General features: G+C 42.9%; 4 protein-coding genes across 5 annotated transcripts; all 4 read left to right on the top strand.

The window, feature by feature from the left end:
- The first annotated feature begins 27145 nt into the window (after positions 1–27145).
- On the top strand, positions 27146–31114 carry PRDM8 (PR/SET domain 8). Its single transcript, XM_061994023.1, has 4 exons — positions 27146–27205; positions 28724–28944; positions 29228–29459; positions 29700–31114. The coding sequence occupies exons 2-4, from the start codon at positions 28726–28728 to the stop codon at positions 31112–31114; spliced, it is 1866 nt and encodes a 621-aa protein (XP_061850007.1). The 5' UTR covers positions 27146–27205; positions 28724–28725.
- A 9188-nt stretch (positions 31115–40302) lies between these two features.
- Positions 40303–47730, top strand: FGF5 (fibroblast growth factor 5). The gene is made up of 3 exons (XM_061993154.1): positions 40303–40624; positions 43102–43205; positions 47386–47730. Exons 1-3 carry the CDS (start codon positions 40303–40305, stop codon positions 47728–47730), a joined length of 771 nt encoding a protein of 256 aa, XP_061849138.1.
- A 5010-nt stretch (positions 47731–52740) lies between these two features.
- On the top strand, positions 52741–246446 carry CFAP299 (cilia and flagella associated protein 299). The gene is made up of 6 exons (XM_061992191.1): positions 52741–53214; positions 55424–55545; positions 104119–104209; positions 220930–221072; positions 243647–243776; positions 246351–246446. Exons 1-6 carry the CDS (start codon positions 52741–52743, stop codon positions 246444–246446), a joined length of 1056 nt encoding a protein of 351 aa, XP_061848175.1.
- Positions 246447–260393: 13947 nt separating this feature from the next.
- On the top strand, positions 260394–279298 carry BMP3 (bone morphogenetic protein 3). Of its 2 annotated transcripts, XM_061993515.1 has the most exons (4): positions 260394–260540; positions 260601–260760; positions 271122–272032; positions 278724–279298. In XM_061993515.1, exons 1-4 carry the CDS (start codon positions 260394–260396, stop codon positions 278913–278915), a joined length of 1410 nt encoding a protein of 469 aa, XP_061849499.1. In that variant the 3' UTR covers positions 278916–279298. The 2 variants fall into 2 exon arrangements, with proteins under 2 accessions (XP_061849499.1, XP_061849498.1); XM_061993514.1 differs by having other exon boundaries at positions 260394–260760.
- Positions 279299–281119: the final 1821 nt, after the last annotated feature.

Raw genomic sequence — 281119 nt, 5'->3', positions numbered from 1 at the left:
GGCAAGAACTGATGTGGCTATTGGAAAAGCACGGCTTACTGCAGACTTCCACAATGGGATCTCTGTTTTACTACAGGTATAACAGCTGACATACTGCTCCAGAGAGTCCAGGCACCTGGAGCATCATTAATAGGTGAGAAAAATGGACAGTATGGGAGGGCTGATATTTGTTATCCTTGTTGAGCCTCCGTCTCTCAGTCAACATCTTTCTTGTTCATGCACGATAAAATGCAAGAAGAATCCCATGTCAGTCACGCCAGCGGTAAGCCAGCAAAGGTAATATCTTGAACATCCATCTTTTCCTTGTCACTGCTAACAGACAGGTTTCCCATGCCAAATTGCTCATTGTAATGACAAGACTGGGCAGAATTATCAAGTATTTTCTTGTTAAATTGGGTCACAATGCAGTCCAATCGTTGCGAGATCAAACAAATTATTTCTATTTTCCCTTCTATGCACTTTTGAACAGTCTTAGTCTTTAAACAAGTACTGTTTCCTATAGAAGGAATGACTTGAGGATTGCAGATTGCTGTCAGCATTTCTCATGTGCAATCACATGTCATAGATTAATCCCCAACCAAATTTAATGTTGAACATGTGCTGGTGTTGCAATGTATTTTTTTCTTTCTTTGTCATTTCATTTTGCTCTCAGTGCAAATTTTGCTCTCTGTCAGGTGAAGTGGCTCTGTCAGGAAGTTAGAATGGAAGGACTGAACAGAGCTTTACAAAATGAAGTATGTGAAATAAATACACAGTTACACGCATTTAGAATTCAATCCTAACCTATATCATATCTGCACATCTTAGAATTGGCTTTTAAATGAGACAATGACCTAACAAGGGCCACGAGGCTCTCACAGGCCATAATAGGTGAATCAGACACATCAGCTGCTCTAAAAAGGATCTTCAGCCACTTCCCTCTGCAAGAGTTGCTGGGAAAGTTGTAGTCAAAGGATACTTGCAGGAGATCTTTCATTCCATCCCATTTCCTGCCGCCTTTGGATGGTTTTCTGCAGGCACAACGCTCTGACCTGAAACATCCATGTCAGAATGCCTTCTCCACACTGATCAAAATGCAAAGCCAAACCTCGGTATGATGCAAGTTAGAAATTTCACAAAAGTCCATGGACCAACAATGATTTATGTCAGCCAAAGATCTGGCTCATGAAGCTCTTAATGTCTTTGAGCTAGCAAGGCTAAAGGGTAAGTAAGTGGCATTTTACAGTCCCCCGTGGATGTACAAAACATGGAAGATTAAGGACCAAGCAGCCAGAACTTTGCCAAAAACACAGCAAAATCCAAGGCTGATAATCCATTGTGTCTCAGAAACACTCTGCAGTGCTGCCTCCCCCTCTCTCTGTAGGGGTGTGTGATACAGCAGAGCAGACTTTCTGAGGGTTTCCAAAACAAGCTGTATTCCAGCTTTCAGAGCTGCACAAGCCAGCCTCAAGCCCTAGCAGCGCTTACCTTGCCTGGGAGTATGTGTCATGTTATCCAGCTGTTGGAAATTTTAGTTCAAGTGCATGTGACTGTGCTTGGAACAAGCTACTCCTGCCAGTTGGGGATCTGTGGTAGCCAGGGTTTGCTCTTTTCTGGTTTCCAAGTGTGTGAATTCCTCTTTTGGCCTGTGGTTTCTGCTGAAGTGGCAGATAAATCACACTTGTTTTGCTGGAATGGTTGGATGAGAAGGAGATAGGCACAGAGGAGGTAGCAGGCAGTAGCTTATGGCTGTTTATTCATGTTTGGCTTCATTCACACAAGGGCCCAGGGACTTCCTTTACGACTTAACAGAACTCATTAGAAGGTGCTTGCCTCTCTCCTTTCCATCTCGACCACCACAGTGCTGTGTAAAACTTACTCTGCAGTGCCCAATCCCAGTGGGATGGGCAGCTCTCATCATGTGTACACCAACACAGGAAGTGCAGAGCTGGTTGCCCTGATGACTGACTCGTGAGGCTGAGTGAAGAAATGCTGCAAGATGTTCCTCAGATTGGACCCTCAGGCAGCTCCATCCAGTGGCACTGGAGATGCTTGATTGTGTCTAATGAGATGAATGGGGTGGCAATAGCTTGCCAATGCAGAGAAAAAAAATGACATTGCAGCAGAAGTATGGGACACCTCAAGCACTTGCCTGAATCAAGGGACCAAAGCCAGCTGCAGACCTCTGTCCTGACAGAGTCTCTGCTGGCTATGGGTACAGGTTCCACATCTAAAGTAGCAACAGCGCCCTCTCAAGAGCTCACCCTCCCATCAGTTTCTAGGAACTTGCACTGGAACTTCCTTTACGCTGGTGTCTCGCACCACAGTATTCACTGTCACCTGAGACAGCAGGGAAAACAGAGGAACTGTGGAGAAACTGTCCTTGAGTGCCCTTGGTGTGTATAATGCTGACAGCATTTAGAGAGGCTATGTAAAAGAAGCATCTCCCAAAACATGGGCATCTAAAACTTATTGAAGTACCTAATGACAATAGATCCCTTTCAGACTTTCCCTGTCTCTTGGAAACAATAGCATTTTGTTTCATTTCTGTCCACTGTTCAACCTGGGGAAAGAAAGGTGAGTCTGACATAACCCAGACAGACCTCAACAGCTCAAGAAAAGACTGCAGCAATGAGTCTATGCTCCTGCCATTGCAGGACCCTCAGGTCATGCACATCCTGGCTTCAGATGACCAGACTATTCAAGCAAAGACATTCATGCTTTACATCACCACCCATCTCATAGCTGGACAGCATTTCTCAACTTCAGGTTGTGGACAGCTCAAACCTGGCAGACGACAATACCCATCATACGATGTGAGACTATGCTGTATTTATGTGCTTGGATAAATGAACAGAGAGCTACAATTCAGGGGGTGTTTTTTCGTTTTGAGGCTTCACATCTGATACTGAGGAGTCATAGTTTGGCCATGACAGATTCACAAGGCAGAAAAAGAGTGTTTGTACTTCTTCCAAGGAAGCTTTTCTTTTGCATGCAGCAAACACAGATAATGAAACGAAGGTGTTAACTCTCCTAGAGCAGGAAAAACCATCTGTGGTCATTTAAAAAAGAACTCTTAAATGTAACCTAAAAATAACCCAGCAGTGGAAGCAGAAGTTTTCATGTGGAGGGTCAATGCGCAGAGGAACGTAAGTTTGCTGTCAAGATTTACTGCAGAGAAAGTAGTAAACATTACGGTTCACAACATGTATGGGATTATACAACTCCTTTCTTCAGCACTTGCAGATGAATTCCCCACATGTTGTCCCTTAAGATCCACCCACTCCCACCTTCTTTTTGGCCCAGACTGGTTTGGATGACCTCAGGCGAACTGCATTTGTGCCAAATCGAACTCAGCATATTTCCGAAGTGATTGGAGTGAAAAGTCAACCTGTGACTTCAGTGCAACCTGGCTGTAAGCCTGGCCCTGCCCTTGCATGTTTGCTAATGCTTCAGCAGAAAGGCGGTGCATGGCGATGGGAAATACTTCACTGGTGTGATGAGGTGACCTCAGCAGGAGGGGAAAGGACCTTCAGGCTAGCCAAAGTCAAATAGTGGGCCAGCAACTGCACAGACTGCCCTTTCTGTAGACTACAGAGGGCTGGGAGGTCTTTTGTTGCTTGTTAAATTCACTACTAGCATACCTCTGTACAACAACCATCAGATAGGCTGCTTTCTACACCTTGAGACACTCTGACCTATAAGATCTGAAGAACAGGGGCAGTGCTGATGTGAACCCTTGAGCCATTGCAGCTTAAAACAGAATTTGACTCAAGGCAGATTGGAGGAAAATATTTTTCTCCTCTCATCATGGGATATAAACAACATGAGAAAGCCTCATGCTTTGCAAAAGAAAAGAGAAACCAGAGTGACTCCAGGAGTTGCACCATATGCAATAGTTATTCTGGAGCTGCCTCCTGGAGGATTAGCAACACAAAACCTTTCTCTCTTTTACAGATGTAGCTTCGTGGTCTGTGCTCATCCTGTATAAATGAATAAATAAAAAGGACAGCATTAAGTAACACAGGAACTCTCCTGTTAGTGTAGCATTGCACATATCATCCAGATGGAAAGTATCTGTCTAGACAAATCTGGAAATTATGCAAGCTCAGAATTCCCAAATAACCGTTCCTTTCCAACATCATTAGACAGTTTGCAATACCCACTGAAAGTACACACAAAAAGACAGGGGAGAAACCCCAACCCTCTCAACTCCAAAAACTAGGGAACTTAAATGTTAGAGATATGTTGGATGGGAGAAGCTATAAATGTGAGAATATGGAGTGATGTTACTAATACATGCACATTGGACCATTAGTTGCCCAAATGAGCCAGGGGTGATAATGGGTACTCATTCCTGATCTTGACAAAGGTAGAAAAGACTGTTATTTTCTGGTGTGATTATCTACTGGTCGATTCCCTGCATGGGGCACAGAGCTGTTTGTTTCCACTTTTTGAGAGCAGTTTATTTCCACTGTGCTCAGATGAGCAGAAGAATCAAAACCATTACAGAATAAAAGTAAATCCATCTTGGCCTGGAAGAGAGAAAAAAGTAAAGCACAACAGAAAACATCGAAGTCTCACTGTGCTCTGGGAGATGCTGCTGGCACAGAGCAGCACTGAGGGATAACCAAGGCTGGGATTTTAGAACAACTCTAGAGTTGTAGTGACCCTTTTTGGTCTTATTGGGAAACAACGGCCCAACTAGAGGAGACAGAGGAATGAGGTAGGCAGGAAATCTCTCTGAACAGTGCATCCCACAAAAAGGAAAACACATTTCTGAGTAGCATATGAAGAAAAAAGGAAAAAAAACCATGTAAGCAGATACGGAACAGGTCCCAATCCTACAGCCAGACAGTTTGTGATTGTTTTATCATTGACTCTAGGGGAAAAGAATCAGACCTTTTCTAGGGCACATCCAAGCAGATGTGTAACTTTTATTCTATTGGGAGTTATATAGGTTTAAAAGTGACTAATTTTTATCTGTGTAGCCTGACCTCTTTGGAGCTAGAAAGGAAAAGGAGAACAGGATGCTATGAAGTCACTTTTGTCTTCTTTGGTCTAAGAGAGAAAGAGAGGAAATGACAAAACAACTGCTTATACTGCTGTTTGGGGAAATTATGTAAAAAATTATGCAAAGACAGCTTTGCAGGGCCAGAAAGCTGCAGCAGGACTCCCTCTGACAGCCTACATGAGCCACCGTTGGATCAACAGCCTGAAAAGCAGATGTTCCCATTTCCTGTATTTGATGATGATGGCTCTTAATTACGCCAGAGCTGTGGCAATGTCCTTTCTTATGTATGACTCTTAATTTTGTTTCATGAAGTCATCTGTGTAACGTTCTTCCGGCAGGCAGTCATGGTCGAGAGACAGTCACGAAGAGCTTTGTGTTTAGCAACAGCAGCAGACAGCGTCTGAAACCCATGCGCCTTGTTCACACCAGGGAGCTTGGCCACCACCAAACAGCCTGCAGACCACACACAGCTCCCACTTGCCATCAGTATCGTAGCCATGGTAGAGCCTGAAATTCATCCCCGTATGAGCTGTACATGCTGACAAAGTTCTGTGTATCTCTTAAAAATATGTTTCATCAGAGTGTAAGCTTTTGCCAGAGCTATAGGCAGGGATGTGTCACGCTCACAGCTGGTTACCTACAGCTCTGTGTTAGCATAGGGCATGCCAAAACACCTTGCCCCATGTTTTGATCGGGCAGAAGTCATTTATGGTCCAACCAAAAGCTCACTGGGATGTTGGTCTGTTTCTCAGCTTACTTTACCTCTTACAGGTTATTGTGCCTACTGACCAGGGAAGGCGTCTGCTGTGGGAACAGTTGAGCAGGGAAGCTGGAGCTCGGCAGACACTAACACTTAGAGAGGCTCTTGGTTTGGGAGGAGTGAGGAATTCTCCACGGTGCTCTTCTGTTCTCTGTAGGTCAGAATCACTTGCTCTGGGTTGCTTCCAGGGCCACCTGCAGCCAACAACAGCTGTTTGGTGTTCCCTGATTGTGGGTCTGGGATTATAAAGGCAGAACCCAGAAGACCTTTTCTCTGTGTGTGATCTAGGATGTGTGCTGTTGTGGGTGAGAAGGAATTATGCTCTTAGAGCTCAGCACAGAGTGTGAAGGTTTGCAGAGCAGGAAGAGATGGCAATGCTCTTTCCAGGGCTGTGTATTGGGTTTGGTAGCAGGCTAGCGCCTGGGTGTCCCTGGTGCTGGAGGGCCTCTTGCTGCCTCAAGGAAGACCTAGTGCTAGCAAAGAGGTGATTGTGGTTTTGCCTATGGGAGCCCTGTGAAGAAAAGAGCTGAGAGAGGAGGAGGTGGGGCTGCTGAGCACCAGGAGAGGTAGATGAAGAGACGCCAGCTGTTTTGTGGAGACCTGTCTGCAAGTAAGAACTGGGGCACACAGGTGGAAGGATGATTGCAAGTGATATTGCCATGAGAGGTGGATGAGGGCTCCAATTTGGGTCAGATTGGCCTCGTGTGCCGCTGAGCAGCCAAGGAAAGGCTTCTTCTCTGCTTTCTGATCTTAATGTCCACTACAGTTCTGGGCTCCTCAGCTCAAGAGGGACAGAGGACTTCTAGAGAGAGTCCAGCATGGGGCCACCAAGATGATCAGGGGACTGGAACATCTTTCATATGAGGAAAGGCTGCGGGAACTGGGGCTGTTTAATCTGGAGGAGACTGAGGGGGGATCTTATTAACAAGGGTGAGTGTCAGGAGGTTGGGGCATCCCTTTTTTCTATAGTATCTAGCAACAGGACAAGGGGTAATGGGATGAAGCTGGAACACAAAAAGTTCCACTTAAATATAAGAAAAAACTATTCCACTGTGAGGGTGATGGAGCCCTGGCACAGGCTGCCCAGGGAGGATGTGGAGTCTCCTTCCTTGGAGGTCCTCAAGACCCACCTGGATATGTTTGTATGTGACCTGATCTAGGCGAACCTGCTTCTGCAGGGGGGTTGGACTAGATGATCTCTAAAGGTCCCTTCTAACCCCTACGATTCTATGATTCTACCCTTGATAGCAAGACAGGGAAGAAGCACTGTGGAGTGAGGCTCTGGGTGCTGAGCACATAGGGCATGGTGATAGCTGTTTGAGAGTCTTTGACAGGAGTAAAGAGATGGATCCTCACCTTGAAGCCTGTGAGCATGTCCTTGTGGCATGGCAAGCATGAGAGGAGCAGAGCCTCCACGTGTCCCTGCCGGTCTAGGATGTCATGTGGGCACATGAATGCTGCAGTGTGTGCTGCAGTGTATGGATGTGGGTTTTCTGGTACAAGGGTGGGGAGAGAGGACAGAGGGATTGTTCTCCAGATGCAGGAGCAGTTGTGAGCTGTAGAGTTATTCAGAGGACTGAGTGACTGACTGGCTCTGTGCCTGAGGCTGGGATGGGAAGGTAGCACCGTGCTGGGCAGTGTCAGTAGGATACAGGGAAAGCTTGTTACCACAAAGCCAGCTGAACACTGAGGCAGGGCAAGTCAGAGCAGTGCAATGTACAGCCTTGAGGAGTTTTAAGGGCTGACTAGTCAAAGTCCTGAGCTTTGGTCTGGATTTGGTGTTTGCCATGCTTTGAGCAGATGATTGGACTGTCTGAGGCACTGTCCAACTGGATTGACCAGGGATGGGTTCTTTGGCACAAAGATATGATATATTTTGGACATGCAACTCTTGAACTTAGTTGTGATACTGTCTTCTTTGCCTCACTTCTGGTCACTGAGGACTTGTTAACTAAAATGCAAACTCCAGTCAAATAGTCTAGAAGATGTGCTAGGTGAAAACCCAAGTTTACCGGATGACCTGATATTTCTACCAGTCAATCTTCTCTCTTCATCTGCTGTCAAGGACTGCTGGGCAGGAAGAGTGCTTGTGGGAACGTTTGCCTGTTGAGTCATGGCCTTGCCAGGCTATTTGCTAGCTGAGCCATGCTGATAACTCTGGCATACATTGATCTTTCTTACCCTATTTGTGTGAGCAGTTCCTGCTTCTGTCTGAATGATGTGGGGTTTTGTGCATCTGTGTGACTGTACTGGCCTTCAGGCAGGAGTGATTTATCTTAACTGATTGATATTTAAATTTCTGTGACTCTTTATTACTTGTTTCCTCAGTTTCTCAAGACTTGAAAAGAAATTAATCTTGTACTATGTAGCACACAATACTCATTTTCTGTAATTCCAAAGATTATTCTTTATACCTTCCTATTTCTGAGCAGTTATGATAGAGGTTGAGCAGTGTTGTCTGAAGTTGCAGCTGTCTTTTCAACAGTGGTGCTGACAGAGCAGTGAATACAATTATGTACCATGAACAGGAAGGATAGTGTCTTCAGAGATGTCCCTCAGAAGTCCTTCAGAGTGTCTCCTCACCCAGAGATGAGCAGATGAAGCAGCTTTAAGTGCTTTGGTTTTGGTGCCTTGGAAAACATAACTCTGTTAACCAAAGCTGGTGTTGAATTGTATCTCTCTAGATGGGTTCATCAGGAGGTAGACAAGAGCTAAGCTACTGCACTGTTGTCCTGATGTGGTAATATTTCAGTATTCGTGATGAACTCTTCTTTCTTGACTGGAAAGATGCATTATAAAGTAAATGTTTGGTTCAGCAGTCAGCAAAGATAAACAAGAAGAAAAATAGCTCATGGTACCAAGGATGGCCCTCTCAGCATGCCTCTCCAATGGTTTTTTTTGTCAAATAAGTCTTGTGGTTAAGGCTCAAAAGCTGATGGCAAAGGAATATTTGATAATGTGAAACTCACTACGGTTTCCTATATGATACCCAGCAGATATCCCATCTCTTATTTTCAGCTTTCTGTCTGTGAGAGGATGACTTGGTTTCTACTATTCTTTGGTTGCCTGGGCTGTTTAGGAAACAGTATTCCATGAGGCCTACTACCTCTAGGCTTTTCTGTCATGCTGGGTTGGACACTTTTATTTCTGTTCTTATGCATACATCTCCTTGGTCATGTCTTGCACATAGTTTGTGTGTGAATTTGTCTCATGCACAACTGTTGCTGTGATGGCTTTGCAGCATCACAGCACAAGCATCATTTCCCCCACAGACCCCAGTGGGCACCTGCTCAGCTCTCTCTCCAGCAGCAGAGGAAGCAGTTTTGCTTTGCAGGCAGCCAGCATGAGTGGAGACTTGTGCTTATTGTACCTTGCCTGCATTTCCCCTGGCTAGTTTGAGAGGTACTCATCAGTTTCTGCTTGGAAGTAACTTTTTGTCTTCATTACAAAGTCATCATAGCAAAAGGTACCTGTAGTGGTACATGTTCCAAGTGGGAAGTGCTTCAGTCCCTGCTGGGGATCTGCAAATAAGATACGGTTTAATTCAGTGGCCAACTCATTTCCTGGGTTGGAGACCTGGGCAACTCATGAACACCTCATTTATAGACAAGCAAACATGTCCTTAGATAATGCAGTTTGCATGCAAATTCATTGCCAGTTAGATGTGTGCCAGCAATGTTTCTCCCTTCCAGGAATGCATTGCAGTCTGCATGTGTGTTTAGCATCTGCCTTATTACCTGCCTAAGGCTTGGAACAAACTAAGGCTGAAACTACTTTAAAAGATGGTCAGTTCTCCAGAGAACCTGAATGTGTTAAACTGCTTCTGCAGACCATAGTGCCTAGGATGCAGAGCTTGTGTTTAGACACCAGCAAAGATGATATCTGTTTTCAGTGGGATGACTGCCACCTGTAGAAATCAGACATCTTGCCATTGGTCCCAACAGCCACAGTGTCAGACCTTGTCCCTGCTGCAGCATTTTTGTCTGTGAAGCTGCCCCACAACAGTTCCTGGAAGCCCGGCTGTATCAGGTGTGACATAGAGATGGCAATAGCTATTCCTGTCTTTGTCTGACGTTATTTCCCAATAGATTCCAAGTTATGACAGATATGAAGTGGAAGGCTGGCCACAGATAGGAGTTAGAAGGAAAGCAGGGCTACTCTGAGCTTGAAATGTGGCAACTGCTTATCAACTCAGCACGTCCTTGTCTGCAAAAAGTGAGGAATAATCCCTATAAATCAAACCTTATTGGTCCTGGCTCTGATAAGCCATGTCACAGGAGACTCAGTGAATGACAGTGCAAGACACAGCTGAGTCATTAGCAGGGAGTCATCACTTTACTGCCTACCTCACAGGAAGTTATTTGTGTGCCCTGTCAAAAAAATTGGCCATCTTTCTTTGTTTTCCCAAGACAGGACTAGCTGAACACACACTACGCCATCTTCCAGATAGGGCCAATGACTGTAATGGATATGTGACTCTGGGTGTTCATATTGGGAGCAAGTTTTGGTAAGGAAGCTGAGCCAGGCTGCTGTTGTACTACAGGTTGTCTCAAATTAACAGCATCATGGACCTGAGAGATACAAATCACCTAGAGACTTCCAGCCACGATAGGCACGTGGTTGCAGGGCCATACAATCACTGCTGTGAAGTTAGTTTTAGAGCCAAATAGTAAACCTTACTTGTTAATATTAACTCTTCCAGTTTCACTAGTACCAAAGTCTCCCCATGTGGTCAGTAGGGAAAACAGTACAAGTGTGCACATGTGTAGGTGTGGAGCATAATGCTGGATCTTGGCAGAATGAGGCAACTGACTCAGCACAGTACTTGGTAAATCACCAAAACTAGCTTTTATTTTTCCCTTGAAATCAACATGAAAATAATAGTAAGCTTCTCCAGTGTTTTGTCTTAAGGTTTTTTTACACTGTTCTGCCAGTGTGCAGAAATGCATGGTATCTCTTTGCTGTTGTGCATCAAAAGAAAGCCTCCCCATCTTTACATAACAACTTCCAGTGAAGTTGTGAAGCAGGCAGGCTCAAATCTGTGTCTTGTTCTTCAAGTTGACACATTTCCTTGACTGTTTCTAAAAAAATAAACTGAAATTTCAAAACAACAAGCACCTTCAGAAAACCCCAAACCAAAACAGCTTCTCACCTTTTGTGGGAATTGAGAGCCTTCAGCATATGATATAAAATGTTTCACATCTTGCAGGATGAAAAGCTTAGTTATTCAAGTAACTAAGTTGCTCATGAATGCAGAAGTCTGTGATATAATTTAGAAGCTCATTAGAGATCATAATCACAGTGGCAGATGTTGGTGAGAAGTAGGAACCAACAAAAAGAAAAATAGAGAGTTATTTGTTACAGGGATGTTAGTTACAAAAAAAATTTACAAAATTTTCAGGAATACCTAAGGATTTTGGTTGGTTTGGAAGTTTCTATTAAGGTTTCCTAGTGTGTGTTTCAGTTGGAAAATAAGACTGAAGTACTCCAATATTGCAAGGTCTTTTCAAGAACACACTGTTGCTTCAGAAGTGAAGTGCAATTTCAAGTCAGTTAAAACGTGAAAGTTAGGCTTGCCTTTCTCGTAAGTTTTTCGTAACATTGTAACTTTGTGCCTTCAACTCGGTGGGCACAGCATCCTTGCTACAAGTAGGTAAGCTGTGCCTGTCTAAGGGAGAAATTGGAGCAACTTGGTAGCCTAGGTCATTCTTGATAGCATTCTTGTGCTTGCCAAAATGGTATTATTTGACCAGTTACAGCAGTAAGTGTGAAATCATGAAAGAACAGATTTGGAAATGTACGCTCCTGCTTTGTGTTACCCACTTCCTTTTAGTTGCATCATCAAGATTGAGACAGACTTCACAAAAAAAACCATCATAGAGTTGGTGTGGCATTTGGTTCTTGGTCAATTAATACACCTCTTGCTCAAGCAGCAGAAAGTGACTGTGTTTGGAGCAGGGGGACATATCTTGAAGTGGGCTATGTCATGCACAGCTTGAGGGAGAGGCAGAGGGTAAGTATTGTAATGTGAACAGCTACACAGAAGTCTCAAAGCCAGCTTGAAGCCCTTCAGCTTGTTGTAATACTATGCATGGTGGTGGTTGTGCCTGAGCAAACTGAGTAAAACCATCAGCTTTTCATGGATCTAACTCTCCTCGAAACTGATCTGTGCTGATTTCTCAGAAATGGCAACTAGAAGTATGTTGTTTTGCTCAGGCTGTTTGAACATCCTGCAAAGGCTGGTCCCACCAAGTCCTTCCACACTGGGAAGTGCAGCACCCTGCTTCCTAGGCAGCTCTGTCAGCTGCTAGGAGTATGGGTGGCCTCTGATGGAAATCAAACTGATCTTGTGTGTGAAAAGTGACTCGTGGCTCTTGGGGACAGAGCAGTTGTCATTTGTGGAGTAAGGAGCTGGGAATGCCTTGCCTGTCACTGGGGGCATGAGCTCTGATCTTGGCTGCTCTCAGTGCTGTGCAATTGTAAAATGACCTCGGGCTGTTGGCCACCCTTGGCAAGTAAACCTGTAGGGTTTTGACAATGGAAGTATGTTAACAACATCATTATTAGACTGTCCAGGCATGTGGTATTGCTAGGATGTAAAGTCACCTGAGGAAAACATTGCCCAATAACAATTTCCTAGCAGAAAATGATCTTTCTGTTGCTTCAGAGCTGTTCTTCTGAGGTTTTCCATCTGCTTTACAAACAATATCTGACTGAGCCTAGCAACGCTTCTGTGAGAACAGCATCTCTAGTGACAGTTTCCAGCTGTCTAGCAGACAAGAGCACCCAGGTGCCATGGTAAACCAAGGAGTGAATAATAACCATTCCCATTTTAGAGGGAGGGATGTTGTTGCAAGATGGAAAGGGACCACCTACTTAGCCAGTTTCACAGCTGAACATCACCACATAAGCACTAAACATGTGAGCAGGAAATGTTGTATAAGATCATACCAGCAAATGTAAGATTATTCAAATACTGAATTAACTTCACCTTTGGAAATGTGGTTTAAGCAATCTTGGCCATTTGCTCCTAATGATCTTTAAGCTTCCCTGTTTTGCCAAGTTAGCACAGCCCCATAAATGGGGTAGTGTATCACGACCAGGCTCGCGGTTCAGTGTGGCTGTTTCCAGCTCTGCAGCCTTGTGCCAGCTGTCTCGTCTCTTGGTAGCCCTGTCTTGCCCCTCTGAGAGGGCAGGAGAGATTGCAGTGTGCTGTGGGGTGCTGAATGCAGTCAGAGCCTTGAGCTGGTGCTGTGGCACAGATGATCTCCATAAACTGTGATGACATTAATCTAATGTATGCCTTCTCCTACAAATGTGAATACCAACAAATACAAATTCTATGCAAATCAGGCATTCGCGCAGTATGTGCAAATGGTTGAACATCTGAGGACTCAAACATTATATCAGAAGTTTTTCACATGCATGCCTGTTCCAAAATTTGCTGTTACAGAGCCCTTCTGTGTTCCCATAGGAACCCTCAGGTAATGGACAGATGTGCCAGCTGCTTCATTTCACTTAAAAGGAACACCTGAAGCAGGAACCATCTCCTTGCTGATTCCTCCTCCCTCACTGTGCCTGCAACTCCTACTGACTGATGTCCGGCTGTTTGGAAAGACTTGCACCCGCCTCTGTGGCACCCCTCGGCAAAGAGAAAGGTGGATGTTAAGCATTCCTCAGTAAAGGAAGCAGTATCCTCTGCCAACTGGCAAAGAGCAAGCATTGGCACTGGTTGCAAAAGAAATTATTCATTCATTCTGCAGGAGCACATATTGGGAATCCCTCATCCAGTCCTTACATGGCTCCCTCAGCTGAGCTAACTGAAGCCCAGGTGCCTAAAAGTGTGTGTGTAAGTGCCCCAGACCAGTGGGGAAACTTGTTCTCACAGCGCCTCTGTGAGGCGAGAAAGTTTTTCCTCCCCTGACTAAAGGAGAAGGAAGCAGAGGACAGCTGAGTGGTTTAGCTGAGACAGCCAGAAGAAAAGGAGCAAGTGAACTTTGCTCCCCTGTGCTCCTATCCTGCACCATGGGGCATTTGATTTGCAACAGGAAAAGGTAGAAACAAGTGTAAAGCACAGGAGAACCTTAAGTGTGAAAACAGGATGCAGACCCCATTTATTTTATTTCTTTTTTTTAACTGCCAGGGAAAGCTCAGGGGTCTAAGTTTCAATATTGAGCTAGATCGTTTAAAACAAAAGTATTCAGGATATGGCAGGGTTAATAGGAACCTCTACTGAAAAACAGAGCGGGGGGGGGGGGGGAAAGATAACCCTATTATTTGTATACTGGCTGCCAGGGGCAATGCTCCAGGTGTAGGGACCAGGAGTGTAGAGATGAGTACCTCAATGAAAGTGGTTTGTAGAGTAGATGTAAGGACGTGGTTTTGGAAAAGAAGAACTGTTCAAATTGGCTGTGCCATTTGAAGCCACTCTGCAGTCAAGGGTAGTGATTTAGGAGAGAAAGCAAGTCTTGGGGTTATAGTCCACATAAGAACTCCTCTCCCTTAAAAACAGGCCAGCTCTTGTGGTGGTGATGGTAAGACAGTAAAGGTGAGCTCTGACTCTCAGTCTGGAGGCATCTGCCTTGGCATCAGCTGTGGGGAGATCATCTAGCTCTGGAAAGAGGGTGCCTATGGACAAAGGCATTACCTGCCAGGTTTTTGAGTAGCAGTGTTTTAGGTTTTCCCTGCTGATCCCTCACAGACATGATAAAGTAAACAATGCAGGTATGCCAGCAACAAGAAGACGCACCTTTCAGCTTTGCCCTCATGCACCCCTCTGTGCCGTCAACTGTTTGGGCAGTTTCGAGTGAGGAAGCTTTCTGCTAACTTCTGTGCTTAAAAAAAAATCCTGCCTGATATGCAGCAACTGCTGTGGGACAAAATCACATTTACCCTGAACACAAGCAAGCAACTACTACATGTGTAGACCTTCCTCAATAAAAAATAAACCCTCTGCTGGCAGGTTAAGAGTTAGGGCCAGCAACCTATGGTATGTTGATAAATCTTCATTCTTAGCCCACTAAATCACCAGCCGGCTCATTCAAGAGGGATTCAAAAGAGGTAATACAAGACTGACCTTTGCTCTGCCATAAATGCCAGTGTACATGAACCAGTTCAATCAATGTGCTCTCTTTTTTTTGGCTCCCTTCTCTTTGTGTAGTTTGTCTTACCATGTGGCTGTGTGATTGGTGCAGTGTCTTAGGAGGCAGCGGCAAAGCGCAAGCCTCTGAGTGTTCTGTGTTTTGGTGCAGCAGCTTGGCATAGCCCCGCATCACAGCATAGCCCCTTTCACTTATTCAGATGTCTTTTTCAGAGCTGTCTGTAGGTTTAGTTTTTTGCCTGTATTGGACTATTGGATTTTTCCTCCTCAGACTTCTCTTTCAGAGTATTCTGTGATTGCTGCATCGCTGATTTATATTTTTTTCCCTGTAGTAAGGGGGAAATGTGGCTTTTCTGATAGCCAGATTGTATGTTTGTTCTTTTATTTTTGGCTGCTTAGGAGCTTTTTGCCACTTTTCATTTTCTAATTGTCTCTTTTTCTAATCCAAACACTTCTTATGCTCAAAGCCTATATTTCTTTTGGCAACTTTTTATCACCTGCTGACTAAAACAGAACAGAAAAAAACAGGTTCTGGCTTAAGGATCTGTGAAAGCAGGAAAATGTAAAGGCTAATTTTAAGGTTTTCTTTTATGATAGAATAGGAAAAAAGAAAGTGAGTGATTATAGGCTAAAGATCTGGCTGCATGTGAAGCTCTAGCCTAAGCTTTGTAACAATATTTCTTATAACTACAGAGGAGGAAACCAGGATCCTTGGCTAACATGGGGAGGGGTGGGGTAACCATCACAAAGAAGTAGCTTGGGCACCCAGACAACTTGCAGTGCAGGATAACAGTGGGGACTTGACAGGAGACTTGAGGCAATGAGCACAGGAAGTACATTAAGCAGAGGCTGTCGTGGACATGAGACATCAATGAAGGAGGTTATGCTTGCTAAAATGGGATGCTATAGTTAAGACGGGCAAAGAAAAGAAAAGCAGTCCTGGATCTCTTGTGAGAAAGGCATCACGCGGAGTGTGGCGGTATTTTGATTACAAGACATGTAGGAGAGGTGAGGTTTTGTTCTTTTGTTTTCACCATCTAAATACAATGGCTGATGAGGCAGATGTTTCTCATGGGCATTGGTGGGGTTTCCCCTCTTATTCCCCAGGCAGCTCAAGGTTTGCTAGTTTGCTGATGTCCCCTAGAGCCCTGGGAGTGCAGAGTGCTGGCTTTGACCATCATTTACAACAGCTTTCCTTCAGACAAGGCAAGAGTGAGCCACAGAACAACTTGCTAACATGTTTGATCACTCACATAATTTCAGTCTGCGTACACTGATGAACTAAAAGACAGAGGCAATTGTGGCATCAGGGAATCTCAAAATGTTTGTTGTGAATGGTGAAGCTGAATGTTAAATAGCAACATTTTAAAATTCTTCATTGTGGCAAAATCTCAGGCAAAGATGACAGGCTCTCTACAGATGAGAGGAGTGTCATGCAGTAGTGCTGCCAGCGATGGTTAATGGGAATCGGGTGTTGATCTCTGTTTACCTGCCTGTGCTTGCTCTGGAAGGGGTGCTCCTGCCTTAAGTGAAGCATGGACGACCTATGTGAGCACTGGGAGAAACTCAGGCAAGTTAAGCTCACAAAGATGAGTTAGAGACTATGTAGCACCCTAATGCCTGTGCTCTGACCTATCAGGCTGCTGCACAAAACACACAAGTGTTGGTGCTGCTGGCACTCCTGGGAGAAGGCTCATGTCCACGGAGCACCTCTTTGGTTCCTCAGCTGGTGATGGAGCCCCAGCTTGCAAGGATTCATCTCAGCCCAGGTCAGTTTGGCAGCTGCCATCTACCTTTGACCACATGTCTGAAATGATCCATTTCCTTCACAACTATTGTTTCCTAGAGCATATTCACAAAGGATTTGTCAGCCTACTCACTTTGTATTAGCCCATGAGCAGGGCCAACCAACCAGTTTTCCCTGGGAGATTATTCCTGGCTGAACAGACACTCTGCACAACTGATCTTGTTAAATGCCGTTTCCTTTCTTGCTTTCATTCTGCTAGTTATAAGAAGCATTCTCGGACTGCTGAAATAATGTCTGTCTTTGTTCTGATATGAGGTTCTTGCATAGATAGAGTCCTCCCAAAAAGTGCACCCTTTAAAACAGATAAAATGCCTTTCCTAAATTGCTATTTAATTGTATTTTGATAGAAAGAATAGAGGAATTGTACATAAAAGAAAATCTTAACGATATTTCCTTCAGTTCTCATTTTAAGTAGTATACTCGTTACAGAATGAACAGCATATTGTATGTGCTGTGTTAGAGGTATGTTATGAATAACAAAAGCACTGGAGCATTTACATATTTGTTTTCAGAAATCCTGGCAGTTGGATTTCACCATTCTGTGCCTCTTTGCCAGAATCACTAAACAGTGGTACATATGGCTTCTGAAGTACCATATGCCATAGAAAACGTTAGCTGATGCCTATACTGATGCGACACACTATAGTCTTTATTTAGATTTTTTTGCAGTTTTGAACAAAGAATATTAGATCATGCAAAACATTGTGCAAGCAGTATGTAGTAGTACATACAGTAAAACATAATACATTGCACCCAAAAGAAAAGCAAACTAAAAAAAAAAAGGGGGGGAAGAAACCATAGCACTGAATTAGAATGTGCACATGTCAAAAAATGTATCAACCGATGTGACACGGTTTCGTACGGCTGCAGCAGGAGATTTTCTAGTGCTTAAAGAAAAGAGTTGAGGCAGAACTCCATGGACTTGGATATTTTGAATCAAGTCCCAGTTCTAAGAGACATTCTCTGTTCCAAAAAGTACTTAGGCTTAAATTTAAGTACATGCCTAAAACCCTTTGAGAGCGAAGGAAACATGTGCATGAGTGCTTTTCTGCACAGAGCCCTTGTTATAGGAGCAGTGATAACTCTGCTCTCTCCCACATACTTGTCTGAAAATAGTGACAATGAACACAATTTTAATGAGTCATGCAAGAAACACCTTGAAAATAAAAAATATAGCTTAAAACACAATGACCACAAAGTCCAACCAGGAATTGACAAATAAAATCAGGCTTCTGTTTTGACAAGAGTTTTTTAAATACTTTTTTTCCCCCTTCATCTTGACAGCCTCAATTACTGCACCCACATAGCTGATCTTGGTGGAAACACCAGACCCTGAGAGGAGCGTGATTTCAGTGCTATAGAGCACCAGGAGCAGCTGAAAGAAAACCTGGCCCTGGGGGAGGGAAGGAGAGCAATGTAGTGTTTTCTACCACCACAGCTCCCCTTGGGAGCAGTGTCCCGTTTTCCCCTTGCCCTTCTCTTCTGGGGGCTACTGCCCCCTGAGCACTTAATAGGCTTAACTTTAAGCACTATGGTGGATCAAATGGGATTACTCATATTTAAACAAAGGTATAATGTTTGGTTATAAGGGGAGAAGCATCAGGCTCGCAGGAACCAAAGTGAGAGGTGCACCTAAAACATACCTTCTTCTGTATCTGAGAATGCCAAGTTGTGGGATTCACACAGTGTGTGCCAAAGGTACAGGGAGTGTTAAACTGTGAAAAGTAGCAAATCAGGACACTGTAAGTTGCAGATAGTTAGCTGATTGAGGCCAACACACTAACCAGAGTGGATAAAACCCTGTACAGAAACCAAAAGTGGATAAGGCTCAACCCCAAGTACAGAGAGAATAGAGTAACTTCCTGGGGAGGTGGGAGCAAAAGGCTAAAAGAACAAGGGCTTACAACTGAGCCTGCACCACAGATGGCAGGGCAGGGGAAATCAGGCAAGCTGCAACCAACAGCTATGGGAAAAGTTGTCAGATAAACCTTAGGCAGATCATAAGTGGATTTAGAGGAGCATGGCTGCGGTGCAAGCACCTGTGGGGCTCTTGGGGGACTGCAAAAAGCTGTAGGTGGAGATGTAACATCACAGGTAACTGCAGAGGCCAACACTTGGAGGGGAAAGCCTCTAATTATCTGGTTGAATGAAAGCAGAAAAGGTTCTGCAAGCTACCAGTGGCCTTTCACAGCATGAGCAAAAGTAGCAGAATGTTTAAGATAGCAAGGCTGTCATAGAAATTCATCTGTGAGGCAAGGACTACATGCTTTTATGTGTAGGTAGCGTTTTACACGTCATGAACCACTACTGCAATGAATAGATGTAAACAGAAATACAAGTTGTAGAAGCTGAAAGGAGGAAGGCAGAGGGATAAGGGAAGCTTTCATTGAGCACCTATTGGAGGTTGCTTCCTGGGTTTGCAGAAAACCAAACACCATCTCAAATTCAAACCTTAGTAGGTGATTGCAGTTTTATGAAAGTAGTAAGAGTGAAAGAGTAACATGTTTACACTGATGTCATCCCAAGGGGTCTTAACTCCTTTGTAGGAGGAAGGACCTTTACAGAACCTATTAGCACAGGGGAATGGAGCCTCTCTTCCCAGGGAAAGATGGTAGTAGCAGTAGTGAGCAGGTGCTCCTTAGCTCCATCTCTGGCCTCCAAGTCACTCCAAGGAGAACGTGGTGAGTGCCCAGCCTGCCCCAGACTATTTTTAGGCTATGAATCAAGATGTCAAAACCAGCACTGAGCCCACTACGGCCCGAGCCAGGGAAGATTGTCTGAATGGCAGGGGGCATCCAGACAAAAACGGGCAACCTCAGTCAGGTTGAGTAGTGAGCAGGTCCATGCAGCTTGTTCCCCAGCACAGACAGTGAGATGGTGCCTGAAGTGACATGTGCAGAAGAAGAGTTCTGAGCTTGGTGCATCCACGCAGGGGGGAGGTGGGTGCTGTGGATCTGGTTTACCTCCCCTTCCATAGGGTTTGTAAGAGGTCACACATAGGAAATTACTTCCAAGATGCTTGGATTCATTTCCCAAAAGAAAACCCACTAAAACAAGGAAGAAAGCCTCTGCACAACCCGGTGTGCAATGGCATCTCAAAGCCGACCCTGGCTGCTTCACTCTGTGATCTCAAGCCCAGGCTCATGGATGCCAAGAGGGGGGACACTGGGCCCGAGCTGCTTTCTAGACTGCCTTGACATGCAGCCTCTCATACTGCTGCTTGATTTGCCCACCTTGATGGGGACAACTGGGTGATTTGCTGCATTAGTCTTATTACCTTTCCTTTCAAAAAACATCCACCAGCATCTGTTCTTTGGTTTGAAAAGGATTTAACACTTTCCCTTCCTAAACCTTGATTTGCCAATATATCTCCTGTGTGCTGCAATTATTAAATGACACTTCACAACTTCATCTCCTCTTCTGCTACATCTGCTTGCTGCTCCCATGTGCAACCTCCCTCACATCACAAACATCTAAATGCATTGTTTCCTCTCTTTCTCCTGCCAGCATGGAAAGAAGCCATCCTTGAAGCAGGATTGCCTTTGAGCTGGCAGCAGACGAATGATTGGCATTGGGCATTACTGCTGAGACTTTGGCAGGCCATTTAGCAGAGAACCTTGGCTAATGAATGTCATCCACACCTAGCAGATGTGCCACTGGCTGCTATGCCAGATTTTTGACATAATACAGTGCTGCTGGACATGACAGCGCTCAGGAAAAGCCACGATGTAACTTGTGCCTTCAATGCAGCATTCAATCTCCCGCACGGTTCTGTGAGAGAAACAAAACTAGTGTGAGGAAGGGTAATACAGTGGTGTCTCCTGCTCCTTGTCTGGGCTTTTAACCAGAGCATATATCATATCTGTGCTGACTTCCTTTGCCCGGCAAGGAACTGTAAAAAAAGCAAAACAAAACAAAACCAACCTAAAAATCCCTTTTTTGTTGTTTTGCTGTGCATTCAGCCCCAGCTTCAGGTGCTCCTTCCAGCCGCCTCTGTGTCTCCCTCCCCGCCGTGTGTGGGGCTGGACCGGTTGCGGCGGGTATGGGGGTCCCGCGGAGGAGAAGCAGTGGTGTGTCCCCCCGAAGCGGGGCTGCGGCGCGGGGTACCGGGAGGCGGGTCCCGCTGCCGTCGGCCTCCGGGGCTTCGTCTTTCCTCTCCTGCCCTCCATCGGAGGGAAGACGGCACTGACCCTCCCCAGCCGCCGCCCCCGCGGGAGACAGGCGGGACGTACCGCGGACGCCCCCGAACTCCTCCGGGCTCCTCGGGCTTTCCCTTGCACCTCCCAGAGCCCCCGCCACGGCAGAGGCCGGGGGAGCAGCCACCGCGGCCAGTGGCGGCCAGGACCTCCCCCTCCCCCCAGCCAGTGCCGCGGCTGCCGCCTAATCCCGGGCGTAATCCTGGAAAGCGGGATTACAGCGGGCGGTCGCTAATCCCCACCCTCCGCCGCCGCGGGTGTGCGTGGCTCTCTCTGCGTGTCCCTGTGCTGGCTCGGGCTCGGGGGAGATGTTCCCGCGGCGGGGCGAGGTGGAGATTTTCGGCAAGCACCTTGCTCCTAGGATAGTAAATAATTCGATCGTTAACCCTTTAATTTCCCGGCGGTGTGTGCGGGGCAGGAGGCGGCGGGGGAAGGGGGGAGTGACGGATGCTATTCGGGCTGGGGTTTAGACACTCGCCGCCCCCGGTCAAGTCACTCTCCAGTCTGTCTCCCCTCTCCATTCAGGACCCCCTCCCACAACCCTGTAAGTATAACCAGCGCTGTGGGGTTTTGTTTCTGCGGCTGGTTGAGCGGTGCCCCCAAACCCTCCTCAGAGAGCCAGCCCTGCCCCCACCACCTTAGCTGGGCGCTGGCCGCCTGCCGGCGCCGGGGTCCAGGGGCTGCTGCCTGCACCGGGCGGCTTTCGGGATCTGTCCTTCAGGTACCTTTAGCTCCGAGTGGCCGGAGAGGTGTTGTGCCCCGCCAGATGGCTGAAAGTCAAGTTCAGCGCAGCGTGGCTGGGCTGGGCTGGCTGGGGTCCTTTCAGAGGGGGACACGGCAGGGGAGGTCGATACTGTGGATATCGTATCAAAATAAGAAATGCTGCGTTTGCACGAGATGGGGCACCGACGCACACAGATCACTTTGCCGCTCTTCCCGGTTTTTTCCTCGGCCTCTTTATCTTTCAATTGAAAACCAATTAAAGGTTTCTATAAATCTGTTAGCATCCCTTTTACGTGGGGCCCTCTGATGCCTGCTGTATTGCCCTTTAGATGCCTCTTCCTTTTTTTGTTTTACAATTGTTGTATCAATATAATGCTTCCTTTCTTTCTCTGTCTCTATAGATACAGATATACAAGGCAAACTAAAGGTTTCGGCTGCTATTCAGTGCCTCCTCATTTGTCCCAGAGCCGTAACAGTGGTGCCCTTTCTCTTCTGGCTGCTTTTCCCTGCTTCTGGAGCAGCAGTTATGGGACAAGCAGATGGCTACTGATTGGGTGAGCTTTGTGGCTTTAATACTGAATACTTTATGGAAAAGGACTTTATCATGCTTGGTTGGTCAGAGGAACAACGGGGTGAGATTTATGACTAGAGAAAATAAATCTTTTTAAGTTTCAGGCTCCTTCACACACCCCACATCAAGCTGCTGTAGCAGAGCTGAAGCTGAAATCCTCTGCATCTTTCTTTTTTTCCTCCCTCCCTCCCCCTCTATCTGTCTGTCCTTTCACCACTCTCCCCACCCCCTTTCCACCATGGTTTAGCAAACCTCTGCAAACTTTAGGGACTGTCACTCACTGGAGCAGCAGAGGCCTTTGCAGCCCCGCAGGCTGTACAAGGAAGGAAAAGACCATCCCCAGATGTGGATCATCCGCCTGACAGGAATATGCTGAGCAGTCAGCTCCTGCCAAGGCTTGTCCACATGTAAGCTAGAAAGCAGCCACCCAGGGTCCCAGTGGGGAGTTCCGACATCCTCACAAACCTGGCAAGGCTGTGCTGCAGAACCCAGATCTCCTGAAGGAAAGGGAGCTCAGCATTGCCCAACTTGGCTGCACCCTATGCTGGGCAGCCCCTGGGACCAGCACATGTGGGACCATAATGCCGTCCCCCCCCCCCTTCCTGAAAGAGAGCAGCTCTCTGCAGTATCTCTGCAGTCAATCCTCCCCATAGAGGCTCAGCCTTCAACACCAGCTGTGAGTTTTGGTTGCATTGGGCTCCAATCCCTGTGTGGGACACTGGTGGTGGTACACAGGGACAGAAAGGCCAAAGGGAATATGAGAGGCAGATGCAGATTTCAGACCTAGAGGGATTTCCCCATTTCATTTCTCTTTCTTGTCCTGTATAGCCCATTACATCCTCATCAGGCTGTTAAAGATTTTTAAAGAAGCTAAGAAGCTAGGTGAAAGCTTTACACATTTAAACCTTGTTGCTATTATCAAGTCAAGTAAGCAGGAGAAACAGAAAGCTGTGGTTGAGAAAAACAATTTTAAGATAGAAAGTCAGAAGTGATTTGGGGCTGTTCATTAACCATTTAACCAAGCATCCTGTGTTACATCCAGTGGTCTGTTTTCTGGTCAGATATTTTTGTTAAAATCTATGACCCTTTGGTGAATATACAAATCAATATCTCTAAGTAATTTCTGTACTTGCTTGGAAAAAAGTACAAGGGAAGTTCAAGCATTGTCAAGGCCTGAAGAAATAGCCAAGGTGCTTCTGGCATCTCTGAGCCATGAGAAAACAAGTGGGGAAGGGACACTGAGCCCTGCTGTGGCTGCCTGCCGGGGGGAGCAGGAGTGTTTTTTCTCCTTCTTGAGGTGAACCACAACCAAAGCTGGCAGCTGGCAAAAAGGGCTTTACAGTTTTGTGGCATGGCAGTGACTTGTCCTGGGGGGTCTCAGGTGCCACTGCAAGCATCAGTGAGATGCATGTGAAGGGTTGATGGAAATAGAAAGGAATGGAGACCACAGGCTTGTTTGGGAACTAGGCTAGAAACGAGGTAGGACAGGCACTGCTGGCATGCTTCGAGCCTGGTGAGGGCCTGGTGGAGAGGAAAAGTCTGTCTGGTTGTGTGGCTAAGGCATCCCAGAAGGATCTCTGTGCCTGCTTGAAAGGATTACTGGGGGAAGAAATATCACTTCTCTGTGTCATCCTTTGCTGGTCTGCAGCATGGCTGTGGTGCTGCTGGTACCCCAGTACAAGACCTCCCAAGGAAAGGTGCTGTCCACAAGCCTGGGAACTGTTAAATGCAGAAAGGGTGATTAATCATTCAGCTGAGGCCCAATTTATTTCCACTACAGCGGCCTAGCTGCTGTTTGTCTCAGGGGAAGGAAACTGTTCTGCTGGTATTTCTTCAGAGACCAGGAGAGCTTGTGGGTCCATGTTTCATTTTGAGTTGCTTTTCCATTCCTCGTGTGCTCACCTGGAAGACTGCAGACCAGCCTTGCCTCTGACAGTAGTGGGAAGAGAGGAGAACAAGGCAGCTTTGGCCATCCCTTCCTCCCTCCTGCCTGCTGTCTTCTGGCACTCCTTTGAACAATCATGGCTGGACTTGTGTGCTTCTGGGAACTTGCATATTTTCTCAGCAATTTCATTTCATGGGTGACTTTACAGTAGGCTCTATCGACTCTACTGAGTCACCTGTGAGCTGACTCTCAGCTGTGTATATGTTTTCTCAGAGGAGTTATTGTACATCCATGGGCTTGGTGCAGGTCACATACAACTGGCATTTCCCAAGGGCAGGAGGGTTTCTGACTACAGGTTGTGTGGCCTCACCTGGTCCCTTTCCATTTCACCTTCCTGTGTGAAATCTGTGGAGGAGAGAGGTTTCTTCAGCACAGCCAGGAGGGTGCCCTGACATCCTCAGACAGATGGATCCTCTGTCCTTTGCAGCCATCCCCATGATAACTCATCACAAGCAGAGGAACCCAGTACTTCCCTCTGAGAAGTGAAGCGATATTGGTGGCCGAGAATCACCACTCTGCCAGCCCCTTGACCTTTGCAGCTGCCCTGTTCCCTCATCAGATGCCCAGCCCAGGAGCAGCAGAGCCCGGGCCCCAGCGCTGGGGCTGCACAGATGATGGCCTCCGCGTGTCAGTGGGACACTTGCCTGCCGAGCCTCCTCCAGGGCCAAGTCCTGGTCGTGCCCCGGCCACTGCCGGGAACACCCCTTCTCGGGGAGCCGGTTGTGGGCGAGCGCTTCCGTATCGGACTGGTGCCGTCGAGGGTGTTGACAGCGACGTTGGCTGCTGCGGGGCCGGGGCTGCGCGTCTGGGGGGCTGCGGGCAGCGGGGAGGCGGCATCGGGCATCTGGGGGCTCGGCGTGGAGGTGGCTGGAGCTGCTCAGCCCGGGTCGCCCTCGGCTCTCCGCGAGATGTTTTCTGGAAGAATAAAAGTGCGTGACATGCCTGTATATACCGAGATTTTGTGTGTGGTTCCCGGGAGGCGGCAGGCAGCAATGGCAGGGCCGCGGGGCTCGCAGCACACCTGCAGTGGCCCGGAGGCCTCCCCGGGCTGCGCCTGGGAGCTGCCTTTTCCCCGTTAGGGACGGGCAAAGCCGGGCAGGGCCCCCGCCCCTCCTGGAGACCCGGCCCGCAGCAGGCCTGGACCCGGATCAGGTCCACACGCACCTTCACCGTTTCTCCTCCCAAAATCCCAGTGCGGCTTTTCCGTGAGTCCGGAGGAGAGGCTGCCTCCCAAATACGAGGGCTTCGATGCTGCCCGCGCTGCAAGGCAGGCTTCCCGGCGCCGCAGACACCGGCACCGGGCTCTTCCCGGGTCGGGGAATTGATATATACGCTCCCCAGTCGTGGCACTTGGAGGCACGAACTTAAAAGAGTCCCCGTACATGCAAGTGCCGTTCTGTGGAGCTGGGGCGACGCGTTTCCTGGGATGCACTTTAACAGTGGTACCCGAGGCTGGGTGAACGCTCCGCTACAGTCCTTTTCAGTACTGGGGAAATTCGGAGTGTCGGAGATAACGTCGAAGCAATTTCGAGATAGTTTATGTACCGTAGTGTCCCTTAAAATTATCAGGAATAAAAATAACGCGTAGGTTTTGTTTCCCCCATGTTAATGACAGTCATTCGGACAATTTATATCACACAGCGATAGCTGCAGCATGTGAAAAAAAAAAATCTCCCTCTCTTCCCCCCCCCCAAAAAAGGAGAATGGGGGAAAAAAAGGAAAAGGGAAAACACCCTTTTGAAGGAGGAATTTGAGATCCAAATTTTTACAGACTCACATGTTTTTAATGTTATGACAATCTCTTTTTAAGGAGACGCTGTGTTTTGTCGAATTAATAAGATAAATGTTGAAAGCATATTATATTCAGCTTTTAATCCTAATGCAAGGAAAATCGTAATTATGTAGAGGATAAGTGAATTTGAAAGCCAAACATCAACCCACTCTCTGATTGCAAACAACGCTCCGTTAGCTTCTGGAAAACGCTTTGTCTCTTCTTTTGTTTAGTTTAAGGGAGGTTAAATTCTGTATTTTTTTCTTTCTTTTTTTCCTTTTTAAAATCTATTTTGCGTCTGAAATGACAGCAATAAGGGAGGAACCGGGAAACACTTTTCTGTGCGGTAAAAAACATATTTTGGCACAGGAGCATCTGCGGGTGCTTTTGCTTACCAAATTTGGACGCGTGTCCGTTAAATCCACCGACCCGGCGTGTGCGGGGGTGCGAGACCATGCGCTGCCCCCCACCTCGCGAAAGGCGAGGTCGCGGCGGGCGGGGACACCCGGCCGAGGCCGCCCCGTCGGCGGGGCACTCCGCACCTCGCCGGGACACCGGCGGGAAATCCCAGGGCTGCCCCTCCCGCTGTCCGGCTGCACGTTGAGCCTCCGCCGGGTGGCTTCTCTGCCTTGGCTGCCGGCAGCCTCGAAGGGCCAGTCTGCGGAGGAAACCGAGTGTTTAATCCCTCCCGGCACGGGCACACCTGCATCCCGATGAGTTTGGTTTTCATTCGCATGCCTTTGGGCTCTCCCCGGCCGGGTAGGTGAGAAGGCAGAACGAGAAGGTGGCCACCAGGATCTCGGCGCCGGGAAGAGCGGCCGTCGGGTCCCCCCGGCTTCCCGCCCCGCACCCCTTGCCAGGCTGGGTAGGAGCAATGGTCCCCAAACCCGTAGGCTGCCACGGAAAAGGGTCTGGCGGGAGCGGGGGTTGCGCCCCGACCTGCCCCGAGCTCCCCTCGTCCCCCTCTCCGCAAGTGCCCGGTGGCGGCAGGGCCAGGTGAGGAGCTAGCGGGCAGACGGGCAAGCAGCGAGCGGGCAGCCCCCGAAGGGGTTAAAGGGAGGGGACGTGGGCTGTCACGCGTCATTGGGCAGATTATGTGCAGCAAACAAAAAGTGTGTGTCTGTGTGCCAGTCACTCACTGCATCGGGTCCATCTGCACCGCTCGCTTCCTCGGCCGCCTCCCCGCCTCGCCCGCCCGCTCCCCGCCGCCGCCCGCGCCCCGGCCCGCCGCCTCCCCGGCCATGGAGCGGCACTGATACAATAGCGCCGGGGGCAGCGGAGACAGGAGCCCGGCTTTGTGCCACTTGTCGGGGCGAAGATTCTATTTCCAGTCTCCCTGGTGAGTACCCGTGGAGGGGCCCCGCCACCCCCAGCGCCTCCACCGCCGGGCCCAGCGCCCGGCCGGGGGCAACCGCACCGCGCCAGCAGGGCGGCCTCGGAGGAGGGAACAATGCCGGGAGATGGCCGTGCCGGGGGCCGAGGCGCAGCGGCCCTGCCCGGGATGCGGTGCCCAGCGGCGAAGGCTCCGGGAGCGGCCCCGGCGCCGCCCGGCCCGGACAAAGGGCGGCCGGGGGGCGGCAGCGCCGCGGGGCCCGGAGGGACGCAGGGAGCCCAAGAGACGCGGGGTCGTAGGGAGCTGAGCGGCGCCCGGCGAGGGCGGGTGGAAAGTTTGGTGGGGGCCGCTCGCTGCCGTTTGTTTCGTTTGGTGAAATAATCCCTTCGGGGAATGGATGCGCTGGGAAGCACCGTAACGAGGAAGGCGGCGGGGAGGCAGTGAAAGCGCTCTCCTCACCGCCCCCGTTCCTGGGGGTAGCCCGGGACCCCATGCCGCCCATGCTGCCCCTCCGGGGGCAGAAGTTCCCGTAGGTGCCGGAGAGCCCGTTGTCTCCCGAAAGCGCCGGGGTAAAGGCGGCTCGGCGGGGCCGTGCCCTGCGCGAGCGGCTTTGGGTGTAAATAGGCACACCGAGAAAAAGGCGGATTTATTCCCGAGCGAACCCCAAATTAATGATTTCGATGCCAGATGGAGTGGGGAGAAGGCAATCTTACACTAATCAGGTCGGAAAGGGCAAAGGGACCCGCAGCCCGGCGCGCAGCTCCTTCCCCGGCCTCGACATCGCGGAGCGCGGCGGGAGGCGCGGGCAGCCCGTTGGCCGCGTCCCGCTGCCCGCCACCCTGCCCGTCTCGCCTCCGCCTGCATCCGTCCCCTGGTACAGCACGGGCGCCGGGGCTCACCCTCCTCCATAACTAAGCGTGTCGAGGTAAAAATAATTACCTCTGCTTGCTGCTTTTAATTAAAGTCTCGGAGGGAAAGTGCTGGATTATGGTAATGAGCAGACATACGTTCTCTCTTGTCGAGCGGAGCGGGAGGTGAGCTGACATGCAATCAACGACAATGACAAGCCACTTGAAACCCATTCGCTCTGCTCCTCTGTCACAGCCCGGAGACTGGCCAGGCTCCTCTGTTGCCAGGGCCCCGAAGCCTCGCAAAGCGCTTCCCCTTTTTGTCGGGCTGCTGCCCATGACCAGAGCCGGCCGCTGGCTTTCCCCCCGCGCCCGCCCGGTGGCTGCCCGGTGACTGCCCAATGCCGGCTCCCGTTGCGCTCGCAGCCGGGCTCGCTGATAAATAAATCATCACGGCAGCTTCCCCGCACCTCACCGGCCGCTCACGGAGCTCCTCTTCTCTTTCTTTCATTCTTTTTTGCCAAAGTGGTGAAAGTGCTTGCCCGAGTATTTCTTTACATGTTTGTTATAATTTCTTCTCTTTTTTTTCATGTTATTTTCCGCAGCGGGTCGCGGGCGCATCCCCGGGCCCAGCTGCGCTATAACGTCTCTGCTCTATTCTTCTCTCTGCCCGTAGGCATGGAGGACGCCGGCGTCCAGAGAGGAATATGGGACGGGGACGCCAAGACAGTTCAGCAGTGCTTGACTGACATTTTCACCAGCGTTTACACTACCTGCGACATTCCAGAAAATGCCATTTTCGGCCCCTGCGTCCTGAGTCACACGTCCCTGTACGACAGCATTGCCTTCATCGCCCTCAAGTCCACCGACAAGCGCACCGTTCCCTACATATTCCGGGTAAGAGCCGCTCCTTTGCCTGGCGAAACCACTCTCCCCGCAGCCGGGGAGCCGGCCGCCACCGCCGCTCGCCCCGTCGGCCGGTGCCCGAGCGCATCCCCGCCGGGCCGCCCACTATTTGCCACGGCCCCGCCGAGCCGAGCGGGACGCTCCGCCGCCGGAATGCTTTCCCTTGCCACTGGCTAGGGCAGAGCCGCTCCCCCGCCGCTCCTGCCGGCTGCTCGACCCCATCCCGTCTGTCGGTCGGTCCGTCGATCCGCATGTATTAAAGCGGGGTTTGCAGGTGGATACGTCGGCGGCTAATGGCTCGTCGGAGGGGCTGATGTGGCTGCGCCTGGTGCAGTCGGCTCGTGAGCGGGAGGAGCAGAACCTGGAGGCCTACATCAAGAGCGGGCAGCTCTTCTACCGCTCCCTGCGCCGCATCGCCAAGGACGAGGAGCTGCTGGTGTGGTACGGCAAGGAGCTCACGGAACTGCTGCTTCTCAGCCCCGCCCGGGCCCCCGCCCGCAGCAACGGTGGGTACCCGGCGCGGCCGCCCCGCGCCCCCTTCCCACGGCCCCGAGGATAACCAGGGGCCGCCGCGGCGGCGCGGAGGGGAAAGGCTGAGCGGGGGTGATGGGTGGGGAGGCGGCCGGCATCGGGACCCTCCGCCCCCTTTTCCTTGAATCCCGTGGGGAAACCTGGTCTCCACGCCCAGCTGACAGTGCGCCCGTTTCTGTCTCTCCCATCCCGCGTGTGCATGTGTCCGGTCGCAGGCTCACCGCCCTTCACCTGCCCCGAGTGCAGCCAGCGCTTCCAGTTCGAGCTGCCCTTCGCCGCCCACCTCCGGTTCCGCTGCCCCAAGAGGCTGCACGGTCCCGACACCGGCCCCGCCGCCGAGGCCCCCGGCGGCAAGGACGGCGTCGGCAAGGAGCAGGAGGCCGGCAAGTACTGCAAGCCCGGCGGGCCGCTCCACCACCCCTTCCCTGGGGCCGATGGCGGCAGCGCCGCCGCCAGCACCAAACCCTCCACGGACTTCCACAACCTGGCGCGGGAGCTAGAGAACTCCCGCGGCGGCAACGGCGGATCCCCCGGGCGGCCGGCGCCCCCCGAGGGCGGCCCCGAGGCGTCAGCCGGGAAAGCCAAGCGGCGGTATCCCGAGGAGGAGGAGCGGGGCCCCGGAGCGGCGGCGCGGGGCCGCTTCCCGGCGGAGCGGCCGGGGCTGCCCTCGGCGCCCAAGGAGGAGCCGGTGTGCGCCCCGCAGCAGCAGTACCGGGCGGCCGGCTCCTACTGCGGCTTGGAGGAGGGCGGCCGCCTCTTCGCGCCGCCCAGCCCGGAGACCGGGGAGGCCAAACGCAGCGCCTTCGTGGAGGTGAAGAAGGCGGCCCGCGGCCCCGAGCCCGACGGCGGGGGCCCGGAGGAAGGCCAGGAGCGCGCCTCGCCCGCCGCACCCGGGGCGGGCGGTGGGGAGCCGGGGCTGTGTCCCCGCGGCGGCCCCGGGGGCCCGCTGGCCGCTCGCCTGGAGGGAGGTAGCCCGGCGCGGGGCAGCGCCTTCACCACTGTGCCGCAGCTGGGCGGCGGCGGCCCCGGAGGGCCCGGCGGCGGGGCGGAAGAGCGGAAGAGCGCCTTCTCCCAGCCCGCCCGCTCCTTCCCGCATGTCCCACCGCTGGTGCTGGGCCAGAAGCTGGGCGGGCTGGGTGAGCCCTGCCCCGACGGCGCGGCCACCCCCGCCCGCCTGTACGCCGCCGAGGCGCTGGCCGTCAAGCTGCCGGGCGGCGGGGAGGCGGCAGGCGGCGGCGGCGGCGGCGGGGGAGGCGGCGGGGGCGGGGGGCTGCCCAAGCAGAGCCCCTTCCTCTACGCCACCGCTTTCTGGCCCAAGAGCTCGGCGGCGGCGGCGGTGGCGGCGGCGGCGGCGGGGCCGCTGCAGCTGCAGCTGCCGTCGGCGCTGACGCTGCTGCCGCCGTCGTTCACCTCGCTGTGCTTGCCGGCCCAGAACTGGTGTGCCAAGTGCAACGCGTCCTTCCGCATGACCTCGGACCTGGTCTACCACATGCGCTCCCACCACAAGAAAGAGTATGCGCTGGAGCCCCTCGTCAAGCGGCGCCGCGAGGAGAAGCTCAAGTGCCCCATCTGCAACGAGTCCTTCCGCGAGCGCCACCACCTCTCCCGCCACATGACCTCGCACAACTAGCGGGGACCCCCTCACCCCCGCCCGGGGACCGACCCCCCGTCCTCGGCACCCTCGCCCGGCCCTCGCCTAGGGCAGCGGCCACCTGCCGCTTTCTTTCCTTTCCTTTCGATGCACGCATTTTCACTTTCCGGGGAGGGGCGGGGAGGGCAGCAGGGAAGGAGAAGAGAAAGAGGAGAAGACGAAGAAAAAAAGGAAGAAAAAAAAGAAAAAAAGCACCGGAAAAAAAAGAAGAAAAAAAAGCAAATGACTTAAAAAATACATTTTTTAAAATGTCATATATTGCAACATATTGATGCATTTGTCATACGTTTCTACTTAAATTATTAAGCACTTATGATTTAGATGTAATAATAATTATATGTCAGGGTAAATTTTTATTTTAGATATAAAGCTAAAGGCGGGGAGGAGAGCGGCGGGGCCAGCGGGGGCGGCGGGCCGGGGTCCTGCATGCACCGGGCGCCTCCCGCCCGCCCGACCCCGTCGCCCGCGTCCCTTTGACTGCTGAGTGTCACTTGGTGCCCGTGAAATGAGTCTCGATAGTTCCGTGTTACCTTTACTTTTTGGTTTGGGTTTTGGGGTTTTTTTTCCCCTCTCTCCTCTCAAAAAGATTTATTAAACTTTATAGTTTATCTGGGTATGTTGGATGCTTTGACAATAAATGACTTTATTTTCTTCAAAGCACCTGGACGTTAATCGCTGCCGGGGCGCGGGCGGTGGGGAGAGAGGCGGCCCCAGGGCTGCAGGACGGGAGCAGTGCCCCCGGTCTGGCCGGGCTGTGGGGACCGGGGCGGGCAAGAAGAGAGACATCACTGCATCCCATTTCTTCTTCTCTCCTTCCTTCCTCCAGCCTCTCTAACAGCCATCTATCCTTCTATCTGTTCCTCCTTGGTTTCACCGTGCATTTTATCTCCCCTGTATTTCTTTGCCTTTTCACCCTGTTCTTCCTTTCATATTCCTTGTGTGTTAGGGCACTTGTTCCATTTCTTTGTGTCTATCTTTCTTTTAATTTCTGTGTTTATCTGCCTTTTCTTCTGTTTCTCCTTTGCCTTTTCTTTTTCCTTGTCATCTTCCACCTCCCCGCCCTTTTTTTTCCCCCCTCCTTTTCCTCTCAGGCACCCCCTTCCTCCCTACCTTTGGTCTACACTCCCCCACCTCATCCCTGCCAGGAACATTTATTGCCCCCGACCCTTACCAGGGCTGTATATGGTCTCATGGGCCAGATGGCCATTGGCTGACAGGATGGTGGGAGCCCTGACCGATCCTGGGCATAGCCCATGGCTTGCACAGGACCTGGGGAGACAGGACCCATAGGAGCCCCCAGCTTTAGTGTCTTTGGGAGCAGGCAGGGTAGATCCCCATTGCCCTGGTGCACTATTGGGATGATGGGACCATAGTTTGGAACACATGGGAGGGCTCAGGAAAGGAGAATCCTTCTGGGGTGTGAGATGACAACCTGGCCCTATGGGCATCACCTGCAGCAGGTGCATTTGGTGTCAGACCCATGTATTTTTGAGTGCAAGGGAGAACACAACCCAACACAGCAGCGTGCTGATGTGCTGAAAAAAAAACCATTTCCAGGTGTAGGTTGGTGTAACTGTCGGGGGCTGATGTCACAGGCATGAGGCAGCGTGTGGCTTGGCAGGTCACTGGCAGGAAGAACACCCCAAAGCAGATATGCAAAGCAGGAGCCCAAGTCAGACCTTGTGAGTCCCACAGCTTGGTGCAAATAGGACTCAGGGTGACACCAGCACCCACTGCTGCGTGTTTTGGTTTGAGACGAAGTACCTGGACCCGCTGCAGAGCTCTCACAGGTCTAGGGGAAGTTTCCTGGAGCTTCAGGTAGGACATGCTTCAGAACCCAGCATGCTTTAAGCCTTCTTGTCTCTCCCTGAGAAGAGTTGAGGCTGATAACCAGCAACGGCCCTCTCACACGTCAGAAGAGCTCAGGTGGGTCCCTGATAAGAAAATGGCATTGGAGTCCGAAGGTTTCTCCACCATGCATTCGCATCGCTCTCCCCCAGCACTGGGGGCTGCCCTGGAATCCCCCCAGGCAGCTTCCCGCTGATGCTGTCTACTCCCTTAGCTCACTTGCCCTCGAAAGCCAAAATCTGCCATTCTTCGGGGACTGTATGAATAACGCCCAAACCACGCACCATCCCAAACCGCTACTCCTTGACTGCCGCTCGTTGCCGTCAGGAACACGCGTGTCTCCACCTGCCTGCAGTTAATTGCAGGGGCGAGGCTCTAATTGCTCCCTCGGAGTTGTCCTCAAAGGCGGAACCAGCGCAGCGCCTGCCCGCGCTGGAGCGGGCGGCTGGCGGTTCCCCGCGGGCCCGGGGCTCGCGACCCCGGCCCGCCGCGGGCATGCCGCGGGCGGCACCGCCATCTAGCGGAGCCAGGGCACGCTTGTTGCCGCTCTGGCCGCGGGGCCGTCCCGGTGCCGCTGTGGGGGCTCGGAGCCTCTCTGGCCCCAGGGAAGCTTGCAAAGGAAGTACGAAGGGTGCTCTCCGCGCGCTTGCTCTGGTTGTTGGGCCTTGTCCCCGTTGCTGCTTCGGCCCCCGCCGCCCCTCGGCCTTGCCCGCGGTGAGTAGCGCGGGCCCCGTCTCACGGCCGCGGCGCAGGTGCGAGGTTCTGCGGGATCGGCGTCGACAGCACCGGCCAGGCCGGCAGCTGGCAGACGTCCCTCGCGGCTCTGTCCGTCCTTCTGGCCACGGGAAGATGCCCAGTGTCGGGTATCCCACTCCCTGGCCGAGGGATGTCTGGGCCTGAGGGAGGCCCTGGGCGATGGGCCTGGCTGCAGGCGCTGTGCTGAGCCCCCGGGCTTTGCCTGTGGGGTCCATCTGGGCTGAGGGGTACCTGCCTGCCCAGTCTGCCTCTTAAAATCCCTGTCACAACATGTGTATGGTGCAGCAGGTACTCTGTGCCAGTATTGGTACACGGAGCTTGCACTCTACATAAGCAGCAAAAATGTACACGACTCATGGGCAGGAAATTTAATCAAAGATGTGAGACTTTATTTTGGCAAAATCTGATATCAGAATCAGAAAGGAGAAGTAAAACCCAACTGATGCTGTCTCCACAAGCAAGATTTTGTATCATATGGACAGGCAGTGCTCTTGGTCCTGTATGGTTGCTTATTGTACAAAGGAGGACCACTGGGGCTCAGGACTTCACTGCACCAGGTCCTCCTTTGCTCCCCAGAGCTGCACTGGATTTCCTTGTGTTTAGAGTGAGTGCCATTGCCCAAACAATGCTCATTTGTCCATCACAGTACAGCTGTATGGGAAGTAAGAAGGAAAGGAATCCCCTTTTTCTTTTCTTCTCAGATGACTTTCTCAGTCTGTGGTCTGATGCTGTGTTGCATCTCGGCAGAGGCAGATCAAGCTGTGGCACCAGCCAGCTTTCCCTGGCATGGGATTTTCAGCATTGCAGCTCACAAAAGGCAGCACCAAGGCACAGCCTGGCTGATCCCTTGGGAGAGAGCTGCCTCTGTGAGCCCACACCACAGTATGTATCTGCATCTGCCTCCAGAAACCACCCTGCAGAATGCATCTTCAAGGTGCTAGAGAGGAGCAGGGCAGCTGGGGAGTAAGGAAGGGCAGCCTTCAGCCTGGGCCTGCCTGCCCCAGTGCTGCCAGGGGAACCTTCTGGCTGCTCCATCTGTGTCTGGGCCACACAGCAAATAGTAATTCCATAAATGCCCATATTAATGCTGTTACCAGGGTGCAGCAGGCAGGCTTGCACCCACAGTAGTTTCTACTTGAAAGTGGATCTGTACTGAGTTTATTCTAATACATGTTAGTGATATGCATGGGCAAAACTGGTCAGGGGCAGGGAGGTTTTGTTTTGCTTTTAATATAACCTGCAGCAATGAGGTGGCCATGGGCAGCAGACAGCTCACACATCCCTGGACTGAAGCAGAGAGCAGCTGCCTGCTGGGAGGCCTGATCCTGCCCCACAGAAGCCGGGATGAGCTTTGCTGCTGGTTCCACGCAGCAGCAGGTTCAGCTGTGGATTAGTACCCGTGTGGTTGCACACAGACAGCTGAGCTCTGTGGCTGCATGGGCACAGGTTGAACACAGCTTTTCTCGGGACAATTATTCTTTTCTTTAAGTCTCGAGAGATTTGTCTGAGCAAGGCTTTCACAGGGGTCAGCCCACTCCCAGCTACCCTAGACCACCCTCTGGCTCACAGCAAGCCCTCGGTGTGGTACCTGTACCCTGCAGAGATTGCCTAGAAATCTATCTCTTGGGTTTTCTGCAAAGCATGAAGATGCAAAGCCGCATGCTGTCATGATGAAGTCTGCTGCCCAGTTGGTGACACCATTTGCTGTTAATCTTCTTGAGCAAGCTGGGCTCTTCCTTGCAAGGTGTGTGTTGCTAGTTAACCTGTTATTCGGGCAAGGTGTTAAAATTGAACAAGCAGCTATTTCATATTGCATTATACTATCTGGCTCTTAATGAGTTAGTCTGTGGATATCTAAGAGAAGACAAACAGTTTACTTGTTCTGAAAACAATACAAGCTATACAGTATTTGTTCTGTGCTTTGCCGGCAAAACCAGACACTGCTGCTAAGGTCTTATTTGGAGGGGGAAAAGGTCTTACACAAAATAGAAGGTATTGATATTGGGTTTAAACAAAATCAAAACAAAAAGCAAAATACAGGGGGAAGGTTTCTGTAAAGTATGTGCCTGTTTTGCCTAATGCTGGCTTGCTTTGGATTTTTTTTTCAAGAGCAGTTGTTTTTCACTTGTTAGTATTTTTTTTATTTCCTTACCTATTTTCCATTCCAACAGATACATGGTGTGTCCATTTAGGTTCAAGTGTGAACAGCCTGCTTTCTCTGCCCTGTCCCAAGGGCAGAAGGCAGGTGGCTGGCAGTGGTGTGGGTGTATTGTGGGCAGGTTGAGGCTGGAATCGCCCTGCTGGGGTGGGCACAACTGGCTGGGAGCACAGTTCTACCTGTCTTAGCCCCCTTGCCTTAGAGCCCTTTGTCTGCAGCAGCTGCTTTTAGAGCTTTGCTTACTTGGGGTCGATGTGCTGCAGCCCTGAGCATGGACAGCCTTACAGGGTTCTGGGAGGCCTGGCTGTGCAGAAGAGATGCTGGATGTGTATGGATGTGCGGTGATGTGTAAATACATCCATGCTACTAGCATCATTCCCCCTTCAGTACCAGCTGCCTGCCAGAAATTCCTCTGTATTGCTTGGGGGAGGGTTGTGGTTTTGGCTTCCTAGTCTAAGAGAGTCTCTACTGGTGTCAGGGGTGACTGCATGTGTCTGGGGGTGCACCAGCATGTCCTGTGCTGATGGTAATAGTGGATAAGTGCAGGACAGTTGTTCAAGGTGGTATGTGGAGGCTGTGGTGCATGAAGGCTATGGCAAACCTGGAACCAGCCCATGCCCATCATGTATTGCATTCAGTATAATGTTCATCTTCCAGCCCTACTATTTACACTGTATTTTGTCTTAATTGTCCAGACAAATCCATCAGAGCAGCAGCTGTTTGTCATTGAAACATGGAGGAAGGGGCAGCCCTGTCTGGGGATGTGTTGCAGGGGAAACTGAACAGGCTCCTCTTAAATGAAGCACCTTAGGGCCTTGGCTCAGCCTTGCCCTTTCCTAGAACCACCTGCAGCCATGGCCTCTCAAAAGCAACAGTGTACCAGGCTGATGTTTTGCAGGGGAGTGATGGCTTCTGAGTGACCCCAGTGGCTTTAATGCCCGTAAGGAAGGAGTGGGTGAGAGCCGGCAGCACCTGGATTCTTCGTAGCTCCTGGGTTATCTTAGTTAAATTCAACTCATTTAGTATATGTACTCCTGGTGGCATATTCTGCCTTCAGCTTTGTGCAGAGCTGCTGGGGCAGCTGAGGCGTGTGCCTTACCCCAGGAGTGGGGAAGCCTCTTGGAACAATGCATGGGGCTCTGCTTGCAGGGTGATCTGGGGGTGCACCTAACAGCTCCATCATGCTGCAGGTGAGTCTCCTTCAGGGCAAAAATCCTTATTGCAAAGGCTTTTTTTGTGGGTTCTTGGGGTGATGTGGGGTGTATTTCCCCAGGGAACAGCTGACCCTGGAGCGCTGTGTGGCTACATGAGCGCAGGGTTGTAGCGTTACTCTGCAGTCCCCTGAGAGATTGAATCCAGCATGCTATTACTCTGCTAATGCTGTGAGAAGAACTTTCTTGTGGGTGAAAACCCAAGTTCTGTTGATGAGGCTGCCTGGTAGGGTGCTGCTGTAGCCTGACACAGCTTGGCTCAGGGCTGTTGTGCCGGCAACACCTACATCCTATGGGAATTAGGGGTGGTCCTGATAAACACAGGGCTGGTGGAGTGCACGGCGGCTTGGGTAGGGCCAGGGCTACAGCTTCACATAGGATAGCTGAACAGAGAGCTTTGTTGTCTTGTCACATTTAACTGCTTCTTAAAAATATGCAAGGTAAAATAGCACTGAGCTCATGGTGGGACTGGGGAGTGTTCCTGCTGTGGGAAGCATGGTCCTGTGTTATGTGGCAGATCAGCAGGCTCAGAAGAGCCCTTCTCCTCTTTGAACGTGAGATTGTATGCTTGAAATCCAACTTATTCTCTCCATTTGCTAAAAGTTTTCTTGTAACCAAGCCTTGAATAATTTAGGTAACATAACATCAGCATTAGGATTCAGAATCTGTGTGTATGTGTGTGAGCGTTGCTACTGCCCAAAGCAATTACACTGGATTATTCTAAGCAAGTTGACAATTATATCTATTTATTTATTTAGATTTAAGCCTTTTTTAAAAAATTCTACATGGGTACTTGGACTATTTGAAATTAATATGTTGCCTGAATAGATTCAGATGAAAACAACCCAAGACAATATAGTTGATGCCCAAAAGACTGCTTGCTGATTTTCTTTCTTAGGGTTTCATCCTGAAGATAAAAATATGCAGTGTGCCATCAGGACAGTATCTTTGTTCGTCTGGCCCAGGAATCCCCAGAGGAGGGCGATGGCATCCTGCAGATGGACAGGAACCTCCTTTTACCCCAACCCTCCTCGAGGCACTGTATGGCAGTGTATCCATGGGCTATCTCACAGCAGGGAGAGCTGAGAGTGCAGTGGATGAAACCTGAAAGAGCTTGGCTGTCTCACAGTCGTCGTCGTCCCCCCTTCCCCGGAAAGGGTCAAGACCATGTAGTTCTGTGAGGTTGCCACTGACAGCAAGTCTAGAACACCATCTTGGACACACCCCCTTGCAGGTGTCACCTTCTGGTAGCCTTTCCGAGAGCCTTGCCCCAGGAGAATTTCCATCATTGTGGAGAGAAAAATTGGTCCAGAAGCCTGTGTGAGCAGAGGATGCCTGGCAGCCAGGGTGGCACCAGAAAAGCTGGTGGAAACAATAGAGATGGATGCTAGGGTCAAAATTTGGGAGGCTGGGCTTGCTGATGCTGATGAACCTCCAGGCATAGCAGGTTTGGGTGAGCATCTCTCCCTGGGACTTGCATCATCCTCCTTCCTGCTCCTGGGTAGCTGCTGTGTCCAGTTCCTCCCATGATGAAGACTTCAAACGTTTTTACGTACACCTTAACTTACAGTGGCAGAAATGGTTTATGGTCTTCTGAAGCTGGATGGAGAACAGATTTCCCAGGGGCTGATCCTTTGGCAGCTGAAGCCTTTAAAGCAAGATGGAGGTGGCTGTGCCTCTGCGTGTGCAGCTGCGCAAACATCACGGGAGAGATTCGTAGCCCCTTTAGGTCCTTGTCTTGCTTGTCAGTATGGATTTAGAGTCAGTAACTAAATAAAACAAGGTGGGTAAGTGGAAGTCATAGATTTTACCAGGCCAACCTCTGTGATTGCAAGATGTAAACAAGCTTTCAAGTGCCCTGACCCTCCTTCAGGTATGTGTATCTATATATAGGCTGTCTATATATACACATTTATATATAAACATGTGTGCATATATCTGTGTGTGTGTGTGTATATATATATATATGTGCTGATAAATAGTTTGAGATTGCAATCATGTTGTGAGATCATTCCTGTTCGCAGCAGACTGTGCCAGGTGTCACTCAGGCTGGATATGGCCCCTTAAGTTTGTGTCCCTCCCTGTGCCCCTGACCTTCAGCTTCCTCAGAAGGCGAAGGTTGTCCTCTGGCGTGCCACCCACTCTGCCTCCTTCCTGCTGAACCCGATCCCTGGGCGTGTGGCCCATCCGAGCCTGCCAGCCAGAGCTGACCCTGCTGATGGCTGCAGAGGCTTTCCTGGGTATAATATGTGGGGAAAACACAAGAGCAACAAGGGAACATTCATTGTATGTTTTTGGCTGTATGCTGAGAAGGGCAAATCTGGCCTGTGTTGGCTTTTGTAGAGGTGTAGATGTGCAGGGAGTCTTAAGCAGCCCCAGGAGCTAAAAAAGGAAGGATCTATTTGGTGCTGTGCTGGGGTGATGGATGGGCTGTTGCTGCAGGGTCTCCTCCTGCGCCACAGTACCGCGGGGCAGTTGTCATTGTAATTGGGAAGAAATATGGCCGTCGGTGCTGGCAGGGCACTGGGCACGTGTCGAGGTTATTGGCAAGGGGAGGCTGTGGGGCTGCCATGCACCCTGCCTGGGGAACCATGGGGCATATTGTGCACAGGTGAGGGCCAGTGCTTCCCCACAGGCCTTGATGCTTTCGGGAGGTTTAGAGTGGTGGCAGTTCTGTGAGCCCCTGGCCGCCCCCCAAAGGCTGCTGTCTGCAGCTGGGCACGGTCTGGCTACCCTGTGAGGGAGGGCAGGCAGCTTTCCTGCTCGGGTGCTGCTTCCAGCCCCAAATCCGCTCCCTTGCCCCTTGCACTGAGGTTGGGCGGACTGTGCAGCTGCCGGCTGTCATCCCCCTCGCGCCCCCGGCCTGGGACGCTGCAACCCAATCCCTTCCCTAGGGTCTCACCGAGCCCCGTTGCCCGGCCATGGGTGAAGCGGCTGACGAGGTATTTCTCGGCGGTAACCCGAGGCGCAGCCTCAGCGCCTCCGTCTCGGTGGGGCGGACAAGTTAATTCCCCAGATTTATGCGCCCCCCGAGCTTCAGCATCTGCCGCGGGGGGCGGCGGGGCGGCGCGGGGGGTGCTTGGTGCGGTCGGGGCCGGGCACAGGTGCGGGGCCGCCGCCCGTTTATAAATACCCCGGTGGCGGCGGGGAGGGGCGTCCCGGTCCCCCCCGCCGGGGCTCCGCGGCGGAGCGGGATGCGGCGCGGCGCCCGCCCTCCCGCCGGCAGCATGAGCCCGTCCTTCTTCCTCCTCCTCCTCCTCCTCGCTCTGCCCACCCGCGCCCGCCGAGAGCAGGTGCCCGGCGGGGCGCAGCCGGGGCCAGCGGGCCGCAACGCTCCCGCGCCTTCCTCCTCCTCTTCCTCCTCCTCGGCGGCAGCGGCGGCGGGGCCGAGCCGCTTCCCGCGGAGCCGCCCGGGGCGACGGCGGGGCCGGCTGTACTGCCGGGTAGGCATCGGCTTCCACCTCCAGCTGCACCCCGACGGCCGTGTGGACGGCGCCCACGACGCGAGCCCGCTCAGTGAGTGCCAGGGGGCCGGTCGGGGGGGCTGGGGAGCGTCTGCCCGTGCCCCAGCGCGGGAGGGGCGGCATCCCCAGTCTTGGGGCTCTCTCCTCTGGGGTGATGGAGCTACTTGCTCCCTGCTGCCTTTATCTGGGGTGAGCTGTGGCCCGGGTAGCCTCATGAACGTTGAATTTGGGGTGCTGCTTGCCCAGGGAGGATGAGTTCATGGAGATTCGTGCCCTGTGGGCTCGGGTGGAACACTGTCCCGGGGAGCGGAGCGAGCTCTGCTGTGCTCGCTTTGGGAAGGGCTGCCCTGCAGGGTTCATCCACCTTGAGGAAGAGAGTCCATGGGGACTGATGTAAAGGGATGAGGTTTGTGGTCCTACGACAGAACCTTGCCGGGACACTGGGAGAGAGGGTGATACGCCATGCTCTCCCTCACACTGCTTCTCTGTCCTTTCCCCATGTTAACTTTTCCATCCTTCCTTCTGCATTCTGATTGTTCCAGCACAGTGCTAGGATATATTCAGTTTAAAAATAGGACTGAGGCTGACGTTCCCCTGAGAGAAAGCTGTGCTAACTCATGGCTTATCCTTTAGGTCAGAGTTGCCGTGATATCCTGTTAGAGGGAATGAAATGGCAGGGGAGATTGAAAAAAAATCACTTGAAGAGCCTGAGGCCTTGGGGCTGGGGTGGTCCTGGCAGCACATGAGGCTTCAGTTGTCAGGTATACTCATGGAGCAATGGCCACATCTGGTCTGGACCGAGTCATTTGGGCCTTGGTCTATGCTTTGGCCCCATGAAGGAAAGCATCCTGCGGGCAGGGATGTTGGTAGGCCAGAAACCTTGCTTGGGATTTCGAGGAGCACTGCGGGTGCATAGATGGGAAAGGATTGGGGGCTGTGAAGGGCAAAACAAGACTGGGGCTCTTTTAGGAGATATCAGTTTGGAGGGGCTGCCTGTACCATGCCCCCCTGGACCAGGTCCCACAGCAGCATGACAGAGGGACTTTCTCCTGTGAGATGTGTGCAGCCTCTAATGCTACAGCTCTCTCACAGGGACTTAGATTATGTGAAGTTCCTTCCTCTTTAATCTGTTATTTTCTACCCAGAAAGGCACCAGTGGCATCAGCTCCACGCTTGGTAGCAGAGCCAGCCCTGGCTGGGCACACGTACTGGCGGCAGATTGCCCTGAGGAGCTATCTCCCATGGGGAAGAAGGTGACTTTTGGCAGGGAAACCCCAGCTTTGGCCCCTGGGAAACTGGCTTTAGCTCAGGGCACCCCAGTGACTTCCAGCCAGCAGTTACCCCCTACCAAGGCTGGCAGGCTTTGATGTGCCCTCGAGGACAGGGAGCATGTCTTGTTGCAGTGGGGCTCCACAACTCTATGCCTCTTAACAGTTGCTACCACTGGGGCTTGTGGGGTGAGGAGAGGTGGCCCTCCAGACCCCCAAAGTGTCCCTCAGGCCCTTGGTGCTGGGATCTGGGTGCCTCCGGGAGCTGTGCTTCCTCCTTAAAATAAACATGGGAAGTGGTGATCTGATCCCCTGGCCTCAAGGATTTAACAGCAGCTTCATGTTTGCTCTTGGCACATTAATCTGTGTGGCTGTTGGCTGGGGCTGGGTGAGATGCTCTCACGGGCTTCTTCCTCTTGAGGCCAGGGCCACCCCAGGACTGCAGCGTGGGTAGCAATACTTTTTTTCCCAGAGTGGGAAGGGCATGTTGGGGAAAGGTGCTTACTTCATCTCCCTCTGACTAGGGAGGGTGTTGGGAGGGATGCCAGGCCCTGCTGCCACTCTTCCTCTACCAGAGAGGACACTGCACTGAGTGGGGAAGCAAAACGTCGGTACTGTTGCTGAAGTTGCTCAGAGGCTCTTCTGTAAGTTGAGTTGTAAGTCACGTACGCCCCACTGGGGGCCAGAGACCAATCCCGTTTAGAAAATACCTGTCTGAGGGGAAAACGACTTACTCTTTCATGTCTGAGCTGCATAGCACCCAGCTCCCCAAGTCCTGCTACGAGGAGGGGCCTAAGAAACCACTGTGGATACTTGTAGTCTCAAATGATGTCTGTGACACCAGCTGTGTACGGGAGGAGGACAGGCAAGGCTTATCTTAGTGGAATGACTGTAGGCTCAAGGGAGGGATCCCCTTGAGAGGGATTTCCCCTGGGGTGAACTTGCTGTGTTGCAACCAAATCAGAAGTTGTCCTCTAAAATGCAGCTTAAAAAAACCCAAAAACCAAAACAACAAACAAAGAACCAAACAAAACCCACGACCACTACCCTGTAGCCATCTTGGAGTCAGTGCAGGTCCCTCTGTGGGGTGGAGGAATGGAGCAGGAGGGCTGTGTGGAGCCAGGCAGCCGAGGAGCAGGGTTGTCTAGAGGAAATGCAAACCTGTGAGACTTCTTCTTTTTTTTTTTTTTAGGTTTTTTTTTTCTTTGTCACGCTGATGTGAAAAGAACTGTGATTTATTTTGGGATTTCTGTCATCCTAGGTATTTTGGAAATATTTGCTGTGTCTCAGGGGATTGTAGGAATACGAGGAGTTTTCAGCAACAAATTTTTAGCGATGTCAAAAAAAGGAAAACTCCATGCAAGTGTAAGTAACCCCCCCTGCTTATCAGTATGTCTCATTTATTAAAGGTCTTGTGACACCTTCACTTGTACGCAGCAGCGATGCTCCTGGGCAGGGCCCTGGTGTGCTGAGCCCCTTTGGCTGCTGGGTGGGCTCTGCGCTGAGTGGCATCAGCACCACACAGACAGATAGGAGACAGGTGGAGCCCGAAACCCCGAAGCCCATATCCCTGCTTAATCCATTTAACCAAGAAAAGTGCCTTTTCTTTTTTGCAGTTGGTTATTTGCATCAAAAGGACTTGTTCTTTGAGCGTTGCGTGTTTATTTTTAGCAACTTCTGCAGCAGATCGCGCAGACGGTTTTAGCCAAATGTCTCCCGGGGACCGGCATGCGTGGTGCTGGGAGCCCACCCGCTCCCCTGCGTGCGCCTGCCGGGGAGAGATGCTCCCGGGGGAGAGCTTTGGGCAGGTGAGGCCCAACCTGTGCGGGAGCATTGCAGCTAGAGTGGAAAAATCCCAGTAGCTGCTATTTCTGCATGCTGCTTTCCTGAAGGCTGGGGTTTCCTGCAGGTCTAAGTATGGTTTTTTCAGGCCTTCTGCATTGAAAAAAAATCCTGTAAGTTGATTTCACTTTTTTTTTAACTTCAAGATGCTGCTGCTTAATTTTTTTCTTGTTAATGTTAGAGATCATTTAAACATATGATAGTAACTACTGTGCTTGCGTGAAGACGTCATCTTTCAAAGGCATGTGTAAATGTAGCACCTAAAGAAAGGCATTTTAAAGGCAGCACCTTGGATGACCTGTCACCCAGATTTGTTCCCAGGGACCCTGTTCAGGGCCGATGGCCTGGAAGAAGGATAAGCCTGTTGTCTGCCCCGTGGTTGAGTCAAGCCTCATAGTTGCAGAGTGGATGTCACTGATTTGCTTCTGTTGCCCAGGCCCACAGATTGCCTTCAAGTGAGATTTATGAACCTGCATCTCTCTCTCTCTCTCTCTCTCTCTCTCTTTCTCTTTCTCTTTCTCTTCCCTTATTGGAGTGTTCCTCCTGAGCACGTGGTTCCCTAGATTTGGAATCAAAGTAAGAGTGGGAAAGCTGTTTAGGGGAAAAGGCAGAAAGGCTGCATGGAGAAAAACATGAGGGAAGGAAAGAGGGCAGGGAACAGGAGAGCAGTGGAAAGGTAAAGGATGGAGAGGGGAGGGAAGCAGGCAGAGTGTGATTCCTGGACCCTCCAGAGCTTCCCCTTGGTCACAGTGTACAATGGGCCTCTTATTAGAGCTGAAGCCTTGATTTATGCCCTGGTGCAGGCAGAAATTAAATCAAACCTTGTCGGTGTATGGTTAATTGTCGGCACACAAAGGGCATCGCAGGAGAGGGACATCAATTAGACGGGTCAGAGCGGGGGTGAAGACACACGATGCCCTGCTCGGATGAAAGCCACGAATTTGTAGAAACTTGACCCAAATGTCTAAAGATTGCTGGGCTAAATAATGCCGATAATGCAAACCCAGCATCTGTTGTTCTTTCCTGCCTTGGCAGGATAAAGTTATTTCATGGCCTAATGAGTTTTGAGCAGTACAAAGCGCGTCCTGCGCCCGTCACTCAGGGCAGTGCTTTGATATGAGAGTCATGCCGGTGACTTTGTGCTGAACTGCAGATAAAAGTCATTCCTGCAGGGATTCGGGCTCCTTCGAAACTGGCTGCCAGGGCCCAACTTTATCCCTGCTCCATGCTTTGCAGCAACTCTCCTTTTCTTTTTTTTTCTTTTTCTTTTCTTTTTTTTTTGATGGCAACTTAATTAAATTACCAAGCAGTTCATTTTTAGAGGCACCAGCTTCAGAAAATGACAGTAATCCTGGCAATTATCAGTTGCGTGCACAGATGGCTTTTTGCTTGTTGTTAAATCCTCAGCCTCGTTTGTACATTTTTAGCGTGGAATGGGCAGGAGGGTGCTTGGTGTAGGTCTTGGCAGCAGCTGGCACAGACCCTAGAGGAGAGGGTCGCCCACAGGGAGCTCAGGTAATTCTCCTTTCTCAGGAGATTTTCTGAGTGCTCCGAATGCCGTGGTCCTCACTGGGGTAAATATCTGTTGAAATGAATTTTGAAATTTAATTGACTTCAGGATTGCTCTACATGATTGTTTCTGGAGCTGCCGCAGAGCAAATCCGCGTCTGTGCCTCCCGCCCTGTGCTTTTCCCTATCTGAAATGGTGTGGCTGCTGAGCTGAGAGGCTGGGACGTGGGGGAGTGTGTTGGAGTGATGGCGAAGTAGCAGCTGATGTGCTTCCTAGGGCAGTTTGCCATCTGAGGGTGAGAGCTTCCTCCATGTGCGCTGCCTGCGGGTCTCTTCCTTCCCTGCACTGCTGTTGGGAGCAGCCCATGGCACCCCTCAGTGTTTGGGGCTGGGGACCAGCCCCACTTCTCCAAATCCTGCTTTGGAGGGGATGCTACTCAGACTCTTAGGGAGTGGTTCCCCCAAAACCACTTGAGGCAGAACTTTTCCTGTGATGTTCTGGACGAGCAGCTGGGCAGCCCTCTTCCTACCACCTCCCTTCCCAGGATGGCATGGTCCCAAAAATACTGGGCCAGATTGGAAATGTCTGTTTGGCTTACCCATGGGCCAAGCAGCAAGTTTACCTGCCTGTACAGGGAGAAGTATGAGCAGGGGTATGAGCGTCTTCTCTGTCACAGCAGTGCTTGCAAAGCCTTAAGAAGTCAATGTTAGTATCAGATCCTCAGCCATGGCCAGCCTTGATGTCCAGGGCAAGGCAGCCAGCTTCATTTAAAAAAATAAAAAAAAGCCTGTTCTTGCCATTTGCCCAGATCCCACTGGGAAATGTGGGGCCTGTTTCAGGACCTCTTGAGCTGAGCACCCTTTCAGGTGTGCATTGGTGCCTTGGTCAATCCTAAAACCTCACCTATACCAAGGCTGATGTGGGAATGTCTTGCCTGAGCACCACTACACATGTTGGGGCCTCAGAAAGCAACAAGGGGTCAGCAAAGCCTTGCCTTGGGAAGGTGACTGCTCATGCATGGGCAATACATCATTGAGGATGTATAAGAAGCAGGGAAAGCAAAAATGATTAATCATGACAATGTTTCTTTCAAGAGAAGAGCAAAATGAGTCTTCATTCAAAAGGCCATGAGGAAAAAATGCATGGCAGGCTGGGAACTCTTGTTACTTGTATTATAGAACTCAACCTCTGTGGTTAAAAATTAGGAATTTAAAAATTATCCCAGCCAGTTGGGCCTTCTGCATGGTTATAAAGCATGGCTTGGGGGCTTTGTCTTCTGCATTGCTGGGGATTTCCAAGCTCAAGAGCTCAGCATCCCTTTCATGTCAACAGTTCTGAAGTGTTGCTTTGTTTTGGCTGTGGTGCTCCAGGCATGGCTGGAAAAGCTGTCAGGGCACCAGGTACCATTCCCACAGTCAGATTAAAGTGTGATAAAGCACTTCAGAGAGGCCACTGGAGGCTGCAGCCAGGTGTCCCAAGGCCATGGGTATGTAGCTGGGGCACAGCTGGGCTCTGATTTTGTATTTCTGCATGCTTTCCCCCTCCCCTGAAAACAAGGAAATGTTATGGGCAACGTTCAGCCTGTCCTCTCAGGCAATGGAAAGCCTTTACCCCTAGCTGTCTGGGACCCAGTGTGGCTGCTCTGTTTATAAGAGGCCATGGTGTTTGGCTGCTCATTATTTCTTCAGGTTATCAAGGGACAAATTTCCCTGAGTTAATTTAAGACAAGGAAGAGGAAGAAAAACCCCAAACTAATCCAAGCCATGTTCAGTGAAGCAATGAAAATCTGCATGCAAATTGCCTTTCCAGATTAAGTGATGATTCAGTGCCAAAGGGAGAAGGAGCGGGGGTGCAAACCCAAGCTGCAGCAAAGAGGTTATGGAGCCACATCCTCTCTCCTGGGCAGGGGGAGAGCTGGTTTGGGAGGGAAGGGTGCTGCTGGGGCAGGCCAAGCTTATTTTTTTCCTAAGAAAGTCCAAGATTGGCAAGCAGCTTCTGAAAGTGTCTGTCTTGGGGGTTTTCCAAATGTCTAGGTGCATGGTAGACTTGGAGTGGGTTTTTCAGGTGCCCTGTGTTGCTGCTTGCCCCTTTGGACCTGGTTTGGGGAACTTTAGAAACCTAGCAAGCATTGCAGGGCAGGGGACTGGTAAAAGCAGCCCTTTGGTAATGGTGCCCCTGACTTTGTCCCCACAGGCCCGGTTCACAGCGGACTGCCAGTTTCGGGAGCGCTTCCAGGAGAACAGTTACAACACCTACGCCTCAGCCGTCCACCGCAGCCCACGCTCAGGCCGCCAGTGGTACGTGGCACTGAACAAGCGGGGCAAAGCCAAGCGGGGCTGCAGCCCTCGTGCTCGACCCCAGCATGTCTCCACACACTTCCTCCCACGCTTTTGGCAGCCTCAGCCGCCCGAGCTCGCCTTCACCGTCACCCTCCCCGAAAAGAAGCCTCCGCCACCATTGAAACCAAAGGTCGCTCCTTCCCCGCCTCGTAAAAACCCCGGCCCCGTCAAGTACCGACTGAAGTTTCGCTTCGGGTAGTGTGCCATGGCAGGGACCCAGGCATGGGAGAGACCAGGCACTTGGGACGCTTTTGGGGTGACCCTGTGGGACACCTACCTCCCTCCTTCCAGGATGGGTGCAGGGAAGCTCCAAGTAGCCACGTTGGGCTTGGGGCTCTGCAAACCAGACTGGCATCTTGGAGTTGTGCTCTGGGATGACATAACTTGGGCTTTCCAAAGAGTATTCCTGTGGTGAACAGAAAACACTTGATGGACCTCGGGTTAATTTTATGTTGTTGAAAGAAACAGAAAGGTACCTCTAAGGTAATGTATTTTCTTACCTTATTTTCACTAGTGACTCTTTTGACAATCGTTTTCATACAAGAGATACGTTCAGAACCAACCTATGAAGTGCTTTTTTTCCTTTTTGTTTCTTTTGCATCTCTTTTTTTGCTGCACTTTTTTTGCTCCAACCATACCTCAAACATTGCATATCAAGGTCTGCCTCTTCCCCTTCTCTTTACAAACCAGCTTCTCTCTTTCACAACAGAATACCACGTTCAAGCCCAACAAATTCATTCACCTTATCTGTTGTGCGAGGAGGGATCTTAAAACTCTTTTGCTGGCAATAACAGAGATATATGTATTTTTTTAAACTTTATTTTTTTTTAGGTTGCAGACTTTGGTAGGGTGGCTGTTTGCAGCCCCACTCCTTGTGGTCTCTCCTGTTCTTCCCTGGACAGCTGAAGAGCAAGTCTCCTCTTGTCCATCAAAGAATGGCTTCAATATCTATGTTTAAAATACCTCTGCCCTGGGCCTGTGGCATTCCTGCCTGCATGGGGAGGGAGTTGCACCCAGACCCCTCCCTGAGGGCAGCTGGGGGGACCCCTGCAGCCCCCACCTTTGGCCCCTGGGTGCCCACTGATTTCTTCTGAGTTAGTGCTGCTGATTTAGTTTATCATTCACAATAGAAGCGAGGGAAAGCATTTTATTTTATAGCAAGTGTGGCAATGTGACAATAAATGTTGTTACAGCTGCTTGTACCTTCGGAAGTGGTTTTTCCCCACCCAGCTTATCTTATGGCCTTGACTGTCCAGTTTTTTTCTCCTTGGTGTTACCTGTGGAGTAATTGTGTGTATGGAGTTTTAAATTGGCGTTTAGCTGTGTTGTGTACATACGGAAACCAGTAGCATTGAACATCACCAGTTAAGCCTTAAAAAGAGCCCACGTGGGCTCCCGTTAGCAAAACTCTTCCCAATCTGAGCCCTGCTGGTGTCGAGCAGCAATAACAAGGGCCGGCAGCACTGCTGAGCCTCTTCTCCAAATGGGATCACAGTATAAATGGTTATTTCCATTGAAATTGTGGGTCTTTGTCCATTGTCCTTCTGGGCAGCCCCTGGTTGGAGGCATCTGCTCTATGTAGTAGCAAATGCTTTTGCACAAGGGCACATGGTCCATGTGCAGGGATGGATGGGGACTCTGGAATAAAATATAATTGTACTTCCTTTTATAACCTGGCTGTCTAGTCTCTTGTCTGTCTATTGTCTATGTGGGGGGTTTTTTTCTCTTTTTACCCCTGTAGGAGCAAAATGAGCATGGCTATATTAGCCACTATCCCTGTTAGTGGCCTGTTATGGCACCTGTGACAGGGTGGAGCGGAGCAAAATGGGTGCAAGTGCTCTCTTTGTATGCCATGCTCCGCATCCTGTGTGCTGCAACAGACCTCGTGATGGATCTTCTGGAGCAGACTTTTGGGGTCAAGCCATAGCAGGGCAGCACAAGCCAAACATGATGTGTTGTGTACCTCACAACCTGACTGCAAAGTTACAAAATTCAAATAATACTGTTTATCTGCTGTTCAATAGCCAGGCACAATTATGTGTAATTAATGCCCAGTGAAGCATGGGGCCACCTAAATGAACTAATTGAATGACAACATTTATGTGTAGGAGAGTGCAATCCTCAGCCTGGAGTGGAGCTCCCTGGGCAGGTAAGAGAGGAGCAAATGTGTGCTAATCCCTTACTGCCACTGCTTTCCCTCAGAGGGGAAATGTTTGGGGTTTTTTTAAATCTTATTTTAAGAAAGTATCTTGTCGATACCTAGCCTGTATGCAAAAAAAGAAAAGAGAAAAAGCTTTAATCTGTATGTTTCTGGGAAAAAACTGATCCCAAACTGAGCTGTGACAGCAGCATTCAGTGTTTGCCATAGCAACTACCATGAAGGGCTGCTTGCTCTGTTGCAGTTGCTGGGAGGGATGAGAGTGCAGGGAGCTGAAGTTGGAGCATGTTGCCCTTGGGACTTACCTGAGGAATGAAGGATGCTGCCAATGGTCAGGTTCCCCTCAAGCCAGCCCTCCTGCAGACCTACTCGGCCTTGCAGAGGCTGAGCACTGCTGTCGCCTACCTCATGCTCATCGGTCTGGTTGAACTGTTTCTCCCAATGTCCCTTGCTGTACCCAATAAAGAGCATTTATGGTCTTTCATAGCTGTTGGGTGAAATTGATGTGAGAAACTCTCACTCTGGGGACCAGTGAAATCTGTGCTGTCCTACCTGGGGAGGGTGAGGACTGGGATGGGCTGAGGGAGTGCAGGTGCTTTCTCCTCTCGCACTCCATTTCCCAAGGAATGTGGGGGCTGCCACACTGCATGTTGGGGGCTGCTGGTGAAACATGTTTTAATTGGGGTTTCAGGCAGCCAGGAGCAGCCCCATAGCACATAGCGACAGGGTGTAGGAAGCTGCAGGGGGAGGCTAGTGCTTTAATATCGAAGTAATCCTGAAAATGCAGTTGTGCCATTGCAATGAAGAAGTTTGTGCTATACCAGACAGCAGCCCACTAGCAACCTCAGCAGAGAGCCTAAGGCAATTTAAGTGGCATGGACTGACAAACCCTTCTTGTTCCTTTATGGCCACTCTTCTCCAAGGAAATTAAATAGACCTACTTATCAGGAGGAGACTGAAGGCATTTAAAAATGGGTAACTCTCTGTGATATTTAAAAACATCCTGTAAACAACTTGAGAGACTCTTAAGGAATAAAGGTTACTTTTTCACCATGTTATGTTTCTTGTATTTCAGAAGTGGTTTTGCTGTTGGCTTACTGTTATTTACAGTTCTTGATTGCATTTAAACCTTTCTGGCTGCTGCTTTTGCAAGTGGAGCAGAGGTCATGTTGCACCGGCCAGCTGCTCCCTGGGTAGGATGGGAAGCTAAAAATTTGCAGCAGAAGCCTAGAGCTTCCTGTGCTCCTGCTCTCAAGGCAGGGTGGGGATTTACAAGGAAAAAAGACACAAGACCAAAATGCTTCTCTTGTTCTTTCCTTCTTGTTGGCAGCACTTGGTCTCACATACTGGCAGGAGTGTTGCTCCTGTGGAACTGACGAGAGCAACACTACACTTGGTATTGTGACTTGAGGGAGGGAAAATTGCTGTGGCAGTCCAGAAAAAGAAGAAAGGCTCCAGCATTGCAGCTCTGACATAAACTATCCTGTCAGCTGCTCCCGTTTCATCTGAGTGGATCTATCATCCTGGCTTCAACAGTAGTAATTGCTGGACAGATTTCTGTACTTATTTTACATAAAGCTCTCTATATTGCCTTTAAATCTTGTTGCACACAAGGGTGGAGGAGCTTTCCTACCTGATTGTGGGGTGCTGAGGGCAGTGAGACATGCTGGGGAAGGGGCTCTGCGTTTGAGGACTGGGGGGAGGTCTGCCTGCTGGAAGCAAGCAATGAGGGGAGAGTTGTGCATCAGCCAGCTGTGTGGCCTGTGATGAGGAACCAGTGGCCTCTCAGGCCATTTTAATCATGAAGAAGGCTGAGAGTAGGGCAGTGGGTGGGATCCAGGCCATAGGAAGATAACACAGATTTATGAAGTTAACCACCCTAGGACATTAGCAGGATGCCTCTGAGCTTTTTGTCAGCAAGGCTAAAAATATACAATTGCACAATGTGGACAGATACCTACAATTCACCCTTTTTTCCTCTCATTTGCTTTCTGAGTCATCGTTTCCTGCAGGCTTTGCAGATACAAAAAAGTCTCAGATGTTGATTAGGCCAAATACTGCATGGGGAGAGACACACTGCCTCTGGAAGCTCAACTCAAAGCACCACGTTACCAAGTGTTGGAACAAACATTAAGTCTCCCAGGAGAGTCAGACTTCGTTTTTGCTCTGCAAAGCTGATGTTTTATCCCAGCTGCTCCCTTCACCATGAGCTCCCCCAGGCAGGCCAGGCTGGTGCCTGCCACAGGCTACACTGTCAGCTCGATCCCTGCCAAGGGAGTAACTCCAAACTGAACTTATTACCTGATGAGGAAAACATTGGCTTAAATCCTGCATATTTTGAGAAGCTGAGGGTTGGCATTGTGTGTCATTTTTTTGTTTGTGGGGTCTGTTTTGGTTTTTTCTTCTACCATTGCTGACTTACAATTGTGGTGCTGGGGAGAAAAAGCTGGAATTGAATCAAACAAGGAGGATTCCCAAATTCCTTTCCTAGCAACTGCCACCTGCAAACGAGGTACAAATGTACATGGAACTTAGAGCATGGTGGAGTGTGCCTTGCCCCATCTCCGTGTGGTTAGATGTATTTGTTAGAGTACTGGAATGAAAAAAAGCCCCCATCTTCCCCCTCTCCTCATCACATCTTTGCTTTTAACCTCTACTGCCATCCCTGGAAGGGTATGTAATTTTCCAAATCTCCAGAAATACTTGCTTATATCCCACACTCCCGGATTGCAGCATGTTGCAGCTTGGGGCCCTTGAGCAGAGCCCATCAATGCAGGTGCAGGAGCTGCCTCGCTGTCACCTGCCTTCCCACAGAGCCCCACTACAGCTTCCTTTGCACTTCTCCTGTGGGATGGCCAACAAAACCTGTGCTGTGACAGTGGCCAAAAATTAAGCAACCATTTTTCTTAAGAAGTCAGTGTATGTGGCACAGCATGCTAGGCCCGCAGTGGTTTGCAGTGGAGGTTTGCAGGTGCTTGCGTTAACAGGGCAGGTGGGAATGCGAGTGCCAGGTCAGCGTTCTTCACACGTGGCTTTGCTTTTAACGATGTGATGAGCGCAGCCGCACAGGGCTGGGCACCGACACCTCCTTCCCGGCCCTTCGGCCCCGCCCAGCAGCGCAGCTGGGCCAGGGACCGGCTGCCGCGCCCTCACACCCACAGAACGCGTCCCGCGGTGCCACCCTGCGCGGACGAGCAGTCCGCCAAAACACCCAGCCCCCGGAAAGTAATCTCCAGAACAACCGAGCAGCACCCCTCCGCCCAGAGCCCGGCAGCCCCGCTCCGCACGCGGGGTCCGGACCCGCCGCGCGCCCCACGGACCCGCCCCCGCGGAGCCGCGGCGCGCGCTCATTGCGCGGGTCGGGGCGCGGGACGGGGCGCGGGACGGGGCGCGCGCCGCCGCAGCCGGTTGCCACGGACGCCGGCGGGCGGGATGGCGGCGGCCGCTCCCGCCGCGCTGCTGTTCCGCACCTACGAGGACTACCTGGAGTCGCAGGTGACGGCGCGGGACTTGCAGTACCTGGAGGTCAGTGGGAGGCGGGACCCTTGTCTTGAGGTTCCTTGCCCGGCCCCGGTCTCCCTCGGTGAGGGTGGGCTGGGTAGGCCACCCCTCCCCGCCCCGGTACACCCGGGGAAAGCCTCCTCAGTCGGCCTGTGCTTTGAAAGACACTGGCCCCGGCGGCAGGTCAGTGCTCAACAGCTGGCATGTTGTTAGCGTGTGAAGCTTTGGGTGTTCGTTAGGTGCAGGAGCTTCGTTAGTAAAACCCATCCCGATGGGATAAACCGCTGTGGCTACTGTCCTGCAAACTTTCTCCATGGGTGTGAGGGGGCACAGGCCTCTCATACAAATAAACTTCCAGACTGACCTCCAGTCGGTCAGCAGCAGGGTGGCTGGGAAGCAGGGGAAGGGCCATGCTAGTGGTGTTTGTGTGTGTGTCAGCCTGAGAATTGCAGCAAGGCTAGCTGAAATGGGGATCTGTTCACAAGCAACTTCAAAGTGCAGGTCTGGACCAGAATGCTTGCCATGGGAGCATGTTGGCTGTTGATATCCACACGGAGAAACAAAATACGGCAACAAACACCCTGTCTGTTTAGAGGTATGAGATGAAGACAAAGGGACTGGCTTTGCTGTGCAAAGGCAGCTTCAAGCTAGTGCTGGCTCATTTCCTAATCAAAACTGGGAAGATAACCTTGTCCGCTTCTTGGGAAGCACGGTTTTTAGGCTGAATCATTCCAAGGGATGTGTCTGGTCAAACACATTGCATCACAACTGCTACAATTTTATCCTCTGATAGTGCACATAGCTCGGTGGATAACACTTTGCAGAAGTGTTGCAGAAGGTTTTGTGTCTCACACTTAGAAGGGACATGGTTTTGTTTACAGATTTGCCTTCAGAAAGCAGGTCACTCTCCCTTGGCCACCAAGATGCTGGAGTGGAGCATCTCCCTTATGATGAAAGGCTGAGGGAGCTGGGGCTCTTCAGCTTGGAGGAGACTGAGGGGTGACCTCATTAATGTTTACAAATATGTAAAGGGTGGGTGTCAGGAGGATGGAGCCAGGTTGTTCTGAGTGATGTCCAATGATAGGACAAGGGGCAATGAGTATAAGCTCGAACATAAGAGGTTCCAAAGAAACATAAGGAAGAATTCCTTTACTGTGAGGGTGAGGGAGCACTGGCATAGGCTGCCCAGGTGGGTTGTTGAGTTTCCTTCTCTGGGGACATTCAAAACCCACCTGGACGAGTTCCTGTGTGATGTACTGTAGGTGGCCCTGCTCTGGCAGGTGGGTTGGACTAGATGATCTTTCAAGGTCCCTTCCATCTCTTGAGATTCTGTGATTCTGTAAAATCGTGACTGGGTCTGTCAGTCTGCTTGTACCTGGCTGGAGTGAAAGAGGAAGGGGATATTTCCTGGGGTGCTTTGCCTGACGGAGCTTGTCAGATGCTTTGGGGCTGGAGGAAATACCTCACCCTCAGCTCCAATGCCTCCTGCCCCTGAGCTCAACTTGCTAGTGTTACTCTCCTGCGGGGACGTTGGTTTCCAAATGAAGGTATAAAAAGAGGAGTGCATGTTGTTTCCTGGGGCCTAGATGTGTCGCAGGCAGGGAACAGTTGGGTAGACCCAGCATGGCTTCAACTGCTGAGGGATGTTTGCTGCTTGCTGGGCTGTCATGGGGCCGGCAGAGGCTGTGGTGACATTGACCCCTGCACTGACCTCAGGCCCTTTGTTGAGGTGGCACTTGGGGCTCCTCTGTCTTGTTCAGTGCAGCAGTACTTGTGACTTTTGGTGAGCACGGCTGAGCCTGCAGGTGGCCGCGGCTCTACCGGCTGAGTAGCCGGTTTCGGGGAGGTCTGAGGCAGACTGCTCACTGTCTCCTGAGTTACGAACCCCGGCGGGCACTGTTGGTACCGCTCGGTCCGTGAGCCCCCGCAGCCGGAGGCACCTGCGCTGGCAGAGGGGCCTCCGGGCCAGGCTCTTGCGGAGAGACGAGCAGCGGCGGCTAGGGGCGGCGGTGTGCGGCGGCAGAGCGGCCGCGCCGGGCCCGGGGCCAGCCGGGGGCGAAGCGGCTCAGCGCTGTCCGCCCGCGCAGCCCCGGACCCGCGGGGGCGCCGCGCCCTGCCGTCCACCGCAACGCCAGGCGGCGCCCTGGTGCAGCGGCGGCTGCCGGGGGCCGCGGGCGCGCCGGCGGGGTCCCAGAGCTCACGGGGCTGCCCGCCCGTCTGCTCCTTCCCGCAGAGCAAGGCAGTGGCGCGGCAGCTGGTGGAGTTGGGCTTCCGCGGCTCCGGGGACGTGATGCAGCGGGAGGAGTTCGAGGCTCGGGCGGCTGCGGGGCAGGAGGCGGCGGCGGCCCCCCAGAAGTAAGTGCCCTCCGCGCCATCTGGCGCACCTCGGTACGCCCTGGAAGAAGACCCGGGGCTGTTTATTCTGGAGATGAGAAGACTGAGACAGGGCTTTATAAATGCTTTCAATACCTCCAGGGCAGGTGTCGAGAAGATGGGGCGAGTCTTTTTTTTCTGTAGTACCCAGTGACAGGACAAGGGGCAGTAGGCACAAGCTGGAACACAGGAAGGTCCACTTGAACACAGAACTTTCTTGCTGTGAAGGTGAGGAAGCCCTGGCACTGGCTGCCCGGAGAGGTTGTGGAATCTTGTCTGGAGGTTTTGAAACCCACCTGAATGCATACCTGTGCAACCTGATGGAGGTGAAGCTGCTTTAGCAGGGGATTGGACTAGATCATCTCTAGAGGTCACTTTCAACCCTTGCCATTCAGTGATTGTGTGAAGGAGGGCCATATCTGCACCCTGGCTTTGCATCTTCCACTGATTTCCTTCACCTGGTCAATTAGGCATTGTAAAACCAGCTACCTGTTCCCAAAAGCAGAGTCCTGTCTGCTGGGGCTGCCTCGTGACCAGGAGTGTGTGTTTGTGCTATGCTTTTTTTTGTCACACTTCCCCTAGGCTCAAATAGCAGCGTAAGAGAATGAGGCAACAATGTTTCTTAGGTGGCAGGTGTGTTTGAGACATCTTGATACTGCTACTTGGTTACAAAACACTGCCCTTCAATACCCTGATCATCCTTTCACGTGCAAGGCTTATACATGAAGTACGGCAATAGCTTAAGTACACAACATACGTGTCCTGTGCCCAAAAACTCTATCAAAGACATTTGACACATACCGGTAAATTATTAAATAATAATTTCACTGTAGCACAAAAAAAAAGGACCACAGGAAAGTAAATGTTCTCAGTGGCTCTAGTATTCACCAACTGTGTTGTAAAATAAGTACTGTAATAAGTATTTTCTAATACTTCAGAGTTCTGGGATTGATGATTACAAGACAGGGTACTGTTGATGGAAAAGGGATGGCACGTGAGAAGAAAAAATACGCTTTCTTTGCCTACCAGTTGTTCAAAAACTGAGTTGATTTGAAGAATTAACTATTCATGTCACTATATGGAGAAGCTAATTTTGCAAAAACAAAGGCCTAATTATTTGAATCAATACAATTATTTGTTTTTGTTTTTTTTCATACGTGTTTAGACTTGTAACGTTGTGTGAGTAATGCCCAGACATACTCTGAAGGCAGATGAAACTGAGGGTAACGTTGCTGATCACATCAGGAGAGTAAGAACTGATCTCAAATGGCTGAACAGTTGGTCATGTAGTGTTCTTGTTAAACATGTTTCTAAACCACTGATCATTATTAATTACTCTTCTAATGATTCCATTTACAGAGATGAGTGAAAGTGAACTAAAGCCAAAGCTCTCAGTGTGTTTCCCTCTCCTTGATGTCCTAAGTGGGTACTTTGTCCTACTGTCTTTTATTGATTGGTTATTTTTTGGTTAGTTTGTCATTTGTTAGTAGATGGAGACATCAGGCCTGACTCACAGGGTTGACTGGCCTATTTTAACCCTGTTTGGTCCAGCAGATTATCCAAATATCTGTGTCAGGAGTTGCTACTGTCAGTGCTTCTGAATTGTCTGCTTGCAAAAATACATCTGTGGCTTTCTCTGAGCAGGAAAAGATCTCTTTCATTTGGACTTGGCTTCACAGGTCTCAGAAACTGTCAGTGTTAATTCTGACTGCCTGGATAATTTTAGGATATGAGAGCAAACTTCATAGACAGATGCCTTCAGGATTTCTGCTTTGATGCTCCTCTCAATCACCCACATACTGCCATGACACTACTGTCCTGTACATGTGCATTGACAGGGCTGTTTCCCAAGAACAATAATCTCCTCAATAATCTCCTCCACCAAGGAAAAATAGCTCGTGGCTTTTAAGTCAAAGATTGGGACTTTCATACAGTGAGGGGTTATTTGGATCAAAATACAGAGGAATTAGCTGGCAAGTGACTTTTTGTGCTTTCTTTGGGAAGCAAACTTGAGTTTAATGGTTTTGGAACTACCTGCAAGTGGCTGATAATAATGATAATAATAATTGATAACAATGGGTTCCCAGGCCAGCGTGCTTCTTGTGTGCCTTACTGATAGAAACACCTTGAGGCCTAAGGAATTGTGCACTGGTATTGCACAACATCAGCTTCAAGTTCCAGTGGCTAAAATGTACTGGAATAAGTCAACAACCCTAATATATATTGCCTCTGCTGCATTTCTGCTCTGTGATGTGCCACTGGGTGTTATGCATAGCTGCTGTATTTGCTGTAGGTTTCCATAATTCACTTTTTATTTTTAGGATTCCTCTGTCAGTGGTCAGAAGTACTGGATTTCTGCAAGCTTTATCAGTTGGCAATGTTTTACTGCCACACCTCCTACTGCTGTGACTTTATCAGAGAAAAATCACAGAAAAAAACAGTAATTTGTTGGGCATATGAAGCCTTGTGCAGAGTAGCAACTAGGCAGTGTCTTCTTAGCTGTAACAAAGTGCTTCCAGGCATGGTTCTGTGGAGTAGCAACAAATCAGCAAGACAGAATTCAGTAGATGATTTAGAGCAGTAGTAAAGGTGAGCACACAGAAGATGGTCATTCTTAGGGTGCTTCTCTGGTTTTGTAGTTGTTGCTTAAATGTAATGGTCAAAGTTTACTCAAGAGCTAAGTTGTTTTCATGTATAGGAAGACTCATTTTGGCTAATATTTGAAAAATTAGCTGCAGAGTAGCTACAAATTACACCATATTGCAAAGCTGCTTCTGATCACAAGGGCCAATATTTTCCCTCAAGTGTCTGGAATGATAGTGTGGCAGTGCATTTATTTCTTCTCTTGGACTCTTTGTGAAGCAGTCTTAAACTTTTCTAGTTGTATGTCACATCTGAAGTCAGATATGAAAATTCATAGGGGAAAGTAAATAGAAGTAAGACTAATTCCTTTAAAATACTTAGTGCTTTTCCACAAAAAAAGGTGCACCGTCAGAAAGTTGGGTTTGGACTTTTTTTGGTAAAAACAAAAAAACAGAATAACAAAAAACAGAGAAACACAGACTTTGAGAGGCAGGTAGAAGCAATATCTGCCATCTGTTCTTTGCAACAGGTATATTTGTCCATTTCTTTGGCATCTGAAATGAAGAGAATTGAGCCCCAGATTGTGTTATATTTTCTTTGACAGAGATAAATTTGAAATAAATATTTTTTACTATTATCTCTAACTGAATGCAAAATTGCTTTTTCTTTGTGTTGTTCAGAGTGACAGAATTAAAAATCTCTTCAGAAGTTCCTCAAAAGCATCCTGTAACTTACACAGCATTGATGTTTCAGAGCTGTGGAGTTTTTTTTCAGCTGAGCACACACAGAATAAATAAAACTCTGCTTGACATCAAGACAGGAAACAACTTACTGTCAGTTGTCTCAACTGCAGGTACACTATTGCCTTATATTGCTGCAAGCTCCTCTTCTGATTGAGTGATCTGAGTTAGCAGCAGTTCATAAGTGCTTTTGTATTTCAAAGCCTATATCCAGGCTGCATCAACTACTTGACGTCCATGTGGCACCGATACCTGCATTTTACTGCAGGACTACCATGTTCTCCCAGGGAACTACACTACTGTCACATGGATTTGAAGCAACTTCTGTCTGGCACATGAGTACTCACTAGCCGTAAGATTTAGTACTAAGCAACATCAATAACAGTATGAATCATTTCCATTTCAATTCCTGCTCTGTTCATGTCTGCATTGAACAGGTGTCTTTGGTACTGCCTTGGACACTAACATGGGTTCTGTGGCTATGAGTTGTCTCTGCAAAAATCTACCGTTGAAGGAGCAGTGGCTCAGCTGAGGAGGATGTTTAGGATGATCTCTCATGTGTATATCTCTCCACTTCAGGGTTTTGGTGCCTTACCGGATGTAACCAGGAGAGGCCTCTCTCTACTTAAGATTCACAGCTATTGAGCTCTCGTCTGACTGCTCAGTGGTATGGGTAGACTGTGATAAACAAAAAAGCCCACAAACAAAAGCATTGGAAGCATCCTTGTTAGGCTTTTTATCTGGAGGAAAGACTGCTACTTCCATTCAGAGTATCAGGGTTGCATAGCTTAGGCAGACGTTAGAACTGCTTGTATAGCTACCTCTCTGCAGGGGTATTTACAGCCACATCCTGGAAAATGCAGATTGATGTCCAGATACAAGCTGGTCTGGATGGAGTATGGAGTCTTTGTCCTCTAAAATGGGTCTGGGTCCACTTCATGAATAAAATACCATTTTTGTTTAGTTTGGGTTTGTTTGTTTGTTTTGGGGTTTTTTTGTGCCTAGGATGACTACTTTTCCTATCAGTATGCTTGAAAAGGAGAGGGTGTTCTGGATTCCAGCATCACTCCCAAGGTTGCTTTTCTGTGGCTTAATACACCAATGTTGACCTTGGGACAAGGGTTAGGAACCCAGAAATATCTCTCCTGTGCAAATGTGTGTGGGAATGGAATGGCAAATGGCAAAGATGAGCTTTGCTTCCAGGTGGTAGAAAACTGGGTTTAAGTTTCATTAGCCAGAGGAGGAAATGAAACCCTAGTGCCAGTCAGTGGACAGATCTTACCATCTTCTCTTTATCTTTTGTGTAATGTGAGGTACACAATGTAATGTGTAATGTGAGGTCTGTAAGGTACCTCCCAAATCACATTACACAAAAGATAAAGAGAGGTATCTTACAGACTGTCCCTTCATTGGAGAAAGCAGAAAATGTAGCAGAAGGGAGAGCTCATTTCATTTCTGCAAACTCTAGATTTGAAACAGTTGCAGAGCACTTTGCATTCAAACATTCCAAGAATGTCCTACTGAACAGTTAACTGTAACTTTTCTCTGGCACCTGAACTTTTTGTGCTACCTCTCCTCTGGTCCTTTACTCGGGAAGTGTGGGGTCAGAAACACTTCTGTCTTGTGGATTTGGTTTTATGTGTAAAATGTTTCTGTTAAAGATGCTATCAGGTCTACTTAAAATGTATTCCTTTTACAAACATAAGGAAAATGGATGTTTTGGTACATGAGTCCTCTGGTTGTCCTCTCTGTCTTTATTATGTTCTTAAGCTGGCCACTAAACTGAAACATCAAAAATGATAGAGGGAATGTTACTCTTTAAGTATTGCTTTGGGTTTCAGTATCGCAAGTGATTTTGCTGAAATGTAATGCAAAGAATTAAACTTCAGGACTCTGCACTTAATGGTAGCCTCATTCTTCTAATGTAGTTCAGATTCAGGAAATGCCAAATCCCAAAACAATTATGTGTCTGTAACTTTAAGTACAATATCTTGAAAGCAAAATCATTGGTTAGAGGTTTTCATATGTATGAGTGTATGGTCTAAAGACTTTTCTTGTGTACAGAAATAAAACCCAGAAATCTGCCCAAAGCAGGCCTTCATTCAGTATCGAGGGTTTGATTTGCAGTTTGATTGTTCCTTCAAAGCTTCCCTGTAGTCCTTTTGCTTGAGTGGGTCAGTACCCAGTGCAGGCCTTGTGGACTCTACTCTGACTGTAAGGAAGACTCTCAACAGTTCAGGGGCAACCTATGGGTTGAAATTTCTTGGACAGTACTTTCCTTGCATGAATCATGTTGTGGCTGAGTGTTACATGGATACTCTTTCATGAGGGAGGACTGAATCTGTTTATTGTTGAAGGAGTGTAGGAAATTACCTTCTTTTAATACACCTGAGGATCTTGGAGGAAAGTGGCATGATCTTGGTCTCCATCTTTCCTATTTTAGCTCATAAATTAATTTTGATTTTGGTATGGACTACACCTTCACTCAGGAGAGAAGGGGGAAAGGTACAGTCTGTACAAGTGCATCCAACTGCTTCTGTGGAAGGATGTGAGGAGTGTGTGATGCTCTCAGTTTGCTGGATAGGCCAGTGTCTTACAGGCAAGGATGGATCAAAAGGTAGCTTTTTTAAATGCTTGTTGGTTTTCTATCAGTGCTGAAAATATGGGGTGAATGAACTCATTCCTAGGTGGAAATGCTGAAAGGCACTGAAGGCAGGTAGGTACAGGGTTTCCAGTGAGTTAACTAGCTAACTTCCTCTGAGGCTTTGAAAAGCCAAGTCCGTGTGAATGCAGTAGATCACTCCTGGTTTTGTCTCCTGCCAGATCTCCTCCAGAGCTATTACTAAGCTCTGATAGATTTCTTCTTCTGTGATGTTACAGAAGAAGTATGGTTGATTATATTTTGTATCAATGTGCCTATGCGCTCTTAGCACTTGCTAGGACTAGAGCCTGCAGAGCTTGAGTCAGGTGGCTGACAGTCTGCTTTTTGGCACAACCAGAATGAGTAAGAATTGGAGAATGTGCAAGAAAATCTATGGCAGGAGGATCTTAGAGCTTTTCTTTTCTTCTCCATTTTTATAAGCTCATAATGTATAGGTAACATTTAGATTGATATCAATGTTGGAAGTCTTCTCTGAGCTGAATTGTTTGAAGCTTGCAAATGTCTCAGTAATTCAAGACTGTGTAAACATAGGAAACTGAAACAGCCATAGGAATGTTTTATGGTGACTCTTCTGGCCCAACATAATGGCTTTTTTAGTTGCCTTCCTCTTCTCATTGTGTGCCTTTCCTCTTTCTCTTTCAGTCTTTTAAACTAATACTTTAGTGGGATGGGGAGAATGACCCATTTCTGACACCAGTTTTTTCCCCTCTCTGAATTTTTGTTGTTTATTTTACTGCAACATATTTTTGTCAACAGTTCCGTGGTGACAAAGCATGAAAGCGTCTGTGGCGCTTTCTCAGGCCAACAAAGGAAGAAGACAAACGCAACTTGGGCACTTACTGGATGATGGACTCTTTTGACAGTCATTTATCGATGATACAGAGATCTAGTAGTTCTTTATGCTTCTCTCATGGTTTGGAACTCCTTATATCCAGCTATAGAAAGGAGCAGGCTTGAGAATTGCTTCTTATTCACAAAGTGGTATTTTACAGAAAATATTAGGAGACAAATTAGTTGGTTACATCAGTGCTAGATGCTGATAATCCTAGACTCTTTCTCTGCTGATACTTAAAACTTTGCTGCGGTGAGGAACAAGTTGATAGGTCATGAGATTTCTAACTGACATCTTGTAGAAATACATGTATGTACATGCTTTACAGCAAATCAAAATATGACATAGAAAGAGTAAATAAAAATTTCTAGCCTTGACTACATATGCTATGACATAGGCTTCTGAAAAAGCTAAGTAGCTGAACAAATTTTAACAATTTTGAGAGGTATATATTTATATCAGGGGACCATTTGATTCACCAGGTGTGAAAGTTGCTCTTCAATCAGCAGACAAGCCTGAGCAGTTTTTGATAACTCCAAATGTTACATCCTTCATAATACAATATCAAATGTTTTTTAAAGAAGTCTAGGTTTTTTGGGTAGCTTTCTGCTCTAGGCAGTGAGTTAGTTACACAAGCAGAAATGTTTTTTCACCTGGGGGTGTGTTGCGATAATCAAGGTTCTCTACTTAAGAACAAATTGATCCTCATATTTTTACTTTTTTTCCCTTTATAAATTGTGGATAGTTTGGGGAAAATATTTGGAATAAATAAATTAAACATGTTTAAGTAGGTGCTGGAAAGTATTTCCTTTCTAGAGTGACGGTTTGTTATTTTGCTAGAAATCCTTAAGCAAATGTAACTAGAGTCAAGGAAATGGATTTGTCTGTAGATTGCTGTAGTTCATAGTCTGCTGGTTCAGATTTCTTTTGCACAAGATAGATATTAAAAAAGTGCATATTAAAAACTCTAGCTAAGATGACCTAAACACCTAGAAAAGAGAAATTAAAGAAGAATTTGATATCTATTTCTTTTTGGTATAACTGCCTGAGGCAGAGATGCTCAAACGTCTGCCCCTTCTTCCAATTTCTTCCTACTAATGTGCCATGTGAACACACATTTTCAAAGTGATGAAATTCAGGTGTTCTATATTAAGTGGAACACAAAGCAGCTTTCCTCCTCTGAAGTATATCAAGGATTGCAATCTTTTACAAAACAGTAGTTCTGAGCTGAAATATTTCTCTGCACCAAAGCATAGTGAGAACCGCAGACCCACACTAAGGACCAGACAGAATTTTCTGCCTGGCCACCTCCTACGCAGTGGATGGCAAGTCGTGAAAAAGGTCTCGTCAGGACCTCTGTTGTGGTAAGGAAGCGTCTTTCACAAATACATGTACAGAAGCTGAAGATCTGGCAAAGTTCCTTGCTTAAATGTTTCAATGGCTGTCTTGTCTGCACAAACCCCTAATTTCTTTGGAGTGCAAATCTGCTTAAGGATAGTAAGAGCCTCAACATTTCATGTTGAGAAGTTTTGATGTGTAAAACTTGATGGTATGTTTACATTCTTCTGTGGGAGCTGGCAGTTACTTGGGGCACATACTTGTAAATTTATAGTAGCCAGCCTCACTCAGTTCCTACTGAACAGTAGTGCTCTGGCTGCATGGTGCTTCCTCACCTTGAACTCAGTTGGGTGGTTAATGCTGCCTGCTGGAAGAGGAACTGCATTATATTTGTGTCTTCCAGACAGAAAAAAAAGTGTCTTAATGCAGTTATCCATGCTATTGGGAATGTTTGCAACATGTTCGTCTCGTTCATCTTCTAGGATCTGGTTCTGCTCTGGGACATTCTGGCCTGTTTCTTAAACTACATGTGTCTGATGTGCTAAGAAGGCCAAATTTTTCTCTGGCTTACACCATTGTAAGAGGGTAGTAAGGATAGAGGATAGTAAAGAGGATAGAGGATAGTCTTTTTGTAGAGGATAGTAAAGTTGGTGGGAATAGTGTGAACTGTCATCTTGGACTGGGAAAGATGCATGTACCAAATTGTGCAGATTATTTGTATTAGTCTCTGTAGGAACCTGAGACCCACAAATACACCCTGTTTTCACATAGTATCATTTTCCATGCTCCAACTCAAGTACATAAATTGTCAGCAGTCAGTCTTTTAGTTTCTAAAAGGCAAATGGTACTAACTGTCTGCATATCCAAGATTTAACTGTGTGTAAGCTTTTCTTAATCAACCATCAATTTTGGCACTAGGATGTGGATTCTTACCTTTAAACTGAATAAAAAGAACAAGGGCACTATGCTGAATGATTTTAAAAAGAAACCCAAAACTTGCAGTTAAAGCTGTTCGGGATAAGAATGAACAGGAAAAGAACAGCTAGGTATGGTTGTAGGACCACTGAACTGTATCAGACAAGAGCTGGTGGCAGGTAATTTAGGTGATTCTAGTTTTGTGGTTTTTTCATACAGAGCAGTGTGAGGACAGTTTTCCTCTAGTGCTTCAGTGGCTAGATTTTCTCTGCTTTTAAACTATGCTCTGCAGACATTCTCTGTAACACCCTTGCAAGGCATTTGCTGGTGTTTGAGTGCTAGCACACCTATCATCTCAAGTTGAACAGTGGTAACAGACATTGGCTTCCCCCCAGGTTGAGGGAGAAGGCTCTGAAGCAGGGCATTTGTTACCATTGAACTCTTGCTCCTCACAGGTTCCTGTGCCCCAGCTGAGTTTTGCCTAGTCATTGTTGCTATTATTCTTGTCTTGGAATCCAGGCAAGTGTTGTCCTATAAAGAGTTTCTGTGTGATGCTGTGTTAAATGCCTGGGATCTCAGTGTGCCTTTTTGAAGGAAGACAGGAGATAATTGAGGGATTTAAGCCTTTGGTGTTCAGAGAATAGATCTGTCATTTCTAAACACTTCATTTTTTTAAATTTGAATAACATTACAGAGATTGCTATATAAAAGCCACATTGTCTGCTACCTTATTTTTAAAAAAATAAAGATAGGGAGCTGTGTGTAGCATGAATGCCAGGCTTCTCTTCTAGCAAGGCAGCTTAAATTCCAAAATATTTTAAGCTTATTTCTTCTGTGTTCATAATGGGTTTTTTTTTTTGGTTACGGTATCTTGATATTTTCAGGCTAAAATTGTACACTTTTCTGAATTACAGCTCAATTTGGTAACCTGAAAGCAATGAGGTATGAAAGTCCATGTTACATAAGGATAATAACTTGGTAAATTGCACGTTCTTTGGACCCTTAAGGATTTGGTATGTGGTGGCCAGTGAGTTCTTTGTTTTATGTTGGCTTTGAAATAACAATCTAAAGATTGTATGAAAACAAAAGAAGCTGGATTGACTTAAAAGTAGTTGCAACAGCCCAGACTGTTTATCATAATATAGGGGTCTTTCATGAATGATAATAGTCAGTTTGGAGCTTATAATTTCATCTGTGAATGTCAGATTTCTTTTTTTTTTCACCGTAGACATCTGTTTATATTTTTCTGCATTGCTTGTCCTTTGGCCGTTTATTATCCAGTGACAAAAGTTTCATGGGATCATTCTAGAGCTTGTTCTTAGGATATTGGACTTATCAGACTAGTTCCTGATCATCATCAAGCTTCCTCTCCTAATTGCTTTCCCTTTTCCCTACCTTCAGCAAGCAGTCTACTGTTGTCCCTTTTCTGTATCTATTGGTATCTCTTTCCTATAGATGATCTTTTTTTGCATTTCCCCCTGCCCCCAAAGACCCTGGACCTGGTTGAAGCCTCTAACACTGTTCTGGCTTAGTAGCTGCAAATTTGTCTTATTTTGTCACCTGAGTGTTTTTTCAGTGTAGGGAGAACCACCTGGATTTTCTAGCCAAAGGTAAAGATGGAATCGATGTGTTTTATTGGTATATAGGGGGGGAAAAAAAAAGGAAGTCTACAGAAGAATACATCTCAAATAACAATGTAAACTAGTAATCTTCAGGTGCTAAGTCATGTTTTTTCCATTGATGTTTCACTACAGAAGACAGTGGCAAAAGATGTGTTCTTTTTCTGGCAGGGAAAATAGGTGATGATACTGAAAAATGTTCTGGAAACAAGTGAGAAATGTTATCAAGCAGTACCACAAAGTCCAATCCATGCACTCCCTGTTGTCTAAGAGTAGTCAGTAATGAAGTGATGGCCCTTATGGCATCCATCATTAAAAGCTGCTTCTGCCCTGCCTCCATGGAGGAATACCAAGTACTACATTTTTTAGAAATAGTTCAAGGGAGAGGCAGGGAATTGCAGGTTAGTGAGTGTTTACATAGGAATGTAGTTAATTGGTCACAGCATAAATAATAAAACAACTGGAAAATCATCATAAGATGGTTTTGGCAAAGGACAAGTTGTGTTTCCTTAATCGCTTGCTGCTTTTGAAACACATTGCTAAGAGGGAAAGAAGAGAAGCAGTCTAACACAACATACTTAAACTTTATGACTGTCTTTGACAACAATTCTCCCTGGGGTTAGTAAAGTAAGCATCTGTCTTGGTTTGCATTAAACCAGCTTAAAAAAATCCCTAAGGTGTAAGAATGTACAGCTTGGTGGCTCAGTCCTTCCTTAGAGCAATGTTATTTATGTTTGTTAATTCCTGCAAAGATTAAAGTACTTCTGAGGAATTTAACTAGATTATATGGACTTGACTGGTGAAATTCAGTGCTAAAAAATGCCAAGTTGCAGACAGCAGCAGAAATATTTATAAAATCCGAAAGAAAAGGAGAAGGCTAGAAACATTCACGATACCTTTAATAGCCATATGTATCCATTAGCCCTTGCCAAAGGAGTGAGTTATCACTAGATCTACTAGATGGTGCAATCAACTATATTGTGTGAGGTACAGATGTTATGTCCTTAATGTGCTGTGCAGACACTGACTGAAATCAAAGAATGATGTGATGTTGCTGTACAAATGGCAGGAGTAAAAAGACATCATTTAAGAGAGTGTTTGTGCTGTTAAGATGATGATTTTCAGAATTATGGAGTAACATGATGACCCATACGTTATGTGCCTGTAACAGGACCAAGTTCTAGATTGTTGATTAAAAAAAAGATAATAAAAAGTTCATCTTTTGTTAGTAAAGTGACCTAATTTTCTATCCTGTGTTGAGATTAACCTTAAAACTTCTGGGGAGTAGTTCAGTCTAAACAGTGTGTGCAGAACAGCGTTGAAGTCTTTTGTATGAAGGGATGGTTAACTACAGTAGCTAAGATAGGGTTGTTGTAGTAGATGTATATGAAAAGAATAGGTCATGTTTGGAAGTAGGCAGGCAGTAGTCCTATGCATGCTGTCCCAGGTAATAACAAGATAAACTCTGTTAACCATAAGGGCAACAGTGATTGTGAAAATGAACAGCTCGGGTGGTCATATTTGATGCTGTACCTTGTGATTGCTTTTAGTATGAGTCTATTGCTCATCAGTGAGTCTGAGTGATGCGTTCTGTTGTGAAGAAGTATCACATGACATTTATCTAGCGAAACCTTCTGACTAGAGAAGTTTGTCATTTTTTTGAGTAATGCAAGGTTGTAATTTGTTATTCTCAGCTATTTCTACACCCAAATGAAACCCATCAGATTTCTATTAGTAGCCCCAGTCAAATCAGTTTTAGCAAAGCAGGCTGCTACTGATGCAAGTATGCTTTTTTTCTCCCCTTCATTTGTTTTTTGCTCATTTTTTTCCCCCCTTCAAGTTGCTATTGTGATGGGGATGAAGTTAAGAAAATTTTTCCTAAGGCACATATTCTTGAGTGTCTTTCATCATTATTGCCCGAGTAATTGAATTGGGAATGAATGTGATTGCTTTGACTTGACACCTGGATTATGTGGTTTTCTCTCTGTCAACTTGTTTTTTTAAAAGATTTCATATGGTGTTTCCTGAAGTATTTTCTTTAATTGCTGCCAGTATTCATTTTCATTTTTTACTTACATACTCATTTTTAGCGTGCCTTCCTAGTTGTTAACTTTGGGTTTGCCTCTAGTGAAGCCCCCAAAGAGTGAAATAAGGTATGCTATAAATCTAGCATCATTCTTCTTCGTATTTTTTCTCCTGCTGACTGTATTTTGACAACAGTGTGAGTGGATAGTGATGTTTTTCACATCTGTCCTCATGCATGGGGATAGAAGAACATGCCCTTGAACATGCCTTTTTGTTTACCATGTTTTGTAACAAGTGGCAAACATCGTTCAAGAATTGCTGTCCAAGTAGGTTGTTCAGATCAAATAAGTCTTGTGTTTTTTTTTTTTTAATTTATGACCCAAGTGATTGAAGGGAGGGCCCTTCTAAGGGCTATTGTAACTTCAGACATGACACTGCATTTAGTAATTGTATTACAGAGGGAGCAGATGAGACACAGGAAACTATTGTGTGGGAATTGTGTTCCATTTGACATAATAGTTGAAGAGGATATGGATTCTTATACAGTTGGGCTGCTGTTTATGGCATTCTAGTCTCACAAGCATTACAGTATTTCTCATTTGGATTATTTCATCTTGATTTTTCTTTCTTGCATATGTGAAATTCTGTGTGGATCCATTTGCAGATGAGCAGTCTATACCAGCTCACTGTACACCTGCAAGAAAGCAAGAGAAGCACAGTGCATTGCATTTAACATTCCAGTTTGCAGGTTAACCAGGCAGAAGAGCGATACATAAAGGTCTTAATTTTGTGGCACTGAAGGTGTAAAATGGGTTGCCGGAGTTGACTCTCAAGTATTTTCCTGCACAGGCTGTTGGCGGTAGCATGTTCTGCTGTTGGGGAGCAACTGTTAGATCTGCTGTCATCTCAGCCTCTTATCGCAGTCAGCCAAGTTGCCAGAGCTGACAAAATCACCTGTATCATTCCTCAGGGGTGTGCTGAGGTTTTGCAAGAAACTGAGGATGTGTGGACCAGATGCTGAAGCGTGATCTCCTTTTCTCCTTCTGTACTTTAGTAAAGGCCTTTAGTGCACATTCAAATTTCCTTAAATTCAGTCCACATACTTGGTGCTGATAGAAAAAGATTATTTGGCAAAAATGGGGTGGTATTTTAGAAGAAATGCCTTTAAAGCCAGCCTGTAGTTTCCCTATTGACTTGTTCTTGTTACAGGTCTGTGCAGTGGCACAGCTTGTCCTCCTGAATATAGCATCATAGAATAATTTCAGCTGGAAGAGACTTCTAAGATCATCGAGTCCAGCCTTTGTCTCAGCCCTATCAACCACTAGTCCATTTCCCTAAGTGCAGCATCCACCTGTCTCTTAAACACCTCAAGGGACAGTGACTCCACCACCTGCCTGGGCAGCCTGTTCCAGTGCCTGACAACCCTTTCAGTAAAGAAATTCCTCCTCACAAACAGCCTGAACCTCCCCTGGTGCAACTTGAGGCCATTTCCTCTTGTTCTATTGTATGTTACTAGGGATAACAGACCGAGCCCCACCACACTACAACTTCCTTTCAGGTAGTTGTAGAAAGCGATATGGTCTTCTCTGAGCTTTCTTTTCTCCAGGATAAACAGCCTGAGATCCCTCAGCCATTCCTCATCTGAGACACGCTTCAAATCCATTACTAGCTTGGTAGCCCACCTCTGGATCCTCTCCAGCACCTCAATGTCCTTCTTGTAGAGAGGAGCCCAAAACTGGATACAGTATTTGAGGTGTGGCCTCACCAAAGCAGAATGATCACCTCCCTACCTCTGCTGACAACACTGTTCCTAATACAGGCTAGGATGCCGTTGGCCTTCTTGGCCACCTGGGCACGCTGCTGGCTCATGTTCAGCCGCTGTCAACAACACTCCCAGATCCCTTTCTGCCTGGCAGCTTTCGAACCACTCTTCCCCAAGCCTGTAACTTTGCCTGAGGTTGTTGTGGCCCAAGTGCAGAACCCAGCACTTGGCCTTATTGAAACTCATGGAGTTGGCCTTTGGCCCAGTAATCCAGTTTATCTAGACCTCTCTGTGGAGCTTCCCTGTTTTTCTGGGAACATCATGCCACTAATATGCCTCTTAATTTTGTTACCCCTGCACACTGATTGTTTTCATTTTAACTTCTATATTGATCTATGAATTGATTTGGGTTACAGAATAATATCACATTACAATGTGGCAAGAGTTTTTAAACCACTTCAACTTCCTTCCCCTTGCAAAGGCTCATGAAAAAATGTCCTGTAATTAATATTAACCATTTAAGAAAAATAACAGCTGCTGTCAATCTGCTTTTCTCCACTTAGCCACTGTAACAAAATTGTGTAAACTGTAATACCACTCCCCAGGCTATTGGTGCTTAATTGGTAACAACCTTTTATGAACAGCTCAGGAACAAAGGAAATGTTTTTAAACATTGCAATATGTAACATGACAACACGTGATTAAAATTCAGTACCTTATCTCTCTTGGTATTTTACTACTGCAGGTGCACAAAGCTTCTGATCAGAGACATTCTTTGGGTAATACTGCAATTAATTGAAGCTATTTTATTTATACAACTGCACTCACAAGACATCCTGTGTGTAAACAGAAGATTCTGGAGAGAAAAATCAAGGAAAAGGCTCTGACTGAGCTGGCATAGTTGTAAATTAATCGCTTGCTTAGGGAAAATGTTGCAGAAAGGTACAAGCAATTCTTAAAACAACTTGATTGTTACCCCAAGACTGCAGGTGGTATTTAAGTAGGTAGAAGTTTGGTACAATGTTTACATTAAAGTTTGGAATATTCAAGGATACTGCTGTGTCAGTTCTTATGGATGAATCTTGACATGCATGTAAATCTGTGGTACACTATTATAGGATATAATAAAGCAGTATCTGAGGATTGGTGAATGATTTCATTTGGAGCACTTGTAGCCAAGCCCGTGTTGCTTAGACCTGTGTTGCTGCCTCCTTCTATTGGAAGAAAATTATTTTATTTCAGTCTTTGCCATGTAAGCTAACTCACAGTGCCTGCAGAAAGATGCTTTCCATAGTCCTCCTTCCTTCTGGAGTGGTGCACCAGGGGAAGAGTTTATGTTCAACTTGAATCTGAGTTGAGAGGGCAAATTGAAATACTGTGAGAGCCCTAGGATTTAAAAGCAGTGTAACGACTGATGAGGCATAAACTTTTTGGAACTTGAGAAAAAAGGCTTTGAAAATCCCACAGGCAGTGAACTGATGTATATCAAGGGGAGTTTTTCAGTTATGTACTTTTGAGAACTCTATCTCTCTTTTGGTGAAATGGCTTGTGGACCTACAAATGTAGAGTTTTAAACTGTTTTTTCTCCAAATGTGTCGCCATTGCTCATCCATGTATGTTATGAAGCTGAGGAGTTGGTTTTAAAAGGAAACTCGACTATATGTTAGTGCAAGATGGCCCTAGAGCTTCTGAGAGAGAAATGTAGTGATGATGGTATGTGACCAAGCTATCTGGAGTATAGGTGTTTGTGTGAAGACAGGACATGCTGCACCTTGCCTGTGTGGATATAACAACGCATTGTTGAAAAGCGCTGGTGGTCTGGTTCAGAGTAGTATATGAACAACAAGATTTTTTCATGTTGGCATCTTGTCTGTGTTGCTGATGTTCTATTTCAGAGCCAAACCAGACAGACAAGGTTTGCAGGTTTAAAACTGTATGTGACTTACTATGACAAAGAGAGGCTTATCAGAAGGGAAAAAGCATTTTCAGTAGCACTGCCCACAACAATTTTTGATGTGCTAGACTATGTCCTAAACCTTAAAAGAATTATATTTGTACTTAGCCTAAAAATATTCCTGTGCTGTACTTGACTTTTTCCTTTGCACCAGCATTTCACTGTGGAAAATGCATTTATTTTAGTGAAAAAAAAATATTATCATGGCTAATGCCTTGAAAAGCAGAATGATATCTTGTAAAATCTGCCTTGAGACCATGAATTCAAACCAAAATCTTGATGTGTTATAACGTGATACCACACATTATACATACATGTGTTAAGAGCAAAGTCCTAGAAAGAGTTGTTGGAGGTATGAGGTGAATGAGTACTGATTTAAACTGTTACAGGTGTCAATGCAGGAACAAATATTTTTCACTAAAGTTTGCAGAACAGAGATCTGTAACATCTTAGCTCTGTTTTCAGTGGATTCTGTTTAGTTAGCATTTATTTATTATGATTACATAAATATTAAGTAAAACAATAAATTTCACTGTTTCTTACTTTTGGAATGTGATGGTCTTTTAAATGCTTATGTATTTATATAGTTCTATTTGATCCACTACAAGCTTTGCATTTTTATATTCTTGTTCAAATCATTCCTGTGTTCACTAGAAGGGCCTGCTTTTTCACAAGAGATCTTCTCAGGAACATTTGATAATTTTGCTTGTTCTGTACATATATGGGGCCAAGCCACTGAAATGGCTGTTCCACCAAAAGTTTTTCCCCAAGGATTGTCAATTCATGTTAATCATGTAATCAAATGTACTAAGAATTTTATTTTAAAAGAAAACACTTGTGAGTTTCTGCCAAAGGTGTTTCACATCTCCTCCAGTGTGGCAGTGCTGTTTTTTTGTTTTGTTTTTTTTTTTTTTTTGTGATTCATAGACTCACAGGTTCATAGAATGGTTGGGGTTGGAAGGGACCTTTAGAGATCATCTAGTCCAACCCCCCTGCAGAAGCAGCTTCACCTAGATCAGGTCGCACAGGAACATGTCCAAGCGGGTCTTGAGGACCTCCAAGGAAGGAGACTCCACACCCTACCTGGGCAGCCTGTGCCAGGGCTCTCTCACCTGAACAGTGAAATAGTTTTTTCTTATGTTTAAGTGGAACTTTTTGTGTTCCAGCTTCATTCCATTACCCTTTGTCCTGTTGCTACATACCATAGAAAAAAGGGATGTCCCAACCTCCTGACACCCCCCATTTAGATATTTGTAAATGTTAATAAGATCTCCCCTCAGTCTCCTCCAGACTAAACAGCCCCAGTTCCCGCAGCCTTCCCTCATATGGAAGATGTTACAGTCCCCTGATCATCTTGGTGCCCCTGTGCTGGACTCTCTCCAGAAGTTCCCTGTCCCTCTTGACTTCAGACAAAGTCTGTGACAAAGTCTGTAGTGCAAGTGACTTGTTCACAGATGACTTGTAATTAGAAAAGCCTGTTGTGATATTGGTAAATGCTAATCTTTTCTAAAAGTTTTTTTTTTTTTTTTAAATACAAACAAGACTATGCATATATTTCCAAGAACAGATTAGTGAGGACAAATTTTGTTGTAGGTTCTTAGAGGTATATTTTTTAAAATCACAGAATTAAACTTTACGTGCTAACAAAGTATTAATGGAATGATATCTTGAATTATTTCTCAGGATATATCATGTTGATATTTTTCATTGTTTTCCTCCTTAGAGGAGGAGATGTAGGTTACATGTCTCACTTGTCCAGCACAGATGAGGCATGGCTACTTAACAGATGTAGAGTGAGAACATGAAAAAATAAACTACCTTTAGATATTCAAGTACTGGCTTTATATAGCCTCATCTTCAACAATCAATATTTTTACTTTACCATTTGTACTATTTCAGGGTCTCTATCCTTTGGCATTTCAAAGTCTTTGGACAAGACCACCCATATTTGTCTTGACTTGTCAATCTGGCTCTGAGGTGCTCATGTTCTTAGTTGCTGTTTCTGTTTTGCTGTCACATTAAGCTTAGTAGATAAGACAAACCATACAAAAATACATTGATTTTTAGTTATTCTGTGAGTTGCAAAGCTTTTGCTTTTCACTTGGTCACCAACAGAATACATGTTTAAGAATTTAGCAATCTATCTGCACCTTCACTCCCAAATACAGTGCCAGGAGCAAGCTCAAATATGTTTACATGGCACTGGTTTGATGTTGCTGCAGGGTGTTGTGTGAGTAGGCAGAGAGATGTTCAGGAGCCTGAATCTCTACAGATGTTTTGTCAGAATGGATCAGAATTGAAATGCAGAGCTCATCATTGTAGAACCTGCAGTTGGCCCCCCTTTAAGCATAAATGTTGGACTGTCAGCAGTGTGCCCACCATTGACATGAGCAAACTGGGAAGGGCCATGGGCAGCCTGTAAGGAGAAGCCTGTGTGGACTGTGGGTCCTTGCCAGCCATCTGTCAGTAGTCATTTCCAGGTTCTTTCCTATTGCAGCTCCAGCCAGCTGTGCCAGTTGATTTGTATTTATGGTCTACCCGCAGATGGAAACCAGTTGGTTTTTTTAAACTGTTGCCACTTAGACACAAGTTGCAGGCCAAACAAATACACAAAGAATAGTAATGAGTATTTTTTTCCTGTTGTGTCTCAAAAATATCTAGGTTCCCCTTACTCTCAGAGAGGCAAATTGTGTCTTTATGAACCTGCCATTTTATTAGCCTTTAAATGAACTTGCATGTGGATGTCCTTGAATAACCCTATATGGGTCCTGCTGTGGTGTCATGAAGGGCAGGGCTCTGATGGACTTGTAATACTGAGACTGATGCTTGGTTTTTAAATTTTTTTAAATTTTTTTTCCAGAAACATGTGTTGATCTGCTAAGCAGGTGGTGAGTCAGCACCAGCCTGCAGCAGTCTGAAGCAGCAACTACTTAACTTGTTACTGCTGAACAATACCAGGCATTTGCCTGCATGTGCGTAGTCATCCAAAGGCATAATTACATTCTGTGGATCCACCAAATGTAGCTCTTGTGAGTACAGAAAGTCCAGACAGGAATACAAAACCATTGTCTCAGCTGTACAATGGTTACATGGAATGAGCTATTTCAGATCAAGTTCTTGGCTCTTGAGCAGTTTCCAAAAATAGTGCAACTGTCCTTTCTGAGGACACAGATGGTGGTATTGTGGCTTTATGCACTATTGTACTGTACAAATTATAGAACAGTTGTATTGTAGATAGATTGCTCTAAGGAAAATGGAAGAAAAGCTTCTTTCTACTGATTGATTTTAGTTTCATGTCTACTGGAAAGGATTTTTGATATCTGCAAAACTGCTTCCCCTCTTTACAATCTAAAGATGGAGAGCATAATGAAGGTTCTTTGAAAGTGCCTTAATGATCTAAGGAACCTTTTAATTTTTCATTAAAATATTACTCTGCACTTTAGTATATATCATTGCTCGAGCTGATGTTCCATTGCTTGCTTCTTTTTATACCAATATAAAAACTTTTTGGTCAGACTGGACTTGATGATTTTCTTAAAAACTAGGTGATAAATTTAAGATCATCCTTTGCACTTGGGGTGTTAAATGAGACCCGTCTTACTATATCACAAATGATGCAAACCTGACAGGCACAAAATCTCTTCTATCAATCAGGACATTTTGTTTCACCCAGCAGTTGCCTTTCCAGTGCTGAACATTTGCTTTTGTTGCATTTTTCAAGCGCTTCTTTGCTGTTTGCAATAGCATCCTTTTGTAGGAGCAGATTGCAGAATTTAGCCATGTTGTTTTTTTCAAACATACTCAAAAGAAATTGAAAGAGTACCAAATACACGTAAAATATAGAAACAATTATGTGTTTTGGTAGCTCTTACTATAATCTTAAATTGGCTTCAGGAAGAATTATTTCTTGTTACTGTGTGATGTGGTTACATGAAGTGGAGCTTCTTTTGGAAAATGTCTGGAACATTCATCCAAGAGTGCAAAAAGTACTAAAGGATTCATTGCCCTCAGGTGTGTGTAATGTGGAAGACAGCCATCTGGGAGTTCACAAATTAAGTTCCTGGATTATCTTCTATCATAGGAAAAGGAAGTGTTTGGTGTTTGAATAGCATATTGCAACACATTAGCCCCAAGTTTTGCTGTGGAGATAATTGTGTGGGGCACCAGAATTCTGTAATACTTCTCAGACGTGTTTTAATTGTTCTGTTTGAAGCACAAGTCAATGATAGAATACAGTGAACAACTGAAGAAAATATAAACATCTAGTAGCTTCTTTTTGTTCAAATAGCTCGTTCAATTCCTTAAGCCTTTTCCTGAACTTGTTTTCACTGTTTTACCTGCCATGGAGCTGGTTATTGCTTCTGCTAGTTGGAAATATCTGATGCTCTCTGACCTGTCACAGTTACTTCTGATGGCAGTTTTCATCAGATGCGTTTAGTGAATTCAGGCCAAGTGAGGTGAAAGTTGTTTTTGTTGTCCTGGAGTAGTAATAATTTACTGCATGCCTGCATACAGCAGTCATTCTAAAAATGGAACTCAGCTTATCATGACAAACTAGTTAAGCCTGATAAATCCAAGTTCCTGCTAAGTGAACTTTTATATCCTCTCAGTATCACAATTGGATTAGACGCTGTATTAAAATTTGTCATGAGTTGATAGCTGCTTTGATGGGCTCAGAGTTGAGCAGGAGAGACAAACCAAGTAAGTGATGTGAAATCTCTCCCATATTCTGGGACTGTGCATATGTGAGGGGTTTTTTTCTTCTTTTTTTCTTCTCTCATCTGAACTTGTCTATCTTTTTATTTTTTTTAATATACTTTAATTTCTGGAGCTATGGCAATCACTGCTCATAGACAGTCCTGCAGAGGTTTTGGTGCAACTAAGTTTGGAGCATTTTAAGGTCTTAAGTATGGGTGACTGGGTTTGCAGATGGAGTAGACTTGCACTGAAGCTGGCCGTGCCAGTTACCGTAGCTGAGATGTCATCTACAGATTTCACTGAAATCCTCTGTAGTTTTTTTTCCTGACTTGGCTTGGAAATGGGAAACACATCTCTAGTTGGGAGACATAAAATCTATATATCTCTGCTGCATTGAGACAGCTTCCATTGGAATAAAACTAGTCCAGGATTGTTTTATTGAAACAGGATAGTATTTAAAGCGTTCAAGTTCAATAGCAATGTATATTAAAACCTCCCAGTGTAGTGAAGTGATCTTGCTAAAGTCAGTACCAAGAACGATAATGGAAGAGTGATTCTGTGAGACAGCAAAGCTAGTCAAAGAAGAATGAAGTTATAAATGCAGACACAAGGTGTTTTCTTCTGAGACTAGATCCTGTGAAGAGGAGGGAGCCAGTGTTCAAGTGCAGGTTTTACGATCTCCATTTGTAGTCAAAAGCTCTATAGAAATCCCAGGAGTATCGGCTTCCCGAGAAGCTTAGGCAAAAAAGCACAGAATTGGGCAGTTTGCTTCAGACCTTGAAAAAGCCTAAATTTGAATTTCACTTAAATTCAAATGGATGGCAGCAACTCAACATTTCAGACTGTTCCAGATTTTGTTGCAGGCCATCAATTGGAAAACAGACCAACACTCTTCTGTATGTTAATGTAAATCAAAGAGTGGAAACTCTGTCACCGTAGCTGTTTTAAAATAATCAGAAAACTGTAACTCACGATACAGCAACAGCCAGATAGTATCAAAGTGTTGATGTTTTTTAGAGGTTTTATAAGCAATGATACCTGTGAAGAGATACAAGCCCAGGATTTTGTCTCCAGCATCTGCAAGGATTAGTACTTATTCCTAATATAAATTAACCATTAGTGAAGTGAAGCAGTTGCATACGGTTTGGAGAGTGTTTCAACAACATTTCCTATATATTGTTTTTTCTTATATATATCATTTTTTCCCCTCTCTATTGCCAGCATTTTCGGGGATTGCTTGATTTTATGATTGCCTTGGTTTCTGTGGAGGAAATGCATATATTAATATTAAGCAAACCACAAAAATTCCTAGTATTTAATCTTTGAAGGTGACATCACCTTCTTTCCTCTTTTGAAAAGTTGCACTTGGAAGTCTTTAGCTTTTAAGCCTTTCAGCCACAATTGAGAAGTCTAAGCCGCAAACCACTGAGCGCAAGACAAAATAAGTGGTTTATACTCCAACTTTGGCAAGGTTTTGGAAGACAGGGCGTAGCACGAAATGCAGCTGTGAGGAGAACATGGGATAAAATAGGTTGTTGGTCTGCAGCTCTTGCCTTCTGATGCACAGACTTGTTGAAAGAAAATAATATAGATGATATTGTGATGCCGTATAAGTTGACGTTGTGGTCACCTGGAATCCTTGGATGATGTTGCTGGTTACAGTTATATTTAGGACTCTGCATAAGAAGAGCATATTACATGCAAGCAAAGCTATCTGAAGACAATTCTATCCCTTGACTTAAAGAATTCATGATTTAAGGAACAGTTTTCCTCTAGAAGTGGCAGTTATAAGAAAGCTTTTGAATATGTTTACGAGAATCACAGAAATACTGTAAGCTCTTATTAAGTCCAAATTACTAAGATGAAGCCATAAACAAAAGTAGTGAAGTGTGATCTTGAGACCTGAGGTCTTATCTCTCCTAATTTATATTTCTTTGGCAAAAGTGATTGGAAGAAAAATTGTGGATGAAACTATTTGCAAAGGAGAGGGAAAGACTTACTGAGATATGTCTGGGGGCAAATGAGAATTTGGAGCTTTATTTGAGGATACAGTTGATCATAAAATGCATTTGTGACTCTCCTAGTTACTGAATCAGGAATTCCATGCTGTACTTGGAGCTATTAATGCTTCCAGTTGACAGGGTGAATAAGCACTGATGTGCACACACCACTTGAGTACCAGACCCTAAGCTTCTGAAAGCAGATATTTGTCTCACTTTTGTCTCCTGGCCCTCAGTCATCTTTGTTAAGTAAAAAGGAGAATGATATAGCTGTGAGATACTCTGTTTACCTGATATCACTTGGTCAACTGTGATACGCCAGTGTGACACAAATGTATTTGTCAAATTCTGTCTGTGAGCACTGCTAGAACTTATACAAACTTGTGATTACTGTGTGTTTTGGGTCTTTTTTTTTATGAGCTTGCCAAGGCATCAGAAATGTCATCCAATTCTTGTGCAAATCATAGGGCCGGCAAAGAATTTGCCCACCAAAGAAGGTGAAGGATTTTCTTTTTTTGGGGTCATTTTTGCTTCCTGTTACTGACTAATCCGAAGGGTCAGCACCTATCCCTCTGCTGTTAGCTCATCTCCCATTGAAACTGAATGTGTTGCACGGTAATGACAGATATGGGGCTGTCATAATGTTCAGCCTTCCCTTTTTCTTCTTAGCTCAAGTGAATTGTTGAAGAATTTCTTGTCTTAGCTTATCACTAGAATATCTCTTTCTCATTTTTCAATTTTGTCACATTATGCATGTAGCTAGCTGACTGGGAGAAGTCAAGAGACAAATTACTGATTGCACCACCTGAAAACATCAGAAATCAGATATTTAACTGAGAAATCTTCAGATAATGATAAAAGATAAAATGGTGGTCACACCATTTCTTAAGAATTTGTGTTGTGTTTGTTAGGAGACAAAGGTTAAATATTTGAATTTCAAGAGATTTTCACTTGCACTTTATAGCCAGGTGGCTTGGATTTGAATTCTTCTTGTGGCAAATCTCCAAAACTGAATAGTTACAGTATACTGTGTGTAATTAGAGCCACTCAGTGTTGCAGTGTAAGCCCTCAAATGGCCTCACTTAATCAGAAGTTTCATTCTTTCCTTCAAAGAGCCTTAAATGTAAAAATACTAAATTTTATTCTCATTCTAGCATTTGCTTCTAATAGGTTTCTTGTCTCAATTTGGAATTGACCATCTGAGTTAACATTGTGTTAAATTTTACAAGAAATCTTTGAGTGTTTCCAAGTGACAGTGATTTGGATTTCAGTTCTTACCACTCCACCATTAGGAAGAGTCCTCGCTCAACTACTGGTGCCCTGTTTGTGAGGATTTCCCAGTGTAGCATTCAGGTTACTCAAGGTGACTGCTCTTCTTTCATGACTTTGCCACAGGAGTCTCACTTTTTTTTTTCGTTGCAGTCCACTTTGTTGTGCTGCAAGTGCTGTGATGGGGGATGCATTTGTTTAGCTTCCAAGCATAAAAAGTGAACAATAACACTCCATAAAGTGCTAGTTTGCCTTTTTAACTTTTTCCCCATTCTTTTACTAGGAGGAAATAATTAAGTTAAAAAAAAAAATTAAGGAAATACTGGCATTTTGCCACTCTTTGTGCATGGAAAAAGAGTCCCGCTGAAAATACATTAATACTTTTTTTTTTATTTTTTCAGTGATTTTGTTGTTGGTTTTGTTTTTTGGGATGTTTTTGTTGAATGATTCAGCAAGTCACTTTTTTCAACTGCATTCACAGCTTGGAGAGTGCTAGTATTTTAAAGACTGACAAACATAAATTTGGATTCGCACCTGCCTAGGTAAAAAACCATAATTCTTATTCACTCATCAGCCTGAGTAATTTGTCATTTAATATTAATGCTGTTACATCTTAATTATCTTTCTCACAAAAGAGTTTCAGTTATTGTTGTACCAAATGCACAATGAACTCAGTATTGGTGACTGTAATAGAATGACATTTTCATTAAGCCTTAAGAAGTTGCATTTCCTTGTACTGGATAAGTTCAGGAATTCGTTTCCCTCTTTGTGAAAAAGACTCTGAATCTTATGAGGATCAGCTGCCTGCTGACTTGGTGTATTTTAACCCTATCCTTCACACAAGAAAATTTGAGATTTTCTTGATGTGAACATCTCAGTTTACTTTTAAAAAACATAAATACATTGCATTAAAACAACCATCTCTGTTCCTAATTTCATAAATGGAAGGGAGGTGAGTAGCTTTGATGAAATGTGATGTATTATTGAGACTGTTGGCTTTGTCTGGCTTCAGCTGCTAGCCAATGTTTTTGGCTAGATCCTTCCTTGCTAAATTAATGAGCTTGGTCATATCCGGTGTTTTCTCCACGTGAACACTTTTATAACTCTGTTACCTCTTCATCTTTTTGATAGCAGTTCCAACCATACCCATGTAGCAGGCTTTGAAGTACATCTTCGAGGCAGATGCTTCCTAGTTTGGCAGTGCAGTGAAATATTCCTGACCATTGCTCACTTGTCAGTAGGTTTTATATGGAGAGAGGAAGCATGGAAGCATAAGGTTCCTTCAGCACTCATCCAGTACTCACTAAGGTTGTATAATTAATAATGACTTCCTGTGCTGTTTCATATGTTTATAAAGGTCCACTTACCTCTCTCAGTCCAGATGTTTTCACAGTCTCAACTAGTAGTAGAATAGAATATTTACAGGATATGGAATAACAACCTGATCCTGATATGCATATCTATATATGAAAATAACATCTGCCCATTATAATGATAAGTAATTCTTTCTTGTATCAGGGTGTTATAATCTTGATTCCAGTTGTATATTCCGTCTGTTTGCCTCTCTGTCAAAAACCTTTGTGCTTAGAAAACTAGGTTTTAGCTGACAGGGTTGCTTTTACTTACAAGATGCTGCCAGCAGTGTCTCCCTTGCTGCAAGCTGTCTTCCTTAAGTCAGGCTTATCCCCTGTCTAAGTATCTCAGTCAGGACAATGGTGACCTAGCAAGATAGTTAGACAGGAACATGGAAGAATATGCTTTATTTCTTTTCACAAGAAGTATTTTTTTTTCCTTTGCAGTAATGTGACTTGCTATAATTAACTTACATTTATGCCACAAAAAGTTTATTTTACTGTTTGTTTTTTCCATAACTCTCAGTAATAATGGTCTACTAATTAGTGTTAATGATCTCATGAATAGTTGCAAATATCCAAATGGTGGATGTCAGGAGGTTGGGGCATCCCTTTTTGCTATGGTATCTAGTGACAGGACAATGGGTATTGGGAAGAAGCTGGAACACAAAAAGTTCCATTTAAACACAGGAAAAAACTATTCTACTGTGAGAGTGAGGGAGCCCTGGCCCAGGCTGCCCAGGGAGGATGTGGAGTCTCCATCCCTGAAGGTCTTCAAAACCTGCCTGGACGCGTTTCTGAGTGATCTGATCTAGGTGGACCTGCTTTGACAGGGAGGTTAGACTAGGTGATCTCTAAAGGTCCCTTACAACTGCTACCGTTCTATGATTCTATGAATATCTTAAAGCATTTTATCACATGAAGCATTTATTATTAAGGAATAACCTTGGTTTTGGTTTTCTCCAGCTCCTTTCAGTGTGAGTTGATTTTCGTAGAATCATAGAATGGTAGGAGTTGGAAGGGACCTTTAGAGATCATCTAGAGATTTTATTCTGTTTATAAGAAATTGCTAAAATCTTCCTCTTCAGTGCAAATTGCACTACATTTTCATTGTAGCGTCGGGTGGTATGAATGAGTAAAGATAGAAACAACATACAAAACAATGAGACAATGTCCGATCAAGAACGAGAATTGAAATAAGTCAAGATTAATGTATTTATTGCATCATAAGGCCAGATGTGAAATATCTGACTCTTGACAGTAATGCTGGCTGTTGTCTGCCCAGATAACAGGTATGCAATACAGTGTGGAGTCAGTGTGAGTGTCAGACGATCTGAGTTTAAGCATATTCTGTTTCTGACTGTTCATTTAAGAAAAAAAAATGTGGAAACATTTAAAGAAAGCTTAAATCTTGCTTAACATATACCCAATTATTAATGTATTTGCCCTAAGTTAGTTGGAATAAATGGATGTCTGAATGTAAAATGAAGTTCTAAACAACTTGAGTAAGATAAATATCTCATGGATAAGCCAAATTCCATCAGTTTGTTAGCATAGCCTGTTATTTTGTTGGAAAGTGCTGTCACTGCAACAGCAGATTCCGTTCTTCTGGAAACTGTTTAGCTTTTGTGGCATCTGGCAGCATCTTCAATATGAGTCTTCAGTTGTATTTGGTGGAAATATAACTGAGTTACATCTGTTGAACATGTGCTTTCTACCAAAAGTGGGGCACACATGCAAGTTTATTTCTGATGTTCATAAACAAGATACCAGTGAAACCCACAGTATCAAGCTCAGACTCTTCTGGAATGGATTTTAACATCTTAACCACAGGAAGCAATTGAGTCCCATCCTTACCCCCCTTTAATTTCCCCACTCACTTGCCCACATGCTCATTGTGGTGCATTAGATTTTGGAGCTCCTTTTTAAAACCTACTTTAATTTTCCTGAAAAAGCAAATGAAAATGGATCACGGTGACTTGAAAGAAAACAGGAAATTTGCTCATGATACTGCAGCTGTCCAGTTCTGTTTACAGTACACATGGGAGTATTGAAAATGGTCTGCTGAAGAAATGTAGATATTTATCCCACAGAAATCTGGAAAGCAGAGGTAAAAGTCTTGGAGCAGCAGCAGAGTTAGCTAAAGTGCTAGCTGATTTGGCCCCATCAAGGGAACATTGTTTGAATGTGCTGCAGTGGCTTCAGAGAAACCTGGCCGCCAAGAACTCCTGGTGTGCTCCTGTCGATCTTTGCTCACAAGGAGTCTGTCAGTTGCTCTGCTGCAGTGCTGCGCTGGAGAATTGCATTCTCTACCCACTCATGGGTTTGCTGGGTTCTCTGCTCTTCTTTAACTGCCTGCTTCATGGAAAAACCCCCAAAGGAAAATGTGACTGCCTGCTACATTAAGAATCTGTAACATATGTTTCAAGTAAATGTTCCCAAGAGTTAAAAAAGCATAGACTAAGCGGTTCACAGCAGTTCTACAAAAATGTTAGCACCCCATATAGCGATCATCACTGAAGCTTACATAAATAATGACTTATTTCCTAAGATCAGACCCTTTTTTATTCAATGTCTTTCTGTGTTGAGCCTGGAATGGCCTTGCCAGTCAAATTGGTCAGGTAGGCAGAAGGCAGAACTTATGTTTGTTACTGGTGTAGAAATAAGTTATTAAATTCCACAATGGTTTTCTGTTGTTTTCAGTAGTTGATTGTCTTAGTTATTGTATAATAATAATAATAACAACAACAATAAATCTAGGAAATGCTTCTAATATGAAGCCAGCAGAGAAGCCTACTCCCAGTTTTTAACAAATTGGGTGCTGCCTCACCAGCAAGCTCCTTGCTGTCAAAGGAGTGCTCAGAACTTCTCAGAACTCTAGCAGTTTTGCATAGTTCACACATATGAAAGAAATATTGGGCTTTTTTTTTTCTTATCCTATAAATATTTGGATTGCTCTGTGAAGCAAATAGGCAGTATTTTGCCCAGTGTTTTGAATCTGGGTAACAGGTAGAGTTCTGTAATGTAGCAAGTTCTCACCACTGTATCTGCTAATGGAATAGATCCCTGCCTGGATTCTGGATTCAAGCTGCTGAGCCAGACAGGTTCAACCTTCTTGGAGGTTTGTGTCCTATTTCATAACCTCATGTCTCTTAAATGTTCCAGGATATCTAAAATGGCACAGTATGCCTATGTTGATGTATAATCACATTTCAACAAGACCATGGAGAATGCCAGACCTTTTGTGACTACAAAGTCTCATGTGCCAAGTATTTACACCTTGCAGTGACATGTATTGGTGTAAATATGAAGATACCTAGGTGAAAGATGGGTAGTATATGTTTCCAAGTGAGAACAGAGTTGATGTTAAACCCAGAATACGTTGTTTGAAAACAATGGTTTTATTCTGTGATGTAGTTCTCCTTGTGAAATAATGTCTAAATTTTGGTTTTGATTTGTGTTACCCTTTATTCAGTAAAAGGGACTACTGCATCTTGCACATGTGGGTATTCAGCATTAAGATCTTGGAGTCTATAGTTAAATGATGCAAGATAAACTGTGGACTTCTTCCTTAGTAAAGAAATTAAACCTTGCAAAACCACAGAGCTTTACCAGAGAAAACATGAAACTGACTGTCAGCTGGGAAGAATCTATAATAATTTCATTTATTTATGGTAAAATTAGATCTCTTTCAGTAATCATTCCATCTATTCAGAAGGAATTTCACATTTTAACCATATGAGCTAAAGTATATATGCACAAATATTCTGATAGAAGTACTAATACATTTTTTTATGAATAAAAGTATTTAGATATTTTTTTAGCTTTATTAATTTTTTTGTAAGTAATAGCAGAGTAATTTAGATCAGAAACATAGAGTTTTTTGTGCCAAAGAGTTGGGTGAATGGTATCACAAAGCAGCTGGTGTGCACTTCTTGCTGAAGCTATTCATTAACTTCTAAGTTGCAAAAATAACAGAGAAAAAACCCATTGAAGTTTATCTTTTTGGCTGACTTGTGCAACAAGTTCAACGGTAAAATTTACTTGCAAGTCTAAATGTAGTCCTTAAGAGTAGTAAAAGGGAAGCAGAGACAGCTTTTGGGAATTGCCAATTATTTTTTTCAAACTTTCATAACCTTAAGGCATGAATGACAGTCAGTGGCTACATTTTTTATATGTTTGGATGATCAGCATCTTCCTACTAGATGGTCCTCTCCAACCAATAGAGTTTCTCAAATTAAAGGTTGGATGGTAATTTCTGTGGTTTCAACAGGCTTAAATACAATTTCATTGTTGTCTGTGGAGAACTTACGAAACATAGTGTAAATTTTCACTATATTTTGGGGAAAACAAGCTGACAAAATCGTATTCATAATGTACAGTGAAAAAATGTGAACTAGTATTCCCTTTTTAAATGACAAGGTAAAGCTTCTGTGGAATTTAACATTGAAGAATTTAGTTACATCAGGCAGAGAATTACCTGTAACAAGTCTCTATGAATAATTGTTAGGACTGCAGTTCCTTATTTAACATTTTGCCACCTGTAATGCTAGTTTATGTATTTTTGCTTTGAGGTGGCTATGGACATCTCTATTGTTAAGTTTCAGTTAATCCTGTTTGTGGGTTTACATTTCAATTGTAGAGTAAAATTGGTTTGGAATGTGGCAAGTTCAGAGACACATTACCACAAATATTTGCAATCAATGCTGTCTTCTCTGGTTTTGTTCTTGTTAGAGGTCAGGATTTTTTTTTGTTCTAGGTTTTTTATTTGTTTGTTTTAAGTCCCCAGGGGTACAAATGATTTAGGCTCAGCCTAAATAACATGTCCAATGTAGTTTTTAATGATAGTTGTTAAATTCCCCAGAGCTGAGTTGTTTAATTTTGGTTTTATGTTATAAACAGTTGTCAATTATATTCTTCCAGAATTTGTCTAAGAAATACTTAACGTTAGCTTGGGTATATTGCTGGAGATGTTTTTGCTTAAACTACCTTAGTACCCGAGAACTCCAAGGAGTTAAATATAACAATAGCTTTAAAAATATATTCTAGGGCAGAGTTGGTAAATGATTCACTAGGAAGACTGTGACAACTGTGCAAGGCAAATTGTTAAAAATTGTCATGAATGAAATTGGAGGACATGGCTAAGTGTGGTGTGCTGGGAAGCAAGTGTGGTGTTTGTATGGCGAAATCCCACTACAGAAGTTTGTCAGACTTATTTGAAGAAAACTGCAACCGCATAAATTAAGGTGTTTCAGTTGATGTAGAGTATCTATTGTTTATATAATGTTTTCCAAAAAGTGCGAAGAAAAAGTTATTCCTATACACTAGCTAAAATGCTACATGGATTTTTGCCCTTGGAACTGTTGAGTTCTGTTGACTTTACCGATTGAAGATATTTAGGAGTAAGAGTATTTCTTCCGTGTTTTGTGCTTTTTCTGTTGTTTTTTAAATTCCTACTCAGAATTTGAAAATGTTTTGAGTACTGAAAACGTAAGTAATTTTAGATCTAGTGCCTATTATCTGAAAACTGTAAGGTACTTGTATGGTGACTGTTCCAAATAGTTTAATGTAGAAAACATTGTGTAAAAAGCAGTGAATAGCGAGGACTTGTAGGCAAATTAAATTGTTCAGCCCATGTCCAGAAACACTGCTTGCTGGTCAAGTGAGCAAAATAGACATGGAATTAAGTTCTTCCCCACCAAAGCTGTGGACAGCCACGTGTTCTGTAATGACATTGCTGGTTGTGTGGATTCACTTCAGGAAAACAGTTAATTAGTATGCATTTCAATCCAAATAATTTACTGGGCTGGGTTTCTGATAGTAGTCTCTGGATAAAAAGCTGGGTACATGCTTCATGTTTTTCAGTTTTATACATCTCAATACATGAAATTTCAGAACGTGATACAGAACAAAATTGCTACCATTTTACTGTAAATATAGTTCAGCCAGAAATTGGTTTTTACTATCTCTAGAACTTGTTCCAAAAGCATCATGTGTGGTTTGGTGCAATTTAATACAATTGTCAGTCTTTTCAGTAACAGCATTCATGGAGCAATTGTTCAAGATAAACTCTTTTTTACCTTGAGATGTGGTGAGGTTTTTGCCACTTAACATGGAGGCCACTGGTGGACCTGTTGACCTGTTGTCTATCTGTGCTGAAGTTGCAGCATACTGAATTCAGGTTGAAAATTTCCTTGTATTGCTTCTGGCTCCTGCAGGCCCTTTTCATGCTTCCTTGTGTAAAGCTTTGCACTGGGAGTAACCTGAACCTTCTCATGGTGCTAGGGAGCAGCCTGTGTTAAACAGGTGCTAGGATTTGCTACTGTGCCCTGCTCCTTTATTGTTTTGAGGCTTGAGATTGTTGTAAGATATAGCCAAATGCTGCAAATCAGTGCAGGTAATGTTTAGTGGTTTTGGTTGTTGAGGAATTGACAGTCCAAAAATTGCCACTTGCCAGTACATAGGAAGAAAATAGTTTCTTGGTAATGATGATAAATTGTCAGGTCCAGCATTTGGTGACTATATGAAGATCAAGACCCTCTTTTTTACCTGTTCAGTTATGAGACAAAACTTCCAAAAACCATAACATTGGTTTAGAGGGAAGGGAATAACCTCTCATGCATAATCCAGGCATGTTTCAAACTTTTTCCACTCAAGATATATAGAGGTTGTGTGCACATGCATTTTACAACAAAGTTTTTTCTTTCTCTGTAGCTTTTGAATATGTGAGTGTTAATTGCAGGGATTAAGGGGTTTAGGCCTGAAATTCTTTCAAAAGATGACTGTAGGACATCTCATACTCTTGTAAGTGAAGTACACCTGAAAGTAGTAATTATCTGAATGCTTAATACTTTACAAAGCAATTACTCTGATAGTGTTTCCCTCTCTCCGAAAGCCTTTCTGTTTTTCTTTGGTTTAAATAACCAAAACCCAACCAAGAAAAGCTTTTGTCTTTTTCATGAACTCCTGTCCTGCAGAGAACTGAATCTCTTCAAATTACATGTGCTCAAAAAAATAATCTTGAGGGAGAAAACACATACAGCTATTGATCTTGTTTATGAAATGTTTATGCTGCAGAAAGGAGGGCACACATTAGGAAATGTTAGACATACCTACTGTAAAGACTGCTTAGACTAGTTAAAATAACAGTGTATAAAAATATTAGGAGCCATTTTTTGTTTAGATTTGCAAAGCTTGATTTATGAATCTAATGATGCTGTACAGTTTGAGAGATTTTTATAGTGATTTTTAAAATAATATCAGGTATAACCCACATGATTGAAAGAAAAAAAAAAGGGGGGGAAGGAGAATTACATGCGCAAAAAACCTTGTACTGAAATACATAACTGTTAAAACTATTTTTATGATGCAGTGCACTGTAAGCACTTGGAGAGCCCAGTCTGAAAGCTAGAGATGGGCTACAGAAACAGAAACTTGGATATTCTCACTTCTTGACATTTGACATCAGGGCAATATTAAAATCCAAGCTTACACCTAGCTCGTAATTTCTTAGGCAAATTAACAAAATTTTGGAAGGTCCTGGGATTTGTGAGGTTTCATTCTAGTTCTGCTTTCAAGCCATCTTCTGTGGTAAAGTAAACAAACTGTATGCTACAACTGGCAGATCTTTTTTTTTTTCATTTCCTTCAAAATATTTAGAGTGCTCTGTAGCTGATTTGCTGATATTAACATCTGCACCAGTACTTCTCTAAGGAATGTAATTAATATTATTCCACATAGAATTATATGTCCCTTCAATTATTTATGACCTGATGAACTGTTTTCTGAAGCAATACTCACACTCAGTGGTCAAGGGTCACAACTTGAATTATGTTAGCAACTCCAATTGAAATGCCAGACTCTTTGTAGTTGTACAATTCTAGATGTATAGCCTATTTTGTAAATAAAATACTTGCACATCTCTCTGACCTTAACTCTCATGTAACTGAATGCTTTAATGGTTATGACTTTGCAACATCAGTTGTGATATTGCTTGTTTAAAAAGTAATTATTTCACCGTGAAATAAATATTTTTCTCTCTTCTGTCTATATTTCCCAGATTTCTCAATAAATCTTCATATTTATTTCTTCATTTAAACTCAACTTACTTTAAAATACATAGGAAAAAACAAACACATTACCAAAACACTTAAGCATTTATGAAGAGAAAATAAGAGGCTTATTTCAAAAGCTCTTCAAAGGAAAATCTTAACTGTAGTACTTGGAAGCTTCACAAATCCTTAATCTCATTGTCAAAATGAGATGTCATAATGAAAGTAAACAAAATGATTGAATTGATTTTGATGTAATTTTCAGAAGTAGTTTAGGAAGTACAAACTGCACACAATTATATCAGCAAGACAGAATAATTACCCTTTTTTGCCTTCAAATAACATCTTTCTTTTAGATGATTTTTGTGGAGAGTTTTTTAAACTTAAAAAGGAACGAGGGTTTGTAAGATATATTGAAGTCTCAGATGCAGTTCTCTAGCTCAAGCTACCTGTAAAACAACAAGCTTATGTCTTTATTTTCTCTACATTTTTCCTAGAAAAAAAAGATAATCTGATGCTTTTCTAATTTCTAGAAGTTGCATGTCAGACATTGTTTCCTGCTCAGATGTATCTGTGTATAGAACTGTTTTTGGGTATTTGATAAAGTAATGGGCAGGATTGAGCCTGTTTTCAATAGGTAATCCAGTAATTATTGATTTGTCAATATCAAGTTTCAATCACGAATACACATAAGTATGCCCTGCTTTGAAGGGCTGATTAAATCAGACTGTTACAAATAGCTTGCATATATAACTGATTTTTTTTTTTTAAGCTAGCCCGTAAAGACAAACAGTTGAAGGCATAAAGTTCAACTTGTTCTCTCTCAGGTACAGGTAAACCTGCAGTTCCAGATTACTTCCAAATCCTACTTCCAGCTACTCGTTTTTGGGCTTTCTAAGGCAGTTGAAACTCTCATTTTAAAAATCCATGCAGAGTGCCCAAGTACCATGAGGAGGTGTACCATGGTGGTACAGTTCTCTTGAGCATGGGGGCTGCATTGCATTAAGTTCCCTTGTGCTTTGCAGCAGTCAACCAAGCTGTAGAAATGTAAACAGCTCCTTAGTTCTGCCTTCATTTCTGTCACAGTTGAAACCTGTCTTTCCTTTTCAACCAACCCTTTGAGAAGCTCATGAAATTACATGAAGGGACCGTGGCTATGTTTGGATTTGTATGGCTTCCAGAGCATGAATTTCCCTGATTTTAACCTAAAATTGTGCAATTCCCAATATCAGGTTAGATTTTGAAAGGAAAAGTAAACCAGAGCAAACAGTGCATGTCTGGGCAATGCTTATTTGTTTATTTTCTGCTTAAACATTTTAATCTCATCATGATTCTTGTAAATGAGTCCAGGCAGGCTGGAGAATTGTAAACAGGAACCATATGCTAAAAAACCTTGACTTAAAACTTCTATTTTCTTCTTGAAAAATGTGTCAGGTTTTCTAAATTACAGAGCACTTCTCTCTACTAGTTATCATTTTGTAACTATGGTAATAGTAAGATGGATGAGGTATGAGGTGGTATATTAGGGTAAGAGTTACTACTTGGCAAAATTTCAGCTTCATGGATTAACCAATTGCCAGGGAGCTTGTTTAGGGATATGTATGGAAGCTTACTACTGTACTACCTTTAATCAAACATAATAAAACTACTATTTTATTTTTGCAAGCACTCATGTAGCAACATATAAACGTCTAACAATAGAATTTCTTTTTTTAATGTTATATATTGAAGAAGTTGAGCCAGAATCACAACTCTTGTCATCTGTGTAGCTTTCCTGAAGTTGAAGAAGCTCTACTGAGATGCATAAGGTGCCTGTGTAAGGTATCTGAGCTGCATGCAAATGTGGTTCACTCTCCTCTTTTTCTTTTCTTTTTTTTTTACCCCCCATAAGTGCATCTCTTTTTTTTTTTTTTTTCCCCCTCTGTGTGTGGTTAGGAGTGAAGGCATTTTGATAATTGTAAGTTGCAACATGAGTGTTTTCTGTTAATGAAATCATTACTGTATCTTGAGTTAAATAAACTCATATGTCACGGAACAAAAATATGATCAAATTGAAGAGAACATTGGTTCTGTATTTAAAAGATTATACTCATGCACTCCATCTTCCTCTGTTGTCTACACATGATGAAGATTTTTAGTAAGTATATTTTCAAAACTGGTTCCTCAAATATGGCCCTGGCAATATTTACTTTGTCTTCCTACTAGTTAAACTAATGTATATTTATTCTTTTACTTGTAAACCCATTTTCCCCCATAGATTAAAAATATCAGTCTTTCTTCACCCTTAAAGTATTTTCTTCTATCTCGTTGATATAATTGTGTGCAGTTTGTACTTCCTAAACTACTTTTGTCTCTTAAGAAGGATAGCTTTGATAGGCTGTCAGACAGGTGGGATGCCCACTCATTTGCTGGCTTTGACAGGTCAAATGGTTGTACAAAGCTTTAGCGCAATGATTTTGACTTGGTCTAACTTGAGTATGCTTTTTGGGTAATGAGTTTATCTCTTGGGAACATAGTGCAATGAACTGCAAGAAGTGTTTTGATAGTTCATCAGAAGAGAAAATACAAAGCCTTACTTTACTATAAGCAAAGAATTCTCTGGCAATCAGAGGAAAACTTTTCCTTAAATAGCTAAGTAACTGTAACTGAGCAAAACCTTATTCTCTCAAATACATGCACAGAATTATTCTATCAATTTATGCAAAATTATTTTTCTTTTGTACCTTGGAATTCAGATTTAAGCAAGATTAACAAAAAATCCTCAAGCTACTCTGAATTCCTTTGTAGTGATAGGTATTCTGCCGAGAAATCTATTCATGAGCCTTGGAGAGTATGGCATTTGCTTTGGCTGTAGTCTCAAAGTTTTTAGAAATTTCTGGAACATTTTGGGCAGCAGCTGTGAGGCTTGAGTAGCTGTGTTAATTATATCAAGTTGTAGCTCGTAATTTTCAAGTCTTCCTTGATCTGTTCTCCCAGCAGAGAACTCAATTGCTTTTTTTCCCTTTTTCTCTTGTTTTTCTTTTCTTTATTTTTTTAAACTGTAAACTGATGCATTGCCTGAAAAATCTCTTGTTGGTCATAGCCCTGAAATGTGAATATATTGTCGAATTATTTGTATATGGGGTCGGGATTCAGCCCACCATATGAAATGAATAATCTATTTTGCTGGTATAGTGTTAAGTCCACGTGCTGAGGATATCCATACTTTTCTTCTTAGCAAATGGCAATTTAAGTTCTTCTATGAATGACCCAAAATTTTTTATAGTATGGGCATGGTTTTACATTTTGCATGGTGGATGCTCAGCACTTGGTAGAAAGAAACAACTTGTGTTAACAATCTAGAGTCACTTCAAGAGATATGTGCCGCTAAGTTGTCTGTTGTAGCTGTAAATTCAAGCATGTTGCCAAAAGATAATTAGATTTGTTGCGTTTGGGTGCAATGTTATTTAGGTTTTCAAAGTCAGCAAATCTATTAGTATCAGAAACATTTGTTCACAGCTCATAAGGCCTACTGCAAGCTTGTTATATGAAAATGTCCTTTATTTGCCCAGTGCTTTTTCATTTTCTTGGTTTTTATCAGAGACATCTCTGTGGTGGTCCAGAGGGACTTCCTGTAATTGAGTCTTTGAGTCATAGTCAAATTTCATAGAGCTGAAACAAAGGCTACATTATCCAAAGCAAAACAATGGGTTTTGCTTCAGATATGTAGGCTGCTGATGGCCGATGAAAATGCAAGTGAGAATTCTACTCTCACTTTTGTCTTATTTCCTATTGTTAGGTCAGAATTGGAGACTGTGAAAAATGCCTACTTGGCTTAAAGACTAGCTTGGAGATTTGGAGAGAATGTGCAAAATGAGCTTACTAGTTGACTCTGACATTTTCTGTGGTGATTTTTCTTGGAGGCAGTTAGGTCTCTGAAAGGATGGCAAAATAAATCCAGTTTAGAGCTGCATAAAAAGTTACCTAGATTTTTCATGATAAAAATACCTAATAGTACAGCATAATACTGGAGGGAAAAAAAGAAAAAAAAAAGAATGGCATATGCTAATGGTTATGAAGCAAGGTAATAAAAATAGCAAAAGTATTATCAATTAGATAAGAACCTGTCGTCTCATTGCAAATCCCACTAGATTTAAATAAATGGAACTTTAGCCCAAGTTAGGCATAATTGTATCATTAACCTTTTTAGAATTATATGCATGGAATATCTTGCTTTTAGACTTTATTCAATCTCTTTAATTATATACTTTCTAAGACTTTACAAATAATTGACTATGTCAGTGTAATGCAATAAAAAAGTATGTTATAGAGACAGAAGGTGCTACAGCACTTGGGGCTTGCTTGCATTTACTTGACTCACTTTCTGCAGGTCCATATAAGTGTCTGTTACTGTTTATTTTTACTTCTGTAAATTCCATTTGCTAGAGAGAGATACCTACAGGGAGGTAATAAGTATGAATATTTTCACAGAACTTTTTATTTAATTAACAGAAGTATCAGCATTTCAAAATGAAACTCTATCTTCTTTTTACTTGAGGGTAAGTTCTAACCCAGCTGCTAAATGACTCTGACATTCATAAATGGACACATGCACACCCCCACCCTCATCTTTGTCAAGATTATTTTACTCCCAAGAAAAATACAGACAAATTCATATAAACACATAATCTTTGAAAATGCCGAGCAAAACATGATGTGAGTCTGTAACATAGGGGAAATTTATTTGATTGATTATTATTTCCATCTTTGACTAGTATCTTGGGGATGTGGCTTAGGGAGGGGAAGGCCGTGTACATGTACATACATCAAGTGCTGCAGAATGTTATTTCAAACTATAAATTCCTATGCAAGGTTGAAACCATAGGGGAGGTGTCTTCCTCCACTAGAGGAACAGTGAGTACCGCTACTGCTCGTGGGGAGGGGGCAATGCTGCTGCCAACCAGGTGCCCCTGACTCATCTTTTCCAGTCTGCTTTAATGTCTGTATGCCAATGCAGAGGTGTGGCCTGAAACAACAGAGCTGGATAAGGACCAGGTACGCGTGATATACAGTTGGCTTCCCTGTATCTTCTTTTAGGCAGCTTCTAGATTATCTCATTTGTCCTTTCTTAGCGCTTATGGTTTCAATGGTTACAACAAAGCCCCGACAGCTAAAACCAAATTCTGTCAAGGTTTGTTACTGCTTCAGGCATCACAATTTGAAATCTTACAGCAGCCGTGGAAGAGCAGGGTGGTGGCTTTTGGGGGCACTCGAGGGGTGAATTATAGCTAGACCAAGTCCCCAACCTGCTTTAATTTATCAGACACATGCACAATATACTTGGTTTTCTCACTGGCTTAAGAGTGCTGATAAAAATGTAAACATAACACAGCACCTTAAAAGCATTGTTTTGTTTTCCACTAGAGTGTCACTGGAAAACCTGGTGGTGTAATAGTAGAGAGGCAGCTGGTTAGAGTATTCGTTACAATGAATGAATACCTTATGGAAATGGAAAGACCTTATAAAGGGAAAGGGTTTATTTAGTGATGCACTAAATAAATGCAGTGGGAGATCCGTGCTATGCAGAAGGATGAGGAACATTAGGCACAGTGCAGATAGTGCTTGTCCCCAGTTGCCATCAGTCAGCTTTCAGTGGAGCTGTCAGAGACTTGGTGTCTGAGAAGAAAGGGCAATGGGCATGTTGTTGCAGCTAATGTGCAGGCTTTTTGCTTGGTCTTGCAAGAAAGCTGTGAACACAAACCCTTTGTATGGTAATATCCATCACCTTGATCTGTTTTGTCAGCATGGACAGTTGTCCATATAAGAAAGGCCAAAGAGTGAAATGACAAAGATATTTGGGCATTACCTATAACACGTTGAACGGAAATCACTAGGAAGTTTTATGTAGCACCCATCTACAAAACATTTGGTTTAAGGCACCTCTGTTAGCTCCTCATGCTGAGATTAAAAATTGCTTTAAAAATATTCCTGTTGGAAGTGAAGAGGAAAAGGAGGAAATCAAAAGCTGTTGTTATTACCAATTTAAATTTTTCATTTCTTTGTTCCTACTGTAAACATGATGATACAATATTCCCTCCCAATTCCCAAACTTAAAATATATAGAAATTGTTGGTTTTTTGTTGGAAATGCTGAAAAATTTTATTCTATTATATAAAAAAAATGATCAGAAGACAAGATTGTGTCCTGACAATCAACTTCAAAACAACTTTTTTTATCCATTTAATACCAAATTTATAAATCTCTAGATGCTGGTGAGGTAATTTTGTGCATGAAGAACCTTAGTTGGACTGCAACCATTGACTTTCCTGAATCTAGAAACTGTTTGCTTTCTTTGGCAAATTGGAAGTGAGGAAGGGGGAGATTTCTTTAAAAGGCCAGTTTTTTGGTGTTTTTTCCCTACACAGCAATATTTCACTTCTGTGTTTATTTTTTTTATCTTTAATGCTAGTGATTTATTTTTCTTAGTAGTAACAATAAGAATATATCAATTCACCAGTAAATCAGTGCAACAGTATGTATTAGCATTGACAGCTTAAATCTTCTCCACCGAAATGGTTACGAAAGCATGTCATCTTGGAAAAAGATGGCAAAGCCATCAGCAAGCTCCTGTCAAAATCTTTTTGAGAACAATGGAAGTTAGAATCTGCAAGTAAATCATGTCCTGTGAAACATTCACAATGCTTGGTTGATAGTCAGCTTAGTCTTGCTTGGAGGCACTTGCAGATATAGTGAAGGTTTACTTAAGTTTGGACTGAAGCCCATTTCATTCTCATTCTCTCCAGAGTCACTCTTCTCTAGACTTCAAGAGATCTCTTAATCATCAGAGTCACAGCCAAACAATTACACATAGGTGAAAGTTGAGGCAACATGTTAATAATTTAGAGGTAAGAAGTCTTCCAGAAACAAAAGATACATTTAATGAAGCTCAAAGGGAAACGAACAGCTAAAGGAATGTCAGCTAGTAGAAAAGGAACATGTCCATCTAAACTCTGCCCTGGTACCAACACTCAAAGAAAGTCACTCTACATTTCTGTGCCTAACTTCTTGAGTGTCCAGAAAGACTGAGATGCTGTGTGTTGGTGGTAATGCTTGTGGTCATTTTTGGGTTTTTTTTGCTAGCAAGTTTTCAGGTAGATCCAGATGAAACAGACTGTCCCTGTCAGTTGCATCTACCATTTAGGATTCTTTTTGATCTGGGAGCCTCTTGTAAGACCTGAGCCTGGGATTTTCCTTGGTTATCAGGGTCTTGCTACTTTCTTCATGGCTTTCTGACTTTAGTCTTAACCAAAACCCTATCTGTTGGGGTCTTGGCACAGGTAATCTGTAACGTATGTCTTGCAAAGGTTTTATTTTCACCAAATTGTCATATCAGGTTAATATGCCTTTATGACTCCAGCTCTACCTGTTGGTTTATTGCTTTTTTTTTTTTCTTTAAGATGGTAGCTTGTAAGGTTAATCTATAGACATACACCATTAATCAGTGCTTCAGAAACTAAATTATATGTGAAGGTGTATATATACTACTCACTGTTTTCTCTAGTCTGGGAAGTTATTCCTGTAGACTTTCAGCTTTATGTAGGGCCAGTATGCACAGGGCAGAATTGGTGTTTGCTGTAAGCCTATTGAAAAGAAAGATTATGATGAAGTCGAAGCTGCTTTTTAAATAACAGTAAATCAGAACAGCTAAGACCTATCCTTGTGTCAACTTTTACAGTGAAGAGTATCACCCAAAATGCAAGTAGCAAGCTCTTCTTGACACTGTGAATAGTACTAGAAAATATGTAAAGCCTTGATGCTGCAAACTATACTGTAGATAAGCTTAGTTTAATGTCTGTTGTACTTGCTTGTTGTGTTTGATGGTAGACCTACTGAGTTTGGATAGTGCTTATTCTCTTCTCATATAAAGCATCTGGGTGCATAGGACCATCTGTAACAAATGTTATGTTTTCAGTAATATTCATTGTTTTTGTCCTCAAAAACAATGTACTTTGCAAGACAAAGTCTAACTGCTATGTTGTCTTGAATTGGTTGTAATTGTTGTTTGAGCTTGAAAAGCCCTTCATCTGTCCTACTGTAACCCAAGTTGAGCAATCTGGCATGTCTTTCTACCACATCATAGGGTTGGAAGACTTAATAGGAGTATTGAATATAGGGGCAAACACAGGTGCAGAACTTATGGCTTCCTTCTCATTTGCATAATAGCAGTCAAGTAATTGAAGTGGAGAAAGGTCGTGTAGCCACACACCAGAAAGATAAGCGCACCTCATTTAAGTGTGTTGCCTTAAATCTTTTTGCTTTACAAGTGTATTTTTTCCCCTCAGAAAAATTGGACATAGAAAATGGAGCACTTGTGAGGTGAAGCAAGCAGGTGTGTGCTGGCTCTCTCTGTTCCACCTGAACCTACATTTGCCAAGTATTTGTGTCTGTCAGCTATTGTTCTGAACTTCTTCCCAACAGTAGATTCTGGTTTTGTCAGTTACTTTGAGGAAACTGGGAGCAGCCTCTGGCCATTGCTCATGTTTCTCAACCCTTTCTCTTCCCTCATGCATTCTCCTTCCTGATGTGACATCTCTCTATCTAAAGCAGTATGTGTGTGTGGGGTTTTTTTGTTTGGTTTTTTTTGGTTTTTTTGGTAAGAAACTGAAAGAAAGGAGAGGGAGAAGGAGGCTTCAATCTGGGTTATATTAAAAGCAGCACTGCCTGAGTTTGGTGGCAACTGATTCAATTTGCAGGGCTATTAACATACATTTTAAAGTGGCAAATAGAGAGGACCTTATTGAGTTTACAGGAAAAGCTAGGAGTGATACTTTTGTATGATGCAGTAGGCATGGAGAATGAGTCCAGTTAAAGAGTGTAAATCAGATGAGAGCCATGCCTAATATTTGAGTAGTTGTAATGTGATGGTAGTCATCTGCAACAGTTGGCCAGACTGAGGGGCCAGGTGTGGAAGGAAAGGAGTTTCTTTAAATAATATTTCACTGTTGTTGCTTCATTCCAAAGCAGATTTTTCTTGTGGTTGATATAGCAAATTCTGTGTTGTACTGGGAATTCTTTGTGGCAAATGGCTGGCAAATCTTGACTGATAAGACCTTGATCCATCTGTGCACTTAAGTGACTCTTCTTCCAAAACCTGTAAGTGTTGTAGGAGCTCCCCTTCTCTGTGGAAGGTAGTGCTGACAGACAAGTGAAGCAATGTGTGTGCCACGAAGCAAGGGAATTCAGTGACTGTTGCTTTGGTGCTGTGTGGATCCTGCTGAGTGGCAGCAATTCTTTATAGGCTTTCCCCAGTTGGAAATGGACAATTGTGATGCAAAGAGTAAAAAGTGTTAACTTAGACCCTCTGCTCTTGTGATGCTACCATCCCTTACCTGATAACATTGCAAATTGGCACATGGGGAGCCTTTATACAAGTGCTGTTGTCTAGTGCCTTTTGGTGCAATTATTCTAGTTTCCAAGAAAGAAAGTGAAATAATTGTCTTCTTCTTGTATCTTTGTCTTTGAAAAATATAAGAAAGTCCACCTTTATATAGCAGCCATAGGGAAGTGCAAGTTGACACGGCCTGGATCCTGACAGTCAGACTTGGACACCTTATTGTACATGAGGTTTTTTTGTCTGTAGTTGTTTTGGGGTTTTTTTCCTGTTATGTTTTTAATTTTTAAAATGGAGGCAAACTTGTAGATGGGACCAGATAATCATGGTTTAACTTATTATGATTCTTGCTGTCTGGTGTCATTGAAGTTTGAACACACTCTGTGTATTGTAAAATGACAAAAGATGGCACAATGCAATAAAAATCAACCATACAGATGTCTTCAGATATCGATCTTGGCAATGCTGATATAGTGCCTTTTTTCTTATCTTTCTCTGGATGTCTGTGGTAGGTCATCCACAGACTGATTTCTTACTTTGCTAAGCTTTACTAGGATTTTGATGCATTTTGTCTACCCTTGCATGACTGTTTTTTTTGAACCTCACATTCTATTTGAGGCAAGTAAGGTGAATGAGGCAAATATGCTCGCAGTGCTAGGTACGTTGGGAAGGAAGGCAGGCCTCGGAAGGTGAATTAATAAGTTTCAAGCCAGTCTGATATTCCAGCAAGGCAGCCTACAGAACTACATTGACATTTGATGAAAGTAGTATTTTACTGTGGAGACAGTGCATTTTCTCATCCTTTCAGAGAAGACTTACTTGTGAAAACTGGGTTGACCAATCTTCTGATTCACGTGACTGAACATAAATGAGTATTTGTCCATGCTCCCACAGCATCTGAATGCTTCTTAATGCCTTTTTAAGTGCTACACCTCTTGTGGAGTCACAGATAGCCTTACTATGTTTGGCCATATTGAGCTGGAGAAATGGTCATCTGGAAACAGGAACTGGAAACTAAGGTGCAAGAAAACTGAGCAAATCTCCAAGCTTGCACTGCATATTTGTGTCCCAGAAAGATGATGACCTTGGATCTTTTCTTTCCCAGCTTTATACCTGGTCTCTAAGGTATAATCTTGTACTGCAGTCTTTCCCTTCTTAAAGCATGCATGCCTCAAGCAGAGAAAACAAATAGACATCTGATGTCTTGGAACAGTGCTCAAGTAATAGTCCAGCCTCAGATCACAGTGCTGATAAGTGCATGGCACTGGTAGGTTGAAACTTCACATGTTTTAAAACAAAAATTACATGTCTGCAGGTGAGGAAGAAGCTCAGGGACCGAGTTCTTACGCCTAGCATCCCCTGTAATCCTTGGGCAAGTGTTTGCAAAACACAGCTGCTTTGCAGGAGTTAAAGGAGAGTGTGCATTCCAGCTCAGTTTTCTGCTGAGCTGGAACATGAAGCATACTTCAGAAAGAATAACAGTGTGACTGTTAGATGTTCTTCTCATTATTAAGCATTCTTTGGGTCAATGGGGCTCTCTAAAAGTTGAACTACATTGTTCATTTTCCAGCTGTGACTCCAGTGCTCTCAGGAAGGAAAAGGACACATAGTAGAAGATGTAGGAAAATAAGGTAAATGAAGCCTTAGGGAACTATAACAAAAAAAAAAAAAAAAAGTAGCCTGTCAAAATAAGAATCAAGGAGCCCCAACCCAAGCTCAGAAAGAGCTTGCTTGCTTTCTGCTTCAGTGAGACCTATCAGTGAGGATTGAAAAAGCATGTTGCAAGCAAAAGATGTCTGTACTGGGAATGTGAGAAGAGTGTGTGGGATGGTGGAAGATACTAGGAGCTCTTGGAAGGAGAAGAGCACTTTGGAAGGAACAAGATAGTGTGGAAATATGTGGTTTCATAAGTGAAACTGTGAGCATCATAAAATAACAATTGCATTTATGTAATTAAATGTAGCAACCAACAGTTAATACTGTTAACATTGCTAATTAACATACAATTAACATTGTACCCAAACAAGTTCCTTGAGAGAAGTATCCCTTCTATTTTTGCTAAACTCTAATACTTCTTTTCAGTATTTCATCTATTGAAGGAGACTGTAGTGAGGAGTGTTACTCAGTGCTCACTCTTTCGTATGTGCAGAAAAAGCGTATCTTTAGAAATGAAGCTGATATAGAAGTTATTATTCAATACAAATAGTTATGGAGCATTTGCCAGCGAGGGTTGTGAACAAGAACATGTTTGAAGAAACATTCTGTGTTGTCTTTGGATACGTTGCTTCATCTTTGCATGTCTCAGATTGTCATTTGAAAAACAAGATTAATAACTTTCTATATTTTAGCTTTTTTGCCAGGCTTTTTTGGTTTCCGGGTGTTTAGTTTCAAAGCTCACCAAGACAGGAGAGCTGTTGAACAGCTAGCAGAGAAACATCCTGCTTTCAGTGTGGGCCTCTAGGCATGTGGTGCAGATGATACTTAAATGTCAGTCAGAAATGTACAGTGCTGAGTGCGGGTGACTGCAGTTAGCATCAGATGGCCTTCTAAAGAGATAATGCTTCCTTGTAAACTGGGCTATCGCTCTAAAGTATCTTTTGGTAAGTATGTTGAGGCAGGAACTAAATGGTAGGAGTAGTTTGAGGCAGTGCTTGACTGTTAGTTACATGTGTGACACTGGGGATGAATAAATTTATGCAAATACTGAAATATTCTGTACTCTTTTTAAGGGTTGTAACCTGCAAGCAGGTTTTCTATGCTAGAGTATAATCTATAATCCTCTTTCTTTGTGAAAGATCTAAGACATTTTAGGAAGTAACTTTAAAAAAAAAAATTAAACAGCAGCTTTTAGGTCATGGCAAATGAAGGAATCCTCGTTAGATAGGAGTTGTGTTCAGTGTGTGCTACAGAACTCCTCACTGCTCCTCCATGCCCAGACAATTCCCTCATCTCATCTGACAGGAAGCTTCACCAAACATTCAGGTGGCCTTCTTGAATTCTTAAGTAGTCGCACCCCAAAATTTCAGTGGTTTAAAATGAGGGGGAGCTTCTGCAGAGTGGAATACCTTGATCTTCTCAGTCTTGTACTGTGATGGTAAGCTAAAGCATGGAGGATGAATGTACTGCTGTGGCAGGGAGAGAGAAATGTTTTTCTCTCAAAGTAATGTGGTAAAACATAGTAACAAATGCTCATACAATGTTCCTGTAAGTACTGCATCTTCCTAGTGAATATGTGGCCCTATTCGGATGAGAACCATGTGCAATCGAGACTTCGTAAAACTAGGTCGGTGCAGGTAAATTTGCAGTTATGTACATTTTATTAAAACCAAACTGATTTATAAAAACCAGACCAAACCAGTTCAATGCAAATATATGTCTGAAGAAGCTTGCAATGCCTTGTGAACAGTTTTAAGTGAGGTCAGTTGCTAACTGATTACAACTGATACTGAGATCACCCTGGTTTAAGCCAGTCTTAAGAATATTCATTTGACCTTTTTTTACTGTACTTTAAGGGAGATTTTCAATTCAAGTAGTTAAAATAGTACAAAAGATCACATGAATATAATCCATCAGAGAATGAGTGTGCTTTTCCTGTGTAAGCCCTGAGAGGATAGTCAGATGAAGGATGTGCATCCTGAGGGGCAAAGAAATAAAAAAGACCAAGACTCAAAGAAGTAACATGCACTTTTTAGGCATGGCTCTGTGTTCTACTGCAGAAGTCATGATATTTACTAAAAAAAGAAGTTTTATGTATCTTTAGAGTTCTGCAGATGGGACAGTGATTGGATTTGCTGGTAAGTGAATGATGGGAGAGCAACAAGATTTTTAGCGAAAGATAAAGTCTGCTATTAGAATCTAAGATTTAAGTGGATAAAAACGCTTAATATTTTTGAACCAGAAGTGTGAAGGTGCCTAAATTGGAACCACAAACTTAAAGTGAAGTTGGCTAAAATAGTTGTTAAACGTGGATTTACGGGTAATTTTCTCTGCCAGAGAAAGGAAGAATTGGGGAACCTTGAATTCTTAACTAGATAAGAAGATGAAAGTCTGATACTTGCTTTCTTATCAGTCATTTATATCTTAATTAGTTGAGGTGTTTTAATCCATATGTTAGTCTAATATTTTTTAAATTTTTTTATTTTGACAGTGCAGCAAATGCACTTCTGGAACAGTTTTGAACTTTTTTTGTTTTAATATAACAACTGGTAAAATGGTCGGCAGTTGATCTGATAGCTCTGTGTCAGAGTTTTGAAGGTTAGATGCAGGCTTTTCACTCACTTTAAGGACATTACCATGCATGTCTACATAAAAAAAATTACCAAAGGGAAGTTTTCATTTTTTGTGGCACTCTTATTTGAAACTGGATACATTATACAAGGCTTTTATTGATGCTTTATTCTGTCTACTTAGATTGACAAGTGCTACTTCTCTTTATTGAAATAGTCACATTGAGATTGTGAAGGGACATAACAATCCTTCCCCTTTCAGATAGATTTGTACTGAAGTCGAAAGTGCTGGTTTGCTGTGAGTTGCCTGAGAGAGTGCTTTCCAGTCAGCATTTGGTGCTTCAGACATAAAAAGGAGGAAAGTTCCAACTGAAGACACTGTATTACATGATTTAGGAAGCCTCCTTTTCATTCTTGTGCATGCCAAGTACCCAGGAAGGAGCGCAACAACCCCTGTAGATGGAGAAAAGGGCTTTAGATTAAGCTAAGAGACTTGCAGAAACCTTTTTTAAAATCACATATTAGTTGAAGAGTTTGTCCCACGTTTGATGCTTTTATGTATCCAATGCATATTTTCTGGTTTTAATGTATGAATTTTAGGGCACTATGTTCAAAGGTTAAAAAGTAGTTTTTAGTTTATGGTGTCCTTTCCTATGTATTTTTGTGGGGTTTTTTTTGCCAGTTTTTGAGGAGCAAAATTTAATTTACATTTAAGGATACAGAAGCCTATTGACCCTACCACACAAAGCACTCTAAGTATATAGTAGTTCATTTGATTAATCGCTGGCTGAGTAAGGTATTAAATCTATTTAAATTGATATATTGGTATACTGTGAAAATGTGGTCGTCTTATGCAAACATGACTTTGGCCACAATTCTGAAGAAGTAAAATTAGTACTTAGATTACTCTAGATATATACTTGAAAATGTGTTAGTATTTTGATAAACTTTTGATAAACTACTGTTGTAGTGTACATTGGCCATAGTGATGAATTTTGAAGAGCTGGTTAAGGGTTTGTAAACGTGGAACAGGCAATAGACAGATTCACTACGAGAGGATAGGGATTGTCTCCTTAGATTTACAGAATGCTTAACCCAACAGTGACCCCAAAGTCTGTGGCAGTAATTAATAGTAATAATTGTACCCTTTTTTTCCTAGGTCACTAGCAAGTGTAGACAAGGAACTGAAAGATAATTTCTTGCGGGCCCTGGCTGAGAGAGAGGAAGCCAATCGTACTGGAAAAATTTCTGTGAGTACCTGTGGGGTCACGATCTTCTTAATAGGTTAAAAATCAATCTAAAGAGAAAAACAAGGTATTTTACAGGAAAACTTCAGACAGAACATTTGAAAAAGATTATTTGATATGCGAAATTTCTTGAAACCTCAAAGTTTATTGATTTTTTCTTCTAAATAGGCAAAGCACTTAAATGATACTCAGACTCTACAAAAGTTAAGTGATGAGCTGAAGGACGGAAAAATATCAAGTAAAGTGTATTTTGATTTAATAAGAAAGCAATTCCTTTGTGCTTTGCAAAATTCATTATAATATGTGCAGTAAGTAGAGGAAGATGCAGCCTGATTGTTAGGAGAATCTCTTGGAAACTCATTAATGTTGGTGCTATCAGAATTTCCCTGGTGAATTTTGGTGGGATGGTTGATATTTGAGTCTAATATAGAAAAATGTTTTGAATATGACCATGTGCTTCCTGACTGAGCCAGCTTATACACAGTAGCAAAGCTGTCTCTGCACAGTGCCTGCTGCTACTTTACCTTACCAGGATAATGCTGGCAGAGACCACTTGGGAATCTCTGGCTTTATCTGCCACTTGCAGACATGCATCTAGGGATCCTTGGGGAAGTGTTGCTGAAGTTTAAATTGCCACTTGCAATATTAGCTGGATCAATATCCTTCAATTTAAAGGGAGGAGGATGATTCTGTATCCTTAATTTTTTAATAGCTTTAGTTTTGCACAAAAAGGAGTTTGTGCCCACATGCTGTGCAAGCAGAGAAGTTTTAATTTTCATGATGAAGTTTGATCTGTTTCAATTTAAACTTCATAACACAACTGAAAATGATCCCAGAGTGGTCATCCTGTTTTTACTGCTGCATTTAGATAAGCAAGAAATAGCACTATTCTTCTTTGTATTGTAGCAGGAGTCTCGATTTCTGTCTGTTAGATGGCTTTTTATATTAACGAAAAATAATACAAGTGACTGCAAAGGCAGCACTGAGCATTCTGGAAGTCAAAAGTGATTGTGATATTATTTCCTGGTTCTGCTTGCTGAAGAAGTTGATCAGGCATACACTAATTTATTTTTTTTGTCCTAATTGAAGTAAAAGCATAACTCTTCTCCTTTCCTAAATTCTTGGGTTGATATTTATTCTTTCATGGCTAATTAAGCTGTAGCATTCACAGAGGAAATGCTGCTTGAAGTGTGTTTCCACAACATATGTGAGCAACCTTTCTCAAGCTTCAGCTGCCTGACAGATATCTTGGAAACTGTGCTTCTTGGGGTATTTAGGGATTTCTGAGAAAATTTAACAAAAAGTTAACTGTATTGCAGAAATAAGATAGGATCAGACAATATCATGATGTTTTAGCCTTGAAAATAGAAGCGTTCTGTGACTTATTCCACAAATTTACCATAATAGTGAAAAAAAAACCCCAGTTGATAATTTTAACACCTTACTCTTACAGTTCCCCTTTCTGCCTGTGTAATTTCTTCGTTTTACAGAGGGCGGCACTACGGAGTTACGGAGAACTCTTTCAGCACAGCAAAGGGTTGTCAGGTATTTCTGGCTTTGTGTAAATGCAACAAGGCTGAGCCAAGCATTTCGGACTGCTTGAGACCTCCCTATGGATTGGTTCCAGTCCCTTGACTGTGCTGATGGGGTGCTGCATAGATCTAGGGGTGGGAAATGAAATGTGCTTTTCTGTTACCACATAGGGCCTAAAGAAAACACTGGAGGAAGCCGAAGTCAGTAATAACCTTTTCAGTCTTGTCAACACAGTGCAGTAGCAATCATTGAACACCCAAAACTGGATCCAGTGCAGTTTGGGAACTCCTGGAAGCTTCTGGAGGAGATTCCACTCCTTGAGTGAAGCTTAACCCTGAGAAATCTGGACAGAAAAAAGTAGAATAGGTTCATAAGTTGCTGTGTATTCTTATACTACTGTGACAGAGGTTATCGAAACAAGCAGGCAGGAGACACCAGAGCTGTGTTAAGCAGAGCTTAGATTCAGAAAGCACTAGTAAGGTTTTAGTTCTGTCCCTAGAGAGTCACATGTTACATTCAAAAAACATGAAGAGTTACAGTCAAAAAAATGAAGGTAGATAAATTAAGGACTAGCCTTTAAAATAAAAAAGAAATAGTAAGCACCTCATCAAAATGAAGACAGCTGGTCTCAGTAACAGAGTTCTCAGGCCTCCTGCAGTGATACAATTTCTAGGCCCCCAAAACAGCCTCTGGTTATGTATCAAAAGTTTTTGGAACGGAGACTATTATTACAAGCTATTCAGTACATACCTAGATATAATGAAGTATATGAAGTGCACAATTTCAGCCTCAACTCTGACTCTGTTGCAGTTTGCTGGTTTACAGGGCGACCTGTAATGGTTTCTCAGTAGACTTCAATGTGGGGAATGCATTTCCAAGGTTGAGTCAGAACATAAACCCGTTGGCTATGATCATAAATGCGCATAAATGTACATTTTGTTTTTTTACTATTGTGTACTTAATGAAGCAACAGAGAGAAGATGTTCCTTTATGAAACCATGTTTTGTTTTTTTTTTATATTTGGACAGTACTACTTGTATTATTACTTGGGCTATAGATAATTCTGTATGTTTTAAGGGTTACACTTGGTCTCTAAGACCATATATGATGGTTGCTGAGAGGACCAGCCTACCCAGAGAGAACTCTGCCTCTTTGGAAATTTAAAACTGCTGCCAAGCAATGCTTACATTGCAGGATCCTGTCTCTGTTCAGTACGTGAGACACTTGTGTGGTTTATGTGCTTCTCTGTTCAGTACGTGATCTCTGGAATCTGCTTCTCCTTTTGAAACAAAGGCAGGGCAAGCCATGGGACTTGCTTCCAAGTCGCACAAGTTGGACTAGTAAGATGAAAGACACAGCAGGGAGTCATCATATGACTTCCCATCCATCTTTGAATGGCACCATATGACAATAGCAACTTGGGTTTCTCTGAGCCAATCGGCAAGTTCATTAAATCCTTGGGATTTCTTAGAAAACACTAGTCAGTGTAAGACTAACTCTTTTTCAGTCCATCCAGATCAAGCTGTAGAAGGCTTATAATGGGTAATCAGCACACACATCACGATGAGATCATCTGCTGTCCTCAGCACAACAGGAGTTAATGCTACTTGATGGAATTACCTGCTGTAGAGCTAGACTTCAGGGTTATTGCAGAAATGGGACATGAACAAGTAAAGCATCAAAAAATCATTTCAGCAGCTGAGTGTGTTCTTGACCAAATTTTTCTTAATACTTACTTTGTTCTAGCATTATCCACAGCAAAGCTCAGCCCTTTGTTTAAGGGTTAGCAGCAATTGTGCTGCCTCTGACAGTGACAGTGATACTGCATCTAGTAGATGTAGAGAAGAGTGTCCGTGCTCTTACCTGATGTTGCTGAAGGGAGCTCTGCTGATATGTCTGGGCCCTTAGAAATAAATCTCTCTCAGAAAATGATTTTCTGTTTGTCTTTTCTGGATACACAGCTGGCTTATACTATTTTTATTAAAAATCCCGAGCAGCAACCAGAAAAATAAAAAAAACACCAAAACAACTCAAACAAAAAGTCACAACTCTACAGCAAAACTCACAAAACCAGAAAAAACCCAATCAAACAAAAACCAACCAAAAAACCTAACCCAAACAAATCCAAAACAAAAAAGCATCAAAAAAGCAGGGTAAAATGTCTCCTCCTTTTCTCATATTGAGTGGAGGAGGAAGATTTAAAAACATCCATTCTCAAAAACTGCACTTCACTGTGCCTAGAAAAAATCTCTCTCAGCTGTGCTTGATGATTCTGTATGGCTTGATTAGCTGAGGTTCCTGTTTCCTCTCTGTTTTATATTGGCTTTTGCAGGTCATTCGTATTCCAGGTGGATCTAGAATGAGCCTGTCATCACAGAAGTGTTACAAATAACTGCATATTAACAAGTTCTATTCAAAGAATTGATCCAGAAAAGTTTATGTGGGAGAGGTGTATGATAGTTTTAAATAAAGAGCAGGGGCTGCAGACTAAGATAAAAATGGGCTACTGATGGATTTTGGCAGTACTGATGAAATCTCTTATATTCTCATAAGTGAGAATTTGCCTGAAATCCATTGCAAGTCTTAGAATCAGATGAACTTGGCAGGTAAACAAGTCTTGACTTCTTTACACAGGTGTGTGTTTACCCTATCTAGCCCTCACCTATGCTCTGGTATGCATTACATATTACTTGTTTATTCAAGGTGATAAAGGGTTCTATGGATGTCATAGTTTGTGTTTACAAAAGCCTTAGGAATTATGCAGTACTCAGGAACTCCTTTTTGTGTCCCAGAGCAAGTGTCCTGGTTACTGTGTGTATACCTTTTGGGATTGGCTTAGGGTGATGGGGCAAAGGAGATGACTTAGAGCTGCACTGATGTATCTGAAGACATAGGTATCCTGTAAACTTAGATTTGAATTTCATGGCAATGAGAAAAAGTGATAGTTCTGTTCTTCCAGGCGTCAGTGCCAGCATCAAATGTGTTTGGGCACTTCGTAGAGTTAGGGACATTAGGAAGCTAAGGATTCGTCCTTCTTCACCCAGTTCCACTGACTGGAGGAAAAAAGAATTCCACAAAAAACCCAAACCAAACCAAAAAACCACCCAAACAAACAAAAAAAAGAGCTAAACCAAACCCAAGATACAACAAAACCAGACCAAGACCCCCTCACGTTCCTGTTCTCAGTCACGTGAGAGCTACGACCAGGAGATCAGAGGAGTTTCACGCCTAGTAGAATGGAATTTGTTTAGTTTTTTCTGCATTGAGCATTAGCTGTGAAAGTAGGTAGATGGCTGGGCCTTTTTGGCTTTGAAATACGTGCTCTTGAAGCTGTATGGAAGCACTGGTTACAGCTTGTTCCTTTAGAACCATTCAAAGCAACCACTGTAGCTGACTTGGAAAAACTGTGAATTACGCACTTTTTAGTATACCCGTTTCCTGTGCTGAAAACTCGATGAAGGATAAGATTGCATTGTGTATGACCAACAAGGTTGTGCTGACATGGTCTTTTTTATCCCTTTACTGTTTCCCAATATCTGTTATATGTTCCCTTGTAAGAAAAACAATGTATTATAGAAACGTTTATACCTCTTTCAACTGAACCCATGGTTGACTGTTTAATAAATTGCTATGGAGATTGCAAGAGTCATGCAGGTCATCATAACTTAATTTCAAACAAAACACTTCTGCCCTTGAAATACAAAATATGCAATGAATTCCATGTCATTGGAAAGAAATGAATCTGTGTTTCCTGGATGTAGATGTGATCTTTTAATTTTGTTTCTCGAAGGCTTGGATTTATATGCATTTATGCCCAAATAAAAGGGGGTAGGGATATGTGGAAATCACATTATTTCTTGAGGCTTCTTGCATGTATGACAGACAACCCCTTTTTTTCATTCTGTCTTATCTCCAGAAATCATAGGTGGGATTCCTTGCTACTGTTTGTGTATATGCTGATGGACGTTTAGCAACAGGTGTCATACACTTGGAATGCTTGGAAATTGAGCTATTGGATCCAGAGTCATATGAACCTCAGAAACAACTGTAAGGGAACTGGCTGTACACTTATGGTATGGTGTTATTTCACTTGTAGGATCATGAAGTACTGGCAACAGAAAGGAAATAGCAAAGTAAGCAAAGAATGTTACTTAATGTTATGCAACTTACTAAGGCAGCTGGTAAGTTCAGTGTGATTTTTTTTTTGTGTGTGTCTATCAAATCTGTTTTGGAGAAGTATATCTAAACAATGACTACTTAATATAATTTATTGAATTTATAGAATACATGAATTGTGTTGTACTAATGACATAATGGCAGTGAATAACTGCAAGTTACTTGTGCTGTGGCAAATGGTTCAGGTTTCAGATGAGCTGACAGCAAGGCAAGGGCATAGTATTTGAATAGTTTTCACTGTTATCAGAAGACCTCAAGTGTCACCTAAAATTCCAATAAAACTACATAATTTGATTAACTTCTATTAATTCAAGACCAATTTAGCTCCTTTTAAATACCTTGTAGTTGGTTTTATTTGTCTTGGCAGGAGTTTTGGATTCATTATAAAGACAGCTTGAGAGGGACTGATGAATAACTGCATAGGGATATGTGATTCTGTGTCTACATTAGCATTTCAGTTGAGATGAGGAGAGCAATTTTTGAAATGATTCTCTCAGTGAGCCTCAGTTACCACATGCTAGTCTTGCATTATAGAGCAATCTTCGAATGCACTTAGTGGCTTTAATTGAAAAAACTCCAAACATTAACAAGAAGCAAGACTCTAGAGGCACCATCCTCTTACAGATAGCCAGTTCTTGGGATCTCAGACTGGTGGTACTATGACATAAAGATCCCCAAATATGTGTATTGTGGGAACACAAGGCCTCTGTCTCTGTTTCATTCTTGAAGTCCTGCTCTTCGTGTTGCATGAAGGTCTAGTGTGAGTGGAGGCTGAAATCTCTCCTGAATGGAATCTAGATAAGTGATAATTTTTTTTTTTAGTAGATCTCTTAAATACAGCCAACCCAGTAAAGAATACTAATCCTAGTGAGGAAGCAGGTGGCATACAAATGGAATTATAGATGTGTGGAGCAACTGTATGTTGCAGTTCAGCTTACTGTATTTGTGACAGTAGGATGTGTTAAACGCTAGCACATGTGATGGAAAACTTCCATCATGGCTTATCAGCTTGAAGAAATAAAATTCTCAATAGGAAGAGAATTCCTTCAAGTGGGTAATGCTTTGCTGAATCATCAAAGAGCCTCACTAAAACACAGACAAATAAGTGATTGCAGACTACATATAAACCTACATTTTGAATTTCTTACGGTGGCTATAGTTGGTCAATTCAGAAGACTGGTTCTCAGTGTTGGGGTACTTGCATGAGTATAATTGAACAACTTAGATAATAAATGTTTCTAAAGTGTTTCTTTTGTTTTCCAAGAATGTCAGAGTTGTGTAAGTTGTTAATGGGAAGGAATTTGTCATGTGTTCATTCACATTCTTCTCAAACTGTGAATTAAAAAGAGGTAACAGTTACTATATAATGCTTTAGCTAGAAAATCTATGTTTTTAGAGGCTCCACATACTCAGGTTAAGTCTCTGACTAAAATACACAAGGGACGGGGGGGAAATAATGTAAAAAACAAAGATAAATATCTTTCCTACCTAACATGAGAACTCTGTTTTCAGTCTTGAAGCAGACTCTTGTGGGTCTCTCACTTCAAGTGACTGAAAAGGAGTATGGATGAGTTTTGAGAAAGGGCCTTCCCTCTAGAAAAGACATAAGAACTGGAGGGTTCAGGTAGTGTTCTGTAAGTTTCTTGTAAGGTGTTCTCTAGGCATATGGAAAATAAGCTCAGGTCTGTCATGTGTTGTGTTGGCTGCCTCCATATGGAGAGTAGCTGTCGATAGTTTCCTCTTTCCATGGTGAAGGCAGTTGAGCTGCTGTCTTAGTGTTTTGAGGAAAACCAGAAAGGCTTATAGGTAGCACTTTCCTGAGCGATGCCTTTAGAGTCTCTTTCCTCTAACTGACCGGATCTCTTGGACTTTTGAATTTTTATTCCCTGGCGTTTATTTTGTCTTCTGAAAGCTCAAGTGGCTGTTTAGTGAAAATGTATGATTTATACTTCATGGTGATCTCAAGGTTTACTTGGACTTTGGGAACTGGAGAGGTGACTGTGGAGAGAAAAGTCCTGATTTGACAGTAGGACAACTCTAACCTGTTCCTGCAGTGAGGAATGGCAGTGTGGCTGCCGCAGGAGGAACTATTGCAGTTTTCTGTCTCATACTTAAATGTTCTCCAAGTGGCTAGTCTCATCTGTAAAGCTAACTTTGTTAGTGTCCGACTTGCTCACAAATTTGTTTGTCTAACCTGAACTGATTTCTGCAGTAGCCCCTTGTCTTATTAAGTAATCTGAAAAGAAATGCTATGTTTCAAGTCAGAAAATAGTTTAAAAACTTTTAGTTCAGATTGTAAAATAACAAGTTTACCCTTAAGGATGTGTTTGTTTTCTGGGCTATTTTTCTTGAATAGAATCCTTCTACAAAGCAGAGAACATGTACTAGCTGGCTGCTTACCACATCTGTTGATGTAGTTTTCTTTACTTGGAAATGGAGGTTGAAGTCATGCACCTGCAGAAGTCAGTGGCTATTGTGACACCACTGAGCTAAGTGCAGCCAGAATCCCTTATTCTTGACTGTGTACTACTAAGTTGCAGTCTTCCTTGAGATAGCACTACTTTACGGGGAAAAAAAAATTCTTCAGTGTGAGGACCTTGGGTTCTGTATTGATCTCAGTATTTCTCTGCTGCTATCAGATGAATTCTCTTGTATTGAACTGGAAGCTGAATTTGATCTTGAGGTTTTTGTCTTGGTATTCTTAGTAGTAGCTTTTTGCAGCTGTACATGTAAGCCCAGTCAGTGTTGCAGAATTTAAAACCTATTACACACCAGATGCCAGTTGGGAGTTGGTACTACAGAGATATTTCCTTATTGCTCCTGGGCACTCACAAAATGAACCTTTGTGAAATGTGTTGTCAGTTCTTAGTAAATAAGTAGTAACATGTGATTTAGCTACAGTTTTCTTAAACAATGCGCATGTGGTTTAAGAGCCTTTCAGTGTTTCTTCTTAGGCATCCTATTTCAGGTTGTATGTATTTTATAGTAGTAGTTTAAAACAAATAAACAGTGTGGTAAAAAAAAAATGTCTGGGTAAGCTCGGTGAAATATGCTGGTACTGATAGGAAAGTGGTGATATTTTTTAAAAGCATTTGTTTTTTCTTTTTTTAGACACTGACTTTTAAAAATTATTATGCCCACATGTATTTATTAGTATTTTCATCTCTCAAACTTTTAAAATAGGAGTATTTATCTTTTCCTAGTTATAGGAAACAAACCCTAACCATCTGGCTGCCTAATGTTACCAAACACAATGTTTCTAAAGAAAGCGATGGAGAAAGGGGGAAAGAGCAAACATGTGAAAGTTTTCAGTGGAAATGAATGAGATAAACAGCTATTGTGTCAACAGATCGTTTAATTTGCTCAAATGAACTAACGCTCTGATAAGCAAGACTTGGAGAAAAACAGCTGTAAGAGAAGACATTCAAAGCATTACTGAAAGAAGCGTAACAAGATGTCTGGTATGAGAACTAATGGCCTTTAAGCAGGTTCTGGATGTTGCATGCAACATTCCTAGATTCTAGCCTCCTTAGCATTTAATTATACTCTTGGCCACCTTGCCTGTGAATGTGAATGACATGATAACTGTACTTCGTGCATACTTGTGGACTGTTGGATGTCACTGAGAGTAGAGTTTGTACAAGAGGAGATTGTTGCTTTTCGAGGAAGTGATTTGCTATGATTGAATGTTTACTGAGTGAGCCATCTGGTACCATGACATTGAATCAACAAGTCATCAGATGGTCATACAAATGGAACACAGTGAACTTCTATTCAAACCATTATAGAACTAGTCAATACAGCATATGCTTTCATTATGATACATACTTTTTGAATTGTATAGTAATAAATGCCCTAACACATGCATAAATTTACACCTAAAGGCAATTCCATGTAGACCTAGAAAACATCTGAGGTCAACTATGTGCATCGTTTATGCATCCCTCCATAAATGACATAGATAACATATATTGATTTTAGCTCACAGGAATTTGAAATATGGTGATGCTGCAACATGTGAGAGATATTCCATCCCATATGGAAATCACGGTGGTGCAGTTGGAATAGAGCATGTTATAAATAATATGCTGTACTTACAAAGTCACTTGGAATATAAGAACAATGTTACACAGTAGCTAAGCTTCCTACTTAGCCAAAATCTTAGTACAGAGAGGATTCCTGGAAGAAAGCATTTTGGTATGGCCAGTTTTCTAGCAGATTTGATAACTCTGAAGGTTTTGCAACCACTGAGTAACTTGTACAAGGCATTTTCTAGCTAGCTATCTGTCTTCAAAGAGCTTCAGACTGTCATTGTGCCCGTTTGGTTCTAGTGCTGTTTTCTCTGAAGGAGGCTCTTGCCCCTGGGGCTGTTCTCAGGGTTGACTCTTAAGATCAGGGAATGTGTATTAGGACAAAAGCCAGTCATAGTGGGGCCTTGGCATGCACCACTTTTGAGGAAGGGAACAATATGTGTTTTGTGAACTCCATGTGTTTTGTGTGTGGTGTTCTTGAAACTGAAAACTCACATGAAGGCAGGCAGTCACAAAACTTCTGTCCAGCAGGCAGATTGCTATTGTGTAAAAATTAAATGCTTTCCATTCAATTATTTGTGAGAGTACCAAGTATATATCTCAATATGAGTGAAAAAAAGCAAGGGTGAGAGAGAGAGATTAGCATCTGTGGGTTATTTTAGAGTTTATTTTGATCCATGTTTGCATTTAAATAATACTTGTGTTGCTCTACCCTACTTGTGAAACTCTACCCTATTTTGCATTCACAGAGCCTGTAGTCTGTTTCTTAAATAGATGTAGTACTCTTATGCTTAATTGCTTTATTATTATCTATTTTTATGATGCTCAGTCAGCAGTATTGTTCTAATAACCTTTTTCAGTTTGGCCATCCTGGATCATAAACTACAATATCAAAAAACAACTACTTCAGAGTCAGATCTGCTGTACTGAAATTCTTCTAAGCATATGTGTTGGCATATATACTCCTAACAAGTATGTAAGTGTCCCACAAATGCCAAAGAAAACAATGCAAGAGAAAACAGATTATTAACCAAAAATATATTAAAATACAAAAAGTAAAACAGTCCACCCTTCTCTTTGGCTCGAAAGTAAGTCAAAGGAGAGAACAAAGTATTAAATCCTTTTCACTAGGCTGGCTGGTTTTCCTGTATATGTACATTCCTTGATGTTTGAGTTACTTTTCATATCACTGCAACTAGAAGGGTCACCATTTTCATAATGCAAATGGTAAGAATTTGCTTCTCTGGAAAACGCATGATAGTGTGTGATGAAGATCAGCTTGTGGACTCAGAAACATTTGAGCATTTACAGGGCCTTGGATCTAGTTGTTGCAGAAAGGGGTATACCGGAAACATTACTGTTTGTGACTTTGGTTTCCATGTGAAGGAACTCATGGGTTGAGATATCAGTTTAATAGGGAAAGCAAAAGTTGTGCCCACAAGTAAAACAAAACAGAACAAGGAATTAACTTGCTACATCCTGTCAGCAGGCAGGTGTTTAGCCATCTCCAGGAAAGCAGGGCTCCATCATAGCCAACGGTGACTTGAGAAGACAAACATCATCACTCTGACTGCCCTCTCCTTCCTTCTCCTTTCCCCAGCTTTATATGCTGAGCATGATGTCATATGGTCTGGGATATCTCTTAGATCATTTGGGGTCAGCTGTCCCAGCTATGTCTCCTCCCAGCTCTATCTGTACCCCCAGCCTGCTTGCTGGTGGTGCCAGGTGAGGCGCCATCCTCACCTTGCAGGGTGAGGATGAGGGAAGGCCTTGGCGCTGTACAAACACTGCTCAGCAGCAGTGAAAACATCCCTGAATTATCAACGCTGTTTCCAGCAGATATCCAAAGCATAGCCCCATATAAACTATTATGAAGAAAATTAACTGCCTCAGCCAAAACCAGCACAATGTCTTTGTATTTTGTAGATAGAAAATTTTCTTTTTGCACTTTTAGTAATACTTAAAGTCTTAAAATTAGGGATCAGCTCTCCTTTTGTAGTCTCTAATCAGCCGTGCAAGGAGATAAATGGCTGTTAACTGATGTTCAGTAACATAATGATGAGTTTTCTCAGGAAGATTGAAAAAACAACCTAGAAGCTTATATGTACAAATGTCTCCAGCAAATGTTCTTGCTGTGATAATCTACAGCTGTGAGGCTCTATCTGTGATGTAAGTTTACATCAGTAGTTTACAACCCTAGTCAATGAATACAATCTAATGGAGATGACTTGCTATTTAGGAATAGAGAAAAATAGCATTTGTTCCATAGGTCACAGTGCTTTTTTAGCAGCAAGTAGAGATCTAAGGAGTACTTCATGCTTCTATCCCATGTCCAGGGAGTGTGAGCCTGATACTCAGAACTTGTATCTTGATGCTTGTATCTTTCCTCTAGAAAGCTGTCTTTCTGCCTCCATTCTTCCTTCCCCCCCGCCCCCCCCCCCCCGAATTAGTCACAAGATGCTTTTGAGTGATGATTGTGAGATGTTCTAGCTCTTGTGCTTTGTCTGATAAGAAAGGGTGAACACATAGTCTGTTTTGAGTAGCCTTTCCCTCTCCCGCCTTCTCATGTTACTATTACCTGATACACCGATGGTTCTTTCTTCCAGGTTCCCATCTTGGTCCTTTACTCTCCTCCTTTCACTGACTCAGGCTGCCTTCAGTTCCAGAGTGGAAACCTGTTCACCTGCCTTTGATTTCTGCCCTTCCCTTCAAATTGAGCATTGACTTTGCTGCGATGTAACTGTTAGAGCATCTATGGTGGCAGTGCCCTGGCAGGAACTGACTGTCACTGCTGTACTAGTAATACTTAATAACGTGTGAAATTCAGTGTTCATGAACAGGTAAATTATGGTCCTATAGAAGTTGGTAGTGAAATTGTTGGTGACCGCAGTGAAATCTGGGTTATGTTTGTTAGCATCAGATGAATGAAAAATAATTGTTCAATAGTACTTACTGCTGATGATGTGAGAGGTGCATACTGGTGCCATAGATTCTTCTGGACATGCTTCTGGTAGTATTCATAGTGTCCCAAAGCATGTCCTAGGAGCCATCTGGAGGCAGATGGAAATCATTTTGATGAGGTCCTTTCAGAGTATGTTGTAAATTGGAATGCCTCCTTAGTCAAAAGGAAAAAAAACCCACATAACCCATGTGGCTTAGCTCCCCTGAGACCACGAATGTTATTTCTGTCCATTTTTTTCTGTCCCCATTTAGTAGCTTAAGGCTTTTCATCTCCCTTCTAAGCAATGGCCTTTTAGACAGGGATGAAGTTACACCTATCGGTAGTGCATGGTTGTGTTATTGTTCTGTCAAAGAATAAAATGCTGTACAAACCAGCCCTCACTCATGCTTTTGAGCTAAGTTCAATGTCATGATTTTTGTTATCTGTGGCATAAATGAGATATATCACTCATATTGGAAGGCCAGGCAGGGGTGATACGCGTGTGCATGTGTAATTAGATGCACGGTAATATCTAATCCTTCTGCCAGTCCTTGACAATACAAACTTAATTGTACATCTGAATGCTGTCAGATGTGATTTTAGACACAAACAAGGCTACGCTATTCCTGTCAGCCCTGGATTGTTCTGTGCTTGTTTTCTGCATCTGTAAAACTCTTTTAAGTTCTCCTTTTGAAGAGTGTGGGATGGAGACACTTAAATGTGTAGTCTTGTTTTTCATATATTGCACCAGTTGCCCAGGAGCACTCCTGCCAAGGAATTTGGCTTTGTACTTAATGGAGGCTGGGAATATTTACAGCTCTTTTCTTGGATAACTTGAGAGACAGTAGTTGTTGTGCTTTACTGATTTTTTTTTTTTAACATGGAATCTCTTTAATAGAAAAACTGAGATTTCTTCTGAAGCGTTTGCATCATTGGTGGATTTCTGTGGTTTACCTCTCTATAGTTTAAGGCGTACATAACATTTGAGTTGAGATTCATTGTTTGGCCTACTAAGATACATATATCCAGTAATGGAATGATTTTTAATCTAGGAAATACAAAATAAGTCTATAGATTCACAGAATGGGATCACAGAATAGTTTGGGTTAGAGGAGACCTTTAAAGGTCATCTAGTTCAACCATTCTCCAATGAGAAGGGATGTCTTCTTTATCATTTCTTACCATCTTCATGAACTGTTCTTTCTTCCTGTGCATGATAACAAGGTACATAAATTCCAGTGCTTGAGACTGAAGTTCTTAATTCCTCCTTCATTTTGTTTGCAAGAACAGTTAATTGTGTCTCTTATAGTTGTAATCATGCTTCTGGACTGGATGTGTGTATTGTCTACGTGGTCATGTAACAGAACTACATTGTCAGTAATACCTAGCTGTTGTGTTCTGCTGCTGTTCGTATGCTAGGTGGGTCTCTCTTCCACCCCCAGGTCATAATGGAGAGGCCATGGAAAACACTAGGAGGAGCAGTCACCTTTATTAGCTGTAGTGTCTGCAGTTTTGTTTCGACTTGAAGGTTTTGCTTCATGAAGAATGTATGGCTATCCACAAAGTAAATCCTAGTTTTCTAAGAGGAATCAGCAGGTATTACACTGACTTCTTAGGCAGTGCACTGAAATGGTGATCGATTCCTGAGGAGTTGAAAATGTGTGGAAGATGGGGCTACAGATTGTCTATAAAAGGACATGAGACAAACCCCAGAAAATTGTAAGCTTCAAAAGCATTAGAAAAGTAAATGTTAAAAGTCTAATAGATAACGCATTACATCAGGGACTACAAATGAAACTGAGCAAGAGACTTCAGGTGTTGCAAGAAGAAATCCACCACAACAAAGGCTGATTGACCTGAGAAAAATGGACTCTGTATTATTTCACTCAGCTGCAATACCAGCTGAGGATTTGCCCCTTAGCATAGTAGGTCTTTTCCTTAGGTACACTCCGATAGCCTTACCGTGCCAATAGCCTCACACAAACAGGTGCACCTGGGCAGCTCCTGCTTTCTTAACACAGAGAACAAAGTTAATGCTTTACCAGGTGCAGTTCACACCTGTACTTGGAGTCAGAAAGATGGTCAAGGGTCAGAATAGAGCAGTGGGAGTGGGGCAGCCCAAGAGCTGGGTTCTGGCCAGAAACCCTGCAGGGCCTGCTTTGGGCCAGCTCCTTGCCTCCCCTCTCTGTCACCTGCCAGCCTGTGGAGTCTCATTTAGCCCCTTTGTAAATCAGAAATGTAACACTTGGCCACACAGGGACAAATCAAGTGTGAAGATGCAAAGTGTCTCAATTATCATCAGATGTCTCAGGTGCATCCATAGTACTTACCCTATTTTGAAATGTTTGCTTTTATAAATTGAGCTCCCCAGGTAGAAAGAGGAACACAGGTAACTTGATCTAAATTTACAGGTGTGTATAGACTTCTCTGTCTGGATATCCAAGTGTATATCATTGTTGAGCAGAGGCATGTTATGTTGGTTTAAGATGGTTTACCAACCAGCCATGCATGAGGAAAGTTTAACCAAATCTACTGACCTGGAAAATGTGTTTTCTAATCAGTGTTTTGTAAAGTTCCTGGAAATGTGTATTTCTAAGTTGTTTCCTGAAAGAATATGTAACATTTTTACTTAGAATGGAAGTAAATGTCAGCTGCTGTGCGGTTGTTGCCAATAGCTCTGAAGGAAACCAAAAGCCTGAGTTCACAGAATCACAGAATGGTAGGGGTTGGAAGGAACCTTTAGAGATCATCCAGTCCAACCCCCCTGCAGAAGCAGGGTCACCTAGATCAGGTCACATAGGAACATATCCAGGTGGGTCTTGAAGACCTCCAAGGAAGGAGACTTCATAACCCCTTGATCCACCCCACTATCCACTCATCCAAGTCACACTGAGCTTTCTGATGAGGATGTTATGGGAGACAGTGTCAAAAGCCTTGCTGAAGTCAAGGTAGACATCTGCTGCTCTCCTCTCATCTAGCCAGCCAGTTATGCCCTTGTAGAAGGCTATCAGATTGGTCAGAAATCTTACATCAAGATTTCCTCTTGGTGAATCCATGTGGACTCCCTCTGATAGCCAGCTTTTCCTTCATATGTTTAGTGATGACATTCAGGATGAGTTGTTCCATCACCTTTCCAGGGACAGAGGTGAGACTGACCGGCCTGTAGTTTCCTGAGTCAATAATCACTGCTTCACAGAATTGTAGAATAGTTTCGATTTGGAGGGAACTTAAAGCTCATCTCATTCAGTCCCCCTGGGCAGGGACACCTTCCACCAGACCAGGTTGCTCCAAGACCCATCCAACTTGGCCTTGAACACTTCCAGAGATAGGACAGCCACAACCTCTGGGCAACCTGTGCCATTGCTTCACCACCCACACAGGGAAGAACTTCATAAAATCTTACCTAATCCACCTTCTTCCAATTACCATGTAGGAATGGATTTGTTTCATTTTCCATGAACTTATACTCTTGATAACTCTTGCTATTGTACTAATAACAGTCTTTCTTAATAGACACTTTTGTACATGGTTAGCCAAAAGAGCACAACATTAATAAAATATTTTCAGTACTCCTTTCAATTTAATAGCAAAATAATGCAGGAAAAAGGAAAAATGTACCTTTTGAAAATACTAGCTTTCCCCTAAAATCTGCAGAGAAGCTGCAGTGCAAACTTAGCAAAGACACATTGCTTTTAACTCAAGGTTTGTGCTGGCTTCAGTTGCGTCTCCAGTCATGCAGACCTGAAGAGATGGCTGGCAGGTTTTTTGATGCGTATATAATCATAATTTTGTGTGTTCATTTCACCTTTTTTTAAGCTGAGGGCTCATTGTAGCTAAATGCAAAGGACTGAAGAGGGCTCTTGCTTCCCTGTATGTGAAACCTGGGATAATTTGCAGTCCATGCAACATAACTGTACAGCAAGGCAAGAATGTGACAGAATGGAGAAAACAGTTAATGGACTATATACATGAATATATGTTAGTTTGTGCTGCAGTGCTGATATCTCACATATTGAAGTGGGTATTGAGTGAAGCAGGAATCTAAAGAGAAAAAAAACTCTAAAAGGCTGAGAAAGAAGTGTTAAGTGAAGAATAGACATTGCCAAGCCATAGATGCTGTAGGACATGTAAAAGTTAATTGTAATATTTACATAGACAAACTCACTGTGCAGATCTGGGAGCTGAGCAGTGCTATCATTTAAGTAAGCCATTGTCTATCGTCTACCAGCCTTTTCTGCCAGAGGAAGACATAGTCTTGATGCCCTTTCTGTTGGGGTCCAGCAAAAAAGCATACTGAAAGATAGAAGATCCCTTCTTCTTAAACAGGAGAATCTCCTTGTATTCCTCCACATTGATTTCCCCTTCCCCTTTTCATGTTATATCTGGTTAGGACTCAGGCCTTAGCCTACTCATGAGTGGATATAAAGGTGTGTTGAAAAGGACCTCTGGTGAAGAGACTGTCATGTCCTCAGAAAGCACCTCAGAGAAACTTTCTTCCATGTATCTCCTCTCTCTCTATTTTGCCTGCTGAGTGTGGAACTCATTTGGGACAAGGAGTGCCTCTTGTTCTGCTTGTGCATGCCCAAAATGGTTTCTTATGGAAGACTGGGGATGCTCCTTACATCAAAATAATTTGTATTTAGCTACATTTTCCTGTTGACAGCAGAATTCCTTAGAGGAGGGCAGTGGAGAAACAGTGAGACAAATTTTAAATTCACCAATGGTCTTGGCAACTTACATCAGTCTTGTCTCTTTCCATATTATTTTAATGGTTCTCATTTCCTCCCGTGTTATGCTTCTTCATAATGACTCTAACTTTCTTCAGTGTTCATGAGTCTTGTGGTTTCCAGGCTAGTGCTTGCTTCATTTTTTTCTTTTCACTTTTTTTTCACTTGTTTCTCTGCCACGTCTGTAGCATTTCAGTGTGCTTCAAGAGGCCATGTCTCTTTCTGAAAGCTCTTCTATTTTTCTGCAAAGGATTTTTCAAGTCTTAGTAATACTGCACATAACACCTGTTCTCAAATAGTGTGCTAAAGCACTTGGCTTTTGTTGATGTTAGGATTTTAACCCATAGCATCTACTTAATTTAGTGCATAAAAGTGCTGTTGAATCTGTAATTAGTTTAGTTTTAGATTTTGAAATTTTCTAGAAGAACTTGTTTAAGGATCTCATGCACATCTCTGCTAAATTACAGTAACATGAATTGTTGTTCAGACTACTTACAAAAAAGATGAACAAGGAAATTGAGATTAAAATGGCCTTTGAAAGCAGAAGTGTCATGCTATTCCTAACAGAGCAAGTGAAATTCTATTCACTGAAAATATGTCTTTGGATATTCAGCCTTTTATGTGGTTGATATTTCCTGTATTTAACCTCAAGACACTTTCTCAGTGTTGGTGCTGGTAGAAAGAAGAAGCTGAATAAACAGTTGACTGAACTGAAATTTTTCTGAAAATTTGTATTGTTTAGAAATTTTCTCTCCCTGACTGTTTTTAATTGAATCTTCTATGTCTCTCTTGTAAATATTGAAGTATTTTTTAATTGCTGAAACCACGAGCACCCATCATATCTCCTGTTACTTTGCGAGCAGGCTTGTGCTGAGTCAGCACACCCTAAGGCGTCTCCAATCCAAGCAGGCTCACTAAAAGCTTCTGGAAGGCCAGCTCAGAGCTCCTGATGGGACGCTGGATGCAGATGCAGCAATTATAGAGTTAAAAAAGCAAGGACTAGTTCTCTTGCATCACTTCCTTTTTAGTTGAACTGCAGCATTGGCAGGCTTGGGAAGTGTGACTTGGAGGAGTAAGGACATGCTAGTCCTGACCTGCCTCACGTTCACTTGATTTTGGCTGTGTTTTTAATGTTAAGAGTTGTCTTAAAATGCACTGTTTGCACAGAAATGGATTCCGTAAGTAGAAGAAAATTAGTTTGAGCATCTCCTGTGAATTTTATAACCATTAGTACCAGTAATTTTAGGTTGTCTGCCAAAAATCAACTCAAGAAAATGCTCAGGCTTTCTGTTGCCTGGCCTATGGGACTCTACTCCTGTTTAAAATCATTGGTCAAGTTTTAGATAGCTGTTGTCAGCAAGAGCTAATAAAGTGATAGCTCTGAAGTACCTAAGAATTACGAGTAGTAGAGGGAAAATTTTCAAGAGCCGTTGAGACTCTTCCTGCACAATGCGCAGAATAGGTTAACAGGTAGGGGCAAATGCAGTTCAAACAGGGCACGCAAAATTTCAGATCACTGCAGGGCAAACCACACTTCTTAAAGCCTTTCCAGCAAAGAGAAGCAATATATTCAGCTGCACTACACTAGCCACAAGTTCTTATCCTGTATTTTTACTTTCTGTTCTATATCTCATCTCAAATGCAAGAAGCCAATCCACGGAATGCACTTATAATATTTGATTTGCTAAGTTAGCTAATGTGTGAGAATGTAACAGACCAAGTTACATTAGGGTTATAGAACATTTTCGTTTCTTGTTTTCTCATGAGAGTTGTCCTTAAAGACAACATGTCGTTGATCACTTTGAGTTGTAGCTTGCAAAGTTAATATTACTTACTACTACTACTAAAAACCATCAGGTCTGCTTTGGTTTAACCCCAGTACGCATCATGTTTACGCAAAATAAAGTGAACTTCTTGTTTCTTTTCAACCTGTAGCCATTCTTTAGGCTTTTGATTATTAACAGAAGAAGATAAAATATAAGGTAAGATTTAAACTTTTATAAAACAAACCTTGTAACTCAAAGAGTTAGGAGCAGTTTACTGAGAAACCACTGGTGTATGTATGTATAAAAGGTTTTATGCCAGAACCAGAATGATTGGCTGTCTTCCATTGCCCAGAATGCAGCAGGAAAATCTTTCCCTTCCTTGGATTTAACTCTGAGGGATGTTACTTTTTCTTAAATTTTCCCTCAGAACCTATCCATTAATTGCAGAGCAGTGAAGTTTGCTTTTCATGGAAAACATCTATGAACAAAGGAGAAAGAACAAAACCTTAGTACACTGAAAGAGTATTGGAAATTCTATAAATAGTGACGTTTGTCAGAGCATGCTGAATGTCTCTGGTTTCATTTGAGCAGAACTTGAGCATATTTAACTTGAAGCAAAAATTCAGCAGAGCACCTAGGAGCATACTTCATTATAAGCACACACAGATTCTTATATGCCACTGGCTCAGAGATAGGCACGTGTAGAAGCATCATGCTGATTTGTCGGTAGGCAATGCAAAATATGAAAGTTCATCCTCTTGTGTTCTCTGGCTGCCAGTAATCCTTATCTCCGAGACAATTCCTGTCATCCTTTTGAACAGAGAAGACTCAGAAAGTGGTATGATGATAACTCACTGTCTTCTAGTTCCCTACAGCTGAAACATAATTAAGAAAGGGCATGCAGTATAAAATTATTCTGCTGCATTTGGTTGTAGTTACTTAAATGGAAAAGGAATGGATTTGGGAGAAAATGAAGTCTGGGGTGGACTCTTGCCCATTTGGTGGGATTGGCATTGGGAATTATAGTAAGCCTGGCTCTTAGCATTATGTAGCAACCTCTGTGATATATTAGCTGCTGTTCTTGGGTCACTTTGGTGATTCAGCTTCATTTCATCTAATTTCTCCCTTTGCTTCTATAGTCTTGAAAGAAATGGAAACATTTTCTCTTTCTGTGTCAATAGTTGTTTCTTATTTTCCCTTTAAAAGCTGAGGTCTGTTTCCCTTTTTTGTTGTTTATGGGCATATTATTGATTGATACTTTGACTAGTTTGCAGTTCTTTAAGACTAGTGCTGAAGGCTAACAATGAACAATATCACAGACTTTTGAGTTTAGTGTTTGGGGAGATATAATCAGGCATATTGATTCTTTCCTTCCTGCATTTCCTTTCTCTGTAATTAATAGCAAGTTTCTGTTTGTGGAATAATTCTATGTGTTCCTTAGAACAATCACTTATTCAAAACTTGAATGGTTAGTAAACTAAACAGGGAATTAATTGTAACACAGAACAAAGATTTTCTTTTGGGTGATGTTAATACTTTCCTTTGTAGATAGGAAATTGTATATCAATCAGTTACAGAAGTGCAGGCACAGGTTTTGGCCTAGCTCATGAATTTACCCAGAGAAGTAGAAGGGGAATATAGCTTGTGTGGGCTATTCAGATTAAATGTAGCATGTAGACTAAAAGTGTGAAGCATGTTCAAGTGGCATTTCCTGTCTTGTAAAGAGGACTCTTGTCTGAGCTTCCTGAGCCAGTGTGTCAACATGTGCTGCAGGGCCCCGTGCATGTAGAAGAGCAGTTTCAGGAAAAAGGATGTGCCAGGTTGGGCAGCAGTATGGATAAGGAGGACATAGTTTCTGCAGGATAGCTGAATGTTAGCAGAAGATGACTGAGAGGAATCAGCTTGGTCTGTAGCTGAGTGAGAAGACAGGTAGATGTAGTGGAACAAAGTACAATGAAGGAACGTTGTATGAGAAATGCAGCAAAAAAGTAAGAGATCTGAAGATTTGCAGGTCATTTCTGTTAAGGGAGTTAGGCTTCTATTCTAGGTTGCTTCTGTGATGAGGCTGCTGTTCTGAGTTACAAGTGAGCATTTTGATATTGGTACAATTGTGATGCCACAGGCTCTATATAACATTAGGAGATGTCAAAATAGTTGGATTCTAAGAGTGAAAAATGGCATAGTCTTCCATAAATAATGATGAATGAAAGTGGTCTCAGGCTCTCCAAGACAGAACTACTACAGCAGACATCATGAGAGTAAAAATGGGCTCTTACCTGGGTTTTTTTTTTAATCTAATCAAACTAGAAATGCTAAAAAGTAATTCTCAGCAGTTGGTAATAGATACAATGTAATAAGCAATAACAAGCAGAATTGATAGACAAATATTTTCTTTTCTCAGCCTTGGAAAGCAATGGTTGTCAATGCCTCTCTGTTTCCTTGATGCACCACACAATGGCTGTTTTGTCCGTGGTTTGTAGATCCGTAACATTTCACTTTGTACAGACCTTGCTCAGCTGAGGTAATAACTTGATCAGTCATGCAGCTGAAAGATCAAGTTTAAAGTAAAAATTAGGAAGAATTCCCAGCACTATTGTGTTTCAGTCTCACATGAAGACTTCCACTGCCCAACCATTTGCCCTTGACATGAACACCAAAAGCAGGAGAGGGAGATTGACATGTACTTTCTTATATCAAGATAGCTTTGAAAACAGAGAGAGCGCCGTTCATTCTTTCAGGCAACCTAAAACCAAACATCAGATAATTTAGGATCTGATCCTGCACACACACACACACACACACACACACACACACACAAATAGGTTTAGTAGAGGATCTTGGGCACTGCTGTTTTTTTCCCGAGATGTGTTTTTCAGCTTACTCCTTTCTGAAATTAGTGGTTTTATTCCTAAAGGTATGAAGGAAAGCTTCACTTTAGGTCTGACACTGTATAATTTTGGGAGAAGGGAATTTTGTAACTCAGTTCTGTGAGAGAAGTCCCTCTGCAAAGAGAGCTTTACAGTCAGAGACCTGAATGCAATGCCTGTATTTTCTTTGTCACCCTGAGTGTTTGGATTGCAGTGGAGCTTTATCTGTTCTTTCAGCCATTCTTTCTCTTCTGTGTCACCCAGAAGATGTGACTGTGTGAGGCAGGTAGAGGCTGGAGGACAGGAACTTCCCATGCTGCAGTACAATGGGAACCTGCAATGGCACCTGCCTTTGAGATTCCTCACGTGCCTCAAACGTCTTCAGGAATGTTTCTGGTTTTGCTACTGGCTGGAATGGAGCACCAAGACTTTTTTTGGTCTGGTGCCAGGATAGAGGATTTCAGTTAACATCTTGAGTGAAACAAGAAGATGTGATAGCTTGTCTCAGATGCCTTTAAAGTCAATTGGAATATTTTTCCCAATTTTAAGAGATCCTTAAAATATGTTTGAGCCATCTTGTTGAAATCAAGCTCCTGGGGTTCTGGTTTTGATGTAAAGCTGAGTTTAGCTAAGGTAGCACTAGATGTGCCCTGAACTTTAGAAGATGTACAATGTATTTGGAGGAGAAATGTGAGCACCTTTCTATCTGGGAATTGCCCTACTATCAGTGAAGTTCTTGTGCAGAAATAGCCTGATTCTGAGCAGACCATTTTTTTTCAGAAGGACTTCTATGAGTAACATTATCAGATTAGGTGTCATCAGAGCAGGGAATAGACTTGAGGTTTTAAAAAAGATACTGTTTTATGAGTAGTGACAAGAAATTTTTCCAACCCCAAAGACCGGCACAGAGAAGCTTTTTGAGCTAGAAAGTAAAGAAACTGTAAAGAAAAGAGGAGAAAAAACAAAAAAGCCTCAACCTCCCAAACCAAATAAGAAGGAGAAAAACTAGCACTGCTCATACCAGGAAAGGTGTGGCAACACACAAAGGTGTCCCCTGTCACTGTATTTCATACAGAAGCACTTCCACCTAGATCAGGTTGCATAGGAACATATCCAGGTGGGTCTTGAAGACCTCCAGGGAAGAAGACTCCACACCCTTCCTTGGGCAGCCTGTGCCAGGGCTCCCTCACCTGAACAGTAAAATAGTTTTTTCTTATGTTTAAATGGAATTTTGTGTTCCAGCTTCTTGCCATTACCCCTTGTCGTGTTGCTAGATACAGTAGAAAAAAGGAATGTCCCAGCCTTCTGAAATCCACCATTTATATACTTAAGTATTCATGATATCCCCCCTCAGTCTTCTCCAGACTAAACAGCCCCAGTTCCCGTAGCCTTTCCTCATATGGAAGATGCTCCAGTCCCCTGATCATCTCGGTGGCCCTGTGGTGGACTGTCTCCAGAAGTTCCCTGTCCCTCTTGAGCTGAGGAGCCCAAAACTGGACATAGTACTCCAGGTGAGGCCTCACCAGGGCAAAATAGATTTCCCTTGATGTGCTGGCCACACTCTTCTTGGCCACGAGGGCACATTGCTGGCTATTGTTCAGTTTATTGTTAACCAGGACTCCCAGGTCTCTCTCTGCAGAGCTACTCTTCAGCAGTTTGACCCCCAGCCTGTACTGGTGCATGGGGTTGTTCCTCCCAAGGTGTAGGACTCTGCACTTGTCCTTGTTGAACCTCATGAGGTTCCTCTCTGCCCAACTCTCAAGCCAGTCGAGATCTCACTGAATGGCAGCACAGCCTTCTGGTGAATCAGCCAGTCCTCCCAGTTTGGTGTCATCAGGGAACTTGCTGAGGGTACACTCTGTCCCCTCATCCAAGTGGTTGATGAAGATGTTGAACAAGACTGGCCCCAGAACCGATCCCTGTGGACCGGCCTCCAACTCGACTCTGTGCCATTGATCACCGCCCTCTGGGCTCTGTCATTCAGCCAGCTCTCAATGCACCTCATTGTCCACTCCTCCAAGCCACACTGAGCTTTCTGATGAGGATGTTATGGGAGACAGTGTCAAAAAGTGAGAATGGAGGTGAGGCTGACCGGCCTGTAATTTGCCAAGTTGTCTTCATTGCCTTTTTGAAGATTGGAGTGACATTGGTCTTTCTCCAGCCCTCAGGTATTTTGCCTGTCCTCCATGGTTGTTCAAAAATAATGGAAAACGGCTACCACATCAATCAGTTCCCTCAGCACTCTCAGATGCATCCTATCAGGACCCACTGACTTATGAATGTTAAGCTTGGCCAACAAGTCTTTAACCTTTTACTCTTCCACGCAGGGCAAGTCCTCTGCTGTCCAGGCCAGCCTACTATCCTTGCTGGACTGGGCTTCCCAAGGGCTCGCCTTGGCTGTAAAGAGTGAAGCAAAGAAGACATTCAGCCTTCTCTGCGTCCTCTGTCACCAGCAGCAGGCCCACTAATCTTCCTTTTGCCAATGTACCTGAGAAACCCCTTCTTATTTTCCTTAACTTTCCCGGCTAGATTTAATCCTAGAAGGGCTTTAGCCTTCCTGGTTGCACCCCTGCATGCTCTGTCAAAGTTCCCAAGAAATCAGGCCCTGTTTCCACCTCTCATAGATGGCTGCTTTCTGCCCGAGTTGTCCCAGCAGATCCTTGCTCATCCGTGGAGGCCTCCTGCCACCTTTTCCTTCTTTCATACATGTGAGGACACATTTATTCTAAAGCATGGAGGAATAGCAGACAGAAGGACTATATGAAGTTTTTTGAGTTGAAAAATAAAGAAGAGATAATCTGCATTAAGAATAAGATGTCTAGGAAGAGAAGATTTCCTCTGAAAGATGCAAGGACCAAGCAGTTAAAGTTTCTAGGGTAAAACTGGACAGGCTATCAGTTAGAGGCAAAATTACCTTTGGAAATAGAAACATAGTGTGGTAATAATGAAGCTGTGACAAGAGGGGGCAGGAATACTCCACAGTGTTTGAGGTTGCACTGAGATTCACTGAAAGCAGAGGAGTGGAAAAGCCATCAGCCAGAGAGGAGACAATTCAGTGCATGAAAGACAGTGTTACAGACTTGCACTGATATTAACTTGGCATGGTTCTATAGTGAATGTGATTTAAATCACTGCATCTCACTGTGGCTGGAGACTGGAGATAATGAAGTTTTTCAGAAGTTCAGGACTGTATGCTTTGAGTGTATTCTCTGCTCTTTTTTTCTTTTTTGTGGATTATGGAAGAGCTGCTACCATCAGTAGCAGCTAATGTTAAAAACCAAAAAAAAGGTAAACTTTTTTCAAAGGTTGCCTGACATCCTCTGACAGCATTGTGGGTAGTAGCATTTTGAGCATTCAGTTTATCCTGTCAGGGTGATCTTGTAGCTTAGTCTACTTATTAATAAAAGAAAGGGTAGGAATATAGAATACAAAAAGTGATGACACTGTATTTTATCCCACTGTCATGCTTCATTGAGTGTGTTCACTTTAAGACTTTTTTTTTTCCTGCAAATTCATAGTACAGATTTTGCCAGGCTTTGAGAGTTTATTCCTATGAAGTTTGCATAACTGAGTGGAATTAATGAATGGAAAATGTCATAGTAGAAAAATAGCAGGCCAAAGTATTATTTCAGCTTGTGTTTTATACATGTTTCAGTGTATTGAGTGTGACCTGATAGGTATTGGAAGAGCGGTATTCTCACGGAAGTTTTAAGGAATACTGAATAGTGACTGCTTATGTGCAATTAAAATGCACCCAAAGTTCTTGTTTTTTCCTATTCCTCTACTGTTCACGAACGTTCAAGAGCTATACTTATGTGAACTAACTGCAAATGTCTGGGTTGTTCTGGAGGAGTGCTTTGTGGTGCATTTGTAGGCTCTGTTGAACTATACCCACCTCCAGGGTGCCATGGACAGCTTCCCTTGGGTATCACTAGCAGTTAGCCTTGTAGGCTTGCTCCAGTAAGAGCCTGGGAATGGTTTCACACTCTTGTAATCCTCATTAGTGTTTCACATGAGTAGTTTGAAACAAATTATCCTGTCTTGAGCTAATCCTGTCCTCAAGGCTCATTAATACTTCCTAATGGAAGAATTGCTTTCTTTAAACTTCAGGAAGAAACATTTTTTAAAAAGAAGTAGGTGAAACAGTAGTTCCTATCAAAACTGGGTTGATTGTTATTTTGAGTAATGTGAAAAAAATAAGACTCTTAGTTGGTGTAACTCCCATAGAGTGCTGTTCGCTTACAGGTGAGTAGCTGCTTTGCCAGATATATAGAGTTCAACATTGCGAAGGCAGTTGTTCTGATTCTCCAGTGGGAAGGTACTTTTGGTTCAGGTGCATTTGCTTTTCTACTTGGTTAAGGCACTTGTGTTTCATGCAGCAGCTGGGAGTCAATGACGTGACAGCCTTGGGTTGTGTGGCTCTGATATTACACATGCTAATAATCTGGATTTTTATTCTTTCACGTCTACAATACATTGGAAAACAGTTGAGTGCATAACTTCATTCAAGAATTGCAAACGTTCTCTTACTCCTAAAAAAGTAAATTTGTGATTCAGGCAGATTTAGTAATTTCTTATTATATTACTGGAAAAAGGACCAGGTAATGTAACTCTGCTAGCTTAAACATGGCACACATATTTTTCAGGAGCAGTTTCATTTTTTTATGGCTTTCCAAAGCTTGTCTGTAAGCAGTTTCTTTTGTTTCCAAACACTGGCCTTTAATTTCCAATTAGAAAGAATTCCAATTTAGGATTGGTCTTTTTTTTAGTCTTCTTCCATGTCAGTATGGATTTTTTTTTTTTCATGTATTGCTCATCCTAATACAACAAGTTATCAAGAGATTCATGTTCTTTGAAGAAAGGCATTTGCTGTAGCTGTAATAAAGATAATTCTGATATAAGCAAAGAAAGAATAAATATACTTGAAAAAAGAAAAAGGATTTTTTTAAAAGTTTATAATATTTTTAAAACAAGTGCCAAAAATAAGGTGTGTTGTTTATTCTGAGACATGAAATGTGACCGGACGTGTCAGATTTGGAATTCCCAAGGAGCTGCCTTCTGTGTGTTATCATTACAAAAGTTAATATATTGTTAAAATATTTTCTTAAATTTTCAAAGCTAAATGTGATTTTCTCAGCATAACCTCTTGAATAAAGCAGTTGGATTTCTTTTCTATTCTTAGGTTTGTTTGCAGAAAAAAAAATAATCCCCAGCTACTGATTTTAAAAATCCATCAAATCATTTTAGCAGTAAATTTGCATGAATTATACTTTAACAAGTGAAAAAGTGTTCTAAGTACAGTACACAGGTTTTAACTGTATTTCTTACTTCAGTCTCTTTTTTTTCCATCTAATTCAGGATGTAGCAAAGTATCCCCTATCTAGAAACTCAGCTTGTTAACCTGGTGTTTAATCACAGTGCATTGTGGAAGTATTAATATGCATAAAAAGTTATTTGGAGTAAGAATTTCCAGCAGCATAGTCATGGGTTTGATCTTAATGATGAATCATTTAGAGTCTTTAAGGATTCAGTGTCAAGGCTCATAAAAAAATATCATCAGTCTTCATTCAGTGCTGAAGTAGCCCTGTTCAGTGTTGACATATTGGAGTAAAGTCCTTTCCTATTGACTAATGATGATCCTAATGAGATGTTTAATAGAATAATTGCTCGTTAACTGATTTGTTTCCACCTTGACTCAATCCTCTTGAGCAGAGCTAGGAAGAAGTGCACAAGATAAATAGGAAATTTGGAAGGCATGGAAAGATCTCTTCGAAGCACACCTGACGGTGGTCTGCATATGGAAGTATTCAGTGGGCTTTGCTCACACACATAGTTTTGAGAATATTGCTGGCATAACCTATGGAACTTGCTGAACTTGCTTATGATTTGTTGCATTAGACTGAGTTTAAGCTAAAGTAATTATTTTGCATAGTTTTTCCCCATGAAAATCTGTTGAGTAAACCTGTCCTGATAGAAGTAATCCTACTCCTGCAACATGAGGAAGACTTGCTAGAAATCATTTGGACCAAAAGTTAATTAAAATGGAAGATTTCTAGTGCCAAACCACAGCTGCTTTCTAGTGTCCGTAATCTTGCTTTAAACTGATGCAAATACATATGTTCTACATCTGTACTGGAGAGTTCAGCCTTGACATTCCTTCATCCCATGCAGTATTTGTGAAATAAAAGAAAAAAGAGAGGATTGGATATGCTTCATACAGATGGGATATTTAGTCAGCTTGGAAATGCTTCCACCATGGTTTCAGTGCTCGGTAACTATTCCTGACCACCTGTGTTCCATTTAAAATGATAACTAGTTCTGACTTATTTTGCTCTTATGTCAGTTGATTACTGGTCTACTGTGGAGAACAAGATGGACAGAAAAGATACTGGAAAACATAAACAGCAGTTAACACTGCAGACTCTTATCCTTACCTTTGAAAAGCACTGCACTCAGTCCAGTCACAAGACTGACATTCAGTATCAGTGCTTGCCTCCAGGTGCCTCCCTCTGAGAGCTTTCCCCTTGAGTTTTGCTCAAAGGGGATATCCATAATGTATTCTATGCTTTCCGGTTCCTAGTCCCTTTTTGTTTAATAACAACATCAGCAGTAGTGAAATGATGATTGCAAACAGAGCAACTTGTAGTTTCCATGCAGAACTGTAATGGTTGTAGGATACTTTTTTTCCTTCAACCGGAACTTGCAATCAATATCAATTTAACAAATATTGTTTATCATACGGCTCTGAGTCAGTGTTGACAACTAGAGCTGTCAAAATAAGGTGAGATAAGGTAAACTTAGTCTTTTACTTGACACATGAAATTATATAGATCTGCTTATAATATTTCTTGGATCTCTCATTTTTTATCGTAATGGCTGATCCCCTTTCTTTTAGCTCTAAACATAGCTGAAACCTAGCAGTTTTAAATATGAATAGTAGATGTTGCCAAAGTAAATTGTATTGACTTGGGTATTAAGCAAAGTCTGTCAGGCTGCATATGTTGATTTAGGTTATGCTTATTCCTTGACCTTGTGTACTCTGTTCCCTTCTTCCTATCCAGTGTGTGTAAATCTAAATTGGAGTCAAGTATTTCATGGAAACACTGCTGGGTCAGATAATTGCTGCACTTATCGGGTGAACACACTTCAGGGTATTGCCCATTTAGTTCAGGTCTCCTATGGTGCAAAACACTGAAGGCTGTTCATCTCAATAGCTCAGTATCTCAAGTAGCAGAAACTACAAATACAATCTGAGGTTCCAGGCAGATGAATCCCTTGTGTTGCACATAAAAGAAAGTCAGAGCTGGACTCTACAGGTCAGGAGCATAAACATTAGGGATCAAAATGCAGTCTTGGGTGCTAAGATTTGCTTGTTCCATTTAGAAAATATTTCTGACATGTCAGGCTTAGTGACTGGCGTTTCCCAGGAGATTCCTTGAAAGCTGCTAATAGAGGGGAGAATAAGAAGCTGACATACTTAGACAAACACTTTCACTTTCTAGTTCTGAAATAATTTGTATAAATTGCCAGGGTTTTTTTCTGTCACATATCAGAGGCATAGATATTACTGTCATACCAAAATTTATGGAGTAAATTTATAGCAACCATTGTCTAAGATGGGAAGTAAATGGGGTCAGAATAGAAAAACAGGCAGTGAGGTGACAAGTTACCTTTGACTGTAGATCCTAAATATCAGCAAGTAAACAATAGTATAAGATGACAACTTCTTCCTCCTTCATAGCTAACATCTTCAACGGCCACAATTGAGAAGGAACTTGAGAAGGCTGATAGTGTGCTACACCAGGACTGCGGTGCCCTGAAGTCATAGTCTCTCCATGAAAGGGAGCACAGCCTGAGACTTCATCAGCGAATATGAGGCAAACAATGACTGCATGCTTTTTCAGAAAACCGAATCCAAGTATTTTAATGAATCATAAGGAGAAGGTGATATGAAACCTTTGACACCCTTTTATTTTTTTATTAGATAAACCCAAGCTCCAGTGTAGGCTTGCCTGGGATTGCAAAGATCTATTAGTGCTGCTGTGAAGTCACAAAGTGGCTGTGACTGTATAAAATGAAAGCAATTAAATGGCCTAGATCAGTCTTAACTGTTTGTGAATTGTCTCTTTGGCACAGAATACAAGAGTTCATCATGCCACTGAACCTGCATCGGTTCTGTCAATAATGCCTAGCTATTGATTTGAGGTTAGGTATCCTTAATTCTGTGTTCTGTTTTGGTAAAGACATGCTGTGAATGCCTTGTGATTTCATGTTTTGTCTTTCTGTTCCTACCATAGTCAACTGGGTGTGCTTAAGTATCAGCAAGATAGAAGTAATGATTTGCCTCTGATGCAAAACCAAAACTCTCTGAATAGCTCAAAACCCTTGCTAAGTACCTTAGTCCTGATGTGCCAGTGGCTTGTGTAGAGTCTTGTGGAATGCAGCCTCAAGGGTGTGGGCATTCTTTCTATGTGGAATTAGATTATGCAACAGCTATTATATCATAGCTTTGCTATCTGTAAAAGTGGTAGGGAAACTTTGCAGGATACTCCTAATATTGTAAAGCAAAGTCCTCCAAGGAGGAAAATATGCCAGAATTAACACTAGTTTCTGCCTTTCTTACATTCCTGGTTAACATCTCCTTCTTCCTTACATTCTTACCAGTCTCAGGAACTAGCGTTCTTTTCTCTCTGTAATGGTTTTGTCTGGGCCAGGTTTTGATAGTGGGGAGCTCCAACAGTGGCTTCTTTAAACAAAGAGTTGCCAGAAGCTTCTCCTGTAGCTGATAGGGCTAATTGCCAGTCAGTCAATTCTAAGATGGACCTGCCTCTGACCAAGGTCTGGTCAATTAGGGATTGAGGTAACACTTCTGTGAATAATGTATTTGCGAAAGGGGAGAAGTTGCTGTGCAGTGGCAAAATGGCAGCAGCAGCAGAAGGGAGTGAGAATGTGAGAACAGCATCTCCACAGACATCAAAGTCAGTGGAGAAGGAGGGATGGAGTTGCTCAGGCACTGGAAGAAAGATTCTCCTATGAACTGATGTGAAAACCATAGTGAGGCAGCTGTCCCTCTGCAGTCCGTGGAGGTTCATGTTGGAGCAGAGATTGACCCACACCCTGTGGAGGACACCACACCAGAGCAGGTGAATGCCTGAGAAAGGCTGTGACTCTGTGGGAAGCCCACACTGGAGCAAGTTCCTGGCAGGACCTGGGAGACTGAGGAGAGAGAAGCCCATGCCAGAGCAGGTTTGCTGTCAGGACTTGTGATCCTGTGAGGCACCCACGTTGGAGCAGTCCCTTCCTGAATGACTGTTTCCCCGTGGATGACCCGCATTCGGGCAATGTGTGAAGCTGCCCCCATGGGAGGCCCCATGCCAGAGCAGTTCGTGAAGAATTATAGCCACTGAGAAGGACCCCATTGGAGAAGTTAATGGAGGACTGTCTCCTGTGGGAGGGACCCCACACTGCAGCAGTGGGAAGTGTGAGGAGGCCTCCCCCTGAGACGCAGCAGTGGCAAAATCCATCTGTAATGAACTGACCATGACCCTTATCCCCCTGTGCCACTGAGGAGGGAGAGTCCTGGGAAGAAGGAGGGGTGGGGGGAGGTGTTTTAAGTTTTGTTTTTATTTCTCATTTTCCCTGCTCTGTTTTGATCATTAATAAATCAAACCATTTTTCTCCAAGTTGAGTCTGTTTTGCCCATGACACTAATTGTTGAGTCTCCTTATCTTGACTCACAAACCGCTCGTTATATTTCTCTCTCCCCTGTCTGGTTTAGGAGGGGAGTGACAGAATGACTTGATGGGCACCTGGCACCCACCACCATAATGTCCACATTGAGTTCATGCATATCACAGAATCACAGAATGGTAGGGGTTAGAAGGGACATTTAGATATCATCTAGTCCACCCCCCTCCTAAAAATACACTTTCAGTGCTTTCACTGTCTAACTCTGCAGCTGTAAAGAAGGATCCAGAAACAACTATTTTTAATTGGGTTTTGCATGGGAGGGAGTACTTTCATCTTGGTTTCTCATGTTGTTATAACCACAGCAGAGTAAGAATCTGAATGTGGCAAGATGCAGTGTCATTTATTAGACTGAATGATATATTTAGCATGAGCAAGTAAGCTTACGCTAAAGAAACAGAAGAAACTATTCTACTTTTTCCTTATGCTGTGTTGTGGTATGTCAATTATCCAGTCTGCCCTGTAACAAATTCCAGAGCTGCTTTGCTGGTATGACCAAGTGAAGGTGGTACAGCATCAGTCCATGCAGTTTGCTGCTGACCGAACAGTGCACAGCTGTGCTCCCAAGCTTCCTCTGGCTTCTGGAATCAAACACATTCTATGCTGTTCTCCATGTCAGCTTTCTAGTGGCTGCAAGTAACATCAGAGAGTCTCGTGAATGGCAGGGTGTAGAGTCTGATGTATACAGGCATATGTTGCTTATATCTATTCTGCTGTGAAGAGGGTTGTTGTTACAGAAGGAAGTCTGTAATTGTCAAAAGAACAAGTGCTGTGTGAGGAAATGATATCAGTATGTTGGAATGGATTGTGTATGTAGGCCAGGAGATCTTTTATATTTATTACCTTAAAATAATAATATTTACTTTAGAACAGCTTCTAGAGGTCCTTCCTGAGGCCAGGCTAGGCACTGAAAATGCAGAAGTGGAGACCAGGAGTAGCCTGAAGCAAATAAAAAAGAGGAAAAGGAGGTATAAAGTTATCTGCCCAGGAATTTACACTAGGAAAGAGAGAAATTTAGGAGAAGAACCTCAGAGCCCATATGTGCATTCTTTATGTTGGATTGTGCCCTCTCTCCAGCACAGGGTGTGCCAGTTCTTCCTAAGCTGTGGATGGAGATGTTTCTCCCAGGCTGGACTTATAGACCGCAAAGATTGAGGCAGGTAAAATAAAGCACCAAAAAGTGTCTGAAGAGGCAACAGTGAAGGAAGCGGGGAGAGAAAGACTACTAATACAATGTAAATGCATAACTCCACATTCTTGGGAGAGTTTTGCTGAAACATTGACTTCTAAGGAAAATATTTGGGGATTGTTATTACAGGAAATAAATTTCATGGTGTTTTTAAGTTGTATCTATAAAAAGCTAGAAAGGATACTGAGTAGACAGTACTGGTCTGGTGAGTGGGCCCTGCAGCTGTGTTGGCTTCACAAGTGTTTTGCATGTGCTGTTCTTAAAGAGCAAAGGAGAACGAAAGGGGAGAAAAAACACAACAGAAAAACCCGTAGTCCCCCTTATCTTCCAAATCATGAGAATTTTCCCCCTTTTTTGTGTAATAATTGTATCAAGTATGTTTTGAATTTTTCCGTTAAATATTTGAAATAATTAGTGAAGACTTCAATGCCAAGATGCAGCTGTTGAGAAAATCAGGCATAAAAAGAGCTCAACAATATTTGCAAAGTGAGATTGAGTTATGTAAATTCTAGCTACTGGATTTGTAAGCATGGAAGCCCAGGAGAACGGAACTGGAAAGCTCTCAATTACACTGGAGAGAAATAGTCAGTTGTGTTATAAGGCGAGGCCGTGCTTGGCGATTTGCTTTTGAGCATGCAAATCGAATCATGGATATGTCTACTTGCTTCTTCTATTTTGGTGTGCAAGTCAAGTGGCCGCAAATTTTGATCTTTAATGATTTCTTCTTGTCCACTCTAACAAACAGCTGCACAAAGTTGTCCAACACCATTTGAAGTATTTACTGACCAGTGTTCAGCTGAGATGAAAAGGCAGACACTTAATCTAACCTCCTCGGATGTCTCAGTGTTTGCACTTGCACGTTTTCTTTTATGCAGTCTTTGAGCAAGTGCAGAACAAATTAATGTTACAGTTTGACACTGACTGACCTTTTGAGAATAATTACTGCTAGGGAACTCTTGAGGCATATTTTAAATAGCTGTTTGCTGTAGACTACAGTACATAGGGGAAAAAAATTGTTCTGAATTGTGTCTAAGTATTAATCTGTGCAGTATCTGCGGAAATTAACCCTTGTGAATTAAGTGCTGAGCTGCCTTAACTTGCTTAACAATGGTTGAGACCAGAAGATCAGCCTAGTGAAACAGATGAAAACTAGGATTTTTTAGGTCAGTTTTGATAATTAAAGCCTGCATCAAAGCACAAAGGAGGTTCAGATCTGAGTGGAAGTGAGTTCACAACTCAGCATGGGGGCCCACATCTAGCTTGTGTCAGCTGGAAACATGACCCAACCAATAGATAGTCATTCAAGTTCCTGAAGTTGTTATGACATAGTTTCTTTTAATCTGCTCAATTACTTTCTACCTGGGGCAGTTGTTGCAAGGTCTTCAAAAGCGTATTTTCACAGCTCTCTCTTTGAGAAAAACAGTTGGTCTTCAGGGAAATCTATCAGGGAGTAGCCTACAACAGCCTATTGAAAGACAGCAGAAATGTGTGAAAATGAACAATTACTGACAGGACTAACTCAGAACACTTTAATAGGCAACTAAAACTATAAATATATACTGCATTGTGATCCTGTATGTTATGGCTTCAATGATTTTTGCTACATTGAACAAAAAATAGCCAAATATTTTACATCCCATATTCTTTAGTAAAGCTTGTTTTCAGTGAAGGTCTTTCTCCTATGACTCAATTATTTTTTGACTGTTATATAAAAGACTGCAGATACTTGACTTGTGTGGTGCCCAGAGGAGTCTCAGGAGTCACTTGGTGACTGGTGTATCACCTGAAGACGTTGCCAAGTTCTTAAATCAGCTGACATTTGTGAGTCGGTACGGCTGTATGTTATTAAGCCAAGTGTTGTTAGTAGTCAAGAGCAGTAAAAAATCAAGACTTTTAGCCTCAGTTGGTTCAAGTCCACTGTTTTCATGAGCACAGGTATGCTGGGTTAAAGATGAGATGTAGAGACAGTAGTAAAGCAATTGTGTTGGCTCACGTGGTGCGTTTGGGAGAGCCAGAAATAGAAATGATGTCTCCTTAACACCAAGATATGTGCTTTAACAAAAAAACTATTTGTTTTCCACCATCCAAATCCCCAAGTGCTCTTTTGGAAAAACATCTATAACAGCAACTTTTCATTTGAAATTCTGCATGCATAGCAGACAACTTATGTGCAACAAATCAAGATAAAAATTGCTGTTGCATACCTCTTGATTCTGCCACATGCTGCAGGCCATGGTTTTGACAGATGCGTCTTTCCCTAGAGATTTAATTTAGTTCATCAGTCTTAGGTTAAATTTGAAGGATCTGAGGTAAAACTCCAGGGCCCCATCCATTAGCCACCAAGCCCATAGCGTCTGCTTTAAAACAATGCAGTGGGAAATATGACCCAATGCTTGGGAATTGAATGAGTGCCAATGCTCTGTAGCACTACATTCATTATGTCATACCACACACATCTGATAAGAGAAGACATAATGCTGTTGGATAAGTTCTTGTATACAAGAACTCTACAGGTCATGTAGAGAGAGCTGTTTTTTATTTAATAAGTGAGGTATGCAGGTGCTAATTTCAACCATATGTACATAAGACCAAAGCCAATGTTGGTTACACCACAGTGAAATGATGGTCTTGTGTTCCTGGGGAGCTGGAAGGAGGCTGGTTTTAGATTATTCTTTATTTACTGAAGTATTCAGGCAGCCACGTGTTATATTGCTTGAATTCTTTATTTCAGTGTTTTTCAAGAAATTATCTTTGTCTATTTCCTCCATCAATCAGAAGCCTTTTTGTTACTATTTTATTTGAGAAAACATTTCTGGGAGAGGTTGAATTGGTACTGTAGTAGGAGCAGGTTGCCTGACTGAACCGGATCTTGTACCCCTGGTGACTGGGCATTTGCCTTGTGTGTCTCTTCATTGAGGCCAGGGGTTTGACTTAGAGAGGCTCTCACACAGGATGACCGTGTGCAGACTGAGATAATTCAAGCCTTGCTGCTTGTAGTCCCTCCAGTAACATAAGAGCAGCTGGACTGTGGTTTGGTATAGGCATGAGCTGCAGAGCAAAGTAGACAACATTTAATTACAGATATACCTTTTGTGTACTTTCAACTTGATTTTATATGGACAGAACTACCCCATCTGAAATGTATCTTTATAAATAGCACTATCCTAATGCCTGATTAGGAAATGTGTGTATATATATATATATATCTTTTTCTTGCCTCTCTTATACTTTTCTTCAGAAACACATCTTGACTGTTTGCATTATGTGCTAAATTTTGAGTAGACATGTACAAGAGACAGGTGGCTGCATCAGAAAGCTGCATGTTACTTTTGGTCTGCAAGGGTGGCCAGTCCAGGAGTGCATTCCAGGTTCACTGGGATCATGGGGAGAAGATGGAACTCCACACATTGAGGTTATGACACACTCAGGGTTAAATTTACTGTATTGCAATTGGATCTATCAGTGCTGTAACATAAGGTGACACTGAGTGATCAATTATCTCTGGTGAACTTAGGCAACTTAAATATGTGAGACTTAGTTTCAGGATAACTGTTGTGCCAGAGGAGCAGGAGAGGTTGCAGACTTCACACTGAAAATACCTCTTGATGGCCTTACACAAATTGTCGTTTTTGTTTTGTTTGTTGTTTTGGCCAATTCCATCCTTTCCTGATACAACGGGAGGACTGAAGTGTTCAGTCCAGATTGATTATTGACAGAAATCCTGGAGCAAGACTTCAACATGACTGTTCTAAACAATTTTTTCACACTTGGACTGTGGGTGGACGTTGTTATGATCTGATGTATGGAGTCATAGGATCTTTCTGGTTGGAAAGGACCTTTAACATCATCCTTGAGTTTGAACCTCATTAAGAGGTTTTTGTACTCTTAATGAATGTTAACCTAGCAGCGTTAATGGAGTGCTCTTGGGTTTCTGCTCATCTTTTTCACCTACTTCGTAATATTTGTGCATTCTAGGAATATTCTTTTTCTGTTACTGCATAGCATAGTAGCAAGAACTGCACTAATGCTTGCCCGAAACTTTGATACCTTTTCAGTGCTCATTTGGAAGCCTGCTATTTGACTTGGAATCATTAAAAATGGCAAGGTCGCATTTCCAAATGAGTCTGAATTGACCATATCAGAAGCTACAGCAGTTAATAGAGTTAACTGAAGAACTGAGCTATTGTTAGTGCATTTAGCAAACTTGTATATAAAAGACTTGTTTAAAATAGTTGTGATTTTACTCAATAGTATGAAAAACAGTTTCACCAGGAGATAGCAATAGTTTTGCTGCAATAATAAAAAAATAATCAACTTTGAGCTAAAATGTTGAAATGCAAACTAGGCTTGCAGAAATGAGTGGTCAGAATAAAATGTATTCTTTAAAACATGCATTGGGGGAATCCAGCCTGTAGGTGAGCATATCTGAAGGTGCTGTATTGTATCCAAAATGAATGGAAGTTTCACTTGCTGAACACACTTCACCCATCTGTGGTTTCACCTTTTTTTTTGCCTTCTAAAGGTTGTTTTATTGTCTATCTGAGCTCTGAGTCACCCTTCAATGTCTGAGCTTTGTTCCTGTGTTTGGGATGGCAGGCAAGTGTTTGTGGCCAGTCCAACAGCACACCTGTGTCCAAGCCTTCAATTTCCTGGTTGTTGCATTCAGGCTGTGATCTGGATATGCTGTGCTCCATGGAGATCTTTTTTACTTTCATTTTATTTTTTTATATATATATATAAAATCTATATTTTAAAGTCCGAGGCAACTGCTGTGGTTCTGATGGTATTGTAGCTATCAGATGGGAAACTGTTCTGCTTTGCTGCTCGATAGTCCATTGTGTGGTGTGTGCAACGCTTCTGCTAGTTTTTCCATAATAGCTACAGAGTCACCATCTCAGCTGACACCAGGTTGTGTTCTCATCATGCTACAGAGACTCAGCTTGGTATTTTGTCAGGACCAGAAGCTCTCATTCCTCCAGAACTAATGCCGAGTATACTCTTGTGGTTTTTTTCTTTCTTTGTATTAGAGTAGACAAAAGAAGCATTGAAATCCCCTTAATGTATTCTCCAATAGGTGGATTTTTTTACCATATTCTAGGGATGTGTCAGTTTCCAGCAGTTTAAGTTTGAGACAATGAGCTTAAAATACAAGTTGTATTCTTCTTTAGTTCCTTGGAACCAGACTGTCTGCCATATCATCTAAAATAGCAAAGAGAAGGTTAATGACAACAGCAATGAGGTTATTCTGAGAAGACTAGTTTACCCTTTTGTTTTCTTTTGGTGGAGGTGATCCACTTCATAGAAGCTATCATTTCCATAGGCAAAAGGGTGGAATCTCTAGTTTTGTGTCAAACCTGCTCAGTGTGGTTACTGAAAGAACTAAAAGCTGAATGATGAAGTGAGAGGTAGCAATGCAAGTGCTTTTAATTTACTGTAATTGGTAACTTATATGTAGACTGATGAATTTAATGAAGATAGAATATGTGTTCAGCTTGAAGTTGGTTGTGCTTATTCAAACCATCAATGGGAAGGTTTTTTTGATTTGTGATTTACCTCTCCTATATCCAGACATAGAGAAAGTACCTTCCACATCAGCCAATAGTGCTGTGAAGGTGTAATATCAAGTCTTTGAGTCCTGCCAGCTATATTGCTTTGTTACCTATATAATTACCCTGCCAAATACACAAGAGTTGAAAGAAACAAAGTCTAAATGCCTGTGTAGTAGGTCAGGTTTTACCTAAACAGCCTTATTAAAATGCCTGTATCTTGGATTCCTATCAAACAACTTCTAGTCATCTTTTCCCAGCGTCAGAGTGATTTACACAGGGAGATGTAAACAGTTTCTTCTCTTTCAAAATATGCTTTGTTGTGGGCTTTTTCAGCAGAGTTTATCTTGATGAATGCTCTCAGATGTGTATATGCATTTGATGTCTGTACAATGACTTGATAATGAATGTATTTCACATACAGGTGACAATTCAGTCTAAATGGAAGAGTGGGTTATGTTTCAGTCTTGTTTCTCTTGTGTTTTTTGACCATTGTACAATTGGAGTTTAGGCCTCTTATCTTTCTTTAATTGCTTTTACTTTTAAAGCAATGAAAACCAGTGATTTGTGTTCTCAAAAGATGTTTTAGTAGAAGGAATTAATTGAAATTGGTAAAAAATGCAAGTATGTTTTGAAACTTGCTGTATCAGTTCCCTGTAATCTCTGATTTTTTGTGTTAATTTTTGGACAAGGACATATTGAAATTGATGGCTTAAATTACACTCCAGCAGAAACAGCATAGGTATAATTTTCCAAGGAACACCTCAAGAACATTTGTCACAGAATGCTACCTCTCAAGCCTCATGCTGATGTTGTTTACTCACATTAGTGTACATAATCTTGATTGATAGTGGAGTAAGTGAAATTAGAAAACTTCCTGATGGAAGAGAGTCATTGATTCCTTGACAAATTCCTTATACTGGTTATGAGCAGAGGGATCCTCTTGAGTTTTTCTTCAAATAACCTTCTGATTGCCATTAAGAAAATAGGGCAGCAGAAGGCTTAAGTTTTCTTAAAAACTTCCAGCTGGGAACATCTCCTCCTAGTACCGAGACCTCTTGGCTTTGACAAAAGAACACCCACTTCATCTGACAGGTTTTCTACAAGCTCCATCTCAAAAACAGGATCATGGTGTCCTGCGGTGACCAATGTCTCCACAGTTTTCTTTCACATTACTCAGAAATACAATAGATCTGTTACTGAGAGGCAAAAGGCAGATTCACACAGACAAACAGGAAAATGTCTTTTATGAGTGTTTTCACATAGATTTTATACCAGTGGTTTTTTTGTTGTGTTGGTTTTTTTTTTACTTTTTTCCTGCGGAATGGCAATGTGACTTGATTTTAGTAGAGTCCAGGACCCTGCTCAAGAAATATCGGTGTTCAAAATTCCAGTAGCTAATTATGCTGCTTTTCTTTAATGTACTCTAACCGTACCTTGAAGTCTGTTGGGCTTTACACTGGTACTAAGCAAGCTCCTGGAGCCCCCTGTCTGACCTTTTGGGAGTGTGACTGTAGTAGTTTTGTTGGCACCAGGTTTTGGTAGTGTGGGGAGACTACAGGGGTGGCTTCTTTAAACAAAGAGCTGCCAGAAGCTTCCCCTGTAGCTGATAGGGCTAGTGCCAGTCAGTTCTAAGATGGACCCCACAGCTGAACCAGGCCTGGCTAATTAGCGACTGAGGTAATGCCACTGTGAGTAACATATTTGAGAAGAAGAAGTTGTTGAACAAATTAAACCTTTTTCTCCCCAAGCTGAGTCTGTTTTGCCCATGATGCTAACTGCTGAGCAATCTCCCTGTCCTTATCTTTACACACAAACCACTTGTTACATTTCTCTCTCCCCTGTCCAGTTTAGGAGGGAGAATGATATTATGACTTGATGGGCACCTGGCACGCAACCAGAGCTAAACCACCACATTGTCATACCCTCTGTCAGCAAACCCCTCTCCCTAGCAGTGAGGGACTGGGAGAGCCAAGGGCCTGTACTTGTTCTTTTTTAGCAACAGCTATCCTCAAATGCACAGTTTACCAAGCTGCCTTAGTATATGCAAACTGTTTATGAGAGAACTCCAAACTATTGCCAAAATATGAGTACATGTTATGAAAACATTGCAGATATTTTGTATCTGGCATTTGTTTTTAAATCTAAGGATAGGATGGCCCCATTTATGTAAAAACCTTCTACAGCTCTCCACAATGAAGTGCATTGAATGCAAAAATAAGGAGCAACCCAAGTCCTCTTCCACTCAAGCTGCTGGGAATGCTTCATTAACTGGGTAGATCAGCAAAGGTAAAACTGGTACCACATACCTTGTCTCTGTACTTTCTCCACACATAAATAACACTGATCTTGCCTTCTGAGGTACTGGCATCAAAGGCCTTTAAGTTTTGCAAGCATATATATGTGGTGGGCTTACAGCTGCCTCTTCAGAAGCCAACTCAAAAGAAGTATAACTTTAATAAAATTACATACCTGTCTGTTGCACTAGTGGTTTCTGGAATTAAATGTAGTGATCTCTATCAAATCCCTAGTTAGTAAGTTACCCAAGGAAAAGGATTTGACTGAGAGTTTACATTAATTGCTGTCTCTGACATGTCTTTTTTGAGGTTTTGAGAGGAAAACCCCAACAAAACAACAAAACTCCCCAAACCCTACCATACTTCAGTTGATACTATTTTTTTTTTTCGCTGAAGTTTATAGCAAAGAACTAACAAAAAAACCCCCAAACATATCTCTTTATGTCCCTACAGATCAAACTTGAAGCAAAATTGTAGGGAAAACAGCTTTCTGCTGTATTTTGGGTGGAGACAACTCAAAACAGTTTGGAAAGGAAAAACTGAAAAACCATCCCTCTGTAAAAATTAAGATCTGCGTGAGTTGAAATGTCTGGCATAAATATATAGCAGGATGAAGGTGTGCATGACTTATTAGTTCATTCTGTAGCTTTTGTAGGAGAACAGATGTTGGCTAAGCTGCACAAAAGATCTGGGATCAGGGTGTTGATGCCGTTCCACCAGAGCTGGTTGGTGGATCTGTGCTTTCAACTGCCTCTTAGCATTGAATGGGCCAAATGACTCAACACTCTTGAGAAACCTGTTTCCCGTTTTGCAGATTTCCCACGTTTAAAAACACAATCCCTGTAAAGCAACAACAAAAAAGGTTATGAAAATGTAATTTTTGTTTTCAGAACTACTTGTTCACTTCCAAAAAACTGATCCATTATCCAAGTAGGAATGGCACCCTTCCTTGCCTTCAAGTTGCTTTTTGCAGAAGTGTGTCTCCTCACTTGAGTGCCGAGTTTGACAGTGTGCTTGGTTGAGGAGCATGCACAGGGAATCACAGAATCAGCTCTTCTGCTTTCCTATTTGACTTCAGTTGCAGGAAACCAAGTCAGAAGTGGAATGACCTCTTTTCTGGAAGAGAAGGAGACGTCTCTGCTCAGCTGGATCATTCTCCACCATACTACAGACACACAGTTGTAAAGAATGAGACTGTTCTCTGATCTTGGAGGGCAGAAGGAGGGTGGATAGTTAAATGATATTAATTACAGTTGAAAATGGGTAAATGCCTTTAAGAAGACTGCTGACTTAAAGCTAGCTTGGGATGCCTGATTTTGGCCTGATTTTCTCCCTTTGCTGAAAGAGAAGTTAATAGCAGGAAATGGTTCATCTGTTCTTCCTTCTTTGATCCTCAAACTTTTGAGGATCCCAGGCATTTGCTTGCTAACCCTTGAAGTGAACCAAAGAAGACCCCTAGTTCAACTTTTCCTTTTCACTTGGCAGAAATGCTCTTCAGATCTTTTCCTCACCCTAGGACGTCTCTTCATCCTCTTCTTAGCATGATTGGAAAGAATGAGATACTTGTAGCTGAGATTTAGATATCTCTTTTGCTTTGTGTGGTTGGACTGAAGAAATAATTGAAGTGACCTCTAGGTTAGGACATATGTGCATGTCCATAAGAGAAAAGGAGCATGAAACATGAATTTCCCCTTTTTCTTTCTGTAAGTAGTGAGTGTCTCCACAAGTACTGAATGTCTTAGGTTGACAGAGTCTTTCCGGATCATGTTAGAGATTTTTATTGGCCCTTAGAATCTTATGCAGGGTCTTTTTCATAGAGATGTGTAGTGGGTCTGGGGAGGTGGTGATTTTGCACAGCAGCCCTGGCTTGCTGAGGGGGAGCATGATAGAGTGGCGTGGTGGGCACCTGGCATCCAGACATAATCAAACCACCACAAGATGTTAAAAGCAAACAGCAGATATTAATGAGGAAGTCTAAGATACCCACTGAGGCAGAAACATACATGAGTGTTGGTGTGGGATGCCATAGCTGGTGGGGAACAAGTGTCCTGCAGAGACAAAGTGCAAAGGAGAGTAGAATGTATGCAGAAGTACCTCTCTTGTGTGGGAAAAGCTGTGACCTGAAAGAGTCAGGTGTTGTCAGCAGTGTATCAGAGTTACAATTAACTAAATCCTTAGGAGAAGTGCTGATCTGCCAGATGTCATCTGGAAATAGCAGCAATAATATTTACTGTGATATTTACTGTCAGTATCAATCTTGGATAGTTTTAGATGTGTAGCTGTAAAAGCGTAAGAATCCAGGTCTAGTAGAAACGCTGGTGTGCTCTCAGTAGGAGTCTTTTACCGTATACCTTGAATGTACCATGTTTATTCAGTTTCTGTCTCCCTTTTTTCTGTGAGTTAGGTTCTGTGTAATACTTGGCTTTGTCTGTTTCTTTGAAAAATCTGATGTCTCCTTTTTGATTTCATGATGGATCTGGTTCAACGGGTGTGCAAAGATCATGATATAGTGGGAAAAAAAGTAGAAATGCCACACTTGTGGAAACCAGTAATGACTGGTTTCCCAGGCAGGGAATCCAAGCGGAAACACCCAGAGAGTCACTCTCTCACCCTCTGGGTGGACACGGTTGAGGATACTCAGGAATTGGCTTGAGTTTACCTCGTCTCTCTCTGTGCTCTTGAAATAGGCCAGGTGTAGTGCAATAGCTTACTTGCATCCAGCATATATCTCTGATCTACTTATAGTAAAACTGCCTGAAATTACTGAGAATAATTTTCTCTGAAAATTCAGTTTACATATTCTTTATGAAATAACAACTGTGTTGTTTGGAAACCACAGGTCCTTTATCTATTTTCTTTTTGAAACCTTGGGACAAAGATGTTATTCAACATGTGGATGAGGTTAAAATAAGCTAATAATGCTGTAATCTGCAGGCATTTGGTCACATGGAAATGCAAGAATGGTCGATTACATAAAGCATCAGGTGTGTATGTGATGAAGCCTCCATGCATTAAGCTTAACATTTGGACTCATTTTCAGATGTAAGGTATTATATGGAGATGTCTGCACTGGTTTCTGTTGTTCATAATGAGAAATATATTTCTGTAAATTGCTAGAATTCCATTCTAGTGTGTGCTTGGGCTGTTTCATATTGAGGGGCATAAATTCTCTGATCATAAACAAAAATAGTAAATAATGACACAAGCTGCAGTCAATGACTATGCTAGGATGCACACAGTTCCCTATACTCAAATGGTGCAGTTAGCTCGTGTAGACAAAAGTAGTACCCATAAATTGCTTTTTATTGCCAGCTTGTCCTGTTTATTTTCACATGAAAAGGTTGGGACAGCTGAAAGAAGTACTTGAGGGAGAAAAAGCCTATCTCCATCAGGTCCTTGTGTCCCATTTGTACCCTGCAGCACCATAAAACTTTTCCACTTTGAAAAGCTGCTCTAGTTCTGCACTCAGTGGCCCCAAACAACAATAATTTTGCTTCTGGCTGTCACTTGATATTGCAAACATGGTGTGCTTACAGTGGAGCTTGGGAAGTTGCACATGGAGCGCATTCTTTGGAATCTTCTTTGTTTTATCATTGCAGAACAACCCACAAAGATTTGTACTATTGCACCTGAATAAATAGTGCTGTGCACTTCACCCATTGAGGTCAGCGCACGTGGCTTGCAAGGGGGCATTCTTCAGCTCTTTCCCTGCTGCTCCTGCTGAATAACAAGAACCTCGGCACCTGTGCCATCTGACCAAATGTCACAAAGTGCATGTTTTGGATACTTATCTTGAAAGGCCAGCTGCTGGCCACCAGTAGTTTTTTATGCAGCAATATTTTTCTAGCAAGCAGGAACAGCATTTGTCTATGCAGTTCACAGTTAAAACTACCAGCAGTTTTAGCAGCATTGGATTGCCAAATTCTCTACATATTTTAATTTAATTGTAATGCATAATAACAGGTGTACAGTGTAGTTGCCAGTTTCTCCTTGCTGACTGCGAGAATAAATTGTTCTTTGCAAAATGAGAATGGTATTTAATTGATATTTTAAGATAGAAATGGCTAATAGCAAGTGCAGAAGCTTCACCAATTTAACAGTTCCAGTTCGATTGCTGTCATATTCATGTGGCTGCTAGACAGAAAATGCCTTCCTCGGAAGTTATTCTCAGCTGCCTAGAATGATAAGAAAGGTGTTATTTCAGATAAATGCTTTCCATATAAATCCTAATGTGTTACAGTGCGCTCTCATCTCTTTAAACTACCTTGCCCACTCTCCCTCATTTTCACCCTGTTTGGGTAAAAAAATGTTCATGGCTGCTCTGCAAATACATTCTTTAATTTAGAAGTCTGAGCAGACACAAAAGCCAGATTTGCATGGTCTTGGCTGCAAAGCCCTTTGAGGCTTACATGGTTTGACTACTGCTGAGCTGAAGTCTGATTTAGGAGCCAAACTTTTTTTTTTTTTCTACATTGTTCTCATGGAGACCAGACATTTGTAGTAGGCAGGTTGTATTGCCAAGATATGAAATTGCAGCTCGTGCAAACTAGTATTATGGAAGAAAATTCAAAATTGTTGCCTTCACTCAGGTCAAATGCCTGTGCAGACAGTAAGAGGTCATTGTAAACAAGTTCTCACACCTATATGTTACTGGCTGCAGGTTCAGTCTGACAGAAGAAGATATGGTCTTTTCAGTCTTTTTAAAAGACTGAATAGTCCAGCCCCAGAGAACTCCAACTCCAACCACTTCTCACAGGTTGATCACAGGGATTATGTGTTAGTGCTTCTCCTTATCTCCTCCATGCCTTCCTGCTTCTGCCTTACTCTTGTGACACAACTTTTGGGTTTATTTATTTACTTAAGACCTGTTGAATATCACAAGTTTAATAGGCATAAGTCAAGTCCCAGAGGATTTCCTTATCGCCAAGTAAAGAGGAGAGAGCTTGTTAATGTGCAACAATTTGTTCAGTAGAGCTCAGACTTGTGGCAAATGGATTGCTGCAACCTGGCAGCAGAATGATTTCTCTTCCTGCATTGATTGTCAATGACAAGTCTTGGTTTGTGCAGTGCTGTCATTTTCAGTGATGATCTCACTAATGTGGAACCTCTTAAGAAGAGCAATGTGGCCTCCAGTTTTGGACTAGCAATCATGACTGGTGATTCACAATGAAGGCCTTTTATAGTACCAGATGAAGTTGTTATTCTGCAAAGTACAGGAGTCTGTTTTCACACTGTGGGACAAATTTTGAATTCCTGAGCCCAGGCTGAGCTCTTACTGAAGTTACCACAGCTTTTCCTGGAGGGAAGAATTAATTCTGGCCCTACATTTATTTTGGAGAGTTATCTTTGAAGCCTGTTTCTTTCTGCAATGTTTTAGGTCTTCTCAATTTCCTATGTCAGAAGTAAAATTGATCTTCAAGGACAGCAAACTTTTTGCAGTCTCTTCTAATCAGCAACAATTTTAAGCTGCCACATAGTCTAAATGGAAGCTGTATGTTACCTGACTATTAGCACAGGCTAAACCCACTAGCACAAGCATAGCTGCCCATCTGATATACATATTCGCTGTTGGTGATGGACATAGCCATTGGGCAGTGCTGCTGTACAGCTGGAGGTTATCAGTGGCTTTGGGAGAGGTTTTGCAGTTAGGATAACTATATGCACAGTTCAGGCTGTGCACACATTTCTCTCAGCCACCGGTAAGGAAATTGAGTTAAAATCTGCATATATATTTAAAACTGGAAGCTGTTGCCCAGAAGCTATGCTGATATATGTTGTCTGAGGGTGTGATGCACTTGTCCTGTTATCTGGCAAGATTTGAGTTTTAGGTACTATTTTTTTGCCTGAAGACGTTACTGTCTTCTGCTTTGAAGCAGTATGAACGTAAGCATTTCCTCACTCAAAAATGCAGTTTACACAGTTTTCAGGCAGTTCTTTCTTCAGAGAGAGTCTGGGATTTTTTTTGTTTTTTTACATGCTCTGCTTATTTGCATTTAGGGAAAGATTTCTGGGGTCTCTATCTCTATACTCAGTTTCTGCTGAGGGCTATTCAGGTTTTCTGACTGATCCTTTTAATATGCAACATTTCAGAATGACTGTGTTGGGAGCTGGACTGGAAACTGCAGCCCAGGGCTTCCTTCTAAACAGCCTTAAAAAGACACTTGTGAAATAGATATGGTCAGCACTGTTGTCTCCAGCAGTTGGGTAGCATTGTGATAAATGGTATGACTTCCCTAAAGCTAAAGGGCAATCTGTTATCGTAGCTTTTAACCTGCATATGTCCCAAAAGAGACACAGAACTCCACTCCTGCAGGTAAGAGCAGACCATTTCTTCAGAACATCTGAAGAAATGCTTGCAGAAAACATAACTGATGCATCTTGGTGGTCAGGGAAATCTGACAAAAGAGTTAATAGCTTTGAATATCCTGCAGGCATGTCTAGTGACTTTGTACTTGGCTTTGGTATTTCTTTAACAAAACAAGGGACTTCACGTTTAATAGCTAGGGATAATTCTTTTGTTTACATAGCATAGTGTTTCATCAAATGTTAAATTCTTTAAAATAAAAAAGTAAAATCTACAAGTTTAAAAGGTGCTTATGCCAGAGTTCCTGGCATAAGAGAAAGGAGATTAATTTCCAACAAGATGGCTGCTATGACTCGTAAATTAAGAAGGGTTTGGACTGTTTGGTCTCATTACTCAGGAATTGGGAAGGGTGGTGAGTTCTTCCTGAGAGTCTGAAGTGCTCTCCATCTGCAGGGCAGGGCTTATTTGCAGCCTCACTTGAGGAGACACCATGCTGTGAGCTGCATGAGTTCCAACACTCTGCTGTCCAATCTTTATCCTTCTCTTGTAGCCCTTGGGATTTCTCCTCCAGCAGGTTATCACTTCATGTCGTGTCTGGTGTGAAGGGAAAGGAAAAAAGGTTCATCTAGCACTGGCAACACTCAGTTCCTCTGGAAGCTGAAGGAGCGTGTATTCCAGAGCCCTGAGCATTTTGCCAAGCTCCCATTTTCTCTGTTCTTCCCCTTTTGACAGCACACATACTCACATGCACTGTCTCATTGACTTGCCTCAGCAAGAACAATTGGGATTTTATAATGAGCAGCCTTACATCTGATAATATGAAGTTTACTGAAAGGGATGATGTGCTACAACAACTTCTTGCAATGCTACAGGAGTGAGGCAGAGTGGCTGGAAAGCTGTCTGGGGTGTTAATCGACAGCAGCTGAATATGAGCCAACAGTGTGCCCAGGTGGCCAAGAAGGCCAATGGCATCTTGGCTTGTATCAGAAATAGCATGACCAGCAGGACCAAGGAAGCATTTGTTCCCCTGTATTTGGTGCTGGTGAGGCTGCACCTCAAATACTGTGTCCAGTTCTGGGCCCCTCACTAAAAGAAAGACGTTGAGGTGCTCAAGAAGATACAGAGATAGGCAGTGGAGCTGCTGAAGAGTCTGGAGCACAAGCCTTATGAGTAGCAGCTGAGGGAACTGAAAGTGTTTAGAGAAAAGGAAGCTGAGAGGAGGTATGATCACTCTCTATAATTACTTGAAAGGGAGTAGTAGTGAGAAGGGAGTTGAACTCATTTTCTCATATCCTATCATTCATTACTGGAGAGAAGAGACCAAGTTGTGCCAGGGGAGGTTTAGATTGGACATTAGGAAGAAGTTTTTCACTGAGAAGGTTGTTAAGCACTGGAAGAGGCTGCCCAGGGAGGGTGGTGGAGTCACAATGCCTAGAGATATTTAAAAGATACACAGATGAGATGCTGAGGGATATGGTTTTAGTTTAGTGATAGGTCTGGCAGTGTGAGGTTAGTGGTTGGACATGATGATCTTGAAGGCCTTTTCCAACCATAATGATTCTATGATTTCTGAAGAGTTCTTGTGGACTTTTCTCATTATGATCCAAAGGGGATGGGAGAAAAATTGTTGTATGGTGGCTAACATGTCTTTATGCTTGTAGGAGACTTGGTGTGAATTTGGGTTTGGATTGTAAACTTGACTTGTAGCTTCTAGTATGCCCATCTGAGTAGACATTAAGCTTCTGCTGGCTGCCTATTCTGAAATTTAGTTTTGAGGGGTTTAAGTGGTAGAATTCGTAGGTGCAGACAGAAGCCTATGCTTTACCTTCAATTACTGAAAAGTTTCTTGTTGAAGTCCTTCTCTCAAAGAAGTACTTGAACTGCTGCTGAGACAAATGGGTGGTATCAGATGATGTTTGCTGTTGAAAAGACACAATTTACACAATTGTTTAAGGAATTTGAAAACTATACTGTGTTTACAAATCATGCATAGAAAAGTCATAGCAAAAAAAACAAAGAAAGAAAAAAAGCACAGTAAAATACACAGATCATGTTCCAATCCACAATCTCAAATAAAACTCTGTTTTGTAATCAAGTAATTATCCCTAGTGTGTTTGCAGCCATGAAGCCTGCTGTGGTTTTGAACATCTGGCAGCTCTACAGGCTTCAGGGTGACAGCAGGAAGAGCAGAGAGTTGCGAGGCAGGGAGGTGAGTCTGCAAGGGTAAAAGGGATATATTTAGAGCTAAGATTATAGAATCATAGAATCATTTTGGTTGGAAAAAGATGTAAAAGCTCAGAATTGGTTTTTCTGTTTGGCCCCAGCTTTACCTTGATATCTTGAGTGAATTGCTGAAAGCTATTAAGAAGTCTTTAAAATGAAGTTACTCTCAACCTTTGTAAATACCCCTTGAGGATTTCCCATAGGTGTAACGAGCAGCAGGAGGGAGTTGGGAGTGTCTCTGCCAAAGCAGGGAGCCTAGAGCTGAGGGCGGCAGCATGGCTGGTGGCAGAGCAGGGACCTCACTGGCTGAATGCTCTCACAGTACCCAAGCAACACCAGAGCAGGTCTGGTAACAATAACCAAGGTCACCCACTACTTTGTGGTCACCAAGACAGCTTGCAAGGGCAAGTCAGAGGTTCAGGTTGGAAGATCAGTAGAGTATGAGACCAAGCACTGTGCAAATGCAACATAGCCTAGGCCAGCACATGACCTGAGCTTTGGGGGCTGTTAGACAGGGAGTGCTTGGAGGAGGGCCAGGCATCTCTGTTCAGGGTGCTGAGGATCTGTGAGTACCCTGATGCTGGGCTCCTGGATCATAAAGGTGGCTGGATTCTGGGAATTTTCTGCTACAGCAAGTTGGGGAACAATTGACCAGTTGTTTAGGGGGCTTCTGTCAGTAGCATACGTATAGAAAAAATGAGTATTGTACTCAAGTTCCTGAGAGGGAATCAAAATTTAGAACTGTTACTAGCTATGTGATTTATTACTTATTCCTCTCTGTATACACATGTCTATCTTGTACATACAAATCCCCCAAAGGTTTACTGAGAACTTTTCTTTCCTCTTGGTTACAATAGCAGCACATTTGTCCAGTGGCCTATGTACACAAGTGGCCTGGGCTTTGTCTTAGACTTTGGCCCTGTTTTCATATCTTTGCAGTCAGCGTGCTCTGCGGATTTTTTCACCTGACATCCTTGAGCTGTGACTTTCCCTTGTGCATTCACACAGTAAAATTCTCCCTCTGACTCGTGTATTGTACCTCATCTTTCCAGCATCCCCCATGCCTATGTTTAGAGAAAGATTGACACAAGAGCCTGTCAGCTTACATCTGCCTCTATATCCCGCCTTCCTCTGGTGATTGATACTGGTGAGACTTATTTTGACTTTCAGGATCATCACAACCCCAGTCGTGTCATGTTAACTTAGTCAATTTTCTGACAGACACCATCTTTCTCATACACTCCTTAGGAAATGTTATGATTTCTCTCGGTTAGGACCTTTCCGTAGACACTGTCACAATGCAAAGACATAGTGGGAGGCTTTGTCCTGGCAAATTTTCTGATATATTTACTAAGAGACATATTAAAAAACCTTTCTACATTAACCTTGAAAGTGGGGCAAATACACATCAACGTGCTGCCTCCACCCTAATGTTGCCTGTACTCATGCATGACTAGTCTGCTTTTCTTTGACTGTCAGTGGCTCCTGTACTAACCTAAATTGGTTTGCAGGCTTTAGCATTGGCTCTTGGTCTCCACTGCACATGAAGAACTAGGGCAGAAAAACCACCTGTCCCTTGAGCAGGTAGTGATGTCCAGTCTCTGACTATAAAGATCTAGGTAAATATTGCAGGCCACGAAACACGAGGTTTAAAGTACATGGGTACTTTCCAAAGAAGCTGTGATTGCTGGACTGCTCTTGTTTTTCACTAAAAGCCTTTCTGTGACCTGACAGGGCATGCTGAACACGAGATGTCCTCAATGTGTCTGACATTGTCACTTCCAGGTGACAACTGTGTGAATTTCTGTTTTGCATCTTCATTAATCTAAATTCAGTGTACAAGGCAACTGTGTTAATTGACCTGCTGCTGAAAAGCAGATAATATTTCCTTCTCCTGAGATACCTTGCCTTCATTCAAATTAGTGTGGAAGCACTTGGTACTACAAAACTATCTTTTGAAAAATGTGGTTTTACTCTGAGTGAGTTCTGATGTAGCTGTATTTTTATCTCTGAGCTGCCAGTAGACAAAAAGAGCTGCAAAACTCTGACCTTTAAGGAGGTGTCCTGAGGAGAGCCAGGGCAGAGAGGGAATGAGAGACCAGGTCTGATAATCAATGACATGATGTGCTTTGAAAATTGATGTTTAACATCAGCACTACTGAGTGAAGAAAATAATCTGTTGAAATCCACTATATGGGAATTGTTTTGTTTCAGACATCTGCCGGTGTTGATTTAAATGCATATCTAGGGAAGACTTGCCAGAATATGTGCTCAGCAGGAGCAGTTGAACAAAAAATAGGGACAGTTGTGTCAGGATCTCTTCTGGAACCACAGACCTCAAGCAAAAAGTGATTGCTTTCACTGAAGTCTCATGAGCATATTAGGAAAACCAGTAGTTTCTTCAGATGGAATGTGCTCCCGATCAACATTGCTAGAACTTCAGCTTGAAAAATTGATTTGGCTTGAAAATTGCTACACTTAAAGCAAATTATGTGTCTTAAAATGCTCCTGTTATTTTAGAGTTATAGACTATTAAAAATAATCACCCAGCTTTCAGACATTGGCTTTTATCTAATGCTACTTTGTCTTCCTTTTTGTAAAGACAAAGGCTTGTTATTCTGAATTCGCATCCTTAAAAGCTTGCAAATCTACTGTCTGTTTTAAGAAGAACTTCCTGTAATTGATGGGAGTTGCTAATTTACTTCTTGTGTATATGTGGGCTTCAGCTCTGCTGTCACTGATTGCAGCAATTCAGGGATCCATCTTGATCCCATTAATGTCAGCTAAAGATTGATTTTCCATGTTGATCTTTTCTTTTTTAACCAGAAATAGGGCTTGGAAATTTTTTTAAATTGCTTTTAATTGGCTGGTTGTTCTTTGGAAAAAATGTGACTGTGCTTTGGAGAAGCAGAGCTTTCCCTTTAGCCCCAGCCATTACAGACCCAAGTATTTGAGTTGGGAAGGTGTCAGCATTAGTCTTCTCTGTATAAATATGGATTGTGTTAGGATTGTGGCTTCCACATTGATGATCACAGGTGTTGATGACTATGAAGGAAACACTACCTGGTCTTTATAAATGTCTATGCATCCAGCACATGCTCTGAACATGCTCAAAATACCCTTAGTCTCCCTTGATCTGCTTGAGTGGTACACTGCGGGTATTATTAGACATCTTAATGGCTGCAGCAAAACTGGAAGACCTGGGGTTGCATCTGAAGTCCCAGTCTAGGTGAGTTGCCAAATGTGTGTAGCCTTCACTTCAGGATGTGACCACAGCACCATCCAGTCCATCTCCACCCTGTTTTATGATGGTTCCCTGTGGTTATGTGGGTTGGAGAGCAAGCACTCAGCCCTGGGCGTCAGCCCCTCTGCTCTGTGAGTCAGGCTGGATGTGACCAAAGTTGGTGAGATGGCACAAGAGCCAGTGGTGGCCTTGGGAAGAGGGGTATATTTCCAGTGGATTCATGCACATCCCATGTAGGCATTGCCAGCCCTCCTGGGTCTGACAGGTACAGGACAAAGTCTTCACAGAACCTGGAGCCACAACACTCTGCACTAGTGAGAGCTCTTGGAGGAGCTGAGGATGTGATGGTTGCAATGGCAAGAACTCGACTCTACAGAGGAAAGGCTGTCATGGACCTTGACCTGTGGGCAGTCTGAGAGGTCAAAATCCACAGCTTCCACTAGCTTAATTTGGGCTGCAGCTGGGTATTTCGCTGCAGAAGCCAAGAGATTTAGTGGGCAGCCATGTGTCCCAGCTTCAGCAAGGCAGCTGCCCTGGAAGCACTCTCGGACTGTGTTTGACACAGCCACAGATCAGCCTGTATTACCCACTGTGCATTTGCCTCTAATCCCAAGGGGCCAGACCAGGTGGACAAAGTGATTCCCCCTAGTCCTTTTCTCAGTTTTTCAGTCACCGTTCTCAAGCTCAGGAAGAATCTTAACACTTAAAAATTTCAAAGGACTTGAAAATAGCCTTGAATTTACAGGCATATTGCTGCTTAAAATCGATATGCAAATATTATTCTTCTGGCATTATCATTCCTGGGCACCATGATGCACAGTGAGCTCAAGTAATTTCACAGCCTGAAACTGATGAAAAAGATAAGAATATAAACAGCCTGCTGCCTGTTAGATAACACTGTATTTTCACTGTATTTTAACTCCAAAGTCAGTCCTCTTAAAAATAATGCTACTTCTCTTTTTATTAAACAAACAAATTATGTATGTCTGCCACACTGTCCACATTTCTAATGGTAAAAAAGCTCATTGGTCCATGGATGCAAATAGTGTTTCCAAACAAGTATAAGTGGTCTACCAGAGAGGATATTTGGCTGGGAATTGGGACACCAAGGTTTTTTTACTGGCCTTTTTGCTGAGCTGCTCTGTGATTCTTTTTTTCAGGGAAGTTGCTTCACAGGTTTGTGCTTCTGTTCTCCCTCCACTCTTATTGATGCAGTTAGTAAGCTCACTGGCATAAAAACATCTCTTAGGATGTATTTACATAGCCCCACACCTAATATGCCTCAACATGGATGCCACTTCCAATACCATCTATTTAGAATAGTTTTGATTTTGAAAAGTGGTCCCTTGCCAACAGCTATTGCATAATGGCTCCCAGGATAGTTCAAATAGAAACTGTTAGTTTTGGAAATGATCCCCTTTCTTTAGACTGTGCATGTAAAAGTTCCAGACCTTTGAAAAACTTCATTGGGAGTGAGGGAGGTGGGGGGTGTACATTGTAGCTCCCCATTATTGCCACTAACATTGCTCAGTAGTAATTTACCTGTTCACGTGTGGGAAAGAATCTACTGATGAGTGCAGCCACCTCCTCCTCCCTCTCTCCTCATTCCCTCCAGCATCACATGCCACTGCAGCCAGCCTTGAAGCTGTCATATAAATGTACTCTCTGTACATTTTCTAATTTTCTAATTTCTAGTTTTCTAATTCATTTAGAGATCTAAGAAAGAAGAGGCACTTACTTCTGGAAACTGTGTGAGCTGTGTCTTTTATCATCTTCAGGAGAAGGAACCTTGTTGCTGGTCATAAAATGAGAAGCGTTGTGCTGTTACTTATGTGCCTGTTGTATCAACACAGAGTTAAGGAAACAAAAGATTTGCTGATATGGCTTCCTTTTGCACACAAAAAAAAATACTGTTAATGGAGTGACTAATTTTTATCAGAAACCTCTATTTGTAGCTGTTCTGGTGGGCTCAAAAGCCTCTGTAATTCCAGTATAGGTCTCCTTTCTCCCACTTCCTTTTGGCTAGGCTATGTTTTGGTGGGAAGTATGCTGTAAGTCCTGCAGAGTTCCCAGTATACCAAACCTAGGCTTCAGCTTTTTTAAGTCTGTGATATATAATGACAACAAATGGTGTACTTGTCTGTATGGTACTGCTCTAATCAGCATGTTTAAACTGGGCTGTCAGTGTGTCTGATACCTGCTGCTGTGAGGGAGAAGACTTCTTCATTTCTTTGTATATGACCAGATGCACTAAAGGTGCGCTGTTCTACAACTGGAATGCAGTCAGAGGTAGCTGGACTAAGATGTGCTGTGCCAGAAGCACATATAAACTGGTAGGAAAAGAAGATACAGACAGAAATAGCTGTCTAACTTCCTTACTCCCGACCATGCTCAGAATGGAGTTTGTACTCTCTTATTGCATTGTTTTCTTAACCCTGAGTTATCTTCTAGCTTGCTAGCTGTTTTAATCTTGTTTAGATTTTTCAGTCTAAGAAGTAAATTGCTTTCTGAACAGCAATCTTTGTCCTCTTGACCCAAGTGCTCTGAGTTGACAGTCAGAGCTGTCCATTTTCACAAAGGCAAATAGTACTTCCTTGCATCTAAGATCTTCAATTTTCTCTGCAACATCAGAAATCCTTTTTTCCTCTTTCACATAGCCCCTGAAAGATAGGGCTGAGTTTACTTGGTGTTCGGATGCACTACTGAGCACCAGCAGTGAGTCTGTGGAAGCTGAGGGCCTGCAGCAAGAGTACAGCCTGAGCAGTGTAGCAATGCTGGAGATACTTTAGATGCTCTTTTGTCTTCCTGTGGATTTTGACACACTGATATAGCAAAGGTGAAGTGGAGGTTTGGTGATTGAGATTGTAGCATTCCTTCTTTGTAGAGCAGATGCCCATGACTCCCTGTGGAGCATCCCTCTGCTCTCAGGAATGATTGGTATGAAATACAACAGAATATGGCCAACTGGGCTTAATAAACTGCAGGGGCTATTACTGCTTATAAGTGCTATTCACTCAGGTAGCAGCAAATAAATTTTATAGCAATTGACCTGTAGTCTTGGTAACATTCTATACGCAAAGAAAAGTCAGTTGTACTTACTCTGTTGCCATTACAAGTGCTAGTACCAACTTTCTCTCACCATTTCCTCTTATAGCTTCATCTTGTGAAAAGTTAAATAGAAAAGTTTAGCCCTGCTCAGCAGTAACCAAAATATCCATTCTCCTTAACATAAACCCAAAATATAACCCTGTAGCAGCTACTAGGCAGAAAATTTACTCTATCACAGCCCAAATCAGAACAATGGTTTTAGAGTCAGTTGTGACATTTGATTACTGCTGTGGAAGTTGTCTATCTTGAGCTTCCTTCAGATACCAGGGGAAAAAAAGGGAATTGGAAATGTGATTTATCAAGAATTTAAAGTGTGACATCCCCAAAGACTTCATCCTTTTTCAAAATTCCATATTTGTAAGTACGCAAAAGACCTTTTCAGATGTTTTTCTTCTCCTTAATTTTAATTTATAATCATACAATCATAGAATTGTAGAATGGTAGGGGTTGGAAGGGACCTTTAGAGATCATTTAGTCCAACCCTCCTGCAGAAGCAGGTTCACCTAGATCAGGTCACATAGGAACATGTCCAGGCGGGTCTTGAAGACCTCCAAGGAAGGAGCCTCCACAACCCCTCAGGGCAGCCTGTGCCAGGGCTCCCTCATCTGAACAGTGAAATAGATTTTTCTTCTATTTAAGTGGAACTTTTTGTGTCCCAGCTTCATCCCATTATCCCTTGTCCTGTTACTATCTACTATAGAAAAATGGATGTTTCAACCTTCTGACACCCACCATTTAGATATTTGTAAATGTTAATAAGATCTTCCCTTAGTCTCCTCTCCTCTACACAAACAGCCCGAGTTCCTGCAGTCCTTCCTCGTATGAAAGATGTTCCAGTCTCCTGATCATCTTGGTGGCCCTGTGCTGGACTGTCTCCAGCACTTCCCTGTCCCTCTTGAGCTGAGGAGCACAGAAATGGACACAGTACTCCAGATGAGGCCTCACCAGGGCAGAGTAGAGGGGGAGAAGAACCTCCCTTGAAGTGCTAGCCACACTCTTCTTGATGCATCCCAGGATGCCATTGGCCTTCTTGGCCATGAGGGCACATTACTATTATCAATCAGGACTCCCAGGTCTCTCTCTGCAGAGCCGCTCTCCAGCTATTTGACCCCTAGCCTGTCCTGGTGCATGGGGTTGTTCCTTCCAAGGTGCAGGACTCTTCACTTGCCCTTGTTGAACCTCATGAGGTTCCTCTCTGCTCAATTCTCAAGCTGGTCGAGATCCTGCTGAATGGCAGCACAGCCTTCTGGGGAATCAGCCAGTCCTCCCAGTTTGGTGTCATCAGGGAACTTGCTGAGGGTACACTCTGCCCCTCATCCAGGTCGTTGATGAAGATGTTGAACAAGACTGGCCCCAGAACCAATCCCTGTGGAACTCCACTGGCCACAGGCCTCCAACTTGACTCTGTGCCATTGATCACCGCCCTCTGGGCTCTGTCATTCAGCCAGCTCTTGATCCACCTCACCATCCACTCATCCAGCCCACACTATCTGAGCTTTCTGATGAGAATGTTGTGGGAGACAGTGTCCAAAGCCTTGCTGAAGTCAAGGTAGATGATATCTGCTGTCTCCCCTCATAGAGGGCTGTCAGCTTGGTCAAACAGGATTTCCCCTTGGTGAAGCCATGTGAGCTCCTCCTGATAACCATCTTTTCCTTCATATGTTCAGTGATAACATTCAGGATGAGTTGTTGCATCACCTTTCCAGGGATGGAGGTGAGGCTGACCGGCCTGTAGTTTCCTGGGTCCTCCTTCCTGCCCTTTTTGAAGACTGGAATGACATTGGCCTTTCTCCAGTCCTCAGGCACCTCACCTGTCCTCCATGATTGTTCAAAAATGATGGAGTGAGGCTTAGCAATCACATCAGCCAGCTCCCTCAGCACTCTAGGATGCATCCCATCAGGACCCATTGACTTATGAGCCTTAAGCTTGGCCAACAAGTCTTTATCCTCTTCCACCCAGGGCAAGTCCTCTGCTGCCCTGGCCATCCTGTTACCCTTGCTGGACTGGGCTTCCTGAGCGTCGACCTTGGCCATAAAGACTGAAGCAAAGAAGACGTTCAGTAGTTCAGCCTTCTCTGCATCCTCACCAGGGCACCCTCAGTGTTTAGCAGTGGGCCCACATTCCCCCCGACCATCCTTCTGCTGCTGATGTACTTGAAAAATGCCTTATTACTGTCCTTAACTTCCCTGGCTACGTTTGATTCTAGAAGGGCTCTAGCCTTCCTAGCTGCACCCCTGCATGCCCTGGCAATGTTCCTATACTCTTCCCAAGAAGCCAGCTCCTGTTTCCACCTCTCATAGATGGCTGCTCTCTGCCTGAGTTGCCCCAGAAGATCCTTGCTCATCCATGGAGGCCTCCTACCTCCTTTTCCTTCTTTCTTGCACATTGGGACACACTGATCCTGGGCTTGGAGGAAATGGTGCTTGAAGATTGACCAGCTCTCATTGGCACTTCTGTCTTCTAGAATCATATCCCATGAGATCCATCCAAGTAGATCTTTGAAGAGGCCAAAGTCGGCTTGCCTGAAATCCAGAGTCATGGTCCTGCTTTGTGTTCTGCCTCTTCCACACAGGATCTTGAACTCTACCATCTCGTGATCACTGCAGCCAAGGTTGCCTCCAACCTTCACATCCCCAACCAGGCCCTCCTTATTCGTCAGTACCAGATCCAGCAGCACACCTCTCCTTGTTGGTTCCTCGATCACCTGCAACAGGAAATTGTTGACAATCTGTAGGAACCCCCTGGACTGCGTGTGCTTGGCTGTGTGGCTATCCCAGTAAATACCAGGGTGGCTGAAGTCCCCCATGAGGACCCAGGATTGTGATCGTGAGGCAGCTCTGAGCTGTTTGTAGAAGGCCTCATCCACATCCTCCTCCTGATCAGGTGGCCTGTAGCAGACTCCTACAACAATATCACCTGCCTTGCCCTGCCCATTAATTTTTACCCATAAGCACTCTACTCTCTCCTCATCCCCACCCAGGCAGTGTTCAGTACACATTAATAGCTCTCTCACATAGAGAGCAGCTCCACCTCCAAGCCTTGTCAGTCTGTCTTTCCTGAACAATACATAACCCTCCATGGCTGTGCTCCAGTCATGGCAGCTGTCCCACCACGTCTCTGTCACTGCAATGAGGTTGTAGCCCCGCATCCGCACCCACATCTCCAGTTCCTCCTGCTTATTCCCCAGGCTGTGTGCATTGGTGTAGAGGCAGCGCAGGGGCTTACTCAAACACACAGGTTTCCCTGGATGGATGCAGGAGGATCCTCCCGTTTGGCTCTTCCTCAGGGTGGTCAGCCTTCTGCATCTCAGCACAGTGTGAGGATGAAGGGCGCTTATCATTGTATGCCTGGTCCTGCCCTGTTTCCCAGCTAGAGGGGACAGCTTGTTCTATTTTGCTTCTCCCCCCTCTGCCCCGCCAAATAATTGCCATACATGAATTAAATGCCTAAAATACTCTGTGTGAGGTAAAGAGGTAGATTTATTTCTTCGTGCCCCAGCATGTCACTGTTTATGTGGCAGTAGGTGAGAACAAAGATAGATTGGCACAAATTTTCAAGAGAGGGCTCCCCCCATTTTTAACCCACACTTGAACTGCAGGTGGGAATTTCGGCAAGCAAACGTCAGTCAAACTACAGATTTGTATTACAGAGATGGACAAGTACTCTGTTGTGCATCTGGAGTTAATTTTCTATATGCAAAAATTGCACCTGCAGGAGGGGAATCCAGTTCTCCCCTGACCTGCTATGCTTCTAGCTTTTAGAGTTGAACAAAATGAGTGACAAGTCTTGGAAAAGTTACTGGGGCCCTACTGGAAATTACATTCATTCAGAGCTCTTAATTTTTTTACCTCACCTCTCCACTGAGAGCTATTGTGGAATAAGCATTGTTTTTTGCTGTGTTAGTTTTTTTTTTTTTTGAGAGGTGGTTTCCTCTGCCCTTGCTCTGGCTGACAACTTAAAATATTTTCCTGGCAGCTGATTTACTTTTAGTCTAATTTATGGCTGAGGTAGCATGGGCTATAACTTTTGCTTGCTTTTCCTCCAGCTTAATCCCGTTTGCTGACTTCTGCAACTAAAAATCTCAAGATTTTCTTTGCCCTCTCACCTCCCACCCCAAAAAGTTCCTGTGAATCACTCTGCTCAGTTAGAAAAATGAAATGCTCAAACATTTTTATACAGAATATTTTGATGCAAGGTTAAATAACTTGGAAACGTGCAGTTTCAAAATGATTTCCAAAAGTGCACTTTTGCTTCTCTGCTGTTCCTTCCGGAAATGTCCCCTTGGCTCAGGAGCCAGCAGCAATCCCTGCTCTGCAAAGATGCTGAAGCAGGGGAGAGGTGGTCCATGGAGACAGGACTTAGTAAGATCTCTGAGAGGAGGGGATCATTCAGAAGGGTGCTGTGGTGATTGCTCCTACTGTCTCTCTGTCTCATGTCTTTACAGACTTTTGGCTGTCACAGAATATTTGGCATCTGTTTGAAGCAAGTAACAGTGATCTGTCCCTCACTAGTATGTTATTAGGGCAAACATTTGGGCATCTGTATCACTTTGGAGAGGTGCTTAGAGCTGCATTTTATGCACTGCCAGCTTCTTAGGCATGCTCTCTTTTAAGGTGGCCTCTTCAGAGTTTGCAGCACAGAAGTACTTGTCATTGCAGTTTGCCCTGACTCAGAGGAGCTGTGTCTGTTCTTGGCATTTGAAAGTCAGTCAAGCTGGGTACCAAATAGGCAATGCTCCCAAGAGGATATTCTTGTTTCTCCAGAAGTTACTTCTTCTCTGAAAGAGCTTCTAGGTTTTGGTTTGGTGTGGATTTTTTTCCCTTTCTTTCCTTTCCTCAGGAGAGTGTTATTGAATTAATACATTAACGTTTTTGAAAGAATTTTCAAACCTCACAAGAAAAGCATGATTTGAGGGCAGCATCTATGTCTCTCTTCAGTCCTGTCTGTAACTTTTGTCCTTGTAATTGTTTATTTCCAAAGACTCGCCTCCCATGTACAATGGCATTTGGGATTGATGTGGATGCTAATGAGCAGAGCTATGTAACTTTGTGCTACAGCTGCATATGGATCAAACAATCCTGAAAGGGTGAAAGTAGCATGCCTCTTCCTAAACCTCTAATTATCAGGGAAAAGTAATTGTTGGTTATTAAACCATTATAGTGCACTGTAACTCCTGATATTTTATGCAGTATTTTCCAAAGGCACCAAACCTTTCTGCAGACTTGCTCTTGGACTAATGCTGTAATGACTATAGTTTTTGTCACATACCCATGAAAATTAAGGTTGATGATTTTTCTATTCAGAATAATTGTTAATAAACAATGGTGATAGCTACTTGCAGGCAGTAAATGTTAGACTTCTCTATATAATTAACTGATTACCACTTTCTAATTGCTTATATTCAGAGACTCAGAACATAAAAATGTCGGAAATTCCTGCTTGGCTTTATGAACAGTCTCAACAAGGCAGCGTTCAAGATTCAGTATGAGCAGGGCAGTAATGCTACCTCTTTTTCCACTTATAGGAAAAGCATTGTAGCTAAAACAGTGTTGTTCCTTTCAGTTCTTGGACATGGTGCTTTGCTCAGTGCTCCACTCTCAGTCACTCTATGGACAACAGCAGGTGGAGGTCCTGTGGCATAGAATCATAGAATGGTAGGGGTTGGAAGGGACCTTTAGAGATCATCTAGTCCAACCCCCCTGCATCTTCTGCGTCACTCTGGTAATGGATGGCATTCTGGGAGGTCTACTTTGTGTAGGGAATAACTGAGTAAAATGCTAGCAAGGGATGTGGCGTTTTAGAGGCAGACTTGGAGTCAGAGGATGTATTTTTTTTAGGAATCAAGTGACACAAAATGGTAGTGTACAAAAAGATGAGTATGTAGTCAGACTTAAATCTCCCTCCAGTGGGAAGACTAGTCATAAAAAGGTGTTTCTATGGGGAGAACTCTCCACCTTCCATCCCATGTTGCCACTTGACATCGGTAAATCTGCTTACTTTTATGACAATGGGAAAGAAAGAATTTGACTTATGACATTGAGAAAGGACTGACCTGTGAGAGTTGTAGTCAACACCTACGCCTGGCTGAGCGGCACTAAGATCTATGTAGACACGTATAGGGACCGTTGAGATATTTGTGAATAGCTGTGATTATTTTTTACTTTTTCAGTAATAAAAAAATGAAGAAATGGATGATTAGATGGCTCTGTTGGTTAAAGTAGGTACACTTGTATGTTGTGCCCAAAACAACTCCACTAAAATGAAAATAATTACTCTCTTTAGAGTATGAAGCAAAGCACGAGTGTGATTCCCTGCAGGGTGACTGCCTCATGTTGCAATGAGCAGCGGCCCTAAGGAAACTCAGTGAGCTCCAGTAATAATACTGCAGCTTACACCTACTAAAGAGTGTACACTACTGCCTAGACTGTGAAGTGTAAAGGTTACACCTACTAAAGAGTGTACACTACTGCCTAGACTGTGAAGTGTAAAGGTTAGAGTGTGCTGCTTAAAGACACTGAAATAGATATGTGGTAGCAAATTATCCTAAAGCAAATGAGTTCCAAAGCACTGAAAATTTGAAATTATTACCCCGGTGATTTTATATTACAGTATCTGAAGTTGAAAAAAGATGTATATGTATAAACATTAAGCCATCTAACAGAAGTCATTACTTCCCATCCACAAAAAGTTACTGCTACAAAACGTGCTGCCTTTATATTTGTGGAGTGAAATCCTTCAAATCCTTCAGTCCTTCAAATTGGGCTCCAGGTAGGAATTTAAGGGCAGTAAAGCAGTGCTACCATGGAAGGTAAGGTGTGCAAGAATTCTGAGTCCAGAGGTCAAATCAAATATCAAGTTCCTAAAGCATTCTAAAAAGGGCAAAACTTCTTTTTGTAGTTCAGAGGAAGAAAGTCTGGGTTCCATCTGTTTCATGTCATAACTAAAGTAAGTTTTAAACAGCATTTATTTGTTATCCTCCAAAGACATTATGTGAGAAAATTATTTGGATAATATTCCCTATCTTGAATCTCCAACTGAACTGTTAACTAAATGATATTTGGAAGACAAATCTTTGCACTTAATCCCAGCCATCCTTTCAAAATGGTTGAAATTGCACAGAGCAAAGTTCGTTTTCTTTATTTTTATTACTGATGGTCAGTTAAATAGGCCCAGTTTGATTATCAGATTCCACCAGACCCATTCAGTGTTGGCAATTGGGAAATTTTTCTTTTACAAGTGCCCACCAAAAAAGCAAAATGACGGATCTGAGAGCAAGAATTTACTTCAAAGATGCAAGATCCATTGCTGCACAAGAAAAGATTTGCTTTTTTAACTTAAATTGTTCCTTGAATAAATTATTAGCAGATAGGGATTTAGCAGAAGACCAATATGATCCTTTCTGTAATACATAAGCAGATAGATATTTGAAAGATTGTGTTCCTGATTTTATTTACTGTAAGGAGTAGTATAGATTATCATTAAATTGTAGTGATTCTGTGTGTTTAGAATTCACTCATCTGTTTCTCTTTATGGTGCGTTAAATGCACAAGCAAAAAGAAAATCCGCAAATAATCACATTACAACTCTATCAAATTAGTCTAATGACAGAAACCAGTTTCCAAGCACATAATCACAAAGTGTATTTCAAAATTACTTTAAAATGCTTATGTGGATGTTTTGTGTGGAATACTAAGTGCCACACCCACAGCGATCAAAGCTTTTATTAAACATATTTATGAAATGCAAAGAATCCTTACTTGAAAATGTTTTAATAGAATAACTAGGACATAGTTAATAGGAGGCTCACTGCTGTGATATCCCTATATGTTGTTGGCAAAGACAAGTTCCTGGCTCTAAGGTGAGAAGTTTGAGAGACTGCCACCTCTCAGCTACTGGGAGGTGTATTTGTCACTGCTCTGCACTGACAGTGACGCCAGGGACAACAGCCTCCAGATGTGACGCCTCATGCTGGTGGGGTACTGATTCCATCAGCCACTATGGCCTTTGGCTTGGCTGAGACCTTGGACTGGTGTCTGTAAAACACATAGTGGGAATGAAGACCAGTTTGTGAGTGTAAGTGAATTTTTCACCTCTTGAAAACAGAGTCTTGACAGAGCATTATTGCATCTGGGTGGCCTGGTGCAGGACTACTATAAATAACAACCCTGAGCACTGCAACACATGAACAGGTACAGTTTTGTTCACAGTAACACAACCTTGTTGCATGCTCTGCTCCACACCTAAAGAAAAGAGCCATTGCACTTGCTGTACACAAAGCAATATATTTATTGTGAGGCCTCTGTTCTCACTGGGGAGGTTTTCTTTCCCTCAGCTTCAGGCAGAAAGCCTGCATATGGAAGCACATTCCTTAGTACTTTTCTGACCGAGTATGTAGTAGGCTAAGCACATGCTCGCAGTCACCAGATGTGGAGATCTAGTACCTACTGTGCTTCAGCAGCAAATTACTCAAACCCATAATATTTTTGCTTCTGAAATCAACCACTTTATGAATTATACAAAAGGAAATGATCAATGTTGACGGCTGATTCTTTTAAATAGAGTGTAATCAAAAACATCATTAAAAATATGCCTGGAGTTCACCATTCCACAGTGCTGACACTCATCAAGTTTTGAAATGCTATTAGCAATAGCATATCTTTTCTAGGATTCAGAATTTTCCAGGTATTGCCCTGTCTTACTCAATAAATCTCAATTTCTCCTCCTCAGAAATAATTATGTTTCCTGGGCACAGCACCAAAATTTGCAGATGTTTTGAAGATGTCCTGATCAGATGAGATTAGGACATGAGTGTTTTAAACCTTATTCTATAGATATAGCATCCTTGAAACTTGAGTACATAAACTGGTTAGACAGTCTAGTACAAGGAAGCACAAGTTCCTGCCTGTTAATGAACAACTTTGTTTCAATGCTGACAAGTGGGGGGGAAAAAAAATCAACCTTGATCTCTTCTGGAAGCTGAACATAACAGAGGTATTGTTTACCTCTGGTTTTAGTCATCTCTTGTTTTAGCTTTGCAGTAATGAGAATTTTTCCTTTGGTGGGTTGCAAAGACAGTTTTTAAAGCTCCAGTGAGGGTGACCCAAGCTAGCTTTGATGATAACCTTTTGCTTTTTCTGGGTTTTCTTGCTACATGAGGTGATTACAGGATCTGATGTGCATGGTTGATGTTGAGAAGTCATTCCCTTGCCATGCTTTTCAGCTGCAAAGATCACACATGCTACTCTTATTTGTGACTTTTTCAGAGCTTTCCTCAAGCTTCCACTTCACTTGAAGATTGTGCAGATGTTCTTGAAGTAATAGTATTGGTATCAGTTTGAGAAGTCTTTTATAATGAACTTTTTGTCATATTTTTGAGGGTTATTTTACCACTCTGTCTCAGTTCACTGGCAGCTTTTGTTAAGTCGTATAAAGTGTGACTTACTTGCATTTCCTTTTCACTGCTGGGGTGTTAACCAACACTGAAGGCTCCTGGAGACTCATCAGCCTGCAGACCTTGCCACCAAGAACCCACTGACATCGGCAAAGTGAGTCAGTGCTAAGTGCTTCTGAAAACATCATCCTTGACCCAGTGTTTTGTCTGGGTTCACTTTGGCCTTTACCTGCTGAGCTTGTAATGATAACCAGTGGCAGATAGTCGGCTCCCTGGAAACTGCATGTTACAATTTTCTGTATAAAGCTGGGCCATGTTATAGGTAAGGTGTATTACTGTTGGCAGTAATAGTATGATGAATCATGCTCAAAGTGAAAAATGTCTTCCCTTACATACAACAGCCTATATCAGATTAACTATAAAATATTCATTGTAGCCTCCAGAAGAGTTTTCCAGCTTCATTATTTCTTTCTCTTTTTATCTGAGTTTGGTCTAATTTTACAATCTCTCAGCCTTTCCTCACAACTGTTTGCTCTTTAAAGAGATGCACCTGTTTTTATATGTGTGGAAAAATACCTAAATTACTTTCCTCATGAAAATCAACTTATGTTTGTAGCTCTGGGTTTAATAATTAAACTCCATTTACTTTAAGCAATATTTAATAGCTCCGGTACGCCTTAAAACCCGTGTCACACAGTGAAATGCAGTTAAGGCAACTGATTAAATGAACATGACTAATAGAAATTCTTAAAAATGTAAACAAGAAAAAGTAAACTGAATGTTCCCTGGCGCTTGAATATGTTCCTGGGCATAAAGATGTGGGTATGAGACTTACACAAATGGTGGCTTATGGCATTCAAACTGCAGTGATCCAAGTTCAGTAACCCACAGACCATTCCTACACTTTGAAGGCCTTTAGGCTTAAAGTCATTTTCTAACTAACTTTTTTTTTCTCTGATCTGAAATGTTCAGTACTGGCTTTTCTGTATGTCAACTCCCTTCATCTGCTCTACCTCATCTTCCCATTGTTTTTACAGCTGCTGTGATAAAGCAATAGTTGCTGGATCCACAATAAGGAAGCTGTGATAGGTCATCATCTTTTCAGGTTCGTGTGCCTGGTGATGCAAAAGACACAACTGGGCGTGCGTTTTCATGTTCTCTGTGCAGCATTTCTGTTGGGGAATTTTATTTGGCTTGGTGCAGTTTTTGGGGAGCATGTGTGTTTTTTAATGCAGTCAAGTATATTTTTGCATGTGAGCCAACATCCTTTTGGGTAATGTGTGCTAGTGTGATTGATTTCACATCATGATTACACTTTTACATATCCCATTTACAAGCATCTTGCTCTATTTATCATAAAGAGCCTCCACATCGTGTTTCCTTTGTGTAACATACTCATTAGAAATGCTTTGATTATCCAGGAATGTCCCTGTGTCAGTCTGTTAGAGCCCCATGTGTATGTGTCTGGTGTGTGGTGCACAGACAGACATTTGAAGCAGGAAGTTGTGAAGGAGGCTCATCTGATTGGAAAAGAGCCAAAAAAGGCAGAAGACTTGAAGAAAATGATACGGTTTCAGGATTTTTCCTTATACATGTTCATGCTGCTTTGGAGAATTGCTGTAGACGCTAAGAAGACTTGGTTAAAGAACAAGACACCTTGGCTGTACTGTTATGTACACTTTTAAGAGATGTAGAGTATCACCTGCCATTTCTTCTCATGGAGCCACAAACCAAGCAGTTCTTCCCCATGAACTCAAGGTTAATGATGATGGTCTGGCCTTTTGCTGGCCGTTAAATGGGTAGCAGTTAAATGGTAGTGTCCACAGCTGAAGTGGTTGCACTTGATCCATGGGATGTTCTGTTGAATTTTAAAAAGGACTTCATTTGTGTAGATGGGTTACAATTCTTGATAAGGAAAGTTTTTGTTTCTGTTTCTTTTGTGACATTTTCATGTTGAGTTGTTTTTATGATTTTTAAAGTTCGAATTCCTTGCTGGGAAATAGGGAAGTGTAAAGATGTCAGAAGGGAAGACAGCAAGGGCAGTGTGGACTTGAAAGGCAAATTTTCTATTTCTCCAGACCTCCAGCACTGCCTGGGTAGAGTCCTCTGTGTGTCTGAGCATCCCTGTACTTCCTGTGAAATATCACCAGTCTCTCACCTTTGTCTCACAAACATCATATAAAAGAAGTATTATGACACACTTAGATAATAGAAACGTGAGATAATGTCTATCCATCTGTCTTAGGTAAATAATCAGGACTGCACGAGAGAGACTTAAAGACTCCTGAATTCTCTGTACCTGATCAAGAGGGGCAAAAAGATTGTTATAACTTTTGTTATTTGGTATCTGTGACTCTTCTTGGCATTTCCCTCCTTTTTTTTTTTTAACCTTTGTTAATAAAACTGGATGATACTGTGCATCTTCACATGGGGCATTGTCAGGGCACAGCGGGAGCTGCTGCTCACTGATGGCTGTGGAACTGGCCGGGCAGAGGCTTTGCCAGCTGGGGCTTGGTCCAGCTTTGGGCTGCTCATTTTCCTGTCCTCATCCAGCCAGCATCTGCCCAAGCTGTCCACTTCAGCCAGTGAGAAATTACGGTCCCCACATGGTCAGTGTGGGGAAAACAACTTCTTCTGGCTCACAGTCTCCATCTACCGAGGGACTGCTCCTTGCCACCCAGTGTGCCCATTGGGGCGGGATCTGAATCTGGATTATGACTTGTGACTCAGGCTTTCCAGGTGGAAATAGGACACAAACCTTCCTGCCAGACAGGTGGCAAAACAGACACTTTTTTATCAAGTTTTTATTGTCTGTGTAAATTACATTTTATCAATATTACATTAAGCTCTGTGGTAGTAAACAGTAAAGTGCTTGGAGAAAAGTATTTTTATCATCTTGTGTTGTATTGTAGCAACTGATTTGCCTGCTGTAACGATAACTGAGAAGGACTTTGCGTCCCATAAAGTTTATGGTTTGAAGTGAATGTTTGTATTCAATATTGCACTTAAATCATTGAAAAGTGTTTTTGGGAGAGTTTGTCCAGTTTGTCTTCCAGAAGATTCTTGGGTTTTTTATATAAGGTTGCCAAGAGTTTTCTTTATAGAAAAAATGCTTTAACTGGAAGTTGTATACTCATGAAAATCTGATGATGGCAATGCTTCCCAAAGCAAGGACCTCAGTCCATGTGGGGACAGTAGCTGAGGGTATATCAGGAGGAAAGTTTGCTTCTTCTGCATCCCCAGGATCTCATGCAAAGCTCAGCACAAAACATGACTTGAATTCTCAACACTTACACTGGGGAATTACTGTTGAGGAGGATACAATGAAGCCTGGTAAGGCCATGAAAGACAAGTACCAGGCCATGTGCTACCCTAACTTCAGTTATTTCTTAACAGTAGTAAGGTATAAAGATAGACCATGACCTGCAGGGTCTGTTTTATAGCTGTCTGATCATTAGTTAAGATGGCTTTTGATGATACAACAAAGGAGTATTTTGTATAAAATGATAGACACTCCATTAAGTGGTAAAATATTTACTTAGCTGTGAGCTGTGAACTTCCTTGTAAATTATCAGGTGCTTCTTGTACAAGATTGTTGCTAGTCTTCAGCAACAGCACCATGACATAATAGGACCATAAGCAAGTTGTGCTTTGTATCACACAAAGAAAAGCATTTAACCGTGCTGTTACCATTGAGTGACAGAAGCATTGCTACTTGGATGATTATTTTAAATGCCATCTCAGAGTACAACTTGTCTTGGAGGGCTGACCTCCATCTGTGACGTGATATGGCATGTTTTCACAGTGATTTACTTTGAGAATGAAAGATGACCTTGACCGTATTAAACACCTTTTCAAATATATCTGCAGAAGATTGGCATAATTAGGACCAACTTCTGCAGGACAAAGCTTTGAGACTATTGTTTCTTGGAAATAGTATCGCAGTCGCTTTCTTGACATAGAGCAATTTGTCCATGAAAGACAACAGTGTCCTCCATCACTATAGCCTATTAAAAAAAATTTACAAGTTTTTCCTGTGAGCAAATGCCACTTGTTGGAGCCAAACTGTTTTACCTAAACACATCATTTTTACTGCCAGATACTCACACAAGTAAGCTGACACAGAGCAGCCCAGCCACAGCTAGGCTCACCAGCACAGTCAAAGTTTCCTACTAGTCCAGCCCCAATGGTATACCAGAGCTGGCATAGCCTCAGACTTCCTTGCATTTCAGATTTGGGGATTGTAAACCAAGGCATAGTAGATTCTCACCCATCAGCCTTCTTCCTATCTCACATGCTCTCAGTACATGTCATGTAGTAGCACTTTTCTCTCTGTCACCCTCCAGTGCGATAAAGGTAAAAACTGGGGAAGTTCAGGATGCCTTTAACCGTTTCCTTGACAACCTTCTTGGTGGTAAAGGTGAAGGGGATGGACTTAAGGGGAAACAGAATCTGTCTGCTCCAACTATGGGGCTGGACTCTCATGTGTCAGCCTTCAGAAAGTGGTTTTGTGCCTTTTGAAGCAGCTTTAGATGTGGAAAGCAAATCTTCCATCAAGTTCTCATTCAGCAATCACATCTATAGTGTTCCCTTCTGCAAAGTCATGTCCTTTTCTCTCTTAGCAGTGGCTACTTAGCAGTCTGGAAAGTGCTGATGAAATAATTTACTGACACATCCTTATTTTTTTTAAGTTACTCTGGAGTGTAAATCTGATCTGTGACTTTTTTACTTGGCATTTAAACCTGCAGATCTTATTACGGCCTCTTCACATTTGTGTTAAGAGGTAAATATGCACCATAAGTCTAGCAAGGTTTCATATTTGTGGAGGGAAGGAAATCAGTATTTGGAGATATAAACTTACAGGTAAAAGGTTATGAATCGGTGTCTTCAGGGGAAGAAAATACTGTATTAGCAAAACAGAAGGCTGGTCCAGAATAGCAGCTTGTGTATTGTTAGGTGCAATTACGTTGAAACCCAGAGGTCGGATTTCCATGATGGAAAGTATTACAGAAATATCTAACAAATGGTGAATGTGTAATACGTGTTTGTATAGCTAGAGAAAGCTTTTAATAGTAACAGCTTCTAATGTAGATATTGCACATGTTCCATGTGCATAATTTATACCAGAAAATTACGTTTAATTATTTTACTTGATGTAATGTATAATAAAGAAGCCAATAGTAAGGCTTTAAAAAAATTATAAACTATTAAATCTTGACTTACAAATAATTGCTGAATAAATAAATATTTATATGGCTGAGATTAATGCTTGAAATCCCTAAGGCAAAAAAAAATGGTTCTGTACCATTAACAAGCTTACTTTGTGGTGAGAGCAAAAGCTAAAGGCAGGCCTAAACAGCATTGCTTGTCTTCCACAGAAAAAATCTGAATGATCATAATATACATGCTGTCATAATTAATTTACTTAGTTGTTTGCTTTTGCACTGGGTAACGTCTTCTCAAATATCTTGCAATGTAAAATAACAATAGCAAATCAAAGAGCTCTTGCTCAGAGGATCTTCATCTCTGAGAGCCTGTGCTTCTGAGAGGGTGGATTTGAAATGTGAAACCTGTGACCTGGTGTGACAGGTTCCATTTCTGACTTGTCTGACATTGTTCCTGGGTGATGTAGTGGTCATTTAGGAACATTTGATGATATTGAGGTGATCAGGACACTAGAAGAGATTTCCAGAATTGGACTTCCAGTGCTTGGCAGCTCACTCACAACCTGCGTAAACTTGCACTGGATAATTTAAGTCTTATCCTGCCCAAGTATGACTCAAGGATGTCAGGTGGTTTGGTAAATGAAATAATGCACCTATCCTCACATGAAACCAAAGCTTCCAGTAAGTCAATGGTAATTTGCCTGGCTAAACAGTTAATGATCATTCCTGTACTAGAACAATTCTGTTTCTTTACCATTAATGAATTTTATTGTTTTTAAATACAACTCTGGAAGGTAGAACTGTTCTGAGGATAATACATATGAATTCAAATGTGAGAGTGTTAGCCTATAAACAGCAAACCACGTGATGAACAAACCTGCATATATTCACTTAAATATCTATTCAAGGCTTATTTGAACCACTAGATAGAAAAAATCTGGGAGTTATATACGATTCAGCTCCATGAAAGAAACAGAATTGTAATCAAGCATAGAATAGTGTGGAATAACATTTGTTTCCTAGTAGATCAGAGTAAGATGGCTTCTCCTAGGGAAGATCATGTCTCATAAACCTTTTAGTTAATAGAATCATAGATAAAGTTGACTCAGAATGAGTAATTTATTTTGATATTTTTTTTAGAAAATAGCCATAAGATCAGAAGTAAAGGGATTTTATTAAAAATCAAGTGATTGTACAGCTGGTGATGGAGCAAGGTGAAGGACATGATGTTCTTATGGGACTCACACTAACTCCAGCATGACTAATTCCAGTTTTTAAATCGAGAGAGCTGAAGGAAGAAGGTTGATTCTGTGTGTTTGGTGTTTTTGCAGGAACCATGGGTGGTGCATGGAGGTTCATGGAGATCTGTGTTCTTGGAGGTTGTGAAAAGGAGGCAGTTGTTAAGGCTAGGCATTTCTTCTAAATAATAACAATGTAATTGAGAGATTAATGAGTACCTTGAGAGTAGGTGACCATGTGCTGTGTGTGAATGGAAAGAAACAGTGTTCCATGCTGTGGCCTTTAAGGTCTTTTCATCTTCTTGCACTTGAGCTGAGGCGAAGTGCATGCAATCAATCACAGTCTTTAAGACAAGGAATTAATTAGTCTTGTTCTTCAACTTTATGGACTATGTAAAGACATATTGAAGTTGCTGAACATTGTGTAGCATCTCAGGATTTTGAAGCAATTACTTGGATTATTGTGAAACAGATGTTTTGCAAACCAACAAATGGGCACAGATATGTTTGTTTCTTAGAAATATGTTTGAGATTCCTTAAACCTTGGCAGCCTCTCATGACAGGATTCAGAGTAATTTCTTGTGGGATACATGTCTTGGGGTGTCTTGAGCTGTGAAAGTTGAAGCACATTGCTTTTTTTCTGGGTCAGAAATCTGCTTACAGCAGAGAGAAGAATAAACATGGGAGATGTGAGCTTTTCATAGAGATCTGATGAAATCACTTATTTAGCATATGGTCTAAGGATTTAATTCCTGGGGTAAAATAAGTATGTTACTAGAGAACTTCGCCACATTGTCGGCAGTCAAACCAGGATGTGAGACAGAGTTGATCTGAGCAGCAAACCAGGATAACATAATTCCAACTTGAGGAGGTAACAAAATCTCTTGCCTTTTCTTTATCTCCATGACGAGTTCTTGTGCAGATAGCTGTCTGAAGAGCCACACATTATTGGAGTTGAGGACAAATAGCCATATTCTGAATTTACACTGACATTCTCTTGGGTCCGGGCTGTTCTAAAGTGTTCTTCTTTCTGAGTTAAGCTGTACATGGAAATGAAGCATACAGCTTGCCCTCTGAACATTCCCCTTCTATCATTTGTCATCATTTAGTTACTGGTACAACATTTACCTGGAGGCTGATAGTTACTGGCTTCACCAGTCTAATGATATTAACAACAAGCACTGATTCAGTTATCAGGATTCATAAATTGTGGATTAGTTGAATTCTACCTGAGGCTTTATGCACTTGGCATCCAGCCACAATTAGTAGGGAGCACCTGTCTTGTAAGATTAACAAATCCTAGTAAACATTAATTATAACCTTTATTTTCTGCATTCTGTGGGTTTGGAACTGTTAAGCCTAATACAGTTGACTTGCTGCTTTGCCTGTGATTTGTTAGGTCGTGTTAAGTAGCTGAGGCTCCTCTGTGAATGACATTGGCGAGAGGTTGTGGTTTCATCACTCAGTGAAGCCAAGTGGTGCTAGCACAGTGCCAGTAGGTTAGAGAAAACACCAGAGTATGTCTAAACAATAGCTCTGCTAAGGCTAATTCTTCAGATAGCCTGATGATAGCTGCCTTTAGTGTGCTGACAGCGCAGGCTTTTGCACCAGCTATTTAAGAAATTAGATAAACATCCATCAAGCCAATAAAATGTGGCTTTGATCATGCTGGCATTATAAAACACGGGGTGGATTGTCGACACAACCATTTGCAGAACAGAGTCTTAGGCATGCCAGAATGACAGTTTTTGTAAAGATTGACTTATCCTAAACATTATGTTTTGTGAAAACAGTCATGAGTGCTCCATATCTGTAAAGGACATGCACAATTAACCTACAGAGTCTGGTGACACCTCAGCAAAGCAACTATAATAGACAACCTAGCTTCATGACAGTTTTCATTGTTGATGCCTTAGTGATTCTGTTTTACAATTTTGGAGTAGAAAGCTTTGTGCTGTGAAATATACAAACTGTCATTTGCTTCCTGATGAAGATGTTGGTACTAGCCATTTAATTTCCTGTGATGATTCTCTGCTGTCACTTGATTCTCTCTTCCATTTCCCTCCTCTTTACAGGGAAAAAAAATTCTATTATTTTTATACTTCTTTTGCATTTAAAAGAATAAATGTAGTAACTTCTTATTTACTTTATTCATGTTTAATTGTGCTGAAGCGCTAATACCTGCTTTGTCAGCCCATTCAAAAAAGTATCTATTCCCCTTCCAGTTTGCAAACGATGGAGTCACAGTGCTGTGATCCTGTGTGGCAAAGGAGCTATTTCTGTGCTTCTGAGAAATGCCGAACCTGCACTGCCTTTGCTTCTAAAGCCTGCGTATACTACAGGCCATGGTCTGATATTCTTCACAGGAAAATGGGAGAGCAGGTTGTATACTCTTACCCTGTACCTCTTATATGTCTTCTGAAAATTTGTCTTATCTCTAGGAATACCTGTTTCTCATGCCTCCCTTTACAGCTATGGCCTCTCAAATGCTAGCAGATGTAGCAAACTTTAATGCAAAGACTGGAGAGTTACAAGGAAATCAATTTATTGAAAATCATCATATAGTTCTTACAAAAAGTAAAAAGAAAGATCAGAGTATTTGCTGTCTGTTAAGTTCAAACTGTGAAAGAAACACCCCTGCAGTGGCAGAAGAACTTCTCTTCAGGAGGTTACTTTTTAGACAGATCTTGAGAATTGGACTTCATGCTGCTGTTGAAATCTTGCTTAAAGTTATACTGGAAACTGGTTTCATGGGACACGTTTTTTCTGATTTCAGATAGAACAAGATTTAAAACGATTTTTTAATTGTTTTTTGCTTTATTTTTTGGGAGGAGGAAAATTAATGTATTCATGTCTCAATATATTATTTTGTGTCATTAATTGATTATTTTGCAAAATAAGTAAAATGCTGTTGTTGACCATAGTGAAAACTTAGCAAAGCAGCAAAGAAATTAACTGGAGGCAGGGACTGAGGGAAGGAGAAGTCTTTTAAACTCTTGCAAAAGGCCTGTTATTGAAGTTATTAATTTAAACCTTTTACTCTCTAGGGTGATAAGTGAATAACTTAAAATGCCAATTGATCTGGGTGGGAAGTGGAAAGCCACTATAATCCAATTAATCACAGAGTACTGGATGCCTCTCTGTCAGCACGAAAGCAGCACCAACACATGCTCAGCTGTTACTCTTTCACAATGAGTAGTACAGTTGTCACTCCCGGTTTCCTGCCAGCAAAAACATCCGCTGGTTTCATTTTACCACCAAATATTTTCATACTTCTGCAGTAATAAATATAAACTACCTTGGCTGAGACAGCCATGTGCAGTCCTACCACCACTTGCTTTGCATCAGAGACAGAAGTTGAGGTATGCCGCCATCCTACTGGGCACATATGCTCAGCAGTGGTGATTCTTGCTATAATGGAAGAGTTCCTTTTCTGGTATTGATTTTAGCTCATGGAAATAGGCCTGAGCAGAGGGCAAAAATATAAATTGAGGCCTTGTAATTGTACACTGTTGATAGTATATACTGTCTTCTCCTGAAGGAGCCTGCAAGTTATTTTCTTCTAGACAACTGCGGTTACAGGCATGTCCCTACACATGCAGAGCCTGGGACTTGGCAGAGGTGCAGGATCATGCACAATTGTGCTCATGCACAATGCATTTCCCCTGGCTTAAAGTTCTGCCATGTTCTCTAACTTAAAGGGAAACATGAAATATGTATATTTTGTTTATGACTGTGTTGTATTCTCTGACATTTGAAAATATGTAACAGAAGTGGGTGGTTGTGCCTTCTGTGGAGCACACAGGATAACCCAATTTTTTGCTCAAAATCATCTGATACCATACCTGTGATGCCTTCACACGTAGTTACTACTTCTTCGTGTGCCACAGAGCTAACAGCTGAGATAGCATAGCTGACTAGAGAAGCATTAACGCGACTGGCAAGGTGCTTATTGTACTGTGCTTTGGCCTGATGCTCTGGTGTCTTGACGTAGTCAGGAACACAGTTCAGCTAAAAGGTTGGTACAGTGGCAAATTCTGGTTTGGAAGGACCTGCCTTTAAGGCTTCGTCTGAACTCTCTTTTAAGAATATGCCAAGCATTTAAGTACTGGAAATATACTTGTTTTCAACACTGTAGAAGGCTTACACAGCTGAACTCTCCAATATTTGTGTTTGACGTCAATGGGAATGTTGCCTGAATGTGGGATTAGAACCACTGTGCTGTTTTTTGCTCCAAGCATCAGTGAGAAGTTGTGTGTGCACCCGTTGAACCTCTGTGGTCTCAAGCAGCCCTGATGCCATGACTGCAGTCTTGCCATTATGGCAGCATTTGGTAAACTGATGCAAAACAAAACATTTCCATGTATTCTCATGACAGTGCCATTTTTAGGTGAAGACTATTTTTGCAGACCTGAGACACGTGTGTGAATGTTAGGACATTTCACAGGTTGGGTTTCTGTTTAGAGTCAGTAATGGTGCTGTTGTCATCTTTGCATTGCTGTGGCACGCTGTCAAGGGCCAGGCCTTTTGAGAGCTATACATCGTAAAAACATGGCTTTGTGTGGCCAAGAAGAAGAAATCCTGCCAAAACTGAACTGAGCTGTTAACACAGTGGGCTGATTAACTAGTTGAAAGGTTTAGAAATGTCTGGCGTATCTATGAGAGGAGAGGAGCTGAATGGAATAGGAGAGATGCTCAAGCTAAGGTGAGCATCCACAGCTAGATGAGTGCCTGAAGAGTGAATGAAACCTGCTTTTATGACCAGTCTTCTGGTGCTCTGGGAATTGCTGACACTCTGCTGTTGATGTCTCCATCACCGTAATCTTGAGCAATACTGTAAAGGGAAGGTAGATTTACCAAAGCAATGTTTCATAGAAACTTATATGTTCCTTCTGAATATACCACTATGGTTGTTGGGTCATTTTCACTTAATTTACTAGTTTATAAAAGCATTGAGCTCCCTTTCCATTATTCTGTGTCAGAAAATGACAGGCTGGATAAAAGGATTAGGAACGTTAATCTGAGCTATATTCTCTTCTCCTAATCTGTCAAATGAAACATTAATAACCTGTCTCTGACTTAGGTGAGTTTTTATCAGAGTGATTTTAACAATAAAGAGGTTAAGGAATATTAAGTTCTCAGCTTCTGTGATGGTAGGATAAGTGCAGGTATCTATAATAGCTCATTACCAGGTAAGTGCAAGGAGTTTGGTGGCATATTAAGTTGAGATATGCAGGATTCTTTTGTTGTTGGTTGACTGAGTGATAGATAAAAGTGTGGGCATCCTATTGTATGCAATTGGAAGACATACTGGAACAAAACAAAGAGTTCATTTAAATATAAGAAAAAACTATTTTACTGTGAGGATGACAGGGCACTAGAACAGGCTGCCCAGAGGGATTGTGGAATCTTCTTCCTTGGAGGTCTTCAAGACCCGCCTGGACATGTTCCTATGTGACCTGATCTAGGGTGACCTGCCTCTGCAGGGGGGTTGGACTAGATGATCTCTAAAGGTCCCTTCCAACCCCTACCATTCTATGATTCTATGAAAACAAGAACCAAAAATATGATCTTGATGTCTATTTCAGTCCTCTTACCATAGAATAGCTGGGGTCATCTGTCAGTTTCTAACAGCAGATCCCAGTTTCTTACTGTGCTCAGGGACAGTCAATGAAAGTGATTTTCTCAGGTGATATGATTTGAAAGCACTGCACTCAAGCCAGGCTTATAGCTTATAGCTGTTTCAATTTAAATAGATAGTATTGTGTAACTGCTGTATCTGTGAAATGAGGTGAGCAATAATTATCTTTTCAGTTATATCTATGAGATTTTAATAACATTTGTGTATAAGAGATCTTTTCAACATACCACTGTACTACAAACAGCAGGGAATAAATGTTCCCCATTCAGACAAAAGGCAATCTGACAACGAAGTAACAGTAATGCATGTGCAGATTGATGTAATGAGATCAGACTAAGCTACTCCGTTGTTTCGGTTTACTGAAAAGCAGCAACGTTTACTTCTATAGCATATCTTACAGGACTTTCCACTTGGAAGAAAAAATAAAAATATTCTCCTTTCTCTTTAAATCTGATGACTATAATTGTAGCTTATCCTGGTGCTCTGATTAGCATGGTTATATTTTTCTACTGCAGATGTTCTAGAAATTTGCATTTTGTTGACATCAATATTTCATTTTATTTTCTTAAGGCTCAATTTAATTTTGCTAAAGAATTATATAAACAAGAACACGTGTGTAGCTAAGCTAAATTCTTCTCCACAACCTCTTGGAATTCATCCTTTGCTTCTGGGTGGTCACTATACTTATTGGGTGTTTTTGTACAGTGGGAGCTGTCTTATTTGAGAGAATACAATGGAATCCTGTTCACAATTAAGATGTTTGAGCTATCTTACTGCAGTTGTCTGTCTCTTGCTGTGGTCAGTACAAGCAAATCAGACTGTGGTTACAGTGACAACTTGGAATAAGTTTCAAAACAAAATGAAACAAAACAAATACTTTGAGGTAGGGGGAAACATTCACCTTGTGAGGGCTGAGGACTCCGAGTTTGAGCATGGATGACAAATGGGATGTATTAAACTCTTTAATACCGAAATGAAATTTGTAAAAAGCTTTATCATGTCTTCCTATCAGTCCCTGCCTGTCTTTTAAGATAAGCAGAGTCAAATTTTTTTCAGGATAAGACAGACAAGGCACTTCCTTGTTTTGTCAGTATTCCTGTCCTCAAAGATGCTACTGCCACACCCCTCTGTGCTTGCTCCAACTCAAGCATCCCTGCGAACAGAGAGATGCTGCAGTACAAATTTTAATGTGCAGAAGTCTGTTGTGTTCAAAAACCATAGAAGTTCCCAGACCAATAATTGCTGCTTATTTAGAGATATTTAAAAAAACATTGACCATTTTAAGAGGGAATCTACTATGATAGTGCCACCAAACTCACACACTGTTTTGGGTCAGTGCCACGTGAATGGTTTTAATAAAAACTCAACCTGCCTAAATATTGATTCTTGGAGTTTGCCAAACCACGTTGCATAATGGCATTTACTGTTTGGGTTTGAAATAGCCAAAGTGTTGATGAGTCCTTCCAGATATGCTCTTTATTAGCCTCCCTTAGTGCCACAGCTAGAACTGATTGAATCTGAGCTGGACCTAGTGAGATGGAATCCATATTTGGAGGTACTACTCTGCTTTGAGATGCAATTGATCCCAGTAATGTACAGGAATAAAGGAATGATTGCAGGGCCTATTGGTGTTACGTACTTCTGGGTTTGAGAGACTGAGATCAGTTTGGTCTTACACTGTTTGTAGTGTGCAGTATACTTAATAAGTGAATTTTAGTTCATTTCTTTCATGTCTTCAAAGGTTAAGGCTTTCACTAATTGCAGAAATTAACCAATTCTATTTTTATACTACTGTTTTATCTCTACTCCTGCCTTAGACTGAATGAGACAATGTCTGTGAGGAAAGAAGAGTGGAGTGTAACTTGCATAACTCTTCATCCTGACTAAGTTCAGGCTGCGGAAGTTAGGAATACAATGGGTTAGGATTAAACCTCCACCCTTGATGTAGAGGATGTGCATTACCACTTTTATGTGCGCTCATGATCTGAGCACTTGCTCAGCACCAAGTTGCTTGTAAAAGGGATTTGCTAAAGCACTTCTCTCCATCTGCTCTTGTTGGGAAGACTGAAAATTTTTTTCTTTTGATGTGATCTTTCAGCAGTTATTCATTCATCACCTCTAAAGTAGATGACTGTAATGTCACATGCATATACAGTAAGTGCATGCATTCACAATATTTAAGCGTATGCCATATAGCTAGGCACTTAGAAACATAAATTACTGGGGAGCATAGCTACTCATATGTTTAACACCAACTCTCTCACCAATAGTAGAAATTCTATCACGGTTCCATGACAGATGCTCCTGCCAAGCAGCTGTGCTATGAGCTGTAGATATAGCATTTCAGAGGTTGGCACAAATCTGTAAACTGGCTAACTTTTCTTAGGAGTATTAATCAAAAGACTTGGAATAAACACCATGTCTACTTGAAAAAGTTCAAAAGCCTAATTTTGCTCTGCTTGTGTGTAGCCTACGTTTCAATGAGAAATGGACAGAAGAGACAAAGGAACATGGAAAAGGAATGGACCGGTATAAGGCAGAGCACCGAGGTCAATGCAGTTGTCTCATTATGTGCTTTGGTAACACTTCAGAGAACCAAATCATAGAATGGTTTGGGTTGGAACATCAAATCCCTATTCTGTTTCTTCTGTATTCCATCTGTATGGATGGAAAACTGAGTGTCATTCACACTGTGATATTTTTATTTTGTAGCTTGTAAATTTAGTTTGCTTTGTGATTTTTGGAGATAGGATACCCACTAACCATCCATTTTACAGCATGTTTGATTTTCTTGAGTTTTAGGAGTCTGGATTTTGTAACAAACCTGGAATGCTAACCTGTTTGAAAAGTACATGAGATCCAATAATAGTGAACAGAGAAGGTTTGACCTGTTTTTTGTCTTGCCAGTAAAGAGAGCAGCCAAGAACACAGTGCTCAAGCCATCTTTTTTCCTGTCCTGTTTTTGCACAGATACGAGGTATTCCTTCCATACACAGTGTCCTGCCTTTTGCTGTTCCATTCTTGCTATTCCCGTCTTTCAAGTGTACATACCAGTCTGCAAGCTGAGTAAGCACCTGTGTTTTATCCCTGGTCTAGAATATTCTTTAGTCTCTCAGTATCAGAGGATTTTAAATCAGGTCTAAAACAAATATTTATTTAGACTGTTCTCTTGAAAACTAGACTGTGGCCATGATTATCAGGACAGAAGCATATTAGCAAGCTGTGAGATTTTTTTCTCTCACCTCCAGGAAATCACTGCTCTTTTCTATGTCTTTGAAGACAGAATCATTATGGTTGGAAAAGACCTTTAAGATCATCAAGTCCAACCATTAACCCCACACTGCCAAGCCCATTGCTAAACTAAACCATATCCCTCAATGTTTCATCTATGTATTCTTTACTATCTCTAGGGAGGGTGATTCCACCACCTCCCTGGGCAGTCTGTTCCAAAGCTTAATAACCTTCTCGGTGAAAAAGTTTTTCCTACTGTCCAATTTAAACCACTCCTGGCACAACTTGAACTTGACTCCCATCTCACTACAACTCCCCTTCGGGGAGATGTAGATTGTGAGCATACCTCCTCTCAGCCTCCTCTAGGCTAAACATCCCCAGGTCCCTCAACCACTCCTCATAAGACTTTGATGCATGTCTCCAGCACCTCAACATCCTTCTTGTAGTGAGGGGCCCAGAACTGGACACAGTATTCGAGGTGCAGCCTCACCAATGCTGAGTACAAGGAGACAATCACTTTCTTGGTCCTGCTGGTCACACTATTTTTGATGCAAGCCAGGATGCCATTGGCCTTCTTGGCCACCTGGGCACACTGCTGGCTCATGTTCAGCCAGCTGTCAGTTAAAACCCCCTGGTCCTTTTCCACTGGACAGAGTTCCAGCATTCTGCCCCAAGCCTATAGTGTTGCATGGGGTTGTTGTGGCCCAAATGGGCACTTAGCCTTGTTGCACCTCATCCAATTGGGCTCAGCCCATCACTCCAGCCTGTCCAAGGTCCCTCTGAAGAGCCTTCCTGTCCTCAAGCAGGTCTACACACCCACCCAGTTTGGTGTTGTCTGCAACTCAATCCCTTCATCCAGATCATTAATAAAGATGTTGAACAGAACAGGCCCTAGCACGGAGCCCTGGAGAACACCACTGTTGACTGTCCGCCAACTGCATTTAACTCTGTTCACTATGACTCTTTGGGCCTGGCCATCCAGACAGCTTTCCACCCTTCAGAGAGTAGGTCCATCTAAGCCATGGGCAGACAGTTTCTCCAGGAGAATGCTGTGGGAGACTGTGTTTCAGGCCTTCCTGAAGTCCAGGAAGACCACATCCACAGCTTTTTCCTCATCCACTAAGCAAATCATCTTGTCATTGAAGGAGATAATATTGGTCCAACAGGACTTACCCTTCATAAAGCCGTGTTGGCTGGGCCTGAACCATCAGTTATCCTGTATATGCCTGAAGGTGGCACTCAGTATAATTTGTTCTATAACCTTCCCCAACATCGAGATCAGACTGACAAGCCTGAAGTTCCCAGGATCCTCCAAATTTCCTTCCGGGAGCTCCTTCATTTTGAAGCAGCTCCTGCCCATCCTCCAGGATGGACTTAAGTTTGAAAGTTTCCTTGTCTATCTTCAAACAACTCATTCAAAAAGGTTACCATCAAGTCTGATGATGCTTAGAAACAGTTCTCTTGGTCTCAGAGAACAGTTGACTCATGAAATATATATGTATATATTCAGGCTGTAGAGTGGAGAAGCAGTTCCTGTAAAGTTAATTAGCTGCGCTCCTGTTTGTGAAGCTTGTAAGCAAGCTGATGTGGATCAGCACTCTGAAGACCTCTAGTGAGCTCACCAGTGGGGACTCTGCCTTGTTTCCCTTTTTCTCCAGTGTGTTAATGCTTTGGCACCACATTCTGCTTGCCCATAAGCAGACGTAGAGGCTATTGTGAATTCTAGTGTTTGCTAGTAATAATTAAGCATACTTGTGTGAGTAACTTATTTATAAATGTAGTGAGAGGAGGTTTGAATGTCTAGTTTTATTATTGGAATACACACAAATATTCCAGTAAGTGAGTTGACTGAGAGTTTATGAACACATTGGCACTCTGTGAAAAAATATGTGTCTTGTAGAGGTAGATTATGGTTCTGGCAGGGGTGCTTTTCTTTATTTTTTAGTGTTGCAGTCAAAACTATTTATGCCAGCCTCAAGTTACTTTTGCTAACTGTAGTGCTCCATGATAGTATATTAGAAATGCAAAGTAAAAACAAGTGCTGCAATGTACCTGGAGCTGAGGCCTGAGCATTTAAAAAAAATCATGCTGCAAGTTAGTTCTTTTGAAGAAGAAAGAAGATAAGGAACCTGCTACTGATGTTTCATGAAGAGTGCATTTTATTCCTGTTCTTGGGACTAACAGAGAAAAGGTATTGTCCCAGTGTCTGGAGTGTGTTTTCTTACCTTATTGTGTCAGAGAATTCCCACCATGATACCTTGACAAGCACATGTGCAGTGATGGTAAGGACAGGTAGATAGACAATTTTCCTGTTCTCCTTCTGCTTTGCTATGTGCTGTTCTCCCATGTGGCTGCAGAAGCTGAGCTGTTCTAGTGCTTCTCAGCTGGATGGAGGTGACGTTATCTTTTGCACTGAGTGCTTCCTGTGTAGTGTGAGTGCCCCTTTTCCACTGCGTTTGCTGAGCTGCCTGCCAGCTCCTGCGTGCTTTGCTGGGCCTGTCCCCTCATCAGGGTGTGAAGGGGACAAGGCTTGGATGAGCATGTGGTTAGGAAAGCAGGAGGCAGAACTAGAAGATCCTTGAATCTGGAAGGACACTTGAGTTACATTAATGAGAACAAATAGTTCAGGGTAAAGGGATGCTTTTTTTTCAAGGAATGCAAGGAGATAAAATAGACAAAGGAAAGCTGTGGAGAAAGAAGCTCCAGGAAAAAAATCAGGAAGTATCAGGATAATGGTGAGAAGGAGGCAGATGCATAAGGGGAAAAAAGGGATTAAAAACCAAATGAATAGACAAGAAAAGATCCAAGTAGGGGGGTTCACAGTTTTGGTTTCATTTATATTTCAAATGTTTTCCTTACATCAGATATTATCTACAATTTTTGCAGAAATAGAACACCTCCCAACGGCCTGTAAGCTCTTGTCCATCTTCAAACCAGATCTTGAAAGAGATCTGCATAATTAAAGTTTTCAGGTGTGATACACGGCACCATGACTTCCTCACCAAAGAGCTCTGTCTGTACAATCTACCTTTTCCCATCTTTGCGCTTTACTTATAAGATTTGCATTCGTCTGCATTTAGGATGATGTCAAATGAGTTACCAACAGCTAATGTGTTCTCCTCTCCCCGCAAGGCACATGTGCTGTTTGTGTTGCAGTGGTTGGGATCGAGTTGGTTGCCATATCTGTCGGAGAGGTGGGTGGGTGCAAAATGAGACAGTATCCCCTCATGCTCCCTGGAGGGTAATTGGCAAGGAGTGACTGGATCTTCTCTCTGGCTGCATCTGTGATGCAACAAATCTGTTGACAGGGAAGCTGACACGATGAGCTGTTGCTTCTATAGATGACATGCAATTCTTCTCTTGAGCAGGCAGAATTGGCAGCCAGCAGGGAAGCCATTACCCCAGCAGCCTCTGCCTCTCTGTTTTGCGCTTCCCAGGCTCCATTTTCTCCTCTCAGTCTGAGCAGATGAGAGCTGGCGAGCTGTTCTGCCGCATGCATGATTAGCAACGCTCCTTGCAGACTTTGCTGTGTCTTCCTGGCCTACCAGACTTGGAGAATGTTCAGCGATAGACACAGGGCACGATCACTATCATTTGCATAAACCCTCTTTTTATTTCATGCATCTGTGGAATTCACTGAACCTGAGTCATCTCTGGTGCAGCTAGTCAAGTCAACGGAATGATAACAAGGGTGGATTTGGCCCTGTAAATGGCATGTGAAGCTCATCATAACCACTCCTACCTTTCCAGCATCGAATTCCTGGAACTCTACTGGAATACTTGTAATAGCCTGAGCATGAAGATGGGATTTCATGCTCAGTAACTACGAAATCTCAAGTTTTTTAAATCCTAAGCATCTTTGAAAACAACAGCTGATCCTGCTGTGACAGGGCTCTCCTAACCTGAGCCTGCTCCTCCAGTTGCATGTGCTGTATAGTGCACCCATGTCAGGCCTACTGAGTCACTCCCAAGTCATGAAGCCAAAGGACTGGCCACGATGCATGTGTACAGTGAGGCGTGGGACATCAGTTTGAGCTTTTTGTAGTGAAATCCACACACCAAATCAATTGGACTTCATTCTTATTTAAGTAAATTTCTCATTAGGTTTAGTGAAAATTGATTAAAACTTTAGTACTCAATTCATAATTATATTGCAAATGAATCTGTAGCAGGAATATTGAGACACACATTGATATATATACACACCCTAGTTACTAATTACTGAAGTTAATTAATATGTTTTAGTGGCAGTAAAAAAGCACCAGTTTGAGTCTAGTGAAAAATGTGGATCAGGGCATAGATTTCTGTTGAAAACCCTGAAAACAGGATAGGAAAATGACCAACCGGATCCTGCAGTATTTGACGCTCTGTTCCTCTAATACAGGGTGTCCTGGCTCTGCTGCAGTTCTCTGTTTCCCCAGGGATACAGCCTTCACACTGACAGTTGTAGGGATGAAATACCGAATGATGCAAATCCCTTTATTTTCATGCTCTACTCATCTGCCACATTCACCCATGGAACAAGTCGTGAAGTCTTAGCTTGGAGCAGGTGCTAGTTCCTCAACAGTGTTCCCAGAAAGGGTGAAAATCCATCAAGTGCTTTGGGCTTTGCATGTGGTCCAATTTCTATAGGCATAAAATACTTGTAGTTTTAGGGCTGTGCTCATAAAAACCCAAGATAAATTCTTATCCTCTTTCAGAGACTCCAGGAATTTACCCGTACAATGATATCCGACAGCTGATGCTGGGAAATTGGTGTCTTCTGCCTTCTCCCCTCTCTGCCCACAGGGCAGCTGATTACTAGGACTGCAAACACCTCAGTGGATCCCCATTAAATACTGCTCTTTCTCTTGCTGTCATGGAGCCACCTCGCCAATTTAGCTGGTATTTTGAGTAGGACTATCTGAGGAAGCTAAAGAACAACATGTTTGAGCCGGTCTAATAAAACAGAAGTCAATTATCAAGTGGATGTTTCTGTTAGTACTGCTGTGCTGTGGGGCCCTCCTCCCTCTTTATTATACCTTTCAGGAGCACGTGAGAGATATAAATTCAGCTCAATTATTGTTTAACAGGTCACTCAATATTGTTTTGGGTTAATATTGAACGGGAAGCAAACACCACTTTTCTCTCATCTTGATACCAGTGAGCAAGCATTTATTGTCTTCTCACCCTTAAAAGAAAGCTTCTAATGAAAAAGAATAATACATGAGTGGTAATAGACACGTAACATAATTATCAGGCTACAGACAGAACACAGGATTCTTCATTACAGGGCTCCAGTTAAAAAACCTCTACTATAAAAATTGTCGTTTCTTGCCGTTACTGGTTCTTATACATAAACAGTTGAATTAAGCCAATTCATAGGAAAACTGTGACTGTATATTTTCCCATTTTTAGTTTTCTGTAGTTATGCATGTATCTATATTTTAAAAGTAAAGACAAGAAAGTGACTAGCCACCATTACTTGTCTGATCATGTTCCATGTGGAATTCAAATATCAGAAATGGTCAGTTTTTCCACCAGTACATGATGGTGAACAGATCCTATTCCAACAAAAAGACACAAGGCACAGAACTGGTTGGAAACTGAAGTGGTTTTCCAGGCTGCTAATGAACAGCGTTGACCTTTCTGGTACCCATCTGCTGCGGCTGAGCAGATACAGATGAGAGACGCTCACTGTCACCCATTCTGCTTCCACTGATGCAAACAGTCTTGCATCAGTCTATCCCAAGTGCAGGGATGGGCTTTTGTATCTAAGGGTGGCGAGTGACATGCGTACAGCGATACAGATGACTAACAGATAGATGTGACTAACTGGAATAAGCATGTATTTTATCCTAAGGGTAGCGGTTTGTACCTTACACATTTTATTTGCGAGTTTGATGGTTCTGCAGTGTTGTGTGCTAGGCAGATGCTTACTAGTCTGAATATTTTCTGTCAGTTTGTATTGCTTTGGACTTCTGGAATTATTCTGTGTGAATGATAACTTGGAGAAGAGGTGTAGAAGTGACTCAGCTGGTAAAAAGTGATGTGTTGCCTTTGAGGCAGCTTTGTTCACACTTTCTGCCATTTCTTTGTAAGCAGCAGCAGAAAAATGATGAGTGGCAACTCGGAGTCGATGTTACGATTATGTTTGCCTGCAAGTTCATGCACAAGAAATAATCATCATAATTTTGAACTGGAAAGCCTTCTGGCAGTGATGAGGAAAATGCCTGTGGCTGCAGGTGTATGTGGTGTTCCTAATGCCTCAGAGCAGTTAATAATGTAGCAGCCTTGAGCTTCTACAAACTATCCAAGTGCTGAGACAGCACATCACAGAGTACAAGGCTTCTGTGAGGAAACTGCTATTGTTGGCTGCGAAGAAGGAGAGTTGAATTGTATTTTATGAGATAAGCCTGGGCATGTTTTAAATGGGTTTGGAATGTGGGGGTCTGTTTATACTGTTTCTATGACATCTTGCCTCGAGACCACCTCTCAAGATATTTGATGCAAATACTTAGGGTGTATCCTCCAATTTCCTCTAAGTTCTACAAAAAAAGGTTTAACGTCCCCATACTGCCCCTGAAGTGACAAGCTGTTTGCCTTTTGTAATCACCTGAAAATTCTCTTTCTACTTAAAGCTTTATTATACTGATTTTGCATATTGATATACTAGAGCAAGACATAATGATTCCTGAGTCTCACTGCTGTTGAGGACTTTTGAATTACGTTTGAAGCAATTTAACTCAAAACTGTATCAGATTTCTCAATGAAAGTATTGAGGATAGCAAATACTATTGACAGAAAAAACAACCGAGCATGTGATGAATCCAAATAAAGATCAAAGCCATGTCTACTTCACAGCATAGTTTGGATACATGAGACTGCACGTTTGAGTGGGTAGCAGAGGTATTAGGAGTCTTGACTTAGGAAGGATTCCTGCTCACTCTCAGTAAAAGAGCCATGGTGTATAGCAAGCTTTTACTTCATGCATTACTGATATTATGTTTTGCCTAGTGAAAGAGTAAGAGTAGTTTGGAGGAGCTGTAGCATGAATATACAGAATTTATTTATGCGTAATGAAAAATAAACTGAAAAAAATGGAGGACAAAATTATGTCATTGAATATGAGGGAAAGATTTTTAGAGGGCAATTTGTCAGCATAAAAATACAACCCTGGAACTGGCAAGGTCAGAGAGCTGTACAATGTACAGTGCTAATATATTATGTAGGATCAGGCTGAGGTTCAAAGAGGCAGTGAACTGCTTTAAGATGTTTATATTGTCCGCTTGGGATAGATTTTTGTGTGTATTTTCAAGATAACTCATTGTTTCAGTCAACTTGCTTAAATGAATTAGCTAGGAAAAAAAATTAAGCAGTGCAAGTCACTCGGTGATGGCCTTCTCAAGTTGTTGATGGAAGTTCACTGCTCACTACCACTTGTTTCTGCATTTATCTTCTTGCCCAGCTAGGAGGTGATATTCAGAGTGTTTAATTCTTTAGAATTGGCTATCCCCAGTTTTCTCTGAATAGTAAAATAGAGGCTTCTGGGAGAAGGAAGGGACTCGATAACTTCCTGAGGCTTTATTTTCCCTGTCTCTGTCCATCTGGTTCTTGAATATACATAAACTTCTGCTCTCCACATACAGTGACAGGGAGTATTACAGATTTATTATGCCTTGCATGAGGGGTCTTTCCCTTTGCTAGCTCTGAGATTCTTAGTCTTGTTTTGTGGTCACTAGTTCTTCCTTGGAATAGTGAAATGTAAATACTTTTCAAGATTGTGCTATCTTGTTATTCTACAGCATCTTAGTTGAGTAATTTTTTGTATAGAAGCTATTTCTTATCACTGATTTACCTCCTGGTGTTTGACTGGTGGGAGGTGGAGTGAGTGCTGCTGGAGCCCCTGTTAACCTCAACAGCTTGGTCTCATCAGCAGACTTTAACACTGCTTTGCATCACCACTTCTTCCAAGGCATCTACATATTTGTTTAACCATGCAGATCTTGGCACTGAGGTCTGCCAAACTTTCATGTATTACAAGAATAATTTCTTTTTTGCCCTGTTGCTTCTATCCTGACCAAATAGTCACCCTTTTCTGGATAAAAAATCAACAGTAAATTTACCCAGCACTCCTTTGCCAATGTGAAACAGACTGTCCAGGACCAGGTTTCCCTCTTGTTTACGACTCCTTTGTCATGTGCTGTTTTGTTGCTAGAACTAATGCAGGCAGCAGACATCATTGCTTTGGTGAAGCCCCTAAGAAAGTATGTCCTTGGGAAGGGGAAGGGCAAGAGCATTGTTTGTCCACTTGTCTCCTTTTAACAGAAAAACCAGGAATCACCAGTCTCTGCATAAGCACTGCCATCAAGGCTGACCTTTTTTACCTTGTGAAATGGAAGGAGCAGGGCAGTTGGCAGCAGAGCCTGTTGCTACATCCAGTTCAAGGCTTTCTGCAGAATTTAACATCTGTGCATTCTCTATGTCGATGAAATGAGGGGTCTGTTATCAGAGGTACTGTAATTACATATTCATATGTCTCTCTGCTATTCTAAACTTCTGGTAAAACTGTTCAGTGTCCTCTTCACAGTCTTGATGACCTGGCACCTGGCCTTTCTTGGGCTTTTCTACAGTGCAAAGTTTTCTTCCTTTCCTATGATTTGGAAATGAACTCTTCAAGTGTGCTTGAGTCTCATTGAGCACTTAATGTAAATGCTGTTAAGCAAATGTAAATCGCAAATCCCACGTTTAGCAGTCTGAGTAATTAAAGGAAATTTTCTAGGAGAGCAGTGGCAGTGGTTGGGAACCTTCAGCAAATGGCAGCTTCTGTCCAAGTAAATGAAAACTTACTGTTTTGAGATAAGCATTGCAGTTTGGGGTTAAACTTTCACACAGACTTTGCTCTCCTCCACATGGGGAGGGATTGGTGGGTGGAGAAGCCACTCAAAGCTGCACAGAGACTTGATGCTGAGGAGCGAATTGGTGACTTTGAACAGCTCTAATGTTTGAGAAATAAACCTAGCAAAACACAGATTGTAGGGGTATACATGTTGACAATTAAGAATGATCCACCCTGGATGGAGAAAGACAGTGTTTGTGGTCCTCATAGTTTATCATCCTACTCCTGTCTCTGATAAATGGTTGCAAAAGGCTCCAAAAAGGAAAGCAGATTTTTAAAAACAAACCAACCAAAAACCTCACAGGGGAAAACCAGATACTTTTTTAAAAAATGAATTATTCTTATTTCATTTTATTTTACTTTTCAAAGCATGAAATTGTGAACAGGAAGTAGAAAGGAACTAAAGTGTTTTCAATAACATAAAGATAGCAACTGTCTGAAGATGAGAGAAATATGAGAGAACACCGGAGGAGAAAAGGGAGGGAAGGGAGTGAGTGGGAGAGGAGGAGCTGGGGTAAAGCTGGAACAAGTAAAAGCAGGGGCTCTTCAGGAGATGGGAAATTCTTGAGAAAAGGGGAAAATATTACAAACCCCACAACAATAAGAAAAAGCAACAGTTATTGGTTCTGGGGGAAGATGAGAGAAATTGTAACTCTGAGTCAGACTGCAGTTTTTGTCCTGATCCTGGCAAGACTCAATTGTGCATTGCACCTAAAGAATTACTGAAAAAAACAACTACATTTTGAAACTCCTTTTGTGCCTTGGGTAAAACTTCATGGGACACGAGTGGGTGTTTGGACTAAGAACGGGCTGTGAGACCATCCAGAACAGAGTCAGATTCACTCCTGTACGTTCCTTGGCTTCAGCGTGCTTGTCTTGGAGTGTGTTTGGCTATGGCTTTTGAAGAAAAAACCCTAAAATACAGCTGTCAAAAATGTTCTTATGAATGTCTTAGGAGTCAGGTTCTTCTGTAACCTCTGTCTCTTTTGCATAGTTGCATTGACACAGAGTGTCCATAAAGGCAGTTAAGCTTCATTTCTTTGTATTTTGTGTTACAAGAGCACCACAAACAGTGGGACTCTGATAGGAGGTGTGTCCCATTCACTCTAATTTCTCATGGCCACTGAGAGTGGGGAGTTGAATTCTCTGCTTCACTGAAGTCAGGAAAGTGGCAGAAGAGAGTTGGAGGGTAACTTCAGAACTTTTAACTATAAAATGCTGCCCTGAAATGGACATGTGCAGAGGAGGTCCCAAATGTCTGCATACTTTGTGAACTGTAGTTACTCTGAGGGTTTGGCTTTCGGAAGCTGTGAGAGGTAAAATAAATTACCACCAACTCTGCTGCTTGCTTGCTTTTAAACTGAACATATTCTTCTTAAATTTAGGTATAATTATAGAGTTGATGTGCTATGAACACTTCATTTAGTCAAACTGAAAATTATGTTCTCCACAAGCTGTGTTAAAGCCAAAATTAAAAAAATGCACGGCCTAATTATAGCAGCAGTGTGGAGGAGGTCTGCTAGTATATTGTACAATACGTTTTGACAGCTGCTTTTTGCTGGAAGATTGTCAAGATCCTCACAAAAATGTTTTGAAGTGCTTAAAATGGGAAAATACAAAATCTGTAGGTGTCATGTAGCCGGCAAAGACAAAAGGACTTGTGTGTTTGGTTGGGCCAGGGTTATAGCAATGTTAATAGCATATTCTCATCATAGCCGGGCTTCTAAGCTATTTTCAGAAGGTTTGTTGGGGTTGTAAAGGATGAAACTGCACTGTTATTTGGCACATAGAAAAATTCTCCAAAAACATTCAGTGGGTGAGGCATTTCAGATGTTTCGAATTTTAAAAATTTGGCACAGTAGGTTCATTGTTATACTTATGGTCAATAGGCCAATAGCATATGAGACAATTAGAACAGTCAACAAAATCAATCCTTAACCCCTTCCTTTCTTCCATAGCTCTTCCCATATATGCACAATTCCCAAACTTTACTCCTGAAGAGACCAAGGAATAAGGTTTTAGATATGTGGGCTGCTTGACTGCTGTAAATACAAGAACAAACCAAGCTGAGAGGGCACGTGGAAAAATAAAAAGGACAAGAGGGACAAGAGGAAGGTATCTCTCCACACTGGGTTTTCTGACACAGTCAAGAATTGTCACAGGTGGTTGCTGCAGCTAAACACAAATGCTGACTGGTTTGACTCTGCAATAACCTGTGCTTGTGCAGGAAAATTTAGTGCATTTTGCCTCCCATTTTGCCCCAGTTCCCTTTCCTTTGCCCTTGTCCAATACTGATGCCATGTCCAATAGCTGCTGCCTCTCATTCTATCAGCCACACAGCCAGGAACAGCTACGTTGCTGCCCTTCAGCTGGGAGGGCCCAAGGGAAGCTGACCCCAAGGGAGGCTGGGCATGGGCTCCCTCCTTCTCAGGCAATGGCATACCAAGTCAAAGCATACCAAAGGAATGCCTCAGTCTGCTCACCTTATCTTTTGGGTAGGGCACTGTGTGATGGAGGCCTCCAACTTGCTGATTCTTGTATGTTTTCTTTGGGTAAGGGTTGTGGCAGGCAGCACATCTGCAGCTGGATCAGCTGATGAGTCACTCGCTGTCAATGGAGCAGAAACTGTCAGGACCACTATCGCTTTATCTCTGGAGTGAATGACCTGAGGAACAGGGTGCATGCAACTGCCTCTGGGAAGAGGGAGAGAACAAGCATCTGTCTGCTGGGCTTCCCAGTTGCCTTCCCTCCTGGCACATCAGCAGCTGTGTGCACAGGCAGCACCAGCTTTACAGATTCTTATCAAGGCATCTCATTATAATCCTAGGTGCAGTTTTAGACTAGTCAAAAGATGAAGTGAATTTCTTCAATATTAAAGAACCCTGCATGTATTTGGTGAACAGAGCTTCATAATTGTTCCCAGTGAGAAAAGCACATGGCTTTGGTTTCTTGGGGAATCATGGGGCAAATACTTCTCTTGTGTGCACACTGGAGGGGCATGTTTCTGACTTAAAAAAACTTGAACAAAACTAAAAGGAAAGGAAAGCGAAAGGGAAAGAAAGAAACCACAAGCTTTCTCCATCATGTGGAAATGGCAGTCCATGGAATATTTGCTTCTTGAACAGGTTTGAGAGAAAACTGAAAAACAAATTTGCCAGAAGTATGGGTTAAAGGAAAATTGGGGTCTATCAAGGTATCAAAAAAGTCAGCTTTCTTTAGAGTGTTGCCAAAACAAAAGATGGAGCAGGCTAAGTACTTAAGTTCAAAAGGAGTAAAAGGTGTTCCTGGTGATGCAATTGCAAGTTGCAGCCTTTCTCAGAAAATCTTTGGGGCCACATCCTTTGTTGAATGGTGACGTGCCAGGATAAGGAAAAATTGGATTAATTAGTTTTGGTATAATAGATATTATTATTTAATAGATAACTTTTCCTGGGAGATTAATAACCCATGTTATTCTTACAAAGAAGCAGATGTTTTCTTGATGACCCATATAGGGAAATTCATCAACAAGTTATACCATGCAAGATTTTGGCAGCAAGGCTAAACACACTTAGATATTCCCTCATTCAACTACAGCTTATTTGCATCAACTGACATTGAGTCAGACTTCAGGGGAATAAGATTTGTTTTGATTTAGCTGAATTGTGAAGTTCATTCAAGATAATTAAAAAAAAAAAAAACCAAACACCAACCAAAACTGTGCACTATTGTGAATTCAGAAGCTTTTACTGGTATTTCAAGAGACACAATAGAACTGTCCCAGGTGTCCTCTTATTTGTTCTTCTTATGAACATCAATATTCTAAGAATATAATTACTTGGAAAATACTGCTAATAAGCATTCCCACATTGCTTAGTAGAGACTAACTCACTTCTTATTTTGAATAAGTAGTTTGGTCATGTCTGTCCTTGCAATGAGTCTTTGATTTCCAGATTGAGAATTGTGTTTTGCAAATAGGGTTTAGGGTTTGTCTGCCTGAGGATTTAGTACGTGAGAAATGAGCCTGAAGTCTTTGATGTGAAAATGCATCCTATCGTTCGGTGGGGTGTCGTTGAAGTAAATCAACATGTTTAATTCCACAGTAGGCACTTCCTGATGATATTTAAGAGATTACATCTCTCTGTCATACTGGTGTGAGTGAGTACAGCAGCTAACGAACTTTCAAAGAATTAATGGGGTTTTTATGAGGAAAGTTTCACCTGATGCTGGACAAAACTATGAATGTAGATAGCACTTGTGTTAATGTACTGACCTTTCAAACTGTTCCTGGCAAAGGCAGTAGCAATATCTGGGAGACAGGACGCTGCACTGTGAAAATGGATTGCATGGGTTTTTAGTACCCAACAAAACAGTCCTCTCAGCTTACTTCACCTGACCTTCCTGAGTGGGAATGTCACTCCATTTTCCTCTGGCAGTTCCGTGTGTGGAAGGGCAGCAGGAATGACCCAACTTTTTCTATCAGATTTTCTGGTGGATTTATTGTCTGAGCAGTGCCCAGGATGCTTTCTGGCACCAACAGACATTTTTACAGTTCTCTTTGCTTATGCCATCTTTTTCAGTTTACATTTATTTTAAAGATGCTTTTTTGGCTATAATTTGAAGGTTATTTTTTTGTAGACAAGGTAGATTTAGATTTGTTGCGTGACCAGTGGCTTTGATGAGCAGTGACATTTTGGTTCCTCTGGAAAATTCATCTTGAAAAAAAGTGAGCATAGCTAATAGAGTTAGCTAAGAGGAAACCCCAACACTTCCGTTTGGACTGTGTTTAACACATCCTGTGGACATGTGCACACGCTTGGGAGTACAAGTGCCTTGTGGATCAAGAATAACACTTTGTTTCAAGGTAGAATGATGAGGGGGGAAGAGTCATTTGTTTGTCAGGGTTTATATTTTAGTGAATTTGGGGGCAGTAACTCAATTATGTATAGCACTTCACTTACCTATTATGCTACTTATGTAAAAAATAATATATGCTTTATTACAACAGGAGTATAGAATTCATACTGTGGATGGTCCCGATGAAGATGTTATATTTAGGTTTTGATTAGAATGAGTTAATAGATTTGTATGTTTATCTAAAACCAGATGGCCAGTAGGTAGGAAAGCAAGAGGGTAGCTGAGCCATCCAGGTGGCCTTTTTGCTTTTTATTTATTATCTCTTTATTACCTTTGTTCAAGGAGTACTTTTTTACTATGGTTCCTGTTCCATTTGTTTGGGGTTTTTTTGCATAATAGCTTGATTTCCAAAATCAAAACACTCTTCATGGGGTGTGGGAGACACCATGCTGGCACACCCGACCAGGCAAGAAGTATATGTACTGCCTTCTCTTTCTGTAGCTGTGTCATACCTTACTACAGCACTGTTGTCGGGGACAGCAATCTATATTGTTTCCTATCAACAAATGTGCCTTTGCTCTGATGCACCCTTGTATTAGTCCTCTGAATGTTGAAAGTATGAGAAGTTAATACATACCCCTCAAGCACTGAGGACCACTGATGCACAAAATCAGTTATAGTTTGCAGCAGGCCTTCTGTTCCCCAGCATTTATATGTGGGTCTTTGCTCTATGTACATACATCGCTGGCTATATTTGAAGCAGTCATGACCCGGATGATATTATGACTCTGATACATTCATTTTCTCCCCCAGAGGTGATGTTCGTCTCTCCCTACAACTCTGTTCAGTCTTCTAGGAAGCTACCTTCTGTCAGTACAAGCAACTTAGGTGTCAAAAGCTATTGGAATAATAGTTGAGGAAGACAATCCTGTCATCAAAAGCTATAAGTAAATGGCAATGTTGGGCCAAAACATGTGGGCTGTAAAGCACAGTAGTTATCATGGAGAGGTGGGAGCATAGTACTTGCTTAATTTCCTTGTTTTTGTGGTTTTCATTCAGAATGTGATATGTTCCTACTTTAGCTGTATTGCTATGGTTTTTTTCTTACTAATGCACAATTTAGTTAAGCATAGTATTTTAAAATCAGATTTACTAGATTGCAAAGATCTTGCTCAAAAGTTGCAGGGCTATTTAATGTAGTTCTGCTCTACAGGACTTACAGGAGCAGTGAGCTGCTGGGTGTTTTTCTCACTAAAATCTCATTAAAACTATAATAGTACTTTTTAAAAAAACTTCAACAGCTTATCAGCTGGAGTGTTAAATTGATTTAAGAGTTGGTGATTTAACTAGATTCAGAGAATGTGTTTTGAACTCTGAACTTGGAATCGGGATGGGTTAGGGGCTGTCAAAATTGGCCTGATCAGTGTTTTACAGATGTTTAGAGAATGTTGAACAACTATTTTTGAGGAGCGATGTAAACAAAGTATGTTTATATTAGTGATTCTTTGACATGAAAAGCTATTCAGAAGGTGCCAGGGCACTATCAGAGAACATCATCAAGAACATCCTGATGTGTAATTCCAGAGTAGGCATTTCCTGCTGTTAGTGTACAGATTACACCTTGTCTGTTTTACTGCTGGGAATGCCTGTCAAGTTACAGAGGTTAATAAACTTCCTGAAGAGCTAAAGAGATTTTTGCAAGAAAGGAAACTAAGATTATCTAAGTTTTTCTGAGCTAGCTCTATTAAGATCCATGTGGGACAAATTTTCAAGCAGTCAGAAGTGGTGCTGAAGAAAGTATTTGTACCTAAAAGCGATAGTTTTGGACAAGCGGTCAAGACCTGATAGCCTTGTTTGGTATCTTTTGATTTCAGTCCAGCCATTTACTTTGATGCTTCCTGCCCTCGTTTCGGTGCTTGTGTGCTGCTAAGTTTTGAACAACTGCCTTTTCCGTGGGAACCAAGCCACTTCAGTACTTGAATGTGTGCTCCTGCCTGGCATGAGGCACCCTAAAGGTCCAAATGTACAGTTATGAGTGCATGAAAGAAAAATCAGAAAGCAAGCTTACCGGGGTGTAATTAAAACTCTGCAGCAACTATCCTGGCAGACTCTTCTCATTTACGGCACATTGGAGAAACTTGCTGCACTTCCATCAAGATTGAGGCATTTCCCATTCCCTGCAGTTTCCATTGAGCGGTTCCCACCTTGGACACCCACACTCTGCCTCACTTACTCTTTTAGCTTCTGGAGTTATCTTCCCCATTACTGCATCTGCCCCCATTAAGCCTCCAGTGCAAGGTAGTATGTGAGCAGTGGAAATTTGTGTCCTATCTGTGCACAGACACATCCTTCCAGGGCCTAGAGGACCACTGGAGGAATTAGCCAGGCCTCTCAGCTTTCCTCAGGAAACACAACACGCCTTTCTTAAGGTATAGATATACTTAAGTGTATATACATACACTGAGTTATATACTTGTGAATATTTATGCTCAATTGTCAGGCAACCTGAACTACAAAACTTTTTTAGCAGAATAATTGCCCTTCTGAAACATCTCAGGCTCAATATGAGGCGATGTATGTCTGATTTCCACTTTATCATGCTTTGCTAATTTTATAACCTCTCATGTTTCTTCGCTTGCTCTGTGGGGCTTCTGACATGAAAAGCAGCTCCTGTGATTGTTAGTGTTTTGCATGCTACTCCTGATTCTTCAGGTGAGATTTCAAATGCTCCTGTTTCTCACCTGAAATAATAGGCTGCATCGATCAACAAGCACTTAGGATTTCAGTTGAGAAATAAAAACCAAGTCAAAATAATCTGTCAGGAACAAATAGTGTTAGTGACAGGAGGGGAAAGAGACATGTGTAAACTGAACTGTAATGTTTCAGATGTGTTTCTATAAACTATTGAACATTTGTAAACTTTTCCAATTAATCAACTGCTTTTTAAACTGGAGCTTTAAATACTTAAGCTATCTTTTGTCTGCTTGTCTTTTCACATGTATAGTTTTTATTGTAAGCTGTATTTCATGCTGAGGTGATTGACTGAGGAGTTTTACTGAGAGAAGCAAGCACAGTGTGCCTTGGCAATCCTGCTGACAGGGAGAATGAAGCAGAGTTACCAATCAGATTTTTAAAAAAATAAGTGGAAAACTGGCTGGATGGCCAGACCCAGAGAGTGGTGGAGAATGGAGTTAAATCTAGTTGCCAACCAGTTACCAGTGATGTTTCAAAGGGGCCTGATCTGTTTAACATCTTTATCAATGATCTGGATGAAGGCATTGAGTGCACCCTCAGTATGTTTGCAGATGACACCAAGCTGGGTAGATATTTAGATCTTCTTGAGGACAGAAAAGCTCTTTGGACGGATCTGGACAGGCTGGAGTGGTGGGTTGAGGCCAGTTGTATGAAGTTCAACAAGGCCAAGTCCCAGGTCCTACACTTAGGTCACCACAACCCCATGCAATGCTACAGGCTTGGAGCAGAGTGGCTGGAAAGGTGCCCAGCAGAGAAGGATCAGGGGGTTTTAATTGACAGCTGGCTGAACATGAGCTGGCAGTGTGCTCAGGGGGTCAAGAAGGTCAGTGGCATCCTGGCTTGTAATAGTGTGAAACAGTGTGACCAACAGGACCAGCAAACTAGTTATGCCCCTGTACTTGGTGCTGATGAGGCCGTAAAGAGAGTACTGTGTCCAATTCTGGAACCCTCACTACAAGAAGGATGCTGAAGTGCTGGATCATGTCCATAGATGGACAACAGAGATGGTGAAGAAGCTGGAGGACAAGTCTGATGGGGAGCAGCTGAAGGACCTGGAGTTGTTTAGTCTGAAGAAGAAGAGGCTGAGACGAGACATGATCACTCTGTACCGATACCTGACAGGAAGTTATAGCGAGGTGAGGATTGCTCTCTTCTTTCCAGTAATGAATGACAGAATAAGAGAAAATGGCATCAAGCTGTGCTAGGGGAGGTTTAGATTGGAGATTAGGAAGAACTTTTTCACTAAGAGAGTTATTAAGCATTGGAACAGGCTGCCCAGGGAGATGGTGGAGTCACCATCCCTGGAGATATTGAAAAGCTGCATAAATACGATGCTGAGTTTAGCAGCATGAGGTTAGTGGTTGGGCTCAATGATCTTAAAGGTCTTTGCCAACCAAAATGACTCTATGATTCTATGAAAAATTAAGATAGATAATTTTATCAAGAAGATCTGGTTTAAGGATGCTTTTTTTTCCATATAAGAGTTAGACCACACAAGACAATTTAGGAAGATGTCAAATGCATAAGTTCCATGTAGATTGAATGTGTTGTTTCATCCATGTGAACAATGCAGGCATGAGACACGATGGAGCGTGGTCAGAACAGGTTTGTGATCGTAATTTAGTTGTTGACCAATGGGCCTCTAACATTAGTTCAAGTTTCAAAGCTATCCTTTTCCAGGGCTTAAGGTTTTTGTCTTCTTGGTATGAAATCTGAGAGTTTTATTAGTCAGTGCTGTAGGAGCTGATACAACACAAAGTAACAGTGGACTGTCAAAAGAGCCCAGAAAATTTGTAAAATTTAACTAGTCAGAAAATGGTGCAATGCTATGCAAATATCACTATTGGGCCAGAATCCAATCTCCTGTACTCTAGATGAAGTGGATAGCTAGGAAATGCAAAAAATAACCCCACCAAGAGTGATGGGGAGCCACAGCACAACAAAGCAGCAAGGCAAGAGCAAGGGATTTTCACATGGGACAAAGGCATGGAAGGAGGGGGCCAGGTCTATTAATTAGTTTGGAAGAAATCACCGGAGGGCAGCACTTCTACTACTGCACACATACATACAGGGGCCTGTACTTGTTTTGCTCCAAGACAGTGTACAGTAGCTATTAACTGAGTCTGAAAAATCAGGATATATTTGAATGAATTATAAAAGTGACTATAAAGGAAGACCGTGATATAATTTATGAGAGGAGTGGTATGGGTCTGTTTGTATGTTTGAAAGTCTGTTTCCCCCTAAGAAGCCTGTCTCTTTACAGCTAATAGAGGCTAGACACTTGGTGGGGTGACTTAATCAATTTAAGATGTGTTCCCATGTATTTAAAGTGATAATGTCTATCGCTTCTCCTTCCTTCCTTTCTTCTCTCTGCAATCACAAGTCTTTTCTGCAGACAAACAGCAACGCTTCCATAAGTAGTGTCTTAGGTAATGATTTCTGTCCTAATGACACTGATGTTTAATTAACATGAGGCTTTAAGTATTCTGCAGCACTCTACTGCTCTGATAAAGGAGCCAAACAGAAGCACAGCAGTGCGGTTTCCTCCAGCTTTGATGTTGGAGTACTGCCGTCTTTGGAAGGACCTCTGAGAAAATCACTGAGATGTGAAGGGGAAACCCTCAGAACCAAGTCGTCCAGAGAGGACTTCCCACTGCCTTCCTCACTCCCCTTCCAGAGAAGAATTAATTTTCCACTTCTGCAGTGAAACCAGTTGGCAGCACAACACACGCTGCAGTTTTTGATTGTAGCTTGCCTAGGAGTACATGTTCTGGAGAAGTGCTGAAATTTGAATGGGGGCAGGAAATATTTGTGGAAGACATCTCAAACAACACTGTGAGATAGATATGACGGATTTTGTTTCTAGCATGCTTCAGGCTACTCAGCAGGGACAAGTGAGAGGACAGTTTAGTGTTGCTGGTCACACAGTCTCAGCTGAGCCTCAGCGTGAAGCCAGGGATGAGTTGTGGGGCACACGTTTCCAAGGAAAAACTAATTTTCCCTTCTAAGGGCAGCAAGGTGCAATTCTGCTGTCGGCAGTTTTGCTTCTGCGTTGATTTCCCCAGCTTTTCCACGCCCGGTGGCAGGAAGGGTCGGCCAACAGGGCTTGGGAAGGAGCTGGTCTGTCACAAAGTGCAAGTCCAGCAGGGGCCTTTAGATGGAAGGGCTGGACTTGTATCTCCTGAGCCCTGCACAAATCCCGGGTGATCTGTGGTCTCTAGAAGAGCTGATACAGTATCACATAGGCTACAGCATGCCAGCTATGGGTTATGTCTGTGAGGCTTACTAACTTGGGTGTGGGAAATAATTCCAGGAGCACTCTTCTTCTGCGGGTTGTCAAGGAGCTGCAGTCATTGCACATGAGGCCTGGAAGGCCTATGTTTAAAGGATGAACTTGCACCACTGAATAGATGCTTATGATGCTAGGAAAAATGCTAAGCAGATGGCCTCTTGAAGTCTTCAGATTTGACAGACATGAGGGTATTGCCACACAGTAGAAGTGATGAGACCAAGTGCTTGCTTGAAGTTTGCCTTCAATGTAATGCTGGCCCTCCTTCAGAGTGTGAAGTCACAAGAAGCCTTGCCAAAAATGTTTAAGCTTTACCCTTATTGCCAGTGCTCCATCTTTAGCGTAAGGCTGCAACTGTGATAAAAGTCACCTCTCCCACTTTAGTACTCTTCATAGCTCCAGTGTTCAGGTTTCTCTATTTTCTTTTTGTCAAGTAAATAATTATTGTGGAGAGATAAGGCTCCAGCCTGTCAGACCCATGAGCTGCACATGTAAGTCATTAACGATGTGACTGTCAAGCATCTCCTTTGTATGACAGATTTGGGACCAAATGTGTGTGAGTCCATTGAATAGGTTTGATTCAGTCAACCAAAATTATAGGTTAGCTGTAGTTTTCCTTTTTTTTTATTGATGGCAGAGTTTTAATGTGGTCACAGTACATAGTCACATGATTTACAATCAAATGGATTAACCACTGACTTATGCTTCACATAAGCCTTATAAATCCACATGCATATTTTCCAGATGCTAGGCAGAGAGCAGAGAGACATCTTTACGATGTATTAGTGAGGCTGTTTTCCAACAGAAAATATACATGTGGCACTAAATCCCACTGACATGATATTTTAGGAGAAATTACAGCAAAGATGTGCTTGACAAGGCCTTCTAGCTATTTATAGGCAGTTCTGTCAATTTTAGGGTAAACTTTTCTTCTCTTTTTTTTTTCCCTCTTCAACCATATTTGCTGCAGGATTCTTCTGGTTAATTTTAGGCTGCTGAAGCTTTGCATGAAGACATCTGCACAGTGGCACCACCCTGTAATTATATGGAAAGGGATCTCTTCTCTTGTGATTTTGCTGGCAGATGTACTTGCCAGTCCTTCTCAGCATGGCAGGAGGGATGTGGTGTTTGTACCAGCCTGGGCTGGAGTGGGAGTTTGGTAAAATAAATGCACTGAGAAACAAGAAGACATTTGCTACAGGGAAGAGCTGCTCAAATGAGAGCTTTCTCTGGCCTCAGAAGCCCAGATAGATGAGGCTATGCCCCTTCAGATTTTTTGCCACAGAGACATTTTTTAAAATTAACCATTGCTATTGCAAATGGCACCTGTTTCACTCCTGCCCTAAGTTAACCTGGCTTTCAGCAGCATATTTTCAAGGTGAAGGCATCTCTGCTGCGACTTGATCATATATGCATCCCAGTGTCTGCTTTGTGTGGCTGTGACACATCTCAGCTCATGTTTTTAACTGGGCACATGGATTGGCCACGCTGGCATCACACTGGCTGGAGTAAAGTATGAGTTTAAACTATGAGTAATTGCCCTAAACTAGTCAGAAAAAGCTTGTTGAGAAAGCCTTGTTTGCTTTCACCATATGAGTGGTTCCTAGAGTAATTAAGACCTCTGTCCAAAAAAAACCCCACAGATGTAAAACACGAGGTAAAAATGGAATTCCTGATGTGCCATTTCTGCACTCGACTAGAAAAGCTGTGAGTTTCTTGGTTTGTCCTAATTTCTGAAGCAGGGAGAAATCTTTCAGGTGAGTTTGAGAAGTAGCAAACCCAGGGAAGAGGGGGATATGAGGTTTTGCTTGTGATGTTGTTTCCATGGTATATGGTATTTACAGATACCACAGGTGAGTGGACAAGGAACAGATCAATCTCAAAATGAAGACTTAACCTAAGTGCTAAGTGCACTCACAGAATTTTATGGACTGGTGCAGTTTTAATACCAGTTCCCAAATAGTTCATGCCATCTACTGTCCCACCTATGTTGGAGAAGGCATCCACAGAGTTCAGCTTGAGCAGATTCAATTAAGCAGTCAGACTGTCATCTTCCAAAGTCAGTAATTAGGTTGTGTTCAGATTTTTCCCAAGTTTTTTGTTTTCTACTTGTGCTTTTGGGCTATTTGGTTAGTTTCAGTTGCTTTTTTCAATATCAATTCTGCCTTTTCTTTTTGTTGACTATTAACACTGTGATTGTGCCCTCTGCTAGGAAGTCTTCCTTTTGACCATTTCCCAGTACCTGTTTGGACTGTGGGTTGGTTTCTTTCCTCCTGTGTCAGAAACAGGTGAATTTCAGTGGAACTGAAAGTAATTGAAGCATGTTTTTTAAATATAGGCTAACTAAAAGTAATCTTAGCAGGAAAGCTAAGAGAGAAATTAACTTCCTTGGAAGCCAGCTTTGCTTCAAGGTGCTTTTCTCAGAATGTATCAGCAATTGCTGAGAGCAGAGGTGAATCAGGGTGCTCTACCCAAGGAAAAATGCCAGATGCTCAGGATACCATTTCTCTGGGTGTTCAATGTGGTATTTATTAATAAAACTCTGTGAACAACTTCTGTAACTTACCAATAGGTGTTAGTAAAAGTTTTCTACCGTGAAGAGTTTGCCAACTTCTGGGACCTTTTCATAGCCTATGATTCCATGATTAGCTTACCTCTGCTCCACATCTATGCAGAACCATGGGCTCATGAACCCTGGCCTGTCCACCTCACCTCCCTTCAAAGTGGGCAAAGTTCTGTAACTGAACTTATGCAAAAGTGAAAAATTCTCCCCAGTCTCTTCCAGCAGTGCCAGTGTTAAGTACACACAGGGTATACAGCTGAAGTTCAAGCCCTGAGGCTGCCAGGCAGATTTTATGAATGTTTCAGTAAACAGCATTTTAGAAAAAAAAGGAAGTCTGGGAATGACTAGTTCAGTTCAACGGTTGGAGGCATGACATTCATTACAGTCAAATCTGTTCAAATATCCTTGACAAATACCAGGAAAGAGTGTGCTTTAGACAGGTGGGTTGTTTTAAAAGGTCACTCCTTACAAAAAAAAAAAAAAAAAAAAGAAAGAAAAGAAAAGAAAAGAAAAGAAAAGAAAAGAAAAGAAAAGAAAAGAAAAGAGATTAAAAAAGGGGTTAAATCTGTTAGGATTGCAAATCCTTCTCTCCTCTCAGAGAAGCAGTGGGGTTGGGAGGGAGGTGCTGCTAGTCGGCATGCATGACAGGGCTCAGGAGCCAGGAGCATGGGTTGGACTTGACTTGCCCTTGAGTTGGGGAAAACTCAGTGAAATCAGAGGAGTGCCTTGAAGAAGCCTTACACCTCAAACAGATCTTGCAGAGTTAGGTAAATGTACATGCACCTCTATTTTTAATTAGGCTTTCAGAATTGTGAGCCTGACTGACTTCTGTGCCTGGTGACAGGAAAAAATGAGGATGCTTTTGTACGTTCAAAAGCGACTAAACTTTCATTTATTAAAAGTAAGATACTTTTGCTTTGATTTGATTTTACTTCCTTTCCTGTCTGTGTCCTATTAGTTCTTTTGGGGCTTTTTTTTCCCCCTTTGTGGAGACTTGAGGACTTTGGTGGATATTAGAGCTGCTTTTTAAGTTTTGTAAAGCTCTGTAGGGCTGAGGATCTTATTTTTGTTTTGATTGACCTCAGTAAAGCTGCTTTTTAACCATACTGTAAAAATCTCCAGCTATCACTGAATGCTTATTCTATCTGGCAGGAATTTTTGCCCTCTTTGGTTTTGTATCAGAACTGGCATCAAGAGAAATGACATTCTGTAAGTTTTAGTAAACTGTGCCCATTTGTACCTTGACATGAATAAATTCAGGAAAGAACTCATTCTGCTCCTTTTGGCAAAGAGAGTGACTGTGGATGTTAGCACTGGTTGGCCTCTCTGCACCTGCCAAGCACAGCTAGTTTTTCAGCTGCCCAAAAGGCCAAGGAGTAGTAAGGGGAGGATTCAGAAAAGCAAACACTTGCTTGTGTCAGCAGGATCACTGCCTTGAAGTTGTTATTATGGAAGTAAAGATGACCACAGAGCACAGGGGGTGATGTATTCATTTCATTCCTTGCTGTTCAAGAGGAAGGCTGTTAAATTCTATGCAACTTTCTGCTTTTTTAAGGTGTTAGTTGATTCCCATGTAGCTAGGTAGTCTGGCACAAAACAAGGACATTCAGCTATCACGGTGAATTCTGTATATGTATTTCCTTAGGGGAGAACTCATCTAGATAACAGTCTCTTAGCATATAACACTCTGAGGGGGTTGTTGCTGAAGAGCAAACGAGTCCAGCATAGCCCTGGCCCTGTGGTTTGACTCAGTGACTGGAGCTGTGGGTTGTCAAAACATTGTGTTTGCCAAGGCAGTGGGACATCCTGGGGTGAGCACAGGTTACGTCTGTTGAGAACAAAATAATGCTGAGTTGTGTAGATTTGCTGGCCAAGACAGACTCCACGGCTTGTGAGACAAAGCCCTGATCTGGGCAAGGACACTCAGGTCACTCTGTTGGGCCATGCACACCCAGCCAGGGCCCCACGCGGCACTCGCGCCGGGGTGCCTCTGCTTGTACAGCAGTGCAAGCAGTGAGATCTGTTTTCCTCATTTCATTTCCCAGGCTGTTTCTGACAGCCTGTCTGTGTGACCTTCCCTCAGCTGCAGTTCTGAGGCCTGAGAGCAGCATGGTTGTGTTCTGTTCACACTGCCAGCATGCTCCCTCGGACGTGTCTTAAACAGCGGCTTTGGACACATCTGGTTTGCTGCAGTTGAGCTATTTGTCTAATCCCAAAGTTAGATGTGAGTCCCGTTTTATAATCCCCCTAAGGAAAAATGTAACTGCAAGAGGTTCTGCAACTATTATCAGCACTGAAGGGGTGGAACAGATTGTGTTGTACTCTTAGATGAGTGGGAAATAGGAAAACATTTGGAATTTGGAAAATTATTTTCTTATATTTTGTCATGCAATTGTAAGTGGGCTTTTCTCTTCACTCCCCGCCCCATTCTTGTCTGTGAAAGTAAAATGAAAACAAAACAAAGACATGCAAATGAATCCTTTGCTGTTTTTACAGTCATTTTTCTCCACTGGAAAACAAATTATATAAACAGACTTCTAAATGGAAAACTCCTCAGAACTGGGCAGAGGAAATGTTCCTCTGGTAAGACTTGAAATAAAAAAAGCAGCACACCTGCCTCCAGCTGGTTTCCCTGCAACGCATGTCCCACACAGCACCAGCTATGTGAAGTCACGTCCAAGTCAAACAAGTAGCATTTTTTAAGTAGCACCTAAGGAGGAATGAGTCCAGGCCTTGCCAGCAAAATCCCAGCTCCTCAAGGTTCCCGCTGCACAGGCTTTATTTTCCTTTCCCTGACCCATTTGCACAGAGTTGTTAGTGATGGCCTGGCCTGCCTCCCTGTACACAGCAAACCAATAATAAATAGCAGGCAGCTGACACTCCAAGACACCTGCAGCACGCTGAACACTGGGGGATTGTTCGTCCCGCAGGAGGCTTCTCCGGCTGGGTGTCCGCCCAGGCGCAAGCGAGCAAGGAGAAAGTCAAGCAGGACAGGTTGGGGCCTCAAAAGATTTCCGGGCCAATTAAGAGAAATCACAGAAATCACAGAATCAGTACTGTTGGAAAAGACCTTTAAGATCATCAAGTCCAACCACTAACTTCACGCTGCCAAGCCCATCACTAAACTAAGCCATAATATAATAATTCTTTTTTCTTTGCGTCAGAGGAAGAACGAGGATGACGAAGCTGTGAATACAGGAGCCCTCTGTGCAGCCCTGCTGTTGTCTCTGGGGCAGGCTACTTACTTATTCATAAATTAGGTGCTTGCCAGGGAAAATACTTTGATATCCTTCTGATGGAGCAGGTAGAGGAGAGTGAGCTGAAACAAACACACCCGCTTTAAAACCCTTAAGCAATTTTTATGGACTTCTGAAAGCTGAGATACTTGGAAGAAAAAAGACTACGTTTCTTCTCACGTGCTTTCCAGGCTAAAATCTTTTGCTAGTTTATCTAATGATGTACCCTTCTAATAATTACACACCTTTTATACATTTTAGCAGGATAATAAGGAATATGTGTTTTCAGTGAATCAGATAGGAAAGTGACCTGAATTTCTACATTTCTTCCTACATATTAATTTCCTGCAGTACCACAGGTGAGCAGCAAACCCATGATTAATTTTGCAAACAGAACCATTTGTTCAGCTACTGTTGCCAGAGCTTCTGCAGTGTGACCCACAACACAGCAAAGAGTTAATAAGAAAAATGAATGGCCTAGTTTTAAACCCTCTGGTTTAGGAATGCTTAAGCTGCAGGTAGATGGAGGTCAGGATACTATGCTGGGGAAGAAGCACTGCAGACCTACCCTGTTATTCTGTATTTTCTCAGTTATCTATTGTTGGTCCCTGCACAGACAGAAACAGATATTAATAGACTGCTGTTTTTCTGGTCTGCTAGTTTTCTGCTTTTTGTGGCCCAAGGACAGAGCTTTCCCAGGATCAGACCACTGCCTTTACCATCAGACAGCAAATCCCCTTTAACAAGAGGTGTTTGGCTTCTTGTGTCCTTGTGGATGGAGTGTAGAACTGATGCTTGGAAAGACTTGCTAGGACACACTCATTGTTAGCATACAGTTCTCTGGGTTTTTATATGGACAGGATACAGAACAAGATAATCTCTCTGCTGTAAGTGAACGTGTTGCATGGCCATGGTATCCTTTGCTGCCTCATTCAACCAGACTTGGCTATTACTCTTCACTTAGAAGCTACAGAAGTCAGCATTGATGTCAAAACCAAGTAGGCCAGGGACCCTTGCCAAACTTCCTACTTGTATGGGGTTAGCTCTGCCTCTCTAGCTCTTGGCTGTGGCTTTTGCCAGGCTCCTGCACATCCTTGTGTGGTAATAACAGCATCTTCTCCTGCCCCTTGGACCCCTGCGGCACAAGGGGAGTCAGAGTAGTCCAGGCTGGTGTGCTCAGGAGGAGTTCTGCCTTGAATGTCTTTCAGGTACCAGGAATAAGGATGCTTTTTCTCGCCTGTCTCCAAGAAGACTTGGAAGATGGGAGTCAGTCAAGTTTCCTTCCAGTGATTCTTGAGTTGAGACTACTTCTTTCTTTTGGAGATGCTTGAGGTTTCATGTCAAAGTTAGTATTACGATAGAGCATCAACTGTAACGATGATTTGGAATATATGTGTGTACATATATTTGTTGACATGCAAGAACCACGGACTTGCTACTGACAGTAAACTATGTGTCTATCAAACATACTCCAAGCTGATGTATTTGAAGTGAAATGAGAGGAGAAGCTAGTGGTGCTTTTTTTCCTTCTGGTTTATTTCAGTGCGAAACAAATCTTGGCACTGAAATGACAGGAAAAAAAAAGGAAGGCATTTAGCTGAGGCAAACAAGAACTGGTGAAAGTTAAATGCAAGCAGAGTTCAAACAGAGCTCGGCAGTGGTGCAAATACTGAGAAAATGGTGAAACGATCCAGGAATTTAGGTCGATTTTGCTAGGGACTTGCCTACAACACAGTTTGTTTTACCCAAATCAGTTTCAAGGATGTGATTTTTAAAGAATTAAATGTCATGGAAGGTTTTCACTGACAAAGGATCTTTTGGGGGCAAGTTTTCCCTGTCGCTGAAAATCTGTTTTTCTAGACTTTTTCTTTTTGTGCAAGGCCTTCCATGCCTGTAGCATTGCAGTGGCTACTCAGCCTGTGCTTTTTCTGCAGTCCCCCCAAAACAGGGAGCTGCAATGGCCCCCCATCCCCTAAATCCTTCATCCTGCCTCTCAACTGGACACCGTGGAAAAATTATGTACTGAGGCTTGGCAGAGAGATTTGGAGGAAGCACACAAGAACTTGGTCTCTATAGCAGGCATCAAGTGTCATCCTGAGGAGCTACAAAACCCATTTTTCATTTTGTCTGCTGTGGAGCTGTGGGAGTCATGATATGGTGACATGCGATGTCCTACAGCAAGGCATAGGCATTGTAGAGTCTCACTGGCTCTGTATTAAGAACGTGGTTCAGAAAGACTTTGTTCGTTTGAGGGTATAAACAGGCTGAAGTAGTAGCTCTTTGGAGTGCTCTTGGGTGTTCAGCCCTCAGCTTTCTCTCCTCATGTAGTAAGTTTGATTTGGTTTTGGCTTTGTATTTCTGAAGTTTTTTAAAGACTTACTTTAAAGAAGCTTGCTTCCCATATAAGTGGTGGGATGCATCTGCAGTTCTCTTTCTTGGTATAGGTATTAATTAAAAAACAACCCTCCCTCCCTCCAATCCTACACTTCAGGTGGGGTGGGAGGTCCTGCACTGGCTTCTCATTTTGGTGTGGGTTTTTCTTTTGGTTTTTGGGGTGGGGGGGGTTGTTCTTGTTGGGGTTTTTTCCCCTTTTCTTTCTTGATTTACTTTACTTTGCCTTCCCACCTTTTGTTACATACAGACAACTGCCTTTACACTTACACTTCTTTCCTCCTTACGTCGCTTCAGTCTACTCAGAGCATTACCTGCAGTAACCATCCCTGAGCGACCAAGAGAGTGAATGCTCTCAAGGAAACTCTGCCTTGTTCCATGTTAGCTGAATTGAAAGACTGTGGCTACCTTCTCACTGCTGACTTTTTATGTCTATCTGAGCAAGTTTTAGTTTCTGTATGCATTTCTGGTTTTAATAAGCTCCTTTATTTTAATGCTAACAGAATTAATTTAAGCTCACACTCTCAGCAGGCTATTCTCAGCCAGAAGACTGTTTTCAAACTGAGGCAACACCCTGTTTACATAGATAAGCAAATTCACAGTCCACAGAGCTTCTTCCAGTTGGAGCAGCTGCTGAACACTCTGCAGTTAAGGGCCTGGGAAGCACATGTTTCACATACATAGCAAACATTTCTTCTTCTGAAGGGTAACCAGATTTGATTTTTTTTTCTTTTTCCCTGAAGAGTTGAAAGCTGGCACATCTGCTTCTTGGCCAGCCATTCTTCCCCACAAATGCTCCTTCCCAGGTTCAAAAGAGCTTAGTTATATTATCGTGTGTGCATGCGTTTCAGTGCCTGTTTCTGAAATACACCCAGAGCCACACCAGGAGAACACGGGGAACTGTTAAACAAGGCAAATGCTGTCATGAACCTGTGAGTCAGGCCTCAGGCAGCACGTCGTCAGAGTGGTGCTGCATGGCAGCCCCAAGGGCCAGCAGCACAGCACCTGGGCTGCGCTTCTCTGCGCATTCTGCAGTGTTGCCACGCCGGCCAGAGGCTGAAGGTCGGTGAAGCAGGATGGGTACCTACCTCTTTGTGGAAAGGCTCTGCACTCCAAATAGTCAAGGACTGCTCTTAGGCAACAGTGTATGAAAGTGCCCTTCTGCGTGGATGAAAAGAGTGGGTACTCACAGTTGACTTCTCAAGGGATTTGGCCCCAGTGACAGATAAACACACGTTCCATATCTCCGTTGCTTATTTCAATTATTGTAGCAAATGAGCTGCTTTTCTTACATCCTCATACCACAAAGGTCTTTGGTAGGAAGAGAAACTAAACAAAAACCGGTACAGCCAGTGCACTGCAGAGCAAGCGTTGAGTGCAGACTTGAGTGCCTGGCAGGTGAGAGCAGCCCTGATTTAGGATATTTTTGAGATGCCTCTGCCTCAGAAATGTCTCCCAAATGCTGCATCTGATAGCCTTTGCTTGGCATATAAATGCATCTAATACAGGTGGTCGCTACCAAAAGCTTGAAGTCCTTCATCACAGCAGTCCTCTGCTTATCCTGGTGAAAGCTACTCCTTATCTGGCAACTGAAGTGCTGGGTCTTGAGTACTAATTTCAGCAGCTGTGTGGTCAGATCTCAGTGTTATTCCTGCAATACCCACATGAACTATGACTCTCTAAACCACAGACGAGTTTTAGCATTTGGTACAAGGTACAGCACGTATTGCTTTATAGTACAGCACAGCTTTTGTCTGTTTCTACTAAGTAAAATTACCAAGAGTAGTTCTGCATGCTCTGGTGTCCCAGGTTAGCACCAAGCAGTGCTCTCTGGGGCTGGAATCAGTGATTTAGGTGCCAAACAGGGAAGGCATACAGAAATGCTATCTAATTCTTATGATAATACAGAGATGCTACCTAAGTCCTATGGTCAGAGCTTTAAGAAACTTTAGATAGGGATCTTCTTTTCCTCTTCTTTTTTTTTTTTCTTTTAATTTTTAAATTTGCATTTCCGTTTAGATCACATTCTGCTTATTTTGGATAGACGAGAAGAAAGCAGACTAAAGGCTGCTGGGGTCCTGTGCTAACCCTCCGAGTCCTTGGTTTTTTCTTCTTTTGTACTGCAGTAAGCAGGTAGAAGATGTGTGTTTTCCAAAAGCCTGTTTGACATTTTTGAGCACAGGGAAGGAAACTGAAGTAATTTCAGACATATTACAAGTTTTAGAAATGTTTTAAAGTTAACATAAGTAAGTGAATTATGTTTCCAGATGAAAATATGGGAATATGTGGGCAGAGTGCATTCTGGGCCTGCTTTAGTGGTGGTTCAATCTCTCTGCTGAAAGGACAACATATTTTTGCTGTACCCTGCTCCCTTCACCCAGAATCAAATTGTGCAGAAGGTAAATCCCAACCTGTAAGGCTATGGTTTATGCTGTTTTCACTCTCAGCTAGTCAAAATAACAGGTAAGCAATTTATTCCTACTTGTAAAGCATAAATGGTAATAACATCTGGTTTTAAGATACAGAGGTGGGGTCCTTTCTCTGACTACTGTTGCCCACTGGTATTTCTATTAGATGTAACATGATCTGCAGGTGGCAAATAAGGCCAAACTGTGCAACAAAAATAAATTGCTACTCATGAAAAATATATTTCAACTGGTAATGTATTTTACACCTGTCCCTTTGAGCCTAATTGTGCTTGTTCTCCTGGGTCCCCACCTGTGATACTGTCCACATGAAAAGCGCTTCCTCAGTGAATTAGTAATTGACTCCTAAATATTATCTGTCTTTACTTTCCTGTCATTTACCTTCAGTTTGGCATGCTATTCAAGAACTTAAATTACAAGACCACTTCACCAGACAGCAAGGTTGGTCTCTTTGTATTCCCATATATTCTCTCTCCTCACCTACACTGCACTTGAATATGTCTGCGTATTCAAGTTCTAAGAACACTGTTCTAAGAACACTGAATCATACTGTGCTCCAGGTCATTTCCCATCTCGTAAGTCACCATCCAACAAAGCTCTTGGTTGCCTACAAATTGTGCTGAGGAGGTGTTGAAAGAGAAGCCCATATTAAAATGCTTCTTTCAGAGTAGGAACGCTCTGAAAAAATAGAGGAAAAATAAGGGTTTTGGGAGAGCTGAAAGTTTTTGTTGGATAATTGACACACATACCTTTTAATACATAAAAAAAAAAAGCCCTGTTCTTTTTCCCACTCTCAAGGATATCAGTTGGTCTTACAATGTTTGCCCTTGCTGTATGCTTTGCTAGCATAGAAAAATGGTCTGAGCTCTAGAAAGCTCATTTGTAGCATCACCTTATGAAAAAATGAAGATAGCTTTCTAGTATGTGGGAATTATCATAAATTTGAGGTCTTTCTTGGGAAAATATCCATATATATATTGATACTGATATATCAATATATATAAATAGCTTTTCTCTCTTAAGCAGCATTCCTTATATGAGGAATGTGATTCTTTCTGGTGTTGTTAATAAAGTGGGGAAAAATGCAAGTCTGATTAGTGCTCACCAGTGTCAGACCAAGCAGGTCCTCACTCGCTGATAAATGCTCATCCTGTCTCACAACAATAACAAATATATTCCAAATGATGGGCAAGTCCTGGCATTTAGGTGTCTGTGGTAAGGTCTTATTGGGAATTTTAGGAAATGTGTTTCACTGCATGAAGTGGCATATATTGGAGTGAATCGTTGGCAGTGGTGTGTTGAGGGGTTTTTTCCTTACAACTTAAAAGTTCACAAATGGAATTCCATCCCCATGTAGACAATGCTTTCTCAGATATCATGTGGTAATTGTGCACAGAATAGTTTGTTTCTTTTAAAGATCAAGGTAGAAGGCCTTTTAAGGAGCAGATTTAGTAGCTTTTGAAGCACAGTTTGAAAAACGTGCTTCAAAACCTGGGAAAACCCGGTAGACAATGCAGTCCGGTAATGGGCCAGACTCTTGTCCAGCCTAACACTAGTGATGTATAGACAAACTATAAGCAGGAAGAATTTGTGCTCTTCTAAAATCCTTTTATACTTCCTCCAGTGTATTATAATGGCATTAATATCTGTATGAATCTGCAGCATTTACAAATGATGACCAAAGGAACACTGTGTTTGTATTCTGCCTGCCTGAACTGCTTTTCTGCCTTTCCTTTTTTTCTTTCATGGATTTGGAGCGTGACACCAAGATCACACACTTTTGTCTCATTTGTTTGAATAAATCTGATGAAAGAGCTCTTGGGTTACTATTCAAGTTACAAGTGCATGCAGGAGGCTGGAGTAGATCTTAATGTTTGATGGGATGTGTGCCATGAACAAGAAGGCCCACCCAGTAAATACAATATTTGTCAACATAGGGATTTATAGGAAGCGGTATGTACCATGGTGCACAACTTGCACAAGTCTTGTAGTTGATGTTTGATACAGAAAAAAAAATCCCCAAATATCCCCAAAGTTAACTGAACATCTAGTGTTTGGAGAGGAAACAAAAAAGAAATACAAACAATGAACTCAAAATCTAATGCCTCAGTGCTTCAGATTTCTGCTTGTGCTGGAATTACACAGAAGTTGACCTTTCCATGTTTGTCCCTGTCTAACTGTCCTTTTGACAATGTTTCCAGCTGGTAGCATAGGACCTGATTTTGGACTGAGTGAAGCCAGTGCAAATTTTTACTTGATTTTGATGTTCACTGTCAAGGAGACGCATATTTACTGGAATATTCTGGTTGAGTTGCAGATTAAAAGGCAAACAATCATTGCAACAGAATTGTATAAATATTCCATGTAGTTAAGAAGATCAATAAATGTCTGGATAAATTGGTTATTCACAGTGGTTTGTTGGGTTTCTTTAATCTGGTTTGGAGCATGACAGATTGATGTTAGTCTTTTCCAAGGATCATATATGTAGACTATTAAAGAAAGTGCCCCCATTTTTAGCCTAGCCAAGCACAAGTCCTTATAAGCGCTCTGCTTTTGTCCAAGATTCGTCTACTATAAGAACATATTCCTGGAGATGGATGTGAGAAAGATAAGTAGGAAAACGTAGGATCCCATTCCATTCCAAATGATAGTTTTCCTATCTTGAACTTTATCCCCTGCCTCAGCCTATCTCTTATGGAGAGATTTATCTGTATATAAGTGTATCATAACAAATACATGTAAATATATGGAGAGTTTTATATTTATCCTCTATAAGTGCTACATTTCCCATTTCTGAGGTTTTAAACCTTCCTTTGTGCCACCTATGAAGAGTTAGAGATTTTTTTCATGTAATGTCCTTGAACTTGGATATGTGGGATATAAATTCAGTAAAACCCTAGCTGAAAAGAGGCGGCTCTCAAAGTGTTTCCAGCCACTGTCCTCTCGCCTGCTAGCGCTCCTCAGACCTCTGACCTTGAGCACACCTCTCCCACTGCTTCCTCCAATGTCAGTACCCCAAGGAGTGTAACATCTGAGCTTGCTCCAAGTCCAGTGGTCATGTTTTTGAGATGTGCCTTAACTTTAGAAGAAAATACGTGCTGCTAGTTCTCTGAGGTGAGTCACAGTGCTTGTATACAGCTAAGGCTTTCTGAATCCATTGGCTTGGATCCCTGTTGCACATAGCTAAGAAACACATCCTCATATCTGTTTCCTGACTGGAAAAACACGAGGTTCATCTCCAGCGAGTGACGTGTTCTCTGTGGGGCTCTCCCAAGCATCAGTGTCACTGGTGTCACTGGTGGTTTGCTGTGAGGATGTGTAGGCTTTTATGGGCCAAACATGTGTCTGGAGCAACTGGGTACTCTTCCATGGCTTTTAGCAAACTCAGAGCTCTGCATGTCAGTGCTGAAGGCAGCATTGCTGCTGGTATTTTTACTCCATTGAAATTACATGAACTCCTCAATCCTTTGTGAAACCTCACTCCTACTTACCTCTAGCATCTGACCAGAAAAGAGAGAAAAGGAGGTCGGTGCTGCTAAATGATTGTTGTATGTCCCTTCAAACTACCACTGTTCTGTTCTATTCATTATAAGTCAATTTACCCCACTTGTAAATAGGTTCAGTTGTTATGCCCAAAAGCTGTACGTAAGCGTACTTACCCTGTCTTAAATTAAAGCCTTTTCACCTTTTGACATAAAAATTCCTGCTTAATAGAATTTGTTGTGCAGAGACAGATCAGAAGAGTGATGAAGAGACTTGTAGGAGAAGATTTTCATGTTTGTGGGTTTTATGGTATTTTTATTCTCTCAGTTACTTTTCAGTCACAAGCTTTATCATCTTGGGAGAAAAGAATGCAAAATTGTACAGGCCTTCTCAGGGGCAAAAGATACAACGTGAGTTTAGAATAGTGTTAAGAAAATTCAAGCTTATTCAAAGTTTAATAAATGAATGCTTATAGGTGGTTAGAAATGAATCATGGATGAGGAAAGAAGAGAAATTATGTTGACAGATGAGAAGGATCAAAGGCCTTTAGTTTTGAGGAGGAGGCCTGAAAAATGTACCTTTAACATACAATATTTTTGTTTAGATGTTCTGGTTGCGCTTAGTTCGTAAAGCAATTTAGAGAGTAATCTCTATGCTTGCCTGAGTTCTGGGTTGATTAATATCTGATAATACACATAGAATTTTTTAGAAGATTAATTTTACAAGCAGAAGAGCCTTGAAAAATAGTGCATTGTAACATCTGTCTTTTTTAAAATGATCAGATCATACTGCACAAGTGAAGGCACTCATTTAAAACTAGCTTTTCTGAAGGATGATGAATACTTTTTTCAGATGCATGACATAGATCTAGTGCTGTATCTAAGGATGAGTGCAGCATCCACTTGCCTTGCTGTGTGCAGAAGACAACCTTATTTTTCTTGTTGCCTTACATCTGCCCTTACCTGGCCCTTCAGACATTCAAATTAGTCATTCAAAATGGGGAAGGCTGGGGATAGGGATAGATGTATTTCAAGACTGTCAGATGTATTGCAGGAGATTCTTCTGGCTCTTCTTATCAACAATGCTGATGGTACAAAATTGCATAATGAATAACACATGTTTTGATGGAAATGAATGTGAAATTGGAAAAGGAAACATGTATCAAGTGTAACAAAGGCTTGCCAGATGAACCATTACACTCTAGAAATCTGCTGCTGTTAAAATAAAAAAATGTTTTTCGAAAGAGTTCCATGTGGTATTGTTTCCATCTGCCTCATGTTCAAAAAAGAAACCTGACTTGGTTTCAGTTGAGTAAAAACAAACATGTGTACAGCTAGCAAATACTCTTAAACCTCATGTACCTAATAACCTCTACACTCAGCGTTTAGTTTTTCTTATGTGGATACCGGGATGCAAGAACTCTTCTGTTCTTGCAAGTCCACACTCATCCTACCAGTTCTTTTTGCTTTTTGTTTTGTGGTAGCCTTCTACCAGCCTGTTGTCTGTTCAGTTGGAATATAAAGAAGTGAAAGATAAAGGAACAGCAGAGGAGAGAGTAAATTCCCAGCAACCAGTGGTAGAGAAAACCATCTCATCAGCACATTTGTCTGCGCTGTACATCTCTGCAGCAACAGAGATGTTCCTGGAGGTGTTAAATCCCAAAGGCAGAAAGCAAGGTCTGCAACCAGAAGTGCTGCTGAACATGTCGCTGCCCTCCAGGTGCCTCAGGGCCACCCTCCCATCAGCTCTGACATGTGGAGGTGCAGTAGCTAAATGAGTCATTCATTCTCCTACTTGTAGCCACCCTGCTTGTAGCAGCTTTATTTCTAGACACAGATTTTGTTTTGCTGTTGTTTGCTTATATTTAAATGATCGGATTTTTCCTTTGGAACTCACTGGCTGTTAGGAATGAAACAGTCCAGGAGTTGTCTTGCAAGAGAGAGAATGTTGAAGTCTGCTCTGTTCTTTCGTGGTAGCACAGAATAGAGAAAGTATATGGTAACCAGTTTCCAGGGTGTCACCTTTCTGAAAAGCTAAAAACCTACTGTGAATATTAAGTTGAATAAGTTTTGCTTTGGCTGTAGAGGCCAAATTACATTCTCACCCTTCCTACTTTGGTCTAGTAATTAGTGCATAGACAGTAGCATTGTAGAATGGCCAAACAAAACTACTCTTGTTTAAAATAGGTGTCCAATGCCATTAGACCTCTTTCGGATTGTGTGCTTGGGGCAGATATGGCCTGGGACCTGTGGGAAAACACTGCTAAAGTGGCAGCAAGGGACATGGGGAATACCTGAGGTCACGTTGTGTGATGCTGAGCTCCTGTTAAGATTATGCTGTAACATGCTATAATTTAAGTGTCTGAACAGCTAACATAACAGAAGCCTGGCCCAGGTGAAGTTAAAAATGTTTATATTCTCTCTAAATATGTTTTTATAATGAAGTCTGTGTATGTATGTATGTTTCTAGTTTTCATTTGCAGCCACCTTTGTGTTTTCCAGTCTATAATCTTCATCCGTGACCGAAATTCTCGTCGCCAAGAGGTATCTGCATACATTGACTACACACACAGGCTTAACACAGATGATTTTGAAGCCTACTTCAGTGGGAAGAAAAGACTTTTCCCTCGGAACACTGATCTGAGGTATTTTAATTTTTTACTTTTAGGCAATAGGTAAAGATTTAAATGTTTTTTGAGTAGAAGGATAGCTTAAGAAAGCGTTCTTCACTGAAAGGTGAACTCTGTGGATCAAAATTAGTTGTGGAGAATCGATTTAAGAAGGAGCCCTGTCAGATTCATTTAGTCCAGAGCATAATACTTAACTAACATATTAAATCTTCACCAGTCTCTGCATCTCTCATTGCCTTGAGGATTCCGTAAATAGCAATATGCTTTAATCAGTAAGATTAGCACAGTTCTGGAGATGCCACAGGCCACATAGCTGAAGTCAGCAATTGCCAGAACATCTCTAGCTTTGCCCGTTCTCCACAGAGTCCATGGGAGAAAGCTTTGCTTTGAAAGTGGGCCACATGCAGAGGTTGTCTGTTGGCAAATAAGATGGTATGTTACCTGTGACTAACAACAAACATTGTCATTGAGCTTTTTCACTGAAGAATATGCTTTCCTTACAATACATTCTGTGCCTGGACAGCTTGAAAGATGGTTGTACAGTTCTCTTAGTGAAGGCAAGGTTGAAGAAGCTTGGTGCAGCAAAGCTTGCAGCATGACTGAGACCTGGGACCGTGCTTATCACTGAAGAAGTATGTGATATGGCAGACAGATACTGTTGGCCATGGGGGAAGAGATGGTAAAGATTTCAGTAGGCTGATGTTGTGTATCATGGGAGTTTGCCCTTCCCATGTGGTAGAAGGTAAGGACATTCAACAACTAGCTGCAGTGTCATGAGCAGTTTTACTGTCTCCTGGTAAAAATGTGTCCATTACAAAGGAGTTAATGCATTTTATCTGTTTTCTGAGAGTGGTTTTCTGTAATGCAAATCACTGCAAATACTATTCAGTCAAACTCAAGTATGTGTTACAGAGCAAGACAGTAGGGATGAGTATTGGAGGTGATGAGTGGGCTGGTGAAGGTTTTGTGTTATCCGTTCACGGGACAGCAGATGTCACTAATGAGGCAGAGATACTGAAATGTCTCTGCACTACCTGAGATGAGTAGTGAAAATCCTGATTTTATGTTTTTACAGGGATGAGCAGACAGTTGGTGTTTATGACTAAATGAAGAATCAGAGTGAACATAATATTGTGTCTGCTTTGCATATTATGTCCTTTATACATATTTCTGTTTCTTGGTTGAAGACTTAAATTTGAGCTTCATCTCCTGGATCCTGTGTTTGTAGTTGCATTCCAGGTTAAATACAGCTTTAGGGTTAGACAAGTTGTAATTATATAGGTCATCATCAAAACTGTCTTCAGCCATTCTTCAGTAATCTAAAAAGAATTTTCTTACAGGTAAATGTAGCTATAATGATCATCTCTCATCTTGGCTGTGTTATTCCTCTGCCTCTGTTTACTACCCAGCTTCTTCAAAATGTGTCAAGGATGCTGTTTTTGAATGGGGATAATTTAACCATATGCATAATATTTTGCCTGGAGCTTTGAATCCCTCGTCAAGTTCTGAGTCTAGGTCTTTTCATCACATTTTTCTTCCCTGGGTTCTTGTGCATTTAGACAGGTATAAAAATGTCTGACTACAGACAGCGTATCTGCTTCTCAGGCTGAAAGGCTAGGTGGATATTTCTGTCGAAAGCAATTGTTCCTAAAAGTCATCGTATAAGTTTAAGTTGTTTCAAGATGCTACCTTTGTAAAGAAGTCAGTTTGGGAAACTGCCTTTCTTGGAGCATTGCAAAGCCCTTACTTTTGTTTATATATACTCCTAGTTACTTGGGAGATTGTATGTCTTGGATTTTGCAGGAGAGCTTAGTGACTTGTGCAGAACTATCAAATTATATGTTAACTATGGAAATCCATACTTAACTGCAATACATTTTTTCCTTAGCTGTCTGAGACTGTCAAAAGATATTAAACTTGGTGGTAAGTACCCTCTGAATCAGATTCTGGTTCACAATACAAAATAAAAAGACGAAACAGTTAAGTTTACGTGATATCTGTACTTTAAATCCAGAGGGTAATATCAGAGGCTCTTGTGTTTGATATACATGATTCCTCTGAGTATTTTTGCCATTTTATTGCATTGCCCTATCGAGGGAGTATTATTTATATGATATAATCCTCATTTGGTTCCAGTTTATTAAATGAAAGGAATGTATTAGGCAGTCAGTTCTTAAGAGGTCTGGAATCTGGACTGTAATTGAATCCATTCCCTCTCAGCTAATTTATGTAATCTGATGAGAAACAAGTGTAATACAATTTGTTCAAAGAAAATGGAGAATGTTTGCTCTATGAGACCATACCCAAAAAGTTCTCTGAATGAAACAGCACAGCAAAAGACAAAGTTTGGGCAGCTTTCTGCCTGATCAGCCCTACTTTGAGTATCTCTGCTAGTGAACAAGGTTGAAACAAACATCCTGTAGTAGAATTGTACTGTTTCCGTTTTGTGTGAACTCCTGCCCTGGCTTTTCATTAATTTTCTGTGGTAATGTGCTAGATTCTGTATTTTTGATGCTGTGCACTGTAGCGTTTTATCCTCGCGCTTGGCTTGTGGTTACAGTGTTGTCGTTTCTTAGTGCACACATTCTTTTCTAAAACAGGGATGGTTTCTTAGCCATTTGTTGTAGAACACAGGTCCTAGATTTTCACCCAAACTAATGGTCTGAAATCACTTGTCTCATCAGCAGTGAAACTTGTTTGGTTTTGGCCCTGGAACACATCGATCTGAGCATGGGAGGTCTGGGATTCAGGGCTTTGTGGTGATGCATCTCATCTGCGACAGAAGTGTACCAGGACACATGGGTGCTTTCAGACTTGGCATGTTGTTCTTTGTTATTGACAAGAACCGTTCCATCAGATTCTGCCCTCTCCTCTTGTAGTTCAGCTAAGGTCTGTTTGGGCTGCAAGTGGGTGCAGCATTTGGCAGTCATTCATTAACTGGGGTTGGAATTCCCTCCCATTTTATTGTTGGGTATATTCTAAGATAGCATCTGTTAATCTGTAAAGACCTGTAGGCCAAATCATGTCCAGCAATACATTCTTAAGTGTGGGACATGAGGCAACTTCTCCTTTCCCTGTTGTATACCGTACAGTAGATTTGAGAGTGACTTGCAGAGGCTGCTGCTCCTACCTTGCTTACCCAGGCAAGAGCTGAGAGAGAAGTTGTGTTGTCACTCTTCACAGCACAGGCAGTCCTGCAGTGCCAACCAGAAGATGTGCAGAGAACTTCTCCTCCCTCAAAGAGCAGGTGGTGGGAGCCAAAACTATCTCCAGCTGCACCCCAGGAGCAGCGAGGCAGCAGTGACCCACATGCAGGCATTATGGTAATCCCAGAATCCAGCCTGAAGCCTCTGGAAATCATTTCTCCCCAGCTCCACAGATAGGGCATGCTCTCTGGCTGCCTGGAAATGAATTGATTACGGCAGCTAGAGGCAGGAGCAGGTCACCTGAAGCAGGCAGTGTGAGCCTGTTCTTGGGGACACTTGTTATTGGGGATCTCCTCCCAGCTTTCAGAGAGCAGGATGTTGAATGGATGTCAGAAAAAAAAAACAGGCTGTATTTGTGTGTAGTATTTCCATAGGGGAGGTGGGGGAAGCCCGAAACAGGAGGTTATCCTTGTGTTGAAAGATCCACAGTTAGCCATCTCTCCAGTTGCCCTGGTGCTGTGTTTACTTTAGTTGGCTCTGAAAGGGAAACCCATTGGTAACTCATGCTCAGTGTTTGTCTGTGGACCCCATTCATGGCCTATTTGGCATGTCACTCTCCAGCTACCTCAGCTGATCCAAGAGGTCAGCTTCTCAGTAGTGTTGAATGCCTGGAAATCAGAAGCTTGTTAGCTTCTTTAATGCTCTGATGCTACGAATATAGACTACGAGTTAAGTCCAAACCTGATTTCAGGAAAAAAGTAGAAACATCCTGAGTTTCCAAAATGTTCAATCTCCAATCTTGAAGAGAATTACACAGTCTCCACCCCCTAATTTGCAGGTATTACCATGCTTCTAGTAATAAAAAAGTGTGAAAAACAAATGGTTGAAAAAACTACCTCTCTTCGACATCCCAGTATTGTAAGGACTACCGTGACCAATAGGGTCCAATAGAGATTCTTTGGATCTCATAAAGAGATAACAGTTTTGAACAGTTTGACAAGGGCAATGCATTGTTTTACGGTTCACAGAAAGCCAATATGGTGTTTTTTCAGTTGTTTGTCATTAATGTTTACAAAGCCATCTGGATCTTTGGTTCCAACAGCATTCTGAATTTGTTGACCGATATCCCAGTAATACCAAGCCAGTTGCAGTTGGGACTTTGGGGAAATGGGTAGCAAAGGGTGTGAAACTAGAGAGCCTAGATGAGCAATGAAGCCAGTGACGGCTGGTGCCCTTCTCTAGTCATATGGTCAAGGGGGAGAGTGTTCTTCTCACTGTTGGTCTGTGACTCCAAGGTCCTTTCTTTGAACAGTGGTATTTATGATGTATGAGACTTGGTCCTAACTCAGATAGCATGGCCTGATTTTTGACGATTTTTCAGTACCTATGCTGTTGTTGCTTTCAGTAGTATTTCTGCCTTAGTCACCCATTTGGTTCTTACTTCTGCATGTTGCTGTCTCACGTTCAACATCCGAAATTTGTTATTCTAGTCTTCAAACTCTTTGGATGTTAAGTGATGCCATTGGGCTGAGAAGCGAGTGAAGAGAAGGGTCTGTGCTGGAGTTGAGGACACTATCCAGAGCCTTTGCTTAGGTATGCAAGGCAGCGGAGACCAAGTGGCAGATAGACAGGTAGGTAAAAAGGAGAGTACATTCAGACTTGATGTTTGCATGTGTGAGAAGAAAATTCTATTGCTGCCAACTCAGTAAATGTTTAATTTGGAGATGTATGGTTCCACATCTGGCTCGTATTTAAATACAGTAAATATTACTTTTTACCTTTAATTTATCTCTTCATTTCAAGTTTAAGTCTCTTAGGAAAGAGAGGAAAATCTCTTAGGAAAGTATCCTAGGGGGAAAGATTGCGTTTCTGCAGCTTTGAACAAATTAACCATACATTTGAGATAAGGAAATGGAATAAAATTTTTGGAGTGATAAAATTGTAACATAGGCTATCTTGCCTTCCTCATCAGTGCAGTCTTACTGTCACCAGAAAGAGCAGAACACTAGAAAAAATCTCTCAGAAAACAGAAATTTGCCAGGCACTTATCTGAAATATGATTTGGGTTGAAGTGTCTGTATGCAGTTTGAGAATTGTAAATGATTCATGTCTGTATGCATGTAAAAGATGATTTGATGAAGCACAGACAAATGCATAAAGCAGAGTGGCCTAAACATGATAGCTCTTTCTTCTCATGCAGATTCCCTGAAGATCAAGGGAACAATTTTGCAGCACTTTTCTGTGTCTTCCCTCTGCAGGCCATGAGATCAAATAATATATGTCTAGCCTCACCAGCTGGCCACATATATTCACACCTGCCTCAATTAATTGGACCAGAAATGATACTGAACCAGTCTTTGCAGTGCTGAGAATAGATTTGTGCTGCTGCTGTTGGTCTAGTTTTTCTCAAGCTCTTCTCATCTTGTTGTTTGTGTCAGATTTACCCGTCAATGTGTGCTGCAAACCCAACCACGTCTCTCACATGCAGAATATGACTTACCCTCTCAAGCTGAATTTTTAAAGGCCCCTTTAAGATGCCCACCAGAATGGTATTCCTGGCATGGCTGCAGTGTAATTAATAAAATGAGAAACAATGACAGCTAATGGGTGACATCCCAAACAAGAGACCTAATTGGGCATTCACTTAATGGCTGCTGTATTTAGAGAAACACTTAAAGCATGTATTTACATATTTTTCCAAGCAAGAAAACTGAAAAAGACCCTTTTGCACATAAACTGTTGACATGTTGTGCACCATGGTTAGTTGTGTTGTTTAGTTAAAATTTGTATTAGAAAGCCTGAGTGCGTGAAGCATGGAGCAAGAAGAGTTCAGGCAGCACAGACAGCATGTCACCCACCTCAGGCAGCAGGCCTGGCCAGCACACTGTAACCTGAACACAGCTGCAAACGTAGCTTTAGTTTGTGTTGTAGTGGCTGATCTGGGTGTTGCTCATTAAACATCCCTTTGATGTCCATGACACTAATGAGACTGCAGCGTCCCACAGTTTTGCAAGTACTTTTCTGGAAACTTTGTGCCTTCGGTTTGTTGTCCGAACACATAACCGTCAGCCAGAACACCAGGCCGTGATCCTGAGGCAGCGTGTGATTTCTGCCACACATGAGTGTCTGAGAAACCACATTTTCCTTGTACTTGGACCAGGAAATAGCTGTGGCTGAAGTTGGTATGTCCATTTTTTAAAAAATAGATGATTGTATGGAATAACTAGTACTTTATTCAGTTGTCAGCTATATCCTCCTGAAAATGATGGCAAAATTCTTCTGTACCGCTTTGATAAGTGATGGTGTTGCTTCAGTTGCCAGCTGCTGTAGGTTAAGCTGTGCATTTGTGGCAGACGATGTTGAAGTTTAACTGGAGAGTCACTACGTCTGGCCATAAACAGAATTTCTCCCTAACACTTATCAGGATGAAGCCCCAGCCCCTGTGATAGATAACTCTGCTTGGCCTAAGAGACCAGAGGTTGTTTCTTAGTGATTAACTTGCAGGAAGCAAATTTAATACCAAGGGGGAGGGATCTGTTGGGAGATCTGTTTTAACTCCTTGGACAAGCTTTCCCTAAAATTATTTGGAAAAGACCTAGTATATTTAAAATGTTGGAGGGGAAGAAGCAGAGAGAGACAGAGAATAACCTATAATGAGCTCAGGATAACACGGCTTTTACTGGCTTTTGTGGCTGCATTTTTCAAGCCTTCCCGTCTGAGCTATGCCAATAATTAAAGATCCAATGAAGGCTGGATATGCAATTGCATTTACCACATCCTTGGTGAGGTCTGAGCAATCAGGGTCTTGAAATAAACATTTGGTTGAAAAATTCCTCAGTACCCCAAACCGAATCTACTTCTCTCCTGTGCTGCAGCAGAGGTCTGCAAATAATTTGATCCAGTATTTCCAGTTAAAAGTACTTGTTCAGTATCCCTGAGCTTTCTCTTAGTTTTGGAGTATTGTGGTGGCACGTACTTGTATTTCCTCATACATGATGCCAGTTGATCTTTCTTTGTTTGGAAATATCTTTTGCTTCTAATGATTTTGCTGCTCATCCTTCAATCACATCAGTGAAAAGTAAGTATTTGCAAAAAAAATTCTGGCCACAATGGTCATGCCAAATGTCCTCCATCAAAACCAAGTTAGTGTAATTGCAGTTATTTTCAGTTTACTTCTACAAATATTCTTAAAAGGAACGTGCACTTTATAAGCAACGTACACTGACTGTATCACTTCTTAATGCCACCATATTGCAGTTCTTAAAAGCTTCAAATCTACATCTCTTGGAGGGATATTAGGAAGCTAAAGAAACCAAACTCTTGGCCTCTAGCAGAGATCTATGTGGACATTCCTCTGTGTTTTTCTTGATTACTGAAGAAAAAAAAAAAGAGGGGTGGGAGAACAGCTCACACAATCTTTTTTGTTTGTTTGCCCTACAGAATTCATATTTATATTTGTGAAAATCTTTATAAGATGCACAATAATCATTTTATTTTCAAAATATCCTGAAGGCACCCATGCTTATGGAGAGCAGATGGAAGTCTGGCTTCTTAGTCAGGAGAAGGCCTGAGGATTGCATTTCAGTTCCATCTACTTCAAGATAGGGCAGCTTGCTTCATGCCAACAGGGAGTATGCCAAGTAGGAATTATGTGTGTCAGATGTAAAATACTATGAATGTTAAAAACTGTGTCAAGTCCTTTTTGACTTTTTTTTCCCTCTGTCATCCAACATACACCTCTCTTCTCTTCCTCCTGGAAATAAACATATTACTCTCTTTTCTTCATCTTTAGTTTTAAGTATTTTCCAATGTTTTAGTGTTCTCTGAATTTCCTTTATTTCCCCTGACTCTTTTTCTCTCTCACTTGTAGATACTTACAGAGAGCTCACAAAATTGGAAATGCCTTTAGGTAACTTTGTAACAATTCTTTCTCTCTGCGCTTTTCATGGAAATGAGAATCTGTTGTGGTCCAAGTGCCGTCACACGCTCTCTGATGCCAGGTCATGGTGTGCCAGAAGCAATGACACAGCTCTCACCCGAGGGTGCCACAGTATTGTTTCAGCAGCCTAGGAGCAGCTCCCCCCTGATTTCAGAGCTTGTAGTTCAGATCACAGTGGCTGCTCAGTATGACTCTTGGAGCTTTTAGTTTTCCTTTTTATCCCAGGCTTAATGGTTGAGTGGCAGGGAGTTTCCATGCTTTTCCAAGTGAACCCAGTGGGTCTTCTTCAGTGCAGTCTGAATCTCACAGCCCCAGTAAATTCTTCTGTTTTTCCAGGGGCTGAAGGATGAGACCAATTTAAGGAAACAGTGTAGTACACTGCAGTAGTAAAGGTACCATGCATCTGCACGTGATGACAGCATAACTGCAGATATGCTATGGGTCCCCCAGGCTATTTTTATTGTGTCTCTGAAAATGACCACAAACTGAAAAAGCGACTTAATTCCTTTCTGTGATAGCACATTTTTAGAGGATTCATTTTTCCTCTGCTGTGAGTTTTAAACAGCCTATTTCCCCTCCTGCTGGCCCCCGATTTTGATTAATGCTTGGAGACTATGGATTTAGAATGACATTCCAGGCTGATCTAGTAACAAGGTTTGGATGTGAAAGTTGTATGCATCGAGCCAAGCCAGAGTCCTCGCCATGCCAGAAATGCATTGTTTCAGCACTCTGTCTGGGCAGTGCACCTGCACCTGCACGCTGGAGCTGCCACTGAGGAAACCCTCCTGCAATCCTGCTTCTCATTACATCCACAGATCAAAATGTTCTTTGTAATGACAGGGTATCTGGCTACCTCCCTCTCCTGTGCTGGTATACCCTGAGGTTTGTGGAATACTGATACCATGCCTTCCAAGATGTTCAAAAGCTCAGATAAACATTTGGTAATATGGATTTATGGCCTTCTATGCACAGGCAGATCACACATGTTCTAACCACACTGAAAATATTTCCTGAAGAACAGCAGGAGAAAGGGTGGGAGAAGCATGGGCTAACATTCAAGCTGGGGAGGAAAGGTAATTCTTCTGTTCTTTAATGGCCTTTGGAGCTAATGGAAACATTTAAAGCACTTACTAGAATGTGTGGTAAGGAGACTTCTTTTTGGGGTTTTTTTTTCAAATGGAACATTCAAATTATTTCTCACATCATATAATGCCATATATGTCAATACTCGGTACAACATATAATCACAATCTTTTCAGCTCAAAACTGATACAGAAATGAGAATTTTTGCAACATTTGACACATTTGATGAAAAACCCACAGTTGATTAATCAAACCTCTCACATCTGCTAAAACACACAAGGAAATAAGGTGTGATTTTTTTTTTTTTTAAATAGAAGCTCTGTTGATTTGTTTAAGGAATCATAGAATGATTTGAAATGGAAGGGACCTTAAAGACCGTCTCATTCCAAACAGCAGCTGCAGCCTCTCTAGGCAACCAGTGCCAGTGCATCATCCACCCCTTTTTCAGTTTGGAGCCGTTACCCCTTGTCCTACGGTAATGCTGCACTGAGCGCTGAACAGATAAAGGAGGAGAGTGCTAGTTCTGATGTATAAATTGCTGTGCAACTTCAGACTTAGATATCTGAGAGGAAGACACTCAGTCTCAGTGTGAGAGCGTGGGGTTTTTTTTGTCTCATTGGTGTGGCGTAAGATGGCCCTGCACCCATGGACGGGGAAGGATGGGGAGGGTGCTCTGGCAGAGACTGTTTGCCATGCAAGCCTCTTCCCTCATGTGCAGGGCAGAGGAGCAGGGACAACGATTGGCTTCCAAGTATCTTGGCAGCAGGGGCATGGTGAAAGCTTGGAGCTGTTACAGGCTATAATTTGCCAGAGTGTCTGCAGTTTTGCCAAAGCACATTTGCATATGTTTAATAGATGAGTGTTGATAGACTTCCTCCTTTAATTCTATGGTGATTTTCCACTATGTTCACATTTCCACATAAGCACAGATGCATGCCTGCAAATACCTTTTAATGCATGCATTTCTTGCAAAATTATAGCTTCCCATAAAATGCTGAAGCATAACACTATATAATTTGTGTTCTATACTTGTGACATTCTGTCTTGAAGAAGATATGTGATAGATTTTAAAACAAACATATAGGCAACAGGAATTGTGATGGTGTATAGCTCTAGTTGGATGTGTCAGCACTGATAAGTTTTCTCAAATTTTGATAGAGAATATCGTTTTTTCTTACTGTTGAACATGGCAATATTCTGTTCTGTATACCACATCTATGTTGTATTTCTGCTTCTGTAAAGCATTCAACTACATTGAGCAGATGTGGGAGAACAATGATGGCATCAATTAAAAATAATAATATTTGCAAATCCAACTTCAGATAGTTACAGAACAGAAAACCAATCGTGTTTTTTAATTTAAAGCTGATAGAAAGTTATTCATCTGCCACAAGTAAAACTTTCCCATTGTTATATCTTTGTGCTATTCAAGTGTTTTGGGAAGCAATAAATCCTAATCTTTTCTTGTGTATGCTCCATGTATACTATCTTGAGAGAGAGATGTTTCTGGAAAACTACTTTTTTTTAATATTCTGGATAAGTTCTGATGTCTATCTTTTATCCATCTCTGTTTGTAACGTTGCTGTCTGGTAGGCAGACATTCTCCATCATTGTCATGTTTCTGCTCTTCCCTCATCAATGGTTGAGTTTTCTTGCAATTTTACAACTATAGTCACCTACCTATTAGTTAAAATCAGAATAATCTTACTGTAGTTCTCAAGGGATGAATGTGTTCTTCTGCAAGGACAAAAATAACTTTGTTGTCTCTGTGTTTATACTGTGAAACCCCACACAAACTTAAATGAGAGAGGTTCTTATGTTGCTCCTAAATGAGAGCTACCTTCCCCGTCAGATTACAAGCTATAAATCTGCCATGGAGAATAGCTAAGGAATGTGAATGTTTTGTACACCATTTTGCTTCATTAGTATCACAGCTCGGCCACTTTGTTTGGATTAAAATAGAAAAGTTGCCTGCCTGATGCCCTGTCATCTCTCTGCTCCATTGCTAAATGTACGTTTACATTGCATATGTCCAATTCCCAGATCAATAGTGTGTTTGTCATTTGAAAGCCTTGAAAAACAATCGGTTTTCAATAGCTGTGTTGATTTGAGCCATCAAGCTGTATGTTGCTATGCATCACACCAAGAGCTGAAATGTATGTAGTAATGGGTTATATAAAGTTTTTATCAGCAAACAGAATAAGCACTGCTTTTTTTCTGTAGCAAACGTTCATCCATAGGAAACTGATGGATCGTACCAAGGAGGGAACTTGCAAGATACGCTGCCTGAAGCTGAACCTACTGTTTTTCAGGCAACTAAGTTAACTGTTAATATTTCAGTTTTATACTACCAGCTGTTAGTAATTTTCAGAGACTTAGCTGTCTCCTGGATGCTCTGGTCCCACAAATCCTACCAAAACACTATTAATAGTATTGGCAATCTAGAAAACACGAAGCTGATGTTGCATGATTTTTTACACAGAATCATAGAATGGTAGGGGTTGGAAGGGACCTTTAGAGATCATCTAGTCCAACCCCACTGCAGAAGCAGGTTCACCTAGACCAGGTCGCATAGGAACATGTCCAGGCGGGTCTTGAAGGCCTCCAAGGAAGGAGCCTCCACAATCCCTCTGGGCAGCCTGTGCCAGGGCTCCCTCACCTGAACAGTGAGATTCTTTTCTGCCCAACTCTCAAGCCAGTCGAGATCCCACTGAATGGCAGCACAGCCTTCTGGGGAATCAGCCAGTCCTCCCAGTTTGGTGTCATCAGCAAAATTGCTGAGGGTACACTCTGTCCCCTCATCCTAGACTCAGAGTTTCTGTGGATGTGTTTTACAACAGCCTTTCAAATCTGGTAAGCTGAGGAGTGTCTCTGCCAAAGACCTTTTTCCTCAAGACAGGATAGGCCAGCAGCCCATCTCCATGGTGCCTGAGGTAGTGCCCAGCAACTTCACAGTCTTCTAGACTAAGGTATGAGGGGAACTGAGATCTTCTGAGAGACTGAGATTTCCCATGTGACGTTTTCCAGTTCCAGTGCAAAAGACGCATCCAGATGTCTCCAGGTCACTTGGAAATCGCAGCCTTACTCATTCTAGTTGCTCTGAGGATTCCCTTAATGCCCAGCCAGTATGATTTCAAAGGATGTGCGTTAGCAAGGTCTTGGAAGGGTGAAAGAATCCTTTCCAAAGCATGAAGGTTGACTATCTCTTCTGGTTTTACTTTGCATCACTAAAGTAAAATACTGGGGAAAAGGCTTGTTCGTTTTTCATAAAGTACTATTTTTTCATCAGTTCAGCTGATAATTAGGAGCTTTAGCACACAGTTTTATAGATGGATTCTTTCTGGATCCAACTTTTTGCCTAGGGAGCTTGCAGTTGGAAAGAGCTTTTGAAAGAAACCTCAGGAGGAAAGACAGACACACATGCATACATTAAGCATGCTTTGAATACGTGCCTTTAGAAAAATCTACCATTTCATCTCAGGTGCTTAATCAAACTTTGATCAAGAGGTACTTTATTCATAGATGTTAACCCCACTTCCTTCTGAAGGGAAGATGTCGAAGCAGCTGACCCCACTCCACAAATACGCATATCCAAATCAGTGTATAACTATACTTTGACATTTCCTTTACTAGCTTTCTTACTTCTCTAGCTGTCATTTAGTTCCTGCAGGTCTTCTTGCTCATCATTTCTTATTATGACTCTGATCCAACAAAGCACCTAACCATTGTTTTCAGTGCAACTTTGGCAGACATCTGAAGGTCATGTTTTTAAAAGCATTAAAGGTGTAGGCAGATGCCTGGGGGATGTTGAAAAACCCGTGGAAGCACCCTGCAATGTACCCCGCCTACTACAAGAAACCGTCAGGCTTTGCAAATCTGTCTTGGCACATACCTGCATCTTTGACACCTGAAGCAATTAGATGAATGATAGTGCAGGGCTGCAGTTGATCATTGTACTCTGGCTTTTCTTTAGTGGAGGAGGAAAGGTAATACGTGAACCTATGTAACAACCAGACAAACGCTCTACTGTGATGCCTTGCTTCATCTCTTGTCAACCTTTGCTAGAAATTCTCTCAGATAATAAATCTTTCCCTAATATTAGATTCTCTTATGAGGAAGATTCAGTGATCTCCCGTTTCACTGCTGATCACTAAGTACTCCTTTGCCTGCTGTGATGAGGAACTGATTTCATATGGATTTAATGTATGAACATGAGGTCCACTGTTCTCGAGAGACTGTTGCTCAGAACCTTAGCTGGCCACATCACTTAGTGCAGGACAGGGCAGAGTGGTTTTGTAAATGGCATTCACTTTGTTTGTTGGGTTTTCTTCTGTTTTAACACCCATGAGGGAAACTTTTCTGACTGAGATGTTTATTTTTATAGAATGGGATTTTTGGCTCCCATCTGAAGATACATTGGAAAGGTATATGTGAAAAAAAAAATACTTGATTGGCTGACTGCTGCTGCATTCACCATGTACTGGTATGGAAAAGAGCAGGGCCTCTGGTTTTGTACATTGATCTATCAGCTATATGCAACTTCCAACAGGCCTTCAATGATTATTCATTGCACAATATGTATAAGCTATTCATCCTGTTGTTCCTTCAACTATTACAAGCCTCTCTTTTATCTTCTTTGTTGTAGCTTCAAGATAAAACTTTTTATTTTCGTTGGCCATAAATCCTAATGTGTTGGGTGGTTTTATTCTTTAAAGATGGAGAGAACTAATAAGATAATACATTCTAAGTGATTACTGCACAACTTCTGGAGCCCTATAGTAGTTTCATAATTTCTTGGGATCGAGCCTATAACCCTGAGGACTCTAATTTATTTTCCTTTTATTGCTTTAATTTATTCTCTTTTTCTTATCAATCTTACCCTTCATTCTGAAATGCCAAAGGTGTACCCAGCTGAAGTTCAAACAATGCTGGGAGTACTGAGCAGATTACACAAAACCCTTCTTGGTTACGAGAAACATTTGTAAATGCTGCAATGCCGAGGGTGTTTGCTGACACCCACTGAAAGCAAAAGCAGATGGGCCTGCAAGCTGGAACTCATAGGCTGTGGCCTGCTCTGCTAGTGCCAGAGAACCAGTGTGAGCTGCAGAAAGGATGACCCAAGATGAGTTAGGTGCCAGCAAGGTTTTAGTTGTGGCAGTTCTGTCCAGCCTGCAGCCACCCACACCATCCTTCTGGTTCAACAGCCTGCGATGTGCCCTGGGCACAGCCCATGGGCTGCTGTGGGAAGAACAGGGCCTTGCACACAGAGACACTGAGCCAGTATAAAGACCTTTGGCAGGAGCTAAGAAAAGGATGTCAGCAGGCTCATGCCACTCCATTTGCAATCCTTTGTCTGGCAGTACCAGTATGATGCACAGCTCCCAGACATGAGGGTGAGTTTAAGAGGCAGAATGACACAGGTAATGGTTTCACTTTCACCTCATGTTTTCTGTCTGATAAAAGACTCATTTTGTTTTGTACCTGTTTGCCCAGAAGCACATAGCAGCATACAGCAGGGGCGAAATGTAAACTCCAATGCATGGCAGCAGTCCAGCATCTGGAGAAACAGTATAAATATGTGCTGCAGCAGTTATCATAGGAAGTTCTGCCAGAGTTTGAGGAAACCATGCCAGTTCCAAATTCTGAAACCATCTGAATTACACAGGTCATCCCAGACAGGCAGTAACATAGTCTCTCCATGATAATATTTTGCAGAAGGTTTTTGTGGGTTATTTTAAGCATCTTAAAGAAACAGGTAGCAATTATTTTGTTTAATTTCTCATTTGTCATTCTCAGTCCAAACTCAACAGAGGAAAAGAAATCTTTTGCACTCAAAGGTACATTCAGTCAATCATATGCTATGCTGTATCAATGATGATACACTGTTAAAATCTGTACCTTCCTGTTCTGGAAGCCACACTTAGTGACCTTTCTTTCCCTGATGATTTTTGCAGCATATCTTTTCACTTGTTAAGGTCTCATCCGCAACTGTTGTGCCCAGAGGCGAGGAGAGTTTGGGAAGAAGGAAGCATCCCAAACTTTGGAAATGACAATGGAAACTTAACATACCACCTAAGGCTTTGGTAATTTTAATGACATCCTCCTGAGGCAGGAAACTTGGGGCACTCACCAAGATTATGAGGACTGAAATATATTCCAGTCCTTTGGCTTTGGTGGAAGTTGAAGTGCAATGATTTGTGATGTAACAGGATGATGAGACAAGAAGGTGTGCAGCTGGTGAGATAGCACAGAGATGCATAGGGTGATCATCTGGATGCCACTGTTGCTTGTAGAATCCCATCTGGGGGTGTGCATGTAGAAAAAGCTAGATGTATCATGTGTTCATTTTGATACACATATTTGAAGTCCTCTTTGACTCATAGAAAATTCATGACCAGAAGAAAACTTATCCCATGAGTAGGCTTTGTGCAACAAATTGTTCAAACTGTGTGTGTCTGTGTGAGACAGAGGAAGAAAGTCTGACTATTTTAGATGCTGGTAGACAAGACCAAGAAGTTGAGCAGCTGCTAATGGGGACAGGCAGGTAAGGTGTACACTGGTGGTAGCTGAAACAGTGATAGAACTGTGTTTTTCAATATGGAAGTGACTGGTTTATATGAATATTAGAGATTCTTATTATTGTGTCAAGAAAAAGACTGGAAACTAGAATCACAGGATGATAGCATCTTTTGTCTGTGGTAATTCCAACTCTCTTGTGTAACAGAATTGCTTTCCAAGTCCTTGTTGTGTTGCTCCTGTTCTGACTGAGAAACATGCCAAGCCATGATAAACTCAAAATGCACAATTAATACTTTGCTGAGAGCTGCGTACAATAGGAGAGCTTCAGACATACAGCATTCTTGAAGCACTTCTAGTCCACGTCATAGGACTGAGATTTGTGTTATGTTTTTGTCCAGTCTAGATGTATGTTTCCTGGGGGGTGTGAGTTTATAGCTCAGTGAAGCTTGCTGCTACTGTACCACTCCCATTAGCCACCTTATACCTAACTTTGCCTCCTTCCAGTGCATTGCCCTTTGGGGTATGCGCACAAACTTGTGAGAGCTGTCTTAGAGGCTTGTTGAGCAGGCGTATAGTTTCACGTCAGGTCAACAGAAGATTCAAGTCCTTGTAATTTTTTCATATCACGCTACGTTTTCCTCCTTGATGCAGGGAAAAATGGGAAATCTTAGAGGCAGATCTCCAGCAGGAGATGGAGTAACTGTGTTGCTGGGGGGGTTATTGGAGGGAGAGGGTAAGATCTGAGGGTTCCCATGGCAAGAAGAGCTCTGTAAGCCCTTTGACCTCAGAGTTGCTCCAGCAAGCCATTGGTGGTGTTAAATGAAAGCAGGCCTAAAGGCAGTCCCTGTGCCCCACTGGCCACTTCCCCGCACTCCCTGTGCATTGTATTCCTCATCAGTCTTCGTGGCAGTGTCTCCAGCAGAGAGTTCATCTGCCTGTGTATCCTCACAGCGCTGGTTGTAGGATGTCAGTTTGGGATCTCAGCCCTCCCATGGAGCATTTAGTCCATCACTCCTCTGCTATGAGGAGCAACTGGGAATCAGCTTTTGTGAATCATGGGTGACTGGGAATCAGCTTCTTCAGAGCTCTTCTTGACAAGTGTCACCTATATTTTAAAAGAAAAAAAAAAAGAGAAAAGAAAAAATATGTTTTTTAAAGCCACTCAAAAAGGGGAGAGTGAACAGCTCAGGGAGGTATTTTCAAACTCATACTATTCAGAACTTTCATTGCCATGGCGTAGTTGTAGTCCTGATGACTAGCAGTGACGTGTTAGTTCTTGTCCTGTGCACGTTGAAGGGTACTGGGTGAGCACTGGCCCTCCTACAACCAGTAACAACTTTGCCACCAGTCTCCGTTGAGACAAATTTTGAGGTTGCTGCTATAGCTTGGGAGGGATGGCAAGGGAAAAGCTGTGTTTGGGAACTGCAGAGAGAAGGCGCTGGCTGTGGAGCACTGCTGCAGGAGCTGTCCAGATTTGAGGGAGAGGGAGAAGCTGCATCTCTGCTTGGTTCAGACTCATCCAGTGCTGCTGGTGTGGTGCTCATCTGTGAAACTGCCTTGCAGGGATGAAATGTCATTGCTGACCCCAGTGCTGATGAGGCTGTTTTCCAAGTTTAGTAATGAGATGCAGTGAACTATACATTAGTGAAATGGCTAAGGCAAGGCCAAAACAGTCTTAGAGATTATTTCTGTCTGTAGTGCTAAGCATCCTTTCACCATGCCAGTTCTGAGCAGGGAAGCTTGGCCACAGATGAGAAGCAGAGATCCCCATTACTCCCCGTGCCAGTAATATAAAGAGGATATGTCAGACACTCACTGCTGTGGTGACTCCTGTTTGGTACCTCTGTGGGCAGCAGGCAACACTGTGCTTTTCCACTGCCTCTGGGAAACCAAGGCATGAATTAGTCCTGTGGGCCAGATGCTCATTTCTATTCATTTTATACAAGAGTTCATTAGAGTTATTCCTGATTTACAATCAGTTTGCAAGACAGTCGACCATGTGAGTAATTCAATAGTGACACTATAGCACAGGTAAGCAGGAAAAAATTGCCAAAATAGCTGTCATGGACAAATCAAACTGCCTTGGTTTTCTGAAGTACTGTAACATATCTCACGCTACCCCGGCAATCATTTCATAAATGTAAAGCTGCTTCAAGATGACAAAGAAACGCAAAACTCAGCATCTTTAAATTTCTTGGGTGGACAAAGTAGCTTGTTCTTGTTTAACCAGAGGTCTGTGACATGCATCTTATTATGAAACAGCAGTTGGCACAGAGTTGGACATATGTGCTGTGTTACACTGTGTCATGTCCCACCGAGGCATTGACCTCATTTGCACCAGAGAGCTGGGGAAGGAGTGACGGGCCAAATCCCATCCAAGTATGTTGCTGCTTTGTTGTATTTGGCAAGCACACGCAGATTTTCGGTGTCCCTCCGTTAGAATGATTACCAGTGCACTCCAACCGGAGGGCAGAAAGAGAGAGAAGGCCAGGATAAAGGAGCTGCTGCTTCTTTTTATTCCTGGTTGTGATCGTCTTTGGTGTCCTGCATGCCCAGTCTCCCTTGTCTGCACCCTTCTGTTGCTGCCCAACTAAAGCAAGCTGGTCTGTAAATTACCGGGGGGCGGGGGCTGAAGCCAGATAGTTTGCATCGCAAATTCATAGAACCACAAACTGAAAAAAGCTGTTGAGCCATCATTGTTTATAATTAGTTTTTGACTTAAGTCCCAGTCTGCTATAGGGAATGGTTTTATCTTTGTGTATGTGTGGGTGGGAAGAGAAAAGCAGAGAACTGAATCAAGGAACCAATCCTTATCCTGAGGGAAAGAAGGAATAGGGTAGTATAATCTAATCCCATGTGATCAAAGGTGAGGCCAACACAGACATAAACACCTTCATGCTATGTTCTGTCTCCCTGATTTTGCTGATTTAAATAGTACATAGTAAGTTGCGACAACAAAGCTCTTAGCGTGCAGATGCACACCTTTTTCTTTTGGTCAGGTAGTGATTGGCAACCCTCAGTTTGTTCACTGTCTGAAGCATTCTCCAGGTCTGATGCACCATGTTATTTCAACTCTTGGAATAAGATACACAAGAAGTTCTTTATCACAGTTTGTTTCACCCTGTGCAATAAGGGAAAAAGAGGGACAATCACACATTGAGGCATCAAAATCCAGTTTGTAACCTAGACAAGTATTCACCTCTAGGAAAACAGTTGTCCACCTCCCTGAAGTTCAGAATGTGCTGCAGCACCCAATCTCCTGGCTGGAGCTGGCAATTCTCTGCTCTGCCATCAGCTCACGTGTGCTAGGGAAAGGTCTCCAACATTTTTTATGGCTCTCCCAGCCACTGATGAGCTGTAGTAAAGCCTGCCTTACATCTCACAGGAATGTCAAGTGGTTTGATGCATGTTTACAAAAGGACACAGAGATTTTTTTTAAAATGAAAAACATTCTACAAGCACCATGTGGTTTGATGTGCTGCCATCTTGGTACCCGAAGGATGACTTTAGGGGTACAAAAAGCTGTATTCAGACTCCTGTGTTCTGAGAGGGCATCTGCCTGCCTGCAGAATGAAAATCTGCTCAGACCAGAATTAGCTGATGAATTAAAAAAAAACCCCACCTCACATATTTTAGTCTGTATTCCCAAGCACAGTCTGCTGTTTGTTATATAGCACTGTGCCAACAACTCATTGTCTTAAAAAAAAAAGTAACACCCCCTACCCCCCAAGATGCATTCTTCTTGCAGCTGGCCTATGGGTACTGCTAAGTCTCTCATACTCCACATACTTATGTGCCGTGCTGAAAACTGTTCCATTTCTTCCAAAACATGTGATAATGAAACACAGAAAAACCTGAAATGCTGAAGTTTTTTTAATTTGGCATTTGATCATGTTCATCTGATAGTGTGTTTTCATCTCGGGATAACTTAAATATTTAAAGACGTATGGAATTCTGCTAACAAAAATTAATTTTATTGCTAAGTAGTTTATTAGTGCTGAAGTTTAGTTTAGTATTTATTCTAGAGAAAGAAACATGCATGAGAGGGATTCCCTAGGTCGCAGTTGCCAGTGCCCTCTTCTTGCAACAGCCTTGCAGTAGAATACATTGATTATAGTGAGCAAGTTTCACCTTAACAGTAACTGGCAGGGGAGAGGCTGCTCCAGAGAAGCCTTCTCCAACCCCTTGTTTCTCTAGTCCAGATATTCTTCTGAGCTCTTGCCTATGTAGGCAGCATTAGGAATATTTCCTGCTAGCATATATTACTTTGCCCTCCCAGTACCACTACCCTCTAGCTGCAGCAGCTCTTCTCATCCTGCCTGCTGAAGGTGGGTGTGAGGATTGTTAAGTCTCTTGATGTCATAGAATCATAGAATGGTAGGGGTTGGAAGGGACCTTTAGAGATCATCTAGTCTAACCCCCCTGTAGAAGCAGGGTCACCTAGATCAGGTCACATAGGAACACGTCCAGGCAGGTCTTGAAGACCTCCAAGGAAGGAGACCCCACAACCCTTCTGGGCAGCCTGTGCCACTGCTAGCATCAGTTTTCAGTGAAGAATGTGAGTAAAGGTATGCAGGGAAAGTTTCCTTCTGTGGCCAGAAATCTAGGCTTCCTCACAGCACTGCCATCTTGCTATCTGCTGGTCTTTGTTTTAGAGAACATGGAAACGCCAAGAAGCTTGAGGCTTGTGTGTGGAGAAAAAGCAGCTGGAGAGTGGAACAGGGCACAGCCCCATTCTCTTAGCCCTCCGTATAGGATTCAGAGAAGTTCACTTTGATTTACCAGTAGACTTGTGGCTTACATCTCACATTTAAGCACGTGATGGGAACTAATTTGGCATGATGTGGAAGAGTCCGTAGCAAGCCTGTTTGCACCACACATTGATTTCACAGCAGAAAGGCTGATTGAGCTCTGGTCTTGTCTTCACTGGCTGAAATGGAGAAGTATGATAGGAGTGGGGTTAGAAACTTGCAAACTGCAGGAAGTTATTATCCGACAGCTAATTGACTGTTTCCGCCTTCAGATGTTTTAATTTCCTTTTAATGAATGTGGGGAAATCTTTGCAGAGAGACGTATCCCACTCACTTGCCACCTGCCCTGAGATCACGTAGAGCAATTCCTGCTTCATCTGGTAGTGGTTTTCCAACAGAAACAATCTCTGTTTGTGCCCTTGGCCTTGTTATCCAAGTTGTGTCCTGGGGAACCGCAGAAAGCTGTATGGATGAAATAAGGTAACTGAGTAAAGAGTTAAAAGGATCTGTGTGTTTGATTTGCATGTAAGTTTATGTAATCTTACTCTTGGATGTAAACAGTGAGTGAAAAAATCTTCAGTTTGCCACTTAACATGGATACTCGGAAGCATTAAATAATTTTATAGATGACAAATTAATGAAACCAATTAGCCTATCAAAGCAAAGCAGTTGTTACTACTAAGCTAGAAAGAATCGCGTCCACCCACCTTTCACTCATTTTCTGCAGACATTTAAACATTAGGCTGCAGAGGCTTTCAGAGGATAGCTTCTGCTGAGTGCATCATTTCAGACTGCAAGGCTGACTTTCAGCAGACTTGAGAGATGCCAGGATGAATTCTATCAGGATGCTGAAAATTCATCTCCAAGTCATTCTGCATTGCTCCATTCCTACCTGAGGTGTTTGGGATGTTAAACAGTATATGGAGCAGTGAGGCCTGTTGTTTTGCACTCCTTTGAAGTGAGGAGGAAACGAAGGTACTTTAAAGAGGAGAACCATGTATCTAGTTGAAATGACATATCCTTGCAAAAGGCAGGAAAATTAAAAAGCTTTTTCTAAATTTGTTGAAACCTTCTTACACAAAGAATCATTTCCTAACTTTCTCTCATCTCATCTGTCTTTTGCTCCTCTGATCATCAGTAGATATGCAATGTGCCACTTGAGTGATCAAATGAGTATCCATCCCAGTGAGGCACATGTATCAGCGCCATCGTGTTAAGGGATGTGTAGATGCATCTTGGCCGAAAAGGTTTCTAAACAAGTACTGACAATGAGCGTGTGAATGACAGCTTGTTAGTTGGCTGTGCGGCAAGTACAAAGCCCAGAAGGGCTGAGGTCAGGCGATGAAAAGTTCGAGAAGTCAAAACCTAAAAGTGTGAGAGGGCTCAGTGAATTCCAGCACATCTGACCTGGGAGAAAGACTGATAAACTGCTGAAACCCTCCTGTATCCATTTCCTATTTGACATGGCAGGCTGGTTGCTTTTGACTTTTCTTTATGGATCTTTTGGAAACTAGTGAGCACAGTCAGCTTGATTGAACAGTTTGCTCCAGAATTAATCTCAGGCTGACACCTACAGCTCTCGGGGGAGCGGGGCTTTTCCTTGGGCAGCTGGAATTCAGCTCTGCCCTCTGTGTCTGGCCCACGAAGAGACTTCTAAAAACTTCTTACTACCAGAATTAAATTAAAAACAAGAGAAAGGAAAACAGTAAGGCAACAAGAGAGTTCCAGTGAGATCCTAAGGGGAAACTGTCGGTTCCCACATCTGGTTTGCAGATCTGTGGTAGTCCGGGAAGCGCTTTCAGGTGGTCTCCAGAGCTGTTTCCGTCACAGCAGTAGTTCTCAAGCACTACCACTTCCTGCTAGTTACAGCTCAGGCTCTGAGTCTTTTAGTAATACTAGTACTGAATGGATGAGGAGATGGCTAGGGGCCTCTATTTTGGTTTGCCAGGGATCAGATACTTAGGGCCATATTTGGACAGGTTTTTTAATATTTAGTAGACTTCTGCTTCTCAGTGAATCTGTCTGGCTTTCAGAGGGGCTGTTGTGGAATCAGAAACTACTCAACACGAATAAGGAGGTCAGAAACTACCCCTCAATCTGGAAGAATGTCATCCATTAAGAGTACAACATTACTGTTTCACATTTTCACAGCTTTTACAACTGGGATAGAAATGTCAGCACTTTGAATTCCAGCCCAAATTACCAGGTGATTGCAGAAAATTCCCGTGGACTACTCTTCAAGCACAAAAGTGACAGGAGAATAATAAATGTGGATCCCAAGGTAATGTCTTTTTTTCTTTCAATGTTCTAAATGACCTTTAAGCAGTGGAGTTTGACTGCCAAACTGTTAAGTCCGATTACAAGTAGCACCTTGATCAGTGCACACCTAATATTTCAGGCTTACTCAGACACGTATTCCTTTTGTTAACAAAGCTGCTGTGGTCCCTGTCAGGACAAACTTAATCTACTTTCTCTATGAACAAGTGCGTTTAGCCCTTTCCTTTGTGACAGTGAAAATCAGAAGCTGAACTGAATGATAAAATGGAAAGTTTTCCAAAGCAGGGTTTCTCTTGCCCTGCCCCTTTCACTGCCCTTTTTATGTCCAACCAGAAACACTTGCCATTATTGCCAGGATAGGCTGCAGGCTGAGGCTATGTCTCATTAATTGAGTTGCCTAGCAGTGCTGAGGCAAGGGAAGCATGGGAGAGGCAACAGGCTGAGGAGGAAAGCAGCACTGACTGGAAGGTGTGAGGAATGAAGCACAGGAATGTATAAGCAGATATATCATTTACTCCAAGGACATTTACAAGTGCCTCTAGGTAAAAGCAAAAAATTGCTAAAATGTTAGTGACAGTGTCCTGAGGCTGGTGGTCCCTGTATTCATCTCCTCTTAAAAATCAAATCTCTTTTATGAACCGTGCCTGCAAGTGGGTAAAAATAAGTAAAGATTGGATTCTGAAAGAATAAATAAATATTAGGCTACTTTGAAACAAAAGCCACAACTTACAGAAACTGTAATATCCCAGGTCCTGGCAGGGCTTGCTGAACACCAGCACATCCAGAAAGCAGAATCAGTTCCTGTGTCTGAAGCCTGGGCCATCTTCAGCACTTTTGCAGTGGTGAACTGAAACTGGCAGAATTCCTTTCCCAGCTGCACATGATGCTTATTCTTTTTCATTAATACAAAAGATTTGAAAAGTCCTAAGGAAAGTGAGCCCATCAAGGTCAGTTAGTTCTTGTAGCAGATTGAGGTGCTCACTGACATTAGGGTCAAACTCAGGTTTTAAACCCCATCCCTCCCAAAAGGGAAATTTGAGACTAGATGCAACTTCTTGTGGAGAGCTGTGTTTCTCCAGTACATGGTAAAGGATTCAGAAGGGTTTACAATTGAACTAAAGAAAATACTCATGCCTGGGTACTGCTAGAGTAACTTTGTGCACTCTGTGTCTCTCACATACAATGAACACAAAGATCTGCTTTCTTTCACCCAAAAAATTGCTCTGATCCTAGTATTGCTGAAGTTGATTGGTCTCTACCATTTATTTACAGGGCAGTTGAATCCAAACAAAGCAGCTGCTCAAGTCATACCAAGACATCCCATTTTCAGCCATATAGTCTAAAGCTGGTTGCATTGCCATGAGTGTTTTATCTTTCATGTTGGGGGCTGAATAGGTAATAACATTATAGACAGCTTCCCTCTATAAGAGCCTGACTGTGTTCCTCTGGTGCCAAGTGTTTTAAACTTTACAACTGAAGTCCTTGAACTACAGATTGGATGTGACAAACACACTCAGGCTTTGGTTACTCTCAAAACCAACATGAACTAAGCTGAGCAATAATTTCTTGGGGTTTCTACAGAATTGATCTAGGGTGATGGTTTCTTTGATGCGCTTCCCAAGAAAGATGGTCACATATAAATAGTAGCAGTACAAAATATCAAATTATACGTATTTCAAAATAAGTGCATTGGTTTGTTAGAAATTCAAAAATGCATACCTAAAAATGTGTTTGGCTGCATTGAAAGTAGGCCACCAATCCAGCTTCCTGCAGCTGCACAGCATCTGTAACAACCAGCTCTTTAGTGTCTATGTGAAAGATCCTTGCGTGCCGAGAGCCACAATAAGAAGCATTTGTGTATGTACGTTGCATCTCCCCACAGGTTGCAGGGCACAGGCCTGTGAATCCCCATGAGACTCAACTGGTTTAGGCTTTTCTATAACACTTGCTGATGGAGAACAAGCTTTTGAGAAGTGCTTTCTATGGCCCAAACTGAAACCAGCATGAGTGCTCTCTCATTGGAATCAGATTGAACAGACTTAGTACAAGCTGCCTGATCTTTGCAAGCAGGCCTTCTCTTTGACCAGTTAGGTGGTCCATTTGTTTGTAGTTGCATTTAGCTAGAAGAACTCTATCTCTGTCTTTGCATTTGTGAAAGCACCATAGGGGAAATGAACTGCCCAGTGCGAGGACGTTAATCTTCACTGAGAAATACTCATCCTTAGAGCTAGTTGCGTTTATCAAACTGTTATATTCTGAGGGAAGAAGAAAGCTCATGATATTAAAAAACATATCTTTTCTCTCTCCTGACTCAGTATCTGTGAACACAAAACGTTCCACTTAAACATAAAAAAACCCTATTTCACCGTGAGGATGCCGGAGCAGTGGAACGGGCTGCCCAGAGGGGCTGTGGAGTCTCCTTCCTTGGAGGTCTTCAAGACCCACCTGGACATGTTCCTATGTGACCTGATCTAGGTGACCCTGCTTCTGCAGGGGGGTTAGACTAGATGATCTCTAAAGGTCCCTTCCAACCCCTACCATTCTATGATTCTATGATCTGTACTATTTTGTGTTTCAGGCGTACCCAGGAGACAACACAACACGGACACCCATTGAAACAGATCTCTATCTCCATGTTGTTATCTATGACCACATCATCAGAAGAGGAACTTAAAGTCCATCTGTGTGACTCTTCTCCTAGTTATTTGTTTACCTATTTTAAAGTCATCTGGGAGAAAAATAAACAGTTGAAATATCTTTACCTTGTGTTCCAGAGTAGTGAGAGGGATTTTCATAGAGTTGGTCAGTGCTTCACTCCTTGAGGGAAGGAAATGGAAGGAAGGGATGCCATGCTGGCTGTAGAGTGAATATATCTGGGCCCCTTGGTTTTCCTTTGTGAAGACCATAGGGCATGTGAATTGCAAAAGCACCCAAAGGGAAGACAGGAACTATGGACCTGGCTTTTCACACTAGTCCTAAGGCAGAAGGTTGGCTGGGGAGACAGCTGCTGCATTCTTTCCCGAAGTAAAGAAAAAAAAACTTACTGTTGCATAGTTTCCCAGCAACAAAATGTTTTAAATATGTCCTGGGAGACTCTTTTTCAGTCAGGCCTGGACCTCTCTTGAGCATCTAATATCATGCCATATGGACCAAGCCATTCACAGGTTAGCAGGGAGAAGTTTCACCAAAGACCGGTAAATTTAAAGAAATCTGCAGCATTTTCATGGCATTAGTGGTTCTCCAAAGGCCACTTTTCATCCACTCCTGCTCATGCTGCTATTCCTGTACCAACTTGCCAGATGTTCAGGCAGCAACACAATGGCCCAAGGGACTCTTTTCCATTCCCGGGGCACCTTGGGGAAGTTGCCCGTACTTACATGACCTAGCTGGTAAAACCACCAACGTAGCTGTCTGCTTACTGGAGAACTGGAAGGTGGCACAAAGCTAAGCAACAAAAGGAACTAGCAGGAGACAAAAGCCATAATTACAGAAGAAAGAAAAGGACGTGAAGGTGCAGGCAGAGGAGCCAAAGGCTGAAAAGGGATAGATAAAATTCCCTGGACGTTATTCTTTAACGAGTGGCTGATTTTAATGGTCTTTTCTGGCCTTGGTACTATGGATATGTGAAAAGGACAAGTGAGACACCTCAGACAAGAAAAAGGATGGAAGTGACGCTGCTAGGTTTACCTTAGGGTGAAGTTTGTCTGCCAGCCTCATCATAACTATGTTCCCCTTGGAAAAGGCTGAGAGCCTGTCTTAGCAGTTGGCACATTAAAGATCCCTTTACAGCGTGGAGAGGGAGTGTTCCAACAATTACAAAGTGAAAGTTGTTACTTCAAAGCTGCAGTAATTTGGGAGAGACCTTGAAGCCTTGTTTCCTTTCATTTAAAACGTTCCATGTCACAAAGTTCTGCCATTTCCAAAATACAACAACATCATTTACTGTAACAACACCGTGCATTTACACAAAGCGCTCCAGGCCGTAGCCCCCTGCCCTGTCCGCAGTGCCCGGGCCTGGCGGAGGTCCGTTCCCGCGGCCGTGCGCTGCAGCGGGGAGGGAGGCGGTGGCTCCCGGCCGCGCCGCTGCCGCCGGGCTCGCAGAGCCCCCTAGCGCAGGCGAGCGGCTGCCGGCCGCGGGCACCCGCACCCAGCCCAGCCCAGCCCCGCGTGGTGCGCTCGCTGCGGGCGCACGGCGGCCCGGACAGCTGCTGTCTCCCGGCGGGACTGCAGCAACGCTCTGATTTTGCAGGTGACCGCCGTGCGTTGGCAACAACGTCCCCAGAGGGAAAACGTCGCGCTTGTGGGGCAGGCCTCTGGCCTCGGTGTTCCCCTCATCTAGCAGTACCACACATGAAGATTTCTGTTATTGCTTCCATCTTACCTGGAAAGGAGGCTTCTGCCATTGACTTAGCTTTGCTTTACTCTCCTGGTGTTTGAAGCAGCTCAAGGGAAGGGAAGATATTGACTCCCATGTGTTTTTGTAGCATTCAAGTACCATTTTTGCATGAAAAAGAAGAAAAAGTGCCTTTATGATAGAGCTTAGCATTATGGATATGTTTTTTTAAAGGAAAAAAAAATCAAAACTCCAGAGCCATTTTGACAACAGTACGTTTTTGTGTGTTCTACTCACTGGAGAGTTAGAAGTCCTCATTATGAGGGCTAGCAGAAGGCCCAGTTAGTAGAAAGGATATGAATTCTATTTTTAATTCCTCTCAACAAGTGAACTGATGTTTTTATTTCTCAATCAAATCAGATTTTAGTGTTTAAAAGTTGGAAAGTGCTCCCTGGAGTTTGGAGAACGTGGTCTCGAATCATTGTAACAAATAAGTAATGCAAATTAGGACTTAATAGAAGTAAATTTACAGTTTTGGAAGCTGTTTCCACTAATTCAGTTTCCATTGTTTTCATCTTGTTAATTGATGATCTTGATTTGAAAGAACAGCGGGAAGTCTAGGAGAATTCTGTGTCTACATCTGGAGAAAAATGGAAGGAAATTTGGATCTAAGCAAGCTTTATGTCTTTTTAGGTCAACAAATACCCCAATGCATTATATGACTCTAAAGATAGGTAACTGGAAGGCTGTAAAGATGTAGGAAGCCTCATCTTTTGCAGTTGGTGCTGATTTCCTATGGAATTGTAATTTCCTGCTGTTTCTGACTTGAGCAATATACCTCATTTGCGACAAAAATTAAACTGTAATATATGCAATGAAAGAATGATAGTTACTGAGCAATTCACAGAATTACTGGCTGCTCAGTACACTCATTTGATTCCTTCTCACCTATCCTTGCCTATGAGCTAATCTTCTGGTTTTCTGCCACTTCTGAGTATAGAAACCTAAGACCTTAAAGCACTGTCGTCAATGAAAGCTCGCAGGTTACATGTTGTGGTCCTTTGCCAATCCTAATGGGGAGAAACTCTAGCCTCTGCAGTAAGTGAAAATCTGTCCCCAGACACTTCTGTAATCTGGCTGGCATTTTAAGGAAAAGGTTGATTTTCTTAGACAAACAGGTTAGTGCCTGAAAGCAACTAAGTGCTGTTACACTCCCATTTCCCAAAAACGTCAGTGGTGGTTTTTCCCAGTGTCTCATCACTGTTCAGCCCTGGGTAGACACACAGCAAAGTGGACATACAAAACATATGGTAATCAAGAGAAAAGCTTCCTAAGGACTGGTAACCACATGAAGGCTTCCTATGTATGTTCTTGTGCTCTGTGACTTTTTAGCAGAAACATGTGCAAACTGTCCAGCCTGAAATCATTGCCTACTCTAAAGGTAAGGTGAATGGAAATGGCTCCGTTCTGTTCTGAGAAGAGATGCTGATCATGACATTTACTGCAGGTGCAGAGTCTGTGCACTGCTGCAAGGTAACTGATTTTAGACACTGATGGGAAAGTGCATCCTTGCAAAGGATTCCCAGAACTGTAGATTTTATACTGGGAGGTGAGGTTGGGTTGGGTGTTGTGTGTGTTTTTTCAAGCATGTCTAAACTGCGTACATGAGTTACGGTCTACAGATTTTATTAGCCTGTATGTGTTTTGGATTCTTTTATGTTCCTTTACCTCACCGCCAAAATCATAGTTTTGTTCTTTTTATGTGGAGTCTGGATCTTTGGACTTGCAACAACCTTCGGAACTGTTGTTGTTGTTGTTTTGGATAATAGAGTGAAGCTGGCATGAGATCGGTGGTGAACAGCTCCATCCCGAGCCACAAGCAGAATCACAGGAAGAGTTATTATTTAGTACAAAATACAGTGCTTGGAAAAGAAAAGCCATTTTACACCAAAATCTGAAGTTCTTTGTTCTGTAACTGTCACAACAGGATGCTTTAGACGTAGTTAGAAATTTTTCATGTTACGTGAAATGGAATTTAGTGAGTTCAACAGGATTTTATGGAGAGGCGTCAGCAGCCTTGCATTTTCCAACTAAAAGTGGTTTTATGGAGAGCCATCTGTCCAAGGAACCCAAGCAAAGGTGGTAATTAAGCCCCATTTTTTAATTTGGTAGCTATACAGTAAGTTACCAGCTCAGAAGACACGGCAGCACTTTGTGGACTCTGTGTTTGTGATTTCAACAGCAGCCTTGACAATCTAGCTGCGTCTACAAGCCCAAAAGAAGGAAACAGGGCATGGCAGCACCCCCATAATAGCTGACTCCTATCTCCAAGCAGCGTGCAACTCCATCACTAGACCTTCTCCTTTTGGCCATCAGTGAAAGAGGTTGTAGGGGAAAATTCTCCATTAACTCTAGCTCCCCACATACAGTAAAGAAGTCAGATTAAAAATGAGTAAAACCTTTGGGCAATTCTCTGCAAGGCAGGCAGGGACAAGCAGTGCAGGCCAAGCCACTGTTTCCACTGCAAAGAAAACAAAAACACAGGTGCTGAACATACTGAAGCCATGCAGATTAGCCCTGTGTGCAGTACCCGCTCTTTACAAGAAGAAAAAAACATAACTCTTTTTATTTGGCTATTGTTCGCTTGAGGCATGTTTTATTCCAGCTCAACTCCAGGCAGAGTTATGACAGATCCCACTGCAGAAGTTCTCTGGGATGAGAGAAACATGTGATCTCTGGGCCCTAGAGAAGAAATTATGCTGGGAAGGCACCTCCAGCACAAAGGCTGATGCTGGCCACCTGAGCAAACACCCAGCCTAGCAAGCTTAAAAAGCGAGCAGAGTGGATCTATGCGATGGCTGTACGCAGGAGCAGTTCTGTACAGGTTTCTCACCATGACCCTGCCTAGCGACACGCTGTTTTCTGTACACAGCCCTGAGACATAGAGCAAGGAGGTTAAAAGAGAGCAAATGCCACTTTGTTCCCCAGCAAAAGGGGAGAGCTGGCTCTGCATGTTGCAGTTTGTGTCTTGTGATTCTAAGCACTGCTGGCTGATGTGCTCATTTTTCTCCTGGGTTGGTTGTGAACTTCATGGTGTTGTACATGGGAACGTGTGTGTATTGGGGTGCAAGGAAACAATGCGACATAGGATGGCCAAGTTATTTGGAGCTGACTGTGGAGGATTCTGCTGACCGGGTTGGGTGGCTGAATCCAGTGAGAGGAGACAAAGTTTCTCTGGAATGATGGCTTCTAGGGGGGTGGGAACAACACCTCTTAGCCAGAGACTGCAGATCTAGTAATAGCCGGGTTGGAGACATGCTGCTGGGAGCAAAGCTAGTGTCACCGACACTGGTGTCAGGAGCCCTGCCAGAGCAGAATACACAGAAGCCCGAATGAGACAGGCAAACAGATGGTGCTGTGGGCTGGTGTGAGCCAGTTGAGGTGAAGCTGCAGGGAGGTATTTGCCAGATGACAGCAACGAGAGCTTGACGTAGGAGTCGCAGCAGTGGAGATAGCTTTTGTAAGTAAGTTCTGGAAAGCCTGAGATCCAGGCAACTAATAAATGGAAGTGTGGGATTGGCCTTCACGTGCTGAACAGATTTTGCTAATATCACTTTGTTATGCAAATACGTAATTATTTAATTTCCCCCAGAAGGCATATTTGTGGTTTCCTCTTCCCCAGGACTTCCGAATGCTTGTGTGGAGGGAGAAAATAACTGAAGTTACTAGATACGTTACATGGTGAGCTCTGAAGAAGTTGAAACCTGGAGGTTTTAAATAGTGCTTTTGAAAGGGACTGATGGAAATTGGTGAGACTGACCTTGACAATGGCACAGAAGTTATGCATCATTTAAACGAACTTAATTGAGATTGAAGTCTACTGTGTTCCCTGGGGCTAAGGAATAAAAAGGCTAGGTTTCCTACCAAACTGTAGGTTTGGTGGTGGCTTGCAGTGGAACTGTACTAGTAAGGAGGGAGAGAGCAGGATGTGCAGACCAGACTGGAGCTTCACTGGCTGTAGCTCAAGGTGCTGCCTCTTGTGGATAACTTATCCTCGCTGGTGAAGGTGAGAGCAAATAGGAAGCATCCACTGATCCTCTCCTATAATGCTGTGGTAGAATGACTATAGTTGGGTGATCAGCTTGGAAAGTCTAGTCATACCTAACTGTAAGACAAGTGACTTTTGTGTTATGAAAGGGGAGAAACATAATTATGCTGTCTTATGTCTAGCCACAACTTCAGATAGTTTCAGTCTGAAACTATCTAGCTGGGGGTGGATCCCTACTTCTAGAGCACAATTTTTTCATCTCTTTGCATTTTTCCTGTTTCTTAATAGAAGAAGAGAGCCAGGAAGAAAAGTAAAAATAAATCAGATTATCTGTAGCAGTCCAAACTGCACCTCAGCTTCACAGGTGGAAATCTGGAGTGACAACTGGATCAGATGGAGTCACTCCATAATCACATCAGTGTGTACACAGAATTTGTCCCATGTGGTGACCATTATTCTTTTTGTCTGTCTAGGTGTTTTGTAGCTTTTGTGTTCCTGCAGCTGTTTTGTGTAGAGACCTGTCCTCCAGACTGACGTAAGACCTGATTTGTACATTTGTACCAAATGATTTGTATGCTGTGCAGAAAGGCAGATGAGTTTATATATAGATATCCCAGAGAAGTGATTTAGGAAGCTGGACAGTGTTTTGAGATGTGGAGCCTGTCAGTATATCATACTGAAATGTTTGCCTCATTTTTATAAACACGGGAAAGGTAGGTAAGCTTTTGTTCTGTACTTGCTTTGATGATTATGCCATTGAGCTGCTACGTTTGGCAAGCCAAGGCAGAAAAAAGGGGGAAGGGAGGAAAATAAGTAACAAGCACCTCATTTAGTCATCTCCATTAAAAATGCAACATACACAGAGTGTTTCTGCACCAAGTTCAGACTATATGTCATTCTGCACAAATAATTTTTAGTGCTGTTGCATCAACATTAGGGGTCAACACATTCTTTAACCCTTCTTAGCGTTTCAAGTAGTTTATTTTGCCTTTATTGATAGAAGATACAAAAAGCCATTCAGGTAGCACGTTGGCTGTCACCAGATGGACCCCCATGCCAAGGATGAGTTCAGATGTTTCCTTCCCCTGAGTTTCTCCTTAGGCATAATATGGATCAGTTCTGCTGACAGTTGAAAGGCTGAGATGTTAAATTTAAGAATATTAATAGTTTTTCACTTCCTGGGTCAAAAGTTACATAAGAAAAATCCCTTCAGCATAAATCAGTGAAGTAATGCTAGTTTACATAGCAAATAGCTATCTTCTTAAGAGTCTACCAGTCTTTTAAGCATGACTGTTATGGTGAATCTTGGCTATGCATTTAACATTGAAATGAGTGAAGCACTGTAGTTTGTGTCTGCCAAAGATTTGGCCCAAAGATGTTGTGATTTGACTGCATATTGATACCAAGTAGATGCAAGCTTTTGGCTTGTATTGGGCAGATGCTGAGAGGCACGTCAGCCTCCTGCGACTGTCTTCTTATTGCTGGTCTCCAACAGAAGATGGCCTATTCATGTCAACTGTCTGAGCCTCATCGTTTGATCAGATTTTTTTTGTCATTCTGGTATTAATGTCCTAATTTGTGTAAGGGGATTTTGTCTTGGAGTGTGGCAAAACCCTGGCTAAAGTTGAGATAAATGTCATCCACTCTTCTCCCTCATCTGTAAGTCCAATCGATTTATCACAAAAAGCAATCAGATGGGTCAGACATGACTTGCCCTTGGAAAATCCCTACTGATTTGATTATTTCTGGTCACTTTCTTCTCTCTTACATGCCCAGAAACGTGTCTGGAGGCTCAGTCCCAGAGACTGAAGTGAGACTGTCTGATGCTCTATTGTCAGTACACCTGCTCTTGACCACAGTAACTCTGACAGATCTGGTGGAGGAGACTTTTTCTCCTGTGTCCCCACAGTCTCTCACCTTTCCTGTAGGAGGGCACAGGTAGGGAGCTGCTTTACACCAGTAGGTGATGGTGGTTAGTTTCTGATACTCTGTGATCTGTTGCACAGACTAAAGTTCATATTGGGTAAAACCAAGTCTGGATTTCTCATTATTCTGGGAAGGGATTCAGATATTTGAGAGTGACAGAGCACTGGCACAGGCTGCCCAGGAAGGTTGTGGAGTCTCCTTCCTTGGAGGTCTTCAGAACCCACCTGGACATGTTCCTATGTGACCTGATTCTAGATGGACCTGCTTCTGCAGGGGGGGTGGACTAGATGATCTCTAAAGGTCCCTTCCAGCCCCTACCATTCTATGATATGACCTTTAATTTGGCTATTTCAGTAGATAAGATTAAAGTTTCAGAGCAGCACCATGGCCATCTTATTTCTTCCTTGTTTCCACAGCAGAGTTAATGGAGTCTCTTTCAAGGAACTCATGATTTGGTTTTTTTTAAGTATATTGTCCTCATAAAACTTCACTAATCACTGTAACCAGGCTAGAGCACATCTATTCTTTACTGGGAGCAGGGCGCAGGCCACAAAGTCTATTAAGAAGAGCCGCAGAGCTACGTTTCCATTCTGGAAGCAGTGCCAGTGTCAGAATATCTACTGACAAGCAAGCTACAGGTTCTTTCCACAGCCCTCATTGCCATTTGTAAAATGTTAAAGAAACTGAGATGAAAAGATGTCCATGGGGGATTTCAGATGGGGACAAAGAATGCAAACTGACAAATCGCATTTTATTTCAACTAAATATCTCTTTTTAAATGAAACTATTTTCTCACTTTGCTAAATCTCCTTGCCTACCTGTCAGTGTTTTAATACATCCATATCTTAGCAATAAACATTGATAGAAAGCAAGCTATGGCTTACAGGACAGCAAAATGGCTTCTGCCAACTTCTCAAAGGCCATTAAGTGTGCACACCAGTAGTGATGATATTCATCGATTGCTGAAAGAAGATTTTCTTTCCACGTTCAGCAAATTCAGATACTGCTGTCAGATGCAGAGACTGCTGTTCCTGTGCCAAGATGTGTATTTTGAAAAGTGGGCACTGATCTGCAAAGCCTCTCTTACACATATTCACCTGCCTGCCCCTGAAGAGAAAAGCTACAGAATCATCTTGGGGTTTCACTCAGATCTAACTCAGAAACATGGTTCCAACCTTTGAAGTTGAATGTCACAGTGACACAAGTTTACGAGTGTCTTTGCAATTGTGTGGACGGCAAACTGGCTGACCAAAAGCCTTCTGGCAGGCAACGTGAATAGCTCTCTCTTTAGATCCTTCTCCCTGCCCTGATGAGAAGGTCATTGCGGACACACAGCTAGAAAAGTGTCTTTTCAATCCAGGTGTCTTAATCTCCAGAAATATGCAGCATTCATAATGGCGAGTGCTTGTGACAGTCCCTTGTTAGAATTCCCAAAGCACCTGAAGTGGTTGAGAAGAGCGGGTCTGCTGACTCCCGTTTTGGCCCATTGTCCTGCACTTTTGCTGTAGTAGTTCAGGGTAGCTTTGGGAAAAAGCCTTCCTCCACTTTAGTAATGACTATGTGAACTGACAGTCACAATAAGAAATTGACCCTGGTGAATCTTGCGCTGTGTAGTTTTAATTAAGCTTTTTTCCTGCCAGAACATGGTTTGTTTGCAAGATCAGGACCAGCACACTGCACATTTCACAGTCTCTTATTACACAGAATGGTGAGTGCTGAGGGTGTTGACGTAGACAGAGCAGCATCTCTGTCCAAGCTTACATCTGGAGTACACTTGCTGGGGGTGCATTGTCCTAACAGAAATAGTAATGCCCTCTCAGTTGATCATACGGAGACAGTTTCTAGTTGTGAGGCAGTCATACCAGCAAAGTGGTCGCAGCAGCTGGAATTAACTGGTTTGTTGTTGATCAGGCACAGCAGAAAGCTTACAAAAAAGAGGAGTAATGAAGATTAAACCATCCCAAAAATACAGATAGTCCTTTCAATTCAGGGTAAGCTCTGGTTTTGCGTAGGACATTGCCAAAATACTGCATGGTAAGCCTGATATTTATTATTAGTAGAATTATGGAGTAGTTTTAGTATGCGTGAGGGAGCGGGATGGAATTACAAGCTCGCACTGTGCTTATACTGATATTCACAGGGACAGGAATCTTGCACTAGGGAATATCTGCTGTGAAAATAGTCACTGAAGACAGAAACAAGGGCAGATTTTTCAGTGTCATCTGCCCCTTGGTGCCCTGTGAGAGCACCATAAGAGGTGGAGAATCACTTGCAGGCAGGGGAGCTTTCTGCTGCAAAGCTGGAGAAGCAGCTCCTCCCCTGTTTGCCACAGTACCAAGAGGATCTTCACTGCTCTCTGCCTTGTGCTCTGAGATGGCTGTGGGAAGCTGTAAAGCTTACAGCCCCCTTGCCTCCTCCCAAAGCTCCAGCAGCTAACACTGACTTAGGACTTGTCTCACTATGAGTTAGGACTGGTACATCACCAAAAGATGCAAAGCAAGTTCAAGTATATTGGTATCCCCACCCAAAAAAGGCGCAGAGGTATTGAGCTATTGTTTATCAATGGAGAATTTAGACAAAGATTAAATAGAGGTCAGTGTCTCACTCTTGTTGTCCTTGATCTATTTTAATTGGTTCTGGATTCTTTTCCGTCTCTCTCTTACTGAGATTACATAGGGCAACAGTGTAATGCACCCATGTTTGGCAGTCCTGGTTGCACGGTCCTTTCACCTCAGCATTCAGTCTTAGCTATGCAAGGTGAGCTAGGCAGCCTGGACGTTGATCACAGCATATCTTTTTCCTGTTACACCACTGTCCCAGTCCACTTGTTTCCACTTAATGTCTTGTCTCATAAATGCTGTATGCAAAAACACATCATTGTAGCGTTGTAGAAGCAGCTGGAATCAGACCGTTCTCTAAATAATAACCCATTGAATTTGATCTTTCAGGTTCTTTTACCAAAGCCAAAAAGCAAAGTGTGCCTTCTGGTTGAAAATACTGCCTCTGTAAGAGGAAGGAGTAGGTTTGGTGGCACTCACTGATGCTTGCAGTTTAAAATGTTCACTGTCAGAACTGTTGTTTTGAGGGTAAGCCTGCGGGTGCCTCTACCTCTGTGATATGTATAATGGAAGCACCGTGCCCCTGTGTCAAGGCCAGGAGCACAGCTTCACCATTGCACATGCTACTGACATAGTTAAATATATCATTTCAAGTGACCTATTTCTTCTCTTGGAAGTCAGCAGAACTTTTCAGAAACCTGTGGGGTTAAACTATAAAGTTTCTGGGACACGGGCAAAGTTCGGTTCTCTGAACAATGCTGAACTTGCTAGTGATTTCTTCCACAGAAGAAATGGAAGAGAAATAATAGAGAGGTGCTATCTCAGAAATCAGGTCCGAGAGTTTGCCAGCAGGTATTTACTAATGAGGAGTAACTCTTTACATCATGTACTGGTTTGGTTTGATTTGGTTTATGCAGTCACAGCACTGCAGCGTTTAAAAATTTCATGGCCAGTTTGAGCTAGGGATATGTTTTAACTTTGGGAGCCACAGAACTGTGTGTACTGAACGTTCCATCGTGTCACAAGGACAATCCATAAAGCAAGGGGTATTTGAAACCCAACATGTTCTGTAGCACACTCAAACTCCAACAGCTGCCCAAAAGGGAGGATTCAGAGAGGGTGCCTCATGGCCCGGGAAGTCACTTTTTCCATTTTGTCTCACACCAAGTGTATTCTTTCTCTCTCTCTCCTTACTGGCTGCAATAGCATTGTATAGGGCTGGCTTTCTATTTTAGACACTTAACTTAAACACCCACAGTCAAGTGGTGGGGCAAGGCTGTGGGAGCCAAATTCTGAATTAGTTTTGCATAAACAGGGATTTTGGCTAATTTGTATAAGATTTTAAATAAAAGCTCTGTGATGGGGTGCTTGACCTTCCACTTTGAACTCTAGATATTTCTTGTCTAATCCTTCTTGGATGCAGAGGTAGGTATTGCACAAGCGTGGTGTTAGGTGAGTGATGTCTCTGAGTTTTTGAGGGATTTTTTTTTTACCAAAGTCTTGATTTACAGTGGTCCAATCTCAAGAGTCAGGCCATCATTTGGAAGATATGTTGGATATGTAAAACATCACATTCTTATGGCCAGTTGTTTGGTGCTGTGGGTTTAGAAAATGACTCAGGTATGCGTATTTTATTCAAAGAGTTGTGTGGTGCTAGCTTGGGTTTTTTTTTAATCACCTCTCTCACCAGTAGAAAATAGCATAACTGAAGTTGAAATAGCACTTCTGATATTGCAGTTACCTAAAGATTTTTCTTTGGGATTGACAGTTCTGCTGTGGATCTAAGTCAGAGCTTGCTGCTTGTGCTGAAGGTTTTTTTTAGCTATCAGTTTCAACAATTTTGTTTTCTTCCTGCACAGATCTGCATTGGTTTTATTATTTGTGCCCAAAACCTTGATCAGGCCTTAATGTTTTACTTATGTATGTGCTGGAACAATATTTTATATTCTATAATGTTTTTTATACAAAGAAGTGCAAAGCATAGTTAATCTTACTATTTGCATTAATATTGAAGTTGTAAGTGCTTGTACATATATGGATAATGTCTTTAGATGCACGTGGCAAATTCAGTGCCTCAAAACCACCTAAAAATGCAACACTGCTGTAGGCTGTATTTGAGCACTCAAATATGGAAGCATCTAAAAATCTCTACTGTGCTTTTCAGGATCTTCTCTTTCCTTCCTACCTGCCAGGAGGAGGCATTTGCCTCTTTTACTTACAGATGGGCTTAGTGTAACAATATTTGTGTAACAATATTTGTTACTGATCCCAAATTTGGTGGAATTCAAAAGACAAGTTCAGTCTCCAATAAGTGATATGTTTTGGTGTTGTATTTAGCACTTGATCACGATATATGTTTTGTAGCCTGTTAAAAATGTGAGTGCACCATGCTGGACATACTGTGTGCTAAGCTCCATATACTAATCTGCAAGCCAATTTTCTTATCTCCTTTATTCAGGTAGAAACAATGTCCTTCTTGTGAGCCAGTGTATTTATAAATGGTGAAATTGCAGCGAGGCTTCTCTTCTAGCTCCTGTGTTTGCCCCCACCAGCTGTATGACGTAAGGCACCTTTTGTGTTGCAAAGGGGCAATATTACATATCCTGTGGGGTGTCTGATGCTGCCTTACTGCCAAAGGGAGTGTGAAATTTTTGGTCTTTGGATGGTGAAAAGCAGCAAGGCAGGACACATATGAAGTGCTCTCAGCTGAAGAAGGAGCACCTTGCTGTGCCCTGCTGTAGCAGAGGAGTCCTGACCTGATCCCATGCAGCTCACAGGGCGGTTATGTGCCTAAAAGGGCTTGTCCTCTTTTTACCTGAGCACAATACATGTCCCTTCCCAAGGGCTTCAGGCTGCTGGGGACACCTGCCAGCCCTGGCTGGGTTGGAAGGTGACAAGGGAAGACACTGAATGCCACTGAGTATGCCTGGCCCCTCGGGAGAGGTGGGCTAAACTCCAGTACGACCCAGTTGGCATCCCTTCTGCCTGCCTGCCACAGACTGTGTTCCAAGTCCTGCCAAGGGAAGAAGGCTCAGTGCAGTTTGACTTGTGATTTTTGGTTTATTGCAGTCGTATTATTTCACTGCCTTCGGATGAGGCTGGGTGGAGGTAGGAAGGGGAACGTCCCAGCACCCTGCCCTCAGTGCCAGTGATTGAGTTCTCAGAGTCAGGTCTCTCTCTCCCTCTGCCTCAGCCTGCGTGTGCGCTTTCCTTGTTGGTGGTTTCCCCTTTGCTTTGCCTCTTGCTCGAAGTCGAGACCGACCGAGCAGGCGGCGCGATTGGCTGCTGATTACACGGATCAGCCCCGCTCGCCGGGGCTCACACTCACTCGCACACGCACACGCGCGCACACACCCCACGCAGACTGCACCGGCTGCGCCTGCAGCAGGCGGAGCGCGGAACGAGCATCCAGCTGCGCGGAGAGCAACACCTCCACCTCCCGCCAAAAAACAACCTGCACCGCGAGGGGAATAAACACGTTCACTGCCAGCACTGGGAGGGACGGGCGTTTATACTGTGGCGCGGCCCTCGGCACCACTTTTTGTCTTTTTCCATTTTTGTTGTTTTTTTCTTCCAAAAAGAGGACACCTCATCTGAGGTTTTTAGCGCAGCCCTATCCACACCCGTCGCCGGCGGGGATTGCAGCCGGCCGAAACAACGTCGTTGGGGGTCCGGGTCTCGCCTGACCGCCTGCCGGCCGGGACACCCAAGGCGCGGGGGACACGGGAGCCCGCCCGGCCGGCTCGGAGAGGCAGGATGGCGGCGTCGACGCGCTGGGTGCTGTGCCTGTGCCTGGGCTGGGGCTGCCTGTGCCTGGCGCCGGGGGACGTGCTGAAGGCTCGCTGGGCCGGGCTGCGGCGGCGACCTGTCCCGGGAGGAGCGCGGGGCGGCCGGCCGAGAGCTGCGGCAGGTGACTACGGCCTGGGGCAGCGGCAGGAGCAGGAGGAGGGCCGGCGGCCGGAGCGGCTGCAGCCGGAGGACAAGGTCTCGGAGCACATGCTGCGGCTCTACGATCAGTACAGCGGGGGCCGGGCGACGGCGCGACCTCAGGACCAGCCGGGGCTGCCCGGGCTGCCCCTCCGCCGGGGCAACACGGTGCGCGGCTTCCGCCCGCTGGCAGCAGGTGGGTCCCGGGCGGCGAGAGGCCCTGGCGGGCGGTGGGGGGAGCTCGCCGCGGTTCCCGGCTCCGCGGGGAACCCGCGGGACCTCCCCGCTTCGCACCGGCCCCGCGAGCTCGTCGCGAGGGGTCGCAGCGGGCGCGGGAGCCGCCCCCGGCCGCTGAGCCCAGGCGGCGGCGGGAGCCCGAGCCCTGGGGGCGCGGCGAAGGGCGGGCACGGCTGCCCCGGCCGCTCGCCCCGCGGCTCGCAGAGCCGGCTGCGGGCGCGCTGCCGCCGGGCGAAGGGAAGGGACGGGAAGGGCTCTCGGCTGGGAGACTTCAGCCGCTGCGCCGACTAAGCTGGCTGTGGAAGCAGCGTTCGGTTGACGCTGTGCAGGCAAATAGGCTGCAGTTCTGCAAACGTGAAGGTACCGGGGGCCGTTCGTGCGCCTGTGAATAGTCCACGCCACAGCCAGTACATCTGTTGAGTGCCCAGGGAACTTTAGACAAGGAAGATGAGACGAGGACAGCATCAGTCGTGCGTTTTAGAACGTATTTACGTTGCCTCCCGTGTTTTAATTGCCGATTTATCTCCTCAACTCTGTAAGTGGCGTCTCGGCCATATGATATCCGAGTACCATATGAGGGAAGCACAGGATTTAACATATCATCTCCGGAGCCTCCTTTCATCAGTGTTTTGCATGTGTAGCTTCTGTTGAAAGCAAGAGCAGATTTGCATGTGATAGAGCAGTGACTTGGCTTGACGATCCTTTAGACTATCTACAGAGTACTCATTTTTCAACGTGGGTGAGTGCTGGCAGTTTAGAGGCAGAGGCAAATGAGTTTAGTTGGAAGCGTAATTTCTGCATGGTAAATACTACATCTCAGCATGTTTGGCTGAGGCACTCAGATCTCCCTGTGATTGTGGACTGGAATGCTCTGGTAGATTTATGAAAAAATAACATCCCAAAAGAGCTATGTGTCCTAGCACAAAGGGAAGATGGCACTGTCTTGTCTCTGCATCCACAGACTCCGCTGTGCTGCCTTCTGTGCATTTGATCCCTGCAAGGGCTAAATAGAAATGCCAGAATCCAAACGTGACCTTTGCTGGGATATACTTCCCAGACTCACCACATCCCAAAAACTTGCTGTATGTACAATAACTGCCATGCCTTACATAGGAGACTGGCTTGCCAGTCTCTGATTCTTCATTTCACTAGTGCATTGACCCAGTGGCTTTTTCATAGATAAGCGTGTGTCAGTTATCTGGGAGTTTCAGCGACCTGCATTGATTCTTTCCTCTGACACAAAACTAAGAGCCAGGTATTAGACTCTCCTTAGGTTTTGTTGCAAGTTGTTACTTCTGAATCTTCAGCGGCAACAATGTCTATTATAGTATAACTCTGCACTGAGATCAAAATGCGATGAATAACTAAATGGCTGTGATGTCTTAGGGTTCAGCACTGCAAATGCTCTCCATCCAATGTTTAATTATATTTGTCCATAAGAGAGGCTTTAGAAGCTAGAGATGTAAATACCCTGGTTTTGGAGGATGGAGAGCTGGGACTCCGCAGTTGCTGCTCCTACAGAGGAACCCTACTTTCTTCCTAATGTGATTGTTTTCTGGCAATGTAAGTCTAATAGACATTGCATTGTTCTGAAACAAGTAGTTCCGACACTGAAGATGGGGAAGGTGTGAGCCAAAAAAAACCCCAATGAGGCAGAAGAGGGTATAATCCCAGCAAAGTGGTATTTGCTGCTTTAAGCATATCCGATTATTGTTCTAGACCTAGAAGGCCTTGGGTTGAAATCTCATCTCTGTGGTCTTTCCAATTATATTTATACTCTCCCTTGACATTGGATGGCAGCAGTCCTATAAACACACTATTCATTAATGTCTTTGCTCCTTCTCCAATACTTTCATGGTTCGAGTGCCAAAGCAATAAATTGAAAGTGGTTTTAAGGGTTTTTTTGACACTTTATAAGTATTTATGCAAAATACTTAAGCAGTGAGCTGTTGTCTTTCTCTCACCATAAGCAGCAGCTCGTTTTGCATGGCTATGGATGTCAGAAAAGTGCATTTCCAGAAAAGCACTAGATCAAATGTTCCTCGGGACACTGTGGGGCATGAAAAGGCTTTTTCTGGTTTTGGACTTCTTCCTTGTGCCTAACTGCCTGTCCAGCCTATGATGGAAACAGCACACACACAGTATTTCCCTTTCAAGGTAGTTTCTTTCTGCATCCTCTGCTTGTGACTGTTGCGTTTGTCAGCTGCAGATTTCAGTCTCCCACAGGATTCTCCTTTTCCTTAATGTGGCTACATAAGTTAAATGAGTAAATGATGTTGCTTTTACTCCTTCAGCACATTTTACCACCTCCTCTGCCAGCACCTTCAGGAGCGGCTTTTTGTCTGTGGTGAACAGAACTTCCCTAAGAATTTGCCCCTTTCTCCTGTATCCACAGCAAGATGCTGTGAAGGAGATCTTTAATGATTTCATTTGCAGTTTAACCACACATTTTTTCAATTTAATCACAGATTTTTCAGAAGAGAAACTGTACCTTTTCCAAAACGCAACTCTTGAATGCATCTGCAAAACCTTTCTGTCCTCGCTTTTCCCCTGGAGGGCTTCTGGCTCTTCTGCAGGATATGGGGAAGGCCTTTTCCAGATCTCCCAGGTAACTCACCAGACAAATTTTTGAGACCCTGTAAGCTAAGAGTATTGTGTGGTGAGTGCAAGTACTGGTAAGATTTGTTGAAAATTGCCTCTATTTCTAGTCTAAGAAAAGTGATGTTGCATAGGGCAGCTGCAGTTTTGCAATGGACAGCCAACAAGAAAGAACTAAGACATGATTAATAAAAAGAAGCATCCTAACAACTTATAGATGTGAGTTTCTCTTTCCATGGCCCAGTCCTCCAAGGGGATAGGAAAAGGTGCCCTCATGGGCACCTCTGAAGTTGCTGTCTTATGCTGCCCTGAAATCTCTCACGTGTCAGATTTCACCACTAAACTGGATTATTAGTAGTTTGTTGTTTAGAATGGGGTTTTGACCTTGATTTTTGATGAATGATCATGTAATCTTCTATTCAAAATTTGTTTTCCATTTCCATTAATTTAATGGAAAATTAAATGCTATATTATCTCAAAACGTCATTGTTCCATTGATTCACTGAAAAAAAGGAACTTCTGCTGCCTGTGACAAAACTGAAAGAAACCCCAGGCCTCAAATCCATTTCAAGTGAGGTAAGGATGTACTTCACTGGTAGTGTTATCTAGTTACATTCCAGCACTGTTCTGTCTCATTGACTTAACTGCTCTAGTTTATTTCTATGTATTTGAGTGAAAGGATGTTTGGTCTGTGATTTCTGTGGCAGCTGTGTCATTGTTGTGGGATGTTTCTAGGATGATGTTTGTAGCCCTTGTCTTGCTTAGGCAGGGCCTCACAGTGAGCTCTGCTTCAGTAAAAATGCTAAGACAGAGCCTTTTCTGGTTCTTCTCCTGTGTGTACCACAACAGTGAGTGTTTTTCCATCTCATACGATTCTAAAAAGACAGTTAGGAAGAAGGTCAGATGACGTGAACTAGAGTCAAACACTTTGACGATTCTCTTTGACTACAGTGGAGTCTGTGCATCAGTTTGTGCACACAACCATTCTTTTCTCCCGCGGGTTAGCGAAACCGCTGAATGTCCAGATCTCCAGCTGATACAAATCTGCTTACCTTCAGTGCTTCCTATAAAGGTGTGCTGATCTGCAACTTCTGAAGCTCGGGATCTGGAGGAAAGATACATCACAGAATAAGTAAAAGAGAGGGAACAGATAAAAGCCTAAAATATGAGACTTTCAGTTTGCTTTTGAAAGCGTTTTTAATCATGATATCACAAAAGGAACATGTCTGGCAAATGAGTCATTTTAGAAACTCGACTTTAATTGGAGAGTCCATCTAATGATGTTATAGTAAAGCTTCACAGTCAGAAATTACTTTAAACTCTTTTTTATTGACTGAATTTCAAGCAATTTTAGGTATTACACCTGCCCCTAGGCCAATTCTTGTGGTTTAAGAACTATGTTCTCCTCCTTTCCAAAGCGCCTTTCTTTCCTTTGTTGTGGTATGAAATGCCCACGCAAACAGGGGAAGCCAAGTACTGCATGGGGAAACCAGCTAGTCACCGGCCCCCATCAGCCTGCAAAAACCAGTACGGACCACTCTGGCCTCTTTGAGCTCTGGTAGCATGAAGGGTCTTTTGTAACGAGAGTTTGGGCAGGAGACAGCAAGAGTATGTGTGGTGGTTTGGGTTTGTTTCTTTAATTTTTGTTTTGCTGTACCTCTATAAATAAAATGCAGGCAGCATCCGGGTAGTTTTTAGGCAGAAGGAACTTGAAAGCCATTAAGTTATGATTTGGGCAGGCTGAACCCAACTCTATAAACCTTCCCTAAGTGGGATCTGTAGGACTGGCCTCTCAGGACCAGACCCAGAATTTGAATTTTCTGGCTTCTGTTACCACCCATCTCTGTGTGCTGTCATGCAAATGGATGACTTGCCCTCACAGTCCCCAGTCAGTCACAGTTCCTAAAGCATGTCACTTCATATGTGAAGAGTTCTGGCCTCAAGGGAATAGAATGTGTACAGTTTGGTTTTTATAGAGCTGAGCAAAGTGAAATTGATCACAGTCATGAGGAGGAGCAGAGGCTTGCCGTGTTCCCCTTCCTGGATTTACCTACTTCACTGATTCGGCCTTTCTTAGCTTATGCTAGCTTCGAGTTCAATATTATGTCTAGTTTTCAAACCTGCTGTGATCTTTCTGCTTAAAGTATATAGAAGCAAGATCGTTAGCCCACTGTGCATACTTGGGGGTTTTAAATCATAAAATCCACTTCTAAGTTAAATCCTGAGTGTGTACCGTTCCCATTTCTTGAAGTTCTTTATTTAAGTAGCAGATAGCTTTAATCACAGAGATGGACCTTTTATGGTTTTTAATATCAAGTTACTACTAGTGGCTGTGATCTTACCTGCTTTGCTAAAAAAAAAAAATAAATCTACTCTACACCAACTGCTATGAACTTAAAAAAGAGAGAACTGGATCCTATATTTTTCCTTTGCAAAAAGCTCAAATTGGTAAGGGGGAAGTAGCAACCCAGTGAGAGCAAAAGTGGGAGAAAAGAAGACATCTGGCTTCCAAATTTGAGTTCCTGTCCTGGAACTTGTTTCCATTTCCAGCCCTGAGTGAACTCCTGTAGCTGGACTTTGAACACAAAATTTTACGGTAGAGATGCTGATGCATTCTTAACTGTGTGCTGGCATGAGGGCACCACAAACATCTCATTTAAATGATGGCTAATGACGGCTATGTAACTTAATAGGCTTCATTATTGCATCCTTTTTCACCCGTGGCATAGATTTGGCAGTCCATAAAAACGTCAGTGCATCCTCTATAAAGGTAAACACACCACATGTTAGCGGACTTGTTCCAGCTTATTGATGCCTGGAAACACCCCTTGTCACGTGGCTGTGTTCATGCTGGTGATGTCAGTCTCCACAGACCTACTGATTTTTCTTAAAATGCCTGTTACTGGCATTAGAAAGGTAAGCCATAGAGCTGTGGGTTATTACAGGAAGGTGAGGAAGCATGGGCCAGACTTGGCAGGTACAAGTATTTCTTCTGTAGTGTTGTGAGTTAGATTGCTTTCTGGTCTGAGCTGTCAGTAAATAAGCTCGTATCTTTGGTAGCTCAATGAGCAATGGCACACCCTGAATTGGCATTTAGGTGACAAGCACCTGGGTGAGGGAGTAAGGCTTTTCTGCTTTAGGTCTGGAGAGACTTTCCCTCCCCTGTCCCACCACCACGGAGAGCTCTGTTGTCACTTGTGCTGTGATATGGGCCAATGCAAGATTTGCTGTTGAGCTAGTGGGGTCTGGGTTTCTCCCCAGCAAGGAAAGAGCACACAGGTGAATAATGACTTGTGTATGGGCTGATTCATTGGTATGACAGCAATAAATCTGTAGCCTATCCATTTAACTGCATGTAGCTTCCTGATTATGTCTTACGTGGAGACAAATCATGAGGTGTTCTCCTTGTCAAGTACCTTTCTGTTCAGCTTTCAGCTACTGCTCCAAAGGTTCTCGCTGTAGGAGCACGCAGTACCACCAGTGCAGTGGTGCTATGCCTTTTCAAATAGCTCTGTCACGCAGAGCTTGGTCTTGAGAATTATTCGTCACGTTGGCCAGTAGTGAGCCCTTGAATGGGAGCAGAGATGGCTGTTAAAATCTGGCTTCAGAGTATCTGGAAGGTAGCAGCATATTGCTTGCCTATAGCTCTGTTGCACATATTTTTTCCTTTGTTTATGTCTTCTTAAATCTTACCTCCTTACAGGCTTTGTTGCTGAGAAGTCTTCTGTGCTTCCTATTTTGTACTACGGAATAGCAAAGCTGAGTTAGCAGAAGTAAGAAAGAACTTGAAGTAAGAAAGAACTAAAAGAGACAGCTCAAGTAGTGGCATTTGGATAGAAATCTGCTTACAGAGCTGGGAAAGGTTATCAAGCGAACTGGGGAAGTTACTGCTGCTCAAATAATACTGAGTTGCTGCCAAATTACATTGTATACTGCTGCAAATAGGTATGAGGTTTACAGCTGCTCAGAGATAACAGGCACAATCTTGCTAGGCAGCAAGGTGGTGGACTCAACAGTGAATTTGCTGCAGCAGCTGCCTGCAGTACACAGACACTCAGGGTTCTAAGAACTTCCTGCCACTGCTGTATCCTAAGATCCAGCCTGGACAGAGGGGCACCTTCTGTCCAGAATCCCTCTGCAGAGTCACAGTTCAGCGTCACGTCTTTGTCTATATCTTCTGCTGGCCATTTCTTGTCTGGGCAACTAGCACAAAGCAAGCTGTTGCAAAGCTGCTGTTTTGATCTGTTTTGTTTGATACTGAAAAGACAAGAACAAAGCTGTTGTGACAAGTCACAGGCTTCTGGGCCTGTATTCTACTTTTTCATCTGTAAAGTTGACATAATTCTTCTGGATTCATAGAGGGCTTTGTTGGAAGGAGATCTTGGTGTCTTTGAGACTTTAAAGGTCTTGTAAGAGAGGCCAGACTGGCCAGAGGCCTCAGCTGGGTTTAGTTTGCCTCTTTCCACTGGCTGCTGAACAAGCTCTGATGGGCTTCAGCTTGAGGTTTGGCCCCTTTTTCCCGTCCATTTAACATGGAGCTATTGATGATGACAACCTAGGAAACAGCATTTACTGAATACAGGCAAGGTACTAGAATTAAAGAGCAGCTTGGTTTTTTGTTTGAGGTTCTTTGGAATTAGTGAGGGTGGAAATGGCTCAATCAAACTGTTTATATGACGGGAGCTGTCAGTGTAAGTCACTAATGACTAAAGCCTCAGCTGACATCAGTAGGTAAAACTATGCTCCTGACCTTGGCTGTAGTTTTAAACCGTGTTATTGTGGGGACAGCGGTTTCTGTCCTCTAAGTACGAGTCTTATTAAAGTTAAGTGAAATTTTGCTGAGGAAAATTTGTAGATGTTTTAAAGGTGAATCTTCCTTGATGTGCCTGTAATTTTGTGGGGGTAATGGCTAGCCTGAGGAATGCACGTTTCAGTGAGGCTCACCTCAAGAGCCAGCGTGACTGCCAGACGGGGACGTGTTTGATGCAGCGTTCCTACGCTGTGACAGAAACACAGGTGTCATAGGTGGGTTTTTCTGAGCTGGAAGGCAGCAGAGCCGTAGACAGCTATGCTGGGCAGCAGTGGCGGCGCTGGAGACGATCGCGCAGGACGATCGCAAACCTCTCGAGGGCGGTGTGAGCTCGCGGCCCTTCTCCGGGAGACGAGCGCTCCCTGCTGCCGGCCCGCGGGCGAGAATCCCTGAGTTTGGCTTTTACATGACACCCTGTTTCTCCTGTGTCTGCTTCACGCCACCCAGGGCTCCTTTATCAACACAAGCGGCTTGCTTTGCCTTCCGCTACAACGTGCCAATTTAGAACAGGCGGCATTTGTTAAGCGGAATTCATACTAAAACATGTACATCGAAAATTGTCATTCAACATACAACAGCGATCCAGGTAATAACTTCTTTAATATGCACTCATGAGGTGTCACAAATTCTGATTCCTAAGGCTGATGTACTTAGGGCTCTGCCAAATTACATATTAACCCTACTATATTAGCGACTGCAAACCCAGCAGAGGTCAGGTCCTTGCATGTGCTTAGCACAAATGTAATAAGCAGCTGTTTTGAGCTTGAGCAATTAAGAGTAGGATCGAAGTCAAAGAAAATCTAGTTCCAAGGCATAAGCAATAGCTAGAATGGATGGGTTTGGTACATTGGTTTTTAGCTATTGGGAACTTAACCATGTAATCCACCGCCAAGCCTGGGCTGAATGTGTAAATGAGGATGTCTTCCATGAATGATTTGGCCTTTTTTTCCCTTGTTTCACTGAGGAAAGTGCACGTTGGTTTTTCCCTAAGTTCATGCAGCAAAGTATGTGATAGGTTGGGCAGCGGGGTTCTGTCTTTCTACTGAGACTGATTGGTGTTTTTTTAATGTAAAAACATAAAGCTGTCAAAATCTTTGAAAGATCAGTACTAGAAATGATGTTTTTGCCTGCTTGGGCAGGGGACTATGGTGTTCTGCAGGTGGAAGCAGGGAGACTATTCTTTCCTAGTCCACAGACATCTCTATGCTTGTGATTGCTTAGAATTAAAATAACACTAAATTGATTTAAAAAGAGCAAAACTCTTGCAAAATTCTGTGAACTGTAACTTCTCTGCAGCCTCCAGAGAGGATTTTGACATGCCATGGTGCAAAGAAAACTTTAACTCTGTGTTTCTTTGTTTTCCTAATGTGCTGGATTGTTTCCAGCCCTTTGTGGGGGCTGCAAAACATACCTTTGCTTTACTATATTTGACTTGTCCTTACAGCCTGGTTTTATAGCCCTCAGTAGCACCTTAACGTTTGGATCTGTGAAGGACAGATGTAACTGCAGTCCAAGCAGGAAATTTCAAAACAAAAATTAAACCTTACCCCTAAACCTTTCTATTGCACCCAACAGGGGATTGAAGTAGTCAGCCATCTGTTTTCACAGATCAGCCTGTGTAGGAGTGCACCTTTGGGTTTGTGCAAGATACCTGTGGTTAGGTTGACTTCTCTAATTTCACAGCTGCAGAAACCCCACTGTCCCCTGTGTCCCTCCTAATCCATACAGTAACATCCCAACCATGCAAAAGGATTGTCCATAACTTGTTTCCCTCTGCACAGAGGCAAATGGGGGCACTTTGCCACCCCCGCTGTGCCCCTCCAGCCCCCCCAGATATTTTAGGTTGCCTTTCTTTTTGGTTATTAGGGTTGCTCTAGTTTTGTCCCCCTGACTTCAGCTCTACTGGTAAATACTTTGTAACTCTGACTGGCATGAAAATTGATGAAATGTCCAGGGTGGAATGAGTGATTTTACCCAGTATAATTGAAACAATCCTGGGCCTGATTATTCTAGATGGAAACTTGGGTTGTGACTAGTGTCTGACTTTGCCAAAAGGCTGTCAGACCAGCTTGTGTGTCTTTAGCTCACTGTAAATGGTGAATCATCTCTTTCTCTAGAGCTGACATCCAGACCTTAAAAATGATTAAACAGTGATTCTAGCCTGATGTTATTCTCCCTCCCCCCTCCCCCCACCCCTTTAGAGGTGAGCCATGTGGCTGTTCTGTGTGCAAGGCTGCTATCAATAACTTGATATTTCCTTCTGTGCCCCACTCTAACCTTGCTGTTGTGAAGGGCTACACAGGTAGCACTTTCTATATTTGCTTACCTGTTTTTGGATCCTGACGTACACAGGTCCCTCTTTAATAGATTTTGGCTTCTTTAGATTCACAGTGGAGCTGAGTGGAAAGGGTTTGGGTTTCTTTATGTTGAATGTCCCATTAATTGTCTGGGGCACAGAAGGACAATGTTTTAGTCAGGACAAGGCAGCTTTAGCCACTGAAGCACGTTTTGAGATGGAAAGGGTTGGAAATGTTACAGAAAGAGGAAGACAAAAGAGCAAACCTTACTATGGTGTCACTCAAATGTCTGGATGATCAATGAAGTCTCTTTAGCATGTCTGTTACTGAGCTGTGTTCCCATGTCCTAGTTTGTTTCCTGAAGTCAGAGCAGGGCAGGAAATATGTGTTTCTGGATCAAGGTAGGTATTACAAGGAAAGCAGATGGAAAGTGTGTGATTTATGGTCACTGATCTACCAGCTTGGATTTCTGAAGAGTGGCCTCGTTCTGTCCCACAGCACTACGTGAAAAATTCCCATGACATTAACGTGTACCCTAGAAAGCAACATTCTCAGTCCTTTCTCTGTGACATCTTGAACTGCCTCTATTCTTATCTAAGTATTTTCTTCTTCTAGGAAGCCCTGAAAGCCAGGAGTTGTACATTTTTAACTTGACATCACTCACCGAGTCTGAAAACGTCTTGTCGGCTTCAGTGTATTATTATATTGGTGATCTGCTGCATGCGAAGCGGAACTGTTCCCAGTCCAGAGACTGTTCTCACCATGGCCGCAGGAAACCTGAAATTCAGATACATCTCTCAGTGTGTATCTTTCCTTCTGTTGGGAACCAGACTCGGAGTCTGGGACATTTCCTAATAAATGTCTCTACTGCTTACCAAGATGTCCTTTCCTGGCAGTGGGAGGATATCACTCAGCTCCTGCATGAAGCAAAACAAAACAAAGAGCTCCTGATCAGTGTCAAAATGGATCTGATCAGCCATCACCCCTGGAAAAGAGCACCTTCTCGCTATGAACCCTACATTCTGATTTATGCCAATGATTCTGCTATTTCAGAGCCAGAGAGTGTTGTCTCTAGTTTGCGAGGGCACCATCACCCTCTGGCAAGGGTCTTTCCCAGGCCAAAAAACCACATGAGGAGCAGCCTTGGGAAGCGGCGGCGAAAACGCTCCACAAATGTCCTGTTGCCGTTGCAGAATAATGAGCTCCCAGGAGCCGAGTACCGGTACCATGAGGATGAGAGGTGGGAAGATGGAAAACCCTACAAAACCTTCCAGCCACAGTTAGCAGAGAGGGCAAAGAGTAAGAAAAAGCAGAGGAAGAATCATCACCAGAAGAGCCAGACTCTCCAGTTTGATGAGCAAACGCTGAAGAAGGCGAGGAGGAAGCAGTGGAACGAGCCGAGGTATTGCGCCCGGCGCTATCTCAAGGTGGATTTTGCAGACATTGGCTGGAGCGAGTGGATTATTTCCCCTAAGTCCTTCGATGCCTATTACTGCTCAGGGGAATGCCAATTCCCAATTCCAAAGGTATAGTCTTTATTGATTCTTCTGTGCTGTCTGTTAATGTAAACCATGCGTTCTCTTTCCTGTGTCAGTAAAAGGCAGCTGGTCACCTGTTACACTTTGGGATCTAGTAAATGAGCGATATCTGTGTCTCGTGCTGCAAGGAGTACTGGTTAGAACTGCTAGGATAAAGACAGGCTTGTAAAGGTAATTTAAAAACATTACATGGTGGTAGTTTTTGTCCAGAACCCAAAACGCCATAAAACGTTTCCTGAATAGTGCTTATGACGTGTGAACTTGTTATTAACCTGTTTAATAAACACAATACAAACCAGATCTAGGAAACTGCTGGTTAGACAGTAGTCATTACACCTCAAAGGAGCCTCTGCTGCCAGACTCATGCTGGGGTCAGTCAGCATAGTGTGCTCTAGGAAAAATATATGTGCCTAATGAGGCCTGGCTGTCACGAGAGAGAGAGACTGTGGAGCTTGGTTGGGATAGCAGAGGTTGGGATGCTCTCAGAGTAAGCAAAAGAGTCAAATGAGTCACATCTGTGAGAGACCAAGTAGATCCAAAAGCAGTGGAACATGGCCAGCTGACTTGGGAAACATCCTCTGGCTTTTATGAGATAGTTGCATGTGAGTAGCAAGAAAGGCTGACGTGCCTCTAGCCCTATGACTTAGGTGGATGAACTCAGTTTCTTAAAATCGAGTGCCCAATGTCGTTATTAGCAGGGTGGACACCTTCTCCCCTGCTTCTCTGAGTCTACAGAAACCTGAGGGGAGGATGCAGTGTTCTAGGCTGGCCTAAAATCAGGGGTATGCACAAATAGTGCCTATGCAAAATGTCAGTCAAAGCAGGGCTTGTGGCCTCACTGTAGCCTCACATTTAAGAGCCACAGATTCCTGCCACACTGAAGCTTCATTGTTTAGTTCTGAAATTTATGTGACATTTCAGTGGCTTAAGGACACAAGGGAGTCACCCTTTGAAAATGACAGGTGGAGAACAGTACCAAAGGGGATGGAACCTCCAGAAAGAAAGTGAGGAAGGCAGGAGTCTCTCTTTGAAGGAGGAAATGACTTACCTGACTACCTCCAACTGCAATGGCAGGCTTTCAGGTTTCAGATCAAAGGGAAAAATAAAAGGGAGCAGGAAGAGATAGAGCCATTACCTGTGAATACATTGCATTGGGCCTTTTACTTTATTGTGGATGAGAACCATGCTCTATCAAACCAGTAGCTCGGCATACAAGTTAGAAATTTAAAAAGCACTGGGCCTGGACTTCTTCCAGTCTAACTTTAAAGATACATAAATTATAGAAAAGCTTGCTGTATCCCTCTGCATGAGTTAGCATTGCCAGTTGCAGCTTTATTTATAAAAACTTCACTTTAACCATAAAAGAGTATTGCTCTGATTTTTGTTTAGGAGACAATGGTACGTGATACTTAAACCAGAAGAGTGTTTCATTTCAAAGGAGTGCCAAAAAACAGTATCTCCAGCTGAGCTGTCCTGGCCCTGAAAATATTCCTTGCTTAAAATACTATGCCTGCTGTGGGCTACTATCAGTATTATAAAAGAGACAAAGCAGAGTTAAGTACATGTGAGACAATCAGAACTTTTACCAGAGGACGATTTCAGTCAAGTTCCTCTCTATTTCTGATGATAGGGAAAAAAGCCCACCCTGAGCGTGTAACAGCTTTGCAGAAAGGCTTGAAGGTGTCTCATCTTAAGTCCAAACATGTTTAGGTTCCCGTTTCCTAAGGTTATTTATTTGGTCTGGCTCTTTCAGCTCTCCAAGAAGTAAATGGTAGTTGAGGTGCTGATGAACTCGCAGGATCTAGCACTTGCTAGGGAATAACCATACCAACCAAGTCACCAAAAATCTTTTTCATGTTTGGCAGACAGGCAAAATAAGTTCCCACCTTCAGAGGCAGAAAAGCTCTCTTTTAATAGTCAATACATAGCATGTGTTTCAGGGTTAGCTGATGCCTAATGCAGAGACTGGGAAGAATCCCCCTTTGCCCTGGATCAAACCTCAGATTGCTCAATGATCTGCTAACTCAAGAGCAAATGAAGCTTTCTCAGAAAAGCCTTTGGATGTACTGGTTTAAGAAGCCCTTATTTACTGTTCTCTCCTTGTTCCAACTGAAATCTAATCCTGCTGAAAGCTGGTGGGAAATAATAAACTTAAGATGGAAAGTGAGCCTTTTTTTATGAGTTGAGGTGAGACTTTGAGATACAGATTCTCCAGCAGCAAAATGTGTAATGTATCTTCATGGAAATAAACGAACTGTCAGAAACCAAAAGTAGAGTAGTGCTAAAGAGGCACTGTAATAAAAAAGTTTCCTGTTCCTCACACAGAACCCTTGTTAGCACCTGCACCCGGAAAACCCCTAATGTGCATAACCTCTTTGTTTAATTCCCAGAGTAACTTCAAACCTCTGGAAAGAAAGACAATGAGCCATGCAAATGCTCTTGCAAGTAAAATGTTCTGAGCTGAGTGTAGCACCAGCAGTTCTGAAGAGGCAAAATGAAGTTTAACCAAAGCTTAAACTTAAGTTTGATGCTCTGAGGCAAAAGAGGGAGACGGGAATGATACATGTAGCCAAGGGTAATTAACAGGTATTGGTAGGGTGAAAGAGGAGTTCCAGCTTTGTCTCTGAGTTGTCCATCTTTGGATAGTTCCCCTGAGCTACTGCACATAAAAAAAAAAATCTAGAGCCAATTGTTTTTTTGCCAAATTCAGCTTCTGCTTTCTTGTAGATGGTAGCATTCACCTTGGATATGGTAGTTTAGCTCCATCTTCTCAAATAAGTAGACTTGTAATGTTGCTGTTGTTATCATGGTAACTAAGTCTAGCAGTGTCATAGGAGTGTTCTTCCTCTTCTTCTTTACCCCTCTGCTCTGCTTGGGATAGGCACGTGCACAATATCAGAAGCGACCTCTGCCCTGGAAAAAGCTTATAGTACAAAAAAGGTGAGAAATAGACAGGAGAGAGAGGTAGGCAAAGAAAGCATTGCTGACGTGAAGCAGGAGGTGTGATAGCCACAAACCAAGCCTGTAGTGCAGACTTGCCAGGCCATAACAGGGACACCACTTTTCCTCTACAATTTCCTACTGAAGGCCTAATCCATCCTTTCTGTCTGAATTTCTCTGGACTCAACTGGGTGGAGAATTATAGCAGCAGAGTGTTATAGTCATTTAGACACTGTGAAGCTGAATATTTGCTGCCATATACTGCAGAGAGATCTAGTTCGCTAAGAGAGTGGGTTACTGAAGCTTGTTGTGAGTCTGGGTCCCTGAAAGCAATGGGTAGATTTCTGTCCATCTTGGAATTCAAATTGTTTCCTTTGTATGCTTTTTTAATCACAAAACCCAAAAGGATCTTGTTTTCCAAAAAGAACGAAAAGCTAAATTATATAAATGATATGAAAAGGTTAAGCGAGTGTCTTCTAGAGCCACGTGTTCAGTCTTAAGCCATGTGTAATATCTGGTGCTGCTAATAATAAGATCATGTTTGCAAATTGATACTATAACCATCAGGCAATAACAAACTCATCTGTGCCTGTGGGTATATAATGTTCCCTTGTTGAGGGTGAACTCCTAAGGTTGACAACCTGTTGGGTAATTAACAGCAGATGTGCCTCTTTCCCCTGCTGCCACTTTACACCTCCAGATTGTCTGGCTTTACCCTTTCCCTGATTTGGATTAGCCAGTTTGGCTGCTGTCACACCCACGCACCATGGGCTTGTGTAAGGCTGCAGAGCATACAGGCCAGGCAGACCCTCTCCCCAGTCAGCAATGAAAGCTCGTAACTCACATCATTTGCCCAGCTCATAATCCATCTGTAATGAAATTCAGCAGGGCAGCAAAGTCTCCCAAGGATGCACGCAGCTCAGCAGGTGCAGCCCGAGCCATGGCCGGACTTGTTCACAGGTCTGGAGTCCACTTGGCATTCTCACTGCTATTCTCAGCCTCCCCTCCTGAAAAGAAAATTGCTGCCTCTTTTTTACAACAGTGTGCTGGACAGAGCACAGACAAGCTACAGGCAGTGGCCTACCTCACACCCTGTGCAGGGCGTGATGCCAGTTCAGTACTCCGGGGAGGATTTCAGTTTTCTGAGTACACACCTTTAGATTTTGCTCCAGTCATGGTTACGTTCCCACTGGCAGAAGCAGAGTTGTGCCAAAGCTGGTTGTCCTCCAGAGGGCATTGTAAGGGCCAGGGGCAGGGTCTTCAGGACAGACTTCAGTCAGTATGGAGGATGTTCTGTATTGTACGATACTCGTGTCAAATAGAGGTACTTCTTTTATCGTACAATGACAGAATGTATCTGGACTATTCCTGCTGATAGCCAAGGCAATACTTGACATCAGTTCTGTACAATTTAGCATTGTAGTGGTACAGGTTCCATAACTGAAGGGAAAGGTCTTAACATGACGTATTCAGAGACCTGTTTTTAATGCCAGTACTGCTGTCAATGGGAAGTAGGATCTCGGTAGATGTATTATGTTTTTATATCTGATCAGCAGCAGGTTCAGGAGATCTGTTTGGCTCCCAGTTATTTTTGTAGACAATGTTGGGCTGCAGCTGAGTGAGGAAACAAGTGTGGATGCTACTGACTGGAACTTTCACTTCCTTTGGCAGACAGAAATGATAAAAAAATATGATTTGTGTGTTGACCTAAGTTGTTTTTTAAATCCCTGTAACTACTGCTGAGGAGTGTAGGTACTCTGGAATTCAAAACAAGCAAGCAAACAGAAATGTCTTTCTTGAGATCAGCTACCTAGACAGAGTGTAAGTCTTTATATAACTGTGCTGGGAAATGCCATGAAGATGATGGTGCAAGAAGCTTTGCATTTTTATTTTAAGCAGAATATTGCCACACCCCTGCATCTCATTCACATCTGACAAGCTGTGACGTAAATTGAAACAGCAACAAGGAAAAAAGATCCAGCTCTGTATAAAGTCTGTGTTTAAAGGGACTTGGATCCTGGGTGTATACCTTAGAAAATTACGAGTCTGTCATACGATAGATAGAAGCAAGGGATGTGCAGGATTGACACCATTGGTGGCTCAGCCTTCCTGCAGGCAAAATAAGTTCCTCGTGAGAAGAAGACAAAATCATGGAATTTGTGTTCAATATGCACATAAAGAATAGCTGAATGCTCCACAGTGAATCGTTTTCAGTTCTGTGTCAGATAGTTGCAGTTCACTCTTGAGACTAGTTTCAGCAACACGATATGGAAAAAGTCCATCCTGATCCATTTCTATTGGAATTCCAGAAACAGCAGTCTCCGTGGGAAATAAGTACAGCATGAGTCATGAGCTATGTTGCTGTAAGCAGGGACAGGTTAGATATCCATGTGTATTGCCAGCAGAATTGGAAGCAGTTATTCCTCAATGTGTACTAACATGCTACGCAAAAGATGCAAGTCTGAACCTCACTCTGGCCTGCTTTTTGCATGCCAGATCACTAAGACTTGCACCCCATCAGGTAGATACCTAACCCTTAAGACTGATTTTCCCAAAAGCACATCATCCCAAAGGCAAAAATGTCGATTGCACATATGACCCAAATGATTTGCTTCCACACATTTCCCAGTCCCATTTGACTGAGCGTATTGAGCTGTGTGACTCCTGGGTTCAGTGTGTAAGAAGAGCTGTAAAATGCATCATTAAAGTTTCACTCATACAAAACCAAAAGTCTTTGGCTAACAACTGCATCTTGTGCACTTTACATGCTCGCCCGTCTTTCATCCAGATAATTTGATTTGGAAGGGTTTGTGGGTTTAGAGGTAAAGCTTAATATATTCATAGAAGTTGAAATTATTCACTTTTATTCTAATGAGTGTGTTAATGTATTCTGGTTTTGTGAACACACACAGTTATCTCACTGGTCAGATCTGCTTTTGGTTTATGTCAAACTGAAGTGTGTTCCTCTCAAGTATCAATCCAGGAAACTTTGTTCTTCAGAGAAAAATGTCACCTTCATTGGAGGTACAATTGACATGGGGTTTGAGGGCTCAGCTACTTGGCAGTGTCACTGGTGATGTGTGCTACACGAGAAGTGATTTGGCATGGACAAATGAGCAAAATAACCTAACCTTGAATGACAGCAAACTGGAGCAATTAGCACAGTGGCATAAAATACTTCTGTTTTCTCATCCATATGCATTTTATCTGCTGCTGTTTTTCCCAACGTGCTCACGTTCCACTGATCAAACTTCCCAGCCTGCAAGTTTCTTTTGCTCCCCTAATGCCTCAGCTGCCTAGCACATTGGCTGCCTCTCTCCTAGATTAACAGATTTTATGACTAAATTTCAGCCCATGTGTAACTTAATTCACTCAGAAGAGACTACCTTGACCTATAGGTACACCTTGCTGCAACATCTACTGCCTGACTGTGTTCCTGGAAAGGCACGTCCCATGGAGCCTGAAGCCCTGTCCCCAGCAAGGCGCTCAAACCAAATATGGTGAAGCCACACTCGCATCCCAGAGGCCCAAAGAACCAGCCCAGGTTCACTTTCCTGCTTCTGGCTTAGGGCAACTACAGTGACAACTGGAAATAGTCAAATGGAAGACAGATTTTACAGCTGGTCAGCTGTGGGGTCTCCACAGGGCCTTTCTTGGATAAACTACTTTTGTTCTAGAGTATGTGGGTGTGTTCTAACATGGGTGCCGTTACATTCTCTGCTGTGTTTTTCTTTTGCAGGCCTTGAAACCATCCAACCATGCCACCATCCAGAGCATAGTGAGAGCCGTCGGGGTTGTCCCGGGCATTCCCGAGCCTTGCTGTGTTCCTGACAAAATGTCTTCTCTTAGTATCTTATTCTTTGATGAAAATAAAAACGTGGTTCTTAAGGTGTACCCCAACATGACAGTGGAATCCTGTGCATGCAGATAACATCGTGGAAGACCCTTTTGAAATGCTGAGGTGATCACTTGCTGTTTCGGGGGAGGATTGTGTTTCACGATATCTACTTTTTGTTTGCACTGCCAATGCATTTCCTTTGGACAAAAAAACCCCAAAAGTAAGCAAATCCAAACAAAGAGGAGGGAGATGGAGTGGATTCTGAATAGCAATTCCAAGGAAAGAGAATATAGATTTCATTCGTCTCCAAATTTGATGAAGACAGGAGTCTTGGCAATGAGGAGTGACTGTTGCTGTTGAAAGCGAGAAAGAGGAATTTGCAGAAGACTCAAAGTTGTTTGAGACTGCCAGAAGAACATACTGATCTATTTTTTGTTTAAGATTTTAGAAGTGGCAGTGGCTGTTAATTTTTGTCTCTGTTCTTACAGAGACTAGCAAAGAGGGAGATAAGAAAGATAGTCTTCTCCATTTTAAAGCTAAGCTTTCTGCCTTAGGTTATTGAGTAGTGCAGCAAGGAAGAAAAATATCCTAAGAGCCTTAGATAATCCAACTTAGAAATATATCTCCTCAGTATGACATCTCACTGACTGCTTGTGTGTATTCAGTTTCACTGACATATTCTCCATAATTCAACTTATTAGATGCCAGTGCCCTCGGTCAGAAGAACACAAAACATGACTGCTATGTGTATAAACTGTGGTATCTCAAAACTGAGGACTCTTCTTCTGTGCCACTACAGAAACTCAGTGGGCCGAGGGTATGAAAGCATCTCACGCAGTAAAACAGCTGAGTGACTTGTTCACAACACATCTTCTAGAACATAGTTGCAAATAATCTATGAGTAAATTGTGGTAGTTGATTCCTGACATGAAATCCTTAGGTACATGCTACTTACCCTGTAAACCTTCACTATGATTATTTGATCAAAACTGCCTGTTTGGTGAGTTTTGCTTGTTACAGTAATTTTTTTTTCCACTTGTCTTGGTTCACTTTTACATTGAACATCAAATTTGTTGTACCTATGCTGTCAATTTCAGGTTTCTTACTACCAGGTTTTGCACATTAAAACCACAAAACATTCTTTCAGTGACACTTTCCATTTAAAAAAAAAATCATTTGAGAAATTACAAGCAGGACAGAACACAGCTAATGAATCTTGGGCACAGCTGCAGAAAGTTTCTCGTGTTATGGAGTAAATGATGCAGAAGCACTTTAGACCAAGCCCTGTTTCCATTTCCAGTGGCACCATCTACAGAGGCTGATGCTTTTCAAAGGCTGATGAGGGATAGTTTATTTTGCTTGAAGAACAGAGGTCCAATAACTTTTTCCAGAAGTTACTTACCTAAACGACCTCTCAAATAGTGTATTTAAAGGGTGAATATTCATAGGGAATAAATGAATTCTCTGTAATTGTGAGAGTTAAATTCTTTCCTTTAGAGTCAGCAGTTCCTCAGTGTATTGAAGGTGACAAACATTTTCCTCTGTACAGGCATTTTTGCTGCTTTGTAGCCATTGGAGGCTATTATTTTAAATGACTCAGTCATTGATTTTTCTATTTGGTCACTGGTGCCATCGTGTTGACCAACCTGAGTGATGTGCAAGTATGACGGTGTGCAAGGTGTGGAGATGGAATAGGCAGCCTAGATATCCTTTCAGCCGTTGCTTTTTACCTGCACAAAGTCTCAGTGGAAGCTGGCAGAAGCTACAGAAGTTTCACTTTAAGAAAAATCCCAACCATAGCTCAGTCACAAGTGCAAGTGACGTGTGTTGCCCTTTGCTTACCCTGCTTGAACAGCTCATCCCTGCAGTCAGATTCCAAATGAGTTTATTGCCTCCAATTAAACAGAGCTAATTAGTCTAGCTATCTGACCTGATTGCAGTCTGTTAGAATTCCAAGAGCTCTGTAGCAGTGTATCGCCTTGAAGGATGTGTTCCCTGGAACTGGAAAAGTCTCTGTTTCTAGAGAACAAATGCAATCTTCAACCTACAGGAGCAGCACTGCTGTTGAAACTGAGTACTAAGTGTGAAACTGTGTATATTTAGACCAATGTTCATTTGACCCACTTCTACGTGCAGGAGACACGTCAGACATTCTGTGTGCAAATTGGATGGACTTAACAGGAGGGTAAAAGCTGTGTTTTTCTCCTGACTGAAGCGACAAATAGTTGCAGACAAACAAGAGCTTTTTACAGTTGTGTCTTGGTAACCAAAAAAAGCCTGTCTCTTATACAGAGCCA

The sequence above is a fragment of the Colius striatus genome, chromosome 3, assembly GCF_028858725.1.
Source record: "Colius striatus isolate bColStr4 chromosome 3, bColStr4.1.hap1, whole genome shotgun sequence".
Classification (NCBI taxonomy): domain Eukaryota; kingdom Metazoa; phylum Chordata; class Aves; order Coliiformes; family Coliidae; genus Colius; species Colius striatus.
Note: the sequence above shows the minus strand (reverse complement) of the source record. Positions and strands in the feature narration are given on the sequence as shown.

Excerpts from the sequence above, each read along its gene's own strand:
- FGF5 (XM_061993154.1), top strand. The coding sequence starts at position 40,303 with ATGCGGCGCGGCGCCCGCCCTCCCGCCGGCAGCATGAGCCCGTCCTTC. Across the intron at positions 40,625-43,101 it reads CCACGACGCGAGCCCGCTCA|GTATTTTGGAAATATTTGCT; the intron begins GTGAGTGCCAGG and ends CTGTCATCCTAG. Across the intron at positions 43,206-47,385 it reads AAGGAAAACTCCATGCAAGT|GCCCGGTTCACAGCGGACTG; the intron begins GTAAGTAACCCC and ends TTGTCCCCACAG.
- CFAP299 (XM_061992191.1), top strand. The coding sequence starts at position 52,741 with ATGAGCGCAGCCGCACAGGGCTGGGCACCGACACCTCCTTCCCGGCCC. Across the intron at positions 53,215-55,423 it reads GGGACTTGCAGTACCTGGAG|AGCAAGGCAGTGGCGCGGCA; the intron begins GTCAGTGGGAGG and ends TCCTTCCCGCAG. Across the intron at positions 104,210-220,929 it reads ATCGTACTGGAAAAATTTCT|TCTATAATCTTCATCCGTGA; the intron begins GTGAGTACCTGT and ends TGTGTTTTCCAG.
- BMP3 (XM_061993514.1), top strand. The coding sequence starts at position 260,394 with ATGGCGGCGTCGACGCGCTGGGTGCTGTGCCTGTGCCTGGGCTGGGGC. Across the intron at positions 260,761-271,121 it reads CTTCCGCCCGCTGGCAGCAG|GAAGCCCTGAAAGCCAGGAG; the intron begins GTGGGTCCCGGG and ends TTCTTCTTCTAG. Across the intron at positions 272,033-278,723 it reads GCCAATTCCCAATTCCAAAG|GCCTTGAAACCATCCAACCA; the intron begins GTATAGTCTTTA and ends TTTCTTTTGCAG.
- PRDM8 (XM_061994023.1), top strand. The coding sequence starts at position 28,726 with ATGGAGGACGCCGGCGTCCAGAGAGGAATATGGGACGGGGACGCCAAG. Across the intron at positions 28,945-29,227 it reads CCGTTCCCTACATATTCCGG|GTGGATACGTCGGCGGCTAA; the intron begins GTAAGAGCCGCT and ends CGGGGTTTGCAG. Across the intron at positions 29,460-29,699 it reads GGCCCCCGCCCGCAGCAACG|GCTCACCGCCCTTCACCTGC; the intron begins GTGGGTACCCGG and ends GTCCGGTCGCAG.